The 288358-nt window shown below is 37.1% G+C and overlaps 9 protein-coding genes and 1 non-coding gene across 15 annotated transcripts; 4 read left to right on the forward strand and 6 right to left on the reverse strand.

Annotated features, from left to right (window-relative positions):
• Positions 1-883: 883 nt before the first annotated feature.
• On the reverse strand, positions 884-34676 carry LOC115418245 (AP-1 complex subunit mu-1). Its single transcript, XM_030132646.1, has 12 exons — positions 34503-34676; positions 32188-32344; positions 31888-31955; positions 30352-30482; positions 30114-30261; positions 28464-28590; positions 28211-28353; positions 26925-26996; positions 26642-26800; positions 26288-26413; positions 12708-12783; positions 884-1895 (listed from the first exon to the last, which is right to left on the reverse strand). The coding sequence occupies exons 1-12, from the start codon at positions 34542-34544 to the stop codon at positions 1873-1875; spliced, it is 1272 nt and encodes a 423-aa protein (XP_029988506.1). The 5' UTR covers positions 34545-34676; the 3' UTR covers positions 884-1872.
• A 576-nt stretch (positions 34677-35252) lies between these two features.
• Positions 35253-48613, reverse strand: cherp (calcium homeostasis endoplasmic reticulum protein). Of its 2 annotated transcripts, XM_030132599.1 has the most exons (20): positions 48451-48613; positions 46930-47103; positions 45878-45916; positions 44625-44794; positions 44292-44429; positions 44024-44175; positions 42829-42940; positions 42615-42704; positions 41758-41959; positions 40922-41085; positions 40264-40518; positions 39929-40136; positions 39523-39764; positions 39304-39437; positions 38892-38978; positions 38358-38510; positions 37605-37718; positions 37423-37517; positions 37117-37302; positions 35253-36291 (listed from the first exon to the last, which is right to left on the reverse strand). In XM_030132599.1, exons 1-20 carry the CDS (start codon positions 48473-48475, stop codon positions 36254-36256), a joined length of 2778 nt encoding a protein of 925 aa, XP_029988459.1. In that variant the 5' UTR covers positions 48476-48613; the 3' UTR covers positions 35253-36253. The 2 variants fall into 2 exon arrangements, with proteins under 2 accessions (XP_029988459.1, XP_029988460.1); XM_030132600.1 differs by lacking the exon at positions 45878-45916.
• Positions 48614-52849: 4236 nt separating this feature from the next.
• On the forward strand, positions 52850-57101 carry dohh (deoxyhypusine hydroxylase/monooxygenase). The gene is made up of 6 exons (XM_030133025.1): positions 52850-52948; positions 53854-53960; positions 54062-54229; positions 54348-54424; positions 55030-55285; positions 55904-57101. The coding sequence occupies exons 2-6, from the start codon at positions 53855-53857 to the stop codon at positions 56212-56214; spliced, it is 918 nt and encodes a 305-aa protein (XP_029988885.1). The 5' UTR covers positions 52850-52948; position 53854; the 3' UTR covers positions 56215-57101.
• A 2476-nt stretch (positions 57102-59577) lies between these two features.
• On the forward strand, positions 59578-66177 carry rsph4a (radial spoke head component 4A). Its single transcript, XM_030131470.1, has 7 exons — positions 59578-59930; positions 61334-61556; positions 62471-62755; positions 63612-64061; positions 64148-64292; positions 65315-65432; positions 65529-66177. The coding sequence occupies exons 1-7, from the start codon at positions 59848-59850 to the stop codon at positions 65749-65751; spliced, it is 1527 nt and encodes a 508-aa protein (XP_029987330.1). The 5' UTR covers positions 59578-59847; the 3' UTR covers positions 65752-66177.
• Positions 66178-67557: 1380 nt separating this feature from the next.
• On the forward strand, positions 67558-83568 carry lonp1 (lon peptidase 1, mitochondrial). Its single transcript, XM_030132215.1, has 21 exons — positions 67558-68140; positions 69692-69780; positions 70419-70538; positions 70695-70845; positions 72578-72691; positions 72852-72913; positions 74345-74474; positions 74563-74646; positions 74740-74808; positions 75069-75220; positions 75449-75587; positions 76869-77047; positions 77152-77239; positions 79084-79206; positions 79294-79410; positions 79540-79680; positions 79881-80046; positions 80348-80434; positions 81257-81384; positions 81525-81689; positions 82917-83568. Exons 1-21 carry the CDS (start codon positions 67592-67594, stop codon positions 83064-83066), a joined length of 3003 nt encoding a protein of 1000 aa, XP_029988075.1. The 5' UTR covers positions 67558-67591; the 3' UTR covers positions 83067-83568.
• A 4734-nt stretch (positions 83569-88302) lies between these two features.
• Positions 88303-130472, forward strand: LOC115417968 (leucine-rich repeat-containing protein 24-like). 2 transcript variants are annotated; one of them, XR_003935227.1, is made up of 9 exons: positions 88303-88683; positions 97741-97922; positions 108846-108932; positions 112787-112978; positions 113122-113290; positions 117778-118040; positions 120245-120817; positions 124018-124762; positions 130461-130472. XR_003935227.1 is itself a non-coding variant. In XM_030132216.1 (8 exons), exons 2-8 carry the CDS (start codon positions 97758-97760, stop codon positions 124459-124461), a joined length of 1893 nt encoding a protein of 630 aa, XP_029988076.1. In that variant the 5' UTR covers positions 88303-88683; positions 97741-97757; the 3' UTR covers positions 124462-125134. The 2 variants fall into 2 exon arrangements, 1 of the variants encoding a protein (XP_029988076.1); XM_030132216.1 differs by lacking the exon at positions 130461-130472 and having other exon boundaries at positions 124018-125134.
• Positions 130473-142260: 11788 nt separating this feature from the next.
• On the reverse strand, positions 142261-156458 carry sass6 (SAS-6 centriolar assembly protein). The gene is made up of 16 exons (XM_030132217.1): positions 156114-156458; positions 154139-154199; positions 153783-153862; positions 153569-153673; positions 153200-153368; positions 150603-150680; positions 149539-149658; positions 148892-149083; positions 147180-147374; positions 146915-147004; positions 146558-146737; positions 146215-146296; positions 145839-145948; positions 143982-144088; positions 143719-143810; positions 142261-142548 (listed from the first exon to the last, which is right to left on the reverse strand). Exons 1-16 carry the CDS (start codon positions 156173-156175, stop codon positions 142496-142498), a joined length of 1776 nt encoding a protein of 591 aa, XP_029988077.1. The 5' UTR covers positions 156176-156458; the 3' UTR covers positions 142261-142495.
• Positions 156459-161427: 4969 nt separating this feature from the next.
• LOC115418265 (uncharacterized) lies at positions 161428-178033 on the reverse strand. 4 transcript variants are annotated; one of them, XM_030132675.1, is made up of 7 exons: positions 177648-178033; positions 177268-177372; positions 165334-165399; positions 165111-165216; positions 162613-162759; positions 162466-162522; positions 161428-161657 (listed from the first exon to the last, which is right to left on the reverse strand). In XM_030132675.1, exons 2-7 carry the CDS (start codon positions 177292-177294, stop codon positions 161449-161451), a joined length of 612 nt encoding a protein of 203 aa, XP_029988535.1. In that variant the 5' UTR covers positions 177295-177372; positions 177648-178033; the 3' UTR covers positions 161428-161448. The 4 variants fall into 4 exon arrangements, 3 of the variants coding, with proteins under 3 accessions (XP_029988535.1, XP_029988537.1, XP_029988534.1); XM_030132677.1 differs by lacking the exon at positions 177648-178033 and having other exon boundaries at positions 162466-162519; positions 177268-177432; XM_030132674.1 differs by lacking the exon at positions 177648-178033 and having other exon boundaries at positions 177268-177431.
• Positions 178034-201481: 23448 nt separating this feature from the next.
• nfic (nuclear factor I/C) lies at positions 201482-263156 on the reverse strand. Its single transcript, XM_030132352.1, is given in 19 exon segments — positions 201482-207783; positions 211331-211419; positions 214481-214507; positions 214510-214660; positions 219231-219297; positions 219299-219329; positions 219332-219382; positions 220341-220375; positions 220377-220454; positions 225710-225829; positions 229004-229026; positions 229028-229140; positions 230343-230354; positions 231674-231748; positions 231841-231915; positions 247220-247403; positions 252173-252349; positions 255229-255399; positions 263119-263156. Coding segments are annotated over 19 exon segments (1530 nt in total). The 5' UTR covers positions 263149-263156; the 3' UTR covers positions 201482-207762.
• Positions 208695-208767, reverse strand: trnak-uuu (transfer RNA lysine (anticodon UUU)). Its single transcript has one exon. It is a non-coding gene; the product is annotated as a tRNA-Lys (tRNA).
• Positions 263157-288358: the final 25202 nt, after the last annotated feature.

The following is a 288358-nucleotide window of genomic DNA, read 5'->3' on the forward strand; positions in this document are numbered from 1 at the left end:
TCTAAATGTGCAGACAGGAAAGGGAAACACAAAAATGTGCTCAGGTTTCAGTAAACCTTAACTTAAACTAACTATAAACTCTGTACCTGATAGGTTTAGACAGTAGATACATCTTCCAAAGCATAAAAGAAACACTTTGTAGAGCTACTGTCTTAGAAATTAGAGTCTGACTAATATGTCTGTTGGCTAATTTTATATATACAGTATATAACTGTTTATGTTTTCATGTAGTGACTTATTTGCTCATTGTAGTGATAGTGTTTATTTTCTTCAAGCTCTATTTATTGTTAAGGTTGTGTTTTTTATGTCCAGTTACTCACTACAAATGAGCTGCTCAATGCACGTATGATAGTTTGGATATAAAATGTATCATTAAACTTTAAAAGGAAATTCTGCCTCTATGACACATCTTTGTCAAAATCACTGCTCAGTTTCCATGTATGTATTGGTATTAGTTTGATGTTGGTTTTTCCAGAATTGCACACTGACCTAAACAAACAAAAAATAGGACCAAGGGTCTTTTAGTCCAATGGCATATCTAAGACATTAATTGGCATTCGTTTGACCTTTCAAGGTCAAGGTCAAAGGTCATGGCACCAAGTGAAAGCCCATATATCTTCCACTGTTTTCAAGTTATAGCACTTTGAAATGTGTCCTATTATAAACCAATGGCAATTTTAAAATTCAAAAATCAATATTTCCCAATTCTTTGAACAAACTTGGTAAACCTTACCCCAAAGATGTTCCACAAGAAATATCAAGTCATTCTGACAGACCGTTTCAGAGAAGAGGATTCTTGAAAAATTGATTACAGACAGACGACAGACACGCAATAACTGACACCAATAGTCCATCACACCCTTTTAGCCACTGGACTTAAAAAAAGGATCTGGAGTGACAATGTTGTTCACAAGATCCAGTTTTGTGCTTGTTGAAAAGTCAGTTAGTCAGTTACAGTAGAATGGCACGGTCTCCATCCACATAACACTAATCTCTTTACTAGAGCCAAACACACAGTGTCATTGGATGCCAGACATGGAAAAATTTCACAGTAGATGTTTGCCTTTGCAACTCTTTGTTACAGAGGGTTGTCGGCCAATTAGATTAGTAGATTAGTAGTAGAGCAATGAAGAGTAAAACTGTGTTAAAGGCTGAGAATATGCAAAACATGAATGTGAACTGTAATCGCCCATACAATGCAGAAGCTGAGGTAAATGCATCATTAAGTTTCTTTTCCATGTGTCACCAATTGTAGAATTTATCTCTTCATCCATGCACAACTGTCTGATATCTGATCACACATATCACAATCATTTTAATCATATTTAAAAGCTAAAAATACAATGAAATGCTTCTATTATTTTCAGTAACGCTTCTAACCTAAAACGCAGCATATTAAATAAAATCATCATGTAATCTAAATGAATGTTCAACGAGTACAACAGTTAAAGTCAGGTTTGTTTTTTCAGGTATGTGTGAGTGCTGAGCTGCAGTTGGTAACTTGGATACTGTGCAGACAGACAGCCGGGAGGTGGAACAGACTTATGGGCCTCTTTTCCCAGAATTGAGCCTATAAGGTTGTGATTATTCCCCCAGGTCCAGAGATGGTTCATGTAGGTAGAGGGTCAAAATAAGATTGTTAACATTTAACTTGGTGACGCTTTTGGGACTCAGTACTCACCCTGGAGAGTGGGGAGTGGGTGGAGGGGGGTTGGCTTGGGGGTACATGTCCTTCTAACTTAATGCACTCTGTTAGTGAGGAGGTTGTTTTGTTGATGTGGACGATTTGTCAGGCTCTTGCGTCTATTTGTCCATAAATACTTTGGGTTTGTCTGTGTTTTTATTCAGCCAAGTCCAAGATGTCCATTGTCATTATTGCGTCCTCAGCTGGTAGTCTGAAAGACAGATAGAGGAAATGATGATGAAATCAAAGCCATAAAATAACAGTGAAGAATTTAATTCAGCAGAATGTGATATTGCAAATATATTCAAACACTGTCAAACTTTTGAACTCCAGCTATTCATATGTTGCTAGCATCACCAGTTGAAGCTACATTTGAGACACGTTTTTGATTATTTGCTTCGTAGCAACAAGGATTATTTATTCATTTATTTATTTTATTTTCACACTTTATGGATGTTAATTTGTCAAATTTAGACTTGTCTTCAGTTTTGTACTTGTAGTTGGTGCTGCTGACAGTAATGACATAATAATAACAGTAGAGTGGCAACAAAATGAATCTGTTCATTTACTGCTCGCGGAACTGGAAAAAACACCAGAATCAAACTGATTTATATCAGGTCTACAGAGACATGGTCCATGTAGGTGAAAACAGGACAAATGTATATCATGTTAACAATTTAGGTTTTTTAGCGAACTCAAAGGATTTAAGCATGAAACTTAACCTATTTAGCCCTATCAGCCCCTGCGGGCCAAAAAAATTATATTAATATTCATCTACTATAAAAATATAATAAATCAGGACAATGGATGTTTTTTTCAACTTTTGCTAAAAAAGTTTAGACCCTAATGTTAATAAAAGTACATCAAAAGTGTATTTTAATGCAAACTTTAATGTTCAAACATGATTTTTAATCTTTGTGGGGTGAAATATACGCTATTAAAAATCTCCAACACGAACCATTGATTTATGCATATCATCGTCAATCCAGCTGAAAAAAAACAGGCGAGGATAAAAAATTCTAATTTCTCTTTTAGTTTGTTACAGTTTACTCAGGCATAGTAATAGATACAATATTTTAGACAATGGGAATAGATTCTGTGAGGTCTCTAAATGTCCATAGACACCAAGAACATCCATATGAACCTTATTATTGTGAAGTAATTCTTCATTTACTTTGGGTATGTCTTTTTAGACGTTTTTCCCCTGAAAATATGGTCAGGATTAAACAGGTTAAAGTAGCCAATCAAATATCCAGAACCACAACTCAACAATAATGACTGTCCAATTGTCTTGGGTAAGTAAAACACTTTGAGCTGGTAAATAGAAAAAAAATGAGTTAAGTGCATGGTTTTATCTGGAGTTGATGATGGGAATACCTATATATCTTAGTTCCAACTCACCTCTGTTGAGAGTTGCACATGAACAGTTGGATGTTGTATGAAACAGTGTTTGATAGATTTTTAGTGTCACTGCATAATGTAGTTCAATGGTCTGAGCTGAGGTTAGACTTCTGCATCTACTACGCATGTGTTTTCAGACAGTAGAAAACCTATCCGATGAAATCCTGATCTTGTCTAATTGCTGGTGTTTTCAGAGCTCTGGGCTTAAATACATGACTGACAAATGAACCGACCACTAATCAGATTCTGTCAAATGTGAACTACACAATTCTACTCCTCTATTCAACACAGAAGCTCAGAAAAGTGGCTTCACTCTTCCATAACAGCGTGACAGACATCAGGTTGTCTATATCTTTAGTATTTTGAGGTGGACCAAGAGGAAAGAGCTGCAAAAGTAAAGTGTGTATTCCCAAATTCTTTTTTCTCCCACTGATCTCGTCTGCTGGAGCTCTAAGTATCTGAGTAAAAATCCTTCTGTGTATTGCAATATTTGTAACAGGGTTCAGAGCAAGGTGGAAAATAGATGTCCTGATAAGTAATTTTGGTCTTTGTTCATATTTAATAACTATTATAATAACAAAATTGCCTTTAGTCAAACACTAATGTTAAACCCTGACCGTGTAACACAGGTGACGGGCCCTTAGATATGGTGAACTATGAAAGTTCAAGGGTCAAAACCACAGTTCCAAGACAAGAATGAAACTATATTTTTCAGATATTCTTGGCAAGAAAGTAATCTTTGACTTCAGTACAGTTCAGCACACAATCAGTCAAATGGTGCACCTCTACTCCCACTTGATCTGAGCTTAAATGTTGCTCTGCTTGGCTCTGGTTCTGGTAAGGAACATTGGAAATAACCATGAAGAGCAAAACAGGAAACATATGCACATACATCCATACATACATATACATAGATGTGTGTAGTGTATGTGCAGACACACTGAGCTGGTTTCTTAGTCTGTCCAACATCTGACTGGCTGCTTATCTTGTGCAGGAATCTCTGAATTAAGAGTAAGGGTTAGCTTGACATCTGCACTTCCTTATACACACAAACACACACACACACACAGGTGTACATAACACACAGAGTCCAAGGCAGGGTAAAGCAGGCTGGAGATCAGTATGGCGTGTTCACAGAAAACCGTTCCAAAGCCGCACTCAGCCGCCTAAAGAACACAAGCTATGATTTCTGTAATCATAACAATAACACACACAGTCACACCGACACACACATGGCTTTTGTTATGGAAACAGTTGTGTGCTTAAGGTTAGGCAGGGAAGTGGTGAAACCGTTCACCCTGTAAGCCCAGCGTATCTGGATTTCATTTGCCTTAAATCAGATCTGCTTTAAGAGCAATTAGAGACAGAGTCCATGGCAGCCCCGTGTTTCGAGGTTGCTAAGGGCAACCAGGGGCACTTTGGAAACAATAGCACAGATGTATAGTAAAATGTGCTGGCATTTCTGTAATTCAGCGAAACATGCGAAAGTGAGTTTACAATAATTACCTGCCAAATTCTGTTAAGTGCGGGCTGTTCCATGCCAGATACCATATGTTGCTGCTGCACGCACATACAAACACACACAAACACACACACTCATACCACAGGGCTGCAATACTTGCAGGGACCTTCTACTGACTACATTTTGCCTCATCCTGATCTAATTATTCTTAAATCAACGTTAATCCTAAACTGAATTTCAGCCTAAAACTTGGCAACTGTCAGCACTCGCGCACACACACACACACACACACACACACACACACACACACACACACACACACACATGAATTCTTTGTAAAATATTTTAGAAGGAAATGACGGTTATCTGTATCCACTCAATCAATGTTTAGAATAAGGAATCTGACAAAATGTATACGCTAACAAATTAACTCTTGAAAATACACTGGATCGACATCGGAACAGATGAGTACTAAGGTCTGGGGACATCAGTAACACCACAAACTTAAAAACTCACTAGCTTACATAAAGTTTGCCAACAGGCCTGACATTTTACTCAGTTGTAGCATACATGATGTAAAAGATATCTGGTCATTTGTTTTATAGTTGTAACAATAACCTGATAAGTTGTGTATAGGTTGTGTTTTAGTGCTATATTAAATGTGCATATATTCACAGACTTGAGCGTGATGCTTTTCATATGAGGATTCATACATGTGTTTTGGCTGTATAGATCTTACAAGCTCCTATAAAGGGGTAAAACGCACATTATTAACATATTATTATAATACAATTAATTACAATTATCAATACTTTATAGTTATACTAATTTAATTACAAAGTACTTTTAATAAGAGAACATACGTAGGTCCACCCATGTGACTGGGGCTAACTTGCTGAAAACACAAACCACACTGCTGATTATGAAATTTTACGAGAAACATTAACAAATACAACAACAGTAATGTCAACTTTGCATATTATACTGTATAAGTACATTTACTCATTTATGCTAACTTCCCAGCTATTGTAATTACCCAAACTTATACTTTGCAATACTTTTCAGTGATGAAGGTCTTCCTAGTTTAATGGTTAAACCACAACTACAGTAGACTGGTCTGTAAGAAAAAAGTACATTTTATTCAACAAATAGAAGCTCTAAGAGTCTGCAGGCAAGTAAGTTGTCACTCTCACATGTCAATCAAAACCCACACAGCCAACATCAAAGTCTTGTATTAGCAGTAAAAAACTTATTGCAATGATATGTAAAAGGACTGTACTTATTACAGAATCCAAATAAAACGAATGAGACCATAATGACTACAAGGAAAAAATTATTATACTTAGTATTTTTAGAAAGTAGATGACGTTTTTTGACTCAATTGGAGCCAGAAATGTTTGAGCAGCCACACTGACTTCAGATTCAAGCCATGGTTGTGGCCCCTTGGACATGACTAAACCACAGTCTGGAGTTGGATGTGCATGAGGTACCTGCTGTGTGGCACGGCACAGCCAACTGGTGCAGCAGCAGTCTGTAGTCTGTTAGCGTACCAGTGTATTTCCACTGTAATTGCAGTGTAGACGTTTTCTGCACCAGACAATGAATGGACTACAGTACCCCCCCTCCTCTCCTCTAACCACGGCTTTAACTGCCTGTCCTTTAACCATCAAACACTGCCACTGGTTTCCTACCAGGCTTTGGAGCTAGGGAACATGAAAGGGAGGAGAGGAAGACAGCTGAGGTCCCCTCTTCTCCTCTGGATGTGGTAATGGATGGGTAGGGCTGAAGGCTGCTGGTAATTGGTAGCTTGGTTTTTAAAGAGGGTCCTTCAACTGAAAAACCTCACGGGAGGTCTTTCATTTAAGATACTAAATACGCCCCTCACTCCAAAGGACGACGTATGCAATACAGAGGCTTTTGCTTTTGTGTGCGTACACATACACACACATACACACACTACATCCTGCATTTTAGGTCCACTGCTGACTCAGATTTGACTTTAGATTTGGTATTGTCTCAAAGCCACACACTAGTGTTTGCCCACAGACACACACACAGATATTATGCCATATGTGGGGAACAAAGAAAGTCTTGATGGCTCAGGGGTGAAACCGAAGGTTTATTGGAGCGGCGTCACCATGTCACACCACACACACAGATACACACACACACACACACACACACATATCGCCTGCCACGTGCCATCAGCAGCAGTATGGTCCATTAAGTAGTCTGACCACATCACAGACACAGGCCTCTACATAAATGTGACAAGGCTGTTCATTCAGGCAGCAGGCCTCCACAGTGTCAGCCTTAAAGGAGCAGTGCAAGTGGTTAACACCAGTTTATAACTTCAGATACTGTCTAAAGTACACATATTCTTCAGTGCAGATGATAAAAATGAAACCTTTTGAAATTCCCTCTGAAAAAGTCATTTAAAGGTTAGGTTTAATAAAATGTTACTGAAAAAGATCGGTGTTTTCTGGTGTCATAACAAGTACAGCTATCTAACGTCACTGTCTTCATAACTCAGAGCCTTTTTCATACGGTGAGTTTACTACATTAACCAAATGTATTTCTTTTTTTTTTTTTTACTTGTTGTCAGTTGATTTAATTCCACAAAGCAAATGCTACACAGTTCAAGTTAATTTAGTCTGGCAATTTACGCCGGAAAACTATGTTGAATTTGCTTTGTAGAATCAAATAAACTGACAACGAGTCTGACAATCAAATGGTTACAGAATGGCACCCACACTCTGCTGGTCTAGAACCAAGAACTGCTTACATAAGGGGCTGGATTTTATAAACTTTGTGACTGCCAATTAAAAACAGAGCTGGTGTGCTGTCTAGTTTACTTAATCCTCAGAAAAAGAAAAACCAGAGCTTCAGCATAGACATGAAATCAAAATATACTTGTAAAGAGATGGCATAGTCCACTATTGTTGTTAGTGTCAGTGCTACTAGGACTGTGGGAATGCCTATAGATGTACAGTGACAATGATGGCAGTAATGACTGTGCTATAATGTTCCACAATGACAGTGGAAAAGCAAAGTCTTATGTTGAACCAACACCAAAGCAGCACAAGAACCAGCCAAGAACTAGCACTACATTTGTGTTGGTGGAAGAGTGGATACATATTTTTAATACCAGTCGGTGTCTTTGGAGACTGTGGAGATTCTCTGTCGTCCAGGCCATAGTAAAGTCCACAGTGTTATGTACAGAGCAAATAGACTTTCTTGAGATGGGAATCTATCATTCCGCTATGCAAACTGATTTATCCATTTTGGTGTGTTTGTTTTCTGCCAAGATATCACTTCAAGCAGTATTTTCAGATGACCATGGAAGAGCTTGAGGTGCTGTTTTAGATATTCATCCTGCATGAAGACCAGCTACTACAAACCATTCAACCCTCAGCAATGACCTGTAGTGTGCTTGAGGTGAGCATTTTCCTTTGACGTTTATTATCCAATTCTCTGGGCTTCATTTGCTTTAACTCCTTTTTGCTATTAATATAGATATTGTTGCTTTTGTGACACTCAAATCACATTATGACTTGGAGATGCTTGACAGGTCAAAGAAATGTGTAACAACCCAGGAGAGCCTTTTGGATACACTGCTGTATGTCGCTATACCATAATTAAGATTTCATTGGTGAAACATATATCTGCAGACAGAAATACGTTGAAATCAGGGTCCAAATGTTTTTTTTCCTGCACAAATTTTCAGTTGAGTGTTCAAGCATTCCTAAAAACCCAAAACCCACATTGGTATGTAATTCTGTCCAAATGTTTTGTGCAACAGTTAAGAAAATACAACTTTAAATCTGTATGTACTTGCATTGTGGTGTTACAGTGAAGTATGAGATTCTGTGCGAAAATATGTGTGTAGTTAATGTCTGTTTCCTCACTTAAAATGTCAGATGTTAAAGGTAGAGGAGCTCCGGAGCTACAGAGTGACTGATCCGATGAACAATTCCAGTAAGTGGAGCTCCTGCCATCTGCGGAACTGCAACATGCACCTGCCATTAAAACACTGACCTCAACAGCAAGATATCTACGGGCAATATCATACAGAAACAAAAGTCATTTAGCAGACCTGCACACTGAGACTCACATTGAGAGAGATGCTATTAAAATGTAGCCTATTTGTCTCCTGGGCTCCTATCAGCGCAGGCAGAATTCCCCTTCTCGTGTATGAGCATTCCTAAATCATTTCCTGGCTGTGGGCTCTGGCAGCTGCCCAGAGACTAAAGTGAACGTAAACATTTAGGAGCAGAGCTATGTGCAGCAGTCAGGGCCTATGCACATGGGCTCCCACAGGAGTTTTCGATCTTCGTCATTCACTGACCTGAGAGCAGAATTACTGGCAGGGGAAATGTGAGGACTTGGACTCAACAACATGCTCTTACACTTTTTCTGTTTTTTTCAGTATTTTTCTAAGAACCAAATGCAGCTTTGTAATAGTTTCAAAGCATTGCTCTATACTCGTGTGGACAAATTACCGTTTGTTATGTCTGACTGATAAAACCAAACAAAAGGCCTGAGTCCCACCACAACATGAGGATATTTTAGAGTATTAGGCTGCTGAAAATTGAGCCCTGCCTGTTCAGCATTTGACATTTGTGATAGCATAAAGTCGCTGTTAGTTAAATTAAAGGCCAGCTCTTGTCACCATGCCTGTGTTTTTTGCTGGTTGGATGCTTATTAAAATCTCATACCCCAGAGATGATAATGTTTTCACAAGTCAGCTCTCCAAAACACGGCAACTTACCTCAGAGTTTTAACCCACGAAGATCCAGTGCTACCTTTGTGTCAATTCCCAAATTAATTTTTCTCTCTATTTAACCTTTCTTAAGTGATTCATCACCATTTATTATAGTATTATCTCGTATTTTGCATTTTTCACTATAAATCAAGTATTTGCCTACATTTAATTTCCTATATCTAGTGAATTCAAACTGAATAAAAAGTGACTTTTTCAACAAAACATATCATTAACTGAAAATAAACCAAGTGTGTCCATTCACTGTCATTGATCCAACTCCATGGGTTTTACTGGTGACTAAATGTTGTAGAAGATGGAGGTGTTTCCACATTCACTGAAGGAGTCTCTGAACGTCCAAATGGGTCATATCTGATAACCATGAAAAGATGACAAACTGTATTTTACACCAATTATTTATATGAATTGATAGGATTAGTGGATCAACAGGTACTAAACAGTTTAGATCAGTAGATACTTTTGGTCACCAGTGGAGGTTTGGGTCTTTATGGGTTAAAATCTTTACTTCCAAACAGAGGCAGTGGGTCACTGTACTGTGAATTTTCTACTTTAGCTAGATATATAGGCTCCATAATTACATGGATTCTTTTTTGTCTATTTTAATTGTTTTTTAATGTCATACTAGCCTGCACAATAAATTATACAGTTAAACCTCAAAGACCTGAACAGCAGCATCTGTTGTTCTAAAATGATCCATTAACCCTATCAATACATTCAACCAATTCAGGTAAAATCCAGGTTCTTATCTTTCCAGCAGCATCAGATATGACCCATTTGGACATTCAAAGACTCAATAGTGAATATGGAAACACTGTCATCTTCTACAACATTGATTCCCGAGTATAACCCTTGTATTTTGATAAATGACAGTGGTTGTAGACACTTGTTTTTATGTTTGGCTAATGTTATGTTTTGAAATTATAAGTCAGTTTTTATTCAGTTTTATCTATTTAGATATAACTTTTGAATTTGCAGTGACTGTTATGAACATCTAGATGGTATGTAGATTAAATGTAGGAAAACACCTGGTTTTTGCTGGAAAAACAGAAAAACGCTGAGCAATAATATTACAATAAATGACGATAAATCCCTTTATAAAGGTTAAATATAAATTCATAGTTTTTGGTCTTTAAGGGTTAACTCCAGTTAGGAACCACATGGATCCAATATTTGCGGCTGTGTTTTGTTAAAAATACATTCATCCTCATGAATGTTTGCTTCTATTTTTCAATGTTGTGTTTGGTATTGACGTTGATGTTCTATTGCCTATGATATGATCTGTATATATTGACACAGCCTTCATCAAAAATATACCAGATGTGAAGTTGTAGCAGAATGGAATGCTGCTTCTGAAATGTGCTGCAGAGCATCTGGTGGAACCACAGGCTTCAGGCCCAGCTTCAACAGTTTATGGTTGCATTTTTTCCTGCAGATTTTCTGTTTATGTGTTTGTTGAAATGTGAGCAGATGGACTTTACTGGAACAATGTATCACAAAAGGTTATGTGAGACAATTAAAAGATAAGAACGTACACAAAGTATCACAGACAACAAAGCATTTGGACAAAATATATCCTTGTGTTGTTGCTGGTTTGGAAATGTTGTGTTTTACTTGGCCTGGGGTAGAGCTATGTCACAATGAGACAAATTCTGCAAAAAATGTGAAAAAAAATCAGAAAAAACTGTAAATATTGTTAGTTGATGTATGAATGTTAAGTGTCATTAGCTGCTGCTCCACATTGAACTGATGTACACAGTTCATAAAAACTAAGATCTCAGTATGGTTGTCAACAATACCAACCCCTGACCTGTGGCCTACAGTTTAACCTGTAATGTAGCCACAATAGCAGAGTGAGGCTCTGGAGCCAATTTTCTTTTACTCCACACACAATTATCTCTCATTGCCCAACAATGACGCTCTACAGTACATGGATGTTCTTTACAGAGTCTGTCTATGCATTCATTAGCAAAAATATGCTACGATTTATGAATGTGTATGTGTGTTTGTATGTGTGTGAGGGTCAGTGTCTGAGCCAAGAGCAATGTTATGCCTCTCTGCTTCCTTCCTGCCAATCAACGCTGACAAGGGGCGGGTCTTTAACTACAACCTGCTCAGGAAGCAACAATGAGAAGCCATTCATTGGACATATCACCAGCAAAGATGTTTTCATTCAAAACAACCTCAGAAAACAAAAATCAGGCTTGAATTAACCCAATCTAAACTCTGCATCTGCACGGATTTAAACAAAGTGCGGCTGAGGCTGATGGAGATGCCATAAGGTCGGATCCAAGCTGTAAATGAAAGGTCAGAGTTTCATTTTTGTTACTGCAATTCACCGTGAGAGGAAAACAATGGGGGCAACAAACATCCTGATTCTTCATCCAGCAGTTGTTGAGACATTTCACTCACAAATGTAAAGCTCATTTAGTTGCTAGAAAAAAGTTATAGGCTCACCAAAGTCAGTAAGACTCATCCACTGAGGACAATAAATGTCTCAACAAAGTTTCATGGCAATTTGTCCGACATTTGCTGAGAAATTTTGGTCTCAACAGACAGACTTAACAGCATTGCCCTCCAGAGAGCCATAAAGATAGAGCCATGAAACACTGGTAAGCAAATAGTAACCCCTGAGCTAAATCTGTCTCTGGCCAAAATGTACCCTTTTATGCAGTTGAGGTTGGAAGTTAACATACACCTTGGCTAAATGAATTCTATTCAGGTCTGGACATTTCATTCTGATTTATTTTCCCTTTGTGAGTTCATTTAGTCCAAATACAATATTTTGATGATGTGAAATTTTAGGATAACAGTAGAGACTTTTTAATCACATTCTCAGAGGGTCAAAGGGTTATGAACAACAACTTCAATGTGTCTTTTAACAGCTTGTACTAATGTCACTAAATATAATTTATAAGTGCTGCAAAAGGCAAAGATTTCACAATAAAGATTTGTTCAGAACATGATGTTTTTTATCCACAGAAACACTAGAGTTTTTTTTTTATTTGGCACTGTTAAGGAATTATTAAGGTTGCTTTGCCACCACAAATGCATGTGGATAAAAATAAGGCATTGCAAATATACAGCCAATTACATGGATCGAACAAATAGAGGGAGTTACATTGCAAACCTGGTTCAAATAAAGGCCTGGTACTTTCAGCAATTGATTTGCATAAAGGTCCCCGCCACTATTTGAGGGAAAAAAATGTGTATTTTGACCTGTAATTACTAGCATAGGCTGCATAAGAAGAACTGCATATGTAAGAGTAATAGCATCTGTGTCATTTTCCACTCTTCAGCTCTTTATCTGTGACGTGAGCTTGAGTGTCTGAAGTCATGAACAGCGTTAGATGCTCAGCTGTGTGTGGGCGCATCCTTACCTCCATTCTGTGTGATGTATCTGACCCAGGGCAGGGCCTGGTAGCCGCTCTTCTCTATGATCTTCAGATAGCGGACCTGCACAGAGGCAGAGAAACAGGTAGAGGTCAGGACCAACAGCTCAGGCTGCCTCCTGGTTCTGTTTATAACACTGCAGAGGGGCCGTTTAGAAACACATTCACCTTCAGCTTAAGAGTTGTCAGTGGTCCATATTAGCAAGTTGTAATAGTTTAAAGATGACTGAAAAATGCATCTGTTTTATGAAGTGATTACGTGTTTTCATATAAAAGTTACACCACTCTGTGCAGGTGTTGGACAGATGTGGTGAGGTGAAAAGGAGGGTTGCAAATTTTCAGGTACCATAAAAATGTAATGCAGTATTTTTGACAGTACTCAGTTACTTGGCATTTCTACAGATCTCTTATGCAACAAACGTGCTAAATGTTAGCCATTAGATAAAGAAAAAAGCAAACACAAGCTGGGTTTTCTCACCACTGAGCAACTTGTTTATTTGAACTAAAGATGAATTACGTTGAGCAATGTAATTAAAGTTTTACTGGGTGACATCGGCATAGAAACAAATCTGTCTGCAACTGATAAAACACACAAATGGATCAGTTCACATGGATACACTACAAATTAAGAGTTAAAAAAAAATCAGTTTCCTACTTTTCAAGATTAATGTCCTTAAACACACCACAGCCTGGTGACATACACTATAAACTGTTTTTTAATGTGACCATATTACCAGGTCTCACTACAGTGTTATTATTACGGATGGAAATAAAGACAAACATAAAATATTTGGTTGCAATCTCCCAAGAAAACCAATGTAAGCTATACTTGAGACAGAAATGAGTAAAGAAAACCTTTCTTTGCGCAAACTGCTGACAGCTGCAAAACACCACGGTGAAATGGCTCAAGAGGGACTGGCCGTTCCACGACAGATGGAGAAAATTATTAATGTGTTTAGATTACAGAATGTGCAGTTTACAAAGGGACTGGTAAAGAAAGCTTAAAGCAATAGGAGAGGACATGTGTGTGGAGAGGCTGTGCATAGTAATAATTCTACTTAACACTTTTAGCCTCTTACTTTACCTCAGTGTAATATAGTACCCTGGAGAATACACTCAAATAATTTGATCATGTTGCAGGTGGTGGGCGTTTTTACTGATGCCTGTAAATCCACTCTTATTCATTGTACACCTGCAACTTGGTGTGCAGAAGAAAAAAAAACTTGAGCTTGATTCATTATCATCCTGAAGTAATTTTTACTCACATCACAGTTGAATTGTAGTTTTTGTTTTTGCTAATTTGTTTGTGAAAATAACCACTAACAGATGTATCAGTTTCAATGAAACTTGCAACAAATGCTGAGTGAATATCTGGAACATTTTAATTTCATCCTCTTATTCTATAAAGCTGTTAGTACAAATAACACTTCCTGTAGCTATTTCAAATTAAAAGCCTGTTGTGTTTCAATTGACAAACTCCATCTCTCGACAATGCTGTTTTTTTTAGTTTATTTATTTATTTATATGGATTTTCAATAGCATAACATGGATGTATCATATAGTGTGTACATTTTTGCTGTCCTTAACAGAAGTCCCAACCCCCAACTTAGAGAAAAACATGTACATATATGTGCCAAAAGACATCAGGAGTATGAACAGGAGGCACATAATATTTACACAAATTCTAGATGTGAAACAGCAAAAGCAAAAATAACAATAAAAATAAATAATAATAATTTTTTAAAAATGAGAAAAAAGAAGAAACAAACAAAAAAGAAGAAATGACATACAATGCTTTTATTGTGAAGTACAGTACGGAATCCTGTTGTAGGAAACTCAGTGAGTGGTATCTCTATCTCTAATTAGAATCACTGATCCTCTTCATAGTCAAAAAATATTGGGATATCACAACTGCAGCTTTTACTGTAGCTTTTACTTCCTATTTGCAATGACCTGAAACATTATGATGATTAAAATATTCAAGTCAGTCGATGTAAATAATCATCGATGTAAATAAAGTCCAATCAATATTTGTTTTAAGTTTATAAGCTGATTTTTCTGTGCCTGAGTGAGGGTAAAACAAACCAGACAGTTATGATTGGGTTACGGTGATGACTATTTTGGTCAAAGCATGACAAGCATTCCAGAAATGTGGAGGTTGAACATTTCATTTTTATCAGAATACTTTTATGTGATGGAGAGATGCACACCGAGTAAGTTGGAGGGCATTTGGAAAATCCAGATCATCATCTTCGTCCCAGTATGATATTTGTCATTACTGTTTTGTAGCCCAGTCCCCAGTTAGCAATGAATCACCTGAATCCTATCTGTCCCTATACTTTTGTCCATATAGTGTATTTTTAAAGTTTCATGGATCAATACCTCAGTTAAAGGCTAATTTTGAAGACATCTGAGTCTGCTTAACTGATCAGGAATGGGAATTTGTCACTGAGGACTCAGCTTCACTCTGTACATCAGTGAACAAACCAACAAACATACATCGTCCCCACATAAACAGTGTGCACACTCTTATCACACAGGTCACACTAACATTTTAACTTGTTTTTACTGTGGAAGTCAAGAATAAGAAGAAAACAATACAAAACTTATGTGCACGGTACAGATATTTATTTCTATTTTTCTCTGTGCAGGGTAGGCATCCCTTCTCAGAATCATGGGTGAACAGGAAATGTCACTGACAGACTGAGAGAAAACGTGTTAATGAGTGAAGAGGTACTAACACAAGAAGAAAAAAAGTGAAATATGTGGAATGTAGACAGGAAACTGTTTCTCAATAACATGTTGCAACTGAAGAAATACCATGAAGACAAAAATAATCTTATATTGTAAAGGAAAGGAATTATCCACTGAATCAAAGCTACATTCATTGATCTGTGGGTCAGCACAAACTGTTTGATCACCTAAAAACCTATTGCATCCCAAAATCACACTCCCTGTAGCTTTGTTGTTCAAGTTTATGTCAGACTTAAGTGTGTTGTGTATCAAACAAATGCCAACAGAAACTTTTCCCAACGATCGAGTGGGCAATCAAGCTAGTGTGAAGAATTACTGAACACAATCACTGAGATTAAAAACAACCTCCAGAGAGAACTGGTGCATCTCAGTTACACTGGAAAATGCTCTCAGGGGGCACAGCAACGACTGATTGCAAAATGGGCCATTACTGATTTTTGTTCACCAAATTGCACCAAACCACATACTAAAACTGTCAGTGTAAATAGCTGCAGGGTTATCGGTGATGATTCACACTTCAATATGTCTCCAAGGAGCTTCGCCAAATGAGAACGTGGGGGGAAACATCAACAGGGTCGAAATGAGAGAACATGAATGAAGTGGTTGAAGAGTGGAAAAGACGTACAATGGAGATGCAACACAGAACTAAAGACGGAAAGATGATCGAAATAGACTTCAGGGAGAAAAAAACAAAGACCGCAGTGAAGATTTACACACATTGGAGACGACATCACTTACACCACAAGCCATAAAGACGACGCAGATAAGAGATCGCGTTCATAGAGAGAGAAGACGGGAAGAGGAACTGTCTCCTAAATCTTTGTCGAGGATAAACCCCTGGAACCAGTTGATCAGGAAGTTCCACCGACACTGTGTAAATGTCCTCCCACAGCACAAGTCCCATCACAGAAATAGAGCTGATATTTTTATGCATTCCATATGGAGGCGGATAATTCGCAGCTCTGGGAAATGAGGTTCCTTAACATAGAGCATCCTGCACAGTGAACAGAACAAAGACCCTCAGAGGCCAGCATGTCCACATTCACGGTGCTCTGAGACAATGCACGCTTTGTCTCATTTACAATTATTGTCCCAATTCATAATTGTATGAATGAATAAAAGAAAATGGCAGAGTCTAAGGTGACAACAGAACATGTAACCACAGTGATTACCATGACTGCTTCAGTTCAGGCTGAAGCTGAGCCATCTGGAGAAAAGATCATACAGTGATCTTTAGAGGCACAATCATGATCCATGATCTGAATCACACTTTTTCTCACCTCTTATAAAATGAGTTACAACCAAATGATAATAAGTTTTCCATCAGTTTTCTCTGTTTCTGGAAAGCTTAGGCCAGGGTGTCTACAGGTATCAGGCACTTAAATTTAATGTTTTTAAGACCCTTTTAAGATCATTTTTAACAAAAATTAAGATACTGACTAATAGAGAATTGTAAGTGAATTTAAAGTGGCTTTTTGAGTAAAGGTAAAGATTTTATGTAGGAATATGGTTATTTTGTGCTGTTGTATGCGTCTTCTATATTTTGTCAACAGACAAGTACGAATAGAAAGTAAAAATACATCAACATGTTCAGCTGTAAGCTTAATGCATTCAAAAATGAACAAAAAGAAATTAAAACATGTAAAACTAATAAAATAATATGTGTAGCAATTAAAACCTAACAAATTCAGATTTAGGACTGCTTAATGAGTTTTTTGTAGTACTTACTACTATTATTGTCTAGGGATGTAACAATGCATCGTGAGACAGTTTACCCTACCTCAGAGAAATAAAAAGGGATTCTCTTTAATTTGTTAAAGATGAGAGAAAATATACTTTGTAGTTTTTATATGCAATACATATATATATATATATGTTTTTTTAAATATGCATTCATTGCTTAGTTTGTGTTTTGCAGTTACACCCTACCCCAGAAATGTGTTTTTTGTCTGAGAAATAATTAAAGGAATCTTTTTCAGTCATAATTTGTCCGCAAGCTCATTCTGTTAAAAAAATCATGAGAAAATCGTATTGTTACCCCAGCATCAAAAATCGTATCGAATCGTGAGTTGAGTGTATCGTTACATCCCTATTACTGTCATTATAAAGAGACATAAATAAACTCACTAGCCAAGTAATATTAATGCTACAAACCCATTTCTATAATATTGTGTCTATATATACACATAGAGTACCTATACAGGTACTTGGATCATGTGTTAGCTGAGATGGAGAGTTATGACATTGCTGTTATTTAAAAACTTGACCTTTACGATCCTTCTAAAAGCAGACTGTATGATAAATTAACACTCTCATGCATAGGCCACTCCAGTGGACAGTTATTATCCAGCTATTTTCTTGTATATTCATGGGTTTTGATGTTTTAGTTCCATATCAGCCAACACAGTGAACACTTACGCATCATCCCATACACTGATATTCAGACCATTACTGTAACTTTGCTGTTCTTGATAAACCTGATCTGCACTAACATGTTTACGTGTAAATCAATTGTTATTTGTTAGACAAGAAGTTTTTTTTCGCATATCATCTCCATGAAGTGAGTAATTACTAGCATTAGAATATGTTAAAATGTGAGAAGACATCAGATTAGCAACATTAAAAAAATTTTTATTTCATTGTTTTCATATCACTTTCTGATATTGGGTTTTAAACATACGTTTCTTTACTTCAAAAATTTAATGCATGGATATTTTTGTAACTCCATCGGAAAAAAAAAAACTCGATTGCATTGTTTTTTCATGCCTAAGGAGGAATAAAAACACTGAAGAAAAAAATCTTGACTAAGGTTCTCACAATTCATGCATGAAAGGGTTAAGGTGAATCAACTCTACCTGCACTAAAGATTTTTCAGCCCCAGTTGAAAAGGACTTGGAGTTAACTTAACCTAAACTCTAAGGTACCATATGTAACATCAACATGTTTCTGTCCTAGTGAAGTCTGTGAGTGTGTGATGTGGTTATATTAGTAGAATCAGTTTCTAAACTGTCAGTTGTTAGTGTTGCACACTGTTACCACTGAGTCACTTAGGATGAGGATTGTCATAAATAAATCATGGCCCAAGTCCTCTACATAGAAAACTAATGTAGGAATCTGAGACTGTGATGATGCTTATTGTATAAGACACAGTACTGTCTATTCACACAGTGCAAATAAAGCCATTAATGCATGTAAACGTCCTCATATATTACACTACACTAACAGTGCTTAACACTTATATCTAATTTTTTACACTAAGCAGACATCAACCTCATCTCAATAAGGGAGTCAAGTACCATAGACATTTTTACATTTGACACATCTTCACCAAAGCACTAACATTTAATGAGTCCCCACCACCTCCAGCCACACACAGATGTGAGATAGCTGACACTGTTACACTGTGGACCGTGTAACCGTATATGTGTGTGTGTGGTACTTGCAGAGTTCTTGGGGGTCTTCCCTCAGGCCACATAATAGCTCTTTATCACAAGTGATCTTGCAGTAATAGCAGGCCTCGTAGCAGCTAATGGCAGCATCTCTCTAATGATGTCTCCATTGATCTGAACCCACGCAGCTATTTTAGGAAGGTTGTGGCTTCTGCAGCACCCACCCCTCCTCTTGTCTCTGTCTTTACAAGGTGCCATTAGCTGAGGTTAACTCGGTGAGGTGAGTGCGGCGGAGTCAGAAGTGGATCTGGGTTGATGTTGATGAAAATGCGGGAGCTAATTGAAAGCCGTGTCTCTGGCTCTAGTTTCACAATAAGCCCTGCTGGGCTGGCAAAGCTTTGTGGTTGAGAACTGAGCAACCAGCACTGTGAAGGTTTTTTTTTTTTTTTTACATTTATTCCAAACCAACAGTAGGACAATGGCTGCCTGTTATCCACCTCTCCTAAACAAAACCAACGAGTGAATCATTTCAGACCTCTAACAGCATAACAGCACATAAACAGTCCGACCACAGAACGTCTATTACGGCAATATATCCGGTTTATTTAAAACTGGATATATTTATTTATGATAACACTGTACTCACCACTGTCCCATTCTAAAGCAATTAGTGATCCAAATTAGTTAGGACATGTAAAAGTCCAATAATGCCTTATTATTACTCTGAATATGTGGACGTAATTCAACAAGTGGAGCAAATCAAAGGGGAAAGTGAAGGTGACTCTTTAAGAGTTTGGATGATACTTGGTTTCATGTTGGAATTGACTAATCAGGAGGTGTGTTTCTAACCTGTCTCAGTGTTGGGCAGCCTGATCTGTCTACATCCAAGTCATGTGCAAACCCCAAAGTGACTTTACATCTCTGCCCTTTTCCAGAACCTGAATTGCTGATGGTTGGCCTCCACCACTAAGCACTTCAGAGGATTTGAACTGCTGCTTTCACTGTCATATAGTCCTAACTATCTGAGGTGGTCAAGGAAGAAAAAACCTTCTGAGCCCGGCCTGTTAACACACACTGCAGCATCAGAGTGTTGGTAATGCCTGGCCAATCACATACATCAGCCACACATGCAAAAAGCACAAAGAAAATATCGACAACAGCTGTAGGTTTTCCAGTATTATAAAGGGTAAAAGTTAACTCACTATATTAGCATTAGATTGGTGAGTTTAATCACTCTTCCTCATTCCTCAGCAGCCCTTTCTTGTCCAAATATGATCACTTCTGGCTCCAAAAATATCAAGACTGCAGCTGTGGTTAAATATTTACACTTACAACACTGTCTAATAATTATTTTACACCAACGTTTCATGACTTAACTGTCGAATAATTAAAATACCCTTAATGTGTATGAAGTAATAGTAACAGTTAACATTTATTAGGTAGCTGAAGTTAACTGTTTTGTTTTTTTTAATAACATTTTTAATTTCATCTCTGTCTTCCTCAGTGACACCTTCTTGTCCAAATATGAGCACTTCTGGCTCCAAAAAAAGCAAGACTGCAACCAGTCAATCCCAGACTGATGCTTGAAATCGACGGTTGACAAACCAATGGTGGTTAAGGTTACGGCTAACTCACTTTATTATCCCCTTGCATTTTACCCAGCCTAATACACACACACACACACACACAGACAATACCTAGCATTAGCATAAGCATTAGCACACAGTACACATTAAGAGCAGTGAGCTACTTTCAATGGTCGCTCACTGCCCCAGATCTTCATCAGTACAGTCATCATGGGCACTGACAGGACAATTAACCGATATGTGCCTGTTTTAATGGTGAAAATGGTGCAACTGGAACACATAGAGGAAACCCCCATGTTGCAAGGAGATCTGGCAAAGTCAACATAGAAAAGCTCAAGTCCAACTGGTGCCTTCCCGCTGTGGGGTTAAAGTGCTATCCACTACACTGCTTAGTTTTTTTCAACATAAAATCCTTCCATCAAGGCCTCATAGTCCAGTAACTCAATCATATGACTCATCTTGCAATGTTCGTAAAACTTGCAAGAACAAACTTAGTGAAGACAGCACATGAGAACAAAACTCCATCCAGTCCAATGGACAGACAAAACCAGCTCCCAGTTGACTGGGATTTATATTCTGAATAAATGTATTATTTTTAGACTTTTAGACTTATTTTTCAGTTTGATTTTTGGTTTCCTCTCAAAGTTTGCATAGAATTAGGCCCCAAAACTATTTTGTTAAGGTAGTATGGAATAGGGCTGTGTCATCTGAGATTAACTATAGTGACATTTATGAAAGTAGTGCATTACGATTCATTTAGCCTGTTCACATGTTGTACCTCCTCACTTCTAAATGCTTCTCTGGATATTCAAGATTCTTCCTCATGATTTCAGCTTTTTTTTCTTGCAAATTTACCAGAATGCCAGTTTTCCCTTTTCTCATAAATATATATTTTTAGTCACTAAGATTTTTTGTTTTGGTTTGTTTTGGGTTTTTTTTTACATAATATTATCGTTCTCAATTTGTAATATCTGGTTTGTCAATTTATTTATCAAAAACTGATCGTAATACTCACTGTACTTTCATCAAGTTTCATAATAATGGGTAAATCGGAAGTAAACAAACAAATGCTGATCATATCACCTCCTTGGCAGATGCAATAACTGAATACATTTTTCAAGTAAGTTGTCTGACTTTGCCGACAAAGAGATGAAGAAAGCTACACAGAATAACCCTGATTTCTTAAATGTGGTTTTACATTTTGTAGTACACTCAGTCTCTCCAACATCTAGAACCATCTGATATTACAGACTGACACTATATGTGTTATATATCTGTTTAGTACTTTTCACACATGGAACTCATAACTTTGCTGCTTCATTAAGTTGTCAAAGTGACAACTTTCGGTCAGTTGTTAATGCTCCTCAGCTTCATTCAGATGAGAGAAAACTGACAGAAAATTCACAATCCATGCGTGATACTTGGCACCTGATGCATGTTTCAAGAGATTGAGATCGAACACAGCCAACATTATATAATAAGAGGAAAGAGGTTCTTTATGTATTCAAGGACTTCCTCGGTGATGGGATTTAACATTCATTTTTGCTGTTCTATGTGTAAGACATGATTGTGAGGGTGAATGTTTTATGTTTATCGCTGTGAATCCACTGATGCATATGTGTAACCATTATCATGTCATGTTATTAGAGAGCGAATGCATCCTTTCTTTTACCTGTTGGTAAAAAAAAACATCAAATGTCTTAATTTGCATAAAAGAAAACTCAACCTAAATGGCTCTGTCAACAAATTTAACAAAATATGGGAGCCTCTTTTCGACTATGTGAATATGTTACCTGGCCTGGAACTGTATGCACATTTCAGTTGTCTACATTGTGACTGACCTGTTTATTTTTTCCTCTCTTGACTGTAATGCGTGTTTTGTTTGTACTGCCCCATTTTTACGTCCGCCAAGGAGGTTATGTTTTTGCCAGGGTTTGTTTGTTTGTTTGTCTGTCTGTTTGTTAGTGTGCAACATAACTCAAAAAGTTATGGACAGATTTTGATGAAATTTTCAGGGTTTGTTGGAAATGGGATAAGAAAGAAATGATTAAATTTTGGTGGTGATCGGGGGTGGGGGGGCCCACGGGGGGGTCCATTTCCAACAAACCCTGAAAATTTCATCAAAATCTGTCCATAACTTTTTGAGTTATGTTGCACACTAACGGACAGACAAACAAACAAACAAACAAACAAACAAACAAACAAACAAACCCTGGCAAAAACATAACCTCCTTGGCGTGGGGGGGGCCCACAGGTGGGGCCACTGATCAGCCTTGGCGGAGGTCTGCGCTCTCCAAGTGCTTCTAGTTTTGCTTTTTTTTCTGGTTTTTTTTTGGGGTTTTGTTTGTTTATTATGTCCAGTGTCTATCTTTGTATTATGAACACATTACTTGAAATTATAAGTGTTATATTTGTTAAATGCTGAAAAGTTCTACGAATAAAGTTAAAAAAAAAAGAAAAAGAAAAAGAAAACTTAAGATGGTAAATGTTACTGTATTGCACTACCGCTACTCTTGTTAATAGATTTGGTTTGTATCTTGTATATTCTATTATAGTTTATCTTCTATACCACTTAACCTAATTATTCTTTTTTTTTTTAAATTGCATGGTATTTAATTTCAAGGTGAAAGAGAAATAGTATCTCAATTCTCTATATGTCCAATGAATCTAGTGAATTGACAAACAAAAAAGTCTTTGAATCCTGAATCTAAATTGGAGAACAACTGCTCATTTTATAACTCAAGGCTTTTTTTTTTTTTTTACCTCCACAAAAGTCTAGAATCCACAATTTTGGACAAATTTTCCTGACTTGGGATTCAGGTCAGGTTTGTATGAAGTGAATTTATAGTGACACAGAAATGTTCCAAACTTCAACATAAAAAGACTGTCATAGTGATATTTACAGGAAACAGACCAAAGTGCTCATTGAAACGTATAAATAAAAAGGTTTCATTCATGGTGGAGTCACATTTAGCCTGTAAATCTTTCAGCCTGTAAATCTATATCCAACAGAACTGAAGGACTCCAAATACTGCCTGGACTACATATGTCAAACAGCAAAAACATAAAACAGACAGGTCTAAAGAGATCCAGATCTATTTCATCACCGTTGTCAAAACTCCAAACTGTAGATCCAACATTTCTTTTAACTTGCATCACAATAAAAATCTCTTTAAACTGCGTTTTGTTGCTTCTTAATCCACTTCTTTTCCACTGACTTCTTCACAGCACAGATCACAACGTATTCTAGACTAAATCAATCAGTTCTTCCGTAAAATAAGTCCATCTGTTACTTTTCATAGATTTATTCTTAGATCACATTCCTTTTATGATTTCACATGTTCCATCATTTCCTATTCATATTAAAACTGGGAACCCAAACAAAAAGACACAACAAAAGTCACCCTGTTCAATTAATAATTAAAAACAAATATCATTCACTTTGTAAGCATGCATAAGCGTATGGTCTTTGTAAAACTAATATTTTCTTGGACATGATGAAATCTTCAGGCTTGCTCACTTTGTTGTGTGACCACATTATACTTTATGTAATGTGTAATACCATTACGATTGTAGTTGTAAGTTGAAAGATGGGTAAGATTTCCTTGGAATTAAACTGCACTGACAGCATATAGTACTTATATTTTTATGTACTTTTTATATACAAATACACATCTACCCATGAAGCTTCTTCCACCTCCCTTACCTCCATGTTTCTGTCATAAACAATATAAAAGTAGTTACCATAGCAACACAGGGGCGGGACTGTGATGTAGTGGTTAGCACTTCCACCCCACAGCTAGAAGTTCAATTCATACATGTTTCCTCCAGGTCCTTTGGTTTTACCCGCCATTAAAAACAGGGACATGTTGATTAATTCTCCTGTCTGTGCCCTTGGCCTTGGTGTTGATGAAGATGGAGTTGGTCCCCAAGCACCTTTAATGGCTGATCCTAATGTGTGCTATGTGCTAATGCTAATTACCTCCGCCAAGGAACAGCGGAGGTAATGTTTTCATTGGGGTTTGTCTGTTTATCAGTCTGTTTGTCTGTTAGCAAGATAACTCATAATGTTATGGATGGATTTGGATGAAATTTTCAGGAAATGTTGATACTGGCACAAGGAACAACTGATTAGATTTTGGTGGTGATCGGGGGGGGGGGGGGGGGGGGACTGATCTGCCTTGGCAGAGGTCTGTGCTCTGCGAGTGCTTTTTTAGTTGCTAATGCTATTGGTAGGTACTGTGTGTTTTAGGATGGGTAAAATGCATAGACCAAATTTCTCTAAGGGGATAAAAAAGTGAGTCAGCCTTTACCAAAACCACCATTGGTTTGTGAACTGCCTTTTTCAACCAGCAATCTGAGATTTACTTGTTGCTGTCTTGCTTTTTTGTAGCCAGAAGTGATTGTTTGTGGACAAGGTGTCACTGAGGAAAAGTGAGCGATGAAACTCACAATGTTATGTTAAAAAAAAAACACCACGTAACTTCAGCTACTAAATAAAAGTGAACTGTTACTGTTATTTCATAAAAGTTAAGGGGATTTTAATTAAAAAACAGTTAAGTCATGAAACACTGGTGTAAAATAATTATTTTCCAGTGTTGTTAGTGTAAATATTTAAACACAACTATAGTGGACCTGTCAGAAATAAAGGAATTTTAATCAATAAATCACAAGACATAAATGTAAATGTTTCCTTGGTAATTCACCATCATGTTAGATGCTTTTTTGTGTGTTATATTTGCTGATACGCACCTCAGGATGCTAAATGTGCACTGTAAACTAAGTATGATTGCACACACACTAAAACAAGTATAAAACAAAGTCAACCAGCATCAATGGAGTGAGTGCAGTTTGGAGTTAAACCTTAAAGTGTCGCCAGTAAAGAAAGAGTCTATGAGAACCTGAGAATGTGAGCTTTACGGCTCTGTCCAGAGTCCACTGGAAGTGTGAGCCGATGGACACAGGTGCTAGCTGCTGGGACTGTAAAATATTATTATTCAAACATTACAGAGTTCCACTTCATTCCAGACTCTCAGAGCAGTTCTTTCCCAAACGTTTAAGGACTTCCACTTCACAAATGTTATAACCATTGCTTCAGTGCCCCAAAGAAGCTGAAATGTGTGCAGTTCCTGAGTAAGAAGGGCAGGTTATAGGAAATTAAAGCTATTAAACTCATAAAGGGATGATAAATTGTTGACTTTCACTTCCAATAAAAAGAAAACAAGTCTACATGTACTTGAATCTTAAACTTGTTTTACAAAAAAAAAAAAAACATCCTCCTTAGGTGTGAAAGGATTTATTCATATAGGAAAGAACCATTTGAACTGTGTAAAGTCATGAGTGAGGACTTTTGTGCAGCTTTGGCTTTAACTTTTATTCTGATCTGTTTCTATTATTGACTTGTTTCCTCCAGGGTTCAATCTAGGTATCAGTGATGGACAACCCCACAAGAGCTGTGACTTCAAGTCCTGACTGTAATCTACTTCTCAATCTCTGTTCCTTTAGCCAGAGTGCCTCCTGGTGGCCACAGCAGAAACTGCATGTTCATTTATACACATACAAGAGCGACACCTTCAGCTTCACAGACAAACTACAAAACCTTGCCTGGACATCTACAACACATTTATTACAGACTGGATGCTTTCATTCATCATTCACTTATTTTTAAGAGTGTATAAGGACCATTTGTTTTATTCTTATCTCGAGGTATTGACTAGTTTTAGTTTCATTTCTCTTCAGTATTATTTGAGTTTCACAGGTGTTATGAGAAACGAAACAGATAAACAGTTATATTGGTCCTTATATTCACGTGAAGGGTCTGGTTCAGGCTGTTTCTCACCTGGATGCCAGAGGTGGTGAAGTAGGGGATCTCAAACTTCACACTGATGGGAGGCTTTCCTTCTTTGTCCTCTGCTTCCACACTTGGCAGACCAAAGTGGGCTCTCATTAGGTATTCTTTACCACCCTGAAATATACAAAGATATGAATTAAAAAAAAAGGTATATTTACAGGGATTACAGCAATATCAACATTCAGCAAAGAGACTGATCATCTAAATGTAGGAATACATCATTTAATACTTTATATTTACCACATATAATCTAGATACTATGAAGTAGTATTAAATATGAAGTAGTATTGTGATTCATCATTTAATTTGTAAATTAAAAACTTATTTGTAGATTTGAGGTACAGGGAAGGACTTGATGGACCAGACTATCTCGCTGTTCTCAGGGATCCACTTGACACTCCCCACAGTGGTCTTAAATTTAGGTGAATCTGCGTCAGTGGGCACTGGGATGTGGATCTCAACATTGTTAGCTGTAGACCTCCTCTTGAACTGACTCTTGGCCTGTTGGGATGAAGAGTGAGGCACAGGGGTCATAGTAAATTACGTCTGTTACGTAATGTGAGAGTTACAGTATGTTGTGCAGGTTACTGTGATCCTGTCAGAGGATGTAGATCTGGTGCCGTACCTTGATCATGTACTCGATTCTGCTGTGTGAGTGTTTCTCTATGACTGACTCGATCCAGATCAGAGGTTTAACCTGAGGATATAAAACATGAAGGTACAAAAATATTACACAATGCAGTGATGCTGCTATTTAGCTTTTAGTAGAGTGCCCTTCAAAAACAGTATTTTAAATATGAAAGTACATTTTTCCTGATCTGGATGTTAAAACCTTTCCAAACACTCAAATTATATCTGAGGGTGGAAAGAACATTGGCCAGAGACTTACAAATGAGTTACAAAGAACAGTAAAAGTCAGGTCACCAAATGGAACATGTTCTGAACCTTTAACTACTGATGAACATCATTAAATACTCAACTAAAATGTTTTGACGGTTTTGTTTGTGTACTATCTTAACCATTAATACAAGTCTATATGCACGTATTAGGATGTATTCCATAAACACAAGTTCTGGAAGTCAGACTTGTTATTCTTATTCACAGAGGCTGATTCTTAATGACTACCTTGACTGGACGTTACTTGTAGCTCCGACTACAGGCTGGAATGTCAACTTTGAACACAACAGATTCTAGTCAGATTATGTTAAAGGAGTGATATTTTGCTTTTTTAAATGGAATTATCCATTTTAAAACATTTCCCTGTGGTCTACATACACTGTGAATGCTACGCTTGGGTCTGAATTCTTCATTAATTCAACTCCACAAGGTCTATCTTCAACCCTATTTCTGAGTAATGACAACAGAAAGGTCGTTTTTTGCGCTGGCCTTTTAAATGCACATGACCCCACCCCCTCCAGGTTGTTGACTGTGCTGCTCTGTCCCATTCAGCCATTTGTGTTTGTTAATAGCAACCAACAACTGAACATTTTAGGTAAGTGGCTCAAAGTTTGGACTTATTATCAGCATGGACTACAACCGCTGCTGCTGACAAACAATTACGGCGTATTCGGAGGAATGTTTGTCAGATGTCTTGACATTATATGTGCAAATGTCGTGTCATAACTAGTTATAGATTTTACAAATTAAGAAGGAATTAAAACAGGTTGCAGAAATCCACTTGATTTTTGCCAAAATGAATATAAAGACAGCTTTGCAGCACCTGGAGGGTTCAAATTCAAACTTTTGGAACTATTAGGGTCCAAATACACAAATAAATGTACCAAAGACTAATAAAAGTGGGTTTAGCAAAATATGACCCCTTTAATTAACAAGACACTAAATTACTGAATTAGTGAGATGAAGATGATGATACATGTGACAGACACACACAACATTTTTCTGCTGACTTACATGTGTGTTGAGCCTGTAGGACATGAGCTCAAACTCCCCGTCTGGAGGTATGAAGGAGATGGTGCGGTCATTTTCAAAGCGCGAGAGACGGACACACTGATGGAACTTGACATCTTCAAGTTCCACTGATTTACTCTTCCCTCCTGGAGATGTGAGGGAATACAAGGAGACAAATGAGATATGACAAATAAAATGTCATCTGTGGTTTGTTCTTCATAATTAAACCTGTGAAGTGTCGGTGGCTGGTACTCACGTCCAGTGTTCTCAAACAGAACTTTGTCATTAAGGCCCAGCCTCAGCTCTGGCATCCCCGACAAGAACACTCTCATTTTGATGGAACCCACAATCTCACTGCGTAGCACGTTACCGTTGGCACTGACCTGAGGTGTGAAGACAGAGCAGTTAGAAGTGCAGGACAATTCAACAGTCCAACTGAGACTCAACATGTTCTGGATATTTCTAAAGCTCACAAACTCAAGCGTTTTAACTAAATAATTAATTTTAGTGGTAAATATTCAGTTAGTCTAATACACCTCTGCTGGTGTGAGTATATGATAATCAAAACAAAAACCACAAACAGCACAGATACATTAGAAGTCCCACAGCATCTTCATCACTTAGTCGGTCAAATAGAACTCAGTGATTATGATCCTCCTGCTGACTGTACAAAAGAAGTGGACAAAGTCACCCTTCCATTCTGAAGCCTCAAGATTCACATGTCACTGTCTTGATTTTTAGAGACATGACCACATATTATTTGTTTAGAACAAAGAGTGGAACTTGAGAAGTGTTAGAAGTGAAACTCTCCTACTAATCTGCTAACCAGGAATTGTTATGTTGAACGCCACTACGTCATTTCAGCTACTTGGTAAAATGCAAGTTAGCAGATGGACCATACAAGAAAATAAATTAGTCCTAGCATGGGCTAATATTACGAAGTTATGCTAATACGTTCGTTATTGCAATTAACCCATAAAGACCCAAACATTCACCGGCACCAAAACCATCTAAGATCTAAATGTTTAATACCTGTTGATCCATTAATCCTATCAACACATGTAAATAACTGGTGTAAAATGTAGTTTGTCATTTTTTCATGGTCATCAGATATGACCCATTTGGACGTTCAGAGGTAGTGAACATAGAAACACCGCCATCTTCTACAACACTGATTCACCAGTAAAACCCATGGAGTTTGATAAATGACAGTGGATGGCAACACTTATTTTTATGTTCAGTTAATGATATCTTTTACTGAAAAAGTCACTTTTTCTTCATTTTTTTCTGTTTTATACAATAACCTTTGATTTTACTCTGAGCTTTTGGGAACATCTATATGATCAATGAATTAAATACAGGAAAGCAGATGATTTTCACTGAAAAAAATACAAAATGCAGAGGATAATACTATAAAAAATAGTGATAAATCACTTAGGAAAGGTTAAATAGAGAAAAATTCATTTGGTGTCTGACACAAATATCACACTGGGTCTTTATGGGTTAAGTACCAGTAATCACACTGGAATATGATGTTTTGTTAGTTGAATGTTTTGGACACAACTATACCTCTGTTATCAGAATGCTTATGTTTTCTGTCTCCCCAGCTCTGCTCACTCTACAACTTCACATCTACAGACATCGCCAGAGTTTCTCAGAACTCTTTAAGGCCTCATTATTAATGATGCTGAAATCTAAAATCAACACTGACCACCGTATGCTGTTGTCCATATATATATAACTGGGCTGCAGAGATATAGAAAACTTCAGTGAAAAAAACCTTCCAGCCTATTGCATTGTTTTTAAAAATTACAAATATATCACTTTGCTTATAATATCACAACATATTAATGCACCATGATCCTAATACTTCACCGGGCTCTTCCCAATATAGAGCTCTACTCACCAGCAGGTTGACAGACTCAATCACATCTAAGAACACTTCATTCTTCCTGTATTTGATGCCCTCTGACCTCCAGGACACAGCATTAGTGACGGTGGCAGGAGGGCGTGGGGCCCCCGTGTCCAGCTTATGGCCCTCCTGAGTGATGTATCTGCCACAGTGGAGAGAACTTTACGTAAACAGACACAAGTACAAAGAACACAGAAGAATACTATTACTCTTCAGAGGCACAGCTTCTTACTCTTGTAGAATCTTGCTGTCTGTGGTCTGAGGGTAACCGAAGTCCATCAGTTCATCCAGCAGCTCGTAGATGATGACGAAGTTGTCCCTGATGCTCTCCTCCTCCAGTTCTTTGAAGTATTCTGAGAAAACCTGAGGATGCCACAGACACAGTGTGAGCCACAGACTGGGTTATACATGTTCATGATGTGACAGATTGGTTGCCTCATGAACCTACAGATCCACTTAGTCTTAGACTGACAATTAATATTAATATTAATTTAATATAAAATCAAAACCTCCAACACAGAGGTTTAGTTTTTACTGTCATTTCTATTTTATTAGCAGTCAGTCTTACATAATTTTGGACAAATTATCATAATTTTCTGTGTGAATTCCTGATGACAGTGATAAAATGTGAAAATTTTGGGTCAAAGGTCAGGGTGAGAAAAAACAAAAAAACAAAGATTCCTATTTGTTAACGTATTTTTAAAAACTTAAATCTGATTCAAAGGTGATTAGATTTCATACTAATTTACCAAATATATGCATAATATTAAGATCTAGAGCAAAACAAAGTCTGACCTTGAAAGACAAGGGGAAAGGATAAGGTCACATTAACCCATAAAGACCCAAACATCCACCGTCTACCAAAACCATCTACTGATCTAAGAGGTTTAATAACTTCTGATCCACTATTCCTATCTATACATGTAAATAATTCAGGTAAAATACAGTTATTCATCTTTTCATGGTCATCAGATATGATCCATTTGGACATTCAGAGGCTCCGTAGTTACCGTGGAAACACTGTCATCTTCTACAACATTGATTCACCAGTAAAACCCATGGAATTAGATAAATGATAGCGGATGGAGACACTGGGTTTATGTTCAGTTAATGATAGATTTACTGAAAAAGTTAATTTTTCTTTAGTTTTCTGTTTTTGATAATAATAACGCTCAACTTTACTCTGAACTTTTACGAACATCTACATGATTAGTAAATTAAATGTAGGAAAATACCAGATTTTCACTAAAACAACACAAAATACAGAAGATAACATTACAATAAATGGTGATAAATCACTTAAAGAAGGTTAAATATAGAGAAAAATTCATTTGGGAACTGACATAAAAGTAACATTGGTCCTTATGAGTTAAACACTTTTCACAAACAAACACATCAGGTTAATTCAAACAAGGATAGATGTGACATGTTATTAAGATGCTTAACTGAGAATGTAGGCCCATGGTTCTTAAGTGGTCTCACTTCAGGACCTGCATTTTCCCAAGGTCATTAAAACACAACTCGCTTGTACAGAACTCAAATCAAGAAAATTAGAGCATATTACATAATAATAATAATAGTAACACATATTTATTGAAACTGATTGAAATGGTTACATTAAATTACATTCCATTATTTGCACCACATCTTGTCCAACATCATATAACCAGATAATCTCCTTGTGACCCCCCATAGCAAATCCAAAACCCACTTTTGGCCCTCATCCCACAGTTGAGAAGGATAGAGCAGGATACAGACAACAGCGTACCTGGATGATTTTATAGAGAAAAGAAAAAACCAGGGACACACAGGCGTTCTTTTTCGATGTTGCAACAACTGATAAAACCCAGGTTAAGGTGAATAAAAACAATGTGAATTTAGTAGAAAACTAAAGCCTCTGGTTTGAGTGCAACAGCAAAATAACTAGAAGGAGCACCAAAAAATTAAAATAAATAAATAAAACCATTCTCTGTACTGGAGACTGTTTGTGTTGGATTGCACTTTTCCAGTTTTCAGTGTAAGGTGTGTACATGTGGTTGCAGAATACTTCAGGACATCTGAAGGATACGGTACAGGTTGTTGTGTTTGATCCACATGAAGCGAACTCCTCCGTGGGCCAGGATGGGAGACAGGTTTCCCTCCTCCTCTTTATCCATCAGGATGGGCATGAAATGTTCAATCTCTGACATGTCCACATCTCCGCGGTAGTTCCTGCAGATCAGCACCTGAAAGATACGAAGCACAGCGGACCTGCTTTTACTGCTGCACTGACTGACTGCAATTGAAGAAGTAGTGAAAACCTAAGAAAAACTGAGCACTTAAAAAATGAACTAAACAATAACAGGCAAACAGGGAAACACCAACTGGATGGTATAAGTTATTATTTATAGTCTATACAAACTGCATCCTGTTGTGATGGACTGTGAAGCCTCTACGACACAAATATTGTCACAGCCTGATCATGACTCACAACATATTTCAAAATAAGTGAGTAAAGTAAGTAAAGATGAAATTGTTACATGCGGTAAAATTTAGATGTCAATATGAGAAATGAAAATAGTGAGGAAGGAGAAATTTTCCGGGTTCCTTTAATTATATCTAACATAAAAATTCCCCTCCATGTTTTAAGATGCCTTAGGTATGTAGATTTGTAGAACATTTTCTCAGATTCTAATGTTTTTTTCTAACTAGCACAGACAGGAATACGATATTAATGATATTAAAATGAATAAAATCTGCTTCTATAGACATTTTATGGAATGTGATGACTTAAGTGTCAATGCTCTTTTGATGGGAATGAATATGACACAAAAGATTTCCATATTTGATTGTCCATTTGGTCAATTTTTCATATATAATCCCCATATAAAGAGGAAAGCAAAAACAGACAGATTTATAATAATAAACAACTGAAAAAATAAAATAATAATAATAACTGAAAAAGGGAAAAGGGAAAAAAGACAAAGGACACAATATACTCATCAAAATAATATAAATAAAAAAGTCACTCCCACCCACCCGTCAGAAATAATTTCAATAATTATTATTTAATGTAGTACAGTGTTATTACTAAAAGCTAGGAAATAAAAACCATCATATGTAGGAGAGGAAAGAAAAAAATAAAATAAAATTAAACAATCGTTGCTTCCTCTTAACACATACTATATTTTTTTCCTGGCTTAAAATGTACATCTGTAATAATACGACTTTAAAGAGAGGAAAGAAAGTGGACAGATCTGGTACAGAGTCACTTGTGCTCATGTGTCCAATAAACAAAAGATTGTGGTCTGACAGTAAAATGATAAGCCCAGTGTTTAGACGAGTGTTTGAGCTGTTCATGCTATCTGAAAAGGCATTTTGTGTTGGTGTGTGACCTTTTTTTTTTTTTTTTTTTTATGTTCACCCTTGGTATCATTTTCATGTCACACATACATTATCATTTCTTGTCACTGAATAAATTTAACTCCAATTCCTAAGAAGTTTTTAATAAACCAAAGTAGATTCTCTAAGGTAGTTTTGCAGCTTTTCATCTTTTTCCAGTGTAAAGTAGTTGTTAGGTTCAACACTGTTTCCCCAACACTGGATACTGAATTAATATTAGTCACTCTCAAAAAAATAAAACACTTCTGTAGTGTGAATTATTGTTGTTACCATCAGCTCAGAGATACAATCTGCCACGGTGCAGAACAAACAGGTTCAGAAAGTTGCTTATTCCTACTCTTATCAGGCTTGTAAATGACACAGTGACATTTGGAATTGCTGTGGTTGGATGACTGATGTTGGTTGCTGTTGTTTGTATATTTATTTATTTAATGCTGGTCATAAATCAAATTGCCCCTTTGGGATAGTAAAGATATCACCGCAGACCACAAACACCCAACAACCCCTGCAGTTTTGGAGATGCTCTGATCCAGTTATTTGATCATCACAATAGTTAAAGTCACCAAAATCCTTAACTTTGATCCTTCTGCCTGTTTCCAACACATTATCTTTGAGGATTAAATGTTCACATGCTACCTAATATATCCCACCCACTCAGAAGTGGGCATTGTAATGAAAGAATCATCATTAGCTCTACTTCACCTGTCACTGGTCATGATGTTATGGCTGATCACGGTATAATAATTTACTTGAAAATTAAACTGAGTAAAACTCTATGGGTGGCCATTAGAATAGCAGTGATGGATGTGCAGGGTGGTGTACCATCACTAGTCCAGCTGCTAACATCTGGACAGATGTCAGTCTGTAAACAGTTGACCTGTCTATTATTCTACCGTTGTTTTTTATCATTATTTATTTGACAGTGGGTAACACAGCCCACATACCGCTGTGTAAACTCTAATTATTCTTTCCAATGTCCGTCTGTCTGTGACTGAGCCTTACCTTCCCCTTCAGGTCCAGCACGTACACCGCGCTGGCCGACATGTTTAACCCGGTACGGTCTGGTTCAGTGGCGCCGACACGGTCTTCACAGCGGAGACTTATAACGGTCCAGGCAGCATCCACCTGGGACAGCCAGAAGCTGCACCTGTGACGTTTACATTAAAAACAGGAAGACCGGCCTCTACACTTCCGGCACCGAGGGTCCAACTTCCGGTAATCACAATAAAAGCATGAGACATAATAATCAAAACAAAATTAAATTAAATTAAATTAAATTAAAATGAGTCTAAAAAGATCATGACAGTATCTCGAAAGGATACTGTCTCAAAATATTATAGTATTTCAAAGTGACACTGTCATTATATTAAGTAGTAGAAGTAAAGAAATGTGTCACATGTCCTGGTTGTGTTAAACCATATAAAAGTAACGTTTGTAGTCGTTACCGCTACTTATATAAATAAAAGTTCAGCTGCTGAAACGTTACTTGATTCAGGAAATAGTGATGTTACCGCCAAGCTACTGAGAATTGTAGTTAGTTACTCGCTTCGCTACAAGTAGCGACGCTACTGCCCAACACTGATTATATATATCATAATTACCAATTATCAATGATTACAAATACCATAATAACCACATTGGAGGTCTTTGTATGACTTGTACTGTAAAATGACTTCTGCAGCTCTACTTTTATTAAATACGTGGAACAAAAATGACACATTTGTGAGTCAGAGTGGTTTATTTTGCTTTTTCTATAATGTGAGGAGGGAAAAGCAACTGTTTCAAATGCACCGCTTCATATTTTGTGGTTTTATTTAAACACTACAACTATAACTGACATTTTTCCAGATATCACATTAAGAAATGACACAATAATCAGAAAAGCTGATAATGGAGCCACCACACCACCCTGTTTAAAACTTTAGGAGTCAGTTCACTCAAGTGGGGAAAAAAAGGTGGTTTCTGGCCATGTACAGTATCATAGCATAAAATCTGAGCTCTGCACCTACACTTATCACTGGAATTGTTTATTCAGTAGAAAATTGTTACAGAATGTGTAATGTAGGTGATTCAAAATAACACAGACAAGTTACAAGACAGTCTTAAAGTTTTATAAAGCACAATTTTTCTCTGCAAATAAACATAAGCATTTTTAAAGCAAACATAACAAGGTTCAAAGATATTTTAATGATTTGTGTGAACTGACCCTTAGCAAAATAATGGAGAAGAATGAAGATAGCTGTGAAAATAATTCAATGGGAAAAAAATATCATGTATTTCCTTTCTCCGTACATGTTGAGATAAATCAGATTATCCACTAATTTACAATGAAATTTCACTTCTATTTTCAGTTATTCCACATTTATTCCATTTTTTCATTCAACAAACCCAAATGTTGAGGCACAGATTGAGTCAGCCATTTTACATTAAAAAAAAATAAAAATAAAAATCAGTAAGTGAGTGAGTGCTGTGCACCAGTCGTCTTCCACTGTCCCTGCAGAGACCGCCCCATTCACACTGCTGGAGAGAGTTAGTGCTGACAGTTCTGTCTAAAATGCTGACGCTTCCTCCTCATCCACACTCCAATCTGTCACAGGACGCCCTGGTGTGGTGGACTCTCATCTGTGAAATGAGCATTTGTGAGCTGACTTGAGTCCTGTTGTTCTGGATGGGACTCAGTCACAGTGATCAGATTGATGGTGGAGGTGGCAGCAGGGCAGAGGAAGGGAGGATGACTGAACCGGATGGTGGGATCAGTCAGTGGGAGGGGCCTCCTGAGGTTCCCGATTCACTGCAACAAGGAAGCATAGACTAAGAACTACAGTGCAAGTGTTTTCATCATTTTGAGCTATGGATTCTAATGGCTGTTTTTGTTTTGGTTCCCATTTAGAGTAAACTAACTATACACACTAAATTACAAAATCTAATAATTAGTGTTTTTCTACTCTTACGTATTATGACAAAATCTTTTTGTGTTCTTTCTATTAACAAAGAAGCTTTGGTCGTAGGGGTGTTTCTGTTTAGTTCCCTTTGCAAGTAAGATATATTCCACATCACTATTAAATATGTATAATAACAGTGATTCTTTAAATGAAATTATCTTCCTGTGTCACATCAGTAGTCTGAATCACCCACAGGGCATTCCATTACCAACTCCTCAGAACTTTTCCCAGATCACGTTACAGATTTCCATGAACAAATTCAGGACAATGTTGCAAAAACTTCTCATAAGTTCAAAGGTTTGTACAAAATTCTAACGCTCTACACTAAATACTTTTTCTAGTTCCGATATTTTAAATGTTTGGTCCCAAGAGATGTATTTCATCATTAGTATACACATTCTAACCCTCATCGTCATTGCTTAAAATAAGCAATTATTTTCAAAGTTATAATGATTTGATCAATGTCTGGGCTTATTTTTCTATTCTATTCTATTCTATTCTATTCTATTCTATTCTATTCTACATTATCTCAGTGCGCTACCAAAGTAAAGTTCCAAATTAAACACAAGAGCAAATTATGATTCTAAACGAATATGAGGAATATAAAATATAGCACAGGCTAAAGTCAGGAATGGAAACTGGAATTCAGTAAATAAAGGAATTTTAATGTGTACCTTCTTCTCTGGCCTTCATTCGGGCGACAAAGTTATAACTCTTGTTCCTGCGGTAGTTCTCATAAGGGTCATCCAGTGACACCCCCACACCTTTATACTGGTCCCACTTATCCCTGACATCGCCTCCCTTGATGGGGTCTTGAATGCCTTGTTCTTTGGCCCCCAGACCTCCTGAACCGCTCCAGCCTACAGCAGACAGGATGAAACAAGAAAAATGACCAGTAGTTAATTCCCCAAACACCAAAGAACTTTCATTGTCATTAAAAACTGTATATCAAGATTTTTTAAAAAAAGCAAAGCGCATACCCATCTTCATGAGCAGCTGATGCCCCTTGTTCTCCTCCCCTAACCTGGTATCTGTAGACAGTTTAGGAGGAGGGCCACCCAGGACTGATGTAGAGCTGTAGAGGGACAAGAACAGAAGATCAACTAAAATGCAATACATCAGGAAAAACATTTATCACTGAGCAACAGACAGGCACACTTACGGAGGGGAAGAGCTCCTGGATTTTGCTGCACGGCGTCGTTTGTTGGGGGAACGTGATCGGGATCTGGATCTGGAGCGAGAGCGACTGCGGGATGACCTAGACCTACTCCTGGATCTAAAAAGAGGGAATGTTAGAATAAGTGCTTTGATTTAAACCACAAAGGAGGTAAAACTTGTCACACAACACATCAAAACTCCACTCAATTCACAGGCTTTCATTAACACTAAACACCTGCTATTTTCTTGAACCATACAATGAAGACATTGTGGATCGTTACACTGAACATCAGGACCAGAAATACCACGTGCTTAGGTTGGCGAAACTGTGCAGTGATGAGTTATTACCTTGTCAGCCTCATTTGACAAGACTAGGCTAATAATGTAGCTTTAACAACTTAGTTGTAGTCAGATACAGGTATCTATCTAAACAAAAACTATCCTGATAACAGTTAACACTTAAAAATGCAAAAATATGAACAGTTACATCTTGGATCAGCCATGTATTGAAACAAACAATCAGAGTAGATCAACCTTGTGCTATTAAGTTCCATAGCATAATGAGGGCCTAAATGCACCGTTGCAATAATCAATGATATTTTGAGCCAATTTTCTCAATAACTTTAAGATCGAAATAATTACTTTTCAAGGCATAAGATAAGATAAGATTCATCCCACTGAGGGGAAATTTCACATGACTGTAATTATGTAATCATAACTGTAATCAGCAGGACTACTGATGTGTGTGTTCACAGACCTGGATCTAGAGTAGGAGCGGGACCGGCTGCGGGACCGTGATCGAGATGAATGGGACCGTGACCTGGAGGACTTTGAGGAGCGAGAGCTGGATCGAGACGAAGACCTGCCTCTGCTTCGAGAACGACTCCTAGAGCGACTGCCTCCACGCGCACTGAAGAAGAGAGAAAAGCAGAAGATGACATGCATGACATGTCTCTTTTCCTCTATACACCTACACTGACGACCTCATCAGTGTCATTTCTGTAGCTGCTCTCTTTATAGCTCTGTGCATTTTTCTTGGTTTTACTGTAATGGATTCATTTCCCATCTATTAATACAGTATTTAATGAATCCTATTTGATATTATTGGAAAATACATCAAAGGAAGCTTGAAACACACTGAACTTGTTTTTTAAGTCAAACCACATAACTCTGACCAAAAGTTCAATAAAAATGTAACAATTTTTAGCCAAAACAAAAGCTGGTATAAGACATAAGAGGGCACAGTGAATGAAAGATTAAGAGACAAAGCCTCAGAGGGGGATCTGCTCACCTGTTGCGTTTCTCTTGACCCTTTTTCCTCCTGGCTCTCATCTTGGCCCTGAAGAACTCGTACAGGCCATTCTGCTCCCAGCCTTCACTGAAGGAGGAACAAACAACAGCCAGTTTTAAACTCTGTCAACACGAGCTTTTATGTATCAGTTGATGTGGCTTTACACATCTGAAATGCACTGAGGTGTTTGGAGTCCATTCTAACTGCTTTTAATGAGAGACTTTTAAGGTTTTAAAAACTACAAGTGCTGGCCTAAAGACAGAAATACTAAACTCCTAAAATGTTAAGTTGTGTGTTTTTGTAGCAGTTACAGTTGTTATATTTTAAACCACTCAAAGCAATAATTTTACGACTGCATTATTTTAGATTTTCAGAAGTATTGCTCCTGTCAACTGAGTGAAGGTGAATCTACCTGTTTCTGGGCCGATCGTGAGAGGGAGGGCTGTAGAAAGCTTCCACAGCAGCTAGCAGCCGATCACTAGGTGGCATAGGAGGGGGCAGGCGGATGTCTTTAGGGTCCAAAGGTTTATAATCACAGTCCTCCAGCTGGGAAACACAACACACAAGGAGGATCATGAGATTCAGAGTTTGAGTGCATTTGGTTCAAATAAACTTCAAACTGTTCACTTACTTTGACCAGTGGCGCCATAAGACCAGCTGGGAGATCAAAATATGGGACATTAGGTACAAGACTCGGGTCATCCTGGACCGGGTGCTGTCGATGGCGCATGTGTGGTGAATGGCCATTGAAGCCGTGAGGGGGTGGTCCAAACTCTGGGTGCTGGCCTCCACCCCAAGGAGGATGATCACCCCCCATACCCGGAGGAGGGAGCCTCTGATTTGGATGATGGTGAGGAGGAGGACCTGGCATGTCTAAAGAGCAAGATGGGGGAGGGGAGGGGGGATCATCAAGAGCAAACTTATTGACAAAGTAATGAAAAATTGTAATAATTGACTGAAGTACCTCCAAGATATGACAAAAAGTACAACTTATTCAGAGGAATTATGCTTAAAGTAAAGTGGCTGATTTTCTGTACCTCTGCGCTCACCTCCAGGGAAATCTCCCTGAGGGTAATCGAATCGATGTGGGGTATAGGGTGGCCTGTCGTAGTGATGTCTTGGAGGAAAGTCATCTTGCATAAAGCGAGGAGGGAAACGTCCAAAATTATGCGGTGGTGGGGGAGGCTGGTTGAATGGGGGAGGCTGCTGGTGAGGAGGGAAGGGTCCTCTGAAATGGGGTGGTCTCTGTAATAATGCACATTAGATATACTACATGTCAAACTGTGACAGAAACTAAGGGAATATGAAGACAAGAATTTCGGTTAAAGAAATCACTTCAAAAGCAATAAAGCCACATAAATCAGATACATGCCTGCATGCGTGGAGGAAATGGGGGCTCCCTCTGGCCCCAGGGGGGCTGGTCAGGCTGGTTTCCCCACGGTGGCTGCTGGTCATAAGAGTTCCATGATGGGGGACCTGGGTCAGAGCCACCAGGCCCACTCCATGGGCCTCCTTCCCTGGGTGGACCTCCGCTCCAGTTCCCTGGATCCCTTTGGTCATTCCACATCCCCTCATGGCTGTTCCAAGGAGGGCAAGGAGGGGGTGGCTGGTTTGGGTCAAAAGGAGGCTGGAGAAAAAAGGGCAAAGTTGTAAAAAATGTGAGGGTCCTCTTGTCGATTTGTGTTTTGCATTTCCATTTCAGTGCCAATAGTGTCAGATTAGAGCACACATTTCCAACAACAGCGAAGAATTAACGGTAGTTATCAACAGCTGACATGGTGAGATGTTTATCATTTAAAGACCAATAGACAGAAACAAGAAAAGCAGTTTTGGGTAGACGAGTTTGTCATTAGCACAAACTCGCTAATCTGCAGACTGTCTCATGTTACCCAAAATACAGACTCTGGATCAGTAAATAACTTCACTATGTCAGTCTAGGTGTTTTATATCAATAGCAGATCAGATGTGTCTTAATCCGAGTAACAACTAAACCCACATAGTCCATGCACAAAGAAATCACAGGTTTTTACCGGTTGGTTGGGGTTCCAGGGGCCCATGTGCTGGGGGTCATACCACGCAGGCTTGTTGGGGGGGATATCTGATGGTCCACTGGGGTTACTGGGATCCTGTGGTCTGGATGGGGCTCCATCAAACTCTCCTGGAGGAGGACCTGGCATTGCAGGTTTGACATCTCCTGTATTCGACACAAAATTAATATCCAGATGTGAACCAACACAGTGAGTTAATGCACTTCTATGAGGTAAAGAGGCATTTATTTTGTAACGATATCGTTTGTCATATTTATAAATTTAAAAAAAAGCAACAATTATCAACAGATTGTGAAAAAATGAGTTTGATATGTTAAAGATCAAATTATATTTCATATTTCAGAGACATATACATCAGAATGATAACCAGTGAGCATCAGACCATCCTCAAGTGAGTTTAGTGGCTTTGAGGAGAAAGATAACTGTACAAGTTCCAAAATGTAATGTAACCTTAATCTGATATTGATGAGTCTTTCAGAGTTTCAGCAGTTGCCAATAAATGCAACCTTCTGGAAAATGGCTGACATCCTTCCTGTGTTTATATAAGGAGGTGATTTTTGTATCTCACAAAATCTGAATGTCTAAAATTGCTCCATGAGCAGCAGAAGCCAAATCACCCTCCCTGGAAACTGAAGAAAAGCTCTTATTGAACTTATTTCTGCTTTCTGTTAAACAACCATCAAGTTCATTTTAGGTTACACCAGCTGACTTTACATGTCATGTCTACAGATAACCCTGTAATATAATGTATAACAACTTATCATCTCCCTGCTTCAGTCAGTTCCTGTTTTGAAACTGTTAAATATGTGCCTTTTCACCTGCTTGTGTGGTCATTGGAGGGGCCTTTTCAGGTTCAGCAGGAGTAGCCAGCTGTGCTACGGGAGCAGCCTGTGGCGGTGGCTGCTGCTGTTTCAGACTGGAGACAAATTCGTCATGCTGGGTTTTCAAAGACTGAATCTGTTGCTGGAAGGCGAGCTGGATCGGCTGAACCACAGCAGCATACTCTGTGATCAGAGAAGCCTGACAGAGAGAGGAATGTCACATTTCCACACAAGTCTCCGTTAATAAAAAACAGGGTTCACACACATTTTTCACGGTCAAATTCAAGCACTTTTAAGGATCATTTTCAAATTTTTCCAGCACATCACATTATTGCTATAGTAAAATACATATCTACATGAATACATACACTCATGTTTTTTCACTTTTTTATCACAATGATGTAGATTGTATTATGCCGTAAACACCTAAAATTATGTTTCATAATAGCAAAGAGTTTAGAAATTAAAGGAGAACACAAAGTTTTATCCAAAAAAAGGAAGCTACTTGGTGTTCTTCAGACACACTCACACTGAGACAAAGATTAAGATAAAAATGTACCTGGAGTCAACCTGAGAGTATCCGCTAACTTTCTTTTTTGACAAAGTTTTATTTTTCAACATGTACCACTTCTCTGTAAGTAGCTTTGACTTGCCATCTGACCTGGCAGAGTTAATATTAAAAATAAATAAATAAATCACATCACTGATTTATAATTGCAAGCACTTTCAAGGACTTCAAATAAAATTCAAGCACTTTTCAGACCTAAAAAACACAACATTGAAATTCAAGCATTTTCAAGGATTTCAAGCACCCGTGCCAACCCTGAAAAAAGGTCATTTTATTGGTAAATCACCTGGTACTGGCCAAGTCCTAGAGCCGGATTCTGCAGCTGCTGAATGGTCTCCTCATCAAAGTACCCATTTTTCTCCCAAAGCTGCAACAACTGAGGTGGCGTGGAAACAAGGACAAAAATATGTTATATGTGTGAAACAGTATAAATATGAAACAAAAAATTCCATCCGTTGAAAAATTCACTCTAAAACCTCATTAGTATGTGTGGAATTTACCCTGGTGATTTTCTGCTGCTTCTCCTCTTCTACCGCCAGGAAGCTGGTGCAATAGATGGGAACCACAACTTTCTGTAGTGAAGCCAACAAATCCTTCTGCTGCTTCCGCTGGCTTGGGGGAGACATTACAACACAGAGCACATTACAAATCAAATAAAATAGCAAAATACATAGAGTCTTCTAGGGGTGAGTAATAAACAAAATCTTTTATCACAGCATATGTCAGAGTCAGGATAAAAAACTGTTCTGTATTTTCTGTTTTGGTGTGGTTTAAAATGATCAGATTGTACTTCATCACATTTGATTATTTTCTTCTTTATATGGAATGCATACAGACAATTCCTGCTCTAAACAATCACAATCTGTATCATATCAACTCCTTGTTTTTTGTGTTGCCTTCATACAATTACTCTGCCTGGATCCTTGCCATGGGAAACAACACAATGTATCGCCTCACAAAATAAATGAGAGCATAATGTGAACTTTTTTTTTTTTTTCTAATCACATGTTTTGTCATGCTGCACAACCATACATTCCCCCTTTAGTGAAATCAAGTCAGAGATAGTACACTTAAAATATTATTCTAAACCCACACACCTGCCACCAGTCCAAGTGAGTCATACAGTATCACCCTTAGTCAACTTGCTAAAGTTTACGCTACTGCAATTATTAGTCATTTTACTTGACACCTTTAAAAGTCTATGCATATAAGGAAATGCAAAAGTCCCAAATCCTAAAACATGAATGATGAATGTCTACCCTTTACATATTGGTTCAGTCATGATTTGAACAGAATATCAATGCATCTCTAATGACACCACAGCAAGTAATGCAGGTTAGTTTCATCACTTCCTATAAACTGAAATTTTTGTTTCCATGCACTTTGTTGTATTACCACATTGTTCTTTAAGTGGTAAAAACTAAATTCCAAAGGTTGATACAACACACAGAAAAATACACTTAGAGAAATCTTTTCTTCATAAGCTGAGGCTTTGGGCATTCAGTACGTTTGATGTGCATGTTAGTGTTCAGGGCAGAGGGCTGTCTCACCTCAATAATTTACAGTTTACTGAACGATATCAATCAGACTCTGTAGTTCTTAAGTGCTCCAATGTCAAAGAAATTCGGTTAACATGGAGTTGGAACAAGGTAACCCAGCTGTTACGGGTTTAGGTATGTATTTTGGTGTGCATACCAGTGATGGAGAACATCATTGGTTAAATAGATGAGATGCAGCCGGAGCTCAAAATGTGCACCATCAGCAGTGATGCGGTTGCGAAGATGTGATGTCATCAGCTCACAATGCTGTGGAGTCTTGGCGTTGTTGAACATCCAGTTTTTACCAGCCTGAAAGGATGAAAAACATCTGGTGAGAAACATACCTTTCTCCTCAACAACTTTACAGTCACAGTTTCTTAGTTGATGCGTATAAGATTGGATGTAAATCACTGTGTCGTGCATACAGAGATGGCGTCCTTGGTACAGGTGTCTATGATGGGCTGCAGCAGGTTGTCAAACTCTGTGATGTCCAGCTGAGTCTCCACCAGCAGCTTCTGGGTCTGTTGCTCAATGGCCAGAGAAATGGCTGCACTGACTTGTTCCTAAATAAACATATGGGGAAACTTTATTAGCCATTTTCCTGTACCTGCAAAATTCTTGTAGCCAGGCTTAACTGACAGTACATGGAATAGTTTAAGAGCTAAAGCCCAAGTCTAGAAAATCATATAATCCCTGGATGGATGATGGTCTCTATTCCAAATGTTTTCATTTCTCCACACATCTGTTTTTTGCAGTACCTGTCTGAGTGAGTGCAGATGCTGCTCTTGCTGCTGCAGATTCCAAAGGCTCTGCTGGATGAGCTCATCAATGGAGGGTGCTGCAGGTGGGGGAATGGGAGGTGGAGCCATGATGGGGATTGGCGGAGGAGGGATATCAACCAAATCTTTTGCGCCTGGGTTGTACATGTCTGAAAAAGCAGAAACACGAAACATCTAAATTGTTGACGTTTAACAAAGATTTAGATTAAGGGAAATTTTGGGGTAATCAAGTTTGATTCACACAGTGATTTCATCAAAGAGGCCTCAGAAGGTGAAATAAGATGTAAATAGTTCACATACAGCAGGCAGATGGAAACTTCCAGAAACAAAACAGAAAAGTGAACAAAATTTAAAGGACATGCAACCAGCATTAACCACTGTCCTCTGAACTCCCAGAATGCTAAGAAGAGGAAACACGGTGGTACCTGAAAACATCATGATGTTCAGGACCACAAAAGTGTCAAAACAGTGAACAGAAACATCTGAATTACTCAGCTACAGCAGGGCTGCATGAATGTAGAACCAAAAAACAATACAATCTACATGAGTGAATAACACTATGTTATCTATTTGAAAGGTGCAACTAAAAAAAGGTCTTAACTTCAGACACTATACTTTGATTCATTATGATATGAGTGGTAGATACTGTCAGAGATCATAGAAAGAACATGAAAATTGAGAATATGGAGAGCAAATATTTAAATATTTGTCTTGATATTATATAATATTCACATTCTTTGTATAAATCTTAAGATCATAGTTTATATAGTCTATGTACTATTTCAGGCACTAAACGGTTTCAATTCAGTCCCAATTCTACCTGAAACAGATATTTAGACAAAAGTGTCCAAAACCGAAATGAGCCTTTTTGTTGAAACCATGCAGCCCTTACACTGTAGCGAAACACAGAGACAGGCAAATCAAACGGTAAAAGTCACCAATCCCCTCCTTCTGTTCCACCAATGAAACCTGATAGTTTCATGAAGGAGGAATAAGCACATTTTTATAAATCCCATCCATGAAGTAATATGCCTGAGATGTCAGGCAAAAACAACAATACAGCTTCAACTCAAAAAGGAAATCATACTATTATGAAAAATGCAACAGAAAACAAGCCAAAGCTCTGTCAAGCACATGTGGGATAATGTCCAGCAAAAATGTGCAGAAACAAAGCGTGACCTTTTAACTGAGATTTTGAGTTCAACTAGACAAATCTGTTTCCAAATAAATACCTTCGGTTTTATACTCCTCCCCATCGCGGGTAGAGGGATCTAAGTGGAGAAAAGCAAACTTTAATGCATTACAGTGGTGATACACAACTGACAGAAGAGCTCCATGCAGTCCTGCACGGCATTTATCACCAGGGTTTTAGCAATCTGACCATCACTTGTGACCAAGAGCAATAATAGGTCTGACCTACTTGTATTATCATGACAGATACAAACCATACCAAGTGCACATACAGCTGGACAGCAGGATACCTCACTACACGTGAAACCAAAATATATTTATCATTTGGAGCCAATTGTAATCTAACATACAATGAATATAACAATAGGTTTTCTAGACCTTTCAACATCAGCAAAATCACATATATATTATATCATACTTAGACTGTTAAGTAAAATAAACACATTATGATGTAATTCGCAATTAAAACATTGCCAAAGCAGATGTTTTGAGCATCAGCATACACATTCCGTATGTCCTACTTAACCAAAGCATTTCCCCCAAATTTTAAATCTGTAAATAATGACCCTTTCAATTAATATTTTCAAGTGATTCCAGGGGTATGTGAACCTAGTCGCCATAAAAAAACTATCAGAGTATATGATACTGTGGTACAAAAATGTAAGAAGTTATAAGCCCCCCCTTAACTTGTATGATATGACAGCATTTTGTTACAACTTTAAATATGATACAGATTGTGTTTCATACTCAGCTATTGTTTCAAAATGTAATCTCAACTCTGTTTCATAACTGATCTGTTCAACATGAAGAATGCAGCCTGCAACTGTACCACTGCAGTATAACTAATGTAGGACACCACTGACATGCAACCACGAGCTACACTCTGCAGTTAGTGAGCAGGCTGTACAAAAGTTTGACGGTGTTAATGCTTATCTAGCAGCAATGTTATTTCAATACATAATACACATTTAATGACCTGAATTCCATGTCCAACCATAGCCTCTTTAGAACCCAAATGATCTTTAATGCTCCCAAATTATAAAACATAATTCTGTCAACTCTGGTTTTAAGGTGGAATGTGCTGTTTACATACGTTGTTGTTGCTCCATAGCAAGCTTGCACTTGTAGTAGCTGAAGTAATCTCCTCCAAAGAGAAAAGAGAACTTTGGGTTGTCCTTCTGTTTCTCCATTGTCATTTTTTCAAATTCAGGCCCATTGCGAGCGACAAACTGAGCCAGTTTGTCAATCACATTCCTCAGCTCCTGATCTGCAATGGGGAGAAAAGACAGTGATGACAATTATCTTCTTAAAAAATCTGTGTCTCTTATATAGCACAATGATTATGTTCCTGAATCTAAGAACTTAGCAGTTTTATGAAATCATATCGTCGAAATCGTCTTGGTACTAGGTTTCTGTCAAGATCCCACACTACAGTTGGGCAATATAACCAAAAAATTAACACTGATTTTTATCAGTGTTCAGGACAGCAAGTGGTTTCTTGGCTATAAGAACTGAAGACAAAACATGGTTCAGAAAAGGTTGAACTGTGAATTTTTGCTGAGTAAAAAGACTTCCTGGTGAATAATTGCAGTTTTCCAAATTTTCAGACAACTCACAGTAATTAGATTTTTTTGCCCGACATGATTCCAGACCACCACATCATGGCTCACAATATGAACTTTAAAAGATTTTTAATTTGCTTCCAAATCATATTTTCTAGTAACACGTCACAGTGCCTGAATGTTAAAATAGTACAAATACAACACCTAGTTCTAACAGAAAAAATATCAGATGAAACAAAGCAGATTCAATTTTGGGCCTTGTTCTGCTTCAGAAATGCATAATTTCACACAAGATATTCAAGTTACGTTTTAAAGATTTTGGTAATTTAGCCTGAAAAATCAAGAGCACTTATATTTTTCATTATTAATCTTTAATTAACCAGGAAAAGGGCTCACTGAAAGGAAAATTCTCTTTTGCAGGAATGTCCCGGCCAAAGAATGGCCAAAGCAGAACACGTATATATTAAAAAGGCACAATCTTATGTAGCCACAAATGAGAGACGGAGTCTTCATTTAACTTCCTTCAATCAGCAGTTCAAAACTAAAACACTTTCACTCTGTCTATATGACAATTATTCTAATGAGGCGTCATTAGAATAACTGCCATTAAGACACATTTGAGAAACAACATTTTTTTTCGATTAACTAATGATTAATCCTTTAGCTGTTACATCTCTATAATGCTGGTTGCAGGATGTACACGTCACAGCAAATATGTCATTAGCTGTGTTCAATAAACTTACCTAGAACTTGATAATAACAAAAACTTATTATAACAGGAAAGTACTAACATTACAAACTTAGATGAAAATTAACGAAACGAAAACAAAACGAAAGTTGCCTTGATTTTTACTTTGGGAAAAGTAAAACAAACTGGAGGTATGTTATTGCGTTTTGTTGTCTCTAAATTCGTGTTACTACAGAAATGTAGCTAATAGCATGCTAACGCTTTCTGGTCGGCTAAATACAGCGGTAATTCTCGCTGTGTTGAATAGCATGGCTGTTAGCTAACATTCAATGAATACCATACACCGCCGCAGCGAACTGCTCACCTTCTGGCGGATTAGGGATATCCATGTTTGGATCCACTTCCAGCAAGCCCGCTGAAACTTAAACGGTAGTCCAGATATCGGTCAAGTTGTTCTATATTTTACCAAATTGTTCATGAATTTGACAAAAAACACTGGCATCGCCACTGTAGTGTACACCGGAAGTAGTTAATGAACAGAAACTGCGCCTCACACAGGAGTAGTGTGGCTTGTTCACAGCGCCTCCTGTGTTCAGGCGGAGAAAAGCTACTTGTGAGAATTATAGATAAGTCCTGATATTGACCTGTTTACAAGGTCTTTGCCAGTTCTTTAGCGTTTTTCATGGAGTTTGGGGCTATGGGGAAATATTCTTCAGGTAGTTTTAGTTGTTTGTCATTTCTGGGGGTTGTTAATTGTTCTGCTTATAAGATATTTATTTATTGTGCCCTGCCAGGGTACTGCAGATGTAATGGCAAATTCTGGTACAATTTATCAAATGGCAACATTTATGTTTGAAATTTTACAAGGTCCATAATAAATAAAATAAATACTTCCCTCTTTATCCTCATTGTCACAAAAAGTAAACTGATATAAATACCCCATCACAAATCCTAACCCAAACCCCAACCCCGCTTTATTTGTAATTATTTTTAGATGCTGTCAGTCTCATTCAAAGCAACCAAAATATGTACATTCTATCCTACTTTATCTTTATACTTGACATATGCTAGTGGGAAATATTTTGACACTCTATTTTTATTTGACACCTGTAGCTACTTGGTTCTTTTAACATTCTACAAAAAAGAAATTATCTTTGATCTTCTGTAGTATTGTACCACAAATTTACTCAGTGGCACACCCATAATCTGAACTTGACTCCGAATTGTCAAACAAATAACAACTTGAAAGAAGCCAGGACTGAGCAGGCTTTAACATTTGTGCTAGTAGTAATTCTATACTTTATGTGAAGTAATATTCTGTGAAATGCTGTGAACCTTAAGCCATCATGAAATGCTGTATTTTCTTCTGTAGGCTATTTTGTATGGAGTTAAAAGTTAAATAAGGAACAGAAATGTCCAGGGACTCCAGATTTGATTATGAAAAGTATTTGGAAAAATTCAAATGTCTTGTTATTTGTTTACAGTCTATGTTACTATAATAACAACTCACACCAATAAATTGAGAGGAATTGAGAATTCATGAATTCATAAATCAGTCCCTCCAGGAATTTGTGATGCTGCAATCACAACTATTAACGCAAATTCAACCAATCACTGCAAATTCTGCACGGTGCTGCAATTTCATCCAATCACCGCGAATTTTCTGCAAATTTGACTAATCACCTTAGCCCCCTTTCGCCCACCCCTGTCTACGTGACATGTACGTCATCAAGTTCACTTCCTTGTTGACGGTTGAGAAGATGAGGACATGTGCGATTCAAAACACTCATATTAACCGACAAATATCACTGCCAAAGTTCATGCAAGTCAGTTTCCAGATGTGTTACACAAAAGCAGAAGTATAATGTTCTGCACTGCCTGCAATATTGTGGTGGAACACAAACGAAAGTGGACGCTCCACAGACACTTTTCAACCGCAAAACATGCAAGGAGAACAGCTGAAACTGGAAGAGGAAAGACGAGACAAGTCCCAAAGACAGAGGCTGTTGGATCCAGAACAACAGCAGGAGCTGAAAGGGTCAAGGTTAGTGCAGATATACTCTATAAGGCAATAGAAGAGAAGAAGAAAGAACCTGTGGAAGAATGCTTTCCTTTTTGTGTATTGTGCATGTGTGTGTGTGTATGTGTGTGTGTGTGTGTGTGTGTGTGTGTGTGTGTGTGTGTGTGTGTGCGTGCGTGAGGGAGTGCGAGCACAAGGCTGTGTGTGGAGTTAAAAAACAAGCTCACAAACGAAAATAGTCATTAAACTTGGTGTTAATATTAATGTTTAGTCTTATGTGTTAGATAGAAAGCAACCCAAGTTTGGCTGCCCTGTGTGTGTGTGTGTGTGTGTGTGTGTGTGTGTGTGTGTGTGTGTGTGTGTGTGTGTGCGTGTGTGTGTGTGTGTGTGTATGTGTGTGTGTGTGTGTGTGTGTGTGTGTGCGTGTGTGTGTGTGTGTGTATGTGTGTGTGTGTGTGTGTGTGTGTGTGTGTGTGTGTGTGTGTGAGGGTGTATGTGTGTCTCTGTGTGTGCATGTAACCCATCTAACCCTAACCCTAAATATGTATATATGTCATTAAGGAAGCAAAAGTCTTGTGTTGAATAAATGTGAGATGGGGGTGGGATTTAATATGTTTTCTTCTTCCCACTCCTTTTTGAGCAGTACATATTGAATTTATTTTGTCATTACTAGTGTACATGGCAATTGTTTTTTTGTCTTGATCATCTTTATTAATGTATTTGCTCTGATATTAGTTCCTTGTACACAAAAAATGATTACATTTTTCTTCTGCTCAAAACAAATAAATGAATGAATGAAAAAAAGCCTGTTTTGTTTAAAATCATTGCTTCCTGGTGCTTTTTAAGGCTAAAAACTCAACAAAGACTGTTCTAGGTCATTTGCAAATGCCCATGTTCCTGTGACTTTAATAAAAGAAGCCTCAAATCATTGCAACTTCACCGCAATTTTTTGGAAAAGCTGCTGCAAAATCAGGCATTTTAGGCCGAAATAATAAAAAAAAAAAAAAAAAAAAAAAAAAAATCCCGCAAAATCCTGGAGGGATTGATTAATAACGTACTGCATGTATTTGGATGAAAGTGATGTTGTTCTACATTGTATTTCTATATATAAGTTATTTATTACAACAAATGTTTGCTATAACTGTGTAACAGCACAACAGGAAAGAGAAAAACTAAGAATCAGGCCCTCAGGTTGTGTGACCCTATGCTCTCATTGGCTGGCATTCTGTGATGCTGTGCTCTGATTGGCTGACGTTCTGTGACGCTCCACTCTCATTGGCTGACGTTCCGTGACGCTGCGTTCCCATTGGCTGATGTTCTGTGACGCTGCGCTCTCATAGACTGATGTTCTGTGACGCTCCGTTCTCATTGGCTGACGTTTTGTGACACTCCGCTCTGATTGGCTGGCGTTCTGTGATGCTCTGCTGTGATTGGCTGGTGTTCTGTGATTCTATGATCTTATTTGCTGGCGTTCTGTGACGCTCCGCTCTCATTGGCTGACGTTCTGTGACGCACCACTCTCATTGGCTGACGTTCTGTAACGCTCCACTCTCATTGGCTGACATTCTGTGACGCTGCGCTCTCATTGGCTGACATTCTGTGACGCTGTGCTCTCATTGGCTGGCATTCTGTGACACTGCACTCTCACTGACTGACATTCTGTGACGGTGCGCTCTCATTGGCTGGCGTTCTGTAACGCTCCACTCTCATTGGATGACGTTCTGTGACGCTGCGCTCTCATTGGCTGGCATTCTGTGACGCTGCGCTCTCATTGGCTGACATTCTGTGACGGTGCGATCTCATTGGCTGATGTTCTGTGACGCTGCGCTCTCATTGGCTGATGTTCTGTGACGCTCCGCTCTGATTGGCTGGTGTTCTGTGACGCTGCACTCTCATTGGATGATGTTCTGTGATGCTGCGCTGCCATTGGCTGGCGTTCTGTGACACTGCGATCTCATTGGCTGGCGTTCTGTGACGCTGCGCTCTCATTGGCTGGTGTTCTGTGACTCTGCACTCTGATTGGTTGATGTTCATTTACACTGCGCACTCATTGGCTGACGTTCTGTGACGCTGCGCTCTCATTGGCTGGCGTTCTGTGACGCTGCACTCTCATTGGCTGGCGTTCTGTGATGCTGCGCTCTGATTGGCTGACGTTCTGTGATGCTGCACTCTGATTGGTTGATGTTCTTTGATGCTACACTCTCATTGGCTGGTTTTCTGTGACGCTCCACTTTCATTGGCTGCTCAAAACAAATAAATAAATGAATGAAAAAAAGCCTGTTTTGTTTAAAATCATTACTTCCTGGTGCTTTTTAGGGCTAAAAACTCAAAAAAGAGTGTTCTAGGTAATTTGCAAATGACCATGTTCTGTGACTTTAATAAAAGAAGCCTCAAATCATCGCAACTTTCACCGCAATTTTTTGGAAACGCTGCCGCAAAATCAGGCATTTTAGGCCACAACAATAAAAAAAAAAACCCCAAAACAAAACCAAAATAAATCCCGTGAAATCTTGGAGGTACTGATAAATGCAGCCCATCATGGGAAAAATTAGAAAAAAATGATGTTTAAAAAGAAACGTGACCACCAAATAGAATTACAAGTATTGTCTCACAGCAGCCGAGTCACCAGGATATAAGGGATAGAATAAATTGTATCATGTAAATAAAATCTTGTACGATATGAGCTAAACATATAACACATAAAACCTACAGCCCTGGTGAAACTCTTATTCTGAAAAGCATCCCCGGAAGTAACGCCAGAGGAAGTTGCTCTAACACTACCAGCGTGCTACGAGCTGTCCAACACTCAGTGGTATTAGCGCCGGTTGAGGGGTCTGTGAAGGTAAATAACTTTCGACATTAACCTCTGCTCTTTTTACTTTCGTCTGCCACGCTGACAGTGTCAGAGAGCTCGGTCTTATTACAGTGAGGAATTTGTCCATATGCTTTTTCACAGTTTCATGTAGGTGTAACTTATGAGGCTAACAGTTAGCTTTAGCCAAACAGCATTTTGTAACCACAGCTGGTAACACTAGTCTGAAGCCTGAAACGTGGCTAGTAGATCTGTGTTATGTCACCTACAATGACATCTTTTCTCTCTTCATAATTATCAGGAGGCAGCAGCTGTGAAATACACCACAGTGTCAGCCAAACACAGCAGCTTTGAGCGAGATTGTAATGATGGGTCTGAAGACTTCATCAGTGGAATATCTGAAATCCAGTCATGTTTTCATGTTCCACATCTGTCGTCCCTGAGTGTTACAGTCGTACAGCTAGATCACACTTAATTCTGTTCGTGCAATTAATCTACTATTGATTGTTAACGTACTACAGACATTCGTACAAAATAACAGAATTGTCAAAACAAAAGATTTTAGATAAATACTCATTGAAAACAAAGTTTATTAATTCTTTCAGAATTCACAATTAAGCAGTGCTTGATGCATAATAGAATACAAAAATATTGTAATTAATTAATGCAGTGTTCATTTTTTTTTTTTTTATAAGCAAATAGTTTTAGTAGGAATTAGTAATAAGCAGAGTTTATGTTCTTGCTTCCAAGAACATATGTTGACAAATTTCTTAACATTACAGTATTTTTTCAAATTTAAATAAAATTGTGGTGTGCACTTTTATTTACTACATTATCTCTATCTACATTATAACTGTTAACTCCCTGATGTGCTATGTTTCTTATGTGTCGAAGTGTTCATCCTCATCTTGTGCAACTATCTGTGTTTATAACAGTATGGCTACTGTGGACCAGGTGGCAGCAGTAGGACAGATTCTGGTTGACCCAGGACTGGACCTGACCCAGCGCTTCAGAGCCTTGTTTACCCTAAGAAACCTGGGAGGTAATGTATCAAAACATCAACATATCCATATGCAAACATAAATAAAAAATCTTAGAGCACAAACCAGGTATCTGTTATATCCATTGTCCCATTTGCTTCAGGTGCTGAAGCCATAGACTGGATCAGTAAAGCCTTTACAGATGAGTCTGCCCTGCTGAAGCATGAGCTGGCTTACTGTCTTGGCCAGATGCAGGACACTCGGGCCATCCCCACTCTGACCACTGTACTCAAAGACACACAACAGGAACCTATGGTCAGACATGAAGCAGGTAAAAGCACAGTGATATACATGAACAAGTCGTTATTGGAGAAAGAACATTTGTTTGAATGTAACAGAAGAACCCCAGTTAAGTAAAAATGCTAAATTAAAAAATGGTCTATCTACAGGAGAGGCTCTGGGAGCAATTGGTGATCCTATGGTTCTAGATCTACTCAAACAGTACAGTCAGGATCCTGTCATAGAGGTAAGACTTTTAACACTAACTCTGAAGGAAATAGTTTTTAAGTCAATTACTAAGAGAAAGTCTAAATCATATAGATAGAGCCATGGATTAGCTTCTCACATTCCACCTTGATAAATCACATGGGTAGTTGTGGACACTTTTGTTTTTAAATGTATTAAATTCACATATATAGCAAATGGCTTTAACAGTATGTATTTGTATTAACTACACATTGGATGATTCAGGACTTTCTGCATCACATTTAACGGTTGAAATCCACCACATAGTGTTTTGTAGTAGACCTTGTAGCTCAGAGGCAAATATTCCATTTCAATAATAGCCATTTGACCTAATTAAAACTAAAAACTAGTGAATTGTTATGTCCTGGGTCGGTAAACCAAACATTTTTCTTTATTAGGGACCCAAATTTGGTGCTTTTGCTACTTTAGTTTCACTACTTTTATTCTCGTAGTATATTTGTTTGTACAGCAGTTTTGTCAAACATGTTCTATAAGTTTAATATATCAAACATGCATTTTGTGCAGGCACATTAGAAGATGCATAGTACTAAATTTGCAGTTGTGTTTTTTGGTAACTTGTGTGTATTGTACATATGACCCATCTAGGTTGCAGAAACATGTCAGCTGGCTGTTCGTCGGTTGGAGTGGCTGCAGAGTGGAGGAGAGAAACAGCTGGACGATGTCAGCACAGACCAGAACCCATACTGCTCTGTCGACCCGGCCCCTCCAGCACCGAGGAAGAGTGTAGCTGAGCTCCGGTCCAACCTGCTGAATGAGGGTCTGCCTCTGTTTGAACGCTACAGAGCCATGTTTGCACTGCGGAACCTGGGCACTGAGGAGGCTGTGCTGGCACTGGGAGACGGTATGATTAACTATAGGCTGCTGGTGTGTCTGCACTAATGAGAAACTTTCATTAGTGGGATGTCATGTGGTGACTTATTTCACAACATTGTAGAGATTAAAGTTCAATGTGGCGGAAACTTTTTTGTAGTCATCAACTTGTTACAGACATCCAAATCATATTGAATATCATTTATCATATCAGCAAGTCTGATATTTGCTCAATGGAATCACCTGACACCACTGAGCATTCTATTTGTTTGATTGATGCTATTGGTTGACAGATGCTTTAGTGTGTTTAGTCTTCTGAGTAATTAAACCTGAGGATATTCAATTTATCACAGAGGGAAACAAGTGTTGTTTTTGTGCACTCAGCCTGCAATACACATACGAAGCGCATGTATATGTTTGTGTCTGAGGGTGTTTCTTTACACTGTCATACGCTGCTATCACCATTTTACTTACTCTGACTGTATTAAGTGAACTTGTGTAAAGCACATGCCTTTAAATCCACATCACACCAGTGATTTGGGCTTTGATTTTTGGAATATAAGACCTGCACAGAAAATCAGGAGGCTGATTTAGAAGCACTCCTCTAACATCTTAGTGACTCTTTAACTTTCCCTTTTGTCTTGTGCAGGCCTGCAGTGTTCCAGCGCTCTGTTTCGCCATGAAATCGGTTATGTCCTGGGTCAGATGCAGCACCCGGCAGCCGTCCCAGCCCTGCGTGCAGCTCTGGAGCGGGCCGGCGAGAACCCCATGGTCCGGCATGAAGCGGCCGAGGCTCTAGGTTCCATCGGCAAAGAGGAGTGTCTGGCCGTGCTGCAGCAGTTCCGTGGAGATGGGGAGCGTGTTGTGAAGGAGAGCTGTGAAGTGGCTTTGGATATGCTGGAGTATGAAAACAGTGACCAGTTCCAGTACGCAGATGGACTTGTCAGGTTACAGGGTTAAAGGTCACACCTAAAAAGACTCCTGGGCTTTCATTTCAACATTTTTTTTCTATATTAAACCGCGCACATAGGACACTAATCTCTTGCATCAGGGAAGAATATTCAATATCTGTGTGCTGGTCCCCGACTGCAAAATGATGAAGTACAAGCATATGAAATTAAAATTGCAACAAAAAAGGCCAAGTTGAACCAAACAGGAGTGAACTATCGACTGGAGCTTGGAATGTTATGTGCCTTTGTGTTCACTCAATGCATTCACATACTAAATAATGTCCTGGCTTCACTCATTGCTGCATTTACTCAGTGATTTGAACAGTATCTGGTCTGTGTAGACTACAGCTGAGGATAAAGGTTGACAGTTGTAATGAAAACACTCTACTTTGCTCCCTGTTTGTAACTGCTCTGAGGACTCGGTATTTTTGTCCCATCTCTGTACTAAGCTGTTTTAAGATGGTGAACTCGTAGACTGAAGTGGATGGTTCTGGTTTAAGATGCACTTCAGTGTGAGCACGACATGTAGTCAGTTTCTTTTCATTAAAGCTAAGGATCCTACAACAAAGATGAAGCAGTCTTTCTGCTGTGGATTTACAGCATGTTTAAGCAGCACATCCAGTAATGTGGGGAATTATTTTTTCAAACCTCTGTTCAAATATTATTTGCTGCAGACACAGCGGTGATTTGCCGTGTCTTTCTCAAATAGCTTGCTTTTGGTCATTAAATTACGGTCATACATAAAGAAGTTCTTTTGCAGACTGGATTTAAGTTTCTGCTTTTTAATATATATGGGCAGGTGTGTACTGTTAATTTTAAGTTAAAATCTTGTGAAAATGAATACAGTTGTGAGTTGAATCTAAGCAGTGATTAAAGAAAATCGTATTCAGTGGCTAAGCAGGTACAGTACTCAGGGTCATTTCATTTTAAAAGGTTATTGGATGTTTAGTTTTCTCAGTTAAGACAGATTTTACAGCAGTATGAACTTGTATGTGTAAGAAGTAGAAATACCCGCTTTGTGTCGGATCAGTCGATAGAATATAGAATATCTCTGTCAATGTAACAAATACAGCTAAATTAAAAGTACCATCCAATCTGTACATCTTATAAAACTAACCATAAAATGCAAATAAAAGCAGCTAAATCAAATAGGTTGCAGGCAAAATGTTTTACTGTACAGCTCAGTCAAAAACATGAAATGACAATGAAATAAAAGCAAGCAAAAAAGAAAAATAGTTCAATAAATTAAAATTTGTTACAAAAGCTTCAAATTTGAATATATGTAGAGTTTGAATGTTTCAATGTAGAATTAGAGGAAGAGTAACACAGTAAGGCTGTGTTTTTGCAAATTTTCTTGAGTTCATGAAACAAAATATATGACAGTGTGTATATATTTTTGAATATACATTTCTAAAAGGTTTGTGGATGTATCTGTGTCAGGGGTCACCAACCCTGGTCCTCAGAGAGACAGTGGGTGCATATTGAGGCACTGGCACTGCCTATGGGTTACTTTCGGTGCCTGTGGCTTATTTTCGGTGCCTGTGGTTTACTTCCAGTGGCTGTGGCAACGCTGCCAGAGAGACAGCGGAGGGTGCTGTGGCTTTGTGCAGCGGGTACCAGGTACCACAGCGTGGTGCTGCAGCGTGGACCTGAGTTGTGGCTGCCAGCCTGGCCAGATTTGCTGTGTTTAAAACTGATGCATATGTCTGATCAATTCAAGAATGTGGTGGACAAGGACATGAAATAAACATATCAATTCACTAGAATCCCGTTTCAAGCCCGTTGACATTTCATACAATGGTTAGCACCAACACTGTTGGGTTTTGGCTATTGACATTCAAGGCATTGAATATATTAGCTTTATTTTTCAGAAATACTTACGCTGTACAATGTTAGACAGTGTACTGCACCTCCGCCAGTAGATGGCGATGATGCACTGATTAACGTGTACACTACATTAGTGGTTCTCAAACTTTTTACAGTGGAGTACCCCTTGAAATACATATTTTTAGCCAAGTACCCCCAATTCTTGCTTCAGCATTTTTGATTGAAAATTTTTTTTAAAATTTGTTCATGTGCCAAAAGTGTCTGTTTTTATTTTCAAAACTTTGTAAACAAACATATATTCAACTTGAATATATTAAAAATAACAAATATTTATAAGCAAATTGTGTGCAAAATATAAATTGAAAAGTGCCCTCTTTCGTAATAAATTAAATGGCCATGAATGATTAAGTGAACCTGTCATCAACAAAAAATAATGACTTAATTACTCAAATAAACTCATCTCAAATAATATGAAGTAGAAATGTTGTTAAAATGTTACCAAAGCATAAACAAGATGATTGACAACAACAATAATAACAATAATCATCATCATCATCATCATCATATAAAGTTAAAAATATTGAAATGAAATAAGGTCAGACGTGTCTGTTTTATTATATGAATGTATTTACTAGTTTATATTTCAGCATTAATTCTCATTATTTACTTTGTTTTCAGTACATGATGACGTATTTAATGTTGTTGTTTTTGTTTTTTTTTTTTTAAATTCAAGTACCCCCTGAGTTTCTTCCAAGTACCCGTTGGGGTACGCAGAGGTGGGACCAAGTCAGCGTTTTGCAAGTTGCAAGTAAGTCTCAAGTTTTTAAGTCCCGAGTCAGGACTATCAAGTCCCAAATCGAGTCCTATGTCCTAAACTTTGAATTTCAAGTCCTTCGAGTCTTTTTAACAGCAATAATAAATTACATTTAGATGACAGATCATATACACTTTTTAAATCAGCATTTATTTATCAAAACAGGTTTGATAAAATAAGTGAACTGACAACATGTACAAACTGTACAAAAACAAAGCGCTGATTAGGGGTGGGAACTGATAGCATTTTATCAATATGACTGCCATTGTCGATTCTGCTTACCATCCAGTTCCTGATCAATTCTCCTATCAATTCCTGTTTGTTTGTTTGTTTGTTTGTTTTGTTTGTTTGTTTGTTCGTTTGTTTTGTTTTGTTTTTTTGAGTGGGGAAAAAAGGTATTTGGACAGGTCATAGTGGAGTTTGTTTGACCAGTTTCCATATCAGATCATTCACATTGTCACACATATACACTATTGTATACACACACACAAAGTGAAACACAATCATAATTTCCTGAACTGTTTAATGAACACATGTAAATATTCTGAAAGGATGAGGATTTTAAAACACGTCAGGCTGATCTGATCCAGACTGGTCAGTGGTTCACTCCTGGTGAGTGACAGACAAACCACAGCAGTGGTATATGGTCCAGTTCCTCTGTAAGTCCCATTTTCTGCTCATCCTTGGCCTGGTGGTCCATGGTGAGCTCGTGGTGAGATTCTTTTCAGATCCGCGCATGCACGGAAGCCGACTGTGTCCGCGCGCTCCCGCGAGCCTTGCAACCGATTTGTTACTGTTACCATAGCAACTCACGAAGTTTGGTCCACACTATCAGCGTTTTCAGAGTTAGCTAGCTATTTGTGTCATTATTATTATTTCTACGGTATATGTTTTAACGTGTTCTTTAGTTGTTTTATACTTAAATGTAACCTGTTTTTGTTAAACTGCTGATGTGCTTAAAGTTGAGAAAGTGTGGAGACAAGGTTAACGCGGTTTAAAGACATGGACAGTGCAGACAGGCTGCAGACAGCTGCCTCTTTCAAGGCCTATCTACTGAAAGACAGCACAAAAACCAACCTCAACCTGTAAGTAACCTGTCTGAGGGATGCTATGATATGTCAGTTGGCTAATATAAGCTAGTTTAGCACCAGAAGCAGCTAGAACACCTTTTTTGTATTAGCTAATAATAATAACAAATAATAAAATACTAAACTAGAAAAGCACTCAGGGAGCGCAGACCTCCGCCAAGGCAGATCAGCCCCCCCACACACACCCCATCACCAGCAGGAGGTAACAAATCATTAAAATAAATGAAAATTCTTATATTGCTACAGTCTCAGGCCATCACTAAGCTTGTTGTTTTGGCAAGTTTCTTTTTGTTTGGGCAAATTTTTGTGAAGGGAACAGACAACACGCCAGCCTTTTGGTTATTTTTTGTGAAATTTTAAGAAAGTGCAGATCCCCTCTATTTTCTTGCAGATGTTATATGGATACTGTGCACATTATATCCCTATATAAACAATATAATCAAAGGTAGTCAGAGTTTTGCACAGTACTGTATACAGAACTTTTATGTATGATGCAAAATGACTTTAAAGTGAATTTAACATACATTCATGACAGAAATAATATACAACTGTCGAATAGTCAAAATCATGAATGTTGTTGTTCTCCTTGTCATACATTTAAATTACAAGACTTTCTGAATGAGAAGTTATGTGATTTTTATACAGGTTTAAACCATAAAAAACAAATATAGATAGGCCTATATATCTATCACTAATGTAAACACTATTTCTCATCCCGTATGACATAATATACAGGGTGGGGAAGCAAAATTTACAATATTTTGAGGCAGGGATTGAAAGACAGTGTATGACCAATTAGTTTGTTGAAAGTCATGAGAATTTATTTGCCACAAGAAAATTTACATCATAGAAAATGTTTTTATTCTATGTGTCCTCCTTCTTTCTCAATAACTGCCTTCACACGCTTCCTGAAACTTGCGCAAGTGTTCCTCAAATATTCGGGTGACAACTTCTCCCATTCTTCTTTAATAGTACCTTCCAGACTTTCTCGTAATAGTTTTGCTCATAGTCATTCTCTTCTTTACATTATAAACAGTCTTTATGGACACTCCAACTATTTTTGAAATCTCCTTTGGTGTGACAAGTGCATTCAGCAAATCACACACTCTTTGACGTTTGCTTTCCTGATTACTCATATGGGCAAAAGTTTCTGAAAAGGCATGGATAATAGTGTTAGGTATGATTATGACATCAATATATGTTTGGTTTCAAAACAATTGACGTAGTGCCTGCTGAGAAAAAACAACTAAATGTTCATTGTAAATTTTGCTTCCCCACCCTGTAATTTTTGGAAATCACATTTATGTATGAGAATATAATGGCCCATCAACACTCTAAATACTTTGCCATCAAATGAAATGCACAACAGTGCATCATTATTGTTGTTCATGATGTTACAGCTATGACCACCTGACCCGGGTACTAATGAAGGTGATGGATGAGCGTCCACACAATGCAGTGGATGTGTTTGAGGATATAAGTCGAGATGTAAAGCGGGGTTTATTTGAAGAGAAGCAGAGCACCCTAAGGGACCTGACAGAGGCCACAGCTGCTGAGCAGCTGGCTGAACAGCAGCGCCTGCTCTTCTCTCGCTTAGAAGACGCTGACCAGGAGGAAGAACTGGTACTGCATGGCAACATACAACACACATCTGAGGGTTTTTGTTGCACCAAATAATAGCTTCCTGTTCTCTATCTAATAAAAGGGCTGGATTGGAGCCAGTGCCTGATCTCACACCAGTTTCAACAGTCACACTCTCTTTAACTACAGAACTTATCCTAGTGTGGCAAATGGTCTTTAATCAGTAATTTTTTCCCCAAGGTTTGCTGATTACATGTTTTGTTTGGTTTGGGGTTTTTTTTAGATTTTTTTCCACATGTGTCTTAGTTGTGTTGAAGAACATTTATGAGCAATATATAAGTTTCAAATCTTTTACCAGAAAGACCACCAAAAACAAAACAAGAAGACAAGGCTAGTCCACAAAAGTAAAGCTTCAGTATGGGCATTGTAATCCATTATAAGATCAGATGCCAGGAGTTGCAGAAGAAAGATTTTGTTTGTTCCACTACATAGTATATCAAATTCAGTATGAAAAAATATAATGTTATATGTTGTAATGTGATGCTGTACTGCATCCAGTCACATTTTGATGTATGCAAACCAGCATGCTTTTCTGAAACTTATGAAGCTATTCTATGATGATGATGATGATGATGATGATGATGCTTTTTTAACTTTCAAATCCATGCAATAGACCAACAGACTGTGATTAATGTATGAGTAAAAATGTCAAAGTTTAAAGTAGAATATAATGAGAAAGTACTATGTTCCACTGATGCATACAGGAACTATGCAGTATGTAGTATTTAAGGGCAGCTGCAACATGTGCTAAAGAAAACAAATTTGAATGCAGCAAAATGAGCCAAGGTTGTTGTGTTTTACGTTATACAGTATAATCACAATTTTACTTTAGATACCTTTTCAACACATGAGCTAAAATGATTCTCATAATGTAATCTTGTTTATCACTGTCTTAGGTGGAAATGTTCCTTCCTAATGTAAGTGAGATCGCCTTCTATCTGGAGCAGGCTGGAGTGGGCCTGGGCAGAGAGGAGATGCAGAGGATCTTCCTCGCCCTCAAGCAGCTGGTTGAATCCCAGGGTCTGCAGCACTGCCGACTCTGGGGGAAGATTCTGGGAACAGAGAGCAGCTATATTGTTGCAGAAGCTGAGCACAGAGAGGGAGACGAAGAGGAAGAAGATCAGAGCATAGAAGCAGCAGCTGAAGAAGAGGAGGAAAAGGCAGAGGCGGAGGAGAACGAGGTGAAGAGTCAGTGTGTCACTGAGCCAAAAGTATTGAGAGTCAGGTCTTTGTCTGTGTTGTTTTGTAATGATTCCTGTTTTAATTTATTTTGATGCAATATACGCTTTTCTGATTTACACCTGTTGTCTTTATATTCAGTAAAATGCATGTTTCTACTGTAACTTATTCCATCAGATTAGTAACTGAGTCAGGCCATTTTTTAATGTCATTGATTTCACAAGTATTTCCAATTTTTTTAAAATCCATTTTCAAGGCACAACATCATATTTCCTGCAATTGTATTTTTTAAACTACTAGTAGTTTACCACTGCTGCAGCTCTGAACAAATCTGAGACATGGTCACACCTTTTTGATATATTGCTCCTCTTCAAGATGAGGATGGACACACAAATTTCCAGTTGCATTACTCAAAAACAACAAATGATCAGTGTTGTTTGTAATATTAAAAATGACCCTGTTTTTGTACTGAATTTGAAGTGTGAAAGCACAATTCACACATTATTAGTAACATCAGCTTCAACTTCATTATTTGTTCCTTGAAGGGACCATGGGCTTTTAATTAAAACTGAAATGAAATTTTCCTGCAGTTTATTCACAGTTTACATAAAGTTCAAAGAAGTGCAAGAAAAGATTGAAAAAAAGAATAAAAACTAATCCCCAGAGGCCTGGATAAATTGGCTGTTTTTAAGTCCACAGTGACAACTCAACAATTCTCAATTGTAGCAAAATGTAAAGGGAGCAGTAGTACATATATTATGTAGGAACACAATGCAGCCTGAATTGTATGGATAATTAGAGTTTGTTTATAAAGCCACCAGTCTGTAAGTAGATTTTATGGTTTTGTTTTATTTTCAGAATGATCCACTCCCTCAGTCAACCTATAAACCCCCTCCTGTGGTGCCAAAGGAGGCCACAGGAACAGGGGCTAACAAATTTATTTACTATGTTTGCAAAGAGCCCGGTCTTCCATGGGTAAGGCTTCCTACAGTGAGTCCTGCACAGATCAATGCTGCTCGCCAGATACGTAAATTCTTCACGGGGCGACTGGACGCCCCTGTTATCACCTATCCACCTTTCCCCGGGAATGAAGCCAATTATCTGAGAGCACAGATCGCTCGAATCTCTGCAGGCACACAAGTCAGCCCCCAGGGCTACTACCAGGCTGGAGAGGATGAAAGCAATGAAGAAGATGAGGTACCCCACGACACCTATGAAGTCAATCCAGACTTTGAGGGCCTTCCAGTTTCTGAGATGGCTGATTCTTTGTCCACCTGGGTGCATCACATCCAACACATCCTGCAGCAGGTACAAGTCTCATTCTAAAGGCACACACATCATATCATCAGTTTCATAAATGAACTTTCTTGATGTGTAAATTCACACCGCTTTAGGGACGCTGTACCTGGGTGAACCTTGCCATGAAACAAGGGGATGAGTTTAATGAGGAAACTGAGGCTGAGGACAGGGAGGAAGAGACTGATGAGCCTGAACCAGAAGTTGGACCCCCACTGCTAACGCCCCTGTCCCAGGATGCAGGTCAGTCATTTACTTGAACATTTTCCTGCAAAACCATAGACCGTAGAAGACATGGATGTTGCCTCTGTTTTTACATAACTACTATTTTGAAGGGTGGCTGCGAATGGGGGAAACTCACCAGCAAACACTGATACATAAGAAACCCATTTAAATGTCACTAAGTAATTTCAGCAGCACACTAGATATTAACTAATGCAGATATGTTTGATAATTGTATAATATGAATTAATGAGTATCAAATTCAAGTTTATATAAACAGTGCAGTACTGGATAGTTTTTTTAGCATTGCTGGGCAAAAAAATCTATGATTAAGTATAGGTATATTTATAGATTTATTACTTGACTTTTTTTCTTCCTATGATGCAGATTTTAGCTAATCATAAAGATTTTCAGGCAGGTATGGAGGTAGACTACTTTACTGGCAGCTGTGTGACTGATCAGATTTAATCAGAAAAGATCTGGACCTAATTCAGCTCCTGCAGGTTTAACAGAGCTATATTTTCCAAAAGGAACAGCATTGAATTTACTAGAAGGTCCAAATAAAGTGAATGAGACCATCATGGTTCCTGGAAAAAAATAGTCAGAGGAGGTGATATTTTTGAATGAGAGTCAGATGCAGATAACAAAAGCTCCAAAACATCAATTACTGCAAATAATACAATATACAGTGAACCGTTAATATACTGTATTCAGTATGCAACTATACCAGAACTGTTTTTATCAATGCCAACCTTTTTCTTAGGAAGATTAAAAAAATGTGAGATGCATAGGAATATAATTAAACCAAAGCACAGCAGAGGCAAAAGATAAAATACAGGAGAATCCTGGGGAAAATGGGAGGAGTTAAAGGCCCGGGTGATACTGCAACCACCAATATCATAAATAATGTGTCATTTTCCTCATTTGTGTAAATGTCCAGTGTATAAATGTAATAGCCTTAACCACTCTCATTTTGTGGATAGTGTGACAGGACACACAAACACAGAAATCACCTCAGTGTTTACAATATTAATATTTTTCAGAAATCACCAACACTCCACCGTGGAGCTCTAAGATGTCCTCCACTCTCACTGCTCAGCATGCAGTCGCTGTGCTGCGATCCAACCTCTGGCCTGGAGCGTACGCATATGCATGTGGAAAGTAAGTGAACAGCTTTAACACATTCATTTGGTTTCTGTCTGTCAGTGAATGGGATCCTGCCATTAGCAAACAATCTCATGCTGTCTCTTCATTTAGGAAGTTTGAGAACATATACATTGGATGGGGTTTGAAGTATGCAGGGGTAGGGTACAATCCACCAGTCCCACCACTGCCACAGAGAGAGTATGCCAGTGGACCAGAAATCACAGAAGCTCTGGACCCAACACTGGAGGAGGAGCAGGCTCTCAAAGAAGCTTTAGAGGAGCAGCAAGCTGCTGAGGAGGAGATGGAGGACTCTGAAGATGAGGAGGATGACTGATGACTACTTTTGTTTTTGGAAGGCTCAGTTTTGTCAGCAACATTCCTTGATGTAAAATAAATGAACTGCACTCTAATATTTTCAAGTCAGTGATGTTAAGATGACACAGTACTTCTGATACCAGTGTATCCAAATGATTTTGATGATAATCTGTGTTGGCCTAAAGGGGATGAGGTTTATTACTGCTGATAATAATCCCAAATACAACATCCAAAAGTCTCTACCATTTAAAATTTCTGAGCTTTCTTCATGAACATTTGTTCTTAAAAGACTTCTTCAAACTTTTTCACAATGATAAATTTCATCTTGTTGAACTGTTATTTTAACTAGTATTTATGCTTTTCCAGATGTCATCTTGAAGACCCTAATTAATTTAGCACAGGAAGTTTAAACTGGAAAAGTAGCCTAGGAAAAAAGGGTGGAGATGTTCATGAATGTATGCATTTTTAAGAACACTTGTTAAAAAAAAAAAAAGATACCACCAAAGTCGTCTTAATCTGGTCTATTTGTTTTTGAGATAGATGGTTTTAGCATTTATTGAAGCACTTAGTGAAAATACTTTTGGCTATATCTTGGTATTACAAAACACAATGTTGTCAAAGGGTTGGTTGGGTGATACTACTAACTTACAAGGTCACTGTGTAATATGCGGTGGCATCTAGTGGTAAGATTGCATCTATATACTTTTCACCTGACCCACCTGTTGGGTATTGACTAAAAGCATGAAAAACACAGCTTTAGATTTGGTTCAAACAAAGGTTTTAATGCCTTGTGTCATTTGGCAATGAACAAATGGTCAAAATAGTACAAGCAGTCTGTTCCATAGTTTGAGCAACTGCACAAATATTTGAGTGTAACAAGGCAGACGCTGTGGAGATAACCCACACCATTTATAATTATATATAACTTGCTCATTCTAAGGTAACAAAAACACAACAGTTCTTAGTTTCTAGAGCTTATGCATAAAAATAAAACGACTTTCAAAAGATAAATATCAAAAAGGTAATGCTACAAAAATGTGTCCTGAGTTGCCCCGTACTTTTATTGCGCTTATAAAGTGTAGTCTAGATCACAGGTGTCAAACATGCGGCCCAGGGGCCAAATCCGGCCCACCAAAGGGTCCAATCTGGCCCGCGGGATGAATTTGTGAAATGCAAAAATTACACTGAAGAGGTTAACAATCAGTGGTGAAAAAATCATTTTAATTCAGGTTCCACATACAGACACATACAGTCCAATTAGATCTCAAATGGGTCAGACCAGTAAAATATTATAATAACCTATAAATAATGACATCCCCAAATTTGGTCTTTGTTTTTTGGGTGTAAAAAAGTAAAATTACATGAAAATGTTTACATTACCAAACTATACTTTTACAAAAAATGTGAACAACCTGAACAAATATGAACTAATGGAAATGTTTTAAGAAAAGTAAATGTAATTTTACCAATGTTCTGCCTGTTACTAAATGTTTTGTGTGATTGTAATGCACATGTGTAAATGATAAACTGAAAAACCGAGGCATAATATTGTTAAAATTGCACTTGTTTTTCTTAAGACAGTTCAAGTTGTTCATGTTATTCAGATTTTTAAGGAAACTTTGTAGATGTAAACCTGATCGTAATAAAATTTTCCGTTTTTCACTGTTATCATTTTACTGGTCCGGCCCACTGGAGATCAAACTGGGCTGAATGTGGCCCCTGAACTAAAATGAGTTTGACACCCCTGGTCTAGATTATCCGAGGTCCAGTGAACGCATCATTATGAAAACAGCCTACGTCATCAAACGTTGACGGAAGGTGTTCGTCAGTATGCATGCCGTAGAAAAGTCCAGATAAACATGGCTGCCTACATGAAGATGATCGGAGCTGCTCGACAGCTTCACAGAAATTCTTCTCTTGTGGTAAAACTGACCTGTCCTGGGGAGTTTCGTACCAGGGGCAGTCGGCAGCTCCTGAGCGAAACCTCAGGCCTGAACCGGACCCAGGCTCCGCGGTTCTACACCGGCTCCGGGACTCCACAGAAGACATGCACCGACATCACAGCAATGACAGCAGGCTTCAGGCTCACGACCAGACCTCATCGGTGGATGCGGGTCGGGTCTGTCCTCCGCAGCCACCCGGACCTCCTCACATCCACCAGGCGGCCCTTCATTATCCAGGACAGGGCGTTCGGGAACCAGACTAGCGGTGCGGGTTTCTCCGGGGAGGACGGCGCGGATAGTGCGGGCTCAGGGGGAGAGGAGTCCGGAGGAGACGGAGGAGGAGCGTTCAGTGGACCTCAGATGACAGCTCTCACCCCCATGATGGTACCGGAGGTGTTCCCCAATGTGCCGCTGATCGCCGTCAACAGGAACCCGGTTTTCCCCCGATTCATCAAGATCATAGAGGTGAGAATGATGTCATGTTTCATCCCCGGCCCGGAGCCTGTCACTGGGTCCAAGGACACAGTCAGATGATGCAATCACACAGCAGCCCTGGATATAAACAAGTACATGTAGGGAATTCTAGCACCTTTGATGTAAATTTAACAGGGAAACACTTTGTTTATCCAATGTACCATTCTAGATCAAATATTGGAAGTTGGACATCAAAACTTAATTCTATACATGCCAATGTCAACTGTCCACTGTATTTCTCTGGAAGTGTTGTCCGTGTGAATGTGGGTCTTTTTCCACTGTTACATTCACTGTTGTTTTTAGAGACAACCTTTTGTACCACATGAAGGAGCAGAGGTTAGAATGGATAAGCATCAACTGAAAAGGAAAATGAAGTCAATGTGAAGTATCATAAACTGTAATGCCACTGACAGCCACTAGATGGTGACTCCAAATCAGCCTGACTTCAACTAAAGCTTATTTAACTTTTATAGAAATAATGAGGGTGCGATTTGTTGGGGAGGAAATCAACACCCCACCCCCACCCCCCCGTTTTAACATCCCTACTTGTTATTATTTCAACCAGTTGAGATAACAGGCAGGTTGTGACTAAGTTTTCTTACACCTATATCCTACATTGGGGGAGTTGGACGTTGAAAGTTTGTGAAGTCTCACTTTCGTTTACGTTAATTATGGACCGCACCCACAAGTATATAACACCCCCCCGTTTTTCTGACAAATGGCATCCTGGAAATAATAACTATAAATAGTAATTTTTCCAGGAGTCATTTTGGTCTCATTTCTTGTCTCTTTCTTGTTTGAGGCTAAAACATTAGAAATAGCTCCTTTTAACCCATAAAGACCCAAACACCCACTGGCAACCAAAATCATTTACTGATATAAAAACTTAAATAACTGTTGATTCACTAATCCTATCAATACATGTAAATAACTGGTGTAAAATGGGGTCAATCATTTTTTCATGGTCATCAGATATGACCCATTTGGACACTTAGAGGCTCAGTAGTGAATCTGGAAACACCGTCATCTTCTATAACATTGATTCACCAGTAAAACCCATGGAGTTTCATCAGTGACAGTGGATGGACGGACTTGTTATATGTTCAGTTAATGATATATTTTACTGAAAAAGTCATTTTTTCCTCCATTTTCTCTGTTTTTGATATAATAACCCTTACCTTCAATTTGAGCTTTTACGGACATCAATCATGATCAGTAAATTAAATGTGGAAAAATACCAGATTTTTACTTAAGAATGCAAAATACTGACCATATTTTTTGAATAAATAATGATAAATCACTTAAGAAAAGAAAAAAATAGAGGAAAAAAAATCATTTGGGAGCTGCCAAAAAGGTAGCACTGAGTCTTTATGGGTTAACCAAGAGAGCAAAAGTACTTCAAATTGTTGTAAGTCCTAAAGGATAACTGGCATGTGTAATAAATAATGAAAGATGACAATAGTTATTCATAATGTTTCAGTTAGTCTGAAGCTCTTCTGTGTGTATGTAGTTGCTGAGTGTGTGTGTCTGTTTTCCTATCAGGTGAAGAACAAAGAGCTGATGGAGCTGTTGAGGAGGAAGGTTCGTCTGGCTCAGCCGTATGCCGGGGTCTTCTTAAAGAGAGATGATAGGTAAGTCTGTTACAGTCATTCCCATCTTCTTCCACTGTTTTATAGACTTGTGACCTTTAAAAAGTGGAGTGAGTTATGTCTTCATTTGAGTCTTTGCTCATTCAGTATTTCTGTGTTGATGTCTTTTTGTATTTTAATGCTGTAATGTTCAGGGAAATTTTCAATTTTCATTTTTGAAGTAACACAAAATGTATTTATGAAACAAAGAATAATTATTAGAGGTCTGTCTATTTGTGAAATAAACAGTTTTGTTCTAGTTCTTTTTGGAGGTGCAATTGACGAGGTCAGTGATAAAAGATAACAGAGTAACTCTAGTGATAATAACTAATAACTAATAATTTTTTGTAACAGCTTTTTTGCTTGCAGCCACAGATCTTGAAGAGAAGTGTATGAATTTTGCAGAACTCATCTAGGAGTCCAGAATAACAAAATATAAATGTTATTCTGATATTAAAAGCTCCTGGAGTTGTGTTTTTTATGATTAGATTTAAACCCCTGAACTAATATGAAGGAACTTTGGGAGTTAAGAACATTCTTGGTAATTGTTTTTTTTTTTTTTTTGAAACTTTACATTTTTGGTATTTGTCAGTAGCTGTATGATGGCAGTAATGAGTGTGTTTTTCTGTTTTGTGTTCCAGTAATGAGTCTGATGTGGTGGAGTCTCTAGATGCTGTTTACTCTACAGGAACCTTCGTTCAGATTCATGAGATGCAGGATTTGGGAGACAAGCTGAGGATGATCGTAATGGGACACCGCAGGTTTGAAACGCTACTGCTCACTGATCATATTGCTACACACATGATGACAGGCTTTCACCTTTAGTGCTCCTGTTAAGCTCCCCTTTGTCATGTCCAGATTCCACAGAGAAGGCAGTAGAATGCAAATTAAATCATTTATATGTTCTGCTTTGTTAGGGTCCGGATCACGAGACAGCTGGAGGTGGAGCCTGAAGAGACAGCAGCATCTGAGTCCGAGTCCGAGTCACAACCCAAACCACCGAGACGCAAAGCCAAACGCACCCGCAAGGAGCCGCCTGGGTCTGTGGCAGAACTGATGGAGGACAAGGTGAGAGATCTGAGCTTGTTTTGCAGACTGTGTGCTCTTCCACACATATATCACTCAAGAGTTCTGAAGCTTTTAAAAACATTAAAGCAGAATGAGGATGTGTGTTTCAGTTGCAGGGGACAAATTATGGAACAGTTTAACAGATGAGCAATTCAAAGTAAAAACATAAATCAGTTTAAAGGAATATATAAAATTAAATGTTTAAATAAATATAAGGATGAGGAAAAGCAGTGTAATCCAGGACAGTAATGGCAAGAACGAATACTGCTTGGTTTGTACTGTTCTGTTCTTTAATCAACAAAATCATTTGAGTTATGTTTAATGGGAACAGAGTAGAAACATAGAAGTTTAAACGTCAGCCTACTGCTTTTCAAACATGAGCAAAGAAAGAAATGTGAAAGTGCTGTGTAAGGATTGTGAATGTGGAACATGTTTAAAATAAAATATCTATCTATCTATCTATCTATCTATCTATCTATCTATCTATCTATCTATCTATCTATCTATCTATCTATCTATCTATCTATCTATCTATCTATCTATCTATCTATCTATCTATCTATCTATATTCAGTCAGCTCTTTGTAGATGACTAAAGAAGCTCTGTTTTTTGGTTTTTTTTTTTCCCACTTAAGTTTTTTTTTTTTATTTTATAAACACATAGTCACCAAAAACAAACAAACAAACCTTGCTTGGGTAGCAACACTACATTCACATTAATCAGTCCTTCCACCATTCCGAGTTCTGTAATCAGCCCATTTATTTCTTTTTTTTTGCCCATTTATGCTTCTTGTAGTCACAGATTGTGAGTTATTTTTTCTATTGTGTATATTCCTTCAGTAATTGTGATCTATTGGTCCTTTGTTGGTGGTTGTCTTTGCCCAGTTCCTTGTAATAGCTTTTTTACAAGCCACTAAAAGTATCTTAACCAAGTATATGTCACTTCCCACTACACTTCCATCGAAGAAGTTCTGTTTTAGTTGTGTGACCATGAATTCACAGTTTCAGGGTTGTGTCTCCTTGTGCTGGACTTGACTTGTTGCAGTGGTCTGATTTTCACCATTATCACTACAAGATCTCGGTGAAAAATTGATGAAACTATGGATGTAAAAATATTGTAACATTCATTGTGACACTGTATAAGGACATCATAGCAAACAAAATGCCATGGTGAATGCATCCTACAATCAAAGCTAAAGGTGGCACAAGAATAAATCACATGTTGGACTTTTGTCTTTAGTTGAGCAGTCTCGCTTACCTATTAAAATTCTTAGACTTAGAGATATGCATAATAGTATTCACAGTGACAGCAGCTATCCTTTTAATTATTGTTTATATACAGTACATTCTACACATTTCACATTACTTTGCTGTAAAACATAGCCGTGTGCATGCATCTGAAATTTCATGTTGTTATTTAATGTACTAATTCCCAGTTAGAACCATGGTTGCTATTTTCAGTAAGTTGGTGATTGTCTTAGCTGGGGTAGCACCTCTCATGTTTGCTCTAATCAGTCCTTTTAGTTACTTATTGCTTCAAAATGTAAAACAGTAAACACAGTAATCCTCAAGCCCATGGGTGACATTACAGTGGCTATTTCACTTCTAACATACAGTCTATGGAATCAGTCCAACGTGTTCATATCACATTGTTGTTGGGGTTTTTTTTGGTGTTGTTTCGGTTATTGTTGTTGCTCAATATTTTTTTGGTGTTTTTTTTTATTTTGTTAAAGATATCAGATGCAGACCTGAGTCCTGAGCTCCAGCCTCTGCTCTCCTCTAATATCCTGATGGTCGAGGTGGACAACGTTCAGCATGAACAGTTCACGGTCACAGAGGAAGTCAAGGTACAGAGCACACTCTGAACACTGCACTTACATTCTGTTCCTCAGATGAGAGTGGTGACATCCACCAAAGCACTTACACTACGGGGATTGATTTCTGATATTCCGACAGTTGGTTTTCTGGTAATGTAGAATTTCCTACTTGTGATGTGTTGCTCTGCAGGCGCTGACAGCAGAAATAGTAAAGACCATCAGGGATATCATCGCACTCAACCCCCTCTACAGGTGAGCAAGGAGTTTTTGACAATGTGTTGGTCCACCCACACTTTTATTGAGCTGTCTGGTGTGTGGATGTGACTGGTTGTTTTATACCTCAATGACAGTGATAGGTAAAAGGACTCATCCAATGATAATGACATTTTCTGTGCAATAACATAAAATAATAATGATGAAAACAAGTGGTACCAGGCACAACAAACCCTACCCCTTGCACGTATTGTAGGTTATTTTGACATCAATCCACCTGATGTCATCATGTCTATGTGTGTGCTGATGTCAGCATATCAATTGCCTCTATATACAGTATGTGCCAAGTTTGAAGTAAATCGAAACAAAATTCATGTTTTTATTGACATTTGAAATGTCGCCCATTATAAGTAAATGGGAGAAGAAAAAAGATTTGAAAAATTCATAAACAACTTCAGCTTTGACTTACCTTCCCAAAATGTAACCACGTCTATTCTGGGTCACTGGCAATCTATACATCCAATTTGGTAGGAATTCAACCAATAGTTTTGCTGTTACAGACATTTGAAATTTCGCCAATTATAAATAAATGGGGGGAAAAAATATTTTAAAAATTCATAAAAATTTGAACTTAGACCTATTGTTTCCAAAATGTAATCAGATCTTTTCTGGGTCACTGACAATCTATAAACCAAATTTGGTATGAATTCAACCAATAGTTTTGCTGCTAGAGTGTTAACAAACAAAGAAACAGACAAACCGAACTAAAATAGTACCCCTTGCCTCCCCTTTGGGGGGCGGGGTAGTAAAGTTCATTTATATAGCACTTACTGTTGAAAGAATTCACAAAGTGCTTTACAATAAAATCTGATTTAAAATATGTAGGCAAAAAAACACACCGCAACATACACAGGTATAAAAACACACCACTACATACAGACACAGGCATAAAAACATAAAAGAAAATGGTCATAAAACCCACCCCTAACTAAAAGCCTGTCTAAACAAGAAGGTCTTCAGTTGCTTTTTAAAAGACTCAATCAAGTTTAAAGCGCAAAGTCCCAGTGGCAATGCCTTCCATCGTCTCAGGGCCACTGCTTGAAATGCTGGACCTCCTCTGTTTATGAAGTGGATGCGGGGGCTGACCAGCTGGCACTGACTCAAGGATCTAAGAGCAGCAGTGAGGATGCACTGACAAGACACTTAAACAGCTAATTGGTAGATTATTGAACTATACTTAGACATATTGAAACAGAACTGAGTAAGGTACAGGGAGCTCATAAAACAACAGATAGACATCAGCCACTGCCATCAGAGAACATCATCTTTTAGCCATTTTGACTTCAGTCTGTCATATGCTGGGGCATCTCTTCATTAATCTCAGACCAGCAGTTTTAAGAAAAGGTGAAAATGAAGTCACTCCACAGTGTTCAGTGTTGTGAAATGCACTTGTGTGTGTGTTTCTGTCAGAGAGTCAGTCCTCCAGATGATGCAGGCTGGTCAGAGAGTGGTTGATAATCCCATCTACCTCAGTGACATGGGAGCAGCTCTGACGGGAGCAGAATCCCATGAACTACAGGACGTCCTTGAGGAGACCAATGTGAGCTGTCCACCTTTATGCTGTAGATGTTTAATGTACAGTGACTTCAGTGTGAACAGTCATTTAATTCCTGATTCTGTGTCTGCAGATTCCAAAGCGGCTCTACAAGGCTCTGTCTCTGCTGAAGAAAGAGTATGAACTCAGCAAACTGCAGCAGCGCCTGGGCCGAGAGGTCAGAGGTCATCCCCAGACATGTATGATCTTTAAAATCTACTAGTCTGTACATCACTGTGAATTATCTGTCCTGTTTTTACTCTGCCTGTAGGTGGAGGAGAAAATCAAACAGACACACAGGAAGTATCTGCTACAGGAGCAACTTAAGATCATTAAGAAGGTACAGCAGTATGTAATATATGTCTTCTTATAAAATAATTCTGTTTGTCACCCACATATTCCAGGGGATGACGGAGAGGGTAGAGTATTCTCTCACATGTAGAAAGTATTTTGCATTGAAGTGGACTTAATGTGTCCCCTTTCATGTGCATTGTTAAATATTTTATAGGAAAACAAATTCTACATCATAAAGTGTTCAAAAGTACAAAATAGGTGTAAGATGCATCCTTCTGTGCATAAAACTGTTGATGCTGCTTTCAGGAGCTGGGTCTGGAGAAAGAGGACAAAGAAGCCATTGAGGAGAAGTTTCGAGAGAGGCTTAAAGACAGGACCGTCCCTCAGCACATTATGGACGTCATCAATGAAGAACTCAACAAACTGGGGCTGCTGGACAACCACTCCTCAGAGTTCAAGTGAGTCTCATTAAATAATTATACCCACAGTATTGAATAATTTCATTACCTCAACTCAAGACTCCAGAACCATTTGCTATGAAACCTACCAGATTAAATTCATAAGTATTTGCTTGGTGCTACAGTCTGTATTAGGCACATTTCACACTCAGAATAATATTTACTCTTTCTGGTCAGTTTTACTCCATAAAATCATATGTGTGACCTGTTTGTGTATATTCATTTCAGTGTAACCCGTAACTACCTGGACTGGCTGACCAGCATGCCCTGGGGCACCAACAGTGAAGAGAACTTATTATTAGAACGAGCCAAAGAAGTTCTAGAAGAAGATCATTACGGAATGGATGACGTTAAGAAACGCATACTGGTTCGTAAATGCAGTAGACGTTGTAACTAAAGTGAACGTTGCCATTGTGACAGCCAACAGGATTTTTTTAGCTACACGTTAAATGAGTGATATTTTGCTTTTTTAATGGAATTATGCATTTTAAAACATTTTCCTGTGGTCTACATAAACTGTAAATGCTATTCTTGGGTCTGAATTCTTTATTAATTCAACTCCACAGTCCCATCTTCAACCCTATTTCGGAGTAATGACACTGGAAAAGTTGTTTTGAGCTCTGACCCTTTAAATGCAAATGAGCCACTTCACACCCCACCCCCTCCATGTTGTTGACTGTGCTGCTCTTTCCCGTTCAACCAACAACTGAACATTTAAGGTAGTCGGCTCGAAGTTTGGACATATTTTCAGTATGGACTACAACCGCTGCTGCTGACAAACAATTATGACGTACTCAGAGAAATGTTCGTCAGAAGTCTTGACCTTATATGTGCAAATGTCGTGATGTAACTAGTTATAGACGTAACAAATTAAGAAAGAATTAAAACAGGTTGTAGAAATCCACTTGATTTTTGCCAAAATTAATATAAAAGTAGCTTTGCAGCACCTGGAGGGTTCAAATTCAAACTTTTTGAACTTTTAGGGTCCAAATACACAAATAAATGTACCAAAGACTAATAAAAGTGGGTTTAGCAAAATATGACCCCTTTAACATATTTGAGACTCAGTGAGATTGAGTATATCTACACTAATGCTAATGAGCATTCGCACTGTATGTTGTATTATTGTATGTAAGTACTGGTGAACCTCAGGAAACGTGCATAATACTGTTCAATAACTCCTTAACCTCAACAGTAGAGTTGTCAAGAAAGCAGGCTGTTTTACTAAATGAACACAGGCTCTGAAAGTCTGACGTAGCAGGCAAATGCTAAACCTGAGGTGTCCACACCCTCTCCATAGCTAATATCTTTTTCTGAAGTTCTTAACACCTCATTTGTGATTGTTGTGACTGATTTTTAGAAAAACTTCCATACAGTTGAAATCAGCTACAAACAAAAGCTTTTTTGTTGTAGCCTGTAAACGCATGTATTTCTCTTAGTAAGTCGGGTATTTTAGTTTTAGTTCTCTGGCGATTGACTCGCTTTTAGAGCCAGCCTCAAGGAGACATTTTGGGACATAGAGAATTTACCATTTCCTCCTTGGCTTCATCTTTCAGCTCCAGAGGTTGCCACTGGGTGAAAACAGATTTTTTCACTTTTTTTAATCACAGTTCCAGAACTTTATCTATGTCTGTGTGGTTGTGTGCAGGAGTTCATAGCTGTAAGCCAGCTGCGTGGTTCCACCCAGGGGAAGATCCTGTGTTTCTATGGTCCTCCAGGTGTAGGGAAGACCTCCATCGCCCGCTCCATCGCCAGAGCCCTGAACAGACAATACTTCAGGTTCAGCGTGGGAGGCATGACTGATGTAGCTGAAATTAAAGGACACAGGTCAGAAAAATATAGCTAATAACTAGTAATTAATGAATCAAGAATGAAACATGAGGGAGTGTTTTACTAATGTTAGCGATGGATGTATGCCTATATGTGTGCAGGAGAACGTATGTTGGAGCGATGCCTGGGAAAATCATCCAATGCTTAAAGAAGACCAAGACAGAAAATCCACTAGTGTTAATAGATGAGGTCAGTATTCTGTCTAATAGGAAAACAAGTCCAAGTAACATTAATAGTGCTGGAAAATATGTTGTTACTATGTAAAATTAATATAATAAGAATTTAAAGAGTTTAGTTATACAAAATTCCATCCGACCCCTGTAGAGGATGTAACACCTAACCTAAACCATCATAGACTGGGGGGGTTCATACTGGGGTTTTTTGCCTCTCCAGCCCTTTCCCAATCTCTGAAGCCTTGGTTTTGAAATCAAATACAAACCTTGCCCCCTTCAGAAAATGACATTGGACCACTGGCTGAAGTTTCTTTAAAGTTTTCTCTAATTTGGGAAATGTAACCACTGTCTGCTATGTTGTAAACAAATCAAACTCAAGTCTCATTGTAAATAATCAGACCTGTATCTGATTGAGGACCACAAGGAAGTACTTCAATTCACAACAAAAAAAATTAGATTTGGACCACTTTTGAATGTTTAAAAAAATAAGTAATTTAAAGCCAAATGAATGTTAACTAATTAATGTTGCTCAGAATTATCAGCAAATTTAAGTCATGGTGATAGTGTTAGTGTTATGTTCAGGCTGCAGGCAAAAAATCTGGCTTTTTTTTTTTTTTTACTTTGTCAGTTTTCATGATAGCATGGAATCTCAAGGTTCAAGGTTACTTTATTTATACCCGTGGGTAGATTTGTTTTGCAGACAGAGTGAATTGCATTTGGCCTTACCACAAAACACACATTGAACCTGTTAGGCAAGTGCTTGATCAAGTGTCAAGACGATAAGTAAAAGGACAAAATAAATAAACTAGAAGCTCTCGGACAGCGCAGACCTCCGCCAAGGCAGATCCGTGCCCCCCCCTCCCCCAATGTCTGTCTGTCTGTCTGTCTGTCTGTGTGCAAAAGAACTCAAAAAGTTATGGACGGATTTGAATGAAAATTTCAGGAAATGTTGATACTGGCACAAGGAACAAATGATTAAATGTTGGTGGTGATCAGGGGTGGGGGGGTCGGGTGGGGGTGGGGGGGGGCGCTGATCTGCCTTGGCGGAGGTCTGTGCTCTCTTTTCTAGAAAAGCACTCGTAGAGCGTAGACCTCCGCCAAGGCAGATCAGTGCCCCCCACCCCCAATCACCACCAAAATATTATCATTTGTTCCTTGTGCCAGTATCAAGATTTCCTGAAATTTTCATCCAAATCCGTCCATAACTTTTTGAGTTATCTTGCACACGGACAGACAAACAGACAGACAGACAGACAAACCAACGCTGACAAAAACATAACCTCTTTGGCGGAGGTAATACAATCAAATAAATAAAAAATAAAATGCAATAAAACACTATAAAAACCTCAAGAAGATAAAAACAATCTGAGGTTTTCATTTCTGTTTTGTGGTCCTAAACCAGATACAGGTCTGATTCTTATATAGATATATTATTATTTTTCTGTTTTGTGCACATGTGGATCAGGTCAGGAACTCAACCAGTTGACCTGGAATTTGATATTGGCCACAATGAATGAATAATCTGAACAAACGAACAAAAACGTCTGACCTGTGCTTTGCATCTGAATGGTAAATGGACTGAACTTACATAGCGCATTTTCTACACCTTCATGGTGCCCAAATCGCTTTACAATTCCTCACATTCACTCACACATTCATACATCAGTGGGTGGCTGCTGCCATGCAAGGCGCTGCCAGGCCCTACTGTGACTATTGTAGGGTGAAAGACTGTTAAGGCTGACATTGTGAACACAGATGAGCCAAAATGTGTAGAGAAAGCAGGAGATTTGTACCCTGATAACCGTTTTTGCCGAAATTTAACTTATGTCAATAAAATGATCCCTAACCTGTGATTACCAGGTGGATAAGATGGGCCGTGGTTACCAGGGCGACCCATCTTCAGCACTGCTAGAGCTCCTGGACCCTGAACAGAACGCCAACTTCCTGGACCACTACCTGGATGTTCCTGTAGATCTGTCTAAGGTACCAGTGGAGATTATAGTTACACAGTCGAAATAATAAATAAATGCCTCTTTTTCACCACACCGCTCTTTTGTGTTCCCCCTTAAGGTTCTGTTTATCTGCACAGCCAATGTGATTGACACCATCCCAGAGCCGCTCAGAGACAGGATGGAGATGATTAATGTGTCAGGATATGTGGCTCAGGAGAAACTAGCCATTGCTGAGGTAATGTGAAATTCTACCGCCAGACCTTTGCTCTTGTTTTACATTTTTCATAACATAGGAGCATTTTTTTATTTAAAGTTTTGGTGTTATGTAAGTAATTTCTCTCTTTTTTTTTTTGTGTGGGTTCAGCGTTACTTGGTCCCTCAGCTCCGCTCTCTGTGTGGTCTGACTGAGGAGAAGGCTGCGATCTCATCAGATGCCCTCAGTCTGCTCATCAGACAGTACTGCAGGGAGTCTGGAGTCAGAAACCTGCAGAAACAAGTGGAAAAGGTAAAACACTCTGCTCTAACTCAGCCTGAGCTTTAGTGCAGTCATTAATCAACAGAATATTTCACAAGTAAGAAAACGTCTACTTTAATTGGAAAGGATTTTACACAAGAGAGTAACTGAAACAGACTGTTTTTTTATTTTTTATTTTCTGTCAGAGCAGTACAACCTGCAGTATGTATCATCTCCTCTGTCTGTTGCAGGTGTTCCGGAAGGTGGCATTTTCTATCGTCAGTGGGGATCAAACCACAGTGACAGTTACAACTGAGAACCTGCAGGACTATGTTGGGAAACCTCTGTTCACTGTGGATCGAATGTATGATGTGACTCCACCAGGTGTCGTTATGGGACTGGCATGGACTGCGATGGGTGAGACGCAAATACATGCTTCTGCTTGTGTTCAGTGGACACTATATATTTATATTGATATTATATTAATATGACCATAACGTAACCAAAAAACTACCACCTAAAAACATTTGGTAAATTAAATATTTATTTTTAATTCAACAATTTCTATCAGTCGTTTGTAATACAATACTATGAAATCCACATTGATAAACATCAATGTAAACATTTGAGTGTACAATCTAATAACAAATGCATGGATACACACTGGAGTGTGAGTTGTAATATTCATGAGGTATAAAATTGTGTCTTGTCTGTGCAGGAGGGTCTACATTGTTCATTGAGACCTCGTTACGACGTCCTCCCGGAGGAGCAGACTCTAAAGGGGAGGGGTCCCTGGAGGTCACAGGTCAGTGGTCATTATCCCGGTTTGTAGTTAAACACTGAATTTTGAAATCATAGGCTACATAGAAGAAGCAGACCTACCCACTATGACATCACCACTGGTTCATGGAGTACTGTTTTGATGCCTCAAATTTTCAATCACTATCTTGGCTTTTTGAGCCAGAACTGACCATATTTGGGCAAATGGGTGGAGCTGGGGAAGAGTGAAGGGTGGGGAAGGGGTGAAAGTTAAAAAGCTAATGTTACTGCTAATGTATTGAAAATACTGACCATACTATTAACTAGGGTATGTTATAATGTGATGAAACACAATTAGTAGTTTGAGCTACTTGAATTGTCAACATATATAGTTACGCAACAGGCACAGCAGGGTTGTAGTTTAATTAAGGAACCATTTCATGAACTCTTTTATGTGTTAGAATCATTTGACAGTCTTGTGAAAAAAACGTTTTCACCACAACTATCTAGAGCTGTCTGTTAATAGAAAAATGTTTTATTCAATAAACAGAAGCTCTGAAAGTCAAATTCAGCAAGCTGTCAAAGGCCACACAGAGGACAGCCTTACAAAAGTTTTACCTGTACACTTATTTAGGGATCCAAATAAAGTGAAGAAGACCTGAATGACTCAACAGGAGTCATTTGGAACCAGGATTTTTTTGGTTCACATCATATAGTGACGGTCATTGACATTACGGCTGTATAGTTCAACATTCAGCTTAAGGGTGAATTTGTTGCCCCTTGTTTGAAACCCCTTCTGACAGATCTGTACAAACTATTGTCGACCACAAATGTTGAACACTGATTGGATATTTGTCTGCCTCCACAGGTCAGCTAGGTGATGTTATGAAGGAAAGTGCTAAAATTGCATCAACCTTTGCCAGAGCCTTCCTGATGACCCAGGAACCAGAAAATCAGTTTCTGGTGAACTCCCACCTCCATCTTCATGTTCCTGAGGTAACAATAGTGACAGTGTGCTTAAAGGCTGAAGACAACTTTAACATACGCTTCTTTGATGCTGCCTGATTTAGTATCAAACACCAGCAATTATCCATTCCCATCTGCATCTCTGAGTGTGTTGTGTGATTTGTTTATAGGGTGCAACACCGAAGGATGGACCCAGTGCTGGATGCACCATAGTAACAGCACTGTTGTCCCTAGCAACCAACCAATCAGTGCGTCAGAATGTAGCCATGACTGGTGAGGTGTCACTGACAGGCAAAATCCTGCCAGTAGGGGGCATCAAGGAGAAAACTATTGCTGTGAGTACCACACACAGATAAATGTCTTGCCTGTTTCATCAACTGTAAAATGGATACTTTATTGTTGCAACATGTTCTTCAGTAACCATGAATTTAAAGTATAAAGTCATCCCGTAACAATTTACTGTTCATGTCATGGATGTTCTTGGGAAAAAAATGAATGTGAAAACTATTAAAAAATGAATTAACTTTTCAAAATCCAAAAGCAGTATGTAACGTAATGTTTTTAGTTTGACCTGTGGTGCTAAACGGTATCATTAGGATGTGTACACAAAGTGATTTCTTATTTTTCCAATGGATGGGGTTCTGATTTGTATTGAACATCCAAGAAAACTAATGATAATATATTCATGCAAGTAGTTTTACAAGCAAACAAAGTTAATTTCACTTAATATTTGTTGTTATTATAATTGTTTTAATGTTCTGCCTCTAGATTTTTTAAATATTTGTCACATTCTAACCATAAATAATCATTTTAAACCATATATAACCATCATCTGTTTTTTCAGCTCTCACTCATGAAGACAAATCAACCCTTAAATTTACAGAAATATTGATTTGACATTTAGCAAAATAACTACTGATACCAACTGACATGACATGTTTATCATTATATTTCAAATCAACATGATTAGGAAGTCCTACGAGCTGCAGATGTGATGTGTTCCAATATTTTTGTACTTATGTGCTTTCAGAGCTGAAAAAATATATTTATGGTTTGTACTGTTCTATGTGTAATATAATGTCAGTGATTCTTTTTTATGAGAGTGCATATTTTTAGAGATGTTATTGCGTATTAGTCCATCATTGATTTTTCTTTTAAGACATAGTTTTTCATGCTAGAATTAAGACTTAATATGAGTCACTGGAGTGGTGTTAAGCTGTATTTTCACCCTCTTGTGTGCTAAACCAAGAGGGTGGATTTCAAGCAACAACTGAGAGAGAAATCATGTTCATGCACAGACACAAGTACAATTCAAGAGTGTATATGTACTGGTATGTATGTAGAGGGAACTGCAATCCAATTTCATGCTGGTCCAATCTGTATGAAATCAGTATTGACTATTATACAACATAACTAAGCTAAATTTCTCATAAGAAATATAAACTGACCACATTATTTAGTCTTTATCAAATCTTGCCTGATTTCACTTAAGGCATGAAATTCTGTTTACATTATAGTGTCAGTTCATTCAATAACGTGTCTGTCTCTGCTTCTGACTCCAGGCCCGTCGTGCTGGTGTGACCTGCATCATCCTGCCATCTGAGAACAGGAAGGACTTCTCTGACCTACCAGACTACATCACCCAGGGTCTGGAGGTGCACTTCGTGGACCACTACAGTCAAATCTACCCCATCGTGTTCCAAAGGAGCTAGTCATGAACAGAACATACCAGGACTACTTGTGGCACTTCAGATTCTAAATCATCTTTGTTATGACTCACCAGTAATTATTGTTACCGTTACTTATGGTTTTAGTTACTGAAATCCAGGTATTATTTTCAAAAATGATTCCTGTAATCAAGTAGTTTGGACTTGACAGTGATCCTTTCGTGGAGAATGGCAGTTATCTAGAGGAGCAGGCGGCTCCTCAGTAACTGACAGGACCCTGACACTCAACTGGAACCATGAACAACAGTGTGACAAAGGTGGATTAAAATGATGACGAACACTGGCTATGTGCATCAGCCACATCCCAGGAAGAGGCGTCACTGCAGTCTGGAGTGGCCACTTCGCTGCCAAGCAGCACTCTTTACCCACAGCTCTCACTGTATGGGCCAGTGGACGGACTCTTTCACAGATTTCATATATTATTATTATTTTATATTGTTATTGGCCAGATGTGATGATGATGAAATAAATTTAATAATAAACCCAACTCTGCTTGTCAGTTATCTGCTGTTATCAACCCATGAAGCTGTGCTAATAATCTTTAAATGTTAGCATGCTAATGTTCAACAAGTTCAATAGTATATTCCATTTACATAGTGCATATAGTTCAAATAGGCCCCTTTTCCCTGGGTCCACTCAACAGTAAGATGACAGTGAATAAATACTCAAAACACTGCTTTGCTGTTTTTAAAGACTTCTTATGAAAACCATATTATACAGGGTTCCCACAGGGTCTTAAAAAGTCTTAAAAGTCTTGAATTTACAAATCTCCATTTAACACCTTAAAAAGTATTTAAAAGGTATTAAATTTGATATGGTAGGTCTTAAGTTATGTTGCCATAAACTTCTTGGTTGTACTGTGTTTAAATGTGTCTGTTAAATGTCCAAACTGCAAAGAAAGTAACATTAGTCTATTCAGTTCCACCCATTCCAACCCGACGGTTTATATTGAAATTAGGAACAAATTATTGCTAACTTCGCAGCTCCCGGTGAGAAATAACTGAGCGGTGGGAATCAAGGCATTGGAGTAAATAAATGCATTTTCCTAAATTCTAGGAGCCATGAATTTTTGCCAGTATGGCTGTGAAATGCACATTAAATTCTGTTTTAAGTAGTCTTAAAAAGTCTTAAATTTAACTTGTGGAAATCTGTAGGAATCCTGATTATAGGTATTCATTTATTTAAGTCCTACTGAATTTTTAAAAATAAACATTATTGATATGAATGATCAAATTGCACTGCAGTCTTCATGTAAAATACAGATACTTCATGTAAAAACAAGAAAACCACTTTTAATTTTGAATATAGGGCACATTGTTCATCCCACACAATGCTTATACAAGGTCACAATAAATGTCAACATTTCTTTCTCTCCAGAGTTGCATTCAATTTTGCCCAAGAACTTGTATTGATGATGGGTGAGTTGGACCACTATATAAAATCTTCTTCATCACATCCCAAAGATTTTCAATGGGGGTCAGGTCCGGACTCTGTGGTGGTCAATCCATGTGTGAAAATGTCTCATGCTCCTGAACCAACCTTTCAAAAGCCCAATGAGGCCAGTGATAACTAGAATTGTCCGACCTTTATGCTCCCTAGCACATTAATAATTGTTTCAGTAATGAGAAGCTACTCTCTGCATCAGTTAGGATTCAAAAATGTCTTGTAGCTGAAACATATCAATTATTGCAGTATTTAAGCAGTAGAAGGCTCTTACCCATTTGCTTTGTTGCTTTGGGACCAGGCTGTGTACAATAAGAGAGGACCAGCATCCACAGAATGAAAGAGGATGCAAGTATGTAAAGTGTAGAGTGCAGAGGTTAATGTTAATATTGAACTGTCTTCAGATGTTCATTTAATATGTGGTTCTCACTCTCTGCATTTTACATAATCTCCACCAAATACTTGTGCAGCGTTTCTGAACCTGTGATCCACAGCCCTCTGCCAGATCTTTTTTTTTTTTTTTTTTTTTTTTTAATGCTCAATTTGTTTTACATTAGCAGTGACACAAAAGTCATCTGGTTTGAGTGAAAGTGATGTTGGAGACCACCCTGCAGTCGTCAAAGACCTGAACCTTGTGGAGAGGAAATGTGACCCTGAATACACTAAAGCTGGATATCAGCTGGGGCATCCTCCTATATGGAAATGGAAATGTTTTGTTGCCTTCTGCTATCACTGGTTTACGTTCTTTGTGACCCTCAAAATCAAAAGTAAACAAACTGAAGATAATTGTTAATACTACTCTATGTGTCAGACTCCCACCATCTCATCATTATTTCCCTTTTTTATTTGTTGGGTTTGTTTATATTTATTCGAGAAAATGGTCCTCGGTTTTTGTTTTTTTTATTTGTTTTTAATGGTGCGATCAGAAGTGGGCCTTCAATTACAAAAGATTGAGAACCCCTGTACTTATATATAATGTATATGCACATAAACATTTGCTGTTATACTAGGGATGGAACTCACTGGGAAAGAAAAACAATGAAATAGAGTCAGAACAGGTCATATTTAATTCTGCATTTAATCCACTGGTTTATGGTGGGAGACTGTATTTTGTAGAGTGAAGTTTGATCTACATTTCTACTATCACATTGTTAGAACTGTAGAATGATGTACTAAGATTATGTTTCTTGACAGGTGTAGGAAGAAAATCTCAGCAAAGTAAGGAGGAGAGGAGGAAGACAGAACATTTTTAATGTACTGCACAGCCCTAGTATTTAATAACATAAATCAAATGACACAAATCACAGTAGCTGCGCTGAGACTTAGTGGAAGATTGTAATCTAGATGCTGGAAAGAATCTAAATGCAAATTTCATACCTGTCCTGTTTTAAATGCTGAAAGTAAAAAAGTATAACCCTAACCCTGCCAGAGAATTGGTGTGAGAGGATCTCAATATTCTTGTGGATAAGTACAATAGGGAAGCAATGAATTGATTACAATTAATTAATAACCTAATGATTATAGCATGGTGAAAGGTAAAAGCTTCATATTTTGCACGTGTTGATGCAGACATAGAATAGAATAGAATAGAATAGAATAGAATAGAATAGAATAGAATAGAATAGAATAGCTGTCATTGCAGAATTTGAAAAAGAAGGTAATTATTGATAAATACTTTGAAGAAAGGGCATGATGTCATGATATTTCCACTGATATAATTGTTTTATGGTATACCTGGTCATACATGAGCAATATGTATTTTAAACAAACAGTGTGTTTTTCCCATTTCTTATGCTTCATAAATCAGGAAAGTTTATTTCTTTTACATTTACTTTTACTTATTCACCACAAATTGTAAGACAAAAGTAATGTGTTAATGCATTTTCTGTACCACTGTTTTTGTTTTTTCTTTGTTTAGTTTTTAGTTTGTTTGTTTTTACATTAAACCAATATCATACCACATTTTCAAAGCCCAGTGCCTCAAAAACTAATGAAGACATAAGGCTGAAATTTTGCATAAATAGGATTATTTGTTTGGAAGCATGAAACAAATTGGGGATGGTCAGTTAGAAGGTCTCTGGGGATTTCACATGAACTGATCCAATATAATTATCAGTTCACTGAAAACTTATTTAATCCCACCCCCATTCTCATCATCAAATAACTTAACATAATGACATTTTAAATACTCACTCCTGTCCTTTGACTTCAAGACAGAACAATGAACAAAACAGGCCTAAACCGAATTAGAATGAACTCATTTAACAGCATTTACATTGCATAACCAAAATGTGTGTAACAAAAAAGAAGAAGAAAAAAAAAAAAGAAAAGAAAAGAAAAAGAAACAAAGTACATTCCTGGTGGTGTTACCACAGGTAACAGTTAACCGTTAACTTACATGATAATAATTACATACCAACAATGGTAAAAACAAAAAACTGCAATACCACAAGTGGTAAAGAACAGCAATAATTACATACCAACAATGGTCAGAAATACAAACAAAAAAAACAACAATAGCACTAATGGTAAAGGGCAGCACATACCATAAATGGTAAGAACAACACCAAATGGTAAAGGACAACACATACCAACTACATGAGGAAGAACAAACACACATTAACATATAAGACAGAATATTGATGTAACAATATTAAGACCCTCCATCTTTATACACTCTCAAAAATAGAGGTATGAGATCAGAACATTTATGTACCTATAAGTACATTTTTAAAGAATGTTCTCTCAGAAGTACAATATTGGTCTTTAGGAGGCCAGAACTGCACCTTTAGACTATGAAAAAGGGTCCAAAGTTATGTAAAGTACAAATTTGTACTATAAGATACCCTGCAGCATTAAAAAATATGTGTAGACCATGAGAATAGGCTGTAGGCTAGGAGAACTGAACAGTAGGCCTAATTTCAAACAAAGTTCAAACATTAGGCTTAGAGCATTATTTATTATATATCATACTGTAATTATTCTATATTATATTTAATAATAATTTGTGTTTTAATTTAATACCCCAATTAGCTCAATGATCATAGCCTAATAATTTATTTAGCTTATTAGAACCTCTGATTATTGCCATAATCTCTGTTTTATCAAGTTTTCATTCACACCTTTATGTCTTGATGTCATAGCTTGTCTATGCCGTTTTTGTTTGTTTGTTTGTTTGTTTGTTTTGTTTTCCTCAGGCCACTGGTTCAAACTTTAAACATCATGGCATTATAAACTATATGAGAGTTTTCTTTCTATGTAAAGTACTTAAGGTACAAAAATGAACCATTTCAAAAGGGTACAGAAATGTCTCTCAAAAAAGTACACCCCCAGTGACAAGCATTTGTACCCTTTTAAGTACAAGCTGGTACCTCTGTTTTTGAGAGTGTCCTGGGACCAGACCATATTTTTTATATAACAGTTTAAACTGAACCATCATGTCAAAGTCATTTCAAAGAAGCAAATGTAACTGAATTAAGAGTGAAATGAAAGTAAATTTGGGCATCTTTTCTCCCTCTTCCTGTTAAAGGGGGCGGGTCTGGGAAGAACACTTAGACCCAGGATAAACCACAGGTGAATGATGGACTGGGATTTTACCTCTAGAGGTTAGATTATGTGTCCTTAAACATGAGAACAGTTTTACCAAATAAAAAAGGACAGTACTTTTTAATTCTATTCATAATAAACCCCATCAGTCATTTTGGTATGTGAAGCTCTTATTTTTGGAGGCGGAAGTCGTGCTGCTGCTGTGCCACTGCAGACAGCTTGACCCTGGTCCTTGGAGCCGCGTGCGTAAATTGGAAGAGGTTGGTTTGGTAAACAGGAGTAAGTGCACATCTGGATGCTGGGACTGACCGAGGACACCTGACCCGAGTCACAGGGGTCGGAACCGGGGGCCCAGGGGCTCCGGGCTGCTGCGGGAACGCTCCGTCCGGCTGATGTTCCGCCGCTCATCGCTTTATCCCCCCACCATCCATCCAGCTGGCATCCTTTCTTCTGTTTCCGAAGGATGCGACGGGCCCGCGGTGATGTGCACACTGTGGACACATCTGGAGGTTTAGCTGAAATCTGAGACATTTTGCATCCCCTCACTTCGGAGGAATAAGAAGGCGTCGTACGGAGCGGGCATCCCTCTGCTCCTCCATCCTTCATCTGCGAGGTAGGCTTTGAAACCAACAATACAATACTGATGGATTTTTCCTCCTATTCAGCTGAAGGGTTGCTGTTGTGGTGCACATTCTGAACAGATGCACATTTTTTTTTTATCTGATGTTGATGTAAGCACTGATAAGCATGTACATTGTTTACTGTGTTATTGTTGTGTGCTGTGCTGGCCTGCAGCACCACTGCTTATTCAACCACCACAGCTTTTAGGATTATACAGTATCTGCAATACTGACTGAGATATAAGGGCTATGGCTGATCTTTCTATCTCATCTGTGAGTAGTGCTGATATGTTTAATATGCCAGCAGCACAGACAACTTTTTAGGATCCACTATTTGACCTCTCTGTCATCCCCAGTCCCTAGAGTTCATAGTTTACAGGTGAAGTTACATTGATGGTAATGTGACAAGTTTATTTCCAATGCAGGTTCTGATATTGGATATTTAGAGTTTGGGGTAAAAAAAAAAAGTGATACTAATACATCAGTCATTTATGTGTTAAATATAAACACATGTTAACATACAATAAATCAGATCATTGTTTATTTTAGTGTGTTTTGTTGTTTTATAATAGGCAAGGCAAGGCAGATTTATTTGTATAGCACAATTCATACACAGGGCAATTCACAGTGCTTTACAAAAATGGAAAAGAGACAGGTTTAAAACACACAATTACAATTAAAACATAATCAATGAAACATAAATAATAATCAATTAAAACAAAGTAAAAGAGAAGAGGGCAGATGGAACCCTTTCAGTTGTTATATGTGCAGTTGAACAGAGCTGTAATAGGGCTACATTGTACAAAACAATTAAAATAATTAAGATTTTTGTGCAAAAAAAAAAAAAAAAAAGAAAAAAATAGAACTTGCAGCCGACTATAAGTGAGAGGTGGTGTATATACCTGTAAAGGCTCTGCTCTGCCTCTATTTTCTTATTTTTCTCTTGTTTTGCTGTGTTCAGGATGTGTCTGGGTGTGGACCTGTGGGCTGTGTGTTTATATCTCACACCAGTAGCAGCACCACACAGGCTGTAAGGGCAGGACTCTGGTTACCTGCCTCATCTTTCCGCGCTACTCTCCGTTTGTTGAGACGTATCTGTGAGACAATATCTGTGAAATGTCTCGGCCACAGGAGGAATCGTGTGCTTTGGCTGTGTTCTCCCAGAATGCAGGGTCAGAGTTTTGTGAAGGTGTGGATAGGTCCATTTGTTCCTTAAAATATAACAATAGCAATCAGGACGTAACATTTAATTCATTTTAATTTCTGTGTTCTTGCTGGTCCCTCTCTTCATTCATTCTCTAGCTCACTCAGACACCGTTGCTTTCCGTTTTCGTTCATTCAGTGACAGGCAATGTAATTTCACAGTTTGGGATAAATAAGATAAGATAAGATAAGATATGTCTTTATTAGTCCCACAAGGGGAAATTCCAGCAGTACAAAAGCACACAAGAGCAAAAGAAGTGCAAAATCAAAAATAAAGACAAGTCAAAAATAAAAAAAAAAATAAAGTACATCTATCTATCTATCTATTAGGGATGTAACGATTACCGGTATAACAATAAACCACGATAAAATTGCAGACGGTTAGTATTACCATTTAAATTCTAATTACCATGATAACCGTGTTTGATTATCGCACTTTTAGGGGAGAAAACGCAAATGTAAAGATCTGCTTTTATGCCAAATATCTGAATATAGTTTTAATTTATTACAATTTTGATTTTATATACCTAATATTTGGAACCAATATTCACTTTGAAAGTCTTTGAAAAGGTTCGTTAAGCATCCATGTGTTATTTATGCAATAAATTATATACATTTTTCAAATCGGATTTTATATATTTTGTGTGTTTTTTGTCCTCTTGTGTTGATGTAGTAGGTTAAAGTGAAAAATAATAGGCAGATGAGATAGGAAAACAGATACCAAACATGGGTATAGTAAACATTTGTTTATATAGTATATAAAGGCAAAATCAAAAGTACTGAAAAATGGACAAAATAGGCTCAGACCACTAAGGGTTAAAGATTTGAATGTTTCTGCAACAGAAGGTACATTGTGCCAATTATTTTATTAGTTGTTGTTTTTTTTTTTTAATACAACTTGATTAAATTATTTCAGTGTGTGTACAAGTACTTTTTGAACATTTTGAGCACAATTTCAACAATACCGTGATAATAATGATAACTGTGATAATTTTGGTCACAATAACCGTGATATGAAATTTTCATATCGTTACATCCCTACTATCTATCTATCTATCTATCTATCTATCTATCTATCTATCTATCTATCTATCTATCTATCTATCTATCTATCTATCTATCTATCTATCTATCTATCTATCTATCTATCTATCTATCTAAATTTCAAACTCTTTATTTACAAAGATTTGCTCATTATACCTCCAATTAATCTAAATCACAAACACCAATATTTGTCATGACAGTATTTTCAAGTGTGCAGTTTGTTTTAGAGTCCGAGTTGATCTGTTTCATGTAGACTTCCTCACTTCGTGTCTGAACGGTTGAAAAAGTGAGTCTCTATGAAGCCAGTTCCTCAGTATCATAACATCATCAGGTGCTGAACAGGTCTGACCTCTGAATTTCACTGCCAAGTGCAGAGTGATATTTCAGGCTCAAAAATTCCTTATCAGCTAATATTGCACAGAATGCTGCTCCTGTTAACAGTTCCATCTGGGTGTTTTACTTGGAACATTTCCAGTCACTGCAACTGATGTTTTGTGCCTCCATCATGTTTATTCAGCTACTGTGGACAAAAGATGTTCAATGACATATGGGTGTTTTCTGTTCTTTTTTCTGTTTGACAAGCCCAGAAATGAGCATGTTCTTCTATGTTATACAGTGTGTAAAAGTTTTCATATTACCAGTATTTGAACTCATGTATGGAACACTGATACTAATATATGTATAGGTTCATTTTAAGCAAGGAAATCAGCTCTGATGATTTAAGGGCCCATATGTACTATTTTTATTCTTAAATTCTAAAAAGAAATCTAAAATTATCATGAGAGTGTTTAAAATAAAGAGCTCTAAAGTAATGTCAAATATGTCAATGTATTAGGTTGTAGAGATATGAACTGAATTTACTTACGCCGATGCTCCTGTGTATTTATGTGACCACTAGGGGGAGTATAGAGTCACTTTGCTGGCCTCTCATGGGGAAAAAAACTAATGTTAAGAACTGCTAAGAAACTTTTGGAGACTAGAAAGCGACAAACTGGTAAAAGCTAGAAGCACTGTTGTTGTTTTCATCTATATGGGTGACTTTGTTTATGAGGCTTATGAAGGTCATTATATGATATTATCCTTTTTCTTTCTTTCTTTCTTTCTTTCTTTCTTTCTTTCTTTCTTTCTTTCTTTCTTTCTTTCTTTCTTTCTTTCTTTCTTTCTTTCTTTCTTTCTCTCTCTTTCTCTTGCATTTGGCAGATGCTTTTTTCCAAAGGGACTTACAGGGGAAAACCAATCATATCACTCAATCAATCAAATTTTATTTATATAGCACCAGATCACAACAAAAAAGTTATCTCATGACACTTTATATATAGAGTTGGTCAAAACCAGACTCTAAGCCAATTTACAGAAACCCAACAGAATCCTATTATTATCTTTTCTAGGTTGCTGTTTGTTGATCCACGTTTCAGACTAAACTTTGACAGTTCTGACCTTGTTTGGATGTTTTCAAACAGATCTTTAGTTCAGCTGTTGACAACATAACCCGTACAGAAAACAGAGGTGATTTGTGGTTTTACTGTGGCTGTTTTCTGTCTAAAGCCAGAGCTAAGCTAACAGAGCGATAATGTAAACTATCAGCTGATGCAGCATGTGAAGATTATAGACCAAGTGTTATTTTGACCGACTGTCAAAATAACCTTTGAGTTTTTGTTTGAAGAGGAAAACTTGATTGTAGTATCACACAGATACATGTAAAAAATGAATTTTATACTTTATTCAGTGAGTGATACAGTGTGTGGATGCATCGTGTTGATTTGTTGGTGGTTTTGGGAGTCATGAGGGTGTTCTGGTACAGGACTTCTCCCTCTCCCTCTTCTTCTGAAGAAAGTTTGGAATATTATTAACTACAGATCATCTGGAGTTAACAAAGTAACATTTTGATGTTGTAACATAAGCAACAACGTTCCATTAAAGAAGCAAACATGAGATATATTGTATTATTACTATATATGTTGATAATGTTACTATTTAAGAATGATCCATACATGTTCATTTTAAACTGCTGAAATAAGGTCCCCATATGTAAATATTGAATATCAGTAACAAAAGCCATAAAGCATATTATTTGTATTTTAAAAACAGAGACAATAATCTACAAATTTTCTAATAAAAAATCCAAAGTAATCTTGTACATAATAGATATTTTCATGTATTTTACTGCCGCTGTTATACATACTCATGCCTTCATTTCAATATGTTTTGCTTCTGACTTTTTGGGTAGCTCTATAGGCCTGTATATTGCATTTATATGAAGATGTCATTTTATCACGTTTGCATGTTGGAAACATCTGCTGTACTGATAGAAACAGTTTTAATATATAATCCTGGTCTGTTGAGATACTGATAGTTACAACAATAATGCAGTCAGCCTCAGCACTCGCATTAATATAGGAAATGAAATAAAAGCATCCGCCGATCGTTATCTTTTAGTGAAAAGGACAGTGGATGACACTGCACAGGGAACCAGCGTGAACACAAACAATCAAAAGAAGGTCCATGATGAAGGATCCTTATATGCAAGTCAATACCTCATGGCATGGTTGGTTCCTATGGTGACAGCGCTTCATATTGTGGAGCTGCAGACTGAGATGAATAGCCAAAAGAGCTTTAATCTGTTAGTGGTGTTATCGGTGCCTGGAGTGTATTCCTCTCTAAAGACATAATCCCTGTGGTGCCTCTGTCAGAATAGGATAGAATTCATTCTCTGCAGTCACAGGGGTATTTTGTGCCTTTACTTGGTAAAATTCCATACAGTACACTCCAAATGCTCAGAGAATTTTAATCACACATCAGACCTTTAAGTTGTTTCTGGGTATAAATAAAACATAATAAACTCAGCCTTGCACCTTCCTGGACCTTGTTCTGTGTATTTTGGGGTTTTATTTCAGACAGATACAAACACAGTTCCTGTCAGTAAACAATGTGATCTCAGGAGGGGACATGTTTTCTGTGGCTGTGAAGTCAGTAGGCATTAGGAAAGGCCTTTGAACCAATGTCCGAATCCTTCTAAATCCATTTGAACACAAAAGAAATCCCATTAGGGAGCTGGGAAATTTCACTGAATGACATGTTACAAAAATAAACCGTGTCAGTTATTTGGCTGGAGTTATTGTTCAACATGATTACTTAATCCTCTGTATGTAAGATGATTTCTTCATCCTCATTAATATTTAGGGTTGAACATATTACTTTCTTTTGTTATAGTATTTATACAAATTATCACAAGTTTTGAAAGGTGTGATAAATTTGCTATTTGCCTCCAATTTGCCATGTTTTAATTTGCTTTGAATGTTCTTTTTCCTTCCAAATTCCCATTAAAAACATACAGTTTTTCCACAAAGTAAATAATGTTGGTTGTTGGTTACGTATAGCGACTTGTTAAAATTATTAAAAATAAGTGACATGTAATAGTGTTAAGTAGATTAAAGTTTTAAATTATTACTAGAAATATATTTCAAAAACTTTATTAAAACTTAACACCATCTAAATTCAAATATAATATAAATAAAATACATGTTAATTTGTCAAAAATGTTGGTTAGATTTAATTTTTGTTGTAACTGAATCTGAAAAACTTAATTTAAAAAAACAATCATAATTTATTTACATGTGTATGGCATTAAATCAGTGGTAAAGGATATAATCATTTTGTAAGTGATTAGTGGGAGTTGTCCAATAACTGACACAAATTTTTATTCAACCATATCGTTTTTTAAAAACAAATTAAGTTTTGGCAAAATTCACAGGGTTTTTGGGATTTAATAGTTTTGATACATGATAATTCATAAATATGATAGTACATCCTCTTTTGCTCTTTGTTTTTTTTAATTTTTTTTTTTTTTTTTTTACTTCCCAGTATATTTCCAAAGTCAGCTGTGGCAAAAATTATTTGAACTCCTGACAGAACTGAAAATATTGACTTTTTTGCCTTCAAAACACCATTTCATTTTAAAAGGCTCATAAAAGATGCCGATGGTTACTATGAGCACAATAAATATAAGATGGAGTGATTCCTACTGTTTTTATCCACTTTTAACTTAAATATTTACTCAATGAAGAGGATAGGCCTTGTAAATTCAACAGAATCTCACAGTGTGTCCTGAGACTCACCATTAACATCAATTTAACCATGATCACACCTGACAACAGTGAAATATAGGCCTAACTTGTTTCTTTGTAAGGAAAATGACCTACAGTAAACCACCTTATGATGGCTCTGTTCTATGGTTAATAGAACATAATGAGGACTTTGTTGATATTTCATTAATTTTATGGGTATTTTAATGGCCAATAAAAAACAAACATATGAACCCTATTAGATATGCTAAGTGTTCTCATAATTTTGGCCACCACTGTAAATAAATAAATAAATAAATAAATAAATAAATAACCTGGGGTAGAAATTAGAATTAACTAATGGTCATGTTCTCTCCTTTGATGGTTATCAAATCTGATTTCTCGTAAGTTATGTTTAACTCATTGTACAATAATCTTCATAATTCTCTGGAATCAAAATATCAAAGTTTTACCTTCCGGTAGTTTAGTCTTAAGAATTTTACACATGTCATGATTTAGTTTCAAACTGAAATACTGTGGGAAAAAAAGTTGAAGAAGAGTTTGGATGTAAGAAACTAGTGTCATCTGTGTACAGATCAGTTCAGTTTATTTCAAATATGCAACAAAACAAACAAAACAATCCTGCCTTTGTGCCTTGAAATAAAACTGATTTCCAGAAAACATGAAAGTTATACATATACACGAAAACAACACGTAATGACCTCATTCACATATTCAAAAAGGAGAGGAAGTGTGAACTTATTTCATTCCACGCCTTTGCCACACAACAGTCTATCAGTTAGCTTCCTATCAGGATAAGGCTGTATGAAAAATCAATTTCCTTGGATCTTTAGTGAGTGAAATCATATTCAATCAAACCCCTCAATAGGGCTTGGATTTAGTGAGAAGACTGGTACTTAAGATGTAGCATCTTATTTTTAAAGCACACACAGTGAAAGAAAACATAAAAAAACACATACAGACAAAATAGCAACTACACAAATACTGTCAGCTCGTTCACTCACTCACTCCCACCTACCACCCCAACGTTGGCACTGAAAAGTGACCCCAAAAAAATAAATAAGTAAGTAAATGAATAAATAAATAGTTATTAAAGACCAAACAATTCATCAATGCATGTCCAGCTGCAGAACTGACTGTTCCATTGGAGGTTTTTTTGTTTTGTTTTTCTTGCCTCAGTCTAATAAGTCCATGGCCCCATTTGAATCACAATAACCTAAAATAATACAACTTTAAACAGTCATTAAAAGCAAATAAATTCTCCAAGCTCAAGTTTATTGTGTTAATTGTTGATATTTAATATTTCCTGTCATACTGTACTGTTTAGTCGATTGTCCTGTGTCATTAAGGCAGACAGATTTAACAGCTCAGGGGTATGAATTTGGAAATCAATTTGCAACTGTATTAACATGTTCAAAAAAAGTGATGTTGAAGTCTACTCATTGATTTTATATTCACCTTAGGCCTACTGTTTGAACTCCACCTCAGTAGTTTAATTGATTTGTTGAACTTTAGTCTCCTTTAACTCATCATTCCAGGCTTGTTCGTGTGACCCTTGAGCTGACACTTTACTCTTTACATGTTCCATTTAACATTTTCTCTTCCTTGGACTTCTGAATGGTTATAAACCTTGACATTCTGTGTTTATTCTTGTAAAGACAAAGGCTACCTTTCACATGTTCTTGCTTAGCTTAATGTATGGACTGTTTCTGAAAAGGGAACAGTGCAGAAAATCTGAACGCCCACTCAACGCAAGCAAACAACATCATGCATCAGTGATGTGTCAAACAGCCAAATAAACAGCAGATCTATTCAGTGAATTTAATCATAACTATATATGTTCTGTGGTTTAAGCTGGAGCTCTGACACTTTGGGTTTTCTATGTTTACCTGAAAAGTGCCTGGTCCATTTTCTGTCTTGGTATATTGTTGGTGATTCACTCCAGTAAAACTGCAACACAAAAGAATTGCAGCTCTGTTTTTGGTTTCCAAATCCTGTCCCTCTGAGGTTTTGTAGTGGTGCACACAACACTCTTACAATATAATTAATCTCAAAGGGAGATCACGCCGTCACGGTCTCTGTTGTAATACATATTTTGCAGTAAGATGTAGTTGTTCAGGAGGTCAGGAGGTAAAATGTTGGAAATTGCTGTTTTCCATTTGTGTGCTCTTTGTTTTAATCTCAATACAACTGTGAATTACTTGTCTTTAGAGCCTTAAGCATAAATATGCAAATTGTACACTTGAGCTGTGTGCTGTTTGTGCTGGCACCTGTGATGTTATTGCACAATCCAGCAATTTAATCAAACAGTCCTGTCATTTCACATGTTGGGAAGGTGGTGTCCTATATCCTTTTTACTACAACTTCAATCTGCATTTTAATGCTTTTTTCCCATCTATGCTTTGAAATATACTTTACTCTTTCATTCCCATGAAAGGAGGCATAACTGTTCCTGATGTGAAATGCTTTCATTGCTTCCATTGTTTGTGATGTACTCAAGTGCAAGTAAACTCACCAGTGTCTAGTGTTCTGTCCTCTTGTCCATGTGTACAAAGGAGCATTTGTCTTATATTTGTTGCTCAAAATGTTTCTTGTCATAGCCTGTACTTTGGTGTGACCTGCAGGAAACACTTGCTTTTTAGTTCCAAACTGAAGTCAAGTGTGAATACAGAGATTGGATGACGTTTGACCTTCGTGTTTTCTGTGTTTTCTCTCTTCTAGTCGTCTCTGCTGGTGCAATGGCTGTGTTGTCAGTTTTCCTCTCCATGCTCCTCCTGTCCTTCCACACTCTGGGTCGAGGATCACCATCCTGTCCTGTGAGCTGTCGCTGCTACAGCCTCACTGTAGAGTGTGGATCCACTGGCCTGAGAGACATCCCAAAACACATCCCTCCATCCACCCAGGTGGGTTCACAACACTTAAAGAACACATTCAGGTGTAGGTTTGGGTTGGGCACAGTAGACATAGCAATATTTACAGCCCTAAGAAATGGGGAGGAGGTACAATAAGATATTTAGACATCAGTCATTCTTAACATTCTGACCGCTGACTGGAGAGGTGGTCAGAATATTGATTAGTTCATAATGATGGGACCTTTTGCTGGGTTGGATTTATTGGAGTGTGAATGTGGTAGTGTGGATGTGAGAGGGAATGAATAACGGATCAGTAATGTAAAGCACTTTGGGTACCTTGAAAAGCGCTATAGAAATCTAATCCATTATTATCATTATTATTAGTATTGGTATTATTAGTATTATTAGTATTATGAGGCAGCCAGTGACCATTTAGTCTTTGAAGCTGATGTGTTGGAAGCAGCAAAATGAGTAACGTATGGAACTGAGTGACTGTGACCAGGTCCGTATTATAACGGTGATGAGTGGATCAGAGCATCTCCACAACTGCAGGTCTTGTTGTTTGTTCCTGGTCTGCAGTGGTTAGTACTGACCATAAATGGAATGAGGAAGGACAGCCCAATCTCAGGTCAGTTGGTCATCAGTGGGAGGTGTTGGACACAAATCCAATCCATGGAGGTCCACCTCTACTTCCAGGACTTCAGGGATCTGCTGTAATGTCTTGGTCCAGATACCACAGCGCACCTTCAGAGGTCTGATGGAGTCCAGGCCTCAGGTCAGAGCTGGTTTTGTGGAAAAAGGGGAACCTATACAATATTAGATAGGTGGTAATAATGTTATGATCCCAGGCTTGATTGGTTGAGATCTGGTTGTTGTTCTTTAGATGCTTTTGGTAGAATAATAGAATAGTCTTTATTGTCATTGTAACATGAAAAATGTACAACGAAATTAAAAAAGTGTCAACCAGTCAGTGCATAATAAAAACAAGAAACAAGAACAACACAGACACAAACATCACAATAGTAAATAAATAATTATAAAAACAAACACACAGCCATTCATTCGATCATTGCACGATCTCCATCACTGTATATATGTGTTGTGTTAAACATTGCTTTTTATGGCATTGAGGGTGGTTATTACTGTTGGATAAAAACTGTTTTTGAGTCTGTTTGTGATCTGATTGTTCCGTATCGTCTGCCTGATGGTAGCAATTGGAATATGTAGGTACTAAACACTTTACACTTGGAATGAACAACAAGATCTGGAGATGATCTGACACATTTTTGCTGTTTCCAACACATCAACTTCATGGGCTAAACATTCATTTTCTGCCTAACATATCCAACCCACTGATATCCCATTGTAATGAAATAATCAGAATGAATACCACTTTGCCTGTCAGTGGTCATAATGATATGGCTGATCGAAACACTAAAGGCAGTAGTGACTCACTGTAATCTCCAGTTTGCCTCAGCCCAACATGAGGCAAAAGATGTGGCGTCACTGTATTAAGCCGGTAAAAATAGTGTATATATCTTTGATGTTTGATTGGATCTGGTGGAGTGATGCTCTATGCTGCTGTGATCAGATAATTAGCCGCTGAAAATAATGATTAGCGATTAGCATCTTGCTTTAAAATATGAACGATGAAGGAGTACAAAAATACAGAGAGTTTGTGGATGAGAGGGCTTTAAATCCTGAATAAATTCTGCCACTGCTGCAGCTGTTAATGATGGTACTGAGGCTGTTTCTCCTATCAGAAAAAACATAGTGTTGCCTTCATATTGACTGGGTTCATCATTTTGACAGTCAACACCACACACCACCACTTCCTGGAAAAAGGCTGCTCCGTTCTGCCCAAAACCACAACTACAATCTAAAGAGGGATGTTACAAAGCTCCTGTCCAAAGCAATTCACCACAAGCAGTGATGTGACCACAGCTGATCAGTTATGACCAAAATGAGTTGTATTCTTGTATTCAGTCATGTATATTATTGCTAAAATCCCACATCATAGGTTTTGAATGGTCATGGAGTTTTGAACATGCACTTTGAACTGCACATACGAGCTCCCAAAGTCCAGGAGTTTATGAATAAATTAAATTAACTCATGTATCATTGACAGGAATAGATGCCACATGCACATTTAAAGAAGTTACATCTCTGAACAAAAGACATAAAAGAGAACAGAAGAGTAAATCCTGTCTATATGTGTGTGGACTCGACAGGGATCCAATTAAATGACAAAAGTTGATCCACAGAAGAAAAATTATTAGATGCAATGCAGAATAATGCAGAGCATTGCTTCTGTTTTATTTTTAATCATCCACTGGTGCATGAATTATGTGTTGTTCTTTTTTTTTTTACATAAAAGTAACACTTACATCCTAAATGGATGTTAAAAAGACATCAAGGGGTGCATAAAAATTCAACAGAATGCAGGCGTGATGGCTATGTTACTGGGAGACATGTATATTCTATTCTTTCTGGGTGTCTTATATAGATTCATCCAATTTAATGACTTTCTCACACAAAGTTTGCAGACAATCAGACACTGTTTTGCATCACAAAAGAGAAAATAAAAGATAGCATTGTGTTGTCATGCAGAGCAAACTGTTGCAGAGAAACCAGTTTAAATTGTTTTCCAAGTGTTTTAATGCATTTGTACAAAGTTGTGCATTCATACAGCTCCTATAGATATGATACTGCACAGTTCTAGGTCACCTTTAGCTTTGTTGTTTTTGCAGGGTTGAAATGAGCATATATTTATTTCTCATTCTCTTTTCTTCAGATACAACAAGAAAATACAGGAAATATGTACACAGCCTTAAAAAACACATACCAAACTGAACTATTTATTTATTTATTTAGACAGGGACAATGCACAATCTACATTAACCTTAAACAGGAGCGATGTAGTGTGCCAGGTTGGAGCACTAGTGCTAATTTCCACCTGTAGTCCCTGGGCAGGCATATCATTAAAAAAACAGACAGTAATAAAAACTAAAGCATACAAAAAACAGTATAAAATGCATTTCTTTAGCTCCATCTATATAAAAAAAAATTCATTCTCAATCCAACCATTCACTCTTATTCGTCCCACTGCAGTCTGTCACACACGCTCAAAATGGTTCTAAAGGTTAAAGTCAGTATCAAAGTCATGACAAACAGAAACATCTGTCATGTGTTGAATGAAACCTGGTATAAAACATCCGAAAATTAATGCAATAAATCTCATATTGTCTGAACCAAAGGGTTAAAAAAATGTTAAGTGCTAAAGGAGGTCACGCTAAATAGAACCACTTTGGTTTATAGAAGCTGCTGAAACTTTTGTTTTTGCTGCTGTACGAACTTCACATATATCCAGATTGGATCTTAATACAGAGACTGAGAAATGCATGTGTGGTCATTAGAACTTAACTAAACCAACAAACCTAATGTTGGCCTAGAACTTTTTCACAGTACTGTATATGACAATTTTTCCTTGTCTTTGAAGTGTGGAGACTGTGGTTATAGGCAGGTTCAGTTGGGTCTGAGCCAGCCAGAGCTGAGCATGTAATCTTCAAATGGCACTCAGCTGAGGCTTAGCTCTGTCTCTTTTGATATCTTTCATTTAGATTTTCATTCTCCCATTAAAAGTAATCTGTTTTCTGATGAGTTGTTCCAAAAGAACAGTCAAAGAAAAGTGCTGACAGGACGGAAACCCTCTTCCTGTCTCTTTTCTTTCAGCCCCTGCAATGCTCTCCCTGTGACCGTCTGGTTTAGGCCCTTTCAGCCACCTTTTAATTGGCCTCTGCCTGTTGTGTATTTTCCCTTAAACTATCTAATTGTCATTAAGCACATACAGATGGGCCTATTACACATTACAGCTTCAGTATTTGCCCAAAGGTGGTATTCTGTACAGTATTTCTGCCATGAAATGTAGTCAAATATTTAACTCATGGACCATATTCACTAGTGCTCTGAGTCATTTAGTACCATGATACCGCTGGGCCACAATAACCTAAAATGGCCTTAAAAGCCCATTGAGCCAAAATAAAACCCTCAAATTCACAGTGATGATTGGAGGTTAGGATTGAATGTCTCATGCCTGCTGAGTCACATCATCATCCACAGCTAAATTCTGAGGGACTTTGTGGGGTTTGTTAATGCTGCCTTGCTGGTATGAACCTTGAGCTGAAGCTTTAAATGCCACAGTATCATTGTTGTTCTTCTCAGTAGTGCACATATTTCTGAATGGTGACAAACCTTGACATTTTTCTCTCTGTTAAGAGAAATGCTTTGTGTTCTTGCTTGGCTGAATGTACAGGCTGTTTCTAAAACAAGGACGCTATGGAATAGCTGAACATCCACTTAATGAAAACAAAGAGCATGCGTCAGTAGCTCATCATTCTTTGTTTGACAGTGAAGAGACAGGAAACGTGTGGACCGAGAGTAGGGGGATGATATGCATCCATGACATCCAGGACTAGACCTAAGGAAACAAATCCAGGACTCAGTGCATCATGGTAGAATGTGCACACATAGATTTCCACTCAGCTCTTTTATGAATGTCAAGTTGACAAATTACAAACCTACAAGACGAAGACTATGCAGCAGTAGGAAACAGGTATTCAACCTTTAATCTGATTAAAGTCAAAGTATTTAATATTTTCCTTAAAGGGTACCTGTAGTGAATTTTAATAGCTTTCTATTTCAGAAGATCATGTATAGTACTAGCGGTTCCATTGGGTAACATTACAGCCTGTTGTCATGTAAGCACAAGTACTAAGTCACTGCTCCGTCAGTCAGACGTGACATGTCACCTCCTTGATGGGCTGTTCCAGCACCGGTAGTGATGCAGAGACGGTGCATTGTTCGATTACCTGGGCTGCGATGGACTGGTCACTGACCCCATGCAGCAGACACCAGTAGAAGTGTCAAAAGTATTCCCATTCATTCTTCAGGTAGAAGTATAGATACTAGGGTTTAAACAGACTTATGTAGAAGTTGAAGTATCAACTCAAGCTTTTTACTCTAGTAAAAGTGTAAAAGTACTGGTTTCAAAACTATAACTATAAAAGTAAATGTAAGGGGAAAAAAATGCCATTAGGACAAAAGCTTAGGCTGTGCCACAGGGGCCTGTAGTGCGCTTCCCACCTCCCCAAAAACATTTTTCTAAAGGCCATAATGACTATAATTTAGATTAACATGTTAATGTTGAAACATGTGGGCTGCACTAGTCTACCTGTTTCAGCTGCATATATGCCCATTGAAAATGAATACATTGTAGTCGAATGCAAATGTATTAAAGAACCATATATGTGTCCTACTGAGTACTAACATGTGTTTCATGGAGCAGAAGGTATAATGACTAGTTGAATATAAGTATTGTAATGGGGAAAAAGTCAGGTGCGATGGATTGTGTATAAACCAATAGGGTGTAGGAATGGTATATGTTTATACTTCTCATCCAACTACAATCAAATTCACTTTATCCAGATGGTGCGATTCACTGTATCTGGATAGTTATTTTTTCAAATTTGAATGACGACAAGCTGGAATGAAAACAAGCCGAAATGAAATAGGAGTAATGAGGCTATTTAAGAAAAAAATATAAGTAGTAGAAAGTACAGATAATTGCGTGAAAATGTAAGGAGTAGAAGTAAAAAGTCGGCTGAAAAAGAATTACCCCAGTAAAGTATATATAAATGAAATTTCTACTTAAGTAAGGTAACAAAGTATTTGTACATCACCAGTCTACACCAGTCTAAGATAACACATTATCGGCCAGTGCTGGGTCACGTCTCTAGGACAATGGTGGAGTGCAAAGCTTATGACTGCACAAACAACAAGTGCAAACTCGTGCTCTCCTCTCAATCTTGCTCACTGACTGCTGCTTGTTTACTGCACTCAATCACCTGGTATGCTCCAATGGCTGCTCCCCATAGGTTCTGCCCCAGTCCATAATTTACGTAATAAAAAAAAGTCCAGTGTGGTGCATTTATGGTGATTTTTTACTAAATTTGCACGTCTCTTGCTTATAAGTAAAACACACAACACTATTAATGTTGTAATGACCAGTACATATACACTTTAAAAACGCTGGAATAATAATCCTTCTAAATCACTACTTCGGAGTTAGTGTATTGTGGTGTATTTACTTGAACAGACCCTGTCCTCTGTCTGTATTTTCTCTTTTGCTCCTGTTTTGCTGTGTTAGGGATGTTTCTAGCTATCACCTTCAGGCAGTGTGTTTGTACCTCCAGCTGATAATAGCATTGCCAGTGCACATAGGCGGAACAATATAAAAATGAAGTGACTCTGGCTCTTCTTTCTACTCTTCTGATTTACTGTACAGTCTCACCGACACAACTCTGGGCACAGCATACGCACATACACACAGACCTTTTAGCCTATTGCCTCTGACAGACCTGTGCAGAAATGAGGTGGCGTATGCTGCGGTTGTGTGTTAACAGTAGAACATTTGTGTGTTTATTTTACTTTTTAGAATATTGCTGTTGGACAAACTCAGGAGATAATGTTAAAGGTTAACTCACTTTATTATCCCTGTAGGGAAATTTGGTATGTGCATTTTATCTATCTCAAACTTAAGGTTGATGACATTTATATGCTTCCTTTCATTAAAAATAAACAATTGCAACTTTAACCCTTTCATGCATGAATTATAAGAACCTTCATCAAGATTTTTTTCCTGAGTGTTTTTATTCCTCTTTAGGCATGAAAAAAACAATATGATTGAATTTTTTCTTGTTATGAACCTATTTTTCATGGGGTTACAAAAATGTCCAGTCAGCTGGACACCATGCATTTACTGACATACTGTGTGAAAACTATGAAATACATTTTTTTTTAATGCTGTTAATCTGTTCTCACATTTTAACATTCTATGACCTCCTGAGACCCAGCAATGCATTTTTTGTCCTCTGTAGGGGACAAGAGTTTTACAGCTTTATAAAAAAAAAAAAAAAAATGCTGTCCACTGCAAAGGACATTCCGTAATTTAAAAAAAATATATCTGAAAAAGCTGTTGTTTCATGCTGTTTCCAATCAAGACAATTATTAAATGTAAAAAAGCCAAAACTTTTCCTTTCCTGGGTCTCTAGTTATTACTCAGATATGCAAAAAAAAATTGTTTAAAAAAACCCCTGTTAATTACAGTCTAATAACCATTAGCAATTGATTTACACTCAAATATGTTACTGCAGCTCAGGTTGATCAAGAACAGTAATGGTATGAATTGCATTGTATGGGATGATGCATATGATGCACTGTGTTGGCTGATATGCAAGTAAAACAATCAAATCCATGAATATACAAGAGAACAACTTTGAATAACTGTCCACTGTAGTGACCACTATGCATGAAAGGGTTAATTTCTTAGCATTTTACCTGCTCTTATTTTTATGTTCTATTCTATTTTTTTTTTCCTTTTTTTCTTCTTTTAGTTTAAAATAACCTTTTCTTTCACACTTTGCTGAAATGTTTTAATGTTTTATGTAAAGCATTTTGAATTGTTTTGTATATGAAATGTGCTCTACAAATAAACCTGCCTAATAGTACATATAGTAATTAGCATTATCATTAATGTTAGTTAGCATTAGCACATAGCGCACACCAGGAGCAGAGGGCTGCTATTGAAGGTGCTCAGGTATGGAGCCAAAACAAGGACTTTAATGTTTGGTACTGAAAAGAAAATTTTAATTTTTGTCTCAGCAGGTATGAGACATTCAATCCTAACCTCCAATCATCACTGTGAAAAACTGGTTTCCTTTTTGACAATACACATTTTTTAATGCTAGTGTTTCTTTTTACAGTTTCAGGGTGTGTTAGCAATGTGAAATTTCATTTTCAATATCAAACATTAAAGTCCTCATTTTGGCTCCATCCTCAGGGACCAACTCCAGATTATCATTTGTACCATATGTGGGAATGTAATGTTGTATTTTTCTACTTTTTTTCTTACTTATCATATATTGCCCTGTCATTTGCTGAGTGGAAAGGAGGTCAGAAAATTTAGCTCTTTTTACCAAAACAAGTGAGAAATGTTGCACACTGAGACAGTAAGGATGAAACGGTAAGAAATGAATTCCTTTTTTTATGAGGTGTGAAAAGACGCAAACATATGGTGGATAATTGGACTTTGCCTGACTGTCTAGGTTTACTACAACAGCCTGTAGTTCGCTGTTGTGTGTAGAGAACTCAGGTTGGACTTAAAACAAAAATCCTTTGACTCCATATGTCTCTGTTGTGCTTGCCTGGAAGCTTGTATATCATTACCTTTGAGATGGAGTCTGTTAATGTTAACACACATCTCCCAGAAGAGCATAGACTTCATCTAAGTAACAGGCCACTCACTGCCTTTTACTTGATATCCCAGGGGAGTGGATAAGGACTTTTTTCCACAGGCAGTGTTTTTTGCGCCCACAACCTGACTTTCAGTGCACTTTTGTCCAGTGCATATAGTTGCTATGGTTACAAAAAAAATCCCTTCTGCATAAATTACTACATTCATTCATTACTGGTGACTGTAAGTAGTAATTTTTACAAAATACTACCATTGTTTGGTCACTGGAAGTAGTTTTAATCCATAAAGACCCAAACATCCGCTGGCAACCAAAATCACTCACTGATATCAAATGTTTAATAACTGTTGATCCACTAATCCTATCAATACATGTAAATAATAGGTATAAAATGCAGTTTGTCATCTTTTCATGGTCATCACATATGAGCCATTTGGACATTCAGAGACTCTGTAGTGAATGTAAAACCACTTTCATCTCCTCCAACACTGATTCAACAGTAAAACCCATGGAGTCTGATAAATGACAGTGGATGGAGATGCTTGTTTTACATTCAGTTAACAATATGTTTTGCAGAAAAAATAATATTTTCGTTTAGTATTCTCTGGTTTGGATATCGGCAGAAATTTGCGTAGAGGTCTTATTTATGTCTTTGTGCATAAGAAATCAATATAAATGAATCCCCAAAGGAACTTTGTGTTGGTAAGTGCAAGTTATGCAAATTTACAGGATTTCAGTTCTGTTGCAACATGTTGATGGTCATATGAACTATGTTTTCAGGTCAAAAATGTCCAATTTCATCATAATTAATGCTATATTTTCATGTCACAAATGGCCAAGTTATATTTTAACTGAATTTACCTGAAAAACAAATATTCTATTCTTTTGGATTCCCCAGTTTTTCTTACAAGATTATATACTACATATCACGTTTTATTTTTACAGGTTGCAATATGGAGTATGGTGCTGATCCATCCTGCTTATGTTACACCAATACATACATTAAAAATGTCACTTTTTAAATCAACAGTTTTCTAATAATAACATTTTATAAAGAAATAACAATTCTATATTGTTATTTACTCTTTAGTATGATAATAAACTGTACAATAAATAATTATGATCCTAGTTTTTGCACAGGGATCATTTGTGGAAACGGTGACATGGCTGCCAAGCATCAGTATGATGGGATCCATAACAACCATGTCACATCCATCCACTGCCACATTTTGTGTTTTTGTGTCAGCTGTTATTGTTTTAGATCCATGATACTAACATTTATGAATAAGAGGATAATTAGCAATAGTAAGTATATAAGTTTATTACTAATAAAGTACTGGCACTCACCAGATCATCATGGGTAATGTCACGTCCGTCCACCAGCAAAAGTTTTCACATACACGTGCTATTCAAAATCCAATATTTCTGAAAACATAGCTTCCACTGTCAAATAATATCAGTAGTCTGTGCACAAATGTATTAGCATTATTTCAACACAGTTCTATGCATTTCTTACAACTTTTTTTTTTTTTGACAAAAATGGCCACTCATTGCCCCCTAATGGCCTAATGGCCCCCTAAGTAAATTTTAGCTAATATAAAAACCCTCAACTTTAATCTGAGCTTTTAATGAACATCTAAATAATCAATACATTAAATATAGGGAAATATCTGATTTGCCCTTAAAATACAGAACATAATATTAGAGTAAATGGTGACTAATCACTTTAGAAAGATTAAATATACAGACAAATTCATTTGGGAACTGCCACAAAAGAAAAAATATACTTTATCTTTATACATACATACGTACATATACATACACACATATATATTTACATACATATATACATGCATATACACTGTTGAAATAAAATATTTTTACTTCTTATCATGAAATTATTGTGACAATGTGATTTACTCTTAATAGTTATTCAAAAAGAATGAACCAACTTCATTACGCAATATTTTAATTAGGAAAAGCAATAGAACACTCCGGCCAGGTCACAAGTATTCTACTCACAATCAACTTTTATTTCCTGTTTTACAAGTGTTCAATGTGGCCACCACCTGCAGCATGGGCAACATCAATGTGATAATCCTCCCAGACGTGTATCAGCATATCACAATCCACTGAGTTGATATCCACATGTTGACACGACTTACAACGCCCCTGTGGCAGCCATTAAAAACTTAGAAAACTCCTCTTTCAAATGGTCACTGACTCATTCCATGATGATGCTTGAGAACTGAAGCAATGTGTCATGAAATTGGTTCATTCTTTTTGAATAACCCTGTAGATAAAGTGTAACTGGGACTCCGTATGTACCAGGTCAAAGGTGATTACTGATGTGTGTAAATAGGAATAAATGAGGAAATGTGTCTGAAAATGAAATTATTCCAACTTTATGGGCATCAGTGTATATACATAAATATATATACATATGCACCCACATATTTACAGTGGAAAAATACAAGTGTTTTTGTGCAGACAATAGTGAACACTTTAAATGCTGATCTACAGGATTAGTGTGGAAATTAGTAGACCCTAACTGAGAACTGATGAGATAACCACTGTGATTTTTGTATATTCAAAAGAGATTATTCGAAGTTACAGGTAATATTTATCAACCTTCATCTTATACCCCCAATTTTGTCTTTTTCAGACCATCTTCCTCCAGGACAATGTAATTGGTCAGATCCGTCGCCAGGACCTCACTTTGCTGAAGCATCTACACTACCTTTACTTGCAGGTAAGAAGACAAAAATCTCCACACATGTACCAGCTTGCAGATAATAGAAGACTAAAAGGGTGCAGGATTCTTTTTTATTCATTCCTCCAAGAACACTTTGTACTTACTGTTTGTTTATGTCATTATTAAACCATATGTCTTGATTTGACAACAGTTCAAAATGCTGCACTCAAGTGTCTGACTCTCACACGTGGATCTATAGTATGCTTAGGCAAGTCTGCAAAGCTGGTGCACCGACAAATCCATTATAATTCAAGGCTGAACCTTGGCTTTATGAAACTTTAATGGTTTGTTCTCGGGTAAGTCAGAGTTTCTCGAGAAATAACTTCCTTCATACTTTATATCCACTGTGAAATGCTGGGAAATTGATGAGAAATCCAACATCGAAGCTCACAACAAAAGAGTGTCTGGCAGTTTTACCGTACTGTGTGGGTTACCAGCATCCTGCACTATGAAGTTTGCTTTTGTTTGTTGGTTTTTTTCCATTTTGGCCAAGCTGTTTTAAAGCTATCGTCATTATCCAGTGGGAGAATGAACAAAGAATAGATTCAAAAAACCGTCTGATCAAAAACAATATTGTTTTTTTGAAAGCATCACCAGTCCAAAACCTGTTTTCTATCATTTCACTTAACTTTATTTATGTTTATAGCAATTTTCATACTAAAGTGCGGGCCTATGTGCTTCACAAAATAATACTAAAACAGCACAGATGAAAAATAAAGCACCACTGTACAAAACTTTGAAAAAAACATCATAGCAGAGTAAAAAAAAATAACATAAAATAAAATGAGTAAATGCAAATGATATTAAAGTATCAAAAGTGATTAAAACTAAACTAAAGAATAAATGATGGGATTTAACCAGAAGAGACATGATGTAATTGATTAATTGAAGGAAAGGTTTTGGCTCAGACTCAGAGGATGGCGTGGTTATGGGGTAAGGAAACTGTCAAAAACATTTGTGTGTATAAGATAGAAATGGATGTATATTATTCTATAAAAAAATAAATATCTGTAAACTCTTGAATGAGTTCAGTCGTACATAAAATGTATTGTGTGTATTTTATCAGTCAGAATAGGAATGAAAAAGTTTTGAGATCAAGAATTACAAACACGAAATGCAACTTTACAATTATGCTTTCTCCATCACGAATATGAATTCACCAACTTTAGTCTACTGTCAAAAATATGTCACCACTTCACAGGCATTATTTATTGAGCAGAAGATACATCGATTCCACAGACTGCACATGAGTTGACCCGAGGCACTGGCATGGATTCTACGGCAGCTGCCCTGAGTGAATCCATGCCTGTCCCTCAATTATCGCCCGCTGTCTCTCAACTCATGTAGAGTCTGTAGAATTGATGTATCTTCTGCTCGATAAATAATGCCCATGAAGTGGTGATGTATTTTTGACAATAGAGTAATGTTGGTGAATTTGTATTTGTGATGGAGAAAGAAAGCATAATCGTAAAGTTGCATTTCGTGTTTGTAATTCTTGATGTCAAAACTTTTACGTTCCTATTCTGACAGATAAAATACACACAGTGCATTTTATGTACAACTGAACTCATTCAAGAGTTTACAGATATTTATTTTTTGCACAACTATAAAATAATATGCAGGCATTTCTGTCTTATGCACACAAATCTTTTTGACAGTGTCCTTACCCCATCTGGACCTGTTCCAATGAAGGGTCAAGAGTCAGCCTGGCAGTAGGTGGAGTCAGGGAGGTGAGGGTCAATATGATAAAGAAGTACAATGAGGGAGCGCTCCACTTATGCTGCAAAGGATGTGTAATAGAAGGTCTGAATGAATGCAGTGTTTGGGTAATAGGATGAAGGCAGGAAGACTGAGGAGAGGCTGAACCAGAGAAAGATGAGAGTAAACCAGGTTCATTCTCAGTAAATTTTCAGTTCCATAAGGTATGTCTTATAGCAGGGGTGTCAAAAATATGGCACACAGGCCAAAACAGGCTAACCAAATGTTTCACTCCGGCCTGTGGGTTGAATTTGTAAAATGCAGAAAGTACCACATTGTCCAGGGTGTCAAAGTCATTTTAGTTCAGTCCAATGTGAGCTCAAGCAGATCAGACCAGTAAAATAATAGTACGATAACCTATAAATAATGACTCCAAATTACAAACTCCAAAATTTTAACAATGTGTCCTTTTACTAAATGTTTCGTGCCTTTGTAGATCTATAAGGCAGATTTGTCAATGTTAAGTTGTATTTATTTTTCTGAAGAAATTTCAGGTTGTTCATGTTTGTTCATATTATTCACATTTCTTTAAAGGATAGTTTGTAGATGTAAACATTTTCATGGTGTAATTTTACTTTTTTCGCTCTAAAACAGAGAGAAAAGTTTGGAGTTGACATTTTATATAGGTTATTATGTTATTATTTTACCACTTGAGATAATATTGGCTGTATGTGGCCCTGGAACTAAAATGACTTTGACTGGTTCTGTGTATATTTCTTAAGATTCTTGTGGCTGTGGAGTACCTGAGGCCCTGTCTGGAACATTTCTAAAAATATATATATTTGAGAGAAAACTTATGCTAGTGACTTAAAAATCACTAAAAATCAGTTCTATGACTGGGTTGTATTATGTTGTACTAAAACTTTAAACTCTAAGTGAAAATGTGATCCAGTATTAGATTTAAACTTATACTTGAGGATCTTTAACTTTTACAGTGAGATGGACTGAGCAAGGTTACACAGTTCTCTGAAGAAAGCTAAGAGACAAATTCCACACAGCTCATTTTATGATCACGCTGAATTTCTGTCAAGAAATAATATCAGTTCACCAAGGACAAGCCTTTCTTTTATCTTCAGTTTATTGTACTGAAACTCCTTTCATGTAATGTGTCTTTTTCACCAGGCCATTTTGCGAATACTGGTTAACCCATCAAGGTTTTGAATGAATGTCTTGGTGACTCAAATGATTTAACGCATAAAGACTCAATGCTGCTTTTGTGGCAGCTCCTAAATGATTTTTTTCTCTGTATTTAACCTTTCTTAAGTGATTTATCACCGTTTATTCTAACATTATACTATATAAACTATTTTTCAGTGTAAATCATGTATTTGTCTATATTTAATTCACTGACCATGCAGATGTTCATAAAAGCTCAGATTATTGTTGAGGGGTATTGCATTAGAAACAGAGAAAACTGAAGAAAAAGTTATTTTTTCAGTAAAATATATCATTAACTGAACATAAAACAAGGGACTCCATCCACTGTCATTGATCCGACTCCATGGGTTTTACTGGTGAATCAATGTTGTAGAAGATGACTGTGTTTCCACAGTAACTACGGAGCCTCTGAAATGTCCAAATGGGTCATATCTGATGACCATGAAAAGATGACAAAAATAAAGGAAGGTCTGCATAAGGTCCACATCACCCCTCTTCATGAAAAGATGACAAACTGCATTCTACACTAATTATTTACATGTATTGATAGGATGAATGGATTAACAGGTATTAAACCTTTTACATCAGTAGATGATTGTGGTCACTTGTTGATGTTTGGGTCTTTATGGGTTAATGTATGCACATTGTAAAGTAGAGATGATTAAATGAGGTTCATTACATTGCATTTTTACAAGGTTCAGATGAAAAAACAGCAGATATTTTCCCTTTGTTATTTTGTGATGAAAAATAAAATCAAAACAAGAAAGCAACAAGCCTGTTTGAGGAAAAAAAAAATGGCAGAAACAGGAGAAAAAGCAGCAAAGCAATAAAAACATGTTATTGTAATGAAAGTGCAGCCTCACCAGGGAAAACCACAGCCCCTGAGTAATAACCAATGATTTTTCTTTAACTGTCTGGTTTTCTTCCTCCTGCAGAATAACACCATCTCAGCAGTGGAACCTGGATCTTTCCAGAACCAGGGTCAACTGTTGGAGCTGGCTCTGAACGGGAACCGGATCCACTTGGTCACAGCTGACATGTTTCAGGGACTCGAGCATCTGCGCATCCTTTACCTGGCAGGAAATGACATCACACGCCTGATGGACTACACCTTCCGTGGCTTACAGGTATGGACATGCATGAGTGGAGTTGTTTACCTCCGAACGCTGCACATTTTACCACTAAATGTAATACAGAGCTAAGTATGGTGCATTTTCAGTTCTCTGTTTAGCTCAGCAGGATGATATGTTCTATTTCTGTGTCCCTCCAGCGTTTACAGGAGTTGCATTTGCAGCACAACAGTATAGAGATGTTGGCAGACCAGGCTCTGGTTGGTCTGACCTCTCTGGCTCTGCTGGATCTGAGCAGAAACAATCTTCACACTATTGGTCCAGCCTCATTGCGACCGCTAGTCAGTCTGCAAGTGCTACGTATCACAGGTAAGTCTGCAGCACTGGAATCATCTAGTATAATTCTAGTGAATACATGAGCTGTAGCTCACACAACGTCCTGTTTATTATAGATTCTGTTCATGTGAATTATTATTCCAATTACAGCTTTGATAGCGACTCCATGATGAGCTCATTTTCTGAATACATTTTTGCACAGCAACACAACATATCAAATGTATAATGTACTTTATCTAGACACTGTATTAAAGAATCTGAGGACATGACAGGTTTAGACGATTCAGGAAAACCATGCAGATATTTTGGACACGTGATGCCTTGTGTGCTTGTTCTGTCTTACTTCACTTGATGCATTCAGTCTCTTTAGTAAGATATATAAAATACACTAAAACAAATCTCAAATCAGTCCTGAAGAAAACAGTTTTAAATGACAGGAAAGACTATTATTAAATCACATGTCCACGATCCTTGCATCATGATCTGTTCATTGCATTCTCTAAATTACCAAACTCATCTGAATTTGTCTTTGCAGTCAAATTAACATTGGTGCCACATTTTGCGACACTGCGTCAAATTCCTCCTGAGTCACTGTGTTGTAAATGCGATGGGAACCGACTGACTGACAGGTTAGGGTTACCGTGGATGCATCTGAAGAGGACAAATTACATCTGCACTAAATTTCCTTTCACTATTGTCATTGCAATGTGTGCATTTGTGAATGTAAATGAACTTAACAATGTCTTGCTACAGCATTTTTGCTGATATGACAGGAAAAGTTACACAGTACTCATTCTCCATTAATAGTCTACATGATTTTTTCATATGGCATTATTTCCAATCCCACCATGAATGAGGAACAGAAGAGAAACATTGAAAAAGAAAATTAGATTGCAAAACAAAAAGTAGGATCTTTTGCATTGTATTCTTCATAAATAATTCAGAACTAAATCATTATCTCCGTTGAATATAAACACAGCATTCATCTGCTGTTGTGTTTAATGCATTAAACTCACCCTAAAATCACCCTCAAAACCTTTATTCATGTCATCTGGTGAAAACTTCCTTATTTTCATATCACAATATATTTACACATCACAAAAGAAAAAATATGGTGATATATAAGGTGTATGAAATAAAAATAGACTGAAAGAAATTTAAAGAAAGTTGGCCGTTATGTAAGTCCGATTTCTATTAAAGATGCATCAATATATTGGCAAATATCAGTATTTGTAAATAAGATGTCATTCAAAGATAATGTAATGAAGGACATGTTTTATTATACATAAAATGAAGGTTTCCCTGGTGCAAAAGGGTGGATAAACGACAACAAAAACATAAACAGCCATCAGTCAAACTGTTTATGCATATATCAGTTTCTGTATTGGCTCAGAATTTTGCACTCGGTGCATCCTTAATTTCTGTTTAGATATTTGTGTGTACCTTAATGTGTCTATTTACTTAGAAATACATGGTGGACTTTCGTGAAAATACCACAGGAAAGTATATATATGCAAAAGATCAGGGTAATGTTGCATGTTGTCACACAGGAGACAGTGGGAGCCCTCCTCTTCGTCCTTCATCCCCTCATGAACCTTTATATCCATCCATTAAAAAGGCCCCAATGGAGGTCTGTGGTTTTCATTAGGTAATAATAAACAAGGTGATACAAGCTGGAGGAGGCTATAGTAGAGGCCAAAATGTTACACAACACAGCCACAAAGGGGAGGTGGTTACACTTCTGCAATTTTTTGACCGAAACGAACAATCATGGGGTGGGAGGTAGAACAGATCATGCAATAACCAAAGGGTTGGTGGTTTGAATCCCACTCTGCCCTAGTGCCATTGTGTCCATGGGCAAGACACTTCACCCACCTTGCCTCCAGCGTCACTCACATTGGTGTATGAATGTGTGTGAATGTTCGGTGGTAGACGGAGGGGCCATTTGGCACAAATTGTCAGCCACGCTTCCGTCAGCCTGCCCCAGGGCAGCTGTGGATGCAAATGTAGTTTACCACCACCAGAGTGTGAATGTGAGAGCGAATGAATTATGGATCAATATTGTAAAGCCTTTTGGGTGCCTTGAAAAGCGCTATAGAAATCTAATCCATTATTATTATTATTATTATTATTATTATTATTATTATTATTATTATTATTATTATTAATTAATTTAAAAAATTCTGTGCAATAACCGTACAATAAACAGTACAGTAAAACGTGCAAAAAAACCAGTGGCATGAATGAGCATGTGCACAGCTGTAAATAATGTATATAGCTTTCTTGATTGTGTATATCTTGTTTTTGCACTTCTTTGCTCTTGTGTGCTTGTACTTTTGCTGCAGTAAACCTGGAATTCCCCCTTGTAGGACGAATAAAGGCATATCTTATCTTATCTTATTATTATAATCTGCATTTTCATTTATTAGTGAAAACCTTGGCAGTGTATTTCAGATTAGTTTTTCCTGCATAGAAAATTATTAGGCTGCCACTTCCATCAAATTTCACTCCACCTCCAGCTCTTAACAAAACTATGATGGGTGTCTCCACGGAAAACACAATTTTCTACCACTAAACTTGATGGATTGGGCTTGATGGATTTCTGTCATTTGTATGCTGAAGTGGTGGCTCTGTGTTGTAATCAGCACCGTCACAGAGAGAGCTGCTGACAAAACTGTCAAAGTGGAAGAAAAGGTGTAATTTTACAGAAAAGAAACAATACTTTTGCAGACAGAGGCCTGTTATATTTTCTTGTAAACCAATGGATTACTGCATAAATCTCTTTTTTTCTTCAAGATGATGTTACGTTTCATCTTTAGGCAATAACAATATATTTTCTTAAAGGGTCTACATATAGGCTAGTATTTCTACTTTCAAATATTAAAGCCTGACCTTCAATGATCAATAGCTTGAGTTGAATGAATGAGCTATGAAGTTCTACCAAAGATGCCAATGTATTGGATTGTAGAGATATGAACATAATATATTTACACTGACAGGCAGGGGGGTTTATGTGACCAAACAAACTGTACAGAAAGAGCATTTAGAGTCAAAGAAAGTGATGAAGTGATAAAAGCTGGAAAACTGGAGACAGGCCTAATTTTAAAAAATGGTGTTTCATGCTGAAATCACAGCATTTCTTTTACACAAGTGTGTTTTTATGAGGTTTATGAAGGTATTAAGTTATTATGTGATGTTATTTTCTTCATTAAAGTTTCTAGAGTCACTGTTCAGACTAACCTAACAGTTCTGTCCTTGTTTGGATGATTTCAAACAGATCTTTATTGCAGCTACAGATAACATAAACCATACGGAAAATGGAGGTGTTACTGTTCACTGCAAAAAAGGCCCGTACAAAAATAAGAAAATTAAACTCATTATTGGGTTAAAATGTCTTATTTCAAGTAAAATTATCTGCCAGTGCAGTAAGAAAATTGCACTTATCACATTTTCTTAAAATAAGAAAATATTATCTAAGGATTATGAATGCTAAAATTCTTATTTTAGCATTTTAGCAAATTTCAAGTCTTCATAGTAAGATTGTTTTATCTATGATATATATATATATGTGTGTGTGTGTGTGTGTGTGTATGTGTGTATATATATGTATATATGTATGTGTGTGTGTGTGTGTGTGTATATATATATATATACATGTATATATATATATATATATATATATATATATATATATATATACATATATAGTCTTATGAAGATGTAATGACTCATTAGATATGTATTTATTGGTAAAACTGCATAAAACAAGTTACATTTTTTAGGGTAAACAGTTACTGTGTGTGTCTGCCATCTCATAAATATTGCTTAAAATTAGTTGTAATATCTAAGTGGGGTATCTCAAGATGAAAATTCTTGGAACAAGTCAAATAATCTTAACAAGATTAAGTCTCAGTAAGTAAATAAATCTAAAAAAATATCTTTCAAGATAAATATTGAAAATTCTAGTCAGTTTATCTAAATCAGATATTCCTTTTTTGCAGTATTACTGTGGCTGATTTCAAACAGCCCTGATCTAACAAAGCTATAATGTAAAGTATCAGCTGATGCAGCAGGTGAAGATTATAAGACACAGTTTTACTTTGACCAGCTATCAAACAGTGATGATACCATATTACAGTTAGTGTAAACAATAATACTTATACTTTATTCAGTGATTGATACAGTCTGTGGATGCATAATGGTGATCCACTGGTGGTTTTTGGAGTCACAGTTATGTTCTAGTATATGACTTTTCCCTGATGATGAGAGTTTGGAATATCAGTACTACATAGAGCCCCTTTAACAGAGGGTTTGACAAAATAGTAAATTCTTCAAACATATTAGGACTGAAAGATATTGATGTCAGAGGTTGAAGAGGACATGGTCTGATCAGGAAGGTACCCCTGCTGCCTCATTTTGACTCCAGAAAAGGCCTTGTTTCATTCAGCACATTATCTTTGTATGAGCTGCAGTGTTGTCTGCCTTGTGGTGTGTGTTGAATGTCTTTTCTTTCATGTTAGATAACCCGTGGCGTTGTGACTGCGCTCTGCACTGGCTGAGAAGCTGGATTGATGAGGAGGGCCAGCGTCTGCTCAGCTCAGCAGAGCGTCGACTGGTGTGCACTGAGCCGCCACGCCTGTCTCACCTCAGTCTGGTGGAGGTCCCCCTTAACAGTCTGGTGTGTATCCCTCCACTGGTGCAGCTGGAGCCCAGGAGACTCGCTGTACGCCTGGGAGAAAGCCTGAGGGTGTCGTGCCATGCCTCTGGTTACCCACGACCACAGGTGAGAAGAAACTGAATACTTTTATCAGTTTCCAGCAGTGTCCAGAATTTTCTCCAGCATTCAGCATGATCACGAAGCTAATCATAGGATTACTCACTGTATTTTAGATTTAAGACCATTTTCTCTTCATATACCAGTGCACCAATTGTAAAATAGGATGAGAAATTGTGAGGTATTATAGTTCTGAAGTCTTAAGTCTTGATAATGATGGTGGAAACAATGCACATTTCTCTTGCAAATCTCCCATGCATATTTAGGTGATCAAAATAATTGTCAAACAAAGAGTGAATAGAAACTCGTCAACTTCTTTCTAACCAGACCAGTATGCACTATTAAATGGATTGAACATGATGGTTGTTGAAGTATTTTCTCACATTAACATTAAAAGGGTTGTGCGTACATTATGCTGCCAGGGGAAAGGCAAGATGTGCTGCCAAAGTGGTTGGTATGGTACTGAAGTACAGCAACTACAGGGTTAAATTCCCCAGTGTTTGTCAAGTCAATTCTATTTACATAGCCCAATAACACAAATCACACATTTGCTTAAATGGGCTCTATAATTTGCACAGTACGTCCCTGTCATTTGGCCCTTCATTCCAAATAGGAAACACTCTCAAAAAACACTTGAGAGGGAAAATAGTGCTCAATACTGGAAAGGGAGTAGGAGAGGGAGTCAAATAAAAGATTAAAATTTTCCTCATGCTTGAGTTCAGACTGCCCTGATAACTTGGGCTGTCAGCTCTAGCAGTAACTATGATATTTTCACACCATGGGCTTTCAGACAGACCATTCCTTTCAAGCAATCAAATGCTACCATGCCCAAATTGTCCTAAAAACAGTCTGTATATAGCCACCTATTATTTTGAGTGCATAAGTGCATTCACATGGACAATTATATGCTTGTGAAAATGATGGTAGAGGACGTTGCATTACAGCTGTCCTCACCTTTGTTCATACTAAGCAACTTTATTAATGACATCAAACATCAGTAGCGCACATGGCAGGAAAAATTCCACCTTGCATGAAAATGGATGTACAATAGCAAATATAATAGAAAGAGCCCATCAGTTTGAATAAAAGTGACTCACAGTGAAGTGAGGACCTAGGACAGCAGATATTTTGGTATATGTGGGTGCCAGTCCTCATCAAATGTTGGCAATAATCCTCTGTCTGGTTGCAATTTATCATTCAAAACAAGACTACAGAAAGTTATGATTGTCATTTCTGGTAAATGCACGGCTGCCACATCTGATTTGAGCTAACACTGCCCTGTTAAAGTGAGACACAATTCTAGTTTCTAGGAGGGGACATCAGAGTTATCTAATATGATTCCACTCCAAAGATAACATGAACCAGTTTGTTCAGATATTGGAAGGGACACATCCCTATCTGCAGATCCATTTCTAATCATATGCTGACTTGTGACATCAGAGTCTACAACATATGAGCAAGATTTTGATCTCTACCGACAAACACAGCTTTGCATCCTGTTCACACATCATGATTAGTTGCTGCAAAGTTGATTTTTCAGGTTAAAGGAGTGATATTTAGCTTTTTTTAAATGGAATAATGCATTTTAAAGCATTTCTCTGTGGTCTACATAAACTGTAAATGCTATGCTTGGGTCTGAATTCTTCATTAATTCAACTACACAGGTCCATCTTCAACCCTATTTCTGAGTAATGACACCAGAAAGGTCATTTTGAGCGTTGGCCCTTTAAATGCACATGAGCCACCTCATGCCCCACCCTTTCCAGGTTGTTGACTGTGCTGCTCTGTTCTGTTCAGCCACTTGTGTTCGTTAATACAACCAACAATTGAACATTTTAGGTAATCGGCGCAAAGTTTGGACATATTTTCAGTATGAACTACAACCGCTGCTGCTGACAAACAATTATGTCGTACTTTGAGAAATGTTCGTCGGAAGTCCTGACCTTATATGTGCAAATGTCGTGACATAACTAGTTATAAACGCAACAAATTAAGGATTTTGTAGAAACCCCCACAATTTTTGCCAAAATGAATATAAAGATAGCTTTGCAGCACCTGGAGGGTTCAAATTCAAACTTTTTGAACTATTAGGGTCCCCAAATACACAAATAAATGTACCAAAGACTAATAAAAGTGGGTTTAGCAAAATATGACCCCTTTAAGTCTGACAAATGACCACACTTTACTGACTGCCGTTCCATACTTCTTTGCAGGTGACCTGGAGGAAAGCGTCCCAGGGTAAAGTGGTGCTGTCTCCCAGAGGCCTGGTTCAGGAGCTGGGTGCTGGGGGAGGTGGCGTCGCAGGGTCAGAGGAGCCCTCAGAGGAAGGCAGAGTGAGTTTGCAGAAGACCGACAGCGAGCGCTTCGACCCTGACACCGGCAGCGGGATGCTGTTCCTCAGTAATGTGACGGTGGCACATGCAGGCTTCTATGAATGCGAAGCCTGGAATGCAGGAGGTGTAGCCAGGGTGACCTTTCAGCTCGCCATCAACTCAACTACATCCTCGTCTTCCTCCCCCTCCATCTGGGCCTCGTGGTCACAGGTGTCCTCTCCGTATTCCCCCACTTGGCCACGGCTGAGGAGTTATGGTCCTTCTGTTGGTTCTGACGTGAGCCGGGAGCCTCTGTATGCTCTAGGCAGCATGGCTTTCAGCGCTTTGGGAGCTGCCACTCAGACCGCCATCGCTGTAGGAATCTCCCTCCTGGCTCTGACTGCTCTGCTCTTGGTCGCCATGATCTACAGTCGGCATCAACAACAAGATAAAGAGACTGATGGAGCTGAGAAGGTTTGTGTCTGTTTTAACAAATAAAACCTTTTTAGGTGGAAGTGACTGCTGATGTTACCTGGGATTTCTGAAACCACAGCTGAATTTGCATCCCACTGAATTCCATTGAAAACAAAATCTGAGAAATTAAGGTATAATTTGTAAGATTGAGTTCCAGAAATTAATTCCTACTACCAACAGAAAGGAGCATCATTTTACCTGAAATCTGTGGGTGTCAGTCAATATCAATTTAACCCATAAATACCCAGACATCCACCATCGACTAAAACCGTCTACTGATGTGAATTGTATAATATCTGTTGATCCACTAATCCTATCAATACATGTAAATAATTTATGTAAAATGCAGTTTGTCATCTTTTCATGGTCATCAGATATGACCCATTTGGACATTCAGAGACTCCATAGTGAACATGGAAACACCACCATCTTCTACAACATTAATTCACCAGTAAAACCTAAGGAGTTGGATCAATGACAGTGGACGGACACAATGGGTTTATGTTCAGTTAATGTTAGATTTAGTTGAAAAGTCACTTTTTCTTCAGTTTTCTCTGTTTTTGTTATAATAACCCTCGACTTTAATGAATAAACGAATGAATGAGTGAAATCTTTATTTCAAACATGTAGACAGTGAAATCAAAACAAAAATCAACCAACAAAATATAAGTACTGGTACATAAATGACTGATAAGCAAACAACAAAATAAATAAATAAATAATAGGAATAATAATAATAATAATAATAATAATAATAATAATAATAATAATAATAATAATAATAATTAAACAAATGAAATGAAATTATACATGCTCGAAAAGGAGTAGGAAGAAGTAAAAACTATGTACTCCTACCCCCAATTTCTATTCCTTCTGATCATTATATAGCTATTACTATTTTGTATGAATACAACAACAACAAGAATAATAGTATAACCATATCACACATCCTTTTACCTATGTACATTAATATAATAATACCCATTTACAACTTTTCCTACCAAAATATTAATACCAGCTATTAATAAAAACTAAAAAGAACAAAAACAAAACAAACAATCTGAGCTTTTATGAACATCTACATGATCAGTGAATTAAATATAGGAAAACACCTGATTTTCACGGGGAAAAAAGCACAAAATACAGAGGATAATATAATAAATGGTGACAAATCACTTAAAAATGATGAAATAGAAACATTCATTAGGAAGCTGACATACTTGTAGTACTGGGTCTTTATGGGTTAAAGGTGCAGGAGGTAAAAATATGAGTGAAAATACACACTTTCTTCCTGCAGCAATTTCCTCTCTATCCAAAATCAAAACACTAAATATAAAAATACACAATATTATCCTGTTTCTTTTCCCACCGTGGGGATGTATGACAGGTAGGTGAGTTACCACAATCCTTCTATGCCGTGTTACAGAGTAGAGTAGGGATACATTCTGACAGTATCTTAACAGCAATCAGTAACTTCCTCATGTCTGCCAGGTCTTATTTTAGGGTCAGAAGACTAATAACAGGAAAATGGAGGTTTAGCTTAACCCTTACCCTAAACCAGGCTGTTCATCTTAACCCTACAGATAGGTTGAGTCAGGATGAGCTGCACAAGTCTTGTTTCTTACAATTACAATACACTGAAAGAGTTATTGAATATTTTACTGGTGATCCCAAAACATTATCACACACTTTGGCTCTAAATATACATGTGTATATGGCTTTTCCTTCATAGAACTATTGCCCTGAAGCCAGTCTCCTGCAGCCTCAATATGTTATTTGGTTTTTATTGTGTGGCTTAGATCGAATCCAAATTTAACTGACCGATCAAGTGGTAGATTGTTTAGTCCTGTGTTCTTGCTTTTCTTGGTTTTTGCCAATACATCAACACCATCTGGAATGTTATAGCAGACAAATTGCAGCCTGGAGGAGGTAAAAGTGCCTGTGTCTGTATATTCATATTGCACTTCATGTAGTGAGATGGTAATCATGTCTCAGCATGTATTTCAGTGTAGTGGCAGCAATTGAAGCAATAACAGCTGTGTAATGATACATGTAATCACAGTAGATCCAATTGTATTTATCCAATTAGCACCAACAATTCACAGTCATCCACAGCACCAGCCCAAACAATAGTGCAGAGCTTTATTCTGATGTTGGACTGAGGGCAGGCTGGATGCTACGATGAGTCATGTAGCCTCTGTACAATACAATACACAGACATGCTTTTGTTGTTGAAATGTTACAAATTGATCCCTCAAGGAGTCCCTAAAGTGGAAAAGTGAACTTTACATACTTTTTTATGAACCGATCTATATCTTGATGCACAAAAGGAGAAAAGTACAACAAAATAATCTAGAATCAGTTTTTTTCTCTAAATATAACTTGGATCTAATAACATGGAGTTTGCGAGAATGAGTCTAGCCATCAGAACCAGGGGCGATTAAAATTTAAAAGAGAAGAGATAGTACAGATAACAGTACATCTGATATATTTAACAGCTTTGATGCACAGGCCTGAGACACGGGCTGATAATGAAAAAATATCCAATAAGAACAAAGCAGATACAAAAGGCTTGCAGTTTTGATTGTTGATGACATTCTGTCCCTATTAATTACACTGAAAAAGCACTACCTGGCTAAAAAAAAGCCCCCAGCTGGATTTAACAAAGCAAATAAGAAAGATCCTTTCATTTGATAATGATTATACAGTGTTGTTTCAGCTACATCATGTTCTTTAACCCTTTAACTGATGCAGTGAGTAGCTTCTCATTTCTTAACCAACCATCAGTTTGATAGAGAACATAAAGATTGGACTGGTTTCAGTGATAAAAGGACATGTGGTCTGATGAGTCCAGAATGACCATGTTCCAGAATGATGGGTGCATTGGGATGAGATTCACCCATCATGACTAGTGTCTACAGAACTAATCTGTGGGGGCAGTGTTATGATCAGGGGTTGCTTCAGTTGGTCAGGTCTAAACTCAGCACTATTGTGTGTCCAAAAATGATGGAAATAAATGTGACATTGCATAAGTTTATCAAAACAATGCTGTGATCAAAGCTAAACTCTAAAGCTAAGACTAAATATTAGAGTGTGGGTCTATTCTTTGGTTAGACTTTGCATATTCTTTTTGGTGAAGTTGTTTATACGAAACCATCAAGTTATCCAAAGTTATCTAAAAGATCAATCTTCTCTTGCAGGAAGAAAGCATCCTATACGTCAATGACTACTCTGACGGCCCGACCACCTTTGCCCAGCTGGAGGAGTACCGTGACGAACGGGGCCACGAGATGTACGTCCTCAACAGGGCCAAGCCTGTGCTGCCTCCTGCTCTGCCTACATCTGTCTCCACCACTAACCTGAGCTGCCCTGCTCCATCTGAAACCTCCAGTCACACCCTCTCCTCGGGGCAGGGCCAGACCATGAGTCCAAGTCTGGCCCCCAACAAACAGCAGCAGCAGCAGCAGCAGCAACAGCAACAGCAGCAACAGCAACAGCAGGAGGGCGATATACGGACCATGAGGAGAATGGCAGGGGAGGGAGGGGAGGCGGAGCCTGTGATGACATCGGAGGCTGAAGGCATGTTTCTTAACCACACAGGCCTGTTCATTGACTCTCAGATCGCCTACGAGATCCATTGCTGAGGAGATGAGAGGGCTCCTCCAGCATGAAGCATTTGTGTGTCATCTACTATACAGCCTGTTACATTATATCCCAAGAAAATGACAAACTCAGTCATTTAATTACTTCAGGCTTTTAAAAAGAACATAACAGGACCTTTTACACCAAAAAATCAGTGGTGAGGCCAATCAATGTGTGATGATGCCATAACCAAATATATGTCAGTGGTAACCAGGCTGATGGGTAGACGGCCACTGAATGGCCTTATACTCAGAGACATCTGGACTCAGGCATAAACTGAGCAACACACAACTGAACTGAACTGTACATGAAAGTCATGGTCAGTATTTCTCATAAATACTGTCATATTGGAAACATTTTACTGTCTTCATGTTAATATCTATCCTCTCAAGAAGTGGTTGTTTGCAGACAGTGAAAAAAGGGAAACCCAGAAATCTTCCAGTTTATGAGCATGTAAGAATATTTATGTATTTTTAAGGTAATTCTCATTAATGTCTGGACATGTTTTAAATGAATCTTGTTGGCTATTGAGCATCTGGGGACAGTATAGTGTAATGTTACAGCAACAGCTGAATTTTGTAATTGTTTAAACGTGGGGGACATTATTCATTGTTGTGGATGAAGGGTCTTGAAAGAAGACTATTTTTCATCACTATCATGTATCGTATTGATCAGTTTTTTTTTCACTATCATGTATCATATTGATCTTTTTTTTTTTTTTTTATCAAAGTTATCCTGGAGCTCACAATATCAATGTAAACCCACCTTTCAGTGGTGTGTACCTTTGGTAGAGTGCACAGCATGTCCCACAACTGAGTTCATATCCAGGGAAGGTACAAGGTATGCTTGGCCACATAGATAGGCCTGGGTCCTACATTTACACTTTACATCACACATTATGATTGACTGTATCAGAAAAGTGTACATACAAGTGGAACTTAGAAGTGTGAAAGATGGGATGAGGCAAGGAGTGGTTCTCAAAAACATGCAGTCAGCCATTGGTTTATACCCCTCTGCTGAGGGGTATTGTCATCGGTCTGTCCATCTGTCTGTCTGTCCATTCAACGACATAATCACTTTATCTGAAGAACACATTGATATATCTGCATCAAATTTATGCTGGATGCATCTTGGCATGGAGCAGAAGCCTGTTGAAAATAGGTGACTGTGACCTACTTTGTCAAGGCCAAATGGCCTTGTGCAGTTATAATATCTGAGTGTTTTCAAATATAAATATGTATGGAATAGGTTTTACACAAAGACAATCGAATCTAAATTATAGGGCAGTAACTTTTAACTGAATCTTACACTATATTTGGCCGAGGCAGATTAAAAGTGCACAGCACGTTATGTTTTAAAATGCTGTTTTGGTCATCACCACCTTGTGTTTTTTTTTTTTTTTTTTTTCATAAACAAACTCTGCCATGTTAAACACCACCAAATACATGCAATTGTGTTTGCTAACAGTTATATCAACTTTTCTTAATCTCAAATGAAAAAACATGCTAATTAGTGCTAGTAGTTCCACTGAACAGGCTAGCCTATGTGACAAACCATATACCGGAATCCTTAAGTAATGCTAACATTAGCTATTGTAGCTAAATTACATCAACAGGTTGGACAACTTAATTAAGTACTAGTAAACTTAATGACAGACACATTACTCAAGGGGGCAAATGTCTATTTGGCATGTATCAAGGATAAATGAGAATAAAGTTTATAATTTGTCAGCTCAAACTCCACAGCTAACACTAACTAGAGTGTCAGTCAAGCTAACAGTAGTCTGCTAATTCTTTTAGTCTTTGTTGGCTAACAATGACATGACTAGAGCATTAACTTTAATGTTATGTATAATATTGTCAGGAAGCTAACTTTGTAGTTAGGGTTACAATTACAGCAAATGGTCAATATGAGTTGAGCATATCTGGTACCTACAATGGCCATCCATCCATCCATCCATCCATCCATCCATCCATCTTCTTCCACTTATCCGGGGCCGGACCATGGAGGCAACAGTCTAAGCGGGGATGCCCAGACTTCCCTCTCCCCAAACACCTCCTCTAGCTCTTCCGGAGGGATCCTGAGGTGTTCCCAGGCCAGCCAAGAGACATAGTCTCTCAAGCATGTCCTACATCTTCCCTGAGGCCTCCTCCTGGCTGAACATGCCCAGAACACCTCCCCAGGGAGACATCCAGAAGGCATCCGAAACAGATGCCCAAGCCACCTCAGCTGGCTCCTCTCGATGTGGAGGAGCAGCAGCACTACTCCGAGCTCCTCCCTGGTGACTGAGATAGGGATAAGGTGAAGAGCCTACAACGGCCCTGTCTCTTAAAAGGTTTTTACAATGAATTTGACTGAGAAATAATTTGTTCTCCTCATTAGTTCACACATATTTGTTGTTAATCCCAGCCGTGTTTTAATGCTTCATAGGAACCTTAGTGAAAATTCCTGATAAATGGGGATCAGTCAACATTAGCTTTGTCAAGACTTCTTTGGAAAACATGTTTCCATCTCAGATTAAGTGCAAAAACCCCTTTTCTAATCAGGCAAAAGCAATATCAATCTAGCTTAAACATTGTTTTGCAACAATGTTTTTTTTTTTAATTTTGCAGTTTCCATCAACCTTTTCTGATATGATACATAAAAAAATCCAGTGAAAATATATTGATGGCGACATAGATATGTGGACTGGATTGTCTGGATAACTGTCGTCATGAACCTAGTGGAGTACAATGGAACTGTAAAATTGTGCTACTAAGGCACAAAAGTAATATTTGGCTAATATAAATTGGATCTATTAAAATTTCAAGTGTATGATGTCACTAGAGATTTGAAAATTAAAAATTAAAAAAATTAAGAATGAGAAATAGAACTGAAGTAAAAACAATAGCAACTATTGTCCAATGTGTTTATTCATTTAACTGATTTGTTTGGCATATTCCACAATTGATCATGGGCGTTTTCTTCCAACACAGGTTGCAGTGGGTTCATTTTGCACAGTTACAGTTGCATCATTGAACCTTAAAGGATGTAATATTCATAATGCATTGTTCTTGCCACTAAATTGTACAGTACAAGCACTGTTGTCCCTGCTCTCACTTTTAAGCTGCTCTGTTAGAAAGACTGGGAGATGTTTCACTGGTTGGATCTTTTCTTCTCCTTTGGCCTTGGTGTATTGTGACATAATGTCCTAGAAACAAAACCTGCATTTAAATGTCAAATTTGAATTCAACTCCAATTGTGTTCTTCTGTTGTTTTGCCACTCAACAACAAAAAATAAATGCTGATTACCATTTATCCATTTCAGCAATGTCTGCACAGATACTGTTTCCACATTCCAGATGGAGGTCGGCCTCAGATGGTGAAGAAGTGTTTCTGAAATACTCATAAAATGCCACAATTCTTTGATACATTTGGCAAGAATTGCCTGCAATGAGTGCTAATGCTGAGAAAGCAGAACTAGAGAAAGCTGTAAATAAAGTCTTCATGCTCCAGTACATACTGATGGTACACAAATAAGCAGTGTATCTAGGCAAATTTAGTTGGTGGATGTCACAGATGGATTAAAGTGGTGAAAATTACTACTTTTAATCATATTTCACAACAATGAAACAAATAGCATCTTCTAAACCAGGGGTGTCAAACATATGGTCCACAGGCCAAAACCAGCCCACCAAAGGTTCCAATCTGGCTTGCAGTCGAGCATATCAAACTCATTTTAGCTCCAAGCTCCAATTATACCTGTTACTAAATGCTTTGTACATGTATAGAATCATGGCGATCTGTAATAAACAGATATAAATGATAAGCTCAAGCATAATATTGTTAAAATCACACTTATTTCTCGTAAGAAATTTCAGGTTGTTCAGGTTTTTCACAATTTTTGTTTAAGGATAGTTTGTAAATGTAAATATTTTCATAAATTAATTTTACTATTTTGCACTAATACAAAGAGAAAAATATGAAATTCTAATTATTTACAATCTTATGCTTGCAAGGCCCGCTTGAGATCAAACTGGGCTGTATGTGGCCCCAGAAATAAAACAACTTTGATACCCCGGTCTAAACATTACACATTTTTCACTGCCTGATCTATCCATCAGTTCTATCCCATTCTCATGAGTCTCTAAGGATCTCCTTGATGGCCGTTATATATACAGTATTCTTTTTCTTTTGTTTCAAAATAGTCTCTAAGAGTGAAGATGGTATGTTTACACCTCAAATGTATTTAGCCAGAAAACACAGTTAAAACAGTGTGCATCATTTGATTAAAATTCCATGTTTATCTTTCCCACCTTCATTTTGGTTCCTGCACTTTCAGCGTCTTTTATTAATTCCTTACATACATACTTATGGATGAAAACTGTTACTTGACCAGTTTCAGCGTCTTTTATTAATTCCTTACATACATACTTATGGATGAAAACTGTTACTTGACCAGTTGGAAGCGATTGTAATTGTAGTTTATCATCAGTTTCTTGCAGAGCCCTGAACCACATGCTGTTATTATCATTGGTAAATGAATGTGACACATTTTCATTCATTTTCCAAACCGTTATGTCCTCGAGAGGGTCACCAGTGTTCTGGAGCCTATCCCATCTACCAATGGGTGAAGGTGGGATACAGCCTGGACATGACGCCTGCTCCTTACGGGGCTGACATATAAAGATGAACCATTCACTCTCACGTTGACACCTATGGATGACTTAGATTGACCAGTTCACCTATTAGTGCATGTTTTTGGCCAGTGGGGCGAAGCTGGAGTACCCAGAGAGAACCCACGCAGACAAAGAACATGTAAACTCCACACAGAAGGTGACAGTGCTGCCCCCCACGTCATCGTTCCACCCTGTCACACATCTGGTCAGTTCATTTATCATTATATAGCAACCTGCTGACTTTCTGTTCCAGTGTTGTGATAAATGTTGGCTGATTCTACCCATAATTACACTCTTAAACTGATTTTATGACAGCAAAATCAACTGCAGACACAGATGTCTGATTTGTTATCTTGTTTTTTCAAGACTGATAAATGACAAAATGCATAAGGTTGGTCCATTTGTGACAAGACAGAACCATGGGCTCAGGGCAACCAAACCCTGCAGCCACCAAGTGATCCCCCTTCATTGTAGTTCAACTCCCTGGACTTTTCTTCTCCATGTTTTTATAAAACCATGAGGTAGGGCAAATTCCAGGGCTGTAACAGAGGTAAATACTATGTAACCACCCACTTAATTTATTGTTATTATGGAGAGTTTGGGTTTTTTTTATTCGACAAGAAAATAGCAAATTAATGACATGAACATGAGAGGAAAGATGAACATGCCACAAATCAAGCAGTTACTGTTTCATCATTCTTCTTTACAAAATTGATTTAATCTCAACTCATGTAAAGGCAATGGTTAATTTCCTGTTGAAGGAGATCTGATTTTCTCCTTCATTGTAATGTACAACAATACACTATATATAAAATGAAAAAAAAACCACTATGTTACAAGCAAAACAACACCGAGGTGAATAGTGGTCTTTTAAGGTATTCTGTTTGTTTACTTTGTCTCTGCCCCTGTTCTGTCTTTTTACATTTAGCTTTAGTACATGATTCTGAAGAGTAAATGAATACTATTTTATTTATGCAAATGTAAAACCTGCACAAACATGGCTCGTGTGCACTGGGTTATGTGAATGCAGCTCAAAGTTCAAACACAAAAACAGGGATGCGAGTGAAATGTAAAAAGAGATTTGACAGGACTAAGAGCGCGGCTGCACTAGGTTTAACACTGCAGTTAAAACGACAATACCAGTGGGTTAAAGATCTGAAAACATTAACACTAATTTATATGTATGAGAGTATGCTGTCAGCAGTTCACAATGCGTGGTCTGAAATGGCCACTATTGATGGAGCTGCCAAAACTAAAATAAATGTCAATTTTATAATGTTTGTGGTGTTTAGAAAAACCTACCAAAATGTGATTTTTCAGCACTGTGTACAACTGTTTCAAAGGAACTGAACTTAGTGCCTGTGGGTGAAATCAGGCTGCAGTACTAACCGTAGTTTAATACTAAAAGAAAGCACAAGGATCCACACTGCAATGACCCTCCTGTGAGTTATTAGCTCCCATTTAAATCACTGGGACTAATCTGGTTTCATTTTAAAGACTGAGGCTATAAGTGTCCTGGTTTTAACTTTATCTCTTCCCACCAGTTATAAAATAACTTTATATTTCTAAAACTTTTACTATCTTATATCATTTTGGGTCAGATCACAACCTACTAGAAACCAGTGATTTTAAAGTCAATCTCCATATTTGTAACATATTATTCACTATCTCTGACCCACTGCTTATTTGATTAGAGACTAACATTTGTTAATGATTAAATCCTGTTGGTTGATTCCTTTATCATCCCATAGCGCAACTTGTAACCTTGTTCAGCAGAATCAAGAACAGGGAAGAGGTACAGATCTATCCGGCCTGCACCTCCAGATTCATTAATACGTTTTACCCAAGTGCAATACTGATACTGAACATATAATAGTGTCAATATCTATAAGGGTATATATTTAGCATATATCCTCAGTGTTTTTATTTATTTATTTATTTATTTATACATACATACGTTTCCTTTTTTTTTTCTTTTATTTATTTGCCTCCCATACTTGTACTCTGCACCACAAGAGAGTTGTACATGTGTACAATGACAATAATAGCATTCTATTCTATTCTATTCTATTCTATTCTATTCTATTCTATTCTATTCTATTCTATTTAACATAAAGGTCTTTATTTCATTCAGGATTCAGGGTTTTTTTTGGTAGAAATTCTGTGTTTTCATCATTAAGAATGTGCAATTTATTCATGTTCAGTTGATAAGAATCATGTAAGGGTTGTTTCAGGAAACTGTGCACCAGAATTCTTCAAGTGGGTCCAATAAGTTAACCAAAGGTTTGCATTCCTTATGCTGGACCGCTGTGTTAATATACAAAAGCCCAGACTGTAAGTACTCACCTGTCATTCATAGTGGCCACATCATTAATTGTGCCCACCTTTAATTTAAGCCTTAATAGAACTTAAACAAGTGAATTATATATGAATTCACCCCTTGCATATTTGTCAAAAATACTGAAATTAGCTATAGAAACTGGGAGTGTGTCAAAAAACTGGTGATTTCCTCCAAACACAGTAATTATTTCACCACATTCAAGGCATGGTACCAGACTTTAATTTGTTGACTCATCTCAACAGCCTAAAAAATAGGTCACAGATCCATGGGGGAAAAAAACTGAATCCTAACATCAGCAAAAGTAGAGTTAAATTCTAAACACAGTATAATGCAAATAATGTTTTTCTTAGTTTATCTCTTCCTCTTACATTTGGCAACTGCATCTCATATATTCAATTAGATAAATGTAACATCCTTGAACATATAGTTTTACATTGTGTTTCAACATGAGTGTTAAGTATTTCTGTGGAGCTACATATTGTTAATAACTAAATATATTCTTGTTTTTTTTTTTTTTTTACACAAATCCTACTGCATGCCTTGGAATATTTTTTGAAATCTTGCAAGTTAATGTGGATTTTTCTTGACTCCAAATATGCTTGTATATTGTTAGGGAAAAGGTTGACACTATTATACGCAGTCTTAGACACCACTAAGTAGTGTCTGAGACATTACTTATCAAAAACCTATAACACCATTTTAAATAACATTCCCAAACAGTGTTCAACCAACAACCTTCCACACCTGAAACCAAACAGGATGGATTTGGACGGTGACCCACCGCTCTGGTCAGCAACGCTGAAACTGACACACAGTACCCACTAATGACCCTACCCCCAGGGACACCCCCCCAACACGTAAACTGGGATTAACAGACCACTCCCCCTGCAGGTTTATAAATCCAGTTTCACCCACCAGTTATGAGAACTGAAGAAGTCTCTTGGATGAGAGATGAAACGTTTTCATAAGAGCTAAACCTGTCCAGTTGAACCGAGAAAAACTACCAAGAAAAAATACAGGTAATGAAAAGACTTGTATTTCTTCCATATAATCCTTAAGGCCCTTTATGCAATTTGTAACCAAAGCCACACCTAAATAAAACATCTCCATGTCACTGAAAACTATATTTAAAGATAGATTTGATAAAACATAGTTTCCCAATGAGAAACTATTGAATGTGTGGTTTTAAGAATAAAATTATAGGCCGCAAGTGGCATGGGCCATATCAGGAAATGCCTGTAGATATAAAGTATTCGAATGTACTCTGAGTTATCCCACAAATGCACCTTAAATGAAATAAATAAATAAATTAAAAAAATAAAAATACACACACACACACACATATATATATATATATGAAATGCTAAATATACAGATTAAATCCCTAACCTTTGGTGTCAAAATCACCTTCTCAACCAAGTGCAACACATACGTTCTTTCATTAATACAATTTAAAATGCATGAGTGCTCCAAAAACGAGTCAATACTCTTAGTGCCTTATGTTAGAATGTCCTTCTTTAGAGCAGAAATAAACATGTTTACACCCTGGTAAAAAACAGTGTTGACCACTGTAACTAGTTTCACCTGTTTAATGAGGTGGGTGTGTGCAGTCTGTGGGTCATGTGGACTTTAGTCTGTTTACTGAGTCAGATTTCCAGAGCTTTAGTTTATTAAATGAAACAGATTTCTTTTTGAGCAGACAGCTTTACTATAGTGGTGGTTGAGGAGTTATACAAACCAGACTATCAGAGGACTAATGGGTACTTTATTATGTTATCATTAATTCATACTACTAATTAACTAAACACATTTACACCACCATTCAATTTGCCCCCCCGCTATCAATTTAAAGAGTAAAAATCTGGGTAAACACAGTGTGAGTCTCACATTATTGGTGCTAGAATCCCAAAATACAGATCATGCCTTTGGTTGTCCTTCAAATGTAGTTCACTGGCCATTGCATAAAATATTGATCAAACAATGCAATAACTATGTTGTCATTAGCCTTGTAGCATAATTGCCTAAGTCATATTTTTTTCAGGTCATAGCCAATGTTTCAAATTGAAGCAGCAGTGTTAGGAGACTAACGTTACGCAGATATCACAATTTAGCCAAAAATATGACTTAGGCAATTACACTATGAGGCTAATGATGTGTGTATGTGTAGAAAAAAAAAAGACTGAGGAAGTGGTGAGGATATGTTTCAGCTGTCCCACACTGCCGGTCTACAGAGCCCTGGAGGCCTGGACTCTATAACAGAAGCTGTGACACATTTATCCGGAACATCAGCAATCAGCAGGACTGCGTCCTTCAGGAAGTCGGATGGATAAAATCAGGGGTACAGAGAACACACACAGACAGACACAATCACACATTCAGTCCTGTCTCACTGTCTTTGTAAGGACTCACTAACATACGGTAACATACTGTACAAGTACATACACTGTTGTCCTCAGAGTTGGAATAACATATTTTAACCTCTTCTCATGAGATGATTATGACAATGTGAAATATCATTCCAACTTTATGGGCAACAGTGTAAATGGTGACACACACATTATTGTACAATAAATGTAACAATCTGTGAAAGGACTTAAAATGACCAATTTTACATTCCTGCAGATTTCTTATTTTTAATCATTTGGCCCTCCCCTGTTAGATATGAGCTAAATGTTGTGGCTTCTGTCACTGCCACTAAATTGATTTCATATTAAAGCTGTAGCGAAAGTTTGTCCATCTCTTAATTTTTAGATTAAAGTCAAAACCTATCTTTTTAGTTTAGCTTTTAGTTTAGTAAACTTTTATTTTTTAACATTGTGTTACTCTGTTGCTTCTATTTTATTTTTATTTTCAGTTGCGGGACCAGTGGGGGTTTGATGTAAAGCACTTTGTGCTACATGTAATATGTATGAAAAGTGCAATACAAAGAAAAACTGATTGATTGATTGATTGATTGATTGTTACCTCTTAAGGTCAGTCATAAAATGATTGGATTTTTTTTTTACTTACCGTGCATACTTTTAACCTCTGATTAATCCAGTAGTGATTGTTTTTGAGTTATCATTTATTTGACCAGACTAGCCTTTGTTAATCATTAAAAGAGTCAGTTTGATTCCCGTAGTCTCCCAGCCTGTGTCACTGTTCATATTTATCATTTAGTCTCATAGTGCAACTTCCAACCTTGACACCATGTTACATTTCGTGAGTCAGTGTGATTTAAATTTTCTGAAGAACCAAAAAAATAATAATAATCAGTAGTTCTTGCTCAGAAAAATGATTCAAAACTCATTATTTTGCATACTCTGCATGTGGATCTTTAATCTTTATTTATCTTTAGTATCTTGAATTGAACAGGCCTCTTTTACTGTAAAGTAGCTCCATCCTTGCATCACAGTCTTGTACAGAAAATATAACCTGCTTCTACTCCTGAAAATCCTGAGCATCAGAGTTGATGGTTCATCATAACTGAGCAACTCAGAAATAGAATATACCAACACCAGGTATACACACAAATACATAGAAATAAAATGTAACACAACACTGTACCATGTTTTAAACTGAACAAATATAATCTCATTTAACATAATATTTTTACAACATTAATGTTATGCCTCTCAGTGCAGAAAACTATTGTAAATAATTAAATGTTTGCTTGTGTAGCGCCACAGAAATGTTGACTGTTGCACATTTTAAGAGAAGTTGCATCACTTTGGGTAAAGTCTCTATTTGTTTTCAGCTGTCTGTATTTCATGTAAGTCTTCCTGTTTCCCACTCTTCCAACCCTCTGTCATGTTTTAGCCTGTCCATGTCTATAAAAAGACCCTGGCCTCAGACAGCTCTGGGTCTGTCTGCAGCATGAAGGTAATATCCATCCTGGTGCTGCTTTGCAGCGCTGTTTCAGCTCTGGGAGAATTGACATGTAGCATGGGAAGTGCTGCTGCAAAAATAGCAGTGGATCACATCAACGAACACCATCGCCATGGCTACAAGTTTAACCTAACCGACGTCGACCTCTACGAAACTGACCTGGTATGGAAACATCAAATTTACTCAGCGCTTGTGTTCCTTCTGTTAGCTCTAACACTTGGACCTTTCCTGTATGTTCCATATTATGAGTGTTTCCATTTCAGTCACATCCACTCTGCTCTGTTTCAAATGGATGGTAAAGAGTTTGGGAGATACAGACTGCGTTTCATCTTGTAGTACTTTGGTGGTATTTCCTTTCACTTGCATCTTTCTTTATCGATTATTGCTATTGTCTCAGTGGCTTTCATCACAATTCTCTTTTTATTGCCTGTGGTCTTTTATTTCCTCTATTCTCTTCTTCTTTCACACTCTGTCATCAAAGCATTACACTCTCCAGCCCATAAAGTACTTCTTCACCACCAACATACAGATTCAAGTGTGCATCCTCAGTACCCTATAGATCCTCCTGAGACCCAGGAAAGTGAACATTTTTGTTTTTTTACTTTAAACAATTATCTTGACTGGAAACCACATAATGCAACAGTTTTTTCAGAAACATGTTTACATTATTTTTATTCATTTATTTATTTTTGAAATGGAATGTCCTTTGTAATGGACAGCATTTTTAAAGTAAAACTGTCAAGCATATGTCCCCTACAGAGGACAATAATGCACTGCTGGGTCACAGGAGGATATTGTTGAGTAAGTGCTGCTCAGGCCCCACTGCTGATACAGAACTGAATTAAACAAAGACTTTTTAACTTGCACTGCCTAGATTTCTTCATTTACTTATGTGGGTTTACCCAGCAAAATTGAAATACTTTCACGTAGTATATTGTTTATACTTCTTCCTACTCCTTTTCGACCATGCAAAATTCAGACTTGTATGTGCTTGAAGATAGATTCTATTTAAATGTTTTATTTTGTTTTATTTTGTTTCTTTGCATGTTCGAAATAAATAAATAAATCAAATTGTAACTGTACATTATACTTGATACAATCAAATATGGGCAATGAAAATAACTTTTTTAAAATCATCATTTACAGAATGAAGAACTCTGCATTATGAAGCTGAGGTTGAACCTTACAGAGACAGAGTGCCATGTGATCAACCCCAAACCTTATGAGGAGTGCGAGTCACGTCACATGGGTGAATCGGTAAATGCCGGTGCCATCACAAGCACTGATGGTTTAAAAAATTGCAGAATGTTTTTTTAGAGGTTTTTGTGTAATTGAAGTTTGATTTATGGATTTAAGACATTAAATATATTTTTTTTATTTCTGTAGGCTGTTGTTGCCAACTGCAATGTAGAAATACATGTGAAAGATAATGAAGGCAGTGTCAACAAATATGACTGTGTCACAAAAAAAGGTGAGACTTTTTCTTCCTCATGTAAGTCTTATTCTTAAATGCTGCTCCTGGCCCCTACTGGCCAATTTAAACACTACACCTTTCATTTGCTGTGTGAGGTTGGAGCTTATTGTTGCTGAAAGTACATCTGTTTCATCGCACAATGGCACAGTCTTTAAATCTTTGCATGCAGTGTCTTCTTATAGTTTACATTATAGGTCACTTTGCACAGTGTTTAGATGAATACAACCACATTAACACCACAAATCACCTGTAATGCTGTACATGATGAATAGATTCAAACAAATTTAATAATAAAGAGCGTGGGGAACATAGTAACTTAACTTTCACAAGCATCATTATGTTTCTAAGGTGAGTGCAGTATCAGACTTAGAATATTTGACTCATTCAAAATCATACACACCTTTAAACTATACTTTCAAGCAAAAAAAAAAAAAGAAAAAAGAAAAAATGACAATGAAACGATGTTTAAGTGTTTACCAGTCATGACAATAAATGTCTGTGTTTTTGCAGTGGCAATAGATCGATGTCCAGACTGTCCTGTACTGATCAGTGTCAGTGATCAAACGGGCCAGATGTCTGTTTCTAAAGCTGTGACAGACTTTAACAAGAATACCAGCAACGACCACTACTACATCTTACAAGAAATTGGACGGATGAGATTAGGGGTAAAGAAAATGTGTCTCTCACACACATTCACACATAATCTAGAAGCCAAAAAATGAGAAACAGCCCCTATTGCACATATTTTCAGTGATTATAAGTGTGTTGAGGCCCAGGAAACCCTCCAACCAACCCATAAAGATCCAGTGCTACTCTTGTAGTAGATCCTAAATGAATTTTTCTCTGTATTTAACCTTATCTAAGTGATTTATCATCATTTATTATAATATTATCCTCTGTATTTTGCATTCTTTCAGTGAAAATCCGGTATTTTCCTATATTTAATTCACTGATCATGTAGATCAGGGGTGTCAAACTCATTTTAGTTCAGGGGCCACATTCAGCTAAATCTGATCTGAAGTGGGCCGAACCAGTAAAATAATGACATAATAATATATAAATTATGTCAACTCCAAACTTTTCTCTGTTTTAGAGCAAAAAAAGTAAATTTACATTATGAAAAGGTTTACATCAACAAACTATCCTTGCAAAAGATGTGAATAACATGAACAAACTGAAAAAATAAGTGTAATTTTAATAATATTCTGCCTCAGTTTATCATTTACACATGTACATTATAACGAACAGATCACAGTGGATCCACAAACACACAAAACATTTAATAACAGACAGAATATTGGTAAAATTGTACTTACTTCTATTAAGACATTTCAGGTTGTTCATATTTGTTCAGGTTATTCACATCTTTTGTGAAATTATACTTTGTTTTAGTGTAAATACATGAAAATATTTATATTTACAAAGAGAAACATTTGGAGTTGTGATTATTTCTATGTTATTATGATCGTATTTTACTGGTCCTGCCCACTTGAGATTGAATTGGTCTGAATGTGGAACCTGAACTAAAAGGATTGTTAATATCTTAGTGTAATTTTTGCATTTCACAAATTCATCCTAAGGGTCAGACTGGACCTTTTGACGGGCTGGATTTGGCCCCCGGGCCGCATGTTTGACACCTGTGATGTAGATGTTCATAAAAGATCAGAGTAAATTCAAAGGTGATTGTATCAGAAACAGAAAAACTGGAGAAAAAGTTTTTTGTTTTTTTTTTTCAGCAAAGATAACTGAGCATAAAACCCAGTGTCTCCATGGGTTTTACTGGTGGACTGTGTTTCCACGGTAACTACAGAGCCTCTGAACATCCAAATGGGTCATATCTGATGATCATAAAAAAGAAAAGCTTTTTTGTTTTTTTATTTCTTACTTTTTAAATGAGTGTTTTGAGAGAAATTCAGTAACATTTTAAAATCAAAAAGGTTCAGACTATCAAAACTTACTTTGAGGTGCTTGATTTATTTTGCTCAATCATTCTGAATATAGGTTTAAGTTCCTCATCTGTACTGTCCATCCCATTAACACTATCCTCTTCCTGTCTGTCTCAGTACATGTTTACTGCAGGGATGGGCTACTTTGCAGAGTTTGTCCTTGTGGAAACTCATTGTCCAAGAGAATCCAAAATTGTGCCTGAAGCGTGTCGACCCCTCTGCCCTGACCGAGCTGTAAGTTCAACATTCATGAACCTGAAATGAATTAATACTACATTTAATGTGTTCTGTTGACATTTGTCATATAGAATCTAATGGAAAATGCTGATTTTTACATACAAATATTAATATATAATTCATTCATTTTCCAAACTGCTTAATCCTCTGGAGGGGTGTGGGGGTGCAGGACACTATCCCAGCTCCCATCATGTGAAGGCAGTTAATCACTATTCATTATTGCTTCAGTTTTAGACCCACGCACCATGCTGGGCAGTATGAATTATGCAATACACGTGAATCCACATTTTCTTTTGAAGAAACTCTTAAAAACCTGATTGAAAACTGATAGATTTTCAAGGAAACCTGACTATTTTCTCCCTCTCCAACAGCATCATGCTTTCTGTAAGTCCACCTATGGCACTGCGAAGGGGCTGATGTCTGTCGACTGTGAATTCTATCCACCAACGGTGAGACTAAACACATGCACAGACTGGAGCCAATATGTTTAATGCCAAACTATGCTGCCTACATTTTATCCCTCTGCCTGTCGATATTTCATTTCCCATAATGTAACTCTAAAAAACATGAGTTTTTTTTTCACCAAATTTCCACCAGTCTATCATTATGTGTTAGGTTGGTTCCTTTTGCTAATCAGCATTCTAAGAACCACAGCGGAGCACTAGAATGAATTCAAACATGTTTGGAATTACACAGAAGAACTGGAAAACCACTCTTATTTTTCACCAGACATGCTAGAATTTATCAGTGATGTGTCCAAGTGTTAAATTACTTAAACATCTTAATTCATCTGCCAACAATGGGACAAAATAAGCCAACATGATTAACAAGCACCACAATTAATTTTGTCAGAGCTGGAGGGACATGTCCTCCTGTGGTGGCTGTAGTTTCAGTTCTTCTGTTCTCATGGACTATTCTCTCAACCTCTAGGTCAGGGGTGTCAAACTCATTTTAGTTCAGGGGCCACATTAAGCCAAACTTGATCTGAAGTGGGCTGGACCAGTGAAATAATAACATAATAATGTATAAATAATGTTAACTCCAAACTTTCTTCTATGTTTTAGAAAAAGTAAAATTATGCGATGAAAATATTTACATCTACCAACTATCCTTTAAAACAATGTGAATAACATGAACAAATTGAAATTTCTTAAGAAAAATAAGTGCAATTTTAAAAATATTGTCTCAGTTTATCATTTACACATGTAAATTACAACTTACAGATCACAGTGGATCTGTGAATACACAAAACATTTAAAAACAGGCAGAATATTGGTAAATTTGCACTTCAGACATTTAAAAATATTCATATTTGTTCAGGTTTTTTGTGAAATGATAGTTTTAGTGTAAATACAGTAAAATGACATGAAATGTTTACATTTACAAAAAGAAAAATTTGGAGTTGTGAGTATTTATAGGTTATGATGATAGTATTTTACTGATCTGACCCACTTGAGATTAAATTGGTGTGTGTGGAACCTGAACTAAAATGATTAATATCTTCAGTGTAATTTTTGCATTTCACAAATTCATCCCACAGGCTACACTGGACCCTTTGGCGGGCTGGATTTGGCCCCCGGGCCGCATGTTTGACACCTCTGCTCTAGATTTTGTGTCAGTTCTGTCCCCGTTATTGACAGTTTAATGGAGTTTGTACAGTTGTATTATGTTGACATTCACTTCAGGAAACTCTGCTGGTTCTGTTTTCAATAGAATACCACTGTTCTGGAGACGGAACCTGTATGTCCCCATCCACGTCCTCCAGGTGGACCCCGTCCACATGGTCCTCCAGGTGGACCTCCTCCACACGCTCATCCTGGTGGACCTCCTCCACACGCTCATCCTGGTGGACCCCCTCCACACGTTCATCCTGGTGGACCTCCTCCACATGCTCATCCTGATGGACCTCCTCCTCCAGGTGGACCCCCTCCACGCGCTCCTCGTGTACATCCTCCTCCCTGCATTGGAGTCCTCCAACATGACCATGCCCTCCACCCAATTTGTCCCTGGCCTGTTCCTAAAATCTCACAGCAACCCCGGCCCAGTGACTCCTAAGGTGTGCACACGACAGGAACCATGAGTATATCATTCACATGCTTCTTCAAACAGTTCCTAATGTGTGTAAGAAAAACAATGTCACAGCCAAGATGGAAAATAAAGTATCCAATCCCATCTGTTAATCTATCTTTGTGAAGCAATGTTCTTCTTGTTTTGTAGATGACCTTCATGAGTTTTGTTGGTTTTACTTTGAACACTCAGCTTCCCTCTGCTTTAGGCAGAGAAGTCGGTGAAAGCTACAGAGTGCTTTGTTTGTTAACAGATCTCTGAAAAGATAAAGATAACTACAGTAAGCTCATCCTGTCCTGTTTCGCATTTATCTACAGTTCCATCATCAAAACACATTTAGTCTCAATACAATGATTTGTTTTTTGTTTTTCAACATTTATATAATCTTTTAACTGAATTAAGCCAGAAGTGTAAATTAGCATTAGGATGTGACATTGTTTCATGTCAGTCTTGGACATGCCAAAGATTAGGAATAGCATTGACTGCATGTAAAACACCTAACATGCTCTTAAATTACAACATGAACCACACAAAAATGTTGGATTTGAATATATATTGGAAATTTTTTTTGTAGAAGAAAAAAAAAATCTATATAGAGCATTAAAATCTTTTGTCAATGTAGCCTTTGTCTCAATGAAAGTAGCCTGTACAAAGAAATAATACACTTTTTCTTTCCTCAGTATTTCTATTTTCTAGATGTTCCATTTATCAGCCTTTACTAGAACTGCCTTTACATGAATTTCTCTATAATGTAAATAATCAGTCTCATCTTGACTAAGACCACCTGATAATTAGATTTCACTGTATTTTGTTCTGGAGAAGTGATCAGCTCTTTATTTTTAGACAGTTTATTTGCAGGTTTGGTTGGCTTTTTTTCCCCATTTATCAGCATTTTTAAAAGTTTGAGATGGAGAATTGTGGGTATTTTAACAACACTGGGGACGTGAAGATCCACAGATGCATACTTAAAATTTCTCCAAAGGGCTTGGTTGTTGGAAGCACGCTGGGCATTGAAACAGCCCTGCAAAGTCTGATGACGTGCTTTTATGCAGCCAACATTTGTCAAATGAATACAGTTAGAATCCCTACAAAACAAGTTGACCAGACACAGGCAAACAGATGACTTCATGGGAATTTGAACATTTGATCAAACTTTAGATTAAAAGCCTGAGTAAATATCAAGAAAAGGCCACAAGACAGTTATCCTGGAAAAGGTTTATTAAAGACACTTAATAAAATGATGAGGGAAATGATGCCTTGGATGCATTCTCCATAATGTGAAATCTATACACAAGAGCATTCACTTTTATCCACATACTAGACAGACAACACAAAAACTAATGTCAAAACAACTTTAAAACCACGCATTACTGACAGTTTTGTAGAGGAGTGTCAACACGAGACCTGGGTTTTGTTGGTTTTTCTTTGCTCAAAGGATTTTCTTCCTCAGGCGGAAAAGTAGGCAGAAGCTACAGAGTGTTTTGCTCGCTGATGGATCTCTGAAAGAAAAAAACAAAAATTCTGAGCTCCTCCTGTATGCCATTTATCTAGTTTCAACAAAATACTTTCAGGTTAACTTTATTTATTTATCTTATTTGCAATTCTCTTGAGTAGACTAGTATTACATTAGAAATGCAGCACAGAGTCAAATGTAAGGGTTTCTGCTTTTTTCACTGGCTACAGTTCACAGCGTCTGAACAACCAGAGCACTAAAGAACCGGACAAAGAAAGAACAAACAGGCAAATACCAAACTGTCCCTATCTGGAGTATACACGCCTACAGATGACATGTTTCTGATTCAGCTAAAAACACTGCATCACAAGCAACAGAGACAGCAGTTAAACATGCTATTCAACAGAATCTCTAAATTACATTAAGATGTCACATAAACTGGCCCTGGTTGTACTTACTGCCGATATCAGGATTATGTGCACCTACTAAAAACTGTTCAACATACATTCTGTTAAATAACTTAGCCCATGTATTTTGATAACAGACAGAATATATGTGAATATGATATGTATTTAATTAACAGCCCCTTTCCTGCCAAAATTCACAGGAACTTTTACTTCCAGGAATTTATTTGCCTGGGTAAAAGAATTCCTGCTAATTTGTCTGGTTTGCATTTCCATACCCAAAGTTCTGGAAAAATGTGCTCAAATCAGGCTTGGGGTGTTCTGTGTCACCAACCCAAAGTCCTGCTGAATTTCTTTTGCGAGTATTTAGAAAATATATTTGACCGGATCCAAGCTATTCTGAGTGTATTTGGATGGACAGACTTCATGAAATAAACTCGTAGGAGTGAACCGAATACACTCAAAAGAGCATATTTGGCAAATGGATGTCGTTGCCTGAAAGTGCAGAACGCTGTAAATGTGCTCCACCAATCAGTGTTCTTCAGCACACACAGCCCCACCCCTCAAAAATTCAAGAATCTGAAAAGTCCTACCCCCTACAAGGAACTATTTTCAAGGTCAGTTTGGGGTTGAGGGAAAGTTTTTTTCTCCTGGGTAATTTCGGTGGAAATGCATACAGGAATGTTCAAAATCCCAGCTAAAACTTCCTGTGGTGGAAAAGGGGCTTATGTACATCTGCTGTTTAGAGTCAAATTCAGAAGCTTTAGTGGTTGCTGTGTTGAGGAGGAAAAAAAAAAAAAGAGCGGTTTTACCTCTATGCAGCAGATTCGATGATAAACCATAGATGGGAATGCTATCATCTCTCCTCTCAAAGTACTTGGAGTCCAGGCCTGCAGCATCTCCTCTGAGGACGAGACAATGAATGAAGACCAGACATGGCAGGACAGACACTTGGAAAACTGATTCACAACATAATGACATCATCATCACACATTGTACATTTTATTTGCAGTCTGATGCTAAGTCTTTAACACTGGTGGAGACAGGTGTGAGCAGAATGTATGAAACTATTTACAGTGAGTGTCTGTGAGTGTGCTGTGCTGCCCGCTGTTCAGCAGGTGGACTGTCTGCAGCTGCCGATGGAGACACTGCAGGTCTGCTCGACACAGGATAGAACTGGGCCTGGAAAAAACACACACACACACACATACACACACACAGATCTGACTAATGAAGTCTTCATCACTGCTGTGACAACAGAACATCGGTATTACCAGATGTTGGCTGATATCTGTACTGGCGTGGAAGATAGACAGTGGATGATATTTATCGGTTTGGTTATATATAAAATCTGGATATGTGGGAAGTACGTACAGCAGGAAAAACAAATGTTTCAGGGGGAAAAAAAAGCACTTAATATGTCTTTAACCCTTTTGTTCAGACAATATGACATTTATAGCATTAATTTTTTGATGTTTTTATACTAGGTTTCATTCAACATGTCAGATGTTTAAATCTGTGTGCATCTTTTAAGGATGTACACGTATTTCCTGTGTTTCCTCATTGTAATTAAAGAAAAGAGAATGAGAAAGGAATATGTATGCTTATTTCAACCCTGAAAAAACAAAACTAAAGGTGGTCTAAGACTTCTACACAGTACTACGCACGTCAGTGTACTGTAAACAAACATATTTGTTAAGTACAGTGTACAACTACTGTCCATATTTACAGATGTGTTGAAATGGAATAAACAGTGACCAAAGGCCGGTTTCAAAGATACAGCTAATCCTGAGAGTGTAACTTGTACTCACTTTTCATAAAAATGTCCAAATGAATCTGTTACACAAAGCTGTTTAGTTCTGGTCCATCTTAACCCATAAAGACTCAAACATCCAGGATCAACCAAAATCATCTACTAATGTAAAATGTTAAAAAACTTCTGAACCAATAAACCTGTTAATAAGCATAAATAATTGATGTAAAACGCAGTTTTTCATCTTTTCATGGTCATCAGGTATGACCTATTTGGATGTTCAGAGGCTCTATAATGAATGTGGAAACATAGTCATCTTCTACAACATTGACTCACCAGTAAAACCCACAGAGTTGGATGAATGACAGTGGATGGAGACACGGTTTATGCTCAGTTATTGATATTTTGCTGAAGAAGTCACTTTTTCTTCAGTTTCCTTTGTTTTTGATATAATAACCCTCAACTTTAATCTGAGCTTTTATAAACATCTACATGATCAATGACTTAAATACAGGAAAATAACTGATTTTCACTGAAATAATGCAAAATAAATAAGTTAATATTACAATAAATGGTGATAAATCACTTAATAAAGGTTGAATATAGAGGGAGAAATCATTTGGGAGCTGCCACAAAAGTAGTGCTGGGTCTTTATGGGTTAAGGAGGACTATTTTACTCTGAATTCTGTGTAGATTCAGTCTTTTATTAAAGAAATTAACAAACAGCAGCTTAAATCAACAGCTCAGTTCATTCCTGTAGAAAACCTGTATTTTTAGGAATAATATCAATGCTCACAATATATTTTACAGGGAAAATTCAGATACAGCATTAAAAAAAATAGTTGAAAACAACTGTTGATCCATAGTTCTATTTCTCCTGCAGTTGGTGGATGATCTTATTAAACCACAAATCATGTTTTGCTCCCTTTTCTCAGTTGGTGCCACTGGTTAATGATGTGAGTGTTAGCAAAGTTACAAATGTCTTAATCCTTAGACAAGACTTTAACATAAAGCAAGAGTTTAATGTTGTAAAATTTTGGTTTTTCTATATATTGACTAATCCAAGAACAAAAAAAGACACTAATACTTGAGACCAGTTGAATATATCTTTATGAACTAGTTTTGGTTTGAGTTCATGGTCTTGTCTGGGCCTGAGCAGAGTCAGGAGACATTCCCTACCCTGAGTCCTGTTGTTGTAGACAAAACTGAAGGATGGTCCGAGGGTTCAGCAGACTGCGGCTTTCTGGACAGCTGCTTTTCATTCAGCTGCTTATTCAGCCAGCTTATAACTGTGGTGACATATAACAGAAGATGAAACAGCTGACAAGACAACAAGATAATGATCATACACAATCACACACCATCCAAATTAATAATGTGAATGTGTGATTCATGTAGATATTACAGTATGTCTCTTATCTGGTATAACAATCTGATTCTGCAGGCTTTGCTATTTATAAAAGTTCTCATTATCTCCATCGTGCTCCTCTGATCCCACAGTAATGACAATATTCTGCTGCATTTAATGAGTTTCTCAGTAGATGCAGTTACTTACCATTCTCATTAGTTTTTAACACTTCTCTGCTTTCATTGAGTTTCTGTACTGTTGCCTCCAACTGTTCTTTTAATTTAGTAACCTGGAAACATAAGTGAATAAATATATAAATTAGTACTATTAGTAAGCATTTGGAGCATTTTTAGTCATAATTTGGGAACTTTAGACAAAGTCCTTCACACTATAAAATTTATGGTGGGATATTTGTCCATGCCAGGTTCTGAAAAACATATTCTACCAGTTCATTTCCTATTAAATATGGTACAAACACATGATACACACGGTGCATGTGAGTGTACAGCTGGACACATAAACAGAACACATGTATGATTTGCAGATGTACCTGTTCATCCTTGGTGATGAGCTGCTGCTGACTGTTCAGTAAGTCCTTTTCAACGTTCTGCAGTTTTTCTGATGTTTCCTGGAGCACCTTCTCCTGGGACACCGTCACAGTGTTCTTAACTTTGATTTTACCGACCAGGCCTCTGACATCTCCCTGCAGCTTCTTTATGATATTATTGGCCTGAAATAATAAAGAATAAGCACTGGACCAACATGGTGATTCATAAAACAAATAAAACTTCTGGGAGACTTAAGTGTGTTTTCCAGAACACCTGGCTTATAAAGAGCAAATTTAACAGTCAACAATCCCACAGTCTCATTTCTTTCTTTTGTGTGTTTAGAATTAAACTAAACAAACCTTTAGCAGCTCCTCAGAGAGGGATTTCACAGTTGCCTCAAGTTTTCTAATCTGAAGCTCTTTGCTCTCAGCATTTCCCTCTATTGAGTCCTACACAAAAACACACAATGAACACAGTAAAACAGAAAATCCAGTTAAAAGGACAATGTCCATTTTTTTTTGTTTCAACAAATCCTTTATACATAAACTAAAATGCCCTCTTTATTTCCACCATGGCTACTAAGAAAAATAAAAGACAAAAACACAGAGGAGCTGCATCTCTCACCTTCTGCTGCTGAGTGGCTTCCAGAACCTCCTTTGTTCTGCACATGAGCTGCTCCTTGTCCTTCATCTCCTGCTCCAGAACAGCGACTCTCATCTGCAGCTGGCTCACCAAACGCTCCTTCTCGTGGCATTCTGTGTCCAAGGTGCCGTTCTCTCTCCTCAGAGACAACACCTGCTGCTTGGAGCGCTGGCACTCCTACAATTATGTCAGTGGGATTGAATTTTGGTCATTATTAGACTCAACTATTTGTTTATTTTTTTCCATATGGGTATTTTATCAGAAAAATCATATGCCATCCCAATGAAGTTAGAGTGTTCAAGCATTCATGATCATAGAAAAGTACCATGACCTCGGCCTTGTGTCAATCTTGTTTTGTAGACGAAATAACCATTGTACCCTTGCTAGAGGTACACCATAAGCCAAGGTAATACTGTTCCCAGGATGTGAGATGTAGTATCTCCCTGACAGACCTTGCGTTGTTTTTCCACAACTATAAGACTGAGATTCAAGGAGGCAGTCCTTTGAATTTGGATTTACTGATCATTGCTGTATGATTCACAACTCTTTCCTCCTTCTTGCAAGAATAAATCCCCTTAATTCACATCCTGGTTTTGAGTGATATTTTCATATTATTTAGTATTTATGTGGAAATCAAAATCCGCTGTTAACACTGATGATTTCAACACAATCCTTGGAAGATACCTCTAAGTAGGGTTGCACAATTAATTGATTTTAAATCAAAACCAGATTATTCGATTAGGACAATATTTAAAACAGGGTAATCGTCAAATCGAATTTCATATCTCGTGTCTCTGGGCCAGACATCTCCAGGCTACTGTAGGCTCCTCCTCCTAACTGTGCGAGAGGTCTCCAGTCTTTGGTCTCCACATACCAGTACAAAAATGGTGTTTGCTAAGGAAAGTGAGAAGTCCGTGGCTAAAAATAGCAAGTTGGTTGTGTGGAATTAGTACAGCTTCGAAAATCGAGTTTGTAGAGGAAAAAATCTGGATGTTATTTTTTTGGCCAAAATCATGCAGCCCTACCTCTGAGCAATAAAATTACCACTATGAAGGTTGTTAATTCCCACTACTTTTATTTCCAGGGCTGATTATTAGTTATCAAAGAGACTGATGACCAGTATTTGGTCATTAAATTCCTTTGGATTAACTTTCAAATAAAAGAAGGTAGAATTTAAAAAAAAAGACAAAAAAAAAGTATTTATTGCCAGTTTTCATACTAAACTGGAAGGATTATAAATAAGTGATAGTAAATGAAATAAATATTTGTGTGCAACTAATCAGATAGTGCTCATTTATTTTATGAGAAAACAGATAAAAACAAAACTACAGATCCTGGTAATAGTTTAAAAAAAAAAGTGAATATTGGATGTGATAATCATTCATGGCTGATACTCCATCTGTCCCTATCAATGTATCAGATCATTAATCAAGATCAAAATGTGGAGTGCATCAGCCTCTGTGATCCCCTTCTACCAAAGGTTCCATGACGAAAAAAACAAAACAAAAAACAAAGCACATACCTACAACAGTGCACATCTTCAGTAAATCTGCCCTTCAGTATCACTAATAACGTGTAGAGCAGGATGAAACTGAATGTCTGTTCTTCACTCTGAATGTGTTCCAAACTATCAGACAGTTAATGAGGGGATTTTCACTGTATGTGTGATGATTTAACACTGGCTGTGTATGTACCTCCTCTGCTCCCACCAGTTTAATCTTCAGGTCTCTGATCGTAGACTCGTTCTTGTATTTCCTCTCTGTGAGCTCTCTGCATGAGGCCTCCAGCTCCGTCAGTCTGCTCTGGAGCTGCTGGCTGCTCTTCTTATGGGTGTTCTCCAGCTCCTGTCGAAGGTGCTCAGTCTGCTGCTGAAGCCTGCTCTGTAACTGAGACACAGTGCACAGCTCACTGGTGCTGCTTTTCACCATTTAACCATATCCTTGCAAGACCAAGGAAGGTTTCTGCTCCCCCCCATCAAATAATTGTCTTGGGATTATTTATTTATTCATAAAATGTCTTTTGCGGTGAACAATGTTTTTTTTCTTAAATAAAGCTCTGAAACTCTTGCCCACTACAGAGGACAAAAATGCCTTGCTAGGTCTCAGGAGGACAGGACTTCTGAATCCAAAACTGTTCAGTCACTTTATTGTACAATCATCCCATTTTTCAAAACCAAGAAATTCTGTCCTCTCGTGTCAGATTGCGACCAAAATGGGGGAGAATTTGGTAGCATTGTAAACACATGGCTGCAAAGAAAGGGTCAAAGCAAAGTTAGTGTATATTGAATCATGATTAAATTCTGCATCTGTAACATCTTTATCAAAGGCTGGTTAAGACTTACCTCTAGAGCCTTTTCCCTCTCGGACTGCAACTCCTGAGAATGACGACTGGACAGAGAGCTCGTCTGACTCGTCCACTCTGAACGTAGTTTGTCCAGCTCTTTAGACTTCTCAGATAGAGTCTGTACAACAATTATACGCCCCCAAACAAATGTTCATTAATGCTAGTTTCCTTTGAGTGTTCGATCCAAAATAATATGTGATCACATAAAAAACTAAGCAGAGATCAAATGCAAGATTATTAATAGCTTTACTGACACTTGATTTATCAGGTTATAAGGTAAAAATGTTTAATCAGTCAGAAGCCAAAACCTGTGATATTTGCCAAATTAAAACAATGACAAAAAATTAGGTCAAATACAGTAATATTTAAAAGAATAGCAAATAAAGACAAAAGTATCTGAAGTCCAAGTCTAAGAAACTAGACCCCAATTTAAGAATTAGCTGAACTGAGCCAAGAGATCCTGTTAGTCCTCAAATGCAGTGTTGTTTTAGATCCTTTGGAAAACTGGAATCTATACTATGAAGCACGATTATAGAGGTATGTTCAGGTTTAATTCCAGTTTCAGAGTGACTGATTTACTTTTGATCAACAATGTTTCAGAGTAGATTATGTTCAAGAAAGCAGAATAACATGTATGAAAGAAATAAAATTCTCAGTGTGGACCTGTGTGTAGGAAAAGAGAAAAAACACCACAGTACGTGGATAGTGGGAGGATCTCTAAGGTAGGCAAGAGTTGCAGCAGCTGATGTGTTTACTTTTAGGCTGTATTATACTTCTAACTTCCCCACATTTGTTCTAGGCTTATAGTTTGATCTTGTAAGAAATATGCAGTTCTAGACCTGTCCATGTTTGCATCTGGTCATCTGCTGCCAACTCAGCCCCTTTGATATGAAATGGCTCATAACTAGACTCTGAAAACCTGGGTTGACTTATTAAAATGAAGAACCATGATGTGATGCCACTTATGCCTTATTGCAAATGGTAAGGTTTGTCAAACATTTAAAACATATTCAGTATTCACTCTACTGTAGTGTAAGCCTTAAACAATTCATCATATCACACCTGTTGAGCATAAGTGAGCTGTCTGGACAGATCCTCTTCTGTCTTCTTCAGCTTCAGCTCCAGGTCCTCCTTCTCTGCCTACAACATTGACAACACATCTCATCAAGAGACCTTTAAAGAAAGATACTAGCTACACTGACAATTTTTACATTTGCTCACTTTTATTGATTGAACTAAAAAATAACTCTTATTTAGCACCCCCCCCCCCCCCAAAAAAAAAGTGAGATGAAATAAAAGCACATCACCTCCTCTGTTCATTATTGTGCATTCCAGACCTAAAGACATCCTTGTACATTAGTTGTTTATATATTATTTTAATACCTGTCCATTTACAGAGGCTACGCAATTAGATTAATCTATTTCAATTAAAGCTGACATGAGAATTAATTATTCAAGCCCCTGCTCTCAAAAAACATTATTTACTGTAACCTCAATGACTTTCACTGTGCAGAATCTCAACACTTCATTGACTCACAGGAGTTTCTCTGATCATTAAAACCTGAATTCAAGGGACAGACTGATTAACAGGCTTTTCGGCATCACTATGTAAATAAATAAGTTTGGTGTAGAAAGCTGAAAGCAACAGTGCTGAGACTGAAATCTGATTTTAAGAGGAGCAGGAAAAATCATTTGTCCAGCGGATACAATTTTAGAAATGACATCTTTGGATTATGGAGATCTTTTGCACATGAATGCTTCTGTTAAATGCACTGCAAAAAAGGGGTGTCTAAAAACAAGATAAAAACACTAAATCTGAGGAAAAAGGTACTCAAAACTGTCCGTGCTGGTAGATAATTTCACTTGACAAGATTTCTAGAATTAAGATTGTTAAATCTAGAAATAAGCATGTCTACAGACGTACGAACACTTAAAACAGGAAATTAACTCTTAAAACAAGACAAATTATCTAACACTTATAAATCTAAGTTGGTTTATTTTATCTTGGTAAGAACCAAATAATTTGCAGTGTGTCTTTAAATGGTTGATACTGTTTACTGTGCTTGTCTAAGGTTCATTATTAATTGTAAAGTGTTGACACTGAGTCTCGAGTGGGTTGGGCGGCTGTGGCCACCCATAGGATCAGTCATTTGTACTTTCATATATAAGACAATACTTGGCCTACTGTCTACCTATATTTGTACCTTAACACTTTCAGTGCCATGGGCCGATTAAATCGGCTTTACGAAAACAACCTGTAAAGTGCCACGGGCCGATCAGATCGGCTTTGGAGAACACACCATTTTTGTGTACAAACAAACCATCCACCCCCATTTCTTTCTCACATTTCGATGACGTTCTTTCTGTGTCCCCCTTTTGAGACCAATCAGACGGGAATTTGAGGTCACGCGACCGAATAATATTTTTATATCTTTTTAATGTTTCTTATTCTCGGTGTTTCATCAGAGGGAGCCCTCCATGCCGGGGGGCGGCTGTGGACTCCGGGGGCTGTGGCGCCTTCTCTCACTGGGGTCCGCTCCTTTCTGGTGGGTGGGGGTCCCAGTTGGCCCTCTCCCACTAGTTGGGATGCGGGGCTGTGTTGCTGGTGCCTGGTCGCCGGGGTCGGCGGCTGCCTCCTGGTGCGGATGGCTCCCTGAGACAGCGCCTCCTCAATTGATGTTTTACTTTTACTTGTACATTTTTGTTCTGGTCTACCCATGCTCAGTCAGTCTTCTTAAGTATGTGTGAGCTTGTAGGTTTGCATGTATATGTGTGTGTGTGTGTGTGTGTGTGTGTGCGGGTGAGTGGGTGGGTGTGGGTGGGGGGCGGTACTGATTTTTAAACTGATATGTAAAGCACTTTGTGCTACAGTTTTTAATGTATGAAAAGTGCTATATAAATAAAGATTATTACCATTATTATTATAAATTATGCAAATTACGATCAATAATGAATCGGCTGCGTCCGGTGCGTTTTGGATCTAATTAGCAATCGGTCGGATGTTACTGAGCGGTTTCCTGCAGGATTCTTCAACTATTATAAAAACGACGCGAAATACTGAAAAACAGCCAAATTCTGTGGCACTTTTAAGGCTTATTAGCCCCTTAACTGTCTGGCACTTAAAGAGTTAAATGCACAGAGAAATGATGAGCCTTACTCTTTCTGTTCACAAGATCATTTGTTGCTTTCTGTTCCTTATGCCTGTACTGAACTGGGTAAAAGGGCTTTGTTCAGTCTGCACCTTATAAATGGAATACATTGTAGAAAGACTGAAAACTGAGTTAAATTCAGTGAGCACTTTTAAATCCAAACTGAGAGTTCTGGAGGCCGACTCCACAACTTGCACTTCTTTTTCATAATCTGTCGTAAATTTATTCTTTTCAGTTGTCTTTTGCTTGTGTTGCAACTGTACTTTAGCATTTTGCATTTGGTGCTGCCTCTTTTGACCAGGATTCCCTTGAAAAAAAGGTTTTTAATCTCAGTGGGATTTCCCTGGTTAAATAGAAGCTAAATTTAAAAGAGAAATTTTAATTATCTTTGAGCGTTTCGTGGAAAATGCATACTAAACTCAAATTATTATTCGATGTAGGGTATTTTTATGACTAAACTGAGTCTTACGGCCAAACAATATTTAGACAAAAGAATCTGGAAGAACCAACCTTCAAAGAGGAGAGACACACTGCTAGATAATCTTTAACCTCTTTGTCAGAGCCTTGAACTAGACGTAAAGACAGGTGGTTCAAGTGTTTGAAAGCGTTCGTCTCCACAACACTGAAGTTGGCAGGTCCTTCGAGTACTGGAGACTGACAAGACAAGTGCAGCAGAAACCTGAGGGAAATGACAGCAGTAAAGAAGGGGGTGGAGATGATTTACTGAAGTAACCTTTGTTCATGCCAAGTTCTCACATTCATATTTATTACATATGTTTTTTTTAATGAAATCCTTACAAATCATCTTGTAGCGCTATATATAAACCATAAATCATTAAGTAAAGCTGAACTGCTGACGTGGCTTACATTTCTACATACCTTGGATTGTCTGACTCCTGCTCAGAGTAACACAGATTCAGCAGGTCAATAAACTTCTGGGGAAATGAAGCAAAGTCTATGAGGAGGCCCTGCTGCACTTTCAGACTGCAGGAAGAAAAAAACATCACATGGATAAGAGATAAAATCGGTGTGCTGACTAAAATTACATTCACTACTGCTTATTGTAAAGTACATGATGCCCGCAGTACTTCACCTTTGAAAATCTTCCTCTGAAATGGAAAGGTTGAAGAGAAAGTATGGATCTACATCATCTGTGAGTCTGACAAGGAGATCCTGATACAACCCAAAAACAACAGGATGTTAGTGAACAGAAAGAAAAGGCATGTTTAAAAACATCACTTCAATTTCATCAGTTCATTGTGGCAGAAAATTCAACAAAACACAGACATGTCCATCAGACCATTGTCTCCTCACATTCTTGCATAATGTCTGAGGTGAGTCTGTAGTTTTTTTTACCACTAAGTTAATGGTCTGTTAATATACTAGGCAGATGAGATCTATAAACAATTATTTTTTAATTAGATGGCAGGAGTTAGAAGGAAAACTCACCCTTTTGTGTACTGGACTGTTTGTCAACTGAAGATTGATGGTGACACGAATATTTGCTTTCCTGTGAAATTGAAGCATTTAAATCACTTTTAATAAGTTTGATGTGGCATCAAGCAGTAGACATGATGCGCCCAGTCCAGCCTAACCTAGGGCTGGACAATTAATCAAGTTAATTTGTTTTGCTTTCTAAAAATTCAGAAAATATCTACATTGTTTTCTTCTTATCAATTGTTAATCTGTTTCTCCAGGAATATTTAGCAAATAGTTTTATTAAAGAAAGAGCATTTTTGATTATATGCAACCCTGAAAAAATCTAGACTGCATTTATTTTTTTACTGTATCGTCTCATTCTTGTGAATCTAATCAAAAGACATCAGCTATGCATCAATTAAAGCTTCACAGAGAGTGATTTTAGCAGCAACTCTCATCTGGATATGATAGAACAGGATTTCTAACACAGTTCAAAAACGTATAAAAACCAATAGATGGCAAGTTACAGATGCCACAACAGCAAGGATGTGTAGCCGTCCCTTTCTCAGTTAACAGCATCTGAAAGGACTGGGTAAAATATCCAATTAACCGACTTCAATCAAGCTTCATTGTCATTTTGCTTATACTGTGTACAAACAAAACAACAGTGTTTCTCTGAGATGTTCATGAAAAAAACAGTAAGATCATAAAAACATAAAATAGCTGCAGCTACTACAGCTAATCATCTGCTTCAATCTGACCCCGTCTCCTGCATCTTCTTTCAAATACCCACATGTCCTTCTCTCACCACATCTATAAGTTTCCTCTTGGCTCCTGCCTGGTAGCTCCATCTTCATCATCCCTCTACCAGTACATTCACTGTCCCTCCTCTGCACATGTATGAACCATCTCAATCTGGCCTCTCTCACTTTGTCCCCAAAATGTCCAACCTGAATTGCCCTTCTGATGTACTAATTCCTAATCCTGTCCATCCGTGTCATCCCAAACTCTTCAGCTCTGCCTCCTGTCTCTTCATCAGTGCAACCATCTCTAAGCTGCACAACAATGCTGGTCTCACTACACCTTGCCTTCATAAAAACATACAATAGCACAAATAAATAAATAAGAGCACAAACACACACACTTTTTAGTGTACACTAAAAGTTCAACTGATAAAGTAATCAAGGTTTTGCTTTTTGAAAATCACGAAAAATTGCAAAATTCCTCTGAAAAATGCAAAATGTTTGCTTATTGAAATACATGAGCTGTGACGGCAATTCTTCAGAAATATAGTATTTGGTTTTAGTAAAGAAAGCGTGTTTTTGAATCATGTTTTAACTTCTGTTCATTTAGCAAAAAAACAAAACAAAACAAAATCAGAAATCATTCATTTGATTGAAAAAAAACAAAACAAAGTTAAGTTTCTGGCCATACTGCCCAGCTCTAGTGCCTAATATTGCCATAATAACCTCCTGCACATGGTTCTCACTGAGAACACACCTGAACCGCAACAAGTATTTGACAGTGACGTTTCTATGGCTGTCAGGAAGCACTGCTCTGTCACAGTAGACAAATTGTCGAAAAAACATCCAAACTCTGCTCTCCATACCACATTACTGACTGTGCGACTACACACATCCAACTCAGGTACTGTGTCCTTCGAACAGGGGCGGGGCTGAGTTCAACAACACCTGTACAGTTGACAAGAGTAAAGAAATCTCTGGAACATTACAACTGCCAATTTTATTTGTAGACTTTCTGTCTGAGGTTGGAAAGTTGGTTAGGAAGAGTTCATCCCCGTTCAAACAGTGGAAGACATAGGTCTGAACAGGGCTCAACGAACACTTTAACGAACAGCTACCAAAAACCCCACAGATACGTTAAATCACTATCGACGAAAACGTTACTGTTGCTTAAAAGTGTATCCTTGCCTTCCTCATGATAAGGCTGTCTGTACAAATGGAAAGTTATATGACAGTTATCCCATTTATTCAGATAGTCGTACCTTTCTTCGCAGTCCCTACATCTGACGTTCACTTGTAGCGCTTTGCTGAAAAGTTCCTCCATGTTTGTCACAAAATGAACGTTTTGAGCAGTGAGGGGAAAATATCACGACTCTAAAGGCATAAAAACAAAACGACAACACTAGAAGGCGTTGGCTCCCATTACAGTCTCTGAGTTCCCGTTCAATGACTCTTTAGCGATTTTGATTTGGCGCTTTTCAGCCGCCAACTGACTGTAACAGGAAACAGGAACACAAGCGTCTTCTTCTTCTTCTGTTTTAAAACATGTAGCACCACCTGCTGGCTAGGAGTGGAATTGTTCTATGGCAATGGATGAAAAAAACTGTGTGCAATGTATATCCCTAAACGTACCCTTTCTTTCTTTCTTTCTTTCTTTCTTTCTTTCTTTCTTTCTTTCTTTCTTTCTATCTATCTATCTATCTATCTATCTATCTATCTATCTATCTATCTATCTATCTATCTATCTATCTATCTATCTATCTATCTATCTATCTATCTATCTATCTATCTATCTATCTATCTATCTATCTATCTATCGGGGGCAATGCATTGAAACATAGTGGGCATATAGAACATCTGATGTTCTGCTCAAAGAGTACATAGTATTTGTCTGGTTTGCAGCTTCTGTCCTGGTTTACTGAAATATCACTTTCAATGTATTTAATCACTGAGGTGAGGATGGACTTTATTTTCATCACACAGGCCTAATGGGATGCTTTGTTTGTAGATATTTTATAACATGACTTTTATTTAGCAACCTCAAAAAAGTGATTCATTGGAGCAGCCTCTTTATTAGTGTTATGTTTGCAGACGTATAAAACTTTAAGTAATGTATGAATGTGAGGAGTCATTGTATGATACTCCATTGTATACAGTAAACATCAAGAATCATACTTCAAAAGAAAATGCAAAAAATTGCATAATTCATCAAAGAACCAAGTGACCATACAAACCTGATAGAAATGTATAATTTACATGGTAATCTATGTTTGGAATTAAATCCAAAACAAATTTTTGGTAATTACAGACCTTTACAGATGTTTTTTTTATTTCGATGAGGATAAAGTGTTTATTCATTAACATTATAAAGACAGATTCTTCCACACAGATCATCTTCTGTGTCTCAGTTAATATTAATTAGAAGGAGTGTGACAATGCAGATGATCAAAATCCTTAGAGTGTCTTGTGGAATAAAAGTAAAGAAGCTGAAAAAAAAAAGCAAAGCACACAAGTCAATGCTATATGCATACATATTTACAATTACAGTTGCTCCATTTCTAATTTGAATTACATTTTCCCTGAATAATATGCAGTTTGATATAAATGCTATTAAATAAAAACTGCTGGAGTAGAACTCTTCAGCTCCTCTTCCACATACTGAAGGACATTACTACATCAAATCAGGGTAGATAAAGTGCACACTGAATGGCTCCCTGACAAAATTTAATAAAATGTAAGACCCCATCTTTGCACACCTATGAAAGTTAACATCTCACATGTTCCTGAATAACTGATGAGGCTGTTAGTAATGATAACATATTGATGTGCCTGACAGCAGAACCAATCAGTACCTGTTTTCATTGGTTTGGTCTTGTATCCTTTTTTCTGTAAGGTCTTTTATCTTCATAACACTTTGTCCAATATACCTTTGTACATACCCATGTGCTAAAAGAGATCCATATGAGGCAGTGGAAAGAAAAAAAAATAGTTTGAGGCCAAAGCTTACAAATTACACTCAAATTAAAGTCAGAACCACATGTAAAACTTGAAATGTGACTCTTAAGCACTGACAACTGAGGTAGGAAGACATAAAGTCATTCCTGAAGAGCAACATCTATGTGTTCTATGTGATCTTGGTGATGTGGAAGATGAATTTCATTTTCATCTCTGTTCAGTTGTCGTTTTAATTTAAGACTTTTTTTTTGACAAGATGTATTGAGGATGCCTGGCAGCTGAGACAGATCTGAATCCAATATAACAAGACATTTTTGAACAGAAATTGAAATAAAACACCTTCACTTTAGAATTTGAGTGACTGTTATTTACGAGTTGTCATGTGGTCACCCACATTAACCCATAAACACCTAAACACCCACTGGTAACCAAAATCATTTACTGATATAAAAAGTTAAATAACTGTTGATCCAATAATCCTATCAATACATGTAAAAAAAAAAAATTGGTGTAAAATACAGTTTGTCATCTTTCATGGTCATTAGACATGATTCATTTGGACGTTCAGAGGCTCCACAGTGAACATGAAAACACTGTGGATGCACTCGTTTTTATGTTCAGTTAATGATATATTTTACTGAAAACGTCACTTTTCCCTCCATTTTCTCTGTTTTTGATTTGATAACCCTCAACTTTAACTGGAACTTTTATGAACATCAATCATAATCAATACATTAAATGTAGAAAAATACCAGATTTTCACTAAAGAATGCAAAATACTGAGCATAATATTAGAATAAATGGTGATAAATCGCTAAGAAAAAAATCATTTGGGAACTGTCACAAAAGTAGCACTAAGTTTTTATGGGTTAAAATCAACAAGGGATGGGAACCAGAGGAGTTGCGGGACACTTAGATAAACATTCAATCAAAACACTTAAACACAACTCTTAATATTTGTTTACATTAAAAATTGATGTTGTGTGTATTTTCTACAGAGGTGAGAGGATAAGATGTAATGTTAAAAATCTTATCTATTTATTTATTCATTCATTTACTTCCCACATGAACAGAACAGTGATGATGAAGAAAGAAAATTGTCATTGATTTATGTTACACAGTTGATTCAAAAGGACCAGAAAAATAATAATAAATGGTAAAAAATAATACATAAAAGTATACACACACACTAGACACTCTGAGGGTTCAACCAATAAATTAATGAGCTTTTTGAAAGTCATGGAAAATGCCCAAAATGTAGGAATCAGGATTATTCCTTTGTGAACACTGTTGCTCCACAAAAACACAACCTGTTTGCTTCCTGTGATACATGAACTGTGACGGCATTTCTCCAGTCATATTTACACTGTTGCCCGTAAACTTGGACTGAAGTATTTTTTTACTTCTTCTCACAAAATGATTGTGACAATGTGATTTATTCTTGAGAGGTAAATTGTAACTGGGACTACGTATGTAATCACTGTACCAGGTCAAAGGTGATTGCTGACGTGTATAAATAGGAATAAAAACAGGAATGCATCTGAAAACAAAATTATTCCAACTTTAGGGTTCAACAGTGTAATTCTATGGTTTTAGTAAATAAAGAGTATTTTTGAAAAATGTTTGGTCTTCAGTTCATATAGCCACAAAACCAAAATCATAAATCATCCATAATATTGGAAAAAAGGTTTTTGGGAATGTTCTAATATAATGTTCCTCCATGGGGATTTTTTTTTTCAGTGGTGGAAACGGGCTTCCATAAATATGACTATGAATTAAAAAAATAAAATAAAAAAAAAGCCAATAAATTAATAAGATGTCAGATGAAATAAATATAGAAATAAATAAGAAAAGAGATAAAGAAATGTAAATAAAAAACAATGCAGAAATAAATAGGCGAAGCAGAAATAAACAGAGGAGGAAAATGCAAAAGGGGGAATACTGAAGAAAATGTAAATAGGAAGCAACACAGAAATAAATGCAGGGATAAAAATTAAATAAGGAAACATGTAAATAAGGACAAAATAGATAAATGGTATGAAAATTAATTATCAAGCCATTTTTATATTTCTGTATATAGTTTTCAATATGGCAGGTTCAGTCCTCCATAATTCCATTTATAGGAAGCCCGTTTCCACCACTGAAAAAAAAAAAAAAAAAAAAAAAAATCTCCATGGAAAGTCATAATAATGAGATAAAAAGTCAAAATTATGAGATTAAAAAAACAAAATTATGAGATAGTAAAGTCACAGTTATGTGATTCAAGTCAAAATTATGAGATAAAAAGTCATAATTATGAGATAAATTGAAATTATGAGATAAAAAGTCATATTTATGAGATAAAAAGTTGAAATTATGAGATAAAGTCATAATAGCGTATCAGTAATCACCAGTGGTGGTTCTAGCTTAAATGACGCCCTGGGCGAGAACCCCCTCGAGCGACCCCCACCCCCCCAAAAAAAAAACCCAAAAAAACAAACAAACAAAAAACACATCAAAGTTTAGCAAACTGTGATGTTTTATTATATGTCCACAAGGACATCTAAAAATACAGAAAAACTGACAGGGTCTGTGTGGAAAAAAATAATATAATGTCTATATAATTTAAATTAAACAGACAATACCCTAACAAGAGCCTACTGTAATGTGATGTGAGTAAAGGGCTCCCATGTTTCCAATTTGCCATTCCTGAACTTGTTAAATGAATGATCCATTTTATAAATAATTTGCAACAGAAGCAAAAAAAAAGGCTGTTGATCTTCTCTAAATACATCAGTAAACTTCTATTTTTTTCTTCTAAACAATCACACACACACACACACACACACACACACACACACGGGTTTATGTGGTTTAGCCAGACAATTTCTCCAAACAGGCCCGGTGGTGGTTTAGGTGGACTACCCTTTCCCAGGGCCCTAGAGCTATAGGAGTTGCATTGAAACACTTTAAAAATTCTGAAAAAAATTTAGGTCACTTTAGCTTTCAGATACACCCTACAGAACTCGATACACACCACCCTAACTTTATTGTGGTTTAGGCAGACATTTCTCTTTTTGACAAATATGTGGTTTACACGGACTAAAAAAAACCCTATCAGGACTTTAAAGGGACAATGATGTCACTTGTCAATCACCCCTCATTAACATAAACACACAATGACCTGACAAACATTATCAGGACTTTAAAGGGACAATGATGTCATTTTTAAATCACCCTTTATTAACATATAAAAACACACTGACCTGACGGCACCATGCATTAAAGGAACAGGACATTTCTATTTATTTATGTACTATATAGATCTAAAACATCAGTAAAATGCAGTGGTGACACTGACCAACAGCATAATACAGCAAAAAAAAAAAACACAAGGGCCTTTTTAATTCCTTTTAACTCAAACATTTTATTACCTCCAGTATTTAAGGATGACTTTACATTTCAGCTGCTTCACAGCAAAACCGAGCAGCATAAAGCTATACAAACATAAGACTTCGTAACATGACAAAACAAAACAACAACTTAAAATGGCTCCATACAGTTGGTTTGGACTAATCTATCTCCAAGTGTTAAGAATAACACAAAAGGCTGACAGCAAATTTAAAGCTTTTTTTTCTCCGACTGCCTCTTTGCAGCTATTCCTCAGTTTCTAACAAAGTCCCTAATATTTTGCACTGTTCTTTGTGCTAGCACAGGGCCTTCTACCAGCTTGCATTGACTACATTCATTTTTGGTGGCCAGTTTTCCTTTTTGAATGTGATCTCTGAAATGTCGCAATACTGCGGCAACCTCAGCCTTCAACCACACTTTCTTTGGCACTCTTCTATGCTGGTCTTCACAACCATCTTGTCCTAGAAGATATGCAAAATAGAAAAATAAATAACACACAAACCAAAAAAAATTGTGTTAGTTAGTTTGAGTCAATAAAGTTAAGTTAAACTATTGCTAAGGTTGACAAGAAATTGTCTCCTTGAGGAAACAATAATTCAGTTAAGGTTTCCAGCTGATTGCTCACTTGATGTGATTCCAACAACTAGACAGGTTTTTTTTTTTTTTTTTTGCATTACATCAAAAATCTCCAATAACACAGTAGTAGTAGTGCTAAATTACTGATATGCATCACATTAATTATCATTGCTTATTCATAGACAAGGAAATTTAAGCTTGAGAGTTTTGTGCATCACTGCTCTTATCTGTCCTGGGTTCACCAACACTGGTCTGAACCTGGGACACTGATAAGTAACTGCAACACCCAGGCTTGAAAGTTACAACACCAGCAAGATAAACAAGATGAACTCAGAATGCCTGATTCGTATAAAAGAAAAAAAGTTAGTGTATAGTGATGTGTGTCAAACCTGTGGTCATGATCTATCTGTAGTAGTGAACCAAACTGAAGCAAAGTGAAGACAACGCACAAATACCAAAAACTGAAATTCCTTGAATGACACTTCAGCTTGTCTCCAAAAGAGAACAAACCCCCATAATAGCCAATGCTAAAATGCCCCACTTTACAACAGAAATAAAAATGTTCACAGCCTGGAAAAAAAAATTTGTTTTGATCTCTATAGCTAATTTCCCTGCCCATGACAACGATACAGCGTTTAATTTTCACAAAAAATTTCACAATCCCCTTTTTGCTTTATAGTCAACTTGGCTTACCTTCAGAGGCAGGAGCAGTCTCAGTTACTGTAGATGACACTGACAATACAGACCCTGCTGAACAGATAATTTGACAAGAGTGTTTTTTTTTGCACGGAAAATAACAAATTTTATTGACAGAAACAAATATAATGTGAGGTAGCTTACCAAAATCTTCCATGTCATGAACTTGCTCTTTGATTGTAGCGTCAGTATCCATAGGCTCCACAGTTCCACATTCTGTTGCTGTGACTGCCATGCTGCAGTCATTAGATTCGCTTGCACTGGCTTCAGCGTCACTGAACACAATCTCATCTGGCAAGAGGCGTAAGTGAAACTCATATGAATAGATGGACATAAAAACAACTGAAAATGTGCAAAATAAATGAATTAACACAGCCACAGTAAAGTAAAAATTTTAAACTAGCCTGCTCTGAGATGCAGCAGTGATGTTTATATCAGGGGTGTAACGATACACGTATTTGTATTGAACTGTTTGGTACATAGCTTTCAGTTTGGTACACTTTACAAACCAAATGTTACATTAAACAAATCTTATAATATATGGAAAACAAAATATATAGCTCAAAGTGTATTTAAAATGAAGTTCTCACTGCACTCAACCTGCCAAACCACAATCAAAACACTATACCATGTTACTCCAGTAAAACACACTGGGATGCAGCTTTGCTAAGCTACTGCCAGCTAGCCGCAAGATAGTTAGTAACACTATTACCAGGCCAGAACAAGATCCTCTGATAACCTACAGGTCTGGTGTTTGGTGCCACATCAGTGTCAGTTTTGTTGTAAATTATGAGGCCGACGGTGAGAGAGTGGTGGATAAAAACATTCCGAACTGAAGAACGAACCACTGCAAGGCTACAGACTTTCCTTAGTGGCTAACCTAGTATGAGCTGCTGCATGGTGAACGACTCATGTCAGGAATCGAACCTAGAGCAAACACGCATCCTGAACCAGGAAATGAAACCCACTTTGGGTGACAGCTTCTCGTTCAGCAGCTGACAGCAGTGAACATTATCCCAAAGCAGCAGTGTGTAGTAAATGCCAGCGCACCAATTTGGCCAGAACGACAGAGAGGTACGTTAGTGATGGCTGTTCAGCTTGTGTTTATATGATTGTAGCATTAAATACAGATGTTAATTCATGTATTTATCAGACTAAAAGAGCTCAGAGAGCTCAGGGGACATGACAAATTCACTGCTGACACACGGTGGGCAATAGAAATGACAAAAAGAAAAAAGGAGGCCAAATTACATTTTTTAAATGTAAATAATAAAGTCAAGGACATTTCTGTTTGGCTGTACCGAAAACATACCAAACGGTGACACCACTGAATCATACTGAACCAGCCCGTGAACTGTGTGTACCGTTATACCCTAGATCAGGGCTCTCAAACTCATTTACTTTCAGGTGCCACGTTCAGCCCAATTTCATCTCAAGTGGGTCAGACCAGTAAAATAACTGCATAATAACTTATAAATAATGACACCTCAAAATTTTTGTCTTTGTTTTAGTGCAAAAAAACCCAATTCAATTGTGAAAATACTTTTATAAACTATCCAAACAAAAAAGAAGTAAAGAACCTGAAATTTCTTGAGAAAAATAAGTGCAATTTTAACAATATTCTGCCTCAACTTATCATTTACACATGTGCATTGTGGATCGGATCTACAAAGACACTGTTGTTCATCCATCAGTCTTAATGATGACCTTGACTTCAGTTTTGTGGGTCCTGGAGTGGCTTGTCAGCCCTGTTTTTGCCCTGAAGTATCTGCCACAAAGACCTGTCGACTTTGAGATGAAGGAAACTGAAGTGTAAAAATGCTAACTAATTTCCTGGTTTTAGGATTTATTTCTGTGGCACTATCCTTCACAGACATGTTACACTCTCTGGTTTGATCTTTGTGGAGTAGGACTGATACTGCAGCACGATCACTTTGCCCTAAAAATGAAACAATATCAATTTATAAAACAATATAAAAGCAGCTGCTCTCTCTCTCTCACCACCCAGTGCAAATATGAATCACCTCAAAATAATACTCATAACAGAGACTTCAAAAGGACAGAAACGTTTAAACTGCCTTAACCACATGTAATAGGCTAAATGCACTAAAGCGCAAAAGCAACAAATTTACCCCTGTAACTTGCTGACAAAACCATTGCGTTACAGTAGACTTGTCCAGTTAATTTGACATGTTTATCATGGAAGTAGTGGCTAAACGTAATCGGGAGGAGTCAAATCACCTGCTCCTTTGAGTTAGCACAAGACTGCCTGGGATTAAGAACCTCTTTTTGGGTGAAAACATGACACCATTGTGTTGAATTTCATGGGTATATAGTCTTTATTGTAGAGCTCAGGCTGTTGATGTGGGAATATGCATAAACAGCTATAGATTAAAGATTTTTTGTCTTACCTCAATCATGCAAATAATTTGGAGATAAGTGTTTGATTATTAACTGTAATGTGATTATTGAATTTGAGAGCACTTAAGGCATTACACTACAGCATTACAGACAAATGTAATGTGATTACTTTAGTAAGTTTGTTTTTTAACCCCAACACTGTTTATCATTAGAGCATAACACATGCTATACATCCACCCACTGTCCTTTTACACACTGTATGAATTCACTAAATATCTCACCTTTGCATACATAGCCAAGCCACTTGTAGGAAGATATAAGTCCCAGACACTCAACACACTTGTCCACGGAGGATACTGTTGCAGATACCAAGTGATAGTTTTGACACTGCCCGACAAACATTGCAAAATCTTGAACGTAACACTTACATGTACCACAGATTTACAAGTTAATATCTACCAGTGAAGAAAAAAAAATTCAAGTTAAATGCGACATTTAATTTACCTTTGTGCTGACAGCTGGATCCATTTGACCTGGACAGGAGAGCTGATTGTAGTGATCAGTGGCCACCTGAAAAAAAGAAAGAATGAGAGCAAATGGGTGCTAATTGTGCATGAGTTGGTATTGTTACAAAATTTTAAACCATGAAAAAAGAACAAAAATTGAGTGGCAAATCAGCAGTCTGAAAAAAAAGAATTGACATTTAAAATATTATGCTGTGTTTATGCATGCTTAATGATTACTGTATCGCACTGTACACTTTGAAGAGCATGTTTTGAGAATAGCTTAACACACCATTGTCAATATAAACCAGGGATTAAAGCAAAATTTTTCATCTGACTGAAAATTTTCTTCTGGTCAAAATCATTGGCCACTATTAAAAATGATGCAATACAATACTACTATAGCGTACAAGTTTATATAGTCAAATTTGGCAATACTGTAAAACACACTGAATGGGAGAGTGTACAGGTGTAGAAGATTAGTAACATGGATAGAAAAAATGCCATGAGTGGTATTGGTGGGGGGTCTGGGGGTCCTCCCCCAGAAAATTTTTAGAGCTTCAGGTCAATTTTGGTGCTCTGTGGTTAATTTTAAAGGGTATGAAAACCTTTGAAGCAAGTGAAAATAATAACTAGAAGAAAACCTTACTGCAAAAAATGAGTGAAAAACTTTTTATTTAACAATTTAGGAACTCCTAAAACATAACTCCAACATGAATTTTGGGGAAAATGTCTGTGTAAATGTAACCCTAACCAACTCATACAGAATCTTCTTGTGGCAAACTCCGCACATGCACGCACCAGGCTGCTTCATTTTTTTGCACCATGATCCAATTGGAGTTCCATCGTCTCCCTTCTCATCAAGCCACGCCCACCTCCATCTGTTTTTCACGCATCTCTCAATAGTTACCACCTCAGCACCTTCCTCTACAAACGTGTCCATGATGTCATATATGCTGGCCAAAATAATCTGTACGTCGTCAAACCTGCGTCCACAACCCCCTCCCGCCAATATCATGATCTCTTCTGATTGGAAGAAATTACGTCAACTGAAACAGAAATTATATTCCGTTACAGATACTCCGAGGGTATTTAAAATACAGTGGCTTTGCAAATACCAAGGGTGTTACTCATTCATTCAATTTTATCTTCGTACTGTACCACACAGATAGAAATAAAATGCTAAACGGGTCAAAATAAAGCACTTATGCAGTCGGGCGCGTAACCGCGTAAGGCCGCGGCGCGCACAGCCGCACGCACGGGAAGGGCACATACACACAAACACAAACACTAGTCATATACCGGCAAGAGGAGATAAGCTATTAACCCAAACATGAAGGTCCATGCAGATCAGTTCTGTCTTCTTCCCTTTTCGCTGTGGTTCTTTCATAATGAAAGCTACTTGTTAGCACTAAACTAAAGTTAGCGTCTGGAGGCTGAACTTTGGTAAAGTTGAACTTGTCCATGTGTTTCTGAGGAACAGAATGAGCAGCGTTTCCTTCCAAAGAGAAATAGTCATCAATCTCTCCTCCCTACATAAAAATAAAGAAGTCATCTTATTATCATCACTGTTAAACCTATCAGCCCCCTGTGCGTGGCGTGTCTGTGTTAAACACCTGCAGACCCAGGACAGGATTGCGGTGCCAACTGGACTCCGCGAAACACGTGGGGAAGTTACTTCAATATGACTTTTTTCCCCCCTCAATTTTTCCATTTGACGGAAATCCGTCGTGGTGATGGAGAACTTTAATCCCTGTCTTAGACAGAAACCATCGATGGTATTCAACTGTGTATTCACTCATTTTTCCTAGAAGGGAAATTGAAGACAGTGGTCCCCTGAAGGTCAGCCTGAAAAGCTGTTGGTGAAATTGACCCATGGGTGTGAACAAGTGTCAAAGAGGGGATGGTTAAAGCACTAAAACCACACTGGTGCTCTGTAGGGTATGTGCATGTGAACCTGTGACAGACATAGCTTCAGCCCCTTTGACATTCGGTTTGCCACATCTCCTTGTTTGAGATTCTGCTCTGAATCTCCAAACCCTTTCCTACTTCTCATTTCAAACATGATATGCTCTCTTGTTGTGCTGCTTTCTCTCCCATCCTCAAACAGATTTGTCAACAGGTAGCTGTGGACCTGTCCATTCCAGCCTCAGGTCCACTTCACAGCCTTCAACCAGGTGACTTCATGCTGGTCACAGACTTCAGAAGGCCCAACAAGCCACCAGGGTTCACGTCAGTCACTGCAAAAAGGTCATCTCTGTATCAGCCGCCTAAAAGGTGCATGACCCAAGTCAACACCCAACGAGGTAGACCAGGACGAGAAGTGGCTGACATCAGTGGTAAAGCCAAAACCACCAACGAACAGATGGTGAATTCAAACGCTCTGTTCCACCTATGAAGCTGATGACATTCCTACGTGGGAGCGACCCCCTGAACGAGATCAAGAACGTAAACTTTTCTCTCACTTTCTGCTTTCACACATACAGCTAAAACAACCCTGAGTGCAAGCCTAGCGCTGCTCATGGGTCACATGGTTGACATCACACAACCACTGCACAGTACATGTTTAGGCCTGTGTCTGACTAGGTCAAACAGAGGTGAGAACACAAACCTCTGGTTCATGGAAACCCAACGGTGTCAACTAAAGCCAACCCTAGTAAGACATAGGGGTGGTTCACAAATGGACTGTGTTCATGAACTCTGACGGATAGTTCAGAGACATCACTCCTTCTATGTCCTCGCCTGAAGAAAGGGCCTGGACTCAGCTGATGGTCATCACACACCAACCAACCATCTCAAGCAGCGTCCCTGACTGTACTGATCATTTTCTTGTCTCTCCTTGTTGTTGTTGTAAAAGTTATCCTTGTATTCTGTAAGGTTCAACGCAAATATTAAGTGTTAATTATGATATAGATCTAGACCACGGCACCCGTTCAGGGGGCCTGGATTTAGTGACCTCAGAGCATCCTGTGGTGCCTTGTTCTCCTGTCTATTTTCAGAGTCGTTCCATCTTTATTGTGCCCTTACTCCTACTTCTGAAAATGCCACTACAATAGTGAAGACAACACATAGGAAGCCACAGTCAAAGAATTGGGTCAATCTTCCTCAACACAGGTCATCTGTCACTAACTCCTGTTGTAAAAAGGGTTTCCTCTACTAAAGTTCGTCTTCTCAGATTTATTTAACAAAATACAAAAAATAGAGAATAAAATACATATGAACTTAAGCACACAGTCCAAACACAGCCAGAAAAACTGTGAGCTCCTCTGGGCTCTAATGTCACATACCCCCTAGGCTCGTAGCACCCCCCAGCTCACCTGAGGATCTTAAAGCTACAAGGTCTTATATTTATCCTTAGCAACTTGTCTATACATTGACATGAAGTAACTAAAATGCCATGAGCATGCAAATTATAATGCAAATATTATATTACAATCATTTAACACCTTTTTAAATGCAATTAAATGATGAACTTTCTAATCACTAATTAATAACAGAACTGAAAAATGAAAATCTGTGAAAATCTTTATATTACAGCACTGTAACTCTTAAACCTTTGCTCTGAACACACCATAAGATCTAAGAAGGAAATAAAAAACAAAGATATTACTTTAACATTCTATCCCGTTGAGACTTAAAATATTCCAATAACATTTTCTCATGAAGGAATACATTTTACTGTTGAGGCTGAAGTCTGAAAATGAATTAACTTTACTATTCAAATAAAGTTATGAAATGAGCCTTTTTAACCGTTTTTAACAGTGACAATCTCCAGTAGAGTGCTATAATATGAGGCCTACAACATAACTCCCACAAAAATGTGCAAACTGTACATAAACTACAGGTTTGAAAGTTTTCGCTCATATTCAAATTTACTGCAGTTATTGCAAAAGAAATCTTACAGCTTAAACACGAATTTCCTCTATCTTACTTGCACCTCAGTTGGTCTGACAATGTGGCTAACCTACACATACAGGCCTACTTAAGACAAACTCTGCAGACTTCTAAAAGTAAATTCTAATGTGACTTAGTGTTGCACACAAATAACAGAAACACTGACAATCCTTGTGCTTTTTCAACTAGGTGCAATAGGTAAAAGCAGAACTGGCTCTGACTTATATTTACTGCAGTGATTAAATACATTTTCTTTCCTTTAATAGGAACACTTATTGCACAACAATTTGAATTCTTACAGTTTGTTGAACAAAATATTCAATTCATTCATTTTCTGAACCCGCTTTATCCTCACTAGGGTCACGGGGGTCGCTTGGAGCCTATCCCAGCTACATAGGGGCGAAGGCGGGGTACACCCTGGACAAGTCGCCAGTTCATCGTAGGGCTGACATATAGAGACAAACAATCACTCTCACTTTCACACCTATGGGCAATTTAGATTAACCAATTAACCTATTAGTGCATGTTTTTGGATTGTGGGAGGAAGCCGGAGTACCCGGAGAGAACCCACGCAGACACGGGGAGAACATGCAAACTCCACACAGAAAGGTCCCACCCCCTGTCGACTGGTGTTGGAATCGAACCCAGGACCTTCTTGCTGTGAGGCACGAGTGCTAACCACTGCACCACCGTGTCGCCCAAAAATAAATAAAATATTCAATTCATTTTTCAAAATTCAAAACATATTGCAGCAGCAATGACATTTTTTTCCCCCTTTCCTCATATAGCCCCAGACAACCAGTGACCAGAACCATCTACTGATCTAACCTGTTTAACACCTGCTGATCCACTAATCCTATCAATAATAAAATACAGTTCTTCATCTTTACATGGTCATCAGATATCAGACCATATTTGGATGTTCGGATACTCCATAGTTACTGTGGAAACATTTTCATCTTCTACACCATTAAGTTACCAGTAAAACCCACTGAGTTGGATCAATGACAGTAGATGGGAACACTGGGTTTATGTTCAGTTATTTATATCTTTTTCTTCTGTTTTCTGTTTAGATACAATAACCTTTGAATCTACTGTGAATATTCATGAAGATTTATATTAAAAATAGGGAATTAAATATAGGAAAATACATGATTTATGGTGAAACTGCAAAATATAAAGGATAATATGACAGTTAAAGCTGCTACATCACTTGAGGAAGGTTAAATGGACAGAAACATTTATTTGGGAGCTTGGGCAATAATACTACTGGGTCTTTATGGGTTAAACAAAAGTGCATTTTGTGATTAACAATTACAGAGTCTGACAAAGTTTAAACACACAACTAAATACTCAAGAGTTACATAACTTTCCTTTATACAAAAGTGTATAACGTCACTAGAGACCTGTCGACAGACATATTAATTTTGATTATTTATGTTATTTGTCAGTTAGTCCTTTCAGCCCTAATTATTTTTCTAGATATACAGAACTTCAAGCCACTCCTTTGAACTAGATCAGACTACACTTGTCAAGATCTGTTTGTTTTTTATTGGCGGTCACAAAGGTTTAGTTGAAAAACCATCCTGAGTCTGAAATGCCACCTCATGATTTTCTTTTAACTCTTACAGAATGGACTTTGAACAATAATATATTCATTTTTATGGATAAGGTTTTCAGACAGACAAAAGGATGTGCAATGGGTGCTTGCTATTCCCCATCTTATGCAGGACTCTACCTAGGTAAATGGGAAGAAGATTTTGTGTTTAATCAGGAAAAGAACAGCTTTTTAAAGCACATTGTCTGGTGGGGACGTTACATTGATGATGTACGCTTGTTTTGGTCAGGGTCAGAGGCAGAACTTAAAGCTTTCCATGGCTTCCTTAATAACATTAACCCAAACATTAAGTTGTCATTGGACTACAGTAAAGATAGCATTCATTTTCTGGACCTCACTATTTATGAAGACAATTTAGTGATGTTACACACATCCATTTTCAGAAAACCCACTGACAGAAACACTGTTCTACATGCCAATAGCTTTCATCCCAAATGGCTTAAAGAAAACATCCATCATGGCCAGTTTCAGAGGGTGCGACCAAGATGCAGATTTTGTGAGTAAATCAGGGGAGATGTTTGCACAGTTTCAGGCAAGGGCCTACAAGAATGCCACATTACAAGAAGCTTACACAAGAGCTAAACATCTGGACAGACACACCTTACTAGAAAGGAATCCCCCTAAACAAACACAAAACAGAACAGTATTTGTCACTACGTATAGTACAGAAGTGGACCAAGTCAGAAGAATAATTAATAAAAACTGGGACATCATTCAGAGCGACAAACAACTCAGATGAATTTTTCCACAGCCTCCACTCATCACCTTTAGGAGATGTCCTACACTGCAGGACAAACTGGTCCACAGCCATCTCCAACCTAGCACTCCATCATGGCTGGGTCAGAAACCTAAAGGGAGCTACAAATGCGGCCACTGCAATCACTGTACAAATGTCATACAGACCAAAACTTTCATGGACTCTACATCACATAAACAATACACAATCAATCATTTTATTAACTGTAAAACAACATTCATCATTTGCAGACTGGAATGTCCGACCTGCAAAGTGTTCTACATCGACCGGACAAAAAGACGTTTACAGGACAGACTGTCAGAACACAAATATGCAATAAGAACTGGAAACACAAACTACCCGATGGCAAAACACTACCTGGAACTCCACAACAGCAACCCATCTACACTACAAGCTATTGGCATCGACCACATTCCGTCCTCCTTAAGAAAGAGGGACAGGCAAAAGACATTAAACCAACGGGAAGCTTTCTGGATTTTTAAACTCCAAGCCACTGTACACCCTGGACTGAATGAAGAGTTGGACTTTTCTGTTTTCTTATAATGTATTATCTGTTTCTTGTTTTAAAGACTTTACACTGGTTTCATCTTAATATGTAAATTTTGCACTGTTTTTTATTCATGTATACTTGTAAATATTTCTATTTGACCTGCAGTGACACCATCTGCTGGCCTTTTCCATGTGGACACCCTCTGCAGGCCATTCCCTTCATGCCCAGCTGGCAGGTTCCTATTGGTTAGACCCTACTATATAGGAACCTACACTTTTTCAGGCTCCTGTTTGACTTCCTGATGAAGGCTTGAAGCTAAAATGCGTTGAAGTTTTTTAGATCTAGATATGACCATGCCATGATAATAAAGGCATTTGAATGTTGAAAGAGAGTGCCTTGGATTCTTCTTCCAGTGTGATAAATACTTTTTGAATCCCTTTTTCCAAAGAGCACCTCGAACAAACTCTTTTTGGTTCGAGAAGCATTCCTTCCCAAACATTTTTTGAATTAACATTCATTTATGCTGTATTTTTGGGTAAAATTATACCTTAATTGACGACATTGATCTTATACTTAATCAGAGTTAAATTAGTTGGATAACACCTATGGAACAGTTTTAAAGATACCTCTCTCACTTTATTGGAAATAAAAAACGTCCTTGGGTAATAACCATACCTTTTCCTATTCCACATCAGAATATGAATTACTCCAAAAAAAGATGGAAGGTGGCTTACAAATTGTATCCCTTTGAATCCCTTCTCTAATGCATTTATTATTAATTTTTTTTACTCCAGAATGGATCTAAATTTCCTGTGTATAATTTTGATTGTGCGATTTGAGGGCTAATGGTTGTTGAAGGACTAATAGTAGAAGATAGCAAAGTTTTTAAACCTGAAGGGATAGCATCTCAAGCAACCCTAGTTCTACAGAGCCACTATCCTGCATGCTTTAGATGTTTCCCTGTTCCAGCTCACCTGACGGTCGTTATCAGGCTTCTGCAGAGTTTGATGATAGGCTTATCATTTGAATCAGCTGTGGTGGAAGAGGGACACATGTAAAACATGCAGGATTTTACTGATTGCAAACAAAGTAATAACAACCTCCTGGTTAAAGCCACAACCCCCCACAATAGTCCAATGGAGGGATAGAATTCAGGATGTGTACAACATGGAATATACCACTGCAGTGTTACAAATGAAAAGAGAAATATTTATGAACAACTGGACCCACATTAAGTCACATTTTAATTTGATGTAAGTGTTGTTGCTTTTCATTGTTGTTGCTGTTGTGGATTTCTATTTTGTTCTATCTCAGATTCTGAAAGAATGTCAAGGTTCTACCATGTTGTATTTTAATGGCTGATGTTGATCTCTCCTGAATATTCTGGTCCCTGTGGCCTTGGACTTGAAACAACCATGGACTACTACCCCCATTAAGACTGAGATGTATGTGTGTGTGTATATATATATATACATATATATATATATATATATATATATACACACACACACACATACACTACCAGGCAAAAGTTTGGACTCACCTGGTTTTTCTTTATTTTTATGACTATTTTCATTGTAGATTCTCACTGAAGGCATCAAACCGATGAATGAACACATATGGAATTATGTAGTTTAAAAAGGTGTGACAAAACTCAAAGCATGTTTTATATTTTAGATTCTTCAAAATAGCCACATTTTGCTTTTATTACTGCTTTGTGCATTCTTGGCATTCTCTTGATGAGCTTCATGAGGTTGTCACCTGAAATGTTTTCCAAAAGTCTGGAAGGAGTTACAAATGATGCTGAGCTCTTGTTGGCCATCTGTGGTGCATCTCATGTCATTTAAATAAGAAGGTGAGTCCAAACTTTTGCCTGGTAGTGTATATATATATATATATATATATATATATATACACACACACACACACACATATATATATATATATATATATATATATATATATATATATATATATATGTGTGTGTGTGTGTGTGTGTGTATGTATGTATGTATGTATGTGTGTGTATGTGTATATATATATATATATATATATATATATATATATATATATATATATGTGTGTGTGTGTGTATGTATGTATGTATATGTGTATGTATGCATATATATATACACATATATTTCTGTTATATAATGATTTGTTATAATGCACTGTATGGCTACACACATGAAATCTAAACAAAAAGAAGTTAAAAAAAAAAAAACATGCAGGATAGTGGCTCTCTTGGACCAGGGTTGCTGACCCCTGGTCTACGTCACGGCACAGCGACCTAACCTCCGGAAAAACGGAGAATTGACCCGCCAGCTCAACAGTAGGGACGAGACCTCACTGTGGCCTGTGGCTTACTTCCAGTGCCTGTGGTTCACTATTTCTGGCAGGGCCAGACTGAGACTCATTTTAAGCCCTGGAGTTTCATACCTCAGACCAGCCCACTTTAGATCACGACCAATTATTATTAAAATCATGTCATTCTAACCTTACATGTTAGGTCTACGCACTGTTCTGCAAAGCCTGAGACAAACAGAGCAGTAGAGACACTGATTTTTTTCACAGTAAGTCAGCCACTTGCGGTTTGTTCCAACTTTGCTATTAAAAAACTTTTGGTACAGTGATATTAGGGGTTTGACGAGGATGATACGAAAGAAATGTATGTGTATCCTGTGACTGAGGGTGAGCAAAGTAATCAAAGCTAACAACAGACTCATCTTCATCTGTCTCCTTTGTGACTAGCGGTTCAGGGTTGTGCTGCTGAGCTGCTCCTCTGTCATCAGTAGACTCTGCTCTCCCTTTCACACTTCCTCCAGTTTCCCTAGACTCTCCTGCACCTGTATCACAATAAAAAATTATACTGACAGACATTTGGACTTACCAAACCAATTCAGATATTTACATTGGCAAAATATGCAGGCTTATTTAATATTTCTTTATGCTATTGCTCTCAGTTGTGGGCTTTGTGTATTTACTGTCTCACTTTTAATGATAAAAAAATAAAATCGGTCAGGACTATGGTTTGGGTATAGAAAGTGGTTTTACTGGAACTAATGCTTGTTCATACAGTCTGTTCCAACAGCTCACCTTTTCCTTCCATCCTGACAGGAACAATCCCCTCATCACTACTGGCTCCTGGCTCTGCTTCTGACACTAAAGCACAGTTTAAAAATGCTCAGAATTCTCAGCACAAATCTTCTATTTTGCAAAGCCTTGGTGTCTGTTTCATTCATGTAGTGCTGAATCCTGGAGCATCTCAGAGCACCTTTCATACTGAACAGGCCTACACCATACTCTTCATTGGAGCCTATTTATTCTAATAATCTTCCCTCTATGAGCAGTCCTACCTGCCCACTCTGGACTTGTGGGCTCATGGGTGGTGTCTGCTGCTGGATCTGCTTTCTGACTCTGAGGAGCTACAAGACAAAGTTCTGTGGCGTCACATCATACTATTATTTAAAATGCATAACGTTATGTTCCATGCCACAATGCCACACAATTCACTGACTCAATAATTAACTAACTTGAAAGGTGGCTTACCCGGTTCGTCGTCCTCATTAGTTGTTTCCAACCGGGAGGTCGTTTTTGTGAAAAAGTTGCCAATTTTGTCACATTTGGCTGCATTTGCTTCCAGAGCTTTCCTCCTTTTAATTCTTGTCTTCTCCACACCACCCTTGTTCTTTCTATTATCCATGTTTCAAACAGCAAACACAGCTGACCATCCACAGCCTACAGAGCACAGATGGTATATGCTCCACAGCTACAGTATAGAGCTACTAACCATATGCAAGGACAGATTACACTAGGTCACGGTACGTCTGCAAAAAAGAGGAAGAAAAAAAAAAAAACAGTTTGCTAGTAGAGGGGGTGGCGGCCCAGGAACAGCAGCAGCAGCTTACGTGATCAACCCAGTACTATGACTATTTTCTTATGCGGCCTTAATATGCCGTTGTGTTTAACAGGTTCTTCCAGTGTGGAATATTTAGCTGATTTCTGGTTTTCCAGTGGAGAACGATTATTTTCTTTGTGACAGTCAGGGCTTTGAATAATCGACCGGCTCTATTTGTAAAGTGTCATGAGATAACTTTTGTTATGATTTGGTGCTATATAAATAAAATTTGATTGGATTTGACCAGTATCAATTATTTCAAATTTATTGTGTTCCTTCTGTCTTCTTCTTCCTGTCATGCACTCAGCCATTGCTCATACCTTGTTCTTTTCATGACAAACTGCTCCTTTTTCCCCCTCAAACATTTTCCATTGCATATCTATGACATTGGATTGTATTAAAATTATACAGGCCCCAGTTTTCCCAAAAGGTTTTATTATTCATGTTTTCGTTAAAGGGTTGCCAAAAAATAGTGGGAAGAATATGACAATTACCGTGCAAACACAACAACGAAGTCAGTGTTTACAATATGTAAATCTGTTTGCACAAGTACACCTTCTGCTGGTAGTGAGTTGGAACTCCTCTATGTAGCACTGACATGGTTCAAAACACCGCTCCGAACAAGGTGCTTCCTTAGCTCACAGTCCAATGCAATTGATAGGAACCCTTGGCACCACACCATGGCACCTGGTACCGAGCTGAGCTGTGGTACCGAGCTGAGCTGTGGTACCGAGCTGAGCTGTGGTACCGAGCCATGGTCCCATGGCACCTGGTACCGAGCCCTGGTATCGTGGCACCGCGGCACCTAGCCGTGGTAACGGAAGTGAGCCGCCGGCGGTGTCGGTGCCTCAATATGCACTCGCTGTCTGTCCAAAAATGGCCCCTCCTTTGACCCCCTACGGCCATTTGAGCCATAATGTAAATGTACAGAAGGATGTTTACCCACAACCATCATGTTAGCTCTCCTCTGCACTTCCAACTGCCTCTGCCCCACTAAACTAAGCTCAGTTGTCAACAGCCCTCTTGAAAGCACACACTTTAGACTGAAGTCGACACAAAACATACGCTGTGTGTACATTTCAATAAATATGACCGCATATAAAACACTACTCGCCAACAGTCGTGTAGCTAACGTAAGTGGTAGCTTAAGCTAACCTTAGCATTGACACTGACAGATTCATGTTGCTCGGTGCTAATAGCATAGAACAGCTTGGCTGTGTGAAAACAGTGCATAAAGTCATTCTGAATAACGTTGTATAAAATTGAATTCATCCTTACCTTGTACAGAGTGGTCCAAAGCAGCATTATTCTGAGTCCCAGCGAAAAACTGTCCGAGTGCAGCTGAGCTTTTCCTCCTGAAGCAGGAGTGTTTCAGAAGTCAACCTGACCGACATATGTTAGGAGGAAGAACAATTAAACTGTTGTATATGTTATGAATTAAACTGTGCTGTATATGCCAAGTACATATTTGAAAAGTGAAGCACCCTCCCTTTGCCCTTTTTTCAGTGTGTTTCCATTTGTTTCTGTTTCCTTCCTTCTGGAGGTTCAACTGACGGGAAAACCCGTCCGTTAACAGAAGACCAAATCACTCTATTCTTAAACTAATTCACTGGAACTGAATACTAAGTCCTGTTCCTAATAGAAGTTCAAAAACTCACAGTTGGAGTGAAAAAAGCAGAGTTGGGTCAGGCCGTCTTCAGCAGCTTTTCCATGGGTACACACAGTAAACACACACGGGCTGTTCTCCACCAGAGCCCACAAGCTTCTACACTCTTTTCCGTCCTTCTAGAAGGTTCGGCCTGTTTTTCCACCGGCAGAAATTATCTACTGATTCTGTCCCCTTCAGAAGCTCTTGTTTTCTTATTAAATGCTCTTTGGTCAGGCACATCTGCGTTGTTGACCTACTTCCACACACACTGGCTCATTTGGGGTCTTCTTCTCCCTTCTTCTGTTTCTGTGCGGACACCTGCCCAGACTGTGTGTGCCAACGGTCACATAAGCAGGGCCCGCTCCAGGAAGAAAACAAACAGAGGATCCCTCTACAAAACATGTACAAATGACTGAATATGGGAATCCCTGTGGCGGTGCATCCAGGAAGGCTAAAACTAGAGCTGCACAATTAATCAAAACTTAAACTTACAAGAAATACTGCTTTGATATTTACCCTAAAAATTATTGACAACTTGGCATTTATGTCAGTCACAATATGTCAAATAACAAAATGTTATTGTCTACAAGCTGTAGATGTGTCCTGATATTTTATATGTCTATTTAAAAAAAAAGGAAAAAGATAGAAAAGAATTATTTAATATAATCATAAATTTAATATAATATAAATGTAATATAATGTAATTATAAATATAATTATAAATTTAATATAATTATAAATTTAATATAATATAATTATAAATTTAATATAATATTACAAATTTAATATAATTATAAATTTAGTATAATATAATTTATTTGGTTTAAAATACCTCCCATGCATTCATCCATTCACCCCTATTAAGGCGTCTGTACAGCATAAAAAAAAAGAAAAAAAAAACATTCTCTCTTTCTATTCTAGAATGTGGATGACGTAAATTTGACGTCAGCCAAGCCACACCCAAAAGGGCAACACGCCAGCGCAGTGACCCTCACCCATGCTCACCCACTCACGCACGCACGCACAACCCCTACTTGGAGTCGACACGCCTCCAGGGGCGGGTGGGTTCTGTTTCCCTACCAACCAAGCCTCAACGGAACCCATTGGCCCCGCCCCCTTCGACGTATGCTCCTGGGGACGTACTGGCACGCACCCACCACCGCCTCACTAGCAGCACCAGCCAGCCCGGCCCGCACAGCACTGGACCAGGGATGATTACGTTCTTCCAGACGTGGGCGGAAGCCTATCACCCTACCAGCCCCCTCGATAGGTCCGTTGGCCCCACGCCCTTCCGCTCGCACCCTGAGCACCATGCCGACCAGGTGACCAGCGCTGCCCACTCCACAGCTCTGCCAGTACATCTGACCATAGGGGTTCCCACCTAGAGTCGTACTCACAACATTCGCTTCGCGAGACATGAGCTTAGACCACTGAACCAACGTGCTGCCCCACTTATAGTCAGCTCGGTACTGTATTTAACCCTTATACAAATTACGTCACGCCTCACCCCTCCCACCCCCAAAATGCGTTCTAAAAGAACGTTCTAAAAAAAAAAAAAAAAAAAACACTATTGACAGCCTGCCTTGGAAATGAATGAATGCCTCAAATCAAGTCAAATAAAGATAATAATTAATAAAAATAAATAAAGATTGAAATAGCCAATCGCGGAAGAGCCTTTCTAGCCAATCAGAGGCAAGGGTGCGTGCAAATTCATGTCTTTGCAAACGGGAGGAAATACCGGATTTAGACCAAACAAACTTTCTCATTTTCATCAACACTTACTATTATGTTGGTCCTCCATAACTTTTCCCCTCACAAATCTTATACAGGGTGTCCCATAAGTCTCCATACATAGGAAAAATAAACGTTTCTTGACATAAACCATTTTGATTTCTAGGATATGCTCTATATGACTGAAATTTTGCCGGGAACACATTTCAATGTGTGTCCTCCACTGCTGAAGAACTAGAAAGAAATACATGTTAGAACCATGGAATGGATTACGTCTCCTATGTATGGACACTTATGGGACACCCTGTATATGGAATAACCGGAATATGTTTCAAACGTAAGTCGTTGTTTTGAAAGAATTGGGTTGATTACTGAACACTGCTTGTCTGTCAGTTGTTTAACAGGGAAGGTCACTTATTTACTTACAGTGAATTTTGGTTGGAATATAAAACTCCGGTACTCCCCACAGAATATGCAGTTGTGTTTGATTCTTTCCCTTCAGGTTTCAAACCTTTGCTATCTTCTACTATTAGTCCTTCAACAACCATTAGCCCTCAAACTGCACAATCAGAATTATACAGAGGAAATTTACATCCATTCTTGAGTAAAAAAAAAAAAAAACAAAACAAAAAACTAATAAATGCATTAGAGAAGTGATTCAAAAGGATACAATTTGTAAGCCAGCTTCCATCTTTTTTTGGAGTAATTTATATTCTGATGTGGAATGGGAAAAGGTATGGTTATTACCAAGGAAGTGTTTCATTTCCAATAAAGTGACAGAGGTGTCTTTAAAACTGTTCCACAGGTGTTATCCAACTAATTCAACTCTGATTAAGTAGAAGATCAGTGTCAACCCTTTCTACTCATTTTGTCATAATTCAGATGAAACATTAACTCATTTGTTTTGGGAATGTGCCTTTTGTTCAACTTTTTGGTGTGATATCGATCTTTTTTTTTTTTTTAAATAGAAAGCTGGATATTTCTTTTAACTTCAAAATTTAAGATATTTTATTTGGTTTCTTTATTACTGATTTGCCTGTTCGGAAATCGTTTATTCTTAATCTCATTTCCTTATTAGCTAAATTTCATATACATACAAGCAAGTCTGCCAATCAGAAACCCAGCTCTGTGGTCTTTAAATCTTATTTGAAATCCTATCTAGACACACTTAACTTTTGCACTAACCCCAAAGCTGTGAAGACTAAAGCCTTATGTGAAGTTTAAGTTGTAATTTATTTATTTTTCTTTTTGTTTATTCCTTTACTTTTATTTAATTTACTTACCTATTTATGTAATTGTATTTAATTTCTTCCTGCCTCACCTCAAGCATTATATTTTTTTTCTCCATGCCATGTTCTGGCCTATGTGTATATGGTATTGTAAGTAAAGTATGAAAAAAAGGAGAAAAATGGAAAAAAATAAAGAAAAATTTAAAAATTCAAAATATATATATATATAAAAAAAATACAAGTGTCTTTCATTTTGAGATAAACAGTCAACTAATAACCCTACACCAAACCAAATGCCACTGGAATAAACCTACCTTTTACATGACTAACAGAATATTTCATATTAGTTTGGGCTTTGATCCAAGTTTATGACCAGTGCGGTGCTTCTGTTTGGCTACAATAAGTTTACCAGGGCCTTAAGCTCTCATTGCTGGCTCAAAGGAGTCACAACATCAACTCAACATTTTCAGTATAAAAAAAAAATAATGGAAAAACACATTCACAACAGCCTTGAACTAAATAATTCAGGCTTTTATGTACATTACAATAAACAGCATTAGATTTAAATCCAAATTAGAAATATTATTGCATCTTTTTAAAACATCTGATTGGGTTTGAATTCATGTTTTGACACTTAAATCTAATGGTATGATTGTTCATTTCCATATTTTGAAGTTTAACATGAGACTGAACTCCCAACATAATTAGTTTACTATTTCAACAAAAACTTCCAAAGGCAATAATTAAATCAGTGGTATCTGGTGGCAAATATCTGATCCACAAGCACCAGGCTCATTGATTCCGAAGTAATTAACTATACAACAAATATACAATAGATGTAAACAATGTGAAAAACCAAAAAAGTAGGACATACCTCTGCAGAAAGTCATTTAATTCAATCAAAATCTTGCAATGAGAAAAAAAAAAAAAAAATGTAGTATCCAATTTGTACATGTCTGCTCCATAAACTACTGGGTTCATCCATGGCCGACGCTCTACGCTTCATCCAGGTTTCATGAATATATGTGCAGTGGATATTCAGAGAAATAAATTAACAAGCAAATGGAGGAGAGAAAATAACATCTTCAGAGGACTTAACAAAAATATGGCAGACAAAAACAGATTTAACATGAACAAAACATTACGATGAGCAACTCGGTGGTGCAGTGGTTAGCACTGGTGCCTCACAGACAAAAACTAGGTTGGATTTCAACACCGTTGATGGGGGGTGGGACCTTTCTATGTGGAGTTTACCTGTTCTCCCCGTGTCTGCGTGGGTTCTCTCCAGGTACTCCGGCTTCCTCCCACCATCCAAAGACATGCACCGATAGGTTAACTGGTTAATCTAAATTGCCCACAGGTGTGAATGTGACAGTGATTGTTTGTCTCTATATGTTCAGCCCTGAGATGAACTGGAGACTTGTCCAGGGTGAACCCCGCCTTTGCCCCTGTGTAGCTGGGATAGACTCCAGCGACCCTAGTGAGGATAAAGCAGGTTCAAAAAATGAATGAATGAAAACATTATGATGGGCAATGAAGGCCACAATTTCATCTCATTTATATTCAGAAATGAATGTCATTTTAGCAAAATTGTGTAAAAGTTATTCTTAAAGCAGCGAGCTAATAATTAAAAACCATTTCACGATACAGTCTGAAACCACAGACGTAAACAGGGTAACTGCTGATCCAACTAAATAATCTGCTACAGTGCTGTGTAAAAAGTTGGGCATTAAATCGTATCACCAACAGATATGACACAATTAAAGAAAAGCAGTTTCTGTGAATTACAGGCTTGTTATTTTAACCAGAATAAAAGCCAGGGATTGTAGTTTTGTCCTCCGTGAAGCTGTGGCAGCAGCTCAGTCAATGTGAAACCGCAGAGAAGCTGTTCATCTGTTCGACTTTTCCTTCAGTTCATCAGCATGAGCTTCTCCTCGCAGACAGATGGGAAAGCACCACATTCCTCTTTATCCGCCTTTGAGCGACTTTTAAAAACTCACTTTTATAAACAAGCATTTCATTAAATCAGGACAGTGCAGTGTGTGTGTGCATATATTTGTGTATGGAGGTTTGTTTCCATTTATATTGTGTCTGTGTGTTGCTGTATTCAGTGTTGGTTGTGGGTCTGTCTTAGGGGTTGTTTGTGACATATGTGACCATGGTGTTCGTTCAGTGTGTGTTGCTTGTGCCAGAAAGTTTGTATCTGCATGTTAAAATGTTTTCTTATTCTTGTCTTTCCTATTTGTTCTTATCTATGTCTCCTTTATGTGAAGCACTTTGTAACATGTTGTTCTAAAAAGTGCTATATAAATAAAGCTTGACTTACTTACTTACTTACTACAGTGTTGACCATTCAAACAAAACAGACACTATTGTGGTTGCATGTCATGTCAGTTTAGCCAGTCCAGATCATCGTCGTCACTGACCAGCAGGGCAGGTAGAGAATGCCTCTTCAAGCTTTGAACACAAACAAGAGAGAAAAAAGAAATCAAATATGAGTGATGTATGAGGAAAGATCTGGTACAACGCTGTCTGACTGAACACATAAGACGGAACAAAAGGCAGAGGTCGGGGTTTCAAACGGTGTTTCCCACCAAATCTGAGAGCTCAGTCTGGACTATACAGATGGTTTCTGACCAGTTCCTCCTTCTCTTCCTACTCGCTGGCTGGCGCAGGGGGTTTGGCAGGAGTTGTGGTCTGGAAAAATGGCCCCTCTCCATTTTCCTCACCCATTCCCCCAGTCAGACTGAGAGAATAGTAAAAGAAGAAGGGACGACAGAGACAGAGACATGAAGCGAAGGAGGGGGGTTAGACAGGCAGTTAGAAACACATGCAGAGAACAGAGCGGAGGGAGAAGATTCAACATTCCTTTTATTGTCACTGTATACACAGACCATACACAATGAAATTCTGATGTGCTTGTTAAAAACCAGTCAGTGCATCTTTTGGTAATTGGATTTTCTTTTCAGAAACAGGAAAAAAAACTAGTGGGTAATTGATTTTCATTTTAAAACAGACAAATTAAAATGGAATTTCTAGGCGTTTTTCTTTTTCAGTGTCAAAACAGAGAAACCAAATTTAAAAAACAGATTGATTTTCATTTTCTTTCTAGTAACAAAAAAGAAAGTCCAGAAGTGTCTAACGATATTAATTTTCCTAATTTCATTATACACACAATGACAATAAAGGCTATTCTATTCTATTCTATTCTATTCTATTCTATTCTATTCTATTCTATTTGTTCATGTGGCTGTTTCTAATCTGTCTGTACATTTCAAAACCAGCAAAACATCAGTTTCACATCAGTTGCTCCTTTACTGTACTGTATCTTGGTTGCTTCCCAGACAAACTGGATTCAGACAATGTTTATCTCCTAAAGATTCTGTTGACATCAGCTAAAAGAGTCACAGCAAAATGTTGGCTACAGAAAGAGCCACCCGCAACAGGCTTTTTTATTCCTATCGCAGTAAACATTTGACTGATGGAACAGATGACTTTTACCCTGCAGCTCCAGGAGGAGCCCTGAAAAAGGCGCTGGAGAAAATGGACAGACTTTACAAACAGTGACAGTACTAGTTAATAAAAGCATTTGATGTTGTATGCATGTTTGATGTTATAATCGCCATATCTAGACCTCAATTTCATGTTCTTGTTTTGTAAAACTAAAATGTTTATAAAAGTGTCAAAAAAAAACCCCACAAAAACAAACAAACAAAAAAAAAACATTTTTGGGTTTGTGCTCACCGTTAACATAAAGCCTGGATGGACCTTGGCAGCGGTCACTTGTTTCTGATGGCTCAGATACAGAAGCAGTTTGTACTGAAGAAAAGAAGAGATGCATTATTCATATGAATCAAAAGTTAATGTCAAACAAGTGACGGTGTGGCAAAGCTCCCACCTCACCTCTTTTGTTGTGTGGCTTCCCAGTCCGGCTGCTCCCAGCTTCCCTTGGTTCACATACTGTCGGTTAATGCTACACCAGACACAACAATCTTTTAACTGGACTTCATTATGAGATGATTTGGTGGATTGTGACTTGATTGAAGTTAGAAAAAAGTGACATCAAAGCTCCTGACTGAAATGTAAAGTTGAGTACTCACTACCTGAAGGCTTGAACTTCTGTGGCAAACAACAGAGGGTCTGCACGTGACGTCAGCGCTAGCGGAAGTCACCGCAGTTCCACCCACTGAGTGACAGAGAGAGGGAGATGAGTGACAGCGTTGGCTTCAATCCTGTCTAAACTGAAGAACAATATTTAATTAAAAATGGGGAAAGAGCTGTTGTGTGATTGATTGTATGAACAGGCTCTTAAAGCAGTCGGAGCTATCGTTTTACAGACACCCAAAGACAAAAAAAAGAGAAGGAGATGGATCCACAAATCCAGGAAACCAAACCTAGATCTGTGGATCCTGTTTGGTGTCAGCTAACATTCATTGATGCTGTATTTTTGGGTAAAATTACATCTTAAATGACCTATTGTTTTGGTTAACGTTCCTTCCTAGTGCAGCTCTTGGTTTCATGATCAGATCTTTCATGGTTTTTGTCTTCATTTTGTGATTGTGAACCTTGTGCTCCTACATGATTAGTAAACTAAATGAAACAGAGGCCAACCTAGTTTTACAAATACGGGGGAACTGGAGAATAAAGCTATGATGGAGTATTAGGACCACAGAAGAAAAGAAAAACACTTGTGACTACGAGTATAAAGTCATAAAACATCGATATAAAACCCGTAATTTTATGAGAATAAAGTTGAATACAAAAAGAATCACAATGTTATGAGAATAAAGTTGTAGTTACAAAAAGAACTCAGAAAAATGTCATTCGTTTATGAGATTAAAGTCATCATATTCCAACAATAAAACCATAATATTACAAGAATAATGTCGCAATTGGTGGTGTAAATCTGCTAATTTCCCAGAATCCAGTGGTGCCCTGCTGGTCCACAGCAGTAGTATCTGTGTTGGATAAAGGACTGGATCTGAATTAGACTCAGTAAATCTGCTCAGTCCCAGTAGATCATGCATATATTCCCTGGGGTCAGTTCACGCTCGACTGGAAATGCACTTTGGATCAGCTGGTTCTGGACCCTAGTTTTGGAGCCTTTGGATCAGCTGGTTCTGGGCCCTAGTTTTGGACCCTGGTTGTCAGTCATGATGAAATCATGTATATGTCAGGGTAGAGACTGCGATCTGGTAGGATCGACGATTCTACCAGTAGAGACTCCGATCGTAGTCTCTACCAGTAGAAACTCCGATCAGAGTCTCTACTGGTAGAAACTCCGATCCGAACCCTAACCCTAACCCTTCTACTGGCAGGATCGGAGTTTCTACCAGAAGAGACTCTGATCGGAGTTTCTACTGGTAGAGACTACGATCGGAGTCTCTACTGGTAGAATCGCCGATCCTACCAGATCGCAGTCTCTACCCTTACATATATTTGCTTCATGTAAAAATAGCGCTGATCCCCTCCACCCTGGATGTCCGGATACTCCATTTCTGTCCACGTCAGTGTTCATGGATCACTTGTTCTTTGGCCGCTTGTACAGATCCATGTCCAGTCCAGTTGTCCATTTAATTTCAGATTTCACATTTTCCCGCTCTGGCTGTGTTTACTGCTATACTCCGTCATGTTGAGCAGGTTGGTTTAAGACACTCAGTCTGACTGAGAGGGGCGTGGCCTGGGGGAGAAGTGATGTATGTGCAGACCCTCTATACTGTAGGAGCTCCAGGTGGTGGCGCTGGTGTCGTTACTACAAAGAACCATAATGCTGTTCATTTATTGTTACTTCTCTGATGTTCGTTTTCTCTTTCTAGTAACAAAAAAGAAAATTATTACCTGACAGAAATGGAAAAATGGACCAAAAATGCCTGTCTTTTTCATTTTCTGAGACCAGATGTTGTCATTTTCAAGGAAAGAGCTCTAATACCTAGGTCACAAAGATTCTTAAAAACGATGGGTTTGTACAAAATCTGGACATCCTAGACATGCCCCCTCCACGAACGTCTACAAACTCCAGATTTCATATGACCTGGAAAATTTGTACATTGTGTAGCTGTGTTTACTCTCATTTTTGTGCAGTGGAATGACTTTTGCTATTTTCATTTTATTTGGGAAATGACCTGAATGGAATGATAAGTTACAGATATGGGTTAGAGGTTTTGCAAAGTTATTTATGATTCTTTTAACAACCATGTCAGTATCATGACAGTCAGTGGATAGCTTACTTTTGCACTTTAGAACAGTGTTTATCACCTCCTGCTCATTTGTTGCACACAGAAAAATTGAATATGAATTCCTTTTAATGGTTTCATTACACTGGTCATCACCTTGGTTGGGAATATCTGCAGCCAACTCCAGGCACACATTTACAAAAAAACCACTTAAAACGGTTGACTATGTTATTCATGCTGTGATTTACACTATTTTTATCAATAGTCAGAATATGTTGCTTTAGTAGGTCCTTGTTTAATTAAGTTGTTCAATATATCCCAAGTTCCTTTTATATCATTCTCACTTTCATACTATAATTTATTATAATATTGATTTTTGGTAGTTCTGATTATGTTCGTTAATTTATTTCAGTAAGTCATATCTTTGTTCTGCTTCTTTAGTTTTTAACTTAATGAACGATTTATAGAGATTATGTTTCTTTTTACAAGCATTTGTTATTTCTTTAATAAGCCATGGGTGTTTTTATTTTCTTTTTCTTTATGCACAGTTCTTTGGCAGGGCAGTGTGTGTTATACAGAGAAATAAATACATCTAAGAAACTACCATATGCACTCTCCACGTCTAATTCCCTGTAGACTGTACTCCAATCCTGGAGCATTAGACTGTTGTTAAAGGCATTGATCGTTTCTTCAGTTCTTATTGGTTTACAGATAATTTTCATGTCTTCTTTCCTTTTCTTTATGTCACAGTCAAACAGAGTGAAAACAGGGAAGTGATCAGTGATGTCACATATAAGCAGGCCACGGGTGGTTTGATTTCCCATGATGTTAGTGTAGATATTGTCTAGAATCGTGGCACCATGTGATGTTATTCTGTTTGGTTTAGTTATTGATGGATAAAGGGACATACTGTACATTATGTCCAAGAAGTCAGCTATAGTTTTTAGTTTAGTTTAGTTTCTTTTACAGGAGAATATTGTTTCTCCATCCATTCACTGAAAAGTTCAATACTTGAACCAGGTGATCGATATACACAGCTTAGAATTACATTTTTCTTCTTTTCATTGTGGATCTCTACAGTCACACATTCCATCGTTTCATCTATTTCTAATGTCATCTCTGTTAAGACCATACATTTTACTGATTTATGAATATATAGTGCAACTCTACCCCCCATTTTCTTTCTTCTGTTCATATATCTCGATTCATAATCCTCCAGACAAAAGTCAGTACCTTTATCAACGTCAAACCAGGTTTCTGAAATGAAAATGAAACTGAATGGATGAGTGTTGTTGAAATATACTTTGATGGAATTAAAATTTTTATACATACTTCTGCTGTTAAAATATATGATTGACAACTTACCTACTGATTTAATATCATTTTCATACTGCTCTTGGGTGAAATAATTGCAATCCGTTGCTATGGTAGAAAGAAAGTTATCATCAGGATCTATCTCTGGATGTGGATCCATTGTAGTTTCAATGTAGTCCAGTGTTTTTTTGGCTTTGGCATTAGTTCTCTTCTTTTTATCTAAACAGCATCTGTGTGGTCCTTGTTAATACAGATTTTCGTACCTCGGAGGCATTTGGCTCTGTAGTATCTCGGATTTATCCTTGAACTTCTGAAGCCGGACTACAATGGGCCTTGGTCTGTCTCCTTAAGGTTTTCCAGCACGGTGACCCCTCTCCATGTCAACATCCTTCTGGAACTGGAACTACTCACTTCAAAGCTTTTTCACTTTTAGCTCTGTGTCCGTCCAGCTTTCTCCAGGTGACTCTGTAACGCCATCTATCATCAGGTTGTTTCTCCTGGACTGAGACTCCAGATACTCTATTTTATCAGACACGACCAGCATACTGTCACATACCTTGAACAAGTCTGTCTGGGTGGTGTTACTCTGTTGTTTTGGATTGCCCAACTGTGTCTTTGTATCATCCACATCCTTCTGTGTAAATTGCAGACTGATTTTTAGCTTACCGGCCGACAGGCCGTAAACTATTGTCCTCCTGTGGCGTCTGTCATCTGTTACAAACATTTCAATCGTCTTCTCCTAAACTACTGTAGCGCCCCTTTGCTCTTCATTGCTTTGACAGGGGTAGCTAACCTGGGTTCTTGTTAAGTATGTAATCTCTTACAATATTAACAATTATTTAAACTATGGTTCTATTTTCTTTTTTATACTATTTTTAGCGCAATGTAACTTAATATACTTTTTTAAAACATTTACCCTTGAAATGAACCCTTTTCTAAACACTGTGAGCACTTTAACCACACTGTATGTACTTGAAATCTTCCATTTACAATGCAAAAACACACACAGTTTGTAAGGGCTGTGCAGGCCTGTGCGCTGCAGCCTAAAACCAAATGGCCTCTTCACCTCATCGGGCAATAAAAAAACCCAAAAAGGTACCTGTATCACCAGCTCCCGAGAAATGTTAATCCATACGTCCAGGGAAAAGGAAATCCAGAATCCGGTAATCGGCAGTCCTCCTGTCCATCAGCTCCAGTGTTGCTGTGGGCTCAGTCTGGGTCCTCCGTACATTCTGCAGTTAGCGGTTAGCTAACCTGCTAGCTTAGTCCGTCCATAGCTAGCCACATGCAGCTAACTTACTGAGGTCGCAGTCTGTGTTTTTTTTAACGTTGGACTTCTAGTCGAAGTGCTGTTACAACACAGAGTCTCTCACCATTAAAGTCACGTTTGTGATCTGTCCGACCACTTTCCTGAACTAAACTGGTGTTCTTTTCTTCCTGAATACACTGTGTTATTCCATATTCTCATACACACACGCGCCCGTCGTCTTCACCAGGTTTCCTCTCTTCTACTTCCTACTTCCTGTTCCCCTTGACCCCGAACTATTCTCCAAGCTCATAATACACATAACATAAAATATACATTTTCATTACTTTTTAACAAAACATAAAATATTTGCGCAACTTTTCCATATTATTAATATTATTTTTAATTAAGTATTTTAACAAACACTTTGCATTTAACATCCTGTAAACAATACAATGCATGAACTCAACAAAGTTACATATCTTTTCACAAATACATGATCTTTTTAATACTCCCACACTGAAATAGTTTTAATTTTTAACCCTTTGTATTCCACTTATGAACTTAGGTATTTATGTATTTATGCTATTTATTTATTTTTTTTAACTTTTTAACACACACCCATCCCCTTATTTCCATCGGGCTACACTACAATTCCAATTGACTTCAAACTTGGTATACAGCTTCTTTATGATGATGTCAACAAAAGTTAGTGAAATTATTTAGACCTGTATCTGATTCTGGATTTGGTGCCACTTTGAAAAATGTCCCCATTATCAGAGATAGGAAGTGGATGGATGCAGTAACTCAGTAAATATAAATGATATCCAGTGTAAATTTCTCCAGTCCAGCCCTGATGGGGACATGACCCAAACATAGTGTCCACATGCTGATCAGGATCTTCTTCTGGATCTGGAACTGACACAAAATTTAACATGGGCTCTTATGGGGAAAACATTTCAATCATCTTTTTCTCTGAAACTCCAGTTCTGATTGACTTCAAACTTGGTCAACAGCTTCTGTATGACGATGTCAACACAAGGGATTGAAATTATTTCGATCTGGATCTGATTCTGGATTTGGTGCCACTTTGAAAAATTTTCCCATTATAACAGATAGGAAGTGGATTGATCCAATAAATCAGTATCAATGATATCAAATTGGAATTTGAATTTTTTACAGATCTGATTGGAATATGACCAAAACATGGGCTATTTCTGCAATAGAATAAACACACACAGAACTGGATGAGAATAAATGGATCTGGATACATTTCCCAAAGCTTTGAGTAAAAAAACAAACAAAAACAAAACAGTCCAATTCTGTAAAAATGAAAATGTTTACATGTACAAGCTGAACAGAACATGAACAAATATGAACGACCTCAACATTCTACAGAACGGTCAGTGCAATGTTACCAATATCCTGCCAGTTTATCATTTACACATGCATGTTCTAACTCACAGATCACAGTGGATCCACAAACACACAAAACATGTAATAACAGACAGAATATTATTCAGATTCCACATCCTTCTCTAAAGACATTTCAGTTTGTTCATATTTGCTCTGGTTCACAGTTTTTGTAAAAGGGTTAGTCTGAATGTAAACATTTTGTGTAATTTGGCTTCTTTTTTTTTATACACTAAATCAAAAGAGGAAAATGAGTGTTTTTCATTATTTATAGGTTCTTATAATAGTATTTTACTGGTCTGACCCACTTTAGATTGAACTGACTTAAAACGACTTTAACATCATTGATTGTTCATATCTTCAGTATAATTTTTGCATTTCACACATTGATCCCAGAGGCCAGACTGGACCCTTCAGCGGGCCAGGTTTGGCCCCCGGGCCGCATGTTTGACACCTGTGCACTAATCTATCAATACATGTAGAGGAACTGAAGTACAGGGGTTGGACAAAATAATGGAAACACCTTCACCTCAAGATGATAATGCCCCAATCCATACAGCTAGAATTGTTAAAGAATGGCATGAGGAACATTCTAATGAAGTTGAGCATCTCGTATGGCCGGCACAGTCCCCAGACCTCAACATTATTGAGCATTTATGGTCAGTTTTAGAGATTCAAGTAAGACGTCGATTTCCACCGCCATCGTCTCTAAAAGAGTTGGAGGGTATTCTAACTGAAGAATGGCTTAAAATTCCTTTGGAAACAATTCACAAGTTGTATGAATCAATACCTCGGAGAATTGAGGCTGTAATTGCCCCAAAAGGCGGACCTACACCATATTAAATTATATTTTGTTGATTTTTTAAGGTGTTTCCATTATTTTGTCCAACCCCTGTAGTTGGATCAGTGACAGTGGATGGAGACATTTAGTTTATGTTCAGTTCATGATATATTTTGCTGGAAAAGTCACATTTTCCTTATTTTTTTTCCTGATTTCAACTAATAAGGTTTGAATTTACTCTGAGCTTTTATGAACATCTACATGAATTAAATGTAGGAAAATACTTGCTTTACACTGAAAAATGCAGAGGATAATGTTTTAATAAATGGTGATGAATCACTGAGGAAAGGTTAAATGTAAATGAAATTGACGACAGAATTACTTTCTTTGTGTTCCTTTTAAATTTAAGGCTGAGATAATTAATATATAATTATATTCTCTAGTGGGAAAGTGATTGTTTTGAAGTGATCGTGGGTCCTGGTCTGTGGACCTGGTTCTGGCCTTTGATTCTGATCTGTAGTCCTGTTGTGGGGTTCCAGTCTGTGCTCTGTGACCTGGTCCTGGTCCTGATCCTCTGTGGTTTCTCCTCCAGATCGAAGCTCTGAAACTCTTCTCTCAGGCTGAACTGGTTTCCTGGTTCCTGGAACACAGAAACAGCAGCAGAAAACTCAGCGTCCACGTAAGTAAAAGAAACTAAGCCGGCCAAAACCAAAGACACATTCATACAGTTACACAAAAGATGACTGACTGCAGGGTTAGTGGTAGCTCACAGGAACAAACCGTTTATCCCACCCCCTTTAATACAACACTAATTAGATCAATACAAGAAGTCTACACACAAATATATGTATGTATGTGTGTGCGTTGGTATTTGTGATTTAGAGGGACATTTCACCTGACTACGCACCAGGGCTCCGAGGACCTATGTGGTTTAGCCAGACCATGCCAGAGTCCTCATAAAACAAAGAGTGTTACTGTGTTATTGAGTGTATAAATAACACTTTTTCGCTTTTTCTTTGAAAGTCCTTATGTACCACTTGACCTGACTTTGAGTGTATCCCAGTGTACAGGACAGCGTCGGTGCCATCTGAGGGGCAGAGGACGCTCTGGTCTGAAGGGTCGTTCTCCTCCACGCCGAAACCAACCACCTGACGAGGGCCAGAAAACCAGCGCGTTGAAACGTGGGTGAAACAAAGACTAACGTTAAATCTAATGACACCGGTGAATATTACAGCAGAACATGGAAGTGTTGTAGTATAGGTCATATTTTATATAAACTAATAGAGTTGTGGGATATATAAAAAGATCATTGAAATAGTCATATATAGTGTAAATTAGAAGGAACAATGCATATAATTATGGATTATAGTCAACTGTATTTATATGGGTTTCTGTGTAGTGCACTGCAAAAATCTACATCTATCCACATGTATTTGTCTCATTTCTAGTTCAAATATCTGATCCCACTGAAAATCAGGCAGAATCACCTGAAGAGGAACTTTTCAGTCAGATAGAAGAACTGATTTATAGACAATAGATCTGGAAAATCTGACTTCAAGAAATCTGAACAAGATAATTTTCACTTGGTCCATTGGCAGATTTTTTTGCTTGAATTAAGCAAAAAAAAAATTGTGTGTGTAAGTATGTATGTATGTGTGTGTGTGTGTGTGTGTGTGTGTATATATATATATATATATATATATATATATATATATATATATATATATATATATATATATATATATATATATATATATATATACACACACACACACACTTGCAAAAACCAACCTGAAGATTGAATTTCAACGAATCCAACCTGAAATCACTTATGAAAGGCTAACTGTAGAGAAAGAATCATTTGTAAGTTGCCACACAAATAGTTCCAGGTCTCTACAAATTATAGACTCCCTTCAGTCATACTGTAGCATGGAGTATAATTTGAGCTCAGTGTGTTTTTTCCGATATAAGATATTAGGTATTACAGTATATTCCATTTCTGTACTTAGCTCCTTCTTAATCAGCCTAAATCTTACACACAGAATTGAATCAAACTTGTGACATTTAGCGAAAGGGTCAAAGTCGACACACCATTATTCTACACTGTGAATGTCAGTATTCTTTAAAATATGCAAACACATAACAGAGTCTTGGATTGTGGGTTGCTATATATACATATAAAAACACATACATGAAGTCACTTTAAAAAAAAAAAAAAAGAAAAAGAAAAAGGCTAGTGCACAAATTAGATTAGTCCCAATTCTGGTTCGAGGAACTACAGAGAAGCAGGCCTGAAACCATTAAGTTCACAGCCTGCCTGGGAAATGCCCTCTCTCTCTCTCTGTGTGTGTGTGTGTGTGTGTGTGTGTGTGTAAGCTCAGTCTCACAACAGTAAAATGCAATATACAACTGTAGCAGTAAAATGAATTCAAAATGTATTGATTAAATTAAGATAAAAAGTTGAAATTATGAGATAAAAAGTCATAATTATGAGTCAAAAAAGTCAAAATTATGCTCCTGCAGCCAGAGGAAACAATTCTGAGTGGGGATACATACCTTGGCCCAACAAGAGGAAAACAAGTTTGACTTTACAGTTATGACAGATATAAATAAATCATACAAAGGGAATAAAGAGACGGGAGGCGGCCTGTTGGCTGAGTTATGGTATAGCTTGTTTATTAATGGTATATTTTTGCATAGGGAAACATACTCATTTCCAGTAATGAATTCATCAGCATCTGCCGATAGCAATGGCTAAATATGGTTATAATGACATATTATCAAAGATATCCCCCACAACAGAAGAAGACCAGGTCAGGACCAGGTTCAGGTTCAGACAGCGGCCACAAACTATAGTACATTCAAATGGAAACACTGTGACTTCTTCTGAGTGATGATAAAGTATAAGTTTGCTTCAAGCAAAAACAGTCGATTATTGATGTTTACCAAAGGAAAAGTAGTTCAAGCTTTAGTTAAACCTGTGTAAACCACAGTGAACCCCTCTTGCTGGGGTTCATGTCCTCTTTGGGAGTGACCATGGCATCATAAAGTGAGTTCCAATCCAGAAAAGAATAAAATTGAGGCTTTGTTTTGTGTTTTGAACAGCTGTGATCCATAAGAGGTGGAGGCTGGTTGTGCCTGTGCTCTCTCTGTGTAGGGGATATACTGTATAACTGGAAGCAAGCAAAGCAGTCCTTTACTATAATATCTGAAAAGTTATGAGAAAAAATTCTTAAAATATGACACTGCATTAAAATGTTCTCTGAGAAACAACTCGTTCATTCGTTACAAACTGTCTTCAGCACATGAAGTAAACAGTGTGCAGATGTACCCACAGATACAGATAGAATCAACATGGAAACCTTGTAGCTCTACAAAGTCTGGTTTTCAATACAAAGGTTTTCATTCTGCTGTGAATTTGAAAGGTTTTGAAGGACAACTGGATGATAAAAAGGGAAACTTTTACTTCAAGTTAAAAGACGGTGGGAGGGAACATGTTGGAGATACAAGGTTTTCAGACAGCAACAGCAGTAGGGTAAAGTGTTGAGTCACATTAATAATTTATAGAAAAGAGCCCTCTGTTAAAACACCCCTCAAAAAACTTTATTGTTTAGATATCCAACAGTCCCTTTGTTTCTGAGAGATCTAATGAACCGCCAAGCAAACAAACCACAAGCACCACCAGCTGTTACTTAACACAACCCATCACCTGCAACACAGTCATTCTGATACCACGTGTTAAAGCAGGAGTCGCCTCATCCCCTCACTTAGAACGTGCGAAAAGCGTTACTCTGCTGACTGTGCTCAGAACAGTGGTCAGAACAGCACTTGATTTGTACTATAATGTAATGAAAAATCTAGAGGAAACATAAGACCATAACTTTATCCATAATAACGACTTAGTCTATTTCATATATTTGCATTGATTCATCCATTACAAGGAAATGGCCATTTGTACAGTGCATGTTTTTATTTCAAGCAGGTGTAGTAGTTTCTTCATTATAGTATTTAATATAGCTTTAGTCTCATATTGTTTATTTCTAAAAATGTTACAAATTCATTCTTGTGATGTTGTAATTTTTTCAAATGGGAAAAATTAGATCTTTATTATCATAACATTGCGGCTTTTTTTTTTTTTTGTATTAAGATTTCTTTTCTCGAAACATTACAACTCTATTCTTGTAATATTTTGACTTTTTTGAGGCAAAATTACATCAATTTTCAGAATATTATTACTTTTTTCTCAAAATATTTTTTCTTGAAATACTACAATGTAATTCTCTTAATATGTTTTGCCTTATTTTTGGAAAAAAATACAACTTCTTTCTCAAAATATTATGACTTTATTCTCAAAGTATCATATTTTTTAATCATTAGTTTGGCCCTAATTCCCATTCGTAGTGTTCTTAAAGGGACATTAAAGTTACAGTTAACACATAGTGGTACAGTGAGTTTAAAAAGACATTATGGTTTTCCCAACTGGAACAAAATACAAGGTGCTTTTAATAACAGTTGACCATTATTTAATGAATGATAAAATCAGTAACAATAGGTAAAGATACATATTAATGAGCTCTAACCTGATCTACAGATACTTAAATGTTTGATACATGAGGAGTTTGTTTTGCGCTAGGTAACTGTAGTTAATATTGAACTCAGAAAACAAGCATTCAACAACTATGGAGAGAAAATAAGGATCCAACCTGAGTCCACTACACAGAAAGCATTGCATGGACAATGTTAGCTTAGAAATGGAGTCAGCTAATAATAATACCACAAATAAATGAGAATATTACTGCATAAGGCAAAGGAATCAAATGATAAACAATGCATAATCAATAACTTAACATTACAGCTAAAACCAGGGTTGTCAAACATATGGCCCGTGGGTCAAAGGGTCCAATCCGGCCTTTGGGATGAATCTATGAAATACAAGAGTTATACTGAAGATATTAACAGTCAAAGGTGTCAAAGCCATTTTAGTTCAGGTTCCACATTCAGACCAATTCATTGCAAGTGGGTAAAATACTATCATAATAACCTATAAATAATGACAACTCCAAGTTTTTGTCTTTGAAAAGCATTTACACTTTCAAAACTATCCTGTGTGAACAACTTGAAATGTTTTCAGAGGAGTGTAATTTTAACAGTATTCTGCCTGTTACTAAATGTTTTGTGTCTTTGTAGATCCACTGTAATCTGTAAATTGTAATGCGCATATATGATGATAAATTTGAGGCATAATATTACTAAAATTGCACTTATTTTTTTTAAAAGACATTTCAGGTTATTTGTGGTTGTTCATGTTATTCACATTTTTTAACCTTCCGGTATCCCATCCAGCAAGGCCCTTACTAAGCACCAAGTGTGCCATTTTGGCACACGTGTGGAATAATGTCAAAAAAATGTTCACGCAATTTGTTTTTAATTCTTTTACACTTTTTTTCTATTTCATCAACTTGAGCTGTAAATAAAAATACCTAATACTCAATAATTGTCACATTTTTTTTAACCCTTTAAATGCCGTGTTTGTAATGTAAACAAACCATTTTTTTGGATGCAAAAAACACAAAAAATGTTGTTGTTTTTTTCAATATACTACATAAAAAGTGGATCACATATTATTTGACTTTATTCAGCCTGGCATATGTCAATGATTAACTTCAACATCGGTTAATTTTAATTATTATTTTTGGTGCTAGGTCAAATGTACAAAAATACTAGTATCTGTCACCAAGTGTGCCAAAAAGGCACACCTATAAATCAAACTATTAAATATTATAAATTGATTTATTTTTCTGCTCTAATTTGATTTTATTTTTGTAAATCAAGGTCAGCCCTAATCATACATATCAAATGGAAGAAATAGTGTGTTTTAGGCACACTTGGGAGACAGATGCTAGTCTTTCAATTTTCTTTTGTTTACAATGTGTAAATTTTAGTTGGTGGCCAGAATTTTAAAGATCATGCAAAAATGAACAACTTTTGGATTCTAACCTTATTTAAATTGTGAAAAATAACATGAAATTTTTTAAAACGAAGTGCAAAGTGTGCCTAAAAGGCGCACCCGGATACGAGAGGGTTAAAGGATATGCTGTAGATATAAACATTTTCATCATGTATTTTTACTTTTTCACTGTTTTACTAGTTTGACCCACTTCAATCTAGTAACCTAAAAAGAGTTTGACACCTCTGATCTAAACTATTTTATCTATTAACTCCATATTAATATAGTGCATCAGTACATGGATCTCTCACATGGATAAACTCAGTCATTTCTCTGTGTTTTGAAGGATTTAGTGGCATCTGTTGGTGAACATGCAGATTACAACTAACTGAATACCTTTCCTTTCCTTTCAAAGTAACTAATACTTGGAGCCAGTCACTAAGATCATGGATTACATCAAATCAACTTGGTAAAAATTGAGTTGATTTGGTTTTGTTCAGTCTTTGGTGATGAAACACAATTTTGTCAGTCTTTTCTGAACGTGAAAGGTGAATGTTGCACATTGTCCTGACTCCAAATGTAGAAACGTGTCCAGTTCTATCAGGGTGGAGTCACTGAACACTCTGATCTGTGTTTCCTCTAGATTTTCAGAAATGTTTGGGTGTTTTTATGGCTTGTCACCTCACGACCTGCACAGCCTGAATACTGGCCAAGGCTGGTGATGTTCTCACTACTGAGCACCAACCCCTGGGCTAAACGTGTGTCACAAAGCCCACGGAAACAACAAATACTGCAAAGCACAGCAAAGAAAAACTGATTACACTAGCAGTAAAATGATAGGCACTGCTTGTTGAAATCATTTTTGGTATTTTCACTTTTCATGCTTTTGACCTGCTGGTTTATCTGAACAGAACAGAGAAGGTGATTACATGTGCATGCAGCTATTTAAACAGAGAAGAAGACAATGCATGAGAGGCTAAAACTGATGTGGAACATTTTCTATCGTATTTCCGAAGTGAACCCTTAATCCTCATTTGTCATTTAGACTTGAGTTTCCAGTTCTCCTTAACATACTGAAGCTGGTTACTTGTACATTTGAAAATACTGTAGTTGTAAGAAATCTAAACTGATAACAAAAAATGATACCAGGGTTACTTGGAGGTATTTTCTGGTCTGAGTGGGTCTAATAAAGAGGCCTGGGCACACCACATGTCTTGTAGACACCTCTATCCACTAAAAACCAGACTAATCGGAGACTTTGACTTCTATTCCACAAACCCACAACAGAACACAACATTAGCAGGGACAGATTTGACTTTAAGATTTAGTTCTGCACATTCAGTCACACATATACTGTCCAATGAAATAGTCTAACTCACTGAATTCATGCAAATGAAGGGGAATTTAATCAAGCACATTTAAGAGTTGCATAATAAATACACTGGAATGAAAACTACAATGCAGTTTATGCCCAGACCATCAATACAACCCATTCACTCGCAATACTAGTTTCTGCAAATGATGTCAAACACATGATACGGAGCTAGTTTTCAACCAAAACTTAAAAAACAAAAAATGTTTTACAAATGCTTTGCAATTCACTAACAAATATGGTGTGGTTCACAAACACAAAACATGCCAAACAAATTAATAAGTTTTGTTTTGCAAATATAAACTATATGTATTAGTTAAATTTGTAAAATACTTCTAAAACATAATGATTCAGACACAACTGATGTCCAAGACAAATAAATATGTGCTACAAAGAAAAAGCTGACAGACAGAGAAGATCAATATCCAATAACTAGAAGCACTCGGAGAGCGCAGACCTCCGCCAAGGCTGATCAGTGGCCCCCCCGAAGCCAAGGAGGTTATGTTTTTGCCAGGGTTTGTTTGTCTGTCTGTCTGTCTGTTCGTTTGTCTGTCCATTAGTGTGCAACATAACTCAAAAAGTTATGGACAGATTTTGATGAAATTTTCTGGTCTGCGCCCCCCCCGTGGGCCCCCCCACCCCCGATCACCACCAAAATTTAATCATTTCTTCCTTATCCCATTTCCAACAAACCCTGAAACTTTCATCAAAATCTGTCCATAACTTTTTGAGTTATGTTGCACACTAACGGACAGACAAACAAACAAACAGACAGACAGACAGACAGACAGACAGACAGACAGACAGACAGACCGACGAACAAACCCTAGCAAAAACATAACCTCCTTGGCGGAGGTAAAAATAGATTTTGTCCTCATCTTGGAATCATCCCAATCCACAGCACCACCTGCTGTTGCAGAGGATGAATTACACTGTGGGAACCAGTATGGTGGAAAGACTATGCCTGAGGTTATATAATAGTACTGATGCTTATTTGTTTAATACGTATATCTTGTATTTGCAAAACAACATGCATTCGTTACTTAACTGCATTTTGTACCGACAGATTACACCATGTTCGTTAGAGAAGTGTGCACATTTGTATGCAGCACTGTACTGTTTGTTAAGTTTTGGCAGGAATTTAACTCCATACATACCTTTAGAACACTTCCACTTTGATAGCTGGTGATTTTGAGGGAAGTTATTGATATTTTTGTGCATTTGCTCTCAGATTGCTAGTCAGTAAGAAAATAAACACAAATTTCCAAAATCAGATGGAAACATAGATCAAGAATACAACCAAGCTCTCACAGTCCACTGCTTTCAAGTCATTTGCCTTTGAATAGTGCATGCATCACCTCTCTCTTGGTGTGGGATAAGAACTGAAATAGTTTTTTTATATATTGGCCACTACTGGCAGAGATTCAAGAGGTAAGAAGCTGCAAGATTTCTGAAGTACAACGTGCACAGTTCTCTTGGTCTTCGTCGCAACACCACTACATTATCCTGCACTCCATGACATCAACCATATAAGAGATATGACCTTTTACAACCTGCAGTGAATTTTAGAGACATCATTAAAATGTGTTGTAGTTTTTGGCTGCAGATTTTGGTGTTCTAGTATTAATGTGTCCAACTGGTGTGTGATCGATCTACTGAGGCTCTGTTTTCTGTCTGATGTTTAAACCCAAAAGTCACCTTTATTATTCTTTCTGCAACCCAAACATTGTCCCTTTCAGTCCTATAGTGCATTATAATAGGCAGTCAGCATCTAGTGACACACATCACAGTTCAGTGACGTCTCAGTCCCATCATGGGTCAACATTCTTTTCATTTCACAGAAACTCATTTTTGTCTCTTTCTTCCTTCTTGGTGTTAAATGAAAGTCATGAAACTCCACAGTCATTGCTGGTTTTTACAGTCTTACATGGGTCACCATGTTTACATTATTTTAGCGCCAAAATATTGCTGTTTTAAAAAAAGGGATCACTGATATAAAATTCTTAGAAACAGTTTTTCCTCAGTTAACAACTGCGCCATCGTATAATTTATGGTATGGCTAGTTAATTCCTGGAAGGGTTTCATCTAAGGCTTATGTTCACTGTCAGTTAACTGATGAAAAAAAAAAAAAAACCCTTTCCCAGAGCCCATGGTGGTGCAATTTAGTATTTTGTTTTTGTCTATACAACTTTAGGAAAAATTAAGAGCAAATTAAAAAAAAAAAAATATATATATATATATGTATATATATATATATATATATATATATATATATATATATATATATATATATATATATATGTGTGTGTGTGTGTGTATATATATATATATTTATATATATATATATATATATATATATATATATATCTATATATATATATATATATATTTATATTCTACAAACCACTGACAAAATTTCTCCCCAAATCCATACAAATCTTGTGACATTTTAGAGTTTTTATTTGCAGAAACTGCAAAAAAAAAAAAGACACACTGTTATTAATTTTTAAACAACATAACATTAACATTTAAGACAACTTCAGAGAGTGGTAATGAGTGGAATAACTCAGATTTTCAATACCAGATTTAATGCTCAGCATGCTTTAAACTCTTTCATGTAAATGTTGGGTTCTTCTTGTTAAATTAGGACATTTGGAGTAGTCTCTTCATTTTTTTCCATATATGTATTTGCATTTGGCATCAGTGTATATTTGATGTATCAGCACTGATTATCATAATTGTCATACACTAATTTTCTATTGACTACGTTATTGTTTCAGACCTTTTAACCCTATATTGACCTTCAATCTAAGTCAACAGGATCCAGTTGAAATTCAGTGGGTTATACATCCAGTGTTACATTTAGTACCTGACTGTGATTTAGTTTCAGTCTTTTGATGAATCTTTTTTTTGTTCTTATTAGAGCAGCATTCAGCTTTTAAGCTAACATTTGGAACAGTCTCATCCATTACATGGAGGAAATTAGTTAAAAATCTATAACAGTAGAGTAATAATAAATCAATTAAATGTCAACTGATGATGCAGAATCATATCCAGGTCCATAAGTATTTAACAGCACAAGGTTCATGGACAGCAGGTACAGTACTGTGTGAGGTGACAATCAGCTTCAATGGTAGACAAATCTATTATCCTATTGCAAATTGTGACCAATAGAGGGCTCTGGTGGGTTTCATACAGGCCAAGTCAATCAGTGATGTCTGGGATGGCTACAGTATGTTACTAGAAAATTGTACAGTATATTAATGATAAGCAGGCCTTTGAGCAAATATAATAATGCATAATAAAATTTAGCAGATGATAGTGTCTGCTGGGATGGGTTTGAAACATGACAATCAAACTGCATTAATCCATAATCAATTTCAGTGAAATTTAAGAGCATTCTCTTGTATGTGGTGCTAGAGCTAAAAGACAAAAACACTCTCAGATGTCTGTGCAGCATTGTCAGAAATATGCACTCTCCACATTCTCACTTTTACTCATCCATCACCAACTGAACCTTTATCTGTCTCTTACTCTGAGGCCTGGCCACCAGCTTAAGACAGTCCAACTAAAACACACAGATACTTAAACATCTTCTTTATATGACAGATAAATCCATGTGGTACATATTTATACACACTGCTGTGTTTTAAACCATAACTCTACAAGTAACATAATAATAACTAAACAATAACCTAAATGCCAAGTTCAGTAAGAAGAGTTAAGTGCATGCATCTATATAAAACTCAAACTCATTTATGACCTTTTGTAATTTCTTGTCACACAATTAGTTACAAGGTCAAGCTCATTGTATCAGAAAATGGACGGTGTTCTAAAGGCCAATCAGAGAGCAGAAGAGCCCTAAAACCCAGAACTAAACCATGTTTAACATGTTTCCATCAGATGGGACTGAGTGGCTTGGCCACACTGGCACAGCTAAATGCCTGACACTTTATTCACAATATAGTATAAATTAACGATAAACACCTTAAAATGTATTTGCACGTATTCAATACTTAATAATAAATCAGAGTAAAGACAGAGCTGAGCATAGTCTCTGACATGGCTTTTGTTTTGTATTGTGAACATTTAGGCAGGAGTTTTCAGATACAACGTAACTGTTACCACACCCTAAAAACAGGACATTATGGAGTTAATTTCAAGCTTCATCACAAAAACAAAACTGCTTTAACAAATGCACTACAATTAAAAAGCACAGTGGTTTTTAATTGATTCCAATTAAGAAACCAGTGCAATGTTAAATACAGCATATTTTTAATACATGCTTCAGAGACAAAACACAGTACATCCTACAGAAAAAAACAATATCACTATTTGCTAAAAAAAAATTTCCACCATGTTTATGTTGACAGTTTTCTCCCATATGTCCTGAGTAAGTCATCCTCCACAACAGCAGGTGATGCTATGAGTCCATTTGAAAGCAGCAGCATTATGTCTGGATTTGCCAACATTAGCTCTGCTAAATAATGAGCCCAATTTTCCGTTTATTTTCAGACATTATAAGAATCAAATGATGTTATCAAGGTGATTTTAGGGTGAATTTGTTGCTGCTCTGAACAGGCATTTCCTGTTTTTTCTCCATCTGAGTTTCACACATTAACATTAACATAACATATGAACATTGGTAAGGTAGAACAGCTAAAAATATAATCTGGGTGATATCATATCTATATCTGCTTATACAAACAAGTGTAAAAGAGGTGCATTATTTAGCAGTAATGATTTTAGCAGAATGTAACAAAGCATCTGCACATTCACAAATTGACTGACAGCGCCCCCTGCTGTTGTGGAAGGTGAATTACTCAGGCACAGGGCATATTTTGTACTTGAAAGAGTTGTTTTTTTTTTTTTTTTTCTGAAGCACTGTGTTAAAAATATGCTGTATATTTGGTTGATAGGCATATTTTGTATTTGCAAAACAAAATGTGTTTTGTATTTCTGAACCACACTGTGATTACGGTGATAAACGGCATTTGGATCATATTTTGTCTGGTTTTGCAGAAAATTAGTCCCATAATTTTTTTTACCTACAGAACACTGTTGTGTACATTTTGAGCAATGCACTTCACCTTTCAATGCTGTCAGTTCATGTCTGTCCTTGGATGATCGAGGAGGTATTAAACCTTGTAGAAATCCAGTGATCTATGTCATGTCTCTGAATGTGAACCCTTTTCCTGTCTGTCCCTGTTAGAGTGTGGTACAGCTCTGTGGAAGGTTTGGGTTATGTTATACTTTGCTAAAACAGTCTACTATTTGTCCAGTATCTCACTCTGTTGGCTGGACGTTGTCATAACAGGCTTATTGGCTCTGACTCTGTCAGAGAGGAGTGTCATTCCATTAACACTGGTTCTTTGACACTGTATAAAAATGTTGAGGTGAATGATAGTAGAGGATCCGCGCTGTTCAAGCCTCACTATTCAAAGCTTTTACTGAGTATTATTGTTTACACTGTTGCCAATAACCAGTTGCCAGTGTTAACTTAAAACTGTGTACCTCCACTGGTTAATGTTAAGCAATCACACATGCAGCTTTTTTTTTAATCTTTTTTTTTTTTTCTTTTTTTTTTTGCTACCAGCTGTACCATGAAAATTATGGTCACTTCCCCATAAAGTATAGTTGTTCTTAAACTCAAGGCAAGGCACATAATGTGTTTTATGAAATATCGTGCAAAAGAGGAGTTTAATAACAGGGCAATTATTAAAATCTAAAGAAAAAGTAAGTCCTTCCATCCACTGCATCTTAATGTAGCACAGAGGGAGGAAGGGGAGGAAGAGGAGGAAGAGAAAGAGGACAAGGAGGAAGAGCAGGATAGAGGGAGAGGTATTATCAGTTTGAGCCATGCATTCTTTAGGTCAGCACAGCGACCATGGCAGCACCATGCAGTATACATCAGCTGTTAGCTAACTTTAACCAAACCTTAAAACCCGCCCTGACAAAACATATCAGCACCTTCAGTACAAAATCTCAACCCTAAGTAGGCACTGACTGCTGTTAACATGAAGGAAAACGATCTGTCCAAAGAAATGCACACCTCTTGAAAGGTGTGTTCAGACTGAAGGCAAAGTGAGTTTTCATTGCACACAACTGCATACAAATTTAACGCAGAGATGCCAATGGGATTAATATGTCTGCGCCAGTTCAAAGTGTCTCAAATAATAAAAAAGAGCATTTTGAAAAGACTGTTGATTCAAAATTATAAACTTTGAGAGAAAAACACATACAGCTGCTCTTCAATATGCATATGGTCAATGCATAGCTAACTGGACTCTTTACAGTCCAATGTCAAACTCCTAAAAACAATGATTACAAACACTATGAGGAATTAATATCACAATTTGACGCACTCCAATGAGCAAAATGTATAAAACAAAATGAATAAGTAACATATTTCATGTGTTTCTTGCGTGAAAGGAGCTGCACAGGTTCATGAGTGCGTAAATGTAGACACTTGAAGAAGTATTCTGGCTTAAAGCCTGGTGAGTAATTTGCTTTAATGTAGTGCCACCTAGTGACAAATAATTAACTTCTCTCCTTGAAATAGTCAATACAAAGTTGTCTTTTTGGGGTGAAATGAGAAACACATTTGTACAATGAAAGAATAGTGCAAATTCATTTAGCTTTCAGTCTGATTTCACCTTCACACTGAAAAATTATTCCTTTGTAATTCTACAATCTCAGGCAACAAACTTCAATAGGACGTTTATAGTCGCAAAGCTGTAAGAGATTAAAACATGGCACTGGTTATAAAATATTAGTCCCTATAAAAATCTCTTTCATATTCAGTCTTTCCATCTCCATAAAGATGGTGTTTGAAATATCAAAAGGCCAGGGTGCACATGTTTTGCTACTGCTGCAACAGATTTTTGCATTTAATTTTACATACAAATATCAATAATGATCTGTTCTATGATCTCAATTTTTTTTTCTCCTTCTGCATTCAGAGCTTTGACAACTACACAAATACAGACTGAGTGTTGCTGAACTGACATCTTGCCCTAATGAACACATGGTTTCAAGATGTTGCCATAACCACAGACAGTGATTAATGGTTGGATTCTATTAGTCACTAACCTTGCGATATATATAAAATGATCCTACTCAAAGTTAAAACGAATTCTGTAAGATTTTAATCCTTTTAAAGATGCCTTTAAAAATATTGTTGAAAAAAAAAAAGAATTGACTAAATAAAGCTGTTAAAAGCCAGTCTGAACAGAATATTGCTTTGCCCCACTAAAGCACTGCCACAATGCGGATCTTGTCAACAAGCAAGCTCATAACACATTACCTCAATTCGTTGCTCGTTTTCAGTGCTAAAACCATCAACTAAAACCAACCATATCCCTGTGCATAACCTGCCCATCCATCTATCTCCAGCTCAGCCCGACCGTCCCTGATCAACACCAGACGGCAATGACCAACGGGACGCCTGCCAGACCACCACGCATTGTAGATCTGAACAAGAAACTCTTTTGTGCTCATTTCGGGTCAGTTTCACATGACCTTCTGTCAAACAGCTTCACCCAAAAACACACTTCAGTCTGCTGTATCATCGCGCCAAGGGTTGCTCAGAAAGGAATTTTGTCTTAATAATAGTGCAATGCATGTCTTTCTTCTACCTACATCAAAACGCCATCACTGTGGTGTTTTAGACGCAAACACACAAATCTACACAACACCTCCTCAAAGAGCAGGGATGAGTGTGGAAATGTAGGAACCTTATTCACCTTCTACAAACCACACAATGCTACAGTTTGATATCAGTTAAACGTCGACTGCGCTGCCACATAGTCCTGATTTTAACAGATGCTTTCTGAAGCTCCGAACCATATTCGTGCAGCAGGTAAATGCTTCTCCAAATGATGCTCCATACTGTCATGACAAGACGATCAGCATCTGACGGAAAGGGAACAGCAACATATTCGACTGAAACAGCCCTGAGCCCTTATCAGTCACCAGGAACTCTAACAGCAACTCTGACCAAGTGTAGCATTGTGTGTTGTGTTAGAAGAGGCATGAATATAGTTCATATATTCCACTATTATTCATGTTTTATGGAAAAAATAAAAAAGCACAATCAGACAGTGTTAAAAACATGAGCCTCTCAAAGCAACTTAATGGATTTAGGCTAATGATTGTCAATAAAAAAGACAAAGCCTCTGTCTTTTGGTGGGAAGAGGAAAAACAAACGCACTGTTTCAACTCTTCGTTTTCTTCAGGCGTATTAATAACATATTAAAAAGTGCAAAGAAACATTACATATTAACAACAGGATCTCTTTCTAGTTGGTTCAGAAAAAGGGAGGCTTATTTGCATATATGATAAGCAGCACCTGCAGCGGAGAGGGGCATTCTGGGTGTTGAAGGGAAGGAGGGGATAAGGACTATATCCATCCCAGGGAGGAGGAGGCCTTATACTTAGACTTAGTGTAGAGACTCGGGTGCAGGGGTAAAGGCAAACATCCATCCCAAGGGAACAGGCCTCATCCAGGGAGCACACATGGATTACAGGATTCGTAGGACCTGCTGGGTTGAGGCCTTGTTCTGATCCGCAGTTCATCTGGACCAACCAGACATCTGCATCAATCCATAATTTCCACTTGAAAACTCACATCAGTGGCCAGAGAAGAGCCATTTAGTGTCATAGCAAATTCATTCATTCTGGGGCTGCCAATGGCTGAGTAAGAGCAGCATCTATCTCAGCATCTGTTTCCATCCAGGCTGTCTCTTCATGGCACATACACATATATAAACATTAGACATTTCACTTTATATTTATATATATGTATGTCCATATTATTCTTCTACAAAGCTGAATATATTTTTCTTCAGGCAATGTTTTAACAACACTGCTTCGCTGCCTCCGGGACAGTACCGACCTGGCAATTCTTCCACTTTTCACTCAATTGCCGAGATACCAAGACTGAAAGACAGAGAAAAAAATGGTTAAAATATACCTCACTTGAGTCACCTCACACCACAATATCGCTTACTGCATACACATAAATACATTCAGTCATGAGAAAAAGAAAGTGCACCCCGTTTGAATTCTATGGGTTTATGTCCCATCATAATGAATCATCTCCTTATCTTCTAAAATGATTTAAATCTAACCTAAAATAACATACAACAGATTCCATCAGATGAATATTTATATATAAGCCAAAATGGAGAAGCAGTGCACACCCTTTATGCTTCCACAGGAATTAAGAGGGAAAGGTTGTGTCAACCAAATGCCTTGGATTTTATCGATTACCAGCAAATGTGACCACCTCTATAAAGCAGAATGTTTAGTAATTGTGCTGGTTTGGAGCATTCATACCTGTGTTAACATAATATCCATCAATTCTGATCTGTGCTGAATGGTTCTAAGGCCATTTCCAAACATTTCAACAGTGAGAAAGATTTTCACACAAGTGGAGAAAATTCAAGACAACCGCCAGACTTCTCATGAGTGGACATGGCAGCAAATTCTAACTGGATGATTTGCCAGATGAAAGCCTCTTCTTTCTAAAAAGAACATGGCAGCTCATCTTAGGTTTGTAAATTTGTATGAGAATAAACCACAAGACTTGTGGAATAATGTCCTATGGACCCACAACACCAACGAAGAAGAATATTTATCTTAATACTTCCTTAAGTATATTTTACAGACATGTAACATGCACCGAAAGTCCTCCTGAAACATGCAGGAACACCACACACTACAGATTAGGAGCAGTGGGCTGTCATGTCAGGTGCCCAGGGGTCAAATTCCTTACTTAAGGGCACATCAGCCAGTAAATTCTCTGCTGGTCTGGAGAATTAAACAGTAAACCCAAAATCTTCTGAGTTTGCCTGAACAGGGACTTGAACCCTGGACTCTCAGATTAAAAGTCTGATGTTCTACGATTTGAGCTACCCAGGCTCCTACAGTGAACCTGTTTGCTCATAATACATAATTTGGTGAAAAACAAAACCACATGTTATGGACACAACGCCTCACCCTATCAGCCACAGTGGTGGAGGGGTGATGATTTGGGCTTGTTTTGCAGCCTCAGGATCCAGGTACCCTGCAGTCATTGAGTCGACCACAAACTCCTCTGTACACCAGAATATTCTAGAGTCAAATATGAGTCCATCTGTGTGACAACTAAAGCCTGGTTGAAGTTGGGTCAAGCATCAGACAATGACCTCAAGCAGACAAACAAACCTATAACAGAACAGTGAAAAAGAAAAGAACCCAGGTGTTGTAAAGGCCCAGTCAAAGACCAGGCCTCAGCCTGACTGAGATGTTGTGGCGGACCTGAAGAACACACAGCAATGTGTGGTGGTACAGAAAAAATATCACTCCAAGTTATTGCTACTAAAGGTGGTTCTACAAGCTACTAAACCATGGGGTTTAGTTACTTTAACAGATACTTCTTCACATCTCCATTTTGGCTTCATTTGTGTTAAATAAATAGTGATATTGTGGAATCTGTTGTGTTGTTTTATGCTTGAGAAGAGAATTAAATTCTAAAACTGGGTAAAGATCAGATTATTATCTCTTTTTTTAATCATGTCCTGATATATATTACTGTAGAATTTAACAAGGATGTACTTTCATTTTCTCATGACTGTAAGAGAAGCCTGTATTTTGCCGTTATGAGACAAATAGTCTTTTTAGTTTAGTTCATATCTGAGTGAACTGACCCATTAATATAGAAGAGTTGGTCAGGTTCTTCAAATGCTTAGGACAGGTGCTATAATGTTTCCTTTATCTCCTCTAACAAAGGATAGAAACAATCCCTTACAAAAAAAGAGATATTCCCACCAATTCCTTAACAATCAGAATTCCAGAGGTAATTTGATGAGAACACCAGATGTGATATAATAGAAATGTACAGTCATACTAGATATGACTGAATTATATTACAGTATGTAGTTACCTAATAGCATTTTTTAATAAATACAAAATGCCAAAGCTTTACTTCCCTGCATTTCAAAACATGAGAGCAATGCAGATGAATAATGCAAGTAAGTTTCTGTCTGCAGATACTATTTGCATCATTGCACTACAACTTATCAGAAATTCAATACGATGTCTCTACACTAGTGATGTGAGCATAAGGGATTTAGTGTCTTGTTAGATTAAGGATGGATGTAAGCTGTGACATGGGCACAGGAAGCATTTTTTTATTTTTGCCAGTTTTCAGCGAGGCATCTGACACATGCATGAGGAAACACTGCAGGACTGTGATCTGGTTTAACAACGCCAAAGTGCTTGTTTTTTGTTTTTGATTTTCATTAAAAAAACATCCCTCATACAATTACAGCGACAAAGTCCAGCTCAACAGTACACTTTATTAATATATTAAATGTATCTGTAATTAAATTAATGAAAATAAGCCGAAAACGTGTCATTAAACCTGGGTAGGATGTATCTCACCATTACGTAGCTGTGAAAAATTTGAGACAAAGAGAGACAGAGGCATAGACAAGGTGGGGGATTCCTGGCTCAGCAGTATTAGCTGAGCAGTTCAGTTTCTGGAGCAAAGGCACTGCAATGCAGCAGCCACAATGCAACACACACACTGCTGTGTAACACACAGGGCCCGCTCTGCTGCTTATCAACACACACTGTGAACACGGTTTCTAAATACAGCCTGTCCACAGCCCTACTGAGCCACTAAAAGGATTTACTGGTGGCCTGGCTTCTACAACTTTAAAGCAGTGCTCGCAAAGTGGGGTCTGGGGGCTCCTGGGGGTTCTCGACCCATAGCCAGAGGGTCTGTCAAATGCTGTGCTACAAATGATAAAATGTGCCATTCATTAGATGGAGCAACACTGCTACAATAATTTCAATTTATGATTTGTTTCTGCAAGATTTGTTACTAAGGAGCAGTAAGTTTATTATTTTAAAGGTGAAGCACGTATTGAAAGTCAGTTTAGACTGTCTGAAATGTCACCTGAAACGACTGGGGTCATTAGGACTACGCCAGTTTTATCATGGTTAATTCTGGGTCCTTAGAACACCTCCCCAAAACTTGAAAACCTGACTCAAGGGTATTAAAGGCTGAAACTGAAGACTGAAATCAGTGAATAATGAAAACACAAAGTTGTCCGACTGGATGTCATTGCTAGGTATCACATTTCCTCTTATCTTGTACAATTTATGTACTCCATACAACACAAAACATTCTTATTATGAGCTATTATTATTATTATTATTATTATTATTATTATTATTATTATTATTATTATTATACCACGGGTCACTATGAACAGAAAAAAATAACTTCTAACTTTTTGTTATCATCCACAAATGGTTTGAAACAAAACTGCAAGATTCAAATGTGTTTTTTCCTGATTGTAAAACTCACACATCAGTAAATCTGCATGGATGCACTGATCAGAACTGATCCCATCCCTCTGGTCAAGCGGATTATAAGTATGAGCTGAATCCATCATCGTATTGAGTCTGATAATGTAAAGTAAACGTCACTAACCTGGGCTTGGTAGATTCCACCAGGGTCCCGAGGGGTGACACCAACAAAGGAGGAGCGATTGGCAGGGGGGGTCCCAGGGGCTGAGTATGCTGAAGGGATTTAGGATTACAACATCAGCATCATGGTTTCTACATAAAGATAAGTGAATAATTTCAACAAAATGAAATCTGATCAAAAGTTCTGTCTATCACACAATGGAGCTAAAACATAGAAAAACAGCCAAATTACCCAGAGAGAGAAACATAAAATACTGAGGATCAAAAAAAAGAACATCAAGTAATATTTCCCACATTCATTTTTATCAGTCAATGGTAATGGTAATTTTGATTTTCAGCAAGTCTAACTCACTTTTTTTTCAAAGTCTGTCTTGTTACATGAAACACTTCTGTGGCAAACTGTTGGTGCAGGATCAAGCAGTAAGACATGTTTAAATCTTTATGGTGTTTATATTCTGTGGATTTAACAACTTTAATGCCTCCCACATCCAAATTAATTACTCCCAGCACTCTTTGCAATGTACCAGTGAAGAATGCTTGACTTTTATTTCTCCATGATGGTTTAATAAATACAAACCATGCAACAAGTTTTTCCCCTGTTTTCAGAATGAGAATGGGATCAGTCATACTGTAAAAAGTATGGAGAGACCTAGCTATGCAGGACTATCAGTAAAAGATCGATTGTTTTGATTGGCCTCCTGTAGTGTTGTTTGTCACAGTGAAGCAGAGGAAAGTCTGTTATTGATAGCAGTCGTGCCTCTTTGACGAGCAGGTCATAGACAGAATGAGAGAAAATCTCTCTGATGGTAAACGTTTGTGCAGCATCCTCCTCTCCACAACCAGCCTGAAACGGCTCCAGACAAAATCCTCAGAACAGAACCAGCCCCCCCAAAATATGTGGACATCACTGCCTCTAGTTCACAGACTCATAGAAGCTACATTAGACATAATTTGTTGCACACATTAAAAAAAATCGAAGTTTCCTCAAGAAGTCTTGCTTGTTCCTTTCAGTCCACAGGATTCGCTAAATTTCAAGTGAGGAAGGAAAATTTGTGATTTGAGAACACAGAAGGCACCCTTTTGTTTCATGTTCCTGCTGAGTTAACCTGTTCAGCATTAACCAGTGATGTTTGATTATATGTTAAGATGCCTCCACCAGGTCTGACAGACTTACCCTCCTTCCCCTTGTGTGAACCCCCCTTCCCTTTCCCTTGACTGTAAATTGCCTTGGCTCCTTCCTGAAGTACAGCCCCCTTTTTTGATTACTTTGTCTTTTGTTTTCTGTTGACTGCTTTGAAGTAACTGTATAAATACCATCTGAAAACATAGATTCGGGGTCAGACTACCGAAACAGACTCTGTCTGCATCTGTAATCTCACCGTGCTTTGGAACACTAAATAAAGCTACACTCATCACAGCAAACTTTGAACCAGGTTTTGTGGATTTTTCTTCAACTCAAGTCTAGTTTGTAAAGGTGTGAGACGGGCTGTCCCTAGTGTTCCCCAGTTACCAGACCCTCAGTGATCTACTCCTGTACCTGACATAAGCTTGCCTATTTCCAATCCTGATGCCTATTCCCAAGTCAGGCTCCAACTTCATACCTGTTCCAGATTCATCTGCGTTGCTTTTGGGATTACACCATCTGTTGTTTACCAGGAGTGAAGGAGTCACCCATTCTTTCCTTTCTCTGCAAACATGGTCCTCACATAATGATACAGGGGGGGGACAATCTTTAGTATTTCTTCTCTTTACTGTCCATTTGACTGGGCGTTAGGCACAATCAGGAATTTTGTGGGCTCATTCACTATATTTACCCCATCAAGACACAAGCAGCCACCTGTACAATCAAAACCATCTAATGATCTAAAATGTTTTAATAACTTCTGAACACTAATCCTATCAATCCCATGTCAATAATTGAAGTAAAATGCAGTATTCATCTTTTCATGGGCATCAGACAGGATCCATTTGGATGTTCAGAGACTGTAGTGAATGTGGAAACCACCGTCTCTTCTACAACACCTGATTCACCGTAACTACATGGAATTGGATCGATGACAAGGGACACACTGGGTTTATGTTCAGTTACTGAGATTTTGCCGGAAAAAGTCATTCTTCAGTTTTCTCTTACATAATAACCCTAACTATAATCTGAGCTGTTATGAACATTACATGATCCACAAATTAAATATAGGAAAATACCTGATGTTCACTGAAAAAACATTAAATACAGAGGATTATGTCACAATAAATTGTGATAAATCACTTAGAAAACTTAAATAAAAAAAGAAAAGGAAAGAAAAAAATCCAAAAGAACAAAATATTTTGGAACTGCCACAAAAGTAACATGGGTCTTTATGGGTTAATGTTGGTTTTGACAACGTAAAGGAAAACAATTATCCTGTTCCGTTGCATGTCTCTGTGACGTACTGATGAAACACTAACAGGAAAACCCCCAAAACTGCTTTCAGTCATACACATCTACCATTTATAATGAAAAGCTGGGAAGACGGTGTTTGAGGTAAGAGGGAGGAACAGATTCAATGTTCATATGGGTCGTATCCTCCACGTGTCCTACAGGCAATATTCCCAAACTGACCGGCTAGACAAGCATTATGTTGAGTGCTCACATTCCATTATTGATTTTATTTCAGTTTTGTTAACATATAAACGCAAATTGAAAACTAAATCAAAATGGATCCAGACTGAGGGTTCACTGTCCATCAACAGTAAGTCAACAGAAAGCAGTTCCTCTCTTTATGCAGTAAACCAAACATCTGGCCCTTGGTGTTGATGTCTTTTCTGCTCTTTCTAGATTCTGTCCTTTAATGATAACACAACATCTGAGTTACAGACATTCAGCATCTTATTATATACTGTATAATGATGACTGTAACTCTGTCAGCAGTTTGAAAATTATATATTATACAAGCTTTTCCACCAGACTATCTACTGTTCTTCCCTCAGTAATGCGCTTATAGGACTAGAACTGATAAAGAAGACTCAGGGAAAGTGGAATAGAGTCTCCGTCCAGCCTGAGGTCATGTTAGTTTAGGATTGCTGATCTGAAGTAACAGTTTTTACACCGGTACATCCATTTCAACTGAATATTTTTGTGTCTTTGTGAATTTTTTTTAGCGTTTAGACGACTTACTGGGTGATGTGGGAGAGTTTGTTCCCCATCAGACGAGGTGGTTGTGACCTTGGAATCTGCAGGTAGTGTCGGCCTCGGAAGGGAGGATGGAGGAGCCAGGGAGGGAGGTGGACCTGGGGGCACCAGCATCTGAGAGGAGATGTAATGACTGGGCACTTTCACCTGGTTGCTGCCATTCAGCTTGATAAATCAGAGAAGAAGACGACAAAACATTAGGTACAGAAAAAGACTGTTCATTGAAGTTCAATCTTATGATACAATAGATATCGTAAGGATTTTCATCAAAAGGGAGTCTCTCACTAATTGATTCACTTTTAGCAGCCTGTAGATTCTCCACAAGGGAGAGCTCTTTGGTATTTGTCAGATAAACTCTATTAACATAAAGTCATTAAACTGAAGCACAATCTCAAGAGTATAAAGAATACAGCGAACAAAAACATCACCAGAAACGATAATTATGGTGATGGGCTGATACAAAGTGAAGTCTCCATGTTAATTTATTGAAGGTTAAGCATGTGTATGTTACAAAAAACAGCAAATCGATGAAAAAGACTTAGAGCAATAACATAGGACAGTGTACTTATTGTGTATTCATTCATCATTTCCCACTTGAATGACAACATTTTTCAGACCCTCCATTAATTATTGTTATAGGCAGAACCAAAACATATGTGGCAGCAAATAAAAGGCATCTTCTTGACATATTTTACCTTTTTCAAGACAATTCCAGTTTCAATCAAAAATGTATGTAGATTAAAGCTATGATGTGTAATTTACATAATAAATACTGCAAAAGTTTGAATCAAATTTTTGTAGTAGACAGACTACTAGCTGCATCGCAATTATACACACTCAAAAATATTCACTTTCGGTCCTTTTCCACTACAGGAACTTTTGCAGGAACTTTGAGCATTATCTGGAACTTTGAAAAACCCCGGTGTGTTTCCATCTAAATTACCCGGGTAAAAATCTTTCCCTCACCCCTAAACTTTCCCTGAAGAAGTTCCTGATAGGGAGGTAGTACTTTTCAGATTACCCGGAATTCTTGAGGGGTAGGGCTGTGTGATGGAGAATGCTGATTGGTGGAGTACACTTGCAGTGTTCTGCATTCCATTCACCTGCCACTAAGCCACTGTGCGGGACAGCAAACTTTGTTTTCTTTCATTTCCACAAGCTTCGTCTTTTGATAATTCAGAAAATGGACCAAAAGAGAAGCTACGACAAGTGGATGGACAACAAGGTCCAGGCTCTTTTGAGTGAATTTGTGGAGGAGGAAATTCAGAGGGACTTTGACTCGACGACATGAAACGATCTAATTTACTGTATGTAAAATTAGCCAATGAGCTGGCGAAGCTAAATGTAAGACACACGCCTAAACAAATATGATTTTAATTCATTTAACTACAATATCATTAATTTTATGGAAAACAGAGACCACTACACTAATGTCCAATAAACCTACGTCAGTTCAGGATAACTGACATCTGGAGAGAAACCAGGACATACTAAATGAAAGAGCAGGAGTAACTTAAGTAATAAAACTAAAACCTCCAGGAGAACAAGTCAGATGTGTTTGGTACTGAATCTGTTTATTCTGAGCTCAATTAAGTGGTCGGTCAAGGGTTCAGCATGTCTCATAAAATGCTCATAAAACATGGTGCACATCAGTAACATCTTCTCTTATTAATATTATATGGGGGGCATTCTGAGTTTTATGAGGTCTGTCCCTAAATGGGGCTCATTGAAACCCTGATTAGATATTTATTTTGACCTCAGTAATATACTCAATGGCATTATAAATGCACAATTTTGAAACAGTAAAATTTTTGTATACATTCTCCAGAATGTCTACAACAACATTTATTGATTTTACTTGATCTCCTTCCAAACTGTATCATGGCTACATGGCTTTTTATCTGTACTCAGCTTCTACAAAATCCAGTCATGCCTCAAAAGTAAAAATAACCCATAAAGACCCAAACATCCACTGGCGACCAAAATCAATTACTGATATAAAAAGTCAACTACCTGTTGATCCACTAATCCTATCAATCCATGTAAATAATTGGTGTGAAATGCAGTTTGTCATCTTTTCATGGTCATCAGATATGACCCATTTGGATGTTCAGCGGCTCCGTAGTGAACGTGGAAACACCGTCACCTTCTACAACATTGATTCACTAGTAAAACCCATGGAGATGGATCAATGACAGTGGATGGATACACTTGTTTTTATGTTCTATTAATTATATATTTTACTGAAAAAGTCACTTTTTCTTTCGTTTTTGATATAATAACCCTCAACTTTAGTTTGAGCTTGTATGAACATGTACATGACCAGTGAATTAAATATAGGAAAAAACCTGATTTTCACTGAAGAATGCAAAATACTGAGCATAATATTAGAATAAATGGTGATACATTACTTAAGAAAAGTTAAAAAAAAGAGAAAAAAATCATTTGGGAACTGCCGCAAAAGTAACACTGGGTCTTTATGGGTTAAGACAGTATGTTGCCGTTGTTTGTGAATTACATACAGTGACCAGTGGCTATAAAAACCAAGGTAACAACCCTTATTAATGATCAGTAATTATCATTCCACGCTTGAGTGCAAACCATTGTGAACATGTGTCAGAATGTGGAATTCTTTGGAAATAGAAGAGAAGAGCTGTACAAATATTTTTCAGTTTAAGAGGTTGTATAAGGAAAGAATAGAGAAGCTTTATAAAAGCATGTAATGAAATAACTTAACTTATGGATGTTGGATTTGTTTTATTTGCATTGACTATCATGTAAACTGTTTACTGTAATAACTGTAACGGCAACCTATGTGATGTAAGCAGATGTTTCAAGAAAGGGGCAGGTATTATAAGTTTTTCTTCATCCTGCTCCTTTCCAGTCATTTAGATTGGAATGAATGAATAATGAAATGAAATGAAACATGCCATCAGTATGGGTTCACAGGATGTAAACAGATGTAGAAAAGCACTCTGGAGCTCATAACAGCACTACATCAAAACAATATGGTTACATAACAGACTTTAACTTCATGATGGTTAAAGCTATTACATGTCCTGAAACTGTCCTGATTTGTGTTTATGTATTGATTACTTCATGAAGATCTCTCATAGTTTTATTTTTCAGCCCTCAGTGTCAACGAGTCATCAATTTTAGACCATTTATTGATTGCATTTTTTATTTCTTTCATAATACAGTGGTGGAAAAACGTTTTTGGACACCCTACACAGTTGTGATATATTGCATTAAGAATCACTCTTAAGTCACTGAACTCTGTCAAGTATTGTTTCATTCTCCAAACCCATATGCTCCCTTCTGCACATGCTTTGTCCTATCAGGGTCAAAACTGAATATTTTAGCAAATTAATGAAACATATCAAGGACATACTAACTAAACTAGAGGATTTTTTTTTTCTTTTTCTTGTTAACAGTAAATAAAATATAATCATTTGCATCTGTTTGTGTCTGTCTGATGCAGCCACCCATGTGAAACACAAAACATATTTTTCTGCAAATACATTATGATAATATTTGAGATTGTGTAGTTTTAAATGTGTCAAAACTTTTTTCCACTGCTGTATGTCCTCCACCTTCACCAGTTGTTTATCTATATGCATGTCTTCTGTTTCTCACATTTTTTTTGGCATATAATTATTTGGGTTATTCTAACAAATTTGCATTTAAATGACAGGTGTTTTTTTTTTCCTTCTTTGTGTGAAGAGCTATAATACAGAATTCCTGATGTTGGAATACCGCAGCTTCACATAGTAATATAATTACAAATACTCACAATACAAAGGGTACTGTAAAGATTTTATGCAAATGATGAGTTTATGGTGTGTAACATTTGAATAAGTGTGAAGATTGCACACAAACAGCAAGTTACTGTTTTCATTGGGTAATAGATGTAGGTAAACTTAATATTAAACTGAATTAGTTCTTCTCTCATATGTTTAGATATGAACTTCGGTATTCACATTTTATATTTTCACAGAGCAACAGAGTCCAGAACTGAAAGAACATGATAATGGTTTTGATTTATATCAGACAATTAGAAAGAGACACTATCAGAGGTGGTGTCTCTATTGTGTGATGTTGTGTTGTTATGTGTGGGGTAAATCCTAGCATATCTCAGCAGTTAGTCAACTCACAGTAGGCCTGTCACAATAATTAAGTTATTATCATAGTTCATACAATGACATTTGAAATTATCATGATTATTTTACACAGTTATGGTAATCATCTCTTTCACTTGTATAAAAACAGCTGGGTGAAAATAACAGAAACAGCATGTTTTCTGATTGTTTCTACAATGTCGATACTTGATGACTGGAGCTCGTTGCACCTAATTCTTCTTTTGCTGTGAGTTCAATAGAATACATGATACGGTGGTTTATTTTGATTTTGTACCTTGATTACCTGGTGATTCTATTTCATTTATGGACTGAATATTTAAGTCATGTTATTGTATACTGTATGTACATTTTTTTTATTAACAAAACCAAAAAGAGATGTAATTGATTTATATTTATCGAAATTCTATACTTATAAATGTCCTCATCAGGTATTTGTACATAATTAAACTTACACCACATTCATGGCATGAAGTTAACAGACAATAAGATCGCTAATCACAATTATTTACATGACTATATATGACGATACATGACAATTATCATCTATTCAAATTGTAATATTCTAACTGAAGGTGTACTCTTGTGTTTGTACTCACTGAGCTGGAAGTTTGATTGGCAGGGTCACAGGCCAATGAGACCAGGTCTTTTAGGGGGTCTTGGGCCAGGAGGATAACGAATGGCTCCATGAGGAAATATGAGGAGGAAGGGAAATGAAGAGATGAAGACGGGTGGGGACTCCGAGACAGACCTGGACAAACAGAGATGAAACAGTTCTGCATGTTAAGTATCCAGTTGGTTCTCTGTGAAACAGACCAAATGTCTGCACATGCGTCAAGGTTCTCATTGTTGAGGTAAACTACAAGAATGAAGCAAATACATTTAATTTTCTCTCAACAAAAAATAACAACTGACTGAAACTGCATTGTATGTTTAACAATATAACTAAAATTCGCAATACAGGTAAGATTGTCTTAATTTTATCATCTAAATCAATGTTTCTCAACCTTTTTTTGAGCAAACGCCCCTTTACATTATCATGACCCTCCTGCCCCTCCCTGTCGCAATTTTTTTTCGGGGGGGGGGGTACGTTGTCGAGGAGTGTGTCTGTGTGGGGGTGTGTGTGTGGTGGGGGGGGGTTAGCAGTCCATAACATGTTGTCAAGCAGGGGGAGTGTGTCTGAGCTCATATGTTGAATAGGTAGTGTCCCCCTCGCGCTTGTATGTGGGGGGGGGGGGGGGTGGGGGGGGGGGGGGGGGGGGGGGGGGGGGGGGGGGGGGGTGATTCGCCATTGACATAACATGCAGCTTGATATTGATACTTGTACAGACTATACATTTCGGTCCCAGCGCCTCCTTCTCAGCTTTCAGAGGTACCTCCTCTGTTGAGAACACTGGTCCAAATAAATTCAACTTCGCAAAGTTCAATGTTTTTTAAGGTGGCAGCTCGCATAGCATTTGCACATATATATTCATGTCCATATCCATATTTAATGAACTGTTATTGTTGAATATCAAATACCTCATGTCACAAGTCTAAAACTAATGCTGAAATGGCTAAAAAACAAGTAAAATTAAGCATTATCAAAAAAATGCAAAAACTAGTAAATATGCTTTAACAAACTATTTGAACTGAAAATAAAAGTTAAAAATACTAGTGTTTTTATAGCCTCATTGTGTAGTATATATAGTTGTGTGTGTACTACTGACCGCTGTGTACAGCTATAACTGGCCGGTGGTGCTGGGAAGGAGCCCAGCCTCGGTGAGTCTTCCTGGGGAGATTGGCTGTCCATCTCTGCCTTCTTCACTGGAGGAGACAAACCTACAACACAGACACAAAATAGACCCCTCTCACTTATTAACTTGTAGGTTTAAAGACCAAATGTTCCTGAACTAAATAAAATAAGTCTGAAAACTGAATATTATCCGTGCGCAGCTATATTTTTTTGGTATTGAAAAGTAAGAGAAAAGTGCACTAATACTGTGGCTTTTGCAAGAGGGTAGAGTTGGAAACTAAAAAATGCACAGAATTCAACAAAGTGACCACGTTATTGCTCAACTTTTTCCCTTCCCCTCAGTTTACAATATTACTGGTAACTCAAATGTACCCTATCATTTGTCACAAATAAATGTCCATGACAACATCTATTCAGCCACTGTAGTGATCTAGATCTTATTTGACTTTTAATCTTAACCAGAATATAATAAAACCAGAGTCAGTTGTGGTACCTTTTAAACAGTAAGACAGAAACTATATAAATATTATCAATGCTAATACTGGAAACATCTACAATGTCTACTCACATAATTACAGATGTGTGTACATACTTCACTGGCTTTTTATGTTTCTATTGAATGCTGATAACATGAAGAAAAGCTTCCCAGTGCAACAAAAACCACAGATGGTATCCTGAGGGATGCTTGGGTAGGAGGTCTGTGTACAGAAGGTGCTATAAAAAGTGTTATTAATGTCAGGTGTGATTGGTGAAAAATCAGAGAGGGTGATGTTTTGAATCATTTGTATGTATGGAAATAAATCACAAACCGCAGTGGTCTACATAGATTATGAAGCCTAAAGTAACATTTTTAGAGTAATTATAAACTTTAATAAAAGAACTCAAATTTGAACTTAACCACTAATCTGTTTTAGACGTCAAATACTGAGGTATTTCACCTTCATGTCTCGTCCTAAGACATTTTTCAAGGCATCTTTGGCCAAACTTAAGACCTTACATTTGCAAAAATACAGTACAATGGGCCTCATATTATTGCCTTGAACCAGTCTTTTTAATACTTTATTTACAGTTTTTAACTTTACAAAACTGTACAAAACATGCCACACAAAGAAAAGACTAACATAGAGCTGCCAGACAGTTATAAACTACATGAATAGACTTACAGAAATAATATAGTTGCAGTAGTGAACGTAAAGCAAGTACCATGTGAAAGTTGAATCAGGCATCACACCTGACCTGAGCTAAGAAGGGCCCCAAATTCTCTCAAATCTGTTCTTTTCGTTGGGTTTGTACAGGCACAGTCTTTCCATTTGAATAACCAATAACATGTAGCTGAGCCAATGAGCAAAGGTGGGTGGAGTGGTAGATTTTCAGGTTTGGAGAATAAGTTTCTTAGCCACCACCATTCCTAGGTACAGAGTGACCTGTGTGTGGTGCAGACTGTAAGTCTCGGCAGAGCATCCTCAGCCTAGAACCATCTTAGACATGTTTCAGTCCAGCTAAAGTTCCATTTCTACTTCATGCCAAACATGACTAATGTTTGTGCTAGTGACTTTCAGATGCTAAAGCTAATACTTGAAGTCCTCCACCCATGAATGACTGTTGGTGACTCCACTCATTTCCACTTCTGTTATGATAACATGCTATACAATCTACTATCTATCTATCTATCTATCTATCTATCTATCTATCTATCTATCTATCTATCTATCTATCTATCTATCTATCTATCTATCTATCTATCTATCTATCTATCTATCTATCTATCTATCTATCTATTAATTAAGACCTTAATTTATCACTATCACATTTAAGGCTTTTAAAGTGTTTTTAAGGATATGTGGACACCCTGAATGCAACCATAAACATCATAATTAAAGACTAAATGCTATTTAAACAAACCTGAAGGAAATTAGCCTTTCAGTACCATGGACAGCACCAGCCAGACAGGTGTAATGAGACATTTATTTGTCAGACTCAACAGTTTATTTGTCAACTTTACTTCTATGCTTGAGTGTAGAGTCAATATGGAGCCACCAGTACAGACCTATAGTAAGTGTGCAAAAGTCTTAAGCAGCCTTGAGTTTTATTGTTTTTTCAGGGTTATACTGATCATCTTTATTTCTTATAACTCATATCTTTATTAAGTTACAATATAAAAATGCAGGAAATATGTGCGCAGTATTAAAACAAACACACAAAATAAATCTCTACTAAATGAATGCTGCAGGCAAAAGTAAGTATTTAGTGTGACCTTCATTTGGGTTTGGAGCATCATATGGACTGTTTTAATTTTTCTGCTTTTAATTGTGTTTTTATTGTTTTAATTGTGTCTTATGCTTTTATTGGTTTTTCCATCTTGACTTGTAGCACTTTGAAATCTGTTTATCACAGATGAAAAGCAAATAAAATTTATTAGTATTAGTAGTAATAGAGTAGTAGTAGTATAGTAGTATAGTAGTAATAGTAGTATTATCTTGAGTACTCTTGGGTCAACTGTGAAAGTTTTTTTAAATATATTCTTAAAAAGTCTTCTTTCTTCTTTACTCTGTTGAGTTCTCTGTTGAACTCTCATAACTTCTATACTATCTGGGTTAATATATATAATTGGGGGACTTACATACAACTACAACTTACAACTAAGTGACCCATTACAAAAACATCAAATCACATGACCTGCTCCACATGATGTCATGTCCTCCTGAAGAAAATACTGGCAAGACTCCAACATATGTTCTTTCTCCTCTTTCTTAGATATTTCATATAAAGTAATGTGTGAGTCAAGTGTGTATTTATTGCACTATTATGTCAGAATGTTACAATATCTTGATACATAACTTTCAATTTTCAATTGTATATATGATATTTAGAAGAATCTTTCTGTAAAAATGCCATGTGGTGTTATGGTTATGTTGATGTTAGGCCTGAAAACAGCAAAAATATCAACTATACCTGTCAATTATGTTACCTTGTAAACAGTGGCGGCTGCTTGTCTTTCAGACAGGGGAAGCTCATTGTCGGCTTACATCAACAAAAAATTGTCAAGTTATTTAAACATAAATTCGGCCCTCCGTTCCTTTTTAAGAAAATGCTCAGTAACCTTATCGTACCAGTAGCGTCTTTTCCAGGGACTGGACCAGTGTCCTCTGAATGTCCAGCAGAGCTAGGCTGCTTAGATTGCCTTGACCCATTGTGTTGTGGGTGTAAGACTTCAGCCTTTTTAAACAAGAGATGCTCCTTTCACTCCGACCTAGCCGACAGTTTGATTGATTTAACTATCTACAAAACGATATTAAACTCGAACAAGAAATGATTCAATTATGTAACTGAAACAAGAAAACGCTGAAATTATGTTAAATTGAAACAAGGAAGTACAATGAGTGTTTTATTTACAGTGCAAGAAACGAACGAGTAATTTCGTAGTGGTTTCTCTTGATTTCACAGCAGAATGTGCGACGGTATAAACTGAACTGTCAGTGAAGAAGTAGATCTGAAAATAGCTGTCAATCAAACGGGATTCAGCCTTTTGACTGATCCTCCAATCAGCACGTGGGATTCTGACATCCAGCCCGCCGAGCTCCGCCCACAGCTCCATTCACCCTCAGAGACGCCTGGCGTCCGGGGGCGGGACAACATCGTGGCATTTATCCAATTACCGTCCAGTTTTGACGCAATGAAAAAAACTGTTACACTCAGTCCCATTGAAGCCCATAGACCGCCCGGGGGTCTATGGACAAATGCACTGAGCAGAGAGCGTTGTGAGAAACAGCGCTACGGGAATGTATGAGAAAGTGAACAACATCGAGTCTACTGATTTGTGATAAAGCTGATTCTGAACGAAACTCATCTTTGAGAATGAACGTGTTCTAACACATTTGTGGTCAATGAAATGTCAACACAACCGTACATATTTACCATTTAATTTTCGTAATTTTAGGGGAAGCCGGGCTTCCCGTGCAGTCACTGAGAATCGCCACTGCTTGTAAAGGTAACTCAAAAAGTCTCTCAATTATATATGGACCCATCTATATTTTTTTCTAAAACAAATTCCTTATCAATGCTTTTACATATTTCCTGTTTGGGGTTGTACATATATTGATACAGAGACTTTGAAATGCATATGTGTAGTTGTTATAACTTTACTAACATGACAAACCTAATGGTGGCCTTAGACTTCGCACAGCACTGTAGATTCTATAATGTCAGATTGTTCAGTGAACGGACCCATCTGTACTCAAGTCACTCTCCACATTCTCTCCAATTAAGTGTCTACCATAGCCTCAGACAGTGACACGACACAGTCTGACTGACAACTATACCTCCTGTCATCTCATACACACTTGTAACCGGTACTGAAATATTTTTTGCAAAGGTTCTGTAAATTCAACAACAGGCTGCTCTGGCCTGCTGAGTTCTCATGCTGAAATAGATTATTGGTGTTACTGTGTAAAGCCGTACATGGACCAAAGCCAGTGGAGAAGGATCATCTCATGGTGTCATCTCCCATTGTCACAGGAGCACATGTGCTGTCAGTGAAAGTCTATTTCTGATTTTATTGTTGTTGCACTGAAGGCTATTGAAATATAGCAGCACTTGACTTAGATATGTACTAAATGCACTTTTAATTTACGTATTTTAGATTTGTAAGTGAGGTAGGATAGGGAGCCACCCACACCAAGAACTAGCATTATAAACAAGAAAACAAGAAAAATGTAAAAACATGAATATTGTTGATATCATTGGGATAAATTAATGACAGCCAGTCTGAAAACATGTGAATTTACTGAGTTTCATCTTTAACACAAGTCACTGATTTGTTGTTTCCCTTATATTGATCTTATTCTTATTCATTCTTTGGTTTGTGGTTAATAAGAACATTAAGAGTAAGAGTAAGAAAACAGCTGCAGTGACCAAAAAAAACAATCAGAAATTTAGTGCTTTAGCAGCAGCTAACTGGAACTGGAGGTTTTTTTGTGGATCATATTGTCATTGTGAATAATGTTTTTGAGAATGTTTTGAGTAAAGCAGAGAACTTTTGTGGAACAGATTTCTTTTTGTAAAATGGAAGCTGTTTAGCAACCCCTCTTTGGTCTTTTCTACAGTGTGAGCTTTGTGGGATTGAAGGTAAAAAAAAAAACAAAACAAAACATATGCTCACTTAAATTTTGCACAGTTAGGTCCGAAAACAAATCATTATTCAACTAGTCTTCTTACTGCATTGGAGCACATAGTGTTTACACAAATACTCTGTGTGGATGCTCACGATGTTAACGTTCAAGTATTACAGGACAGGGATTTTTCAGGGGTATTATTACTGTTGCTTTTGTTTTTTTGCTTTATACTCCTTCCATATCATCCGTCCAGTTTCTGGAGCTGCTGGCAGGAGAGGACGGTGAATGGTAATACTCCCCTCCAGGACTGTCAGCCTCCTCCTCCATTGAACCAGACTTATGTCGCTTACTTCTGCACAAATACAGAGACACACAAACACTTTTATGATTGGATCTTTTGTCATGGTGTCATCGTGCAAAGATACAAAAAAAGAAAACACAAAAAAATAAGACACACCAATTTAATCCTTGTTTGAACTCACTATTCAGCATAACATAACAGCCAAAAGCATAAATTTTAGTTTGACCACTGATTTTTCGAACAGACAAATGACTGAATGCAGAAAACAGTATTATAAGCTACATTTAATAGGTGAGTAATTAGGCTGTAAAGTGAACTTTATGCTAAGGCTGCAATTAAACTTTTAGTGCGACTTCTTTTAAATTGTTTTTGGCATTTCTCCAAAGTGCATAGTTGAAAAAAAGAGTTAAAGAACTGCTAATACAACAAAAACGTTGCAAAACACTTTATGTACTGCCTTAGATGCTATTTTGGACAAAATGTGAAAAACTTAATTTAAAATGATAAATCAACTAATACTAAAGAAGCTTCTAGCATAGTGCATCATGTCCAACCTAAGCAGTTAATTTAACACACCCACAACTATAAGCAGATTAACCAGGACATCAGTGAGAACATGCTACTCGAGTGGTGCTGAATGTTTTAATGTACTGTAAAGTAGAAGGTTCAGTAATATGTGAATGAATTAAGTGATGAAATTGATTCAGTTTTTGTTTAATTTAATGCTTGCGTGTCTTCTCTCTATTCTGTGTTGTGTCCTGCATTGCACAACACTTTATCTAAAGTGTTTTAATGATCCATTTGAAATTCAGGATCTTGAACTAGAGATCTGTCAACCAGGGATTAGAGCATGACCCGCTGAACCAAACCATCCTCAGTAACTCAGTTTATTAAATCCAACTGGTTTCCAGTCAGTCCCATTAGTCCAGACATCCATTAGCAAAGAGACGCAAAAGTCCCATCGTGTCTGCTACATCCCATGAGACTTAACTCCATAGATTAATCACAATAATGTTCTGGACGGACGGATGGATGGAGATCAGTGAGAAGAGATTGTATTTTTTTTTCCTGTTTGATAAATGCCATTCTTACATACATATAGATATGATGTTCGTTAATTTAAAAGATAATTTTACAATTTAAAAACCACAGTCTGTGGTGAAGATAATAAAGTAACATCTAGTTTGTAATGTGAAACAGTTCAGCAGACTAAACTCTTATGTCACCGGCTACATGCCACAACAGAAACAGCTGTTACAGAGGGGATGTGAAAAATATTAAAGAGGGGAAAATCAATAAACAAGTCTGGTCACGTTGAAGCGTATATACACACATTCAGTGACTCAGACCAGATCATGCAGAGGGACAGTTATGTTAGGAGGACACTTCTGTGATGTCAGGTGAAGCTGTGGATTACCCTCTTTCTATTTACCATATTTTCACAGTCTGATACTACAACAGTTTTTACCACACAACTCCGACTTTCTTGCCTTGGAAATTTACCTTTTAAACTGATAAACATCATATAGGTGAATTATAGAACTATTAGAATGGGATGATGTCTGTCACCATTGACTAATCATTTTTTTTCTGAACTGAATCAGGAACCATGGGAACAACAGGACGGAGCAGGCCTTGGTCTTTTTTATAGCCACCACGTCCTGCAGGGACTGGAGTCTCAGCATGGATACATACAACAGATAACCATTCATCACTTCAGTCTGATGGACTGCAGCAGAGAGAATGAGAGGACAAACTGCCTCTAAAAACTACAGCCACTCTGACTTTGTAACGTTACCTTAGCTTTGCAGTCACAGTGGATCACATATCCAAATTACATATTCCACTATATTAAGGCCCTGTGCAATTTGTGATGCTTTCCTAATACCGTTTTGGTCTTTAGAGAAACAGGGAAGCAAACTGGAAGAATAAACACCTACAAATTAGAGATGCACAATATGTCGTGTTCAGAATCAACCTTGGAATGTGCAGATGCACAGCCCATCACGTCACAGAATACCCAATTTCAAGTACAGCAAATTAACTCAAACATGACTCGCTGTTTTGCTGTCTGATATAAAAAAAAAAATCATCACTAATATACAAGAAAAGTCTGTCTGATATAACACGATTTACTCTGATTTAAGAGTGAATGACATGCAGGCTGTGAACCACCAATCACAGTCAGTCCTCATGTGTTTATCCAGCAACCAAGGCTCTGACCAACACATGTGACAAACTCAGAAAAGGAGGATATGGTTATAAAAGAAAAGGAAAATATCTAATGGAATTATTTTGGCTACAATACTGGCAATGTCTAAAAAAACTATTTTGTCAACGGTCCCTGGTAATTGTTACAATAACACAAAACAACATGGCTAAGGGTTTGGAAAATTTCAACTAACACCACAAAGCTCTGTATGACAAGTGAAAGGATCTTTTTGTTATTGCACTCCCATTTAAAATTGGTATTTTAATTGTGGAGAAATGAATTATTTCTTAGTAGAGCAATTCAGTTGATCTGCTTGATAATTCCTGTATTTTTTCACATTGCAAAATATATTGCAGGAAATAAATATTGCAGTATTTGTGTTGCCCTGTCACATACTTTTCATTGAAGCAGTTTCCATTTTTTGATTGACCACAGATTTAACTAATCTCTTCTGATATAGCCTTGGTATTATTAGTTAAATCATGGATGTCAAACTCATTTTAGTCCTGGGGCCACAAACAGCCCAATTGATCTTAAGCGGTCCGGTCCAGCTTAAATAATAACACAACATCTATAAATAATGACAAGTCCAATTTTTTCTCTTTGTTTTAGTGCCAATTATGATAATGTTTACGTTTTACAAACTACCCTTTCCGCAAAAAATGTGAAAAATAAGTGAAATTTCAATAATATTATGCCTCATCTTATCATTTACATATGTACATTACAACTTGAAGATTGCAGTGGACCTACAAAGGTACAAAACATGGTAGTAACAGTCATCTGGGGCTGAAAAATTACAACATTTAACTTTATGATCAAAAAAACTTGTCAAGACTCAGTGACATCCTGACTGTAAATGTCATATGTGTATTTTTGCACTTTGCAAATTCATCCCATGGGCCAGACTTGAACCCTTTAGAGGGCTGGTTTGGTCCACAGGCCATATGTTCGATGCCTTCTGAGTAACAAGTATGTGTGTTTGTGTGTGCAGGTTGGTCAATGTGAATTACCCGCTGGATGAGGTGCTGGCCAGGTGATCGTCTCAGACTGAACCGGCTGGTTGACAGACTGGTTGATGGTCGTAGGCACAGGTGACCTTGTAGCTCCACCCATAGAGAAACTGGGACCAACTCTGGACCACTGGAGGCTACACAAACACAGGAAATATAGCTCAATATAAATATTTCAACGATTCAGACATTTACATGGACAAAATAAACTACATCCTATTAGATTTTCCGGTGTTGCTACTTTTTTGTGACGGTCCTCACATCAGGTTGATTTCCCACACTCAGTTCCTCCTTATGCACTATTTTACCTTACTTCTATCTTAAACCATCTGGCCTGGGCCCAGACCTCAAGTCTCGTGCAATGCAAATGGGCTTTAAATATCATTGCTGTCAAACACCCATGAAAGTACAATTACAGCTAAAGTACCAGTTGCATTTCAGTGCAGACCCACCAGATCACAGAGCAGAGAAGCCAGTTCATTAGTATCTTTAAGTGTAATTGTCACTGACAGCTGCTAAATACCAGCTCTGAAAAATCCTGGCTCCAATTGACTGCAATTCAAAAAATGTCAACTTCTCTCTTAAAACACTGGGTCGATATTTTCTTGGAGTCATCATGGTCTCTGCTGCTTTATTGGACCCTATAGCTCCCAAGTGAAAATACAGTAACTGTTATCAAACAAAACTTCACATGTAGCTCAAGTTACTTGGCAGAGTGAATTATAACATTTTGTAGATTCTAAGGTAAGAAATAAGTGAACATGTGGTTGGCATTTTCTTCCAACTAATGTCTGGTCCCATGTAGTGAAGTGACTTTCCAGAGTGTGAAAGACTGTCAACTGCTAATTTGGAAAGTCCCGTCCTCCAAGTGGAAAAGACAGAGATGTAAGCTACAACTGCAGACTTCACACTGTCTCCAATTTAAACCAATTGGTAATGTCACACCTCTTTACATCTACAGGATTTTTAACCATTCTGATGGTTCATTAATTTCATGGCTACAAAACAATCTGCTTTCAAGGGTTCAGCCTCAAGCATTTAACACCATTTTCTTCTGCTTATTCTGCATGTTCATATCATGTAGGACTTTGCATCTGTACACCTAGTTCATATTCTTCAAATGTTTTATTAAATCCATTGTTTCTTAAAAAAGTTACACAGAGAAACCATGCACTGTGAATTTAATGCATTTTATTATTCTGTTAATTTTGAAAACTCACAATACAAGTGTTGAATCATCACAAGCGGATCATTTTATTGTCCTCTTGATGCACCCTTCATGAGTTAACGCTCAATTTCAGTTACGAATATTGGAAAAGTGTGCACTACAGGATCAGACTTTTGATTGGACCTGCAGATATTCAGGGCATAGGCTTAAGATGCTGCAACATACATGAAATATCATGATCAACAGTTATCCTGTAATCAGCCTGTTTATCACACTTTTCTATGAGGCTGAAAGGATTTGTGTTTCATGACTGTGCCAGAGTACATTCTGTAGTGCATAATCACTGAGCTGCCTCATTGTCTGGCTAATGCAATACATTTCTCCAGAAATTTAATTGAGCCTTTTTTGGTAAAACAATTTCTGGATGCTTTTGGACTAATGTGAAAAAATTAGATAATTGAACCACAATCAAAACTGAGTGTAGGCTGGCTCTACGGAAATATTCTACAGGAATAAGGGTGAATATTTCTGTAGAGCAGTAGCAGGATGGTCATTGTCTTTCCTTTCACTTCCAGTGCAATCATGAAAAGGGCAACGTTAGACCAAATATACACATATTTTTTTTATGTTGGGATTTAATAATTTTCACACCACGGGACACTTCCCCACATGCATATGTTCCCCCAAAACAACTTCTCTTCTGGCACTACTTTGAAAAGACAGTGTTGTAGTAGAGATGGGTCTGGCTATGCAGGACTTGGTTACGTGTGTATATTTAATACCGCTCGCCTCATCATCTCCTACCTCTAAAAAAACACACACACAAAAAGAAACCCATCCTTAAATCCATTCTTAGATTGTCCCTTCAGTGCTTTTTTAGTCAAGGGGATATTTAACTCTCACGTAGTATGTACATTGGATGCCACCTGCTCTAAAATATTAAAAAAGAAGTCTGGTCTGAGTGGAGGGGACTCACTCCCTCAATATAAGAACACTATGAATATTTCTATGATCAGATTACCTTAAATCTGACACAAAGAAAACATGATGAAAATTTGGGCATTGGAGTGAGAATGTGATAAAGTGAGAGGTTGATTTTTTTTTAAATTTGATAACTGTGAAATAAAAAAAACCGAAAGGACCCAGTGTGCATCAACTGAACGTGTAAATAGTATATTTACAGGTATATCATCATCTAAATGGCAATTACAAACATGTTTTTTACTCTTTCTGGAGGTTAAGGAATAATTCATCAATACCTTCCACTCATTATTATGTTAATGGAGCATTAGACATAGATGACCCTCACGGAGGCTAAAGTTGTCAAGAAAATACAAGAGAAAAGACCAGGAATGTCTTTTCATAGCCGTAACCAATGAGATGCTGATCTGAAAATTTGCAACAGCATGAGTCCAGGCTCTAACTGGGAGCATCTTGACACCTGTTCAGTGTCTAGGCTAAAATGAAACAGGGTAAAGGGGTTAAAGGGAGACCAGACTTACTTCTTGAGACCTGGACCAGCTCAGTGACACTGAAAACTCCTGATGTCACAAAACTCTCCTGGAACTCTGGGCCATCTGTGAAACACGACAAAAGTGTTTCCTAATGTAACCCTAACAACATAAAAACAGAAAAAGACCAAAGCAGTGTTTTTAATGTGTTTCTTTACCCATGGTGGCAGTTCGACTGTCCTCCTGATCAGAACCCACTCCTGTACGGCTGGGACTGCTGCTCTGCTCTGCCTCTGAACAGAAAGAAACAGAAACACAGAGATTTACTTTTAAATAACACACATAGGACTGACTGTGCAGCCAGTGATAGCCAGTTCGTCTTGTACGTTTTTAATACTGGTGAAGCAACACAAACACATAATAAGTGAGTTAACATAGATAAACATATAGTACATACAATACTCTAAAACAGGGGTGTCAAACATATGGCCCACACCCCAAAAATGGGCCATCAGAGGGTCCAATCCAACCCATGGGATGACTTGCAAAGTACAAAACTATACAGAAGACATTAATAGTCACGGGTGTCACTGAGTCTTGACCAAGGTTATAATAGTTTGGATTTTTCATCATAGTTTAGTTTATTTAGTTTTAACTTTTTTTTTCTCTAATTCAGTTAGTTTTAATTTGTTTTTAGAGCAGGTTGCTAGTTTTTAATTTGTTTTTGTTTTCCTCTAAATGCTTAGTTTTAGTTCATTTTTTTCATATCTTCGCTGTCGTATTCAAATAAATCCTGTACAGGACTCTGCTGCTTTCTCCCAACTTTAGTCTCCATGTTCCAGGTAGAATGGGAATGAGAAGACGACTCTAAACGACAAGTGACGAGAAGTGACGGACTGTGAAGTGTTGTATGGTGCCGCAAGCTAAAATTGCTCAAGCGAAATAAATCGATTTCATATTAATCCGACATTGACAAGACAAAAACAAATCGAATTTATCCATAAGTTTTATCCGTTTAGTTAGTTTTGTAAGAACACAATACAGTTTCAGTTAGTTATCGTTTTTTTTCTTTTAATTATAGCTTTATTTATTTCAGTTAAAAAAAATGTTTTTTCAATTCTAGTTTTGTCCTTTGCTAGTTTTTCGTTAACGATTATAACCTTGGTGTGGTCAAGGTGTTTTGATCATGAAGTTAAATCATATATATCTCAGTTCCAGACACCTGTCACTAAAGCTTTGTGCCTTTATACTACCAGCTGTAAATCGTAAAGTGCATATGTAAATAATAAGCTGAGGCATAATTATTAAAATGCACTTATTTTTCAGGTTGTTCTCATAATAACACTTTCACAATCTAATCGGAAATAATTATAACATTTTTTGCACTAAACAAAGAGAAAAATTTGGGGTTGTTATTATTTAAAGGTTATTATGCTATAGTTTTACTGATCCGGCCCACTTGAGATCAAATTGTGCTGTATGTAGCCCCTGAACTAAATGAGTTGACACCCCTGGTCTAGAACATCCTACCTTCTTCATGCTATTGTATTTATATTTTGTACACAAGTGTTATTTTCTCCTCTCACAAAAGAACAACGGCCCTCCTGTCATGATGGACAGCAGTGAGCATCATAACTCAGACCCCAGTATAACAACTCAAGATGCTTGCCTTAACCCCAACATGCCAAAACCCACAAGATGCCTTACACATACTTCACTTATTCCACTGTCACCGATAAAACAGTTCCTGATGGGAAAGAGAAAATCTGCAGTGGCGGTCCCAAAGCCTAGGGGCAGTAACTAAAAATGCATTGTCAACCCTGGTTTTCAGCCTGGTTGGTCAAACTGGGAAGAGCAATATGTTTGTCTGAATGACTGATGAATGTGAATGGACTGTGATCAGAGTGGTTTGAATGCATTTAAACGTACATATGGAACTTTGAACAACAGTCTCTGTTCCCTATATTCATGATGATCCTGAGTTCTTCTATGCCTTTCTTCTGTTCATTACAGCGGCAACAGTGTGGAGAACTAGGCACCCTTTAGCTTAGAAACCCAGTCAAATAGTGTCAAAAGCTTCCAGTTTAGCATCCAAGTACTTCAACATGCAATCAACATCCAGTCAGATCTGACCAATTAAGTAACCAGTTAACTACTAGTGCTGTAGTATAGAAGTTTAGTTTAGTGAATTAAGAACCCCATGACTACAACAAGGATGCAGTTATTCTTTCTGGTGCCCTACACATTACAGTAACTCATAGCAGCACACTGCAGTAAAAAAAAAGTGCAACTGTCAACACTTTAGCCAAGAGCTTATATAGCAGTGGAAAAACATTATTTAAAACCCTTGAAATTTTACATCTCAAATATTATCATGAAATATTTGCGGGAACATCGTTTTTGAATTTTAAAAGGTGTGGCTTTGTCAGACAAACACAAACAAGTACCAAAAATTGTTAACAAGAAAAGAAAACTAAATTCTTGACAATTTCAACACGTCATGCCCTGGATGTGTTTCATTATTTTGCTGAAATGTTCAGTTTTGACCTTGATGGAACAGAGCATGTGCAGAAGGGAGCATGTGGGTTTGAAGAATGGAACAATACTTGATAGAGTTCAATGACTTAAGAGTGATTTTTAATACAATATATAACAAATGTGTGTGATGTTAAACAACTTTTTTTCCACCACTGTAGTTATACAAGCAAAAAATTCAGATCCCTTTCCTGTCATCCTCCAAACTCACATCAAATAGAGCAGCACAATTAACCAGATCACATGTGCTTCAGGTGGACTGTTTTTAAGAAGTCCTTTCTAAATAAAACAGAGATCAAATTTACCTGCTTTTATTGCTTGTATTGAAAAAGAAGCTACATTCATGAATACAAATGGGGATAAAATACATAGACATAAAAAAAGGAATCTTAGCTGAATCAAACTGTGAGGTGAATGAATATAAATGACATAAACCCAGTATCAGACTGTCTGGTGGATTTGGCCGTCCTTCAGTCCTTCTGCAGCTTTGGCAGATAACTAACCACACAGACGCAGCAGCCATTTAGCCAAGGAGGAGGAGGGGTGGGGTGGGGGGGGTGACAAAGTCTGTGCAGTAGCAGGTGGTGCAGCGTTGAAATGATTAAGGCATATATAGTATCAACAGAGCTTGGTTTCAAACACTGGTGTTTTTGGCAATTAGGAATTCAGTCTGATACTGAAGTATCAAGTTTTATGACAACTTCCAGAATCAGTCCTGCCAATTAAATGGTGTATGCCAGTTTATACCAGTACAGGAAGGAGCTAGGACCATGTTCATGGCAGAAAATCTGAATTTCAACATGGCATGTTCAGCCACTAATAGTAACAATGGATACATGGTGAAAACTGGTGAAAAGGTTTTATTTTCAATAGCACAGTATAATGAAGATTAGTTTTTATTTATTTTATTTTTTTAATCTTATGAAAATGTGAAACATGAAAACTATAAAGTCCTGTTAACTCTGGTATGATATTCAGAAAAAAATCATTGATTATGTGTTTGATTACATGCAAATATGATTGTCCTAAATCTCAATCTAGGAACAGCTGTTAAAATACTTACAGGACATAATACGTCAAGCTCATAAGTTGCAGATATTAGGTTCCCAAGTTTAACAAAAGTTGATAAATCACAAGTTTTTTTAATCATGTAAGTCCAACAAACAAGAATCCAATGTGTAAAACAAGTACAAAGTCTAACTTCAAACCAAGCTGACAACAGGAAACCCTGCAGATACAATATTCAAACTGTAATGAGAGGAGCATTTTGTATACTGGTTTCCATTACTGCATTACAGAACAGACAGAGGTAGAGTCCACTCTTTAATACAGAAACAATCACATTGCATCTTTTGAGTTGGAGCCGGGGCTACTGCTTTTCTCATTTAATCAGCAAAATTTTTCTTTGCATTGCCAGTTTTTTTTCTAACTTACCAAAGGTTAAGGTAATTTCTGAAAGTTTGTCAGGTTTATCTTCAGGGAGAAGAATTTGTGATTGTGTAGCAGTACTCACAGCAGCGAGGTGCTTTGCCAGATGAAAAAAAACAATGCAAGGTCCTTTTGAACAACTTGAGATAAAAATAAAACAAGAGAAAAGATGTTTTGGATCTGGAACAAAACCTACAGGATAAACATCCAACTAATAGTAGAACAAGAGAGAACCTTCAATCAATTCATGGAGGTTGAATAATGCAGTGGATCTGAAAGGAGGGACCCTTGGAGGTCCACAACCCATACTGCCTCAGCGGAAAAGGGATAACTGTCAAGTGATGCTAAGCCCAAAGTAGAAACAGGAGAGCAATCACAAAGCATCATGTGAAACTAGTCCTGCTACAGCATCATCTGATCACAATCTACAAAACAAAATGTATCTGCATTATGTTTCTGCCAAATATTTGTATCAGAAGAAATAAAGTTAATTACTTCAGAGAACAACACTTACTGAAAGTCATCTAAAGACTGGTCAATTGAAAGGTCTGGCTGTATTCAGAATATGCCAGTCTTACTTCTGTTTATTTCTGAAAGCTTTTGCAATCAGTTACTACTATACAGTATATGCCACTGACTTGAATCCAAATGACATTAAAATAAAATGACTGTCTAGTTATAAATATATAAGTGGTGGTTAATATTAAAACAGATCTGAGGTGTTTGGTTGAAAAGTGTTAAAACACAAAGAGTTACAACATTACCTTAACCTCCTGAGACCCAGGAAAGGACAAGTTTTGACTTTTTTTAATTAAATAATTGCCTATATTGGAAACATTATGATGCAACAGTTTTTTCAGATGCATTTTTAAAGTTCTTATGGAATGTCCTTTGCGGTGGACAGTTTTTTTTGTTTTTTTTTAAAGCTGTGACACTCTTGTCCTCAAACGTGGACAGAAAACCCACCGCTGGGTCTTAGGAGGTTAAAGTATACAGTCTTGTGCAAAAGTCTTAGGACACCTTCAGTTTGGTTGTTTTGCAGGGTTGAAATGACCATACATATTTATTTCTCTTTCCTTCACATATAACAAGAAAATACAGGAAATATGTTCACAACCTTTTAAGACAAACAAAAAACTGAACTAAATGGGTTCTAAAGGTTAAAGTCAGTATTTAGTGTGACCCCTGACCCCATGATAAGAAGCAGCACAAACAGTTAGAAACATCTGACATGTTAAATGGAACCGGGTATAAAACAGAAAATTAATGCAATAAATCTCATGTTGTCTAAACAAAAGGGTAAAAGAAATGTTAAGTTCAAAGGGAGGTCACACTAAATACTAACACTTTGGTTCATAGAAGCTGTTTTTCCATGAAACTTTGGTTTTTACTGCTGTACATACTTCACATATATCCAGATTGGCTCTAAATACAGACAAATCATGTGTATGGTCATTATAATTATACTAAACCAATAAACCTACTGTTGGCAGGACAGTACTATAAATGGTAGAAACGATATTATTAGTGTTACAATGTTGAGTATTTGCAAAATTTCTAATAGGCCCCAAAATTCCTGAAGTAATAAACAGACTTCAACCTAATGGTTTAAGTTGCACTGACTCTAACACATCTTTGTCACTGTTTAATACCGTTTTAATGACATAATTACTAGTGGAACTCTAACGTCTTTATTCATTAAAACTAGGATCATTTGTGTCCAGGAGCTTAATATTTACTGGCAGATTGATCCTCCTCTCCAAACAGTTTTTCCAGCACATCTGTCATCTCTGCCGCTGGGAACTATTCTCACCGAGCCTCAAAGCCACATCTCACTCCAGAAAACGAATCTTTACGCTGCTACTGAGGCTGAAGCGCGTTATGAACATGTAACTGGAGACAAAAAAGGAAAGAAGATGTCTTTGAAGGTGAGGGCCAAGCTGTGGTTCATTTTATCTTTTGTCAGAGACTTTTTGTGGAAATAGTTTGTGACAGGGCCAAGTGTTCTCTCTGATCCAAACAGAGCTGAGATACGGTTTTAAAGGAACATACGTGCCAAGTAAAAAGTTACTTCAACAGACCTAGAGAAATCAAATTAAAAATTTGACAGAAATGCACAGAATTCACACAACATCAAACTGCATTGTGTTCAAATTGTGTTGAATCATACCACAATGAAATAGTGGTGAAGTGTATTGTATTTAGTAGTTACTTTATGTGCTTCTTTAATGTATCAGATTCTTGACAATGCATCAAGATATAATATAAGTATTTGGACATATTTAATTCAGATGTTTCATTAATAACAGGACTGGGCGAGAAACAATAATGACAACCGTCTTAATTTTATATTTTGCAATAAATTAATATGTTGTTGATACCTTAATATGTAATATGTATATTACATTTAAAATTTTATCACTTACTACTATTATTATCCTTATTATTATGCATATTATTTGTCTTTTGCAGTGTCTTTATGCATGCACATTTTTTTCTTGCACTTTAATCTGCTGCTGCCTTCACCAGTTTATTTCCCCGTTGTGGGATCAATAAAGTCTAATCAAATCTAAATGTCATTGCAATCCACATTTTCATTTCATCTTTGGGGTTAATTTTCTTTACACTGTCACCTATACAATTCCAAAATGCTTCAGAGTTTGTTTTCACAAAATTTTACTCAATGTTAAAATTTCTTTTTGTTCTAGCTCTAGATTTTTGAAATATTTGTCATGTTCTGACCATAAATAATAATTTAAAAACATAATTAACCATCTATTTTCCTCAACTGTCAAAGAGAAAATCAGCCATTAAACTTAAAATATTGATTTGTTATTTACTGTGATAATTATTTACGACTGACATGAACATTCATTCATCATCCTAACCCGCTTTATCCTCACTAGGGTCGCTGGAGCCTATCCCAGCTACTTATGGGCGAAGGTGGGGTACACCCTGGACGAGTCGCCAGTTCATCACAGGGCTGACATACAGAAACAAACAACCACTCTTACCTATGGGCAATTTAGATTAACATATTAACCTATCAGTGCATGTCTTTGGATGGTAGGAGGAAGCTGGAGTACCCAGAGAGAACCCACGCAGACACAGGGAGAACATGCAAACTCTACACAGAAAGGTCCCACCCCCATCGACTGGTGTTGGAATTGAACCCAGGACCTTCTTGCTGTGATGCACGAGTGCTATCTACTGCCCCACCGTGTCGCCCAACATGAACATTTATATTACAATAATATTTCAGATCAATCTGAATGAAAAGTATGTATGTATAATGTGTCCCAAATATTTCTGTTCATATATTATACATATCTGTGTCTCTAATGGATCAACATATCCATAATAAACAGTCCTGTGCTAATGTCCTAGGCCAACAATAGGTTTGTTGGTTTAGTAAAGTTATAATGACCACACATATGCATTTCTCAGTCTCTGTATTAAGATTAAATCTGGATATAAATGAAGTATGTATAGCAGTAAAAACTAAAGTGTCAGGTGAAAAAAAACAACTTCTATAAACCAAAAAGGTAGTATTTAGTGCAACCTCACGTTGCACTTTAACAATTTTTTTCCGACAATTTTCAGATTTATGTCACTCATTTTCTGATGTTTTATACCAGGTTTCATTCAACACGTCAGATGTTTCTAACTGAACACATTTAGTTCAGGTTTTGTTTTTTTTAATGTTTTTTAAGGCTGTGCAAATATTTCCAGTATTTTCTTGTTGTATCTGCAGCAAAGAGAGAGAGAAATAAGTATGTGTGCTCATTTCAACGATGAAAAAACAACAAAGCTAGAAGTGTCCTAAGACTTCTGCAAAGTACTGTATATGACTTGTTAAGATGTAAAAACTATAAAATGAAACTGTGTCGTTAACAAATCAATAACTTGGAAGTGGAAGCTGTGAGTGCTGCAGTTACAGCTCCTTCTCCAACCACAGTTTTTCAGTCAAAGATCTGCCTGTCAAACCACTGCCAGTCAGAACCACTTCTGTCAGAACTCTGCTGCTGTTGCCCCCTGGTCAGCTGTTGATCCTATTTATTCTCTAGTCAGTGATATTTTATTTAACACTGTGCACATTTTGTTTGCTGCTCCATCACACTGTGCTGCTGCCTCAGTGTGTTACTCAATCCTTCTACAGCTCCTAAAGCCACAATATAAAAAACAGATGTGAACACAGTGTTCTCTTCCAGCTGTTTTTGGACTCAGCTCCTAATAGCATTTAACATAAAATAGTTTGGACCAAACAAAAGAAAAGAGCACTTAATTTTTTAGAAGTTCTCAGACGACTTCTCTCTGAGTCACGCTGACTTTGATTTAATTTGCAAATTAGATCAAAACTGAAAGTTTCACGTATCCTCCATCAGTATTCATAATGACAAACAGCGGCTTCTTGGAAAAATTCTCTGCATATATGGTTTCAGATGAACTGGATACAAGTATTCAAGGTGAACGAGTGAATGGGTCAACCCTACTGATTCTCTGATGAAGATGAAAACAGTTGTATCTGGCTGTGAGCAATAACTTAACAAGTTAACAATAAAAAATAGGAGTCTTCTTTAAAGGAGTGATATTTTGCTTTTTTTTAATGGAATTATGCATTTTAAAACATTTCCCTGTGGTCTACATAAACTGTAATACTATGCTTGGGTCTGAATTCTTCATTAATTAAACTCCACAGGTCCATCTTCAACCCTATTTCTGAGTAATGACACCAGAAAGGTTGTTTTGAACGCTGGGCCTTTAAATGCACATGAGCCACTTCATGCCCCACCAGGTTGTTGGCTGTGCCGCTCTGTCCTGTTCAACCAACAACTGAACATTTTAGCTCATCTGCTCGAAGTTTGAACATATTTTCAGTACGGACTACAACTGCTGCTGCTGACAAACAATTATGGCATACTTGGAGAAATGTTTGTCGGAAGTCTTGACCTTATATGTGCAAATGTCGTAGTGGTAGTTATTAAAACGGGTTGTAGAAATCCAGTTGATTTTTGCCAAAATTAATATAAAGATAGCTTTGCAGCACCTGGAGGGTTCAAATTCAAATGTTTTGAACTGTTAAGGTCCTTTAATACACAAATAAGTGTACCAAAGACTAATAAAAGTGGGTTTAGCAAAATATGACCCCTTTAACACAGGATTTGAGCACTTTCCAAATTCACTAAATCTAACTTTTGTCTCACAGTTTTCTGTTGAGACTTGGCAAAAAGATGGAAAATGACCGAATTGGAGAAATATTTGTGTGTTAGCATGTGATATTGTGTTTCTCCAGTCTGGACTGGTGTTTTCAACCTATGTTTGTTTCTTATTGGTTTTAACGGATGACATCACATCACCCCTTTGTTTGCATCCCACACTGGCTCCCTGTTCAGTTTAGAATTAATTTTAAGATTTTACCACTGCTCTCTTCATGTAATGCGTATCTGGGTCTGGCTCCTCGGAACAAAACCAGAGCTACTGACCCCCTATGAGCCACCTCGTAATCTCAGATCCTTGTGTGGGACCTTCTTAATCGACTATGAGTCCCACCGACTGTGGAATGACCTGCCTGAGGAGATAAGACGTGCAGACTCAGTGACCTCTTTTAAATAAAGCTTAAAACACTCTTTTATAGGCTCATGTTTATGTGATTTTAGCATTCATATCCCTTTTTAGTTTTGTTTTTATTTGGCTTCAGCATTTTGCACTCCTTTTATTTTATCTATTTATCAAATTTATCTTACCATTTTTTTAGTTACCTCTGTCTTACTGCTTGTACATTCCATTGCCTTTATTGTTTTTAGGTCCCTTTTACCTTTTATTGCTTTTTTCGCTGTAATGGGTTAACACTTTCATTACTTTTATGATATGCCATTGTCTCCTTTTATTTTATTTTACTTTTATCGAGATAGGGTGTTGATGCTACAGATTTTTGTATATTTGCCTGTAAAATGTTTGTCTGTAAACAGTGTTCACTACTGTTTGGTTAATTGGTAATACATTTATTGTCTGATCATCCCATATGCAGAAATAAAGACTATTACATTATATTGTTCTCTACAGTATTAAATATCAAGATGTGTTTGGTCAACTGTTTCAGTCTGTTCTACATTTGTTTGTTTTTTTAATACTTTGTCGACTGCTCACTAACCTGACATCACTGATCCACTCACAGGGTTCCCACTCTTTCCCTGAAATAATTTTCCAGGTCTCTTCCAGGACATTTTCAGCCGCTACAGAGACAAGTTATCACATCATACACTAATACATTCCCCTGTCCTCCTCATTCTTTGGAAGCGCTCTTTTCTACAGTTGTAACTTGCATTTACCCAGATTGTTTCTATGTTTATTACTCAGACATTTGATGTGCAGTCTATGGCTGTAATTTATCTATGAAAAATAATTATGACAAATGTATCATAGAACAACAAAAACACAACCACAGATTACAGTGTAGCACCTCATTAGCATGACAAACATGAGTTACAATGTTCAGCTGGGCAATTCCCATCTCAACTTTCTCTTCTCTCTTACTTTCTCTCCTGCACTTCCTCTAAAAATATTTTCATATTTTCAATAAATCACTGAAAAACAATTGTTTCATCTCAGTTTAGGCACAAAAGGTCACAAGGCAGGGGGAGGATAAATAATATTCCAGGATAACTTAACAGTTTCAAGGACATTTGACCTTTTTTCTCATTTTCCATATGTTTTACATGACTGAAAAATTGGTTGATCATTTTCCAGGTTTTCCAGGATGCGTGGGAACCCTGACTCAGCAGAGATGTATATGAGAACACACAACACTACTGTATCATTGACATTAGCACAAAAATGTTCTTTGAGCTTATTGTGAAGTTAAGAGCCAGGAGCAGGATGATGTAAAACAACACAATCTCTATAACTCATGCAGAAGATCCATGCTGATATAACCTGGAACACCCCTGATAGAAGGTTATAGTTGGAAATATAGTATAATGGAGGGAAGCTTATTTTTGAGATAACACTGTAATACTATAATAATTTCGATTTCATTTCTAATTGAATAACGACAGACCGACACAACGCTCTTTGGACACTGTGTGATTAAGCCTTTTCCATCAAGCAGGTGCTGCACTGACACACAAACTGACTAAAGCAGTGGTTTTCAACCTTGGGGTCAGGACCCCACGGGGGGTCTCCTGAAATTCAAATGGGGTCGCCTGCAATTTGTAGTAATTCATAAAAAAAAAAAAAATGTACCAGTAAAAAATATGAGTGAGTTGACAGAGACAATCCCAATACATAAGAGACATGACAAACTCTGAAGCGGAAACTGAAGCACTGTGGTACTGTTTATCTTTCAAATGTTCACTGTGGTCGGTTTCAGATGCTGCAGCTCTTTCATAATTCATTCTTTGAGTTATTGTTCATTCAGTATTAATTGTCAGCCTTGTAAATCCAAGCTGGACTGACTGTACATATCAATAAAAATAAATAAAATTCTCACTTTGTGTAATAATCTACACCTGGCTTTTCTGCCTCCGTCCATAATAATATACATTATATAGACTAAACCTTGTCTATAATTAACGTTTATTTGAAACATGGTATAGCAAACTATTATAGGATCAAAAACAAATTAATTTTAGCCAAAAAAAGTGTCCATTTTGAATGTCTAGAGTGGCCAGAAATTTGTGACATTAAAATGGGTCACGAGCCAAAGAAGCCAAAAAAGGTTGGGGACCATTGGACTAAAGTATTCTTCCTTTCCCAAAACAGTGGCCTCAGTTACACCTTCAGCCGTCTGTCCCCTTCACAAAGACACACTCTGCACTGCTGATAAGGACTACCCCATCACAACCCCACACTCACCCAGTCACATCACACACTACACAGTGTTACGACTGCACTGTGGCTATACATATTAGTAAACTTGACAACGGTACTATTCATTACTGTGTACCTTCCACTGCAGTTTTCACTGCTATAGTAATGATGCTGTTGTACAAGATGGTATTGTTACAGTTTGGTTAACATGACCCCAGTGCTGTTGCTGAAAGCTGCATATCTTCCACTTGATCTGACATTTTCTTATTATTAACATTATTACCTTTTTTTATACTTAAACTTTTTTTTATCATATAAGGTTTTTTGTTGTATGCAAGGGACAATAAAAGCATTTAATTTGACTCTCTACTTGCTATAAAGTCAAGTGTCTTGGCCTCCTCACAGTTAGCCTGGTTAGAAAATCAGATCTAGGTCTTCTGTCACTGTTATCCTGGCCTCAGAGATAGTCACAGAAAGCTAAAAATAACACAGGAACCCACATCAATATACTATTGACAGACACACGCATACTGTATTTGTGCGTAGGTGGCCTAATTTACCATATATCTGCATTAGGGCTCTATTTGAACCATGCAGTCTCTGAAAGTGGTTGGTCTTGTGTACCCGGAGTGTGTGGGTGTTTCCGAGCTCACTTGCTATTTTGGTCCACGTAGGTGCAGCTGCTCAAAGTGAAAAGGGGCTGGTGAAGTGGAATATAAATTGGTTGTAGTGGTGATTAATAAGTTTTCTCTCAAGCCAGTCACATCACTGCTCTTCCATAGCGGAGCTGACAAATCACTGCAGTTCAGCAAACAGACATTTCTCCTGGAGAATATATTTGTGAAATATTTGTTTTCTGGAGGCACAGAGTGCTAAGATATGATTCTTAGGCATATGGGGATTGAGGTAGTAAAACATCCAAGTAGAGAGAGAGGCTCCAAAAACATTAACTTTTATAGACATATACACTGGGTACTTTAGTGTCTAAAGGGGATTTTGATATTAACCCATTCTTGGGATTTGATAATCTGTATCATATAACCAAAAACAATGCTGCAGTTTTGTTGTTTTTAACATTCAATCTATGGCGTTACTTCATCTACCCCTACAATCGCAAATAGACACCACTACTATAAACCAAATATGAGCAATTTAGTCCAGTATGGTGCATACATGTCTTTTACAACATATGATGATTTTTCTTATATTCAATTCAATTCCCTTTATTTATATAGCACCAATCATACACAATTATCTCACTGTACTTCACAAAGTCTAGATACTGTTCTTTATATACCTTGCAAATATATGCATTTATCTATTGTATTTCCTCGAAAAGGACCAGGGTCTTTATTTACCTCTGCTGCAGAAGGTACCAGAGAGACAGGCCTTGTGGTGGTTCTATTTAGTACAAAACCTTCTTCTGATCTGCTCATGTTTGCAATATTCAAGGTACTGCACTGTGCTTCTCTATAAACATAACACTACTTTCCCTCTAGTGTTTCAATAGATAGAAATCATTTATAGCTTAACTCAGCTTTTATTGTGTAAATCTTGCCTTCCTTTCACAATTGCACAGTTCTATAAATGACTTTTTTAATGACTCTTTTGCTGAAAAGACACACACCTGCAGTGACTGAGATCCTAAGTGCTGAAACAGCTGAATTATATTGCTGAATGTATTAAATTAATCTTGGCAGTACATTGCATGACAGGCACCAGAACTTTATCCATATTATTTTTTTTACTGGTCTGTAATTGAGAACTATCTTGTTTGTGTTGAGCTTGACAGCAGCTATTATTAGACACCCAGTTGTAATTGACTCACATGTTTTATTTGAGGAAATACTATTTGGTTTTTTGTATATAATTACAAACATATATTTCATTTAGTGCTGTCAAACGATAAAAATTTTTCATCAAATTAATCACAAGATTGCTGTGGATTCATTTCAATTAATCACAATTAAATATCATTCATTTTTAATCTATATTAATTGTGTTTCATTTTGCATGAGCAAACAGACTCAAGAAAAAAGGGAATATATATACATATATATACACTTAACACGTTTATTAAACACCTTCAACGGTTTCAGCAAAACAACTTGAAACAACTGTTCTGTCTTGTTTTTTTGTCCTCATATTTCCATCCAGAGGGCCAATGTGCTGTTCAGTGTCTTCCATCTTTATGGGTTGTTTCTGCTGCCTGTCACTACCGGATTGAGTGCCCATTTGTGTATGCACAACGCCAACTCTACTTGGACAAACTGCCCCAAATGCGTTGGCAGAGATGTTAAGAGTCATTCTGCACTGCAAGATGAGTTAATTGTATTAAATTTTTTTTATCAGATTAATCATGATGATAGATTAATCCATGTTAATGCCTTAATTTTGACAGCCCTAATTTTGTTACTACTGAAGAGATAAGATAAGTCAATCAGCAACAGGTAATATGTTATGTGGTTTTTCATAATTGACTATCGATATTAAAATATGCAATGTGTGACAATCTGAAGAAATTTACAAGTGCCGGAATTCATTCAGCAACATTTTCTTAAATTTCTCTTACATTTATTTCATTAAGAGAAAAAATAAGACAGATCAACTCACGATGCACCAAACAAATCAGAGGGATAACAACCTAAGGTGAAAAATATTAAGTTACATTGTAACCCAAAGATGTCCTTCTGTTTAATTATGTATTTTCGTTTTTATATGAAGATGTCCACTCAGATGCTCCACTTGACAGCAACTACAATTCAATTGACAAATAAGATATTTCTCAGCCACAAATTTAATAATTAATAATACAATTTCCTCTAAACATAAAATAATCAGAATTAGAATGTATTATGTGTTTCTGTGCACTGAACAAACACTTCCTGGGCTGTGATGTTTTTTCTTTTATCTTGGCAAGAGTGCACTTGACCACTCGTATAATTTTTTCTTCCCTGGAGTAAGAGCAAAAATAAGAGAACACTGGTGAATCCTACAAATCTACGGGTACTTCCAAAATAAGAGAATATTAATTAATTCATTCATTCATTCATTCATCTTCTGAACCCGCTTTATCCTCACTAAGGTCACAGGCAGGGGGGTGCTGGAGCCTGCCCTAGCTACCTATGGGCGAAGGCAGGTACACCCTGGACGAGTCAATAAGAGAATATGTAAAATACAAATAAAAATAAGACAAAATTGTTTGCATATGGTTTCTTGCATTAGGCCCATTGGTTGCTTCTTTATTTTTGATTCATTAATGGATCATAATGTACCTTAAATTTAGCACCTTCCCTGACTGTCTCAGATTCAGACACCCATGACAGCATCTTCTGCAGCTCCTCTACAACAGCAACAGTAACTACTACCTACAAAAAGTAAAAGTTCAAAAAATATATAACTACACACAGACACAACTGCAAGTGATGAGATGCTGAAAACAGTTCATGTAAGACTTAATGAAAAGGAGTTTGTGAATGTTACACATTGTACATTTAAGATGGCAGCTCTTCACTTATCAGAAGTCTAAGGAAGAGCCTTGTGCTTGGAACTGTACACAGTAAATAACAGCCTTAAATGGAAACTATTTGGTGTGTGGATATATCTTTTAACTGCTCAATTGGATGAATACACACAGCACACAAAGCTCAATCTGCCTGTAACCAGAGGCAGTTTGTGCGCTCGCAAAATCGCAATGTGAAACCAGAACTAATTGGATCAAATGAATACAGTATAACAAAAACATAAACCTTGGTCCAGATTCTGTGGTGTGAAAGCCTTTAATGATGACATGAGGGAAAACACAAAGTGGGTGTTGAGACGTACCTCTCTCTTGCACATAGTAAGCGAGGTAGAGGTCCAGCTCTTTGACAGAGACAGAGATGTGTCGAGGCTGCACACAAAGGACTGGATTAGAGCACTGGCCTCCCTTCACCAGCCGCTCTCCGTCTGTGCTTTCCAAGGGGATTCCTTTAAACAGGATCACCATAACCAGGTCCAACCTCCACACCTTGAAAACACAGGACACATGTTTAGTAATGGTTAACAAGTCACCAAACTGATGCAGAACTGTGTCAGTGTCATCAGTCTGAGAGTGTATGATGCTGTTTCACTGAGAAGGATATATTTTCATCTTTCACAACATTTCAAAGGAAAATACTTTGCGCAAGTACTTTCATTCGGTAGCTATAGTCTAGAGTTGCACTATATATCATTTGAGCATCGACATCGCAAAGTATGTGCGTGCAATAGTCACATCGCAGGTCCTGCAATGTAGGAGGCAAATGAACTCAACGTGTTCTCATCTAATTTCAAGGGTACGTGACACACACTGCAAGCAGCGATCCACCAATCACAATTGTTCTTAATGAATTTGGAGCGAGTCACTGGTAACAATATTCAAGAATGAGCAACGAACAAGAGAAAATCACTGTAAATGAAGACTTATTAAGGCCAGAAAGAAAAGCAATGTCAGTTATCTGGAATTATTTCGGCTACAAGAAGGATGATACTGAAACTCATGTTCTGTGTCGATAGTGCCTTGCACCTGTTGCCACAATGGGAGGTAACACAACAAATTAGTTTGACCATTTATGTCAGCACCACACAGCTATTATATCCTCCTGAGTATTTTTTCATATCACAATATATATTGCAGGGTTAAAAAAAATAGCAGTGTCAGTTTTTTTCAAAATCATGCAGCCCTACTATAGTCACTCATTATTTTACAGCGAGATGAGTGAATAAAATACAATCAGATTCATATCTACTGTATGTGGACAATGACACAAACCTTGTAATTTTGCCTTTGTACGTCACTATAGTAGATGTGATTGAATAGTGCACTTTTAGCTTTAATTCAAGATGTTTCACAAAAATACTACATTAACTGTTCAGGAATTATAACCATTTTAATCATAGTTCTTCCATGTTCAGAGACTCAAAATAATTGGACAACTATCTGACAAGTAGCTTCAAATCCAGATATGTCCTGATTCCGGTTCATAATATGACAAATGAAGCAGATAAAAAATCTGGAGTTCATTCTAAATGTTCTTTTGATGGTTGCTCAGTTCTTAATATAATATCTATAATGGTTTCCTTGCAAGAGAAGGAGGCCATCAAAACATCCATGACAGGGTCAACTTCATGAATGGCAAAATCAGCAATTTGGTACACTCTTAAACTGACAAATATGTAATTTAATCTGCAGAATAAATTACTTCACATAATGATATACAAGGTGGCTAAAAAGAGCTTACTCTTAGTCACAAATCTGTACTTTTGATTTGACCCTTAAAAACTTACAACTATTTTAATGACAACTTCCAAATATATGTTTCTCTATATTTAACCTTTCCTACATGATTTATCACCAATCATTATAATATTATCCTCTAAATTATTTATTTTCCTATATTCATTACTGAGTGATCATGCAGATGTTCCTTAAAGCTTAGAGTAAATTCAAAGGTTATTATATCAAAACAGACAAAACAGGAGAAAAAGTGGTCTTTTTCAGTGAAATATATCATTAACTGAATATAAAAATTAGTGCCTACAACCACTGTCATTTGTCAAACTACACAGGTTTTACTGGTGAATCAGTGGTTCAATGGTGATCATGAAATCAGTAGATGCTTTTGGTTACTAATGGCTGTTTAGGGCTTTGAGGGTTAGACTTCATGCCTACAGATCTGTAACTTAAAGTCAAACTTCCAAGATCAAAACACAAAGCAAAAAGCAAAGCTCTGTAAATATCATCTTAACGGTACCAAAGTTACAAATCTTTGGGCAAAGACTTCAACTCTTCAGGCAGAAGTCATGAATCTGACAGTCCATTGTGTAAACCAAAAGAGCTAAAGTGCACATGGTTCGCTTATTTTTCTCAAGATAGACAGGCTCAGTAAATTGTAAGAAAAAGGAAATTAAACAGAAATCAAATATACTTTACATAAATTTATCACAGTTACACTGCAAATAGATTTGATCTGGGAATAAGCTCTACACTTAATTTGGGGGATTTGCACGTGTCAATGGTCCATTAACAATGAGTCACATTCACTGTTTCTGACATGGTTTTGGTTGGAGATCTTTGGGGTTGGCCTACAGTCTGAGGTAGTGGGTAAACACTTTCAACACTGTTAACACTGTAAAACAGCAAAAATTACAAAACAAACATAAAATGAATTTGCTCATCCCAAAAGACATAAGGCAGAGGAGAAAAAATGCATTTGTTTTCTCTTTTTGCACACAGATTCAGTGTGATTTTTCCAGAATAACAGATGGTCAATACACAATATAGGTTTGATTTGTTCATTGTGAATAACAATAGGAGCTTCATGAGAGTCAGACTCTGAACCAAATACAATATCTTCTGTTTTCTTTGTCTTAATCTCAAGAGAATTATTATCACTCCACTTGGCCACTTTGTTCACACTGTGTTGGCGAAGCTCAAGGTTGTTTGAGTTACATAACAGAGATTTAGAGCCACATCGTCAGAATTCTGTAGAATGTGTTGATTCTGTGGATCTGTATGGCCTTCATCAGTATAGAAAATGAAAAGAAATAATACTGATACCACTTCTGTAACTAATAACAATAACATAATAGTGTACTGTAATAACGAACAAAGGGGACATTTTGCCTGTATAGTGGTTCTGTATAACTTCAGCGCTACTAAGCAGATTTTACTGTATGTAATATTTTGCAAAATGAAACGCTTTTCTCACAAAGGGGTGCTGGTGATTTAACTTCATCTCTCTCTCCTTCAGAAAAGGGATTTACTTACTTTCTGTTCTTTTCATTTCACTTATAACAGTTTACAACCCAGCAGTCTGAAGGTGCATTTATGACGTCAACCACAGATGGAAGAACTACTGAGATCCTAGTAGAATAAAAGTAGAACACTACAGTGTCCTGTGAGCCTCCAGAGGAATAAGCAGCTACAGAAAATGAATGAATGATACCATAATGTACAAATACGCCACAAGTAAGTCCCAAAATGTTATTAAAGTACAAAATTATTATTGGCAAGATGTACTTTGAAATAGAAAAAGTAAAAGTAGTCATGTAAGAAACATCACTACAAGAGAGAAGCCTAATATTCTTAAATAAAACCAAAGTGATAGGTAATGACCAAAACGTCAGTGAGTGGGATAACCATATTTTATCTGCAGAGATTTCTCAAAACTAAAATTAAAGTCTTCCCACAAAAACACAACAGCCCTTACACCAAAAAAAGAATAAGCAAGCTATGCTAATCACAGGAAATAAAAACACCATTATTTATGATCCACTTAAAATTAATATTAAGAGGGAATAATTAATATTAAGAATTAAAATGGATTTATTCAGTTGAGATGCTGAGCAAGCGAACACACTTTTACAACTGAAAGATTGATTGATGCATTTATTTCAAAAATGAATGTCAATGAAAAGGGAAAATGCTGGGATATTATGCAAATGTTTATTTTAGACTGAGATTTAGATGATTAAATCTATCTCATAATCAGATCTTATTAAGACAAAGTTAAATATAGATTGCTTTTCTGATGAAAAAATGCTTAGCATTTAACTTCATTTTCCCAGCAACAAACATAAGTATATATGTTTAAGAAAATAACTATTGCAGTGTCAGATAAATCCAGTGGGGAAAAAGTACAAGATTTCCATCTGATATACAGTGGAGTAGAGGGATAAAATAGCACAAATATAAAGGCCCAAGTATGTCAAATAAGTAGTAAAAGAACTTTTCACTGCTGATGTCAATTGTCCTGATAATTAAAGAACATCAACACTGAAGAGGCCACACCCACTAGTAATGTTTCGTGTACTCATAGCTTCTTTACGCTTCTACTTTTCAACCAGAGCAGCTATTATATTACCCAGTGGAAACAAAAACTGCAGTTCACTGAAAAATGTGTGGTAAAAAACTTTGTGACAGACGGAAATTTTATCAGTACAACATTCAAGTGCTGCTTTCTCCCCACTCTGCCTTTCAAAATCATCTGGTGACACAAATGCACACAGATGCTTTTACTTCTACTTTGACGACTATGGTTACACTACTGTCAGGTGAGTTCAACATTTCCTGAGAATGTATTACAGTGGCAGATGACTAGAAATGGAGAGGCCATGCTTCTGTACGTCTGGAAGGCTTTTACTGTGGAGCAATGTGATCAATAACTGTACATATCCAAAGAACAGCATGAGTGAAAGTGAAAAAACTGAGCAGCCCAAGGTTAGTGTTACACCACTGTTGTACTGGTGGAATCAAAATAAATCAACCTGAATTCATCAAGATGCATTAAGATCTGATTAATACAGTGGCAGAATAGAATTTTTGCTATTTATTAAACCTACCATAATTTCCGGTCTATAAGCCGCTACTTTTTTTCCACACACTGTGAACCCGCAGCTCTAAAATAATGCGGCTAATTTATGTTTTCTGGGCTAATGATCAATCCGGCTGACGAAGAAGGAAATAGAGCTGCTGCATGTAAGCTTGGCATCAATGAACCGATGGTGAGACGTTGGAGACGGGCAGCTTATAGTCAAGTGCGGCTTATAGTCTGGAAAGTACAGTATATTAATATGGTAAAGACCCATTGTGATCAAGAAAGGGCCCTGGCCAAGAGGTCAGCAACACACGTCATAATAATAATAATAATAATAATAATAATAATAATAATAATATTAGGAATAAAATGATAAATAATAATAAATAATAGAAGAGTAAATGAAATGTACTTTCAGCTCATTTTGAGTTTCATTTACCTTGTCAGCTTGTCTGAGACAGTCTATGCGTCTCATTTTGCCTTTCTGGTCAGGGTTTGACAGGACACAACATGCTGCTTTCTTCCCAGTGATTGACAAAACAAAGTCTTCTCTGCATTCAGGTCGAATGTCCTTTCTTAGCTTGGCTAAAAGACGGCTGGCCCACTTCTGTTTTACCTTAGAAGAAAAAAAAAGAGGAAAAAGCACAGAGAATGTTTAAAAAAGTTATAATAGATGGCAAAAATATCTTGTGCTGAATAACAATTTCTGCTTAACAGATTTTCCACAAAAAGGTTGACAATAAGTAAAATATACAGGATGAAAAAAAAATCTTGTCAACAATGTTTTCTGCTTCACTAAAGGTCCATTTACAATATATGCTGCCTTCAAGTTTTCCCCATGCAGTTAGAAAAGTTACACATTAATAAATATTAGCAACGCCACAGATCCTGCTGGTAGGTCCACTCATAGAGAGAGCAAAGCAGGTTTAACTAACTCTGAGTCATCTAACCCTGAACTCATTCAATAGTTGTCCAAACAACTTAATTCTCCAGAGGGTCGCAGAGGTGCAGAATCCACCCTGGATGTGTTACCAGGTCAACACAGGGCTGACATATACAGATAAACCACCATTCACTCTCACATTCACACCCACAGGTGATTTAGATTGACCAGTTGACCTCATGTGCATGTCTCTGGACAGTGGGAGGAAGTCGAAGTACCCACAGAGAACCCATACAAGCACATAGGGAAAACATTTAACTCCACACCATTCCACTGAACCCTGAACTCAGAGTTACTTAACCCTAAGAAGTGAAACTCAAGAGTTTTCAGTAAATCAGAGTCAGTTCAGTCAACCCAGAGTATGTTAACCCTGAATTCAGCATGTGCGTGGTGAATGACAAAAACATTTATCAAAGAAACTAAGAGACCAGCCCACCATGGCAAAGGATACACAAAAGGCAAAGCTGCCATGTCTACATGTCTAAAAAAATTTATAAAAACTGAGCAGCTTTTAAAAAAATAAAGCTTAGTCTAGCTTTTAAAAAAATCTGCATTTTATATATCAGTATAAGTTATTGAACACTGGTCATTAATTCATTCTTTCCACATATTCCCATAATGTGTTACTATTCATTTTATAATCTGACAAGAACCAACACAAGTTGATTTTCTGTGACTGCAACTCTCCACATCATGATGGAGGTGAATAATTAATCAGATGTCTATGTCAGCTGAAAACATAGTGTTCTTTTATTGTATTATTTAAACAGATTTAACAGTGACACTGTATTCATCAAAGGTTTCCATGCAGGTCCCCTGTCCTGATCAGCTGATGTCTGCCCAAATGAATTCAGCACTGACTGTAAATCTATCAAGTGTAATGTACTAGATCAAATGAATAACTGGAACATATAATAAGACTTAATATGTAATTCTGATGACACACGGTCAGTAATTTGCGTAACTGCTTGCGCATTCTGATCATGACACCATTTACCATTTTCCATCAGCCCACTTTTAAACCTAGTGACCAAAGCTCCTTTAGAAAGCAGGTGGGAGGAGACTCACAGAAACTCAAGGTCTGTTGAAGAAAACCTGCCACAGAGCAGGTTAGATTCAAAGAGAAATCTGCCCCAAGAAATTAACCCACTTAGTGAAAATGAAAACCCTGGGTTTCACTCATTTCAGGTTTAATAAACACACTAAACGCACATGCTGGAACAGGGAATAAAGCATCAGTCATTACAGACAGTATGATGACATGACCAAGGTCAGGGGTCAGTAATCACATCAGCAACAACAACAATAAGAGAATATTGAAGACAAGCTAACGGAGACGAGCTTTAATTGCCTGCATCTGGACATGTCACTACAACTGCAAATATGCTTAAACTAGCACGGTGACCCATGGGAAACCATGGGTCATATTAATACTGATATCTAGGGACTGAAGTTAGTAAAAGTGTCCCTCCCATTTTTAACTTAATTTCATGCAGCATGGTACTGCACTTCCCATCAAATGAGCAATGTGATTGTAAGGTTTTTGTATTCCAAAATGACTAATGTCTCCCAAAATACTGGTCCTATCAACCAGATATTTAATTTGGAGATGGGGCTATTCCTCAACTGTAGGTAGCAAATTGGCCAGGTAAAAATGTCTCAATTTCTCAAAACTGTGCAGATACACACACACACACCTCTGAGACCTTCCAGTATTATGACACACATGATATAGATAACTGATGACGAAAGAACTAGATATAGGCGACATTTTAGGAGTCAGTGTGTAAACCTGCATGAACAGAAACAAATCCAAGACAGTTGTGTCTATGCAAGGGGGAAATTGTTGGAAAAACAGTGTTGTGGAGCTGATGATGTGTTTTGTCCACCAGTCATCAAATGTTTGAGCAAACTAAAGAATTTTGTGAATCACCAAAACACTGGAATCAATTTTAGACAAAATTAAACAGCAAATGTTTCCAGATAGCATACTATAATGTAGCAAATGTAATCAAAATGTTTCATAGCTTAATGATACCACCATCAACAACTGGTTTTGAGTTTCAGAGCTTAAATCCTTCAAATTTTACATGTATCAAATATCAGCATATTCACACTGTGTGCCAGATGTTAACATGACACTGCCAAATGAGGATATCATCAACAGCGCTTCAACAAACCCTGTATCTGATCCAGATCCTTCATCTGGCAGGTCTACCTCAACATCTCCAGTAACCCTCATTGTACATATGCGAGTTTATGAACAATGACACTAACGATGGAGGTTATTGTCTAAGCAACCACGTGATTAAAAGTCTGTTCATCTCCAGCTTCCTAATGAAGTTTTAGGTAAATACAGAAGAACAGATGAGAGTCAAAACATCCCGACAGTGTCAAACTGTGCAGACCTAATCGTGTACTGTATAGGATAGTACTGTACTGGCCCACACCCTTCATTTGCAAACACATGTACAGTATATGTTTACAATTAACATGAGTTTTTATGTCTTTAATGCTATAAAGTATATTCCAATTCTACTTATATCTCCCACCTCTGCCTTCTCCCCAAGCAGTTCATCTTTGACAGCTCTTTCTTCTTCTTTCGTCATCCTTTTCTCATGCTTTTTGAAGTACTTCCTTTTCCTGGCCTGGAGGTTGAACCATGTGTAGGCGAAGGCACGGACCTGGGGCAGCAGAGCCTCAATGAATGGATGGAACTCATCCTGCAATACAGAAAAAACACAAAGAGAAAAATATATCATTCAGTTAATACATACAGACACATATTTAACAGTAGCAGCAAAATAATAATAATAATAATTTGAAATTTTCCTAGTTGTGGACACATCTGATTAAATCCACCTGTACTTGCAGCTGGAAAACATATCTTTGTCCTTATTTATGTGGAGATACTGTATATTCTGCACAACAAAGCTTCAGAACATGATCAAAATGTCCTTAAGTCACTGGTGAGTAGGTACAATTAAACATGTTACAAGTTTGGCTGGCTGAAATGGATGCTTCTGTCCATCTGAGGCGCTGATAGATACAGTGTACAATGTTTTCATTTTTAGGGATTTATGTAAAATTTGCTTTCTGTTCTGCATAAATACAGTGTTAAAGCTAATATAAAAAAATGTCCAAATGAATTAAGTAATCTCTCTATCGCTAACTATTAGCATCTATTTTGTCTAAATTAATAGTTGATTGAAATTAATTCATCAAATGCAGATTATTTTGAAGGCAAGGTGCCAAACAACTGATATATAATCTTGTTTTGAATGTGATAGATCTGACACAGAACACAGAACAGATTCACTAAAGCAAAAAGACAACACAGGCATAATGAATAAATGTTTAAGTTAAGCATGTGTCTCACCTGCTATTATTATATTGTACTATATCAGATGCAGAAATAAAAACAACACAATGATATGAGCAAAACATATCAAGTGCCCTGCTCACCATCGGCCACTCCCCCTCCTTATTTAACTCATTGTTCATTTAACAAACACTTGTGCCTTTTTTAATGATCAGTGGCTATCATCTTTAACCTCTGTAACTTCTTTGTGACTTACATTAGTTTTTTTGTGGTTGCTTTATAATACAAGTCATCCTGTGCATCACCAATGGAGCACTTCTGAATTAAAGCAGAGACAGCATGAAATACAGTACATGTTGTATCAGCACTACTTTAGACAGCTATAGGAAAGTGTTCAGTTGAGGCTTCTATCAGTATCTTCTCATGTGTGTAGATAATTTACTACAAAACACCAGAGCTAGATCTTAAAATGTACCTTTTCCTCTGCATACTGGTTTTCTCTCCACACAAACTAGAAACAAAGACATATTAGAAAATATCAACATCAGACCAAACCAAATCACATCCATGGTGATGGGGTCAAAGGTCAAGGAACAAAATTAACATCCACTAAGTACCAGATGTGGGTAAATTTGGGGTTGGGTGGATAAATAAATGACAATGGCAGCAGTGGGTTTGAGTACTGTTTCTTGGAGTTTTGCTGGGGATTTAATGAGGACAATTTTCTCTCCTAAGTGCAGCTGCTCCTGTTAAAGTTAATGCTATAGTAACAAGCTAACCAACTTTTTCCAACTGCCAGTCAACAAACAAACAGCAAAGGACAGAGACCAACTAGGCAAACAGTAGGTCTTTAATTGTGGACCCTGTCAAAGGTCATCAACCAGGAGTCAGTCATCGGACACATGGGCTACCTACAAATGTTTGAGACAGGAGTTGGTCAGTGACATATCCAGGCCAGAGAAAAATGGAGAATGAAACAGTATCCTAAGGTGAAAAGGCAAAAAGTTTCCTCTTCCCCTGAAGTGGACAATAGTGGATGGTCCTGAGCATCATCAATTCACCCATTTATGACCTATAATGTGCCTTACCTTATTATATTTCACTTGAATTATTAGTATTTTGCATGCCCTTAGTCTTTTTGAGCCATTTTGAGCCATTTCCAACAATAAAATATTCCAGCACTGATGTGTTTGATCAGATTATGTTCATCCTATTTACTTTAAAGCTCAAAAACATGCTTAAGTTTGCAGTACTGCTTTAAAACTTGCAACACAGATACTCAATAATGTCCAGTATATAAAATATGAATCATTACTCCTCTCTTTTATTGGTTTAACAAAACGTCCCCTGGTCAGTGCGGCAGCAAAACCAATATACTCAAAGTATAGCCACTGAAACATAAATTTAGCCAATCTATCATGAACCAAGCAATTAATTTATATAGTAGAATCAATCAGCTACAGAGTAATCACACTTGCGGCAGTTGACAATGATGACAGATGGTGCTCTGAACTCAGGCCTTCAGCCCTCGCCTAACTTAGCGAAATCACCCCTTTTCAGGACCTGAGAGGAGATCTTAAATCAACAGGTACAAGACTTTACTCATATCTCTTGGTGCAGACAAAGTGGTCCAGCAAATACACCTGGGTAGCTCCATGCAGTCATGTAAATATCTTCTTCTGTATTTACTTACTCTGTTTTAATGGTGGCATTAAAGTCTGATCAACAATCAGATGCACTTGTGATAGACTGTTTTGTTGAACAGTTTCTTTCTCTTTTTGCATGTTTGGTATCATGCAGTTTGCATTATATCCATTTTAGATGGATTCCACAGGTGGATGAATATGGAACAGACCCAACTGCTGGTAATGAGATCTGAGTTCTGCATTTTAGAGTCAACAAACTAATGATGTTCTGCAGGTCTAATATATCTGGGTATGGTTGGGCAATATTTATATAATTTATGTCAATAACAATGACACATTTTGGATGTTTTTACTTGATATGGACTGACTGACATCCTGCCACACAGAAGAAATAAAGACACCCACAATGCACAATAAATGAGTAGGTTTTCTGGTGTGGACACTTGCATTTCAGAGGCTTGTTCAGCACACTGGCAGGTAACATATACTAAACTAGTGAGACAGTAAAAACTATGACAAGAGTCTCTACTATATATTTAAAGATGAGCTGCTTCTATCTTGTTGCAGTCTGAGTCAAATTTTGACAGACAAGAACAAGGATGCATTCACTGCACCTCAAACTCTCAATTTGAGTCATTGTATGAAAAACGTATGCTGTTAAAATCTATAATAAAATAGCCAGAAATGTTATTTAAAACATTACAGTTCATATACATTATTTTCCATGAAGTGCACAGTAGTACACCTGTCAGCACACCAAGAGTATTAAAATGCTTGGCCATTTAATATTCCATAGTTTAGCTAATGGACCTTTTTTCTTCAGCTTTCAGGTATTATTGGGATACCATATTTATCAAATTCTACAACAACAGTATTAGTAATACTAATATTTCAATCTCTACATCAAGGGAAAGTTGCATACCAGAACCCACTTATGATGACAAAAAAACACCAATGAACCAACGCCATGTATCCACCAACTATATCACCCACTAAATAAAATATAAAGCTAAAGGACATAGGATAATGTTTACACACCTCTGTATTTTGGTGTCATCAAGTTTTCTCCTTCAAACAAAAACTCAATCAGTTTCTTTGACAGATGGTCAAAATAACAGTCTTATAATCTGCATGTCTACTGATAGTTTACATAATAGCTCTGTTAGCTTAGCTCTGGTTTAGACAGAAAACAACCACAGTAAAACCACAAATCACCTGTTTTCTGTACACTTTATGTTGCCAATAGCTGAACATCAAAACAAGATCAGAAGTGTCACAGTTCAGTCTGAACTGTAGCTCAACATATGGCCAACATAGCAAAGCTAATAACATCCCATAAATAATAACTTTATCCTCCTAAGACCCAGCTATGGGTTTTCTGCCCACATTTGTGGACAAGAGTTTCACAACTTTATACAAAAAAAAGAAAAGGAAATTGTCCACCACAAAGGACATTCCATAAAATTTTTTAAAAACTACATCTGAAAAAACTGTTGCATCATGATGTTTCCAATATAGGCACTTATTTAATAAAAAACAAAAAAAGCTTGTACTTTGCTGACATTTCCTGGGTCTCAGGGATTTAAACCTCATAAGCCTCATAATCAAAGTCATCCATGTAGAAGAAAAGCTGCAATTTCAGCATCAAACTTCATTCTTTTCATTTAGAGCTGTGTCCAGTGGTGAAAACAATAGTGATTCTAGCTTTAATCACTTTGTCACTTTCTTTAACTCTAGAAGTTGTTGTGGTTCTCATTCTATCTTGTCACTTTCTGACACTTTGATCAAAGATCCCGTGACCATGCGTACTTGTAAGAGTGACTCACTACTGCCTCTACTGGTCACATAAATCTGCCTGTTTAATGTCAGCTGATACCATCTCCATAACAGACAGATAAAATAGACAATTAGATAACATCAGTAATCGCCTCTAACACTGACATGTAATGTTAACTAGTTATGTCAAATGTACCCAAACCAACATGACTGACTTTCTTTTTCTCTTATATTTTGACATTTGACATGTTCATTTCACCATTTACAAATTTTACTTTGCAATTTGATGCCACAACATAAATGGGTGTTGACTCTATGTTTAGGGGACACAGGTATATAATACAACTTCTCCCAGTATATTCCTAAATACAGTATATATATATTTAATCTTATCTGCAGTACCAGTGGTCATGGCTGGATTAATCCATTTCCCTGGACTGAAAAAAAACCTCTGCTGGGGCAGCCTCTCTCCACCTCCTGCTCTCTGTGCTTTGTCTAAACTCTGCTTCCAGGCTCCAAGTAAATCCATTCCACACAACAAATCATACGGTAAACGGCAGCTTTTCCACTAAGTTAATGGTTGTTCTATTATACACATAGTTATATATTATAATATACACTGTAATATACACTATCAATGCACAGTGTGAGCACATTATAAACATAGGGTCCTAAACCAAGGTTTTGACAAAGGGCCATAAAATGTGTCAGTACTGCAGCTTCAACTTGCACTAAAACTGATATTTTGGATCTGTGGCTGTTTCCTGCTTTGCCAAATTGATAAGGCTGCTTTAGCACGAGTATTGCTACACACTAATACAGATGAACACTGCAGCAAAAGAAATGCGAATTGAAAAAACCAAGCAAATAGTAGTTCTGAATGGACATGCTGTAGTGTTAATTCAGCAGTACCACTAATGTAAGCTGTAATGGTAGCAGAGTTTAAAGTCTCATTGTTTAGATTCTATTTTTAGGCCTCAGATTAAATTGTTACACACAGCACATATGTACAGTACATGTTTCCAGCTTATGAGTTATGGGTTTTTAATGACACTGACTATCAACAACTAGATGGAAAAACTGATCCTCACATTGAACTCCCTGCACTGCTCATAGATCTCACATAAGACAACAACTGTTCACTTCCTGGCAAATTTGGGGATTAACCACCCATCTGCTAATAGACCTGCACATAAAACATGTAGCATTACATATCATAAGACCAAGTCTAGAGTGTTGGAATAAGTTTAAAGTTACCTTATGGTCAGACATGCAGCCTAGTACTCAGGAGCAAGGTACTTGTACAGCGGAAAAATACAACTCCCATAGCTGAGTTCATAAGTTTACATACACTTTGGCTGCATTCAGGATAAGTTTTCATAATCACGACCATTTCATTTCACGATATTTCCCTCTGTTAGTTCAGTTTACCCAACTAGTTTATTTTTATATGCAAAATTTCAGAATATTTTTTCACATGTACAAATAAATTACCTTGACTAAAACAGGAAAAAAATCATTAAAATGAAATGATGGCATTTAGTCACTTACCAAGTGCCCAGTCTGGAAACAGAATCAAAGTAGGATTAATATGGTAATAGAAAAACACAATGAACAGAGCAAAAGTCATATCCACGTAAAATCAGATTTGCTTGGCTTTCCTACTTTATCCTAACAAAAAAAACCATCTAAAATATAGATGACTGAAGGTGTACAATAATAGGGTCATAAATCATATTTCTATTCAAATACATTAAGCTCATGCTATATACCACTTCTAGAAATAAAGACTGACCTGTAAACTCATACTAACACTAAAACCTACTCAGTTCTTCAAAATAAAAATAAAACTACTTGTGTAAACCTAAACTGAAGTCAAAAACCAAACTGAAAAACTGACAATCTTACAATTTGAATTCAAGCTTTTTTCACCCAGATGGACAATTTTCTTTTTCAAGATGAATATTAGAGTATGCCTTTACTTACTATTACCTTTACTTACTCAAGATCTTTTTATTAAAGTTTTTTCAGTATAATACAAGTGCAGTGCTGAATGGTCTTTACACAGTTCTGAAGTAAGCATGGGTGTATAACAATCGTAGCTAGCGCCATAGAAAAATAAAACAGAACAAACAACAGACTATACATAAAATAATCCCTCCTCAGTCATTGCCAGTGCACTAGACATAGTAAAGGATCACTATCACAACAGAAACCTGCACTAGGAGTAAGTACGAAGTGTGCAGCGTTGTTAAACTGCACCTTTACTTACTATTATGTGGCATTAGTCACCAACCTCACCCCACCTTAAAATAAATCTAACCCCTATAACGTAAAGAACACTGTGAATATACACATATATACACACATGGTACAGTATGAAAACAAAACGACATACTGTGCAGAAAATAAGGCACTGTGCTGCTCTTAAACATAAGCCAATAAGTAAACCAGGCCTGATACAGTCCACTTCACTTTCCTCTGAATTCAAGCTTTTATTCCAATTAAACAATCCTATTTTCAAACCTAACATCAATGTATGCCTTTATTTATTTTGTCATTTACTCCCAACTTCTCCTCACTATAACCTTAATCTAACCCTGCAACATAAGGACTAGTAACAGAGTATGCACACACACATATATATAAGCTACATATTTACAGTATGAAAACAAACTGAATGACATACTGTGCATAAAATAAGGCATTGTGCTGCTGTCAAACATAAGCCAATAACTACAACATGCCTGGTACAGTCCACTTCACCTCTATTCACCTTCCACAGGTATTCATCTGTGATTCCTATCAGTGTCTGTGCTGTTCTATTGTTGGATTGTTGGAGCTGTTGCAAGGCCACATTTCTCATTAAGTCTCAGAAACACAGTGCATTATTAAATCACTGGAGTGCTGTGGATAATGAGTTAACTACAGCTTCATTGTCATATAGGATATAGACCAGGGGTGTCAAACATGCGGCCCGGGGGCCAAAGGTTCCAGTCTGGTCCGCGGGATGAATTTGCAAAAACTACACTTAGGATATTAACAATCAAGGATGTCGAACTCGTTTTAATTCTGGTTCCACATACAGGACAATGTGATCTTAAATAAAATAATAGCATAATAACCTATAAATAATGACTCCAAATTTTCTTAGTTTATTGTGAAAAACATAATATACATTACACCTATAAATAATGACAACTCTCTTTGTTTTAGTGTAAAAACTTACATTAAATTATGAAAATATTAACATTTACAGACTATCCTTGAACAATAAAATGTGAAAAACCTGAAATTTTGTAAGTAAAATTTTAACATTATTCTTCCTGTTATTAAATATTTTGTGCCTTTGTAGATCCAATCCATAATATGGATGTATAAATGGTAAGTTGAGGTGTAATATTGTTAAAATTGCACTTATTTTTCTCAAGAAATCTCTATTTTTTCCAGGTTATTCACATCAGTTTTGTTTGGATAGTTTGTAAATGTACATATTTTCATAATTTAATTTTGATCGTACTGAAACAAAGAGAAAAATTTGGAGTCGTCATTATTTACAAGTTATTATGCTGTTGTTTTACTGGTCTGGCCCACTTGAGATCAATTTGGGCTGAATGTGGCCCCTGAACTAAAATGAGTTTGACACCCCTGATATAGAGTATAAAGGTGACACCAAAGAGAAGTAGTGCAGCTTGTACCTGAGACAACGAGAGAGGAGAAAACATCATATTGATAAAAAAAAAAGAGAGTCCAGTCAAAGCAGGTTTACAGACTATCCTTGAACAATACAGTGTGAAAAACCTGAAATTTTGTAAGTAAAATTTCAACATTATTCTTCCTGTTATTAAATATTTTGTGCCTTTGTGGATCCAATCCATAACATGCATGTATAAATGGTAAGCTGAGGTGTAATACTGTTAAAATTGCACTTATTTTTCTCAAGAAACCTTTTTTTTTTCTCCAGGTTATTCACATCATTTTTGTTTGGATAGCTTGTAAATGTACATATTTTCATAATTTAACCCTTTCATGCACCTCAGTCTAGATTTTTTTCTTCAGTGTTTTTATTCCTCCTTAGGCATGAAAAAAAACAATGCAATCGAGTTGTTTTTTTCCTATGGAGTTACAAAAATATCCATGTATTTAATTTTTGAAGTAAAGAAACGTGTTTAAACCCCAATATCAGAAAGTGATATGAAAACAATGAAACAAAAACATTTTTAATGCTGCTAATCTGATGTCTTCTTACATTTCAACATATTCTAATGCTAGTAATTACTCACTTCATGGAGATAATATGCAAAAAAAAAAACCTTCTTGTCTAACAAATACCAACGGATTTACACTCAAACATGTTACTGCAGATCAGGTTTATCAAGAACAGCAAAGTTACAGTAATGGTCTGAATGTCAGTGTATGGCATGGTGCATCAGTGTCCACTGTGTTGGCTGATATGGAACTAAAACAACAAAACCCATGAATATACAAGAGAACAGCTGGAGAAGAACTGTCCACTGGAGTGACCTATGCATGAAAGGGTCAATTTTGATCGTACTAAAACAAAAAGAAAAAATTTGGAGTCGTCATTATTTACAAGTTATTATGCTGTTGTTTTACTGGTCTGGCCCACTTGAGATCACTTTGGGCTGAATGTGGCCCCTGAACTAAAATGAGTTTGACACCCCTGCTACAGAGTATAAAGGTGACACCAAAGAGAAGTAGTGCAGCTTGTACCTGAGACAAAGAGAGAGGAGAAAACATCATATTGATAAAAAAAAAAAAAAAGAGAGTCCAGTCAAAGCAGGTTTACAGACTATCCTTGAACAATACAATGTGAAAAACCTGAAATTTTGTAAGTAAAATTTTAACATTATTCTTCCTGTTATTAAATTTTTTTGTGCCTTTGTAGATCCAATCCATAACATGCATGTATAAATGGTAAGCTGAGGTGTAATACTGTTAAAATTGCACTTATTTTTCTCAAGAAATCTCTTTTTTTTTTCAGATTATTCACATCATTTTTGTTTGGATAGTTTGGAAATGTACATATTTTCATAATTTAATTTTGATCGTACTAAAACAAAGAGAAAAGATTTGGAGTCGTAAGGGTCATAACATCATTATTTACAAGTTATTATGCTGTTGTTTTACTGGTCTGGCCCACTTGAGATCACTTTGGGCTGAATGTGGCCCCTGAACTAAAATGAGTTTGACACCCCTGCTATAGAGTATAAAGGTGACACCAAAGAGAAGTAGTGCAGCTTGTACCTGAGACAACGAGAGAGGAGAAAACATCATATTGATTAAAAAAAAAAAAGAAAAAAAAAGAGTCCAGTCAAAGCAGGTTTTGCCTCAGTAGAACCATCCCTGGCCTAAAAGTTTTCATTTCCACAGCGTCGTCATTTGCCCGGGGCGCATTTCTCCATGCGTTTTTTCCCGCTGATTCAGTTGAGCAGCAGCAGCAGCACTATCTCCGGGTTAAAGAAAACACTGCATTTCCTGAGCTGTTTAACCGGGTTTTCAGGAATCCAGAGAGCAGAGAACTCCTCGGATCGCCTCGGATGACTCCGCCGCGTTAACTCCAGAAATGATGACACGCCAGAAAAGTTGAAGCCCAGGAAAAATGCCCCGCAGGGAGAAAAGACAGAAGTTCGGAATAATCATTCTTAGGATAATATGGCCAGAGGTGTAACGGAACAGAGCGGAGTAAGAAAAGGAAGGAGATGTGGGGGCGAAGAATAAAAGAAAGAGAAGTGAAATGACGTTATGAAATCAGCCCATCCCAAACAACGGGCTTAAAGCCGCAGCAGCTGCTCTACTGTACAGCCCAGCAGCACTGACTGCACTTCACATAAAGATCATTTTAGGCCAACACTCACCGCAACACAGCCTGCAACACAGCCTTTACCACCGCCTTACAAGCAAAGAACTCCGTCTGTACATGCATCAGCTCCATATGCATCCACCCATGCAATACCTTAGTTAAACCCTGTTCGCCATTTGCACCAAGTCATAAAACTGTGTCAGATCCATGCACTGCAGAACACCAGAGGACACAGTTTACTGTCTATAACAGCAGTGTCAAAGTCATTTTAGTTCAGGGGCCACATACTAATATGACTGGAAGTAAAATAATAGCATAATAACCTGTTAACACAGGGGTGTCAAACATGCGGCCCGGGGGCCAAATACAGCCCGCCAAAGGTTCCAATCTGGCCCACGGGATGAATTTGTAAAATGCAAAAATTACACTTAACATGATTACAGAAAATTTTGGTTTAGGTTCCACATACAGACCGGGAAGAATATCATAATAACCTATAAATTCTTAAAACTCCATTTTTTTCTTTTTGTAAATGTAAATATTTTGATGTATTTACACTAAAACAAACTATAATTTCACAGAAAACATAAATATCCTGAACAAATATGAAAAACCTGAAATGTCTTAGGAAATGTAAGCGTAATTTTAATAATATTCTGCCTGTTGCTGAATATTTAGTGTATTTGTAGATCCCCTGTGATCTGTAAGTTGTTATGAACATGACGTCAATGATAAACTGATGCAGAATATTGTTAAAATTGCACTTATTTTTCTTAACAAATTTTAGGTTGTTCATGTTATTCACATTGTTTTAAAGGGCAGTTTGTAGATGTAAACTTTTTCATCATGTAAGGAAAGTTTGGACTTGACATTATTTATATATTATTATGTTATTATTTTACTGGTCCGGCCCACTTTAGATCAAATTTGGCTTAATGTGGCCCCTGAACTAAAATGAGTTTGACGCCCCTGTGTTAACCCTTTCATGCATGAATTATGAGAACTATAGTTGAGATTTTTTTTCCTGAGTGTTTTTATTCCTCTTTAGGCATGAAAAAAACAATGCAAATGAAATTTTTTTATGAACTTATTTTTCACGGAGTAACAAAAATGTCCACTCAGCTGGACACCAAGCATTTAATTTTTGAAGAAAATAAAAACATGTATTTAAAACCCATTATCAGAAGATGAGATACAGTGCGAAAACGATGAAATAAAAACATTTTTCATGCAGCTAATCTGATCTTTTCTCACATTTTAACATACTCTAATACTAGTTATTTCTAACTTCATGCAGATAATATGAAAAAAGACAGTAATGGTATGAATTGCAGTGTATGGGATGGTGCATAAGCATCCACTGTGTGCTGAAATGCAACTAAAACAACAAAATCCATGAATATACGACAGAACAGCTGTAGAATAACTGTCCACTGTAGCGACCACTATGCATGAAAGGGTTAATGATGTCAGCTCCACATTTGTTGCTTTGTTTTAGTGAAAAAGGTACAATAACATAATGATAATGTGAAAAACCTGAACAACCGTGTACAACCACAAAAATAAGTGCAACTTTTTATCAATATTATGTCTCAGTTTATCATTTACACATGTGCATTATAATTTACAGATTACAGTGGTTCTACAAATGCATAAAACATTTAGTACCAGACATAATATTGTTAAAACTGCACTTATTTTTTCAGACTATTCACATTTGTTTGTTCCGAAGGGACAGTTTGTAAATTAGGGCTGTCAAAATTAATGTGTTAACACGGATTAACCCATCATCATGATTAATCTGATTAAAAATTTTAACGCAATGAAACCATCTGCAGCACAGAATGATTCTGAACGTCTCTGGCAATGCATTTGGGGCAGTTTGTCCAAGTAGAGTTACCGTTGCACATGCGCAAATGGGCAGTTGATCCTGTAGTGACAGGCAGCAAAACCAACCCATAAAGATGGAAGACGCCAAAGAGCACGTTGGCCCTCTGGATGGAAATATGAGTACAAAAAAACCAAGATGGAACAGTGGACCAACATAAAGTATTTTGCAAACTCTGCAGAAAGGAGTTTTCTTTTCACCAAACAAAGCACTTCAACCTTATAATACCACATTAACGTGAAACATACATTAGTCTGGGATTCTGCTAGCACTCCGCCTAATGTGTCGCCCAGCTTGCAACAAATACATTAAGTGCACATATATTCCCTTCTCTCTTGAGTCTGTTTTCTTATGCAAAAGTAAATGCGATATAGATTAAAAATTAATATTTAATCATGATTCATTTGAAATTAATCCATAGCAACCCTGTGATTAATCTGATCAAAAATTTTAATCGCTTGACAGCACTATTGTAAATATAAATATTTTCGTAATGTAATTTCACTTTTTTACACCAAAACAGAGAAAAATGTATATGATATTATTCTATTATTTTTCTTGTCCACTGTGCTTGAGATAAAATTTTTCAGCATAACTTCACCGATATGACCTCAAAATTATTTATTGCTTTAACCTACTTTATTGACATAATAGGCCCAAAATATGTTAAAAAAAAATTTTTAAACTCATTATAAATTATCAAGACTATCAAAACCATATTGGAAAAGTATGCTACATATTAAAATAAAAACTACATTTTCATAATTTCATGAATGTTATTTATTAAACACTAAACCAAGGAGAAAATTTGTAGTTGTTATTATTTATAGGTTTGTATGCTAGCACACCGTTGGGAATAAAGGTGGAATAAAATTTTTATTTCCTTTTCCCATGAAATGACTGTGCTAATTTACTCTTGATAAATAAAATGTAATTGGGATTCATGTAATCATTGCATCTGGTTAAAGGTGATTACTGATGTGTATAAATAGGAATAAAAAGAGAAATATATCTGAAAGAAAAATTACTTCAACTTTATGGGCAACAGTGTATCTTTACTGGTCAAACCCACTTGACATCCCACTGGGGTGTATGTAGCCCTTTAACTAAAATGACATTTGCAAATTTATCCTGTGAGCCAGATCAGACCCTTTGATGGGCCGGTTTTGTCCCACAGGCCGTATGTTTGACACCCCTCGTCTACATGCTTTAAATACTCAGTTTGAGGATACATGAAGGGATGTGACAGGGGTATGTATAAATAAATAACAATCCAACATTAGGAATGCAGCTACAGTGGTGTCTAAGTGAATACAGATGTTTCAATTAATAAATTATTTGTATATTTTTAGGAAGAAACTAAACAGTGACTGCAGTGTATGCCAAAATTCTGTTCACTATATCTATTAAAATTTTAACTATGTTTACATAAAGACTACAGCTGGAAATCACTCAAAAATGCTCAATATCATTACCAGTAGTGATTGCTTGGCTTCAGTACTATTTCCTGCACCAATATCCTATGTTAACAAAAAAGAAAATGACATCCAGGTATAAATCTTTAATCTTTTTTTTCTAGTTTATGTGTATTTTGTATTCAAAGCAGTTTTATAACCCTATTCGTTACAACTTTTTCTGTCAAAATACTTAATAAACATATTTAAAAGTACTAACACTGGTCAGACAAATCTGGTCTGTACTGTAAAGTATTAAAATGTGATATCCAGCACTAGCTATGACACAAGTATTTAACAATCAGTTTGCTTATTATTAGTACTAGTAGTACTGTTGCTGTTGTTGTATAACATAATGTTTAAGTAAAAGTTATTCCATTGTCTCCTGAACTGAAATGAATTGTCAGTGTCTTTTGCTTTACCATCTTAACAACAATAATAACAATACATTCAGACACACACACACAGGTAAATAGTGCAAAAAGATGACAGAAGTATAGTCTAAAGTTGAATTGACAGCACAGTCTGTTGGTCAAAACATCTGAAGGAGCCTGTTAAATTAACAGATTTTGTCCTAAATTCAACATCTATACAAACAGCCTGGTCTGTTATTAGCACATATCACCATAACCCTAGTCATTTAGTATCAAATATTATGATCATATCAATGGCTTTTCGTACAGTGTTTTGTGTACGGTTGCAGCACTGAGTTTTATTTACATTATTAGTGTCCGTATATGGCTTAAATTTATATTTTCTGTAACTTCTGCTGCTGCTGTCTTCTCTAGGACACTCTTGCAAAAGACATTTTTGATCCCAACAAGTCATTTCTTCCTGGTTAAGTAAAAGTTAAATCATAATAATAATTTTCAAGATAGCAAAACAATAAAAATACTACAATTCACCTGCACCAGTCAGAAAGTTCAGTAACAACAAACTTTACCTAAATGGGTATAATAACACTGTACCCTCAAAGACCCAAAAGTATCTGCTGAACGAAAATGTTAAATAACTTTTAAACCATTAATCCTATCAATACAGTGAAATAATTCAGGTAAAATGCAGTTTCTCAGCTTTTCAATTGCATCAGATATGTTTTTTGGATGCATCCATAGATTCTGTAGTGAACATGAAAACTCCATTATCTTCTGCAGCATTGATTCACCAATTAAACCCCTGTAGTCTGGCAAATGACAATGGTTGTAGACATTTGTTTTTATGCAGAATTAATGATAGGCCTATATTTTGCTGAAAATGTCATGTTTAGTTCAGTTTTCTCCGTTTTGATACAATAACCTTTAAATTCATTGAACTTTTCTGAACATCTGCATGGTCAGTAAATTAAACTAAGGAAAATATTTGATTTTCACTGCAAAAAGTGCAAATGATAATATGTGGTGACAAAAATAGTTTTTATCATGGTCATCTTTCATTAATAACATGTTTGACTATTCTTACTTTTGAAAAACAAGTTTATTATTAGTGGACAAATACAAACTAAAAGCACTGGATAGTTGAGTGTTATAGTTCAGTGTTTAGTCACATAGTTAAGCAGTGATCTACAGTCTACACATCCAGTAAGGTCATTTGGTGTGAGTGATGGTGATGGAGAAACACCATCTGACTGCCCTCTTTTTCCTATTTTTTTATTTTTTCATTTTTCTGACTGCCTTCTTTTTCATTGTGGCATGTGAGCTGTGGCCCGTCATTTCCCAATTTAACCTCCAGTCTTCCGGTGAGTGTTTCCAAATGGGACTGCGCCTCCTGTGTTTACATGAGCGGCTCTCTGCTCCAACTGCACGCCGGGATAGGAGGCCCTCTGTCGGCCTGTCATTCTAACTCAGCCCGCTGGCTTCAACTGCGGCCATTTTCTGCTGACTAACACACACACATACAGACACGGACACGCACACACGGACACAAACACATACACAACCGGGAGAAGGAGGCTTCAACTTCAACTTGGCCTTCCGCCGTCCCGTGTGACGAACCGATCACGGGGCCCGTTTCCCCACGAACCCGCAACTTCACAACTTTCACCCACACGAACGCACGCGGTAACACACACACCGGGGCGTGTAGTCCGGGCACTCACGCGCCACCAAGAGGGACTGAGGACACGTTCACGGGCTGTGTAGAACCTGGAGCCTCACAACTCCAAACTTCATCCACAACTGTCACAGTTTAACTCCGAAGACTTTAATCACAGTCATACGTGTGTTTTAAAGAACGACATAGCAGTATTTTCTGAATTGTGCAATTTCAGATAATTCGGCTGACATCTGACTCCTAAACAGTGTCTTACATTAAACATTTACAGTTTCTTTAATGATTTCACGCCGCCAGCTTCCGCCCTACATTCGGCGGAAGATGCCGGGTGAACAAATTATAAAAGTTATGATTTCATCCAAGGATGTGATGTATGGTTTGTTATGTTTGCGCCGAATTTAACAATGAATCCCAAGAACTAGGGATTAATCCTAATGCATTCTGTATGAGCTGACTATATTTCCTACATATGAGTTTTACGTTATTTGCCAGATTTGTGAATTACAACTGGCTACAAACACTCAAACGTCACATACTGGACTATAATGTTGGGACGCAGCTACAAACAAACTGCATGACGGGAAGAAAAAACAGACAAGAGGCTTCCTGACAGTTTGAGAAATGGATGCAACTACGGCTGCCCTTTGCTCTATCTGCGTAGCTAATGTTCATCCAACTCCTCGCATTGCGTCTTTTTTGGAAAACACGGACAGACAGCACACCAATAGGAAGGAACACTACTACAGAATAGTACCGGAACAGGTTTTTGTCATACCATTTCGAAGCTGAGCCGCCACCGGGGGAAGTTAAAGCTGATCTTAAAGCCTGCCCATCTTGAGCTGTCGGTCGTTATCATTCCATATTCATTTCTATCATGGTGCGCGTGCCAGCTGGAGTAAATCCGCGGTGCTCGAGACCAGAAACGTCCCGCGTCAAGCCTCTGGCTCCACGGCAGAACCCCCCACCCTCCCCCGCCCGGTAGGCTGCGGCAGAACAGAACACTGCTATTCACCTACTACCTCTGTTAACCTGCTCCCTCCACTCCGTGTCCTCATTCATGTCCAGTCCGTTTTACCCCTCACTATTAAACCTGCACTTTATTTTCTTTTGCTCCTTAGTCTGTTTCTCCTCTACTTAACTTTGTTTAATCAGTTTTACTCTGCAGTTTTCTTACCCACACTATGACCCAAGTCTAATATAAATATGCAGAACGTCAGTTATGGATGTCATTCAATAAAATATCACTATATTGATGTACATACTGGAACCCTTGGAGGTCTGAGTCTACTGTGGCCATTTTGCCTTCCTACACCATATAAAAAATGTTTTCAATAGGCCCTACATGTTTGTTGTATGGTTTTTTTTCCCCCAGCATAACTTCACCTGCATGATGATGATAACTATATAATATGATAATTATGATAAAATATGATAATTATTTTTACTTGAACCTACTTTATTAACATAATGGACCCAAAAATACATAAAAATCTTAAAAAAAAAAAAAAAAAAAATCAAAAATGGTCTATCAGTGGCAAACAAAACCTGGTGGTGAGCTTCAAACCTCCCTTTCAAATGAAGTTAACAGCAGCCTTCTTATACCACATAAAAAATGTTTACTATACCTATGTGTGGTATCTTTTTTCAACATAATGTCACCTAGCCTATATGATCTAATAATTTTTTTTTCTTACTTCAACCCAAAAATACATAAAAATCAAAGAAAAAAAAAACATTAATTAAGCCTTATTAAACCTTCAATTTATTTTCTTTTGCTCCTTAGTCTGTTTCTCCTCTACTTAACTTTATTTAATCAGTTTTACTCTGCAGCGTTCTTACCCACACTATCCCCCAAATCTAATATAAATATGCAGAACATCAATTATGGATGTCATTCAATAAAATATCACTATATTGATGTACATACTGGAACCCTTGGAGGTCTGAGTTTATTGTGGCCATTTTGCCTTCCCACACCATATAAAAAATGTTTTCCAATAGGCCCTACATGTTTGTTGTATGTTTTTTTTTCCCAGCATAACTTCACCTGCATGATGATGATATGATAATTACGATAAAATATGATTTTTTTTTATTTTTTTTTTTAGTTTAACCTACTTTATTAATATAATGGGCCCAAAAATACATAAAAAATCTTCACCAAAAAATAAATAAATAAATAATTTAAAAATGGTCTATCAGTGGCAAACAAAACCTGGTGGTGAGCTTCAAACCTCCCTTTCAAACGAAGTTAACAGCAGCCTTCTTATACCACACAAAAAATGTTTACTATACCTATGTTTGGTATCTTTTTTCAACATAATGTCACCTAGCCTATATGATCTAATATTTTTTTTTTTCTTACTTCAACCCAAAAATACACAAAAATCAAAGAAAAAAATCGTTAATTAAGCCTTATTAAACCTTCACTTTATTTTCTTTTGCTCCTTAGTCTGTTTCTCCTCTACTTAACTTTGTTTAATCAGTTTTACTCCGCAGTTTTCTTACCCACACTATCCCCCAAGTCTAATATAAATATGCAGAACATCAATTATGGATGTCATGCAATAAAATATCACTATATTGATGTGCCCCAGAGTTTAAATGTGTTAAATCGTACATAAATGAACCCTTGGAGGTCTGAGTCTACTGTGGCCATTTTGCCTTCCTACACCATATAAAAAATGTTTTCAATAGGCCCTACATGTTTGTTGTATGTTTTTTTTCCCCAGCATAACTTCACCTGCTTGATGATAACAATATAATGATATGATAATTATGATAAAATAGGATTTTTTTAAATTTTTTTTTTACTTTAACCTACTTTATTTATATAATGGACCCAAAAATACATAAAAAATCTTAACCAAAAAAATTTAAAAATGGTCTATCAGTGGCAAACAAAACCTGGTGGTGAGCTTCAAACCTCTCTTTCAAATGAAGTTAACAGCAGCCTTCTTATACCACATAAAAAATGTTTACTATACCTATGTTTGGTATCTTTTTTCAACACAATGTCACCTAGCCTATATGATCTAATAATATTTTTTTTTCTTACTTCAACCCAAAAATACATAAAAATCAAGGAAAAAAATCATTAATTAAGCCTTATTAAACCTTCACTTTATTTTCTTTTGCTCCTTAGTCTGTTTCTCCTCTACTTAACTTTGTTTAATCAGTTTTACTCTGCAGTTTTCTTACCCACACTATCCCCCAAGTCTAATATAAATATGCAGAACGTCAATTATGGATGTCATGCAATAAAATATCACTATATTGATGTGCCCCGATGATGATAACAATATAATGATATAATTACGATAAAATATGATTTTTTTGATTTTTTTTTTAGTTTAACCTACTTTAGTAATATAATGGACCCAAAAATACATAAAAATCTTCAAAACAAAAACAAAACAAAAAAAAAAATCAAAAATGGTCTATCAGTGGCAAACAAAACCTGGTGGTGAGCTTCAAACCTCTATTTCGAATGAAGTTAACAACAGCCCTCTTATACCACACAAAAAATGTTTACTATACCTATGTTTGGTATCTTTTTTCAACATAATGTCACTTAGTCTATATGATCTATTTTTTTTTTACTTGAACCCAAAAATACATAAAAATCAAAGAAAAAAAAAATCATCAAATGTGAATAATGCCAAAAACATGTACTATTTATTACAATAAAACCCATAAACATACTCAATGAACTGTTTTGGAATTTGAAAAAGTAAAACATAGGTTGTAAATGTGAACATTTAAAGGTAGAATTGAGTACCTTCAGAGTTTCACATTTTGACTGAAGACTGTATCTTGGAAACCACAGCCAACCAACATTTTTGAGTTAATTTTTTTCTTTATTCGTGACTAAAACATGGTAAAGTTTGACTACTTTTATTCTGGAGGCATTTTACTTGTAGACTAATGGAATTCTGGCAAATCATTCTCTCGAGCAGAGAGTCAAACATTCGGCCCACAGGCCAAAACCAGTCAATACCACCAAAGGGTTCAATCCAGCCCACATCATGAATTTGCAAAGCACAAAAATTACACTAAAGATAGAAACAGTCAAGGGTGTTCAGGGGCCACATACATATGATTTCCAGCAGGCCAGACCAGTAAAATAACAGCATAAAAACCTATAAGTAAACACAACTCCAAATTTTTCCTCTTTGTTTCAGTGCAAAAAATGTAAATTACAGTATGAAAATGTTTCCATACAAACTAACCTGAACAAATATGAACAACCCGAAAGTTCTCAAGAAAAACAAGTGTAATTGTAACAATATTATGGGTGTTACTTAATGTTCTGTGGCTTCGTAGATCCACTACAATCTGTGAGTTCTAATGCACATGTGTTAAATGATAAACTTAGGCATAATATTGTTCAAATTAACTTATTTTTCTTGAGGATTCTCAGATTCATTGTTGTTCAGATTATTCCTAAACAATACTGTATTTTGTATGAAATAGACATGTCAGTATACAAAACTGTTAGAATTCATTTACACTGTTGCCCATAAAATTGAAATGATTTTATTTCATTTATTATATTTTATTTTTCAGGCACATTGCTTTTTGTTTCCGATTTGTACACATCAGTAATCCTGTTTTACCAGTTGTAATGATTAATGAGTCCCAGTTACACTTTTATCTATCCCAAATAAATCAAATAGTCACAGTCTTTTCATGTGAAGGTAAAATATTTTATCCCAAATTTATTGGCAACAGTGTGTAATATGGATACTCATTTGTGCATATATTCCATATATTGGAATTCAGTATCGATTATATTTCCATAATGGGACTCATGAAAGATTATTTTGGAGTCATCTGTGGTCCTCAACTGCAATACAAACAAAAATTTGAACAAAATACACTCAAGTGCCATTTCTCATCTTTCATTCCTACAGTTTTACATCAAGTGATATTAAACCCAATATTTCAGATCATTTTATAAAGAACATGAATCCTGCTATGTTAATAAAGACATCCCCAAAGGATAGGACCTGAGTCACACATCTCTGTCATGAAGAGATGGACTAAAGGATACAAAGAAAACATGACTCACTGCACAGCAATGAAGAAAGTACATACACAGATGGGTGACAAATTAAAAGAAAACCCAGTATAAAGATGTTGAGTAAGGTCTTGGGTCACCATATGTCAATGGAACAGCTGTTCAACTGGGTCCAGATCTCGTGACCCCTCATGTCCTATGGATGGAGGACCTGTCAACCTACAAGAGACCAATCACTTCATATTTTTCCTTTAATTTGTCATTTGTCTGAGGGAGATGGAAGAGACAACACAAGACACAAAGAGAGAGATGAGGAGAGTTTGACTGCACCGTTCAGCGCTAAGCATCCAGAGTAAAAAGAGATGATAATAAAACATAAGGACAGACAGAGAGAGGATGACAGACATCATAATTTATTTAAAGTCTGATCTGATATTAAAAGAGAGCCAATGAAGAGACTTAAGATAAATGCAAAATAACGCTTTCTTCTTTTAGTTAGAATTCTAGCTGCAGCATCTTAAACTATTTAGAGGTTATATGCAGCAGATCTGACAATAAAACATTACAAAAATCATGTTTAGATGTAACAAAGCCATAAAAAGGATCTTTGCATTTTGGCTGAATACCCTGTAGGTGAAAACAGCAGTCTTGGTGAGAAATCTTTAATGTACTGGTCAGGATTTCTTTATTACAGATCCATAAAATTGGGGAAGGGCCCGGATTTATTTATTTATTTATTTATTTAAGTTTTTTATTGAATTACAGGAGTGCAGAGACTTGGGACTGACTGGACTGTAAACCATCAAGAGCTGAGCCCAGATTCTTCTCCATCAAAAAACTTTTTAAAAACATTATTCTAAGTAAACTGTTCAATGCATTACTTTTTTGTTCAAGTGAGAACACTTACGAATATGAATATTCCTGCTATTAAAATGTCTCAAAACAAATAGTGTTACATTAGATATCAAAGTATAGATCTATACATATCACACATGACAAATTTCTACTTAAAAGAGTTATAAGGAGTACTTATAGTTTAGAAGATTAAATAATGACCTAAAAGTAGCATTAAAGTGATAAGAATAAAGAGTTCTTCATATGTTAAAGATGTCTATGTGTTGTATTGCAGAAAAATTAACTGAATTTTAGCTATAGGCCGATGTGTTGGTAGGAAAATATGTGACCACTAGAGGGAGTAGTGACTTGAAAAATGGTAAGAAACAACTTTCAAAGTCAAAGAAGTAACTATGATAAATAATAGAAGCATTATTGTTGTTTTCACCACTGGACGCATTAAAAAAAAAGAAGCCGTTTGATGTTGATATTGCACTGTTTCTTCTGCACAGGTGACTGATTATAAAGATGATGAAGGTATACATTTACGGTTACAGTATGGTATTATCTTTGTTAAGTTCATTGAGCCACCGTTCAGACTAAACTGTGACAGTTCTGACCTTGTTTGGATGATTCCAAGGAGATCTGTAGTGCAGCTATTGATAACATAACCTGCATAGAAAATGGAGGTTATTTTTGGTTTTATTTTGGCAGTTTTCTGTCTAAAAACAGAGTTAAGCTTACAGAGTTATAATGTAAACTATCGGTGCAGTACATGAAGACCGCAGTGTTATTTTGACTGAGTTCTCATAGGAAGAAGAAAACCGGTTGCCATATTACAGATGTGTATGAACAATGAGCTTTATACTTTATTCAGTGATACAGCCTGTGGAGACATAGCATGAATTCACTGGTGGTTTTGAGCACATTCTTGTATGCAATTCCAATGCTATTGATAGCTGTAAATATTAATACTGCATATAACCCATTATAATAATTGCCCATAGGTATGAATATGAGAGTGAATGGTTTTTCGTCTGTATATATCAGCCCTGTGATGACGTGTCAACACATCCAGGGTGTACCCCACCTTCGCTCGATGGTAGCTGGGATAGGCTCCAGTGCCCCCTCCCGACCCTCAAGGATTGAGCAGTTCAGAAAATGAATGAATGAATGAGCACAGAGTTTCCTTGGTCCTTTGCCATACTATCCTGTCGTGAAGGTTACCTACATAGATTTTCTTTGTTTCAAGATGCACACCACTAGGCACTTACATCCTTGAAACAAACACTGTTGTGACAAACTACTCCAAGTGGAAGGTTATTCCAGGCTAAGGGAAAAATCCTAAACACCCACAATGCTCCTCTAGTGGATAAAGTAACTGAAATATCCTTAACATCTTGAAGTGCTTAGACAACTGGGTTAGAGGACTGCAGTAGTCTGAAATAAGCTTTAATTTAGGTAGACATCAATACAGGAGGACCTGAGTGGGGGATACAGCTCTTTCAAAAGGCAGTGTCAAAATTGGATACACTTGGATACTAAATGGTTTCAGTCCATCTGAATAGTTTGAGCATTAGAGCTCACATGAGTCAGAGGTGGAGCAGATTGGCCTTTTATACTGTCTGTCAACATGATCCTCTGTCTGTGCCTGAGACTGTCTGTGTGGTGTCCACATCATCATCGGCCATGTTGGTTAACCTTTGCACACAAGCAAGCATCTGGACACCTGCTTCCTGTCCATGTCTGAGTCTGAAAACATTTTCAGTATTATGCCTTAAAGCATTCATACAGTTGTACTTAATTTACTTAAGTAGGTGGGTTTTTTCCTTGATTCTTAGTCTGTCATGCTAAAGACACAAGGACAGATGAACAGCTGCAAAGAGAGACAAACTGAGGAAATATGTATCATCTGCAAGCGGTTTTCTGTCTAAAAACAAAGCTAAGCTAACAGAGCTATAATGTTAGCTACCTTTAATCAAATCAAATTAATTCAAATTTTCTTTATATAGCACCAAATCATAACAAAAGTCATTTCATGACACTTTACATATGGAGCCAGTTGGAACCAGACACTCAAACCAATTTACAGAAACCCAACAGAATCCTCCAGGAGCAAACACTTGTGACTGGTGACAGTGGCGAGGAAAAACTTCCTTTTAACAGGCAGAAACCTTTATTATTACTTATGGCTGTAATATTGATCATAGCTGCTCAGTTATCAGTAATTTTTGAGCAAGCATTAATAGTCCACTCTTATCTAATTCTTACATTTGTCTTACATTTTTGAGCAGGTAAATAGATCGACGTAAATTTGGACTGTTGGAGTTTCAAAATGCATGCTGGATAAACCACAGTGTTGTGTAAAGTAAAAGGAGATGCTGTACTTTTTTAGCTCCATCGTGCCCAGCTGCCTCCTCCTCAGTCTTTGTACCTGCTCTGGTCGTTACATCTAACGGACTGATGACTGCAAAAACCAGACATCATGATCGGCAGGCAGAGATAGCTGTGTATGTGTGTGTATGTGAGTGTGTGTGTGTGTGTGTGTGTGTGTGTGTCCTAGAACAAAAGAGGGGCTGCTGCTGACTCAGCCTTCTTCAGTCCGCATAGTGACTTCCCCTGGAGGCCTGGAAGTTCACACACAGTCACACACTCTATCTCTGGTTCTCTATCCTTCTATCCCTCTCAAATACACTCCCTCAGTCACATACACAGCCATATGCTGTAAGGTTGAATAAATAACTGAAATATCATTGGCCATTGTAATGTGTAATCTATGCAATATACAGGATCTGAAAAAAGGTTTAATACGTGTGTCACAGAAATGCTTTGGTCTACATTACATTACATTACATTGCATTTAGCAGACGCTTTTATCCAAAGGGATTTACAAAAGAGAGGATGAAATCAAGCATCAGTGGTTAAGTACAATAAGCAAAACATTATCAAGTGCAAGAAAAACTGGGTGAAGTGCAATTGTAGCAAACAGGAGGACAGACCACAAAAAAAGGGATTTGTTTTAAGGAGAGAAGAAAAACAAGAGTGTGATAGTTGGTTGAGAGAGAGGGTGGACCTAAAAGAGGTGAGTTTTCAAAGGTCTATAAATCGAGTTCTTCAGTTTTAAGACTACATGCTTATTTGGAATATGACATCATAATTTCTTCAGTGAAAGTTAAATGATAATATGCTGTGAATCCATGTATTTGGGGGGTATGAAATTCGTTTTCTGGAAAGTGACCCTATCTACAACAAGTCTAAATTTTCAGTTTAGTTCAGTTCAGGTTTATTTAAATAGTGTTAGTCATAATATGTGATTATCTAAATGCACTTCACAAATTCAGGTCAAGGCTTTAAAAATACTATACAGAGACAAAACCTAAGAAAACCTCCAGGACCAACCCTTAACTGAACCCTTAAAACCTTAAAGTGACAAGGCTGTCAGTGTTGTCCCCAGATGTGAACAGTTGTACACCCGCATATGTTCACACTGTGTATGATGCTCTTCAAACTAAAGTTAGTTTCTTTAAGAAATAAGATAATTTGGAAGTTTAACATGTAACTGAAATGTAAACATTACTAGTAGTTGAAGTATTTCAGATTATGTAAATGTCTCATTGCACCCTAAAGAATAAGAGAGTGCATTAGAGCTGAACCTGTCTGAGTTTATCTGAATAAAGTTAAAGTAAATTATGGCTTCAGTAAGTGTTTCACAAAATATACTTCATCAACAGGAACAGTTTGAACTTGATTTGATGTGATGTAAGATGAATGTGAGTGCTATTACAAATGCTTATTAGTTTTCAGGCCAAGAGTTATATTAGAATATTGAATCCACTTTCAATTTTCTATACTTTCTTTCTATACTCATAAGTTGTAATTTGTTCATTCTGACATGTAAATGTTATGTATATATTAAGGATGTGCATTCAATACAGTAAGCATATCTGATGTTTTTTTTTAAGGTTTTTGTTTTTTTTTTTAATCTGAGCATATCTTGTTTTGTGTTTTTGTGTTTTACCTCATAGAGATGTGGCATTAAAGTTTGAGTTTGGCACATGTAAAGTTGAAAAAAGTACTGTTACCAACTTGACTTTTCAGTTGGACTTATTCGACAGAGGTTTGAAGTGCTGATATTATTGTCTGCAGAGGTGAGATGGCCCGAGGCTCACAGTTCATGGGAGGCTTTTAGAGTGTTGATCTGGGTTTGCACAGCCTGTACTTTTTGGGCAATGGAGGCAATTGTACGAAACAACCACGCTGTATTTGCTTCAAGAATGCTACAGAGCATGGAAATGGAAATGCATGGAACTACAGATGGCCTCTAAACTGTTTGACTCAGACTATTGAATTCAACCTTTTTTAGTCCACAGAAATAGACATGTTTCAGATTGGTCTTAAAAGGTCCACTGACTTTAACTATAGTGAGCTGCATTCACAGGAATCCACCGACTGTGTGTATATTTGTGTGTACTTGTGTTTTCTGTTCTTCCGGCTGCTAGAGGGCAGCCTTTCACTATTCACCACACATCCACTTGTAATACAATACTTTTTTACTGTACTTCTGCTATGTACTGTTCCTTGTTAACTTAAATATTTTTCAGCCTTGTGGCAGAAGTATCAGTTTTGAGTCTGATTTGCAGAGAACAGGTTGTTTCCGCTTGGATCTATCTGTAGGAGAAGTTTGCCTTGTCATCCACCTTGCAGGGATGAGCAGTTAGTCACCAATATGTCACTTTCCAGGTCTCAGGCACTTGTCTCAGATCCTGTTGCACCTGTGGCGAAACACAAAACTAGCAAATGTTTCATCTCTACTGCAGCAGGATGAGATGTTTTACCAGTGATGATAAGACAAAAAAATCACATAAACACAGCACCTGAAACTCCCCCATTTATCAAGGAGGGGGCAGAATATGAAAATGTGCATAAATGTCATCCAGCAGGTTAAATTCACATCCACTTCAGGCTGCTGTGAATTGACAGCTGTGTGGAGACAAGAAAATTGCCCATGGTGGCAGTTTATCCCTCAAGGGTTATTTTTTGCACAACTACAGCCCGACAGTTACCTTATCAATCAGCATCAGTCATGTAAATGTGCCACATATAGTAATAATAATGGTAAATGTTAAAATGCACTTGCACTTATTATATTATTGTAGGCTACCTGGCTTTACCTTCTGTCACATTCATCCATTTACAAACACAAGCATTCATATTCACATACAAGGAAAACAATCACTGAACCACAGCTTCTCCTAAATGGTACAATGTTCTTAACCTATAAGACCCTGTGCTACTTTTTTAGCACTTCCAAAATGGTTTTGTCTCTATATTTGACTTTTCTTAAGTTATTTATCACAATTTATAATAATACTATCCTCTGTATTTTGTGTTTTTTTTTAGTTGAAATCATGTACAGTTGTGGAAAAAATTATTAGACCATCAAAAGTAATCAAAAACAATAATTATGCTATCAAGTACTAACTCCTGTGTGTATCATGTGACTAAAACAGACAGAAAAGAAAACATGGAATGCCTGAAAGCACTGTTTTTGTCAGTACAATGCTGTAGTTATTGATGTAAGAACTGAGGTGATTTTGGTTATTATCAAGAAAACATGGAAAATGGATTGATATCAGCTCTAAAATTAAACTCTTATGAGCTATTTTTGTTGTTATCATTATATTTGTCCAAACAAATGTACCTTTAGTTGTACCAGGCATTAAAATGAACAAGAAATTGAAGAAAACAAGGATGGTCTAATAATTTTTTCCTCAACTGTATTTTCCTATATTTAATTCAGTGATAATCTAGATGTTTATAAAAGATCAGATTAAAGTTGATAATTATGTCAAACAGAGAAAACTGAAGAAAAAGTGACTTTTTCAGTATAGTATATCATTAATTGAACATAAACCCAGTGTTTCCATCCTTTGTTATTGATCAAATTTCATGGGTTTTACTGGTGAATCAGTGTTGTAGAAGATGACAGTGTTTCCACGTTCACTACAGAGCCTTTGAACATCCAAATGGGTCATATCTGATGACCATGAAAAGATGGCAAACTGCATTTTACATCAGTTATTTACATGTATTGATAGGATTAATGGATCAACAGGTATTAAACAATTTAGATCAGTAGATGGTTTTGGTCGACAGTTTATGTTTGGGTCTTTATGGGTTGAAAATGATCATACAAATGTACTCATTTACAAAATTATATCATAATTGTTGCAGGAATAATTTTAGGAAATACAGTTGTGTCTTTTTATCAGTATCAGATGGTTAAAGAACACAAAATGTCAAATGTTTTTCATATTAATTGCAAGTTAATTGGTGAATCTTACTAGAATCTACAATAAAAGCACTACTTTTCATCCTTGGAGCCAGCAGTACGGACCAGCTAAAACTGTCTTCAGCGGACTGACTGAATGCAGAAATGCTGGACATAAATTTCAAAGAGCAGCCTCTGCAGGGAGAAGTCAGCATCTTGATTATTTATTGATGAATTGATTTGATTTTCCCCGCCTGCTGTTGACGGCAGGTTAAATATTTCTATGGTCGAAGACTATAAGTTCATTTGAATTGAACGTAGAGATTAACTTGACCATTGACCAGACATATAAATAACAGGTTACTCAATGTGGCCTTAAAATAGGCTCAGTCTCTGTCCTGATAGTGCGATTTCTAGTGATTATTTTTACCCTGTGTACCAAAAGCAAATGGGGGATTGTTTTCACTTGTGTCCGACTATTTGTGTGTGAGAAGACTCAGTCAATGGATACATCAGTCTTTATGAAACTCGGTACATGTATTGACTGAGTGAATATCTGGAAACCATTATCATCATCCTCATGAGGGTATTGAAGTCTGGTCTGTCTGTCTGTCTGTCCATGTCTGTGACTCTAAATCTACAGCATATTGACTTGACAATTTTACACAAGTTCCATCCATAACTCGATGCTCCTCAGAGACAGTACATTTTTGAGATTTTGTCATTTGATGATGGCACTTACTGAAATGGGAAAAATTCATATACATGCTGTGTTAACATGATCAATTTGTTGATGAGGTTTTACAGCCTTCAGATATTTTAACAACCCCTGATATCCCCCACAACAGGACTGGACTGTGTGCAATAATTAGTCTATTTTATTTTATATTGCTCAATTTCAAGCTCTTCTTTTTTCTTCTTATTTTTGTTACCTTTACTTCTGTGGTACATTTTTAAAGTACTATGTAACATTTATATTTATATATATGCCTGTACATACTTATATTGTTATGTTGTGATTGTGTGTTTAGTATGATCAGCTGTACATGTTGAATTTCCCTCATGGGGATGATTCTGTTCTATTCTATTGTATTCTATTCTATTCTATTCTATTCTATTCTATTCTATTCTATTCTATTCTATTCTATTCTACTGTAAATCAGAGAGTTTTACAAGCATTCTTGCATAAGTATATATTTGTTTTAGTGTTTTAGGCTATGTTAGGCTATCTTATGTTTTACTTATGATCTAAGGGGTCTGTACAATCTACAATCTCTATTTTTACTACATCTAGTATAAAAATTAACAAAATGACACCACTTTCAACTGTTAATACAATAAACATGTCTTATAATGTTAAAAAAAAACAAAAAAACAAAAAAAAAACATGCTACACTGATATTCTAAAAGTTTCCTGTTAAATGTCTAAATATCTAAATACTTATATGATGTCTTTTACGCTGGTTTGTGGTCTAGCATTAGTCTTAAACTCTCTGAGCCTGAATCTGTGGCATTGTGAGTCAGTATCACCCAGGACTCACTGTCTCCTCCAGGGAATGAACCACTGAACATGCATCATCTCTCCACAGTGTGAGTTTCGACCCCATCCTCTCATACAGACACATTTTAACTTATATTCATCTGGAAAATGCATTAAAATCACAGTCAATTCAACAGTGTGCATCTGTATTGTGACTGTAACATGGAGATTCTTGTGCTAACTCCTATCTTTATTAGCCATTAGCCCTGAGACCTGAACTGTACATGAACTGTGTTTGTGACCAGTATAACTCACAAACAACTGCATCAATCTTTATAACATTTGCTAGTAGCATATTGACTGACCTAGTATCTAAAAGTAATTACATTTTGGTGCATCTAGCTTTAGAATTGACAAAATGACATACCAAAAAGCACTTATAAGAGATGGGTCTTTTGTCAATGCTGTCTACATCCTCTCTCAGATGCATTTTTTCCTTTTAATTTGTGCCCTGATTCAACACTTTTTTCTTCAGCGTGTAAAGCACAGCCCCCTGGCCAGAACCAGAGGATGCTGAGAGGATTAAGTGAGGACTGTCAGACGGCTGAGCTCATCCAGCCCCAATTAAATCTGCAGATCTACTTTTACAGATCCACAAGAGGAAGAATCTCGTGAAGTCGTGTTTCCTCAGTGTTATTACACACAGCACATACAAGGCCGAGACCCAAGTAATACCAGACAGTGAAGAACATGCGGAAAAATATGCATATGCATTTGGATTAATGATTGCACTCCAAGATTAACATACTTTTTGTCTGCTTGAGTTCTAACCTCAAATGACCCAAGTTTGACCTAGATTCATTTTTAAGTTTGAGTTAACACATTTTAGATTTCGCTGATTGATGAAGTTGAAAGCTCTGCATGGCCTGGAGCATCTCTGGCCATTAGCCACTGATCTTCCTTACATACTAAATCTAAATCTGATGAACTGGCATGACGCCTACTTGCTCTGAGCAAACACTCTACTAAATTGATGTCTTCCCAGAAATTAAGAATATTTTAATGCAAATTCAAAACCATCTTAGCAAAGAGGACACACACCTGCAATATTTCAACACCTTTGTTTCCATGTAGACTTTTTTTTTTTTTTTAACCAGTGTGGCCTCCAGCTATTATTTTTAATTTTATCTTCACACACCCCTGAATCTTACAGCCCTCTGCTAATGACTAATAGTCCTGAAACATAAATACATCAAGGAGGAAATGCTGTTATTGGCTAATAGAGCCAGAGGTTTAGGCAGGTATATCACTGCTGATCTGAATCCACATCACGACATCACAAGTTTTATATTATATAAGCCAACAGAGAATTAACACATGCTGCATTCATAATGTGCAAAGATGCAAACTCCAAACCATAAGATGTAAGGTTAGCTTTGCAGTCTGGAGTCGGTACACCATGAACCCTACTTTATGCTTAGTATTGCAGGTAGTGAGACCACATGGGCCTTCATTAAGACAGCCAAGAGATCTGAAAAGAAAAAAAAAAAACAACAAAAACACCACAGCAGCAAAGGACCAGGTTTTATTCACCCCTCACTCCTTTGGCCCTTGAACCACCTCCTTGAAAAGAATATTTCTGTGTTTCCATAAACATGCAACAACTCTAAAGTGTGTCATACAAGTAATGTTCTAGCTCTAGTGTCTGAATATTGGTGTCATTTTTACACAGAAGGATAAAATGGCTTTGCATTGTCCATCTTTCATATGGGTGCTTAAATGAAACTGGTCCCTAAAAACAGGACATGGAGGCCAAAAATTCAAACCAGATGTAGACTAATGTTATGAAGCAAGATTGGAAGCATGTTGGGTCTATTTAAAAAATAATTTTTTACTGAGATAAAAGAGAAACTTTTTTCCAGATAAAACACATTTTTATATTTTTTTAATATTATTTTTATACAAAAATCTGCATGTAACATGGTAAATGAACACAAAAATTACACGCTACTATTTTTTTAATATCTTTTTATTCTCTCACAGGTACATTTTTGGAATTGAACTAATTATACAAGGCAGAGTGTGTCACAAAAGTAACCGCTCACAATTTATTTGTGTTTAAATGGGCAGGTTCAGCATGTAACACGAGTGGACACAATGGGTTACACACGAAACCTGGAATGAGACTGCTGATTCATGAAAAACCCACATGTCTAGATTAGAAAAACCACCAGGATCGACAGATTTTAACAATGTCTTTATTTATAGCGCTATATAAGATCATTTCACACCATGTTTTCCAGATCAAATGCACTAACACCTAGGTAGCTTTTCCTGTCCCAATTTTGGTCCTATTTTTGGCCCCTGTATTTTATTAAAAATTCATTAATTATGGGATGGCTCAGAGCAAGAGTATAATCTTTTTTTTTTTCATTTATCTGAGGTTGTCAATAGGTACATCCTGGGGGGAAATATGTCTAAGTTTCTCTATTATTATTGGGTCTAAAAAGTTGGCAAACTGCAAGGTACCGGAATGAACCCAACTTCATTGAAGCACCCATATATAATCTCTGGATATAAGATGCAGAACAAACACACACAAAAAAAAAATAGTCTGCAACTAGTAGCTGTTGGTGGTAATACACTTTATGTTACCTCTGCATTGGATTGAATTTCTTGTGGTTGTTTCCCTTTCATTTGTCATTACAACATACAGATAATTTTATTGTTTCTGTCACTCTTGGAAGAAAAATACAAATTCAGACTTGTTCTTTGAAGAGGAATTTAAAGGATTGTGTGAGTTTCAGTTAAAGAGAACTATGCTATTATCCCAAAGCACTTTCAGTACGGGTAGATACAAAACAAAAACTAGTCCATGTTGAGTTGTCACATTAGTTCAGGCTGAATCTGAGCTGTGTCACAAACCTGCACACTCAAGCAATTTCTGTAACATTTTAGAGCATGTGGAGAAAATAACCAGCAATCAAATGAAATGATCTTAAAGCCACTGAAAGCTACACAACATTGCAGCTTGTTGACATCCTCTATTATAGCCTACAAAAGGAAACCATTTAGTGTAAACACCCGAACATCACTTTTTTCTCCTGTCTTTCTTACAACAACCTAGAGGTATTTACCAGAGATGAAAACAAGAGGATCTGAACTCACCATCCACCAGGTCTTGGCAGTAACATCATAACACAGTTGCCACTTCACCGAACTATCGGCTTCACCACAGCCTCCTGATGCAGCTGACATTGCCATGACAACAGAGGGGATCTGTCAAAATGTCAAGCATCCATCTTTGGTAAATCCAAGAGACTTGAGGGATTTTGGATCAGATGATGTAGTTTTGTTGCTTTTGTCAGTCTTTTTTTTCCCCAGTCTTTTCCTATATGGGTGGGTTTTTGTCCCTTTAGTTCCCTGTTGTGAATTTGGCGCCTACAAAAAGATATCACAAAAAAATTAAGTCAGGCAACAAGTAACATGAGATTCTAATGCAGGGGTGTCAAACTCATTTTAGTTCAGGGGCCACATTCAGCTAAATTTGATCTGAAGTGGGCCGAACCAGTAAAATAATAACATAATAATATATAAATAATGTCAACTCCAAACTTTTCTCTGTTTTACAGTGAAAAAAGTAAATTTACATTATGAAAATGTTTACATCTACAAACTTTCCTTTCAAACAATGTGAATAACATGAACAAACTGAAAAAAAAAAATGTAATTTTAACACTATTATGCTTTACTTTATCATTTCCACATGTGCATTATAACTTACAGATCACAGTGGATCTACAAATACACAAAATATTTAGTAACAGGTGGAATATTATTAAAATTGCACTTTTCTTAAGACATTTCAGGTTGTTCATATTTGTTCAGGTTATTCAGATTTTTTATGAAATTATACTTTGTTTTAGTTTAAACACATGAAAACATTTATATTTACACAGAGAAAAATTTGGAGTTGTGATTATTTATAGGTTATTATGAGATTGAATTTGTCTGAATATGGAACCTGAACTAAAATGATTGTTGACATCTTAGTGTAATTTTTGCATTTCACAAATTCATCCTAGGGGCCGGACTGGACCCTTTGGTGGGCCAGA

The sequence above is a fragment of the Sphaeramia orbicularis genome, chromosome 4 (genome assembly GCF_902148855.1).
Source record: "Sphaeramia orbicularis chromosome 4, fSphaOr1.1, whole genome shotgun sequence".
Lineage (NCBI taxonomy): Eukaryota > Metazoa > Chordata > Actinopteri > Kurtiformes > Apogonidae > Sphaeramia > Sphaeramia orbicularis.

What these genes read in the sequence shown, in the direction of transcription:
- LOC115418245 (XM_030132646.1), bottom strand. Translation starts at nt 34,544, where the DNA reads ATGTCGGCCAGCGCGGTGTACGTGCTGGACCTGAAGGGGAAG. An exon ending in GACAGCAAGATTCTACAAGA is followed by an intron (nt 30,262 to 30,351) that starts GTAAGAAGCTGT and finishes CCACTGTGGCAG; the next exon opens with ATACATCACTCAGGAGGGCC. An exon ending in ATACATCACACAGAATGGAG is followed by an intron (nt 1,896 to 12,707) that starts GTAAGGATGCGC and finishes TCTGTCTTTCAG; the next exon opens with ACTACCAGCTGAGGACGCAA.
- cherp (XM_030132599.1), bottom strand. Translation starts at nt 48,475, where the DNA reads ATGGATATCCCTAATCCGCCAGAAG. An exon ending in TCCAATGACCACACAAGCAG is followed by an intron (nt 41,086 to 41,757) that starts GTGAAAAGGCAC and finishes TGTCGAATACAG; the next exon opens with GAGATGTCAAACCTGCAATG. An exon ending in GGTCAAGAGAAACGCAACAG is followed by an intron (nt 38,511 to 38,891) that starts GTGAGCAGATCC and finishes TCTCTTCTTCAG; the next exon opens with TGCGCGTGGAGGCAGTCGCT.
- dohh (XM_030133025.1), top strand. Translation starts at nt 53,855, where the DNA reads ATGGCTACTGTGGACCAGGTGGCAGCAGTAGGACAGATTCTGGTTGAC. An exon ending in TATGGTCAGACATGAAGCAG is followed by an intron (nt 54,230 to 54,347) that starts GTAAAAGCACAG and finishes GTCTATCTACAG; the next exon opens with GAGAGGCTCTGGGAGCAATT. An exon ending in TGTGCTGGCACTGGGAGACG is followed by an intron (nt 55,286 to 55,903) that starts GTATGATTAACT and finishes TGTCTTGTGCAG; the next exon opens with GCCTGCAGTGTTCCAGCGCT.
- rsph4a (XM_030131470.1), top strand. Translation starts at nt 59,848, where the DNA reads ATGGACAGTGCAGACAGGCTGCAGACAGCTGCCTCTTTCAAGGCCTAT. An exon ending in CAGAGGCGGAGGAGAACGAG is followed by an intron (nt 62,756 to 63,611) that starts GTGAAGAGTCAG and finishes TTTTATTTTCAG; the next exon opens with AATGATCCACTCCCTCAGTC. An exon ending in GCCCCTGTCCCAGGATGCAG is followed by an intron (nt 64,293 to 65,314) that starts GTCAGTCATTTA and finishes AATATTTTTCAG; the next exon opens with AAATCACCAACACTCCACCG.
- lonp1 (XM_030132215.1), top strand. Translation starts at nt 67,592, where the DNA reads ATGGCTGCCTACATGAAGATGATCGGAGCTGCTCGACAGCTTCACAGA. An exon ending in TTCTTAAAGAGAGATGATAG is followed by an intron (nt 69,781 to 70,418) that starts GTAAGTCTGTTA and finishes TTTGTGTTCCAG; the next exon opens with TAATGAGTCTGATGTGGTGG. An exon ending in ACTGGCATGGACTGCGATGG is followed by an intron (nt 80,047 to 80,347) that starts GTGAGACGCAAA and finishes TTGTCTGTGCAG; the next exon opens with GAGGGTCTACATTGTTCATT.
- LOC115417968 (XM_030132216.1), top strand. Translation starts at nt 97,758, where the DNA reads ATGGCTGTGTTGTCAGTTTTCCTCTCCATGCTCCTCCTGTCCTTCCAC. An exon ending in ACACCTTCCGTGGCTTACAG is followed by an intron (nt 112,979 to 113,121) that starts GTATGGACATGC and finishes GTGTCCCTCCAG; the next exon opens with CGTTTACAGGAGTTGCATTT. An exon ending in AGACTGATGGAGCTGAGAAG is followed by an intron (nt 120,818 to 124,017) that starts GTTTGTGTCTGT and finishes CTTCTCTTGCAG; the next exon opens with GAAGAAAGCATCCTATACGT.
- sass6 (XM_030132217.1), bottom strand. Translation starts at nt 156,175, where the DNA reads ATGGAGGAACTTTTCAGCAAAGCGCTACAAGTGAACGTCAGATGTAGG. An exon ending in CAGGAGTCAGACAATCCAAG is followed by an intron (nt 153,369 to 153,568) that starts GTATGTAGAAAT and finishes CATTTCCCTCAG; the next exon opens with GTTTCTGCTGCACTTGTCTT. An exon ending in CTACAACAACAGGACTCAGG is followed by an intron (nt 144,089 to 145,838) that starts GTAGGGAATGTC and finishes TGTTTTTTCCAG; the next exon opens with GCCCAGTTCTATCCTGTGTC.
- LOC115418265 (XM_030132675.1), bottom strand. Translation starts at nt 177,294, where the DNA reads ATGCTGCTTTGGACCACTCTGTACAAG. An exon ending in TTTGGACCACTCTGTACAAG is followed by an intron (nt 165,400 to 177,267) that starts GTAAGGATGAAT and finishes TCTTTTTTTCAG; the next exon opens with GTGGCCACTGATCACTACAA. An exon ending in TCATGACATGGAAGATTTTG is followed by an intron (nt 162,523 to 162,612) that starts GTAAGCTACCTC and finishes TTATCTGTTCAG; the next exon opens with CAGGGTCTGTATTGTCAGTG.